The 267,676-nt window shown below is 40.3% G+C and overlaps 6 protein-coding genes across 7 annotated transcripts; 2 read left to right on the top strand and 4 right to left on the bottom strand.

The window, feature by feature from the left end:
* Positions 1–4,975: 4,975 nt before the first annotated feature.
* LOC115371527 (solute carrier family 22 member 6-like) lies at positions 4,976–10,339 on the bottom strand. Its single transcript, XM_030068953.1, has 10 exons — positions 9,935–10,339; positions 9,729–9,832; positions 9,270–9,424; positions 7,887–8,055; positions 7,687–7,810; positions 7,475–7,590; positions 7,159–7,373; positions 6,928–7,036; positions 6,130–6,333; positions 4,976–5,887 (listed from the first exon to the last, which is right to left on the bottom strand). The coding sequence occupies exons 1-10, from the start codon at positions 10,337–10,339 to the stop codon at positions 5,806–5,808; spliced, it is 1,683 nt and encodes a 560-aa protein (XP_029924813.1). The 3' UTR covers positions 4,976–5,805.
* A 4,642-nt stretch (positions 10,340–14,981) lies between these two features.
* LOC115371551 (solute carrier family 22 member 6-like) lies at positions 14,982–20,584 on the bottom strand. The gene is made up of 10 exons (XM_030068993.1): positions 20,180–20,584; positions 19,974–20,077; positions 18,984–19,138; positions 17,608–17,776; positions 17,341–17,464; positions 17,129–17,244; positions 16,813–17,027; positions 16,582–16,690; positions 15,587–15,790; positions 14,982–15,344 (listed from the first exon to the last, which is right to left on the bottom strand). Exons 1-10 carry the CDS (start codon positions 20,582–20,584, stop codon positions 15,263–15,265), a joined length of 1,683 nt encoding a protein of 560 aa, XP_029924853.1. The 3' UTR covers positions 14,982–15,262.
* Positions 20,585–23,960: 3,376 nt separating this feature from the next.
* On the bottom strand, positions 23,961–44,716 carry LOC115371991 (glycogen phosphorylase, muscle form). Its single transcript, XM_030069671.1, has 20 exons — positions 44,474–44,716; positions 42,001–42,102; positions 41,825–41,903; positions 41,582–41,685; positions 41,162–41,293; positions 40,868–40,979; positions 40,697–40,779; positions 39,340–39,483; positions 38,890–38,982; positions 38,369–38,515; positions 37,108–37,271; positions 36,802–36,916; positions 36,582–36,683; positions 35,822–35,969; positions 28,112–28,170; positions 27,825–27,966; positions 27,395–27,602; positions 24,931–25,065; positions 24,658–24,724; positions 23,961–24,478 (listed from the first exon to the last, which is right to left on the bottom strand). The coding sequence occupies exons 1-20, from the start codon at positions 44,714–44,716 to the stop codon at positions 24,332–24,334; spliced, it is 2,526 nt and encodes an 841-aa protein (XP_029925531.1). The 3' UTR covers positions 23,961–24,331.
* Positions 44,717–59,982: 15,266 nt separating this feature from the next.
* Positions 59,983–221,232, top strand: LOC115372074 (neurexin-2-like). The gene is made up of 21 exons (XM_030069784.1): positions 59,983–60,209; positions 100,789–101,965; positions 104,179–104,199; positions 108,147–108,191; positions 115,852–116,177; positions 119,005–119,166; positions 130,410–130,839; positions 131,896–132,279; positions 133,940–134,143; positions 136,306–136,332; positions 140,907–141,026; positions 141,109–141,490; positions 142,535–142,725; positions 147,468–147,641; positions 148,600–148,719; positions 195,927–196,108; positions 206,218–206,389; positions 209,153–209,242; positions 210,749–211,077; positions 216,820–216,898; positions 218,606–221,232. Exons 2-21 carry the CDS (start codon positions 101,257–101,259, stop codon positions 219,412–219,414), a joined length of 4,956 nt encoding a protein of 1,651 aa, XP_029925644.1. The 5' UTR covers positions 59,983–60,209; positions 100,789–101,256; the 3' UTR covers positions 219,415–221,232.
* Positions 221,233–227,229: 5,997 nt separating this feature from the next.
* On the top strand, positions 227,230–257,911 carry LOC115372073 (pecanex-like protein 3). Of its 2 annotated transcripts, XM_030069782.1 has the most exons (36): positions 227,230–228,653; positions 228,754–229,245; positions 229,925–230,133; positions 230,242–230,347; positions 230,518–230,557; positions 230,739–230,834; positions 231,199–232,947; positions 235,007–235,136; positions 235,906–236,075; positions 236,304–236,361; positions 236,480–236,621; positions 236,769–236,926; positions 240,141–240,294; positions 240,484–240,516; positions 240,725–240,896; positions 241,710–241,820; positions 242,139–242,230; positions 242,375–242,484; positions 242,909–243,014; positions 243,147–243,239; positions 243,360–243,510; positions 243,918–244,062; positions 245,254–245,431; positions 245,580–245,688; positions 245,969–246,098; positions 246,203–246,261; positions 246,387–246,602; positions 247,563–247,816; positions 248,050–248,280; positions 249,155–249,258; positions 249,369–249,516; positions 250,956–251,186; positions 251,709–251,983; positions 252,070–252,239; positions 252,899–253,305; positions 254,486–257,911. In XM_030069782.1, the coding sequence occupies exons 2-36, from the start codon at positions 229,093–229,095 to the stop codon at positions 254,636–254,638; spliced, it is 6,843 nt and encodes a 2,280-aa protein (XP_029925642.1). In that variant the 5' UTR covers positions 227,230–228,653; positions 228,754–229,092; the 3' UTR covers positions 254,639–257,911. The 2 variants fall into 2 exon arrangements, with proteins under 2 accessions (XP_029925642.1, XP_029925643.1); XM_030069783.1 differs by having other exon boundaries at positions 227,230–229,245; positions 245,257–245,431.
* Positions 257,912–259,537: 1,626 nt separating this feature from the next.
* On the bottom strand, positions 259,538–264,698 carry LOC115371145 (immunoglobulin superfamily member 11). The gene is made up of 7 exons (XM_030068316.1): positions 264,550–264,698; positions 263,039–263,193; positions 262,647–262,713; positions 262,271–262,402; positions 261,159–261,314; positions 260,043–260,165; positions 259,538–259,931 (listed from the first exon to the last, which is right to left on the bottom strand). Exons 1-7 carry the CDS (start codon positions 264,611–264,613, stop codon positions 259,729–259,731), a joined length of 900 nt encoding a protein of 299 aa, XP_029924176.1. The 5' UTR covers positions 264,614–264,698; the 3' UTR covers positions 259,538–259,728.
* Positions 264,699–267,676: the final 2,978 nt, after the last annotated feature.

Raw genomic sequence — 267,676 nt, 5'->3', positions numbered from 1 at the left:
ACATTCAAACAGGATGCTAAACTCAAAAACTCTAAGAACCAAACACTGTGCATGTACACCATAGCATTTTAAGCATATTAGATATAATTCCCAATATTCACATTTTTATATAGGAGATTACAGATATACAGAATGCTGGTGAGACTTGACATCAGCCTGATGTTTTGAAAATGATACTCATCCTGGGTCACTGTCTGGATGTCTGGAGAGATCTTGAGTGGGCGGGCAGTGCAGCTGCGTTGCCAAGTTGAAGCAAACAGCAGATTGTGGCTGATTTCTGCCACAGATAAAACTTTCAGCTACAGTAAACGTGTTATATTAATTCTTCCATTATGCCTCTAGTTTGCAACACAGTTCTTCTTTTCTATAAACTTTGATGATCGGGTTGGAATGACAAATAACAACATCACATCAGCAAGCAAACCATCTATCTGATTGTTTTACTCATTTAGATGCTTTTAGAGCTTCTTTCATTAGATACTATACAGCACAAGCTACAGCAGTGACTTAAGTGGAACACCATTTTTGCTTTTGCATGTAAAAACTCTACGTTAAAAATTACCTTGCTTGACAGAAGCATGCACAAGTAGAGGTGCAGGATATCGAAAGTTGACCCTGTGGCTGCCAGTAGGTCCTCAGCTGCCTCTAGAGGGTTCCATATTAAATCGATGTGAAAATATAATACTGAAAAAGGCAAATACATATAAATACATAAAATCATAATCATAATAATAAAATCCAGTCCATAATACACCACGTTTCATTTTGTCTTATGCAATTTTAGGGTTTAGAGTAAATTCTTCCATTATAAAAATCAAGTACATGTATTGTACTGGATGCTATTTCAGTTCAGGTTGTGAGAACTGTTAAGCGTAAACCATCATCCTATTGCTGTGCCCTTTGCTCTGTACGCGCAAAGGGCTTCGGTGATCAGTTTATTGTTTAATTTGCCAACAGAAGCCAACAGAGAATTTCAGTGTACACAGGCTGATGTGCCCAGCAACAGCTGCAATAAAAAAAATAAAAATAAAAAAAATATGTGAGTTGTTACTGTGACATCCAAACACCAAGAAAACATGGTCACACTTTATTTGAGCTGCCAGATGTTAATATTCAACTCAGTATCAACTTTGTATCACTTATGTTACACAGCTGAGTCACTGTTGCTGCCTAACTTCTTCAACTTCATCAACATGCTGGATCCAAAACTCAACTTACAAACATGGTATCACATGTGTTCAGGTTAGAGTTAGATGCTAAGTCGATATCTTGAATTTCATCATTTGATGCATTTGACAAGTGCTGTCAAAAACATGTAAAGGAATAAATTATGAGATGTCTTCTGTGACCTTGACAGGTTAGTTACAGTTCATGTCTGTGAAAATATCCACATTATTAAATCATTTTATGCATCATGTAATTTGTATTTTGAAAATATCATAAACATGCATGTAATGTCCAACCAGATACTTGAGTATAATGTTTTTTGTTTTGTTTTGTTTTGATTTTTTTTTTTTTTTTAAATAGAAAATACCTCCTCAGATTCTAATCATATGAGGAAGGAAGACTTAGTACAGGAAAACCTCTCTACAGCAATTTGAACATCTGGGATGATTTTAGAGAAAACTGCAGATGAGAAAGCAAAGCAACCGGTTTCAGAAGGCCTCTCCAAAACCAGTTGCTGTATACACTAATGATAATGCTCTGTGATAATGCCCAGCACAGTGAGCATTATCAGCTAACAACATGCAAAGAATGCAATTAAATTGCAGATAGTTTGCTGTTTGATGGTGGCTCTTGAGTGAAGTCCAGATGGCTCCTGGCAGCAGGTAATAGATACTGATCAACCATGCCACCCTCTTTTCTGAGAACATGGTTACACTCTGGCACTCTCTGTGTACTTTAAAGTTTTAAAGTTATACCAGAGACCTATCTTGAATTCTGTGATGCGTAATCCAGTCAGGGTTAGGGCTGGGAATAGGGTTTCCTCTGAAACAGTCTTAAAGAAACAGTTTGTAAGATATATACAATATTTTCTTATTATATTATTCATATATTTATAAATAAATAAATTATAAAATAAGTAATTATATATATATATATATATATATATATATATATATATATATATATATATATATATATATGATGTTATATACACTGTATATATATATATATATATATATATATACAGTGTATATAGCATCATAGAGAGAGAGAGAGAGAGAGAGAGAGTGGTGTGTGAGTGTGTGCATGCGTCCAAGAGTCTGTGAGTGAAATTTAAATGAATCATATCCAAAAAGAGCACAGGCATAAAGAGAGAGAGTTTTTGTGGTAACAGAGACCCCTAAATAAATGTAAATGTACTGATCATGAATTGTTACAATGGTAGGTCAGAGTACAGGATTACTATATAATTACAATAAACATTATCCATTTCTTAGAAACAATACAATGTGGATCTGTGGTGGATTATTTTGACCCATTGAGTGGGACTTAACCTGCCACAGCTAGTTGATCTCACAAGTTCATTTTCTTTTCATTCCCAAAACCATCTGGCCTCATTCTAACATAAATGTTTGACAGCCACTAAACAGGCGAACCAACCATACTACAAGGATCTACAGGTGTAGCTTAGGTGGCACAGGCAGCCAGAAGCTACAGTGCTCTGAACTGGAGAAAACAGAGACAACAGGACATCAATGTCCTGTTGTTAACAAATACTTAACATAACATTTATTGGCGTTTGTTTGGTGCAGTGTCTACAACATACAGTTGGTTTGTCTGGTTTGTTTGGACAAGTTAGCTTATCATCGACAAATGGTTGATCCAGTCACCTGCTCTCAATTTTTGAAAACGCCTGTTGTGGCCACTCCCCTCCAAATGGTTTGAAGTGCAGACTTTCTTTTTTCTGTGGTTAACAGTGAAATGAAACCACAGTATGGGTATGACAGGCAATACAGGACTCAACAGCACGATTTAAAATTTCAGCACTCCTCACTCTTTCCTCATGCACTAAAAAAGTGTCTTCATTAAACTCATTTTGGTAGCTAAACTGTCTGGGCTGGCCAGTAGAGGGCACACTTTCAGCACCCCACCAATCATTTCTAAGTATGTCAACTTGCTAAATACTGTGATTTTTTTTAAATTGTTAAATATTGTTATAACTAGAGATGAGCTAGTACACCACTATCTGTATCTGTATCTACATCTACATTATCTGTATCTGTATCCGTACTCGGAGTGGGAGGGGCCGAGACGGAAGTGGGCGGGGCTTAAGCCGGAAGTTGGTGGCGTTTGACCGGAAATTTGAGGGGCTTAATCGGTAGGTTATTTTAAGCCTGAAATTGATAAGGGTTGATCAGAAGTTGCTATATTGTTTATTTGAAAACTATTTACAGAACAGCCTCAGAAGCTTCAGATCAATGTTTTTGATCACAATAGTAAACAATCTATTTACAGAACAAGCTTTTTATAAACACAGAACATGAATATTCTTAAGTGCATCAATGAATACAACACATACAGTAGCCTAGGCAATTATGAAGTACTAGAGAGTGTGTATATATGTATCTATATCTATCTATCTATAGATAGATATAGATAGATATATAATAGAATAGATAAATATATAGATAAATATAATATATATATATATAGCCTATATATATATATAGATAGATAGATAGATAGATAGATAGATACAGATATATAGCTTAATTTGCAATATTTATACTACTACTATATTTATTTTTTATGAACTACAGTGAGAAAGTGTCAGACTCTCAGTGCATGCAGCCAAAATAAAATCAAAATAATAATACACTTTGTGTGTTCAGCTAATGTATGTGTGTAAGTGGTGTGTGTGTGTGTGTGTGTGTGTGTGTGTGTGTGTGTGTGTGTGTGTGTGTGTGTGTGTGTGTGTGTGTGTGTGTTAAGACTGTGACTCTGCACCAAGTCCGGTACGAGCAAAGTTTTCCAACTTACTTTATATCAGAAACCAGCTGGTAAGAGCGAGCAGATGGTAAAAAAAAAAAAAAAAAAAAAAAAAAAAAAGGACCGCTGTGTCAGCAGTGAGAGACACGACGCCAGTCGCATTCAGCCCCAACCCCTAACCCTAACTCTGCTCAAAAGCAGCGCGTCTGTTACCAGTCAAATTTAGCAGAAACTCTACTGACTATCAGTGATTACAAACCGAGGGAAGAGCGAGCTGAAAAAACCTGACCACAACAGCTGTCAGACCTGAGTGAGTGACAGCTGAGGTTGTCCCTGTGTGTGTGTGTGTGTGTGTGTGTGTGTGTGTGTGTGTGTGTGTGTGTGTGTGTGTGTGTGTGTGTGAGCGGGGCACCGCTGTATTGTGTGTGTGTAGGGGAGGGGCGCTGTGTCCTATCACACATCGTGGACACAGTCAGTTACCCAATGAAGATTTTCATTCATCACGAGCACGGATATTGGCTCATACTCACACTTGCAAAAGTGCTATATCCGTACCAGATACTCAGTATCCGGCTCATCCCTAGTTATAACCAAAATCTAATTTGGAAATATTTCAAATCCCATTTTTAAAGTTTTTTTTTTCCTTTTCTTTTCTTTTTCTGAAAGCCATTGACAACTCATGACAGTTTTTTCTTCCTGTCAGGTCAAGCTAATTACAAACTTCGAGTTAACACGAAAGGTGCTGCTATGTGTTTCCTAACATGGAAATGATAGAGGTGATGGCTCTGAAATTTCTCCTGGTCCTCAGTCTGCACAAAATAGCCTGATGAGCAACACAAGTTTCCCATCAGTTCTTGTTGTGATGTTGAGGTGTGATGGCTTCACCAAACAAATTTACACACATTTTCCACATTTTTCAAGCATTCCAAAGCACACAGGTTCATGACACAAATTTTTACTGTAAATCAAGCAGACTTTCATTTATGTTGATCATGTTATCTTTTATCTTGAACATGTTATTAACTATCTAAAATGTATGTTACTCTGTGAGAGATAGATCAAATAATTGACTGTAGCCCCATCCAACCAAATAGCCAGCAGGTGCCACTGATCCTTAACTCACCACACTAGCTCAATCTTAAATGGAGAGAGGGCTTATAAAAAAACAATATTTCAGTTTAGCAGTTGATATTTTAAAAAATAAAGCAAAAAGCCAATACAAATTTCTCTCAATAGCTGATATGTCCTTGTCAGGAACGCATATCAAACTTTCTAGTCCATTAAGAAAATTCCTGTATGAAACATTACATTATCATGGGTTTCATTCAAATATTAAATCATGTATACTCATAATACACAGTGCAATTGTGTGTTTAAATGATTTATTTCATTTGCTACTGCTAGTGTTTTAACTTGGGAAGAGGCTTCAATTGAAAACATTTTCCAGTTGTTCATACAGACATCAGAAGAGTTTAGTGAAGCACTTTGGCTGAGTGTTGAAAAACTATCCCAGCAACAAAATGCAGCTACATTGTTTGAGTTCGTACTGTACTTGCATGGTTTCCCTTCAATCTTCAGGGTACATATGAAGAGGGAAAAGGTGAATCATGTAACTTCACAAGAAACATTCTCTGGGGTGCAGTTATCAAGGCTATTGTGTAACAAATAAACAAAGGTCTGAAAATTGTTTGCCACTTCACATTTCACTGCATTTGACCAAAATAACATTACAAATCCATTTTTCCAGCAGTAACATGACACAGTGAACTTGATACAAACCAAACAAACCAGAGAAAAAGTGACACCCACTCCATTTGAAGAACAATATTAGCAGAAATGTTGGGAGCATAGTGAACGTCCTCAGGCAGCCTACTTTAGCAAATTATCCTGGATATCTTGCAAGAATACTGTTTCCTTTTTTGGTGACGTTTTGGAGCTCCTCCCAGATCCCCTGCATTTGATAATAAAAGAAGTTATTTTGGATATATGTGCGTTTTTCCTCTTGTATTCTTGTTTCCGTCCTGACTACATTGTGAACATTATTCTCCTTACCTCCAATATGCCAAACCCTAGAGATTGTTCATTAAATTCCACAAATGCTAGACTTGATGTATTGACTTTGGGACTCAAATAATGTCAATTTTATACATAGGAACAAAACCAGTCACTATCCCTGTAGGAACAGGCTCTTACCTGTCTTCTACATCTTGTATTGTGTCAGGTAAGGGTACACCGAGTGTTTCTGGCAGAAATATTGCAGCCACCCCACTTAGGATTGGAGCTCCTCCATAGATTAAGCCTGGAAGCCATGGTATATAGTCGTCAAGGAGCAGCACCATGGGTGCCACCATGGCCCCTATGCGAGCCATCATGGACACCCAACCCATGCCACTCTGTCTGATGAAGAAAAAAAATATTGGATGACCATAAAAGACTATTCACAGGCATATCAACCAAACTCATGCTTAATTAATTAATTAATCAGTCAAGGGATTGAGTTAATCAGTCAAGGGATTAAAAGACTCTTCACCTATTTTAAATTAATCCCTGTGAAATGTTTTATAAAGGCACAGACAACATTTTCATGCCTCTAGTGACTTCCTGCTAAACTCCATCAGACAGTGGAAAAATTCATAAAGGCTAGATATGTGTGTATACCCTGAAATCACCTGAATCATCACTGACACCTTATGATTATGTAGCTACACAATTAATTTTAAAGGAAAATGTTATTAAAGGTTTTTGTGTTCACAAATTCAAAGTCTGGCCTGATGCCAGCACTAAATTTAAGGTCACGAGGTCAACAAAAACAACAGGACTGTAGGAGGTCATATTTGTACACAGCAAAAGCTGTAAAAACAGGAATTTGAATTATCTAATTTGCGGCCGGGGTCTGCAGGGATGGATGCGGTGTTGGTTGGGAAATATCCATAACATCCATGACCTGTTATTTCATGGAAATAAATGAATACAGTGATGAATAAGACTTACCGAATGACGGTTGGGAAAAGCTCTCCAGCGTAAAGGTAGCAGCAGCTGAAGGAGGCAGCAAGACAACCCTTACCCACTACAGCTAGACAGGTGCGTGCTGTCTGTTTCTCTGCACAGTAGTGAAAAATCAGTCAGTTCACACACTTGGGGCGGCAGTACAATGCCACAGTTGTACGGTAACCCATTTTATAGACGTGTAATTTACTTATAATCGTACTTAGCACAACATACCATAGGGCACCACCAGGTTCAGCAAAATAGCGACTCCAGCCATGATCAGCGCAGCACATTGTGATGGCCTTCGCCCAGCAAAACACATAGACAAAGTTATGACTACTTTTGCAGGGATATCAACAGCTCCAAAGATCACTTGGATTAAGTAGATGTCCACTCCAAATTTTTGTAGATCCATGGCAAGACCATAGTAGGCAAAACTTGTTGATAGCCTGAATTAGGAACACAGCAGGGTCAAGGTAGTGTCATTGCAATTTGAAAATCATCACATAGTATGGTGTGTTGAATTCCAACATAAAAGCAAGAAATCTACCAGACGGCACTGAGGCATATAGTCATCGTCCTCATGGTGGGAGTTCGGAACAGGTCCAACATGGAGTAGGAGCCCTGAGAACACGACAGTTCTTTCTTCATGGATTCCTGCAGCATCTACATATGAAGACAGATCATTATGAATCAAAACTATTATCTTACACTGAGATAGCTAGTGATAGCTAGCAACCAAAACACATAGTAGTCCCTTACTTCAAGGTCAATTTTGTTTCCCTCTTCAGAGCGTCCATTAATGCGGGCCACACTTTTGAGGTTCTTGAGAGCTTGCTCAGACTTATTTTTCAGGACTAACCATCTGGCAGATTCGAGAAACCACCTGTACAAAACAAAATCTGCATCATTAACTTTTCTTTTTTAGTTCTTGTTGTGAAAATCAGTGTTGCACTTCTCACCATGAGTAGAGGAAGGAGACATAGAAGGGTAAGGAGACAGCCAAAGTTAACCGCCGCCAGTCCCGGGTGAAGTAGGCTATAGCTGCCAGGATCAGCTGTCCTATTGTGTAACAGTAACCTGTGCCTGTACCCACCACAGTCCGCACACGAGTGGGAATCCACTCCAGAACTGGAAATAAGAAAACCACAGAACACAATGTTCAAAGGATCGGTAGGCCATTAGGTCCAGAGTGGACCTAATGGCTGACTGCTGAATATATTTGCTGGATCACTGTGAAATTTGGTGACAACATTCATGCTGCCTAGAGGATCAGATCTGTTCATTTTGACCCCTGGACCTCCCCTGTAGCATCACAAGCAGACCAACCTGTCAGTCCCATAAAAAAAGAAATGCAGATATAGAAACCAAGTCTTATGAGGAATTTCCAGGGGCAGGGAGTCAGGCAGCCAACCACAACCTAACCATAGTTTGGGCCCCATACCAAGTGCGATAACAGTACTGTTGCAAAACGGTGCTCTAAAAACAAATACCAATACATTAAAGTCCATGGCATGCTAGTTAAAATCAGTAAAAAAAAAATAATAAAAAAATAAAAACCAAAGTTGTCAGCATGAGGTGATTTAGGGTAGTGTACTGCAATAGAAATGTAGCACTCCTAAGTGGTGTTGGGGAACAGCTTGACAAGCTACATGCTTAGCAGCTTAAAGTGGCTTAAGCTACAGCCAAGATTCCCTTTGGAAAAAATAGCTGGTTACACTACAAACCACTCAGAAAATGTTGCTAATCACATTGAGGGTACATAGCAAATATGACCAAAAATGAATAAACAAATAAAAAAAAAAATAGCAAAGCAGCAATCATTGTTAAAATAAAGTCAGAGTCTTTGCATTTTTTCTAGACTTTTTTTTTTTTTTTTTTTTTTTTGGACAACGAGCTCAGACCACCTTAAAGTGCAAAAAAAAAAAAAAAAAAAAAAAAAAAAAAAAAAAAAAAAGTACCATACGCTGGAGAGTCAGGCAATGTGTCTTCCTTGTCAGATTCCATCAACCTCAGACTCTTCAATGTTTGTTACAATCTTGGGAAGTTCCCAAAACAAAGTTTGGGAGCATACCAAGTGCCTGTACCTAAAGGGTAGCAGTTAGAGAGAAACCAAGATGTGTGGGTAGAGGTGGATATTTCTAGGGGCACTGAGTCAATTTAAAGTGGCCCTAATTCTTTTATAGCTATTATAGCTTTCCATTAATGACATATTTTGAACTGTTCTGTTGAATGTTATCAGCGTAGCATCATTACTCTTTTCAAAATTCACTATTCTACGCAAATTTACTTATCCCGTTCTGAACATAATTTTTGCTATGCCATACGGATTCCAGTTCACTTACTGAGTGAAAGACTGTTGAGTCCACTTCCAGACAGGGCCATGCCACAAACAAAACGGAAGAGGCAAAAGAGGGAGAAGGAGGTAGAGAAAGCAGCACACGTCCCTCCTATTGCCATGACCAGGTTAGAGATAAGCACAAGGATGCGTCGACCGTATCTAGGAGCCACAGGTATGTGTAAAGAGTGAGGTCAGAGAGATCAGATTAAGGATACTTGCTTTCACAATCCTTCACTTGTTAAACTGTTTCACATAAATAAACAAGTCGGGACCAGCATGACATTCATGAACAAAACCACTCCAAACAAGTTGGAATCTCTTCTCATCTTTTATATTTATTCAAAAATGTATAAAAGTTATACTAATTAAAGATGCACAAAAAGTTGCAAATACATATTATAACAATATGTGACTGCTAAATAATATATTTCAATGTAAAAACAGCACTGTTAGTTGAATTTACCTGTCGGCAAGACTTCCAAAGACAATAGATCCTACGAGCACGCCTCCCATATAGATGGTTTGTGCCATCTGCTTCAAAGGGCGCAGATCACACACTAAATGCCACTGAAATAAATACAAGATGACACAAGGGAACACAACATTTAAAAGTTTGTAGCATGTAAAAGGTTGATTCGAAAGCTTTGAAAAAGACGTATACACTCCTACATCAGATATGATAGTTGAGGTCATCTCAGTCATATTGTATGACCATCCATCTGTGCATCCTTGAAGGTCAACATCAAAACCGCTGTCTGTGTTTTCCTCCTCCTCTGGATTGGAGGTCCTGTTTTTAGCCAGGAGGTGCCACTGTGGCGCAATGTAACGCTGGCACCTCTCTGGCTTTCCGCTCTTGTCCAGCGGTACCGTAATCAGCAGCGCTTCCTCTGGGCTCAGCTGGGATTGAGAGAGGTTTCTGTGCTCGCTGCAATAATGAGGGGGCACGGCAGCCACAAAGTTCTGCAGCAGGTTCTGACTGGCCATCATAAACATAGGCAGGCAGAGGAAGGTGACATGCAAGACCTGGAAGCGCCCTGTGGCCCCCACCTGCTCAAGAAGGTCACCAAAAGCCATAGCTATGCACAACCAATCTCACCAGGGACACTTGACGCTAATGACACTACAAGATGAAAATGTATGTTGCTCTAATGATGATGAACCTTTGATAAAGACCTGTGAAAACAGTGAAGCAAATATATTAAACACAATTGTTAGTCAATGAGCATACTATCAGGACATTTTTTTAATTATTATTATTATTGCTATATTTGATTGACTTACCAGCAGAAATTTTCCTCATTATTTAAAAATTTACAAAATACAATGAGAATAGTAGCTCACACAGTGCAACACTTTCATAAAAAAAAAAATCAACACTAACTAGCACCCATTCAAATCAAAGCATTCAAAGTGTTTTAGGAAAGTTCTTTTGACAACGGCCAAGAGGAAAAAAAGAAAAAGAAGCAAAGGTGGTCTTCTTGCTGAAGTATGTTGTTGTGAGTAATCAGCTCTCAAATTCCAAAGGCTTTTCTGGACTTTGGTTTATTCGTGGTGCTATTAAACCTCTTGAGGCATTAACAGCTCTTTTCACTGGAGGCTGAGGTAGAATGCGAGTCCTTGCTGTGAAGCAACAATGCCTGGTCTAAGTCTTTCAGTGCAAATGAACTCCAACATCAAGACGGGTGCACATAAGTTTGCACAGCTTTTCTTCCCTTTGGATGGAGAGAACCTCCTTGTCTTTTAATGTTTACTCGAGGGTGGTAGACTCCTGTGTGTGTTTGTGTGTGTGTGTGTGTGTGTGTGTGTGTGTGTGTGTGTGTTTGTGGGGTGGGAGGGTGGGGGTGGTTGCTCCTTTCATTGACTTGGTATTGGAAGTTTTTCTTTTTTTCTTGTGTGATTTAGTGTTCTAACCCAATGCTGAAATTCAAGACATCTCATAACCAACAAGTACATACTGTAAGTGGTTCTACCATCTCTACAGTGTTGTCCAGCTGATGCTTTCTTTTTCATTGTATAAACCAAAATGACACAGATTACTGGATGACAAGGTGCATTCGGTCAATGAGACAAACTAATGAGTAAGCATTTGAGCTGCATTGCAAAAGGTGCTGGTCAATATTCAACCATTTGTGTGGGGGCACTTGCATTTGGCTTATATTGCTCATCTTCTGTATCTTGCGTGGTAACATAGAATTTGCAGTAAGTTTGTAATGTAAATGTGATGTTAATGTAAATAAAATAATTAAGTAAATATATATACAGATGGGCGACAAATTAAATGAATAATGTAATGTCTTAGTAAAGTGTTGGGCCACCATGAGCCACCAGAGGAGCTTCAGTGTGCCTTGGCATAGACTCTACAAGTCTCTGAAACTCTACTGGAGGGACACACTGACACACTTTATGTTGTTTTTCCTTCATTACCCGTCTGTACATATCTCCTGTGTGTTTTACAAAACCTGTTGATCATTCGTATTAATATAACATGGCCTTAAGTATTCTATTTATTATTGTCCCCTATTAGAAACAGTATAATGTGGATTTCTGAGCCCTTTTGCATATTTTTTGTCAGGTGAGTCTGCTATGATTTGTTTCCTTTTTTTTTTTTTTTTTTTTTTAATTACACACACAGACATACAGACAGTATACAAGGAACAGACAATGAGACAATGGTAGTGGCCCTATTCCATTGGGAAGGTACTATGCACCTGACCACCCACTCAACAGTAGGTCAGGTGCCCAGACTCCCCCCAGTGGGTTCAGGCTGGGGGTAGAGAGTGCAAGATATATGTTCAAGCCATTTGAAAGCATGTTTACATGCAAGAAAAGAGGACAAAAGCACAAAAACATTTCCATTTCTTGAGGGTGAGAGAATGACCATCAAGCACATAGTGTGCAGTCTGAAAAATGTCCCATTGGGAATGCATCTACCCATTTACCCAAACCTTAACCTGAGGAGACCCTTGTTTAAGCTTTTATAAACCATTTTTCAGACTATTGGGGTTTCGGTATAATGCACCATCAGACCAATGGGCAGTCCCCTGGAAATGCACAAGTCATGTATGTATATTACATTGCCTGTTCTTGAATTCATATTAAGTGACAGAATTATGTCCACAGTATGAATAGCTAACATTAGCTTTATAAATTATGTCTACAGGGGAGACTGAGCTGTTGCACAAGTTGACCCTAAAATGTTGCTCTGGCTTTGCGGTCTGTTGACTCTGTGGACAGTTTGAAATAGCAGTTAAAAACTCACGTGACTTTGTGATTTTTTTGTGTCCTTTTCAGATGAATGCTCTCAGTGACATTTTAGTGAATTTGAACACTCTGTAGCATGAAATAAAAGCCCATTTTATGATGTCCACTGTAATGAATGGTGAGGTTATAATATACAGCATTCATTTGGTTTAACCATTGCTGCATAGCTGGCAGACTTTGACCAGGTATGTTCGTCTCTACTATCGCAGTGTTTTGGCATGAGAATTTTTTGGGCAGTGTGAGAGCATGAGACTGAAAATGAAAGTTTGTGTCACATGCCACAAGTGTGAGGGTTGTCATTTTTAGCCTACTATGGTTGATTTATAAGGCTGATATATATATATATATATATATATACATATGACAGTGTAGATACCTGACAGAAAATGACACTGAATCCACATTTTTGCGAAGATTTGGGCTTTTAAAGGCAGTGGTCTTAAACCTTTGATCAGCTGATGAACAGCCCATTTCAGTTTAATAGTTGTTTGCAATAAATTGCTTACTCTTTTTTTTTTTTTTTTTTTTTTTTTTTGTCTCACTCCCATTTCTTCTTTTTGCATTTTGAAGCTCTACTTAGAACCTTTTTAAGATCCAAGAGTGCAAAATGTAAATTCTTGCAATTTCTCAACTAGTCTTAAGATTTTGATCAGGAGTGTATATATATGGATGTGGTATTGGTACTAGTATTAGTATTGCCTCCTTCTGGATGACTTTGCCTTATTGGGTCGTCTTTTGTTTTATTTAAAATTTAAAAAGTCCTTATCTTCTCCTCATGCTCTAGCCAGATTCTCCTCACATAGTTTTGGTTAAATCATCCATGCCCAGTACATAAAGCAACCATCCATGCTGAGTCTTGAGGGTCCAAACGACTGCACAAAAAAAAAAAAAAAAAACAGCTAACTAAGAATGCTAGGTGGTTTTTTCAGTGAATACACATTGCATTTTGGTTACAAATGTCCACACTAATCTGAAGAAATTGGAAAACAGCATTTTAATTTTAAATAGTGTTCTTTTAAACTAAACAGTAGGCCATCTACATCAAAATTCAAAAACACTTAAATTTCTTTATTATGCATGTGCAGAACAACACTTTGCTTGTTGTATTCCGTTTTGATAGACGAAAGTTGTGTCTTATTGGCCTATTGGGGAGAGAGGGACAAAAGTAAGACATAAAGATGTGTTTTCACATTTCTGAAGATTAGTGTTGGAGAAGAGCTCTGCACCTACACTGGTGTTTTCACTTATGTTGGGTGATCAGACCCCCACGATGGACTGCCTGCGGGTGTACTGACTGACATTTCTCTAGCTCTCCTGCAGCAGTTTTGTTGGACCTGTTAGGGCGGAAACACTCACACCTTCTTTATCGCTGGATTTGGGGTTGACTTTGGTCAAAGCTTGAACCAAGCACAGGTCCATCCAGCATCAGGCTGTGTCAGCATGAATATACCTGTATTGGGTCCTTGAGTTTTCATAAAATAGTCATTTAGCTGAGCAGTTGATTTTTAATCCACACATATACAGTGGTTTACAAAAGTGTGAGTCCACTACCAAGAGGTTTTTGTTTCCATCATTTATTTATTAAGGCTGATACATATTGCTTTACAGCTGATACTTCTTAGTTATAACACATAATGTAACACTGATATATATCAAAAAGTCCTAGTCCAATTCCTAATATAGAATTGAAATATCTGAATATCTAGGTTTTTTCAGAGTATTGTCACACCATGTATTTCATCCACAGGTTAATGCATGTGTGCTCTGAGTACATGATGTGAATTGTGTTGGTGTTTTAACAGTTAATTCCAGATACTGTCTCAATTACCCTCTCTGCATCATGGTTACAACTCCCAGGGCTTGAAGCTTAAAAAGGGCTCCAACAGAAAAATACTATGGGTGCTTGAAATCCTTGAAAATGTTTGATTTTTTTTTTTTTTTTTTTAATATAGTATTTTCAAGGTTTGGAAAGTGCTTGGATTTTGAATAAAGTGCTCGAAATTGCTTGAGATTGTAATTGCATTATTTTCACAGTAAATTACTTGGTTGATGACACATTTTAAAACTTGGAACTTTGTTCTGTTTTCCTTTTGTCTCCCTTCTGTAGAATGCTCTCACTAAACATTTTACATAATTTTGGTTGTTTACAGTACAATAACACATCTGATTTAATGTGATGGAAAAAGTGAAATCATATATATATATATATATATATATATATATATATATATATATATATATATATCAAAAGAGCATGAAGTGAATTTGATTTAAGAGAAGATGTAGGAACCAGAAAAGTTTATTGACACACTTTGGGACCAAATGTTCTGATTGTTGAAAAACTGTTCCAGCACCAAAATGCAGCTAAATTAAGAGAGTGCTCTCTGTATTAGCATGGTTTCCCTTTAAAGTGACCTGTCCTAAAACCGCTGCATCTTTGGGTACATATGAAGAGGGAAAAGGTGAATCATGTAACTTCACAAGAAACATTCTCTGGGGTGCAGTTATCAAGGCTATTGTGTAACAAATAAACAAAGGTCTGAAAATTGTTTGCCACTTCACATTTCACTGCATTTGACCAAAATAACATTACAAATCCATTTTTCCAGCAGTAACATGACACAGTGAACTTGATACAAACCAAACAAACAGACCAGAGAAAAAGCAATACCAACTCTATTTTCCTCAGCAATATCAGCAGAAATATTGGGAGCATACTGAACATCCTCAGGCAGCCTACTTTAGCAAATTATCCTGGATATCTTGCAAGAATACTGTTTCCTTTTTTGGTGACGTTTTGGAGCTCCTCCCAGATCCCCTGCATTTGATAATAAAAGAAGTTATTTTGGATACATGTGCATTTTTCCTCTTGTATTCTTGTTTCTGTCCTGACTACATTGTGAACATTATTCTCCTTACCTCCTATATGCCAAACCCTAGAGATTGTTCATTAAATTCCACAAATGCTAGACTTGATGTATTGACTTTGGGACTCAAATAATGTCAACTTTATACATGAGAACAAATCCAGCCGCTGTCCCTGTAGGAACAGGCTCTTACCTGTCTTCCACATCTTGTATTGTGTCAGGTAAGGGTACACCGAGTGTTTCTGGCAGAAATATTGCAGCCACCCCACTTAGGATTGGAGCTCCTCCATAGATTAAGCCTGGAAGCCATGGTATATAGTCTCCAAGGAGCAGCACCATGGGTGCCACCATGGCCCCTATGCGAGCCATCATGGACACCCAGCCCATGCCACTCTGTCTGATGAAGAAAAAAAATTGATCACAGCAGCCAAACTCATCCTTTAGGACAAATACTAAAAGTACATGTGATATATCAGCTGGCCTTGATGTATGCCACCTTTCCTAATTATACATGTCAGTTAGTAATTCATTTAATCAGGAGAACTGAAGACATTAACAAATCAGTGTAAGTGTGAAAACTGTCATTATAACTTTCCTAATTTGAAATGGATTTTCATTCATTCATTCATCTTCTAAATCGCTTATCCTCACTAGGGTCGCGGGGGGGTGCTGGAGCCAATCCCAGCGCTCATAGGGCGAAGGCAAGGAAACACCCTGGACAGGTCGCCAGTCCATCGCAGGGCAGACAGACAAACACTGACATTCACACACACAGTCATACCTAGGGGCAATTTAGCTTCTCCAATTCACTGCATGTCTTTGGACGGTGGGACGAAACCGGAGTGCCCGGAGGAAACCCACGCAGACACGGGGAGAACAAGGAAACTCCACACAGAAAGGACCTTGGGTGGGAATTGAACCCAGGACCTTCTCACTGTGATGTGACAGTGCTAACCACTGCACCACCGTGCCACCCAAAATGGACTTTAAAACAATCAATCTTTTGCCCATATCTCACATCAAGGCTTTTAAATTAAGGTTTCCAACAGAAAAATAAACAAAATATGTTGTTTGTTAAATCAGTTTTAAGAAACACAAAGCAAATCACCACAGAAATTCTGTCAGTATTGGATTGTGAACCCAATTAATTCATGAGGTCCCTGCCACTCCTGCTTAGAAAAGACTTACCGAATGACGGTTGGGAAAAGCTCTCCAGCATAAAGGTAGCAGCAGTTGAAGGAGGCAGCAAGACAACCCTTACCCACTACAGCTAGACAGGTGCGTGCTGTCTGTTTCTCTGCACAGTAGTGAAAAATCAGTTAGCTCACACATTTGGGGCGGCTGTAGAGTTCTACAGTTGTATGGTAACCCATTTTATAGACGTGTAATTTACTTATAATCGTACTTAGCACAACATACCATAGGGCACCACCAGGTTCAGCAAAATAGCGATTCCAGCCATGATCAGCGCAGCACATTGTGATGGCCTTCGCCCAGCAAAACTCATAGACAAAGTTATGACTACTTTTGCAGGGATATCAACAGCTCCAAAGATCACTTGGATTAAGTAGATGTCCACTCCAAATTTTTGTAGATCCATGGCAAGACCATAGTAGGCAAAACTTGTTGATAGCCTGAGTCATGAACACAGCAGGGTCAGGGTAGTGTCATTGCAATTTGAAAATCATCACATAATATGGTGTGTTGAATTCCAACATAAAAACAAGAAATCTACCAGACGGCACTGAGGCATATAGTCATCGTCCTCATGGTGGGAGTTCGGAACAGGTCCAACATGGAGTAGGAGCCCTGAGAACACGACAGTTCTTTCTTCATGGATTCCTGCAGCATCTACATATGAAGACAGATCATTATGAATCAAAAATATTATCTTATTCTGAGATAGCTAGTGATAGCTAGCAACCAAAACACATAGTAGTCCCTTACTTCAAGGTCAATTTTGTTTCCCTCTTCAGAGCGTCCATTAATTCGGGCCACACTTTTGAGGTTCTTGAGAGCTTGCTCAGGCTTATTTTTCAGGACTAACCATCTGGCAGATTCAAGAAACCACCTGTGCAAAACACATTTGTTTACATTCTTTAAATGATTTAAAATCTGCATCATTAACTTCTCTTTTTTCTAAATCTTATATGATGCTTAAATAATGTGGCAAGTAATAGTTCTTGTTTTGAAGTTCAGTGTTGCACCTCTCACCATGAGTAGAGGAAGGAGACATAGAAGGGTAAGCCAACAGCCAAAGTTAACCGCCGCCAGTCCCGGATGAAGTAGGCTATAGCTGCCAGGATCAGCTGTCCTATTGTGTAACAGTAACCTGTCCCTGTACCCACCACAGTCCGCACAGAAGTTGGAATCCACTCCACAACTGGAAAAAGAAGAACCACAGAACACAATGTTCAAAGGTCCTTACTGCGCATTTTGACTGTTAATTAACAATTGTGGCCCAATCAGTCCACCACAATTTGTGGTGGACTGATTGGTTAGTATGTACAGCATATGCTTTGGTAGCTCTAAGGACTAAGGATGTGTTGGTCAGTCAGTCTGTCTGTCTGTCTGTTTAACATTTAACAATATGTCTTGAATTCTATTGGGTGAATTACCATAAAAGTTGGTGAGCATATTCATGCTCCTCAGAGGATGAAGCCTCTCGATTTTGGTGACACTTCTTTCTTGTGCTGTCATCAGGTAAAATTTTGGCATGTACACAACATACCTTTAATTTTAATGGATAGCTTTTCAAGTAATTTGCTGCGTCCTAGAAAATGATCCCCATCAATCTTAGCATCATCATCCCTCTAGCCCCACCCAGAGGCCAAAATGTCAATTTTGGTATCTCAGAATCTACTGGGTGGAATTACCTATGCATGGGAACTTTTGAGTTTCAAATTTTTGCCCTGCTGGAAAGCAGACCCTAAGGATGGCCATGTGGGTTGTTTGGTTGGCTGGTCAGTCGGTCAGTCAGCTTGTGCAGCAGTTCAACATTTACCTCCAGGGCAACATATCTTGAAATTTACTGGATGAATTGCTAAAAGATTTGGTGAGCATATTCATGTTCCTCTGAGAATGGACCCTCTCAGTTTTAGTATCCTTGCTACCTTTTTTCTAGAGTCCAGGACTGTCATCAGGCCAATCAATTACATGTTTACGACATATCTCTACCTGTAACGGATGAGTCGCCAATCAATCAGGTGAACATACTCATGCTTCCAAGAGAATGGACCCTATTAGTTTTGGAATCATTATGAGCTTTCTTCTAGCGCTACCCTAAGGCCAAAATGTCAGATTTACTATCTTAGAATCTGTTGTGTCAGATGCCATAAAATTTGATGAGTCCATTTTTGCTCCCCAGAGGATGAACCCTGTACATTTTGTTGACCTTATGACCTTTTGTGTAGCACCACTCTCAGGCCAAGGTCATATGTGCACACAAGGTATTAGTAAATATTATTAGCAGACCACCAAGACATTTGGTGAGTGCATTTGTACTTCACACAGAAAGATGTACAGATTTCATACTGACCATATTTTTTTTTACCATGCAACACTGATTGCTGTGTCTCTCGTTAACTTACTCAGGGAGAAGGAGTTGAGCACAAGGCCAGACAGCGCCATGCCACAAATGAAGCGGAAGAGGCAAAAGAGGGAGAAGGAGGTAGAGAAAGCAGTGCACGTCCCTCCTACTGCCATCAGCAGGTTAGAGATAAGCAGAAGGATGCGTCGACCATATCTAGGAGGATGTGTTTAAAAGTATGCGTAAAGACTGAGGTCAGAGAGATCAAATTCAGGACACTTGTTGTCACAATACATGACTTCTTAAAGGACCATACTGGTGATTTTGCATGTTTAGCCTAATATCTACAAAATGTATTTACTTCATGTTTCGACAAGTATTTTCCTGAAGGAAGGAAAATGTTTTGTCATACCTTTTTTAGTTTAGTTTAGTTGGTTTTAGTTTTTTCTTTAGTTTTAGTTCATTATAATAACCTTGACATGAAAATGAACTTTCCAAGATTTCAAACTTTTTTCACACCATTACAGTATTCCATCACCATAATAATGTGGTGCTTTAGTCTCCAGAAGAACATTTGCTTTACACACTGAATTATTAGTTCCATGGTTCATAACAACAACATTGTTAGCCGCAGAAACAGAAAATTATAAGGTGGGTGTTTCAACCCAAAATTAAAGTAAATAAAAAATAAGAATTTTGATTATATATTGTGAAATCTTTAGTACCCCTACATGTTTTGTAAAATGGTTTGTTGCATTGTAAAATGTGGGTAAATTGTAGCAAAATGGGCCAGACATTCAAAGTCACTGCTATGGTCCTTTAAACTGTTACATAGAAATAAGCAAGTCTGGACCATTATGATGTGCATGAACAAAACAGCACCAGAATAGCTGGATTTCATCTTTGCTCTTCATTCAACAAATGTATACAAAGCTCTACTTATCAAAAATGTAACAGGAAAGTAACAAATACAAATTATAACAGTCATATATGCCTGTGTTATGTATGATTAATAACGTACTCAAAATGTAAAAATGTTATGTTAACTTACTTGTCTGAGAGACTTCCAAAGACAATAGATCCCACGAGCACGCCTCCCATATAGATGGTTTGTGCCATCTGCTTCAAAGGGCGCAGATCACACACTAAATGCCACTGAAATAAATACAAGATGACACAAGGGAACACAACATTTAAAAGTTTGTAGCATATAAAAGGTTGATTCGAAAGCTTTGAAAAAGATGTATATACTCCTACATCAGATATGATAGTTGAGGTCATCTCAGTCATATTGTATGACCATCCATCTGTGCATCCTTGAAGGTCAACATTAACACCGCTGTCTGTGTTTTCCTCCTCCTCTGGATTGGAGGTCCTGTTTTTAGCCAGGAGGTGCCACTGTGGCACAATGTAACGCTGGCACCTCTCTGGCTTTCCGCTCTTGTCCAGCGGTACCGTAATCAGCTGCACTTCCTCTGGGCTCAGCTGGGATTGAGAGAGGTTTCTGTGCTCGCTGCAATAATGAGGGGGCACGGCAGCCACAAAGTTCTGCAGCAGGTTGTGACTGGCCATCATAAGGATTGGCAGGCACAGTAGGGTGACATGCAAGACCTGGAAGCGCCCTGTGGCCCCCACCTGCTCAAGAAGGTCACCAAAAGCCATAGCTATGCAAAACCAATCTCACCAGGGACACTTGACGCTAATGACACTACAAGATGAAAATGTATGTTGCTCTAATGATGATGAACTTTTGATAAAGTCCTGTGAAAACAGTGAAGCAAATATATTAAACACAATTAGTCACTGAGCATACTGTCATGACATTAATGTTTTTCTTTAATGATATTTGATTTACTTACCAACAGAAATTGTCCTTACATAAAAATGTAAAATATACAATAGGAATACTGCAAGTGCAAAAAAAAAAAAAAAAAAAAAAAAAATCAACACGTAATAACACTTATCCAAATCAAAGCATGTAAAGTGTTTTCGAAAAGTTCCTTTGATAAGAGCCCGGGGGGGGGGGAAGAAAAAGAAGCAAAGGTGGTCTTCTTGCTGAAGTACGTTGTTGTGAGTAATCAGCTCTCAAATTCCAATAGCTTTTTTGAATTTTGAGTTATTAGTAGCGCTAAACCTCTTGAGGCATTAACAGCTCTTTTCACTGGAGGCTGAGGTAGAATGCGAGTCCTTGCTGTGAAGCAACAATGCCTGTTCCAAGTCTTTCAGTGCAAATGAACTCCAACATCAAGACGGGTGCACATAAGTTTGCACAGCTTTTCCTCCCTTTGGATGGAGAGAAACTCCTTGTCCTTTAATGATTACTCCAGGGTGGTAGAGTATGGGTGAGTGCACGAGTGTGCGAGCACGCGTTCGAACTTCAGTGTGTGCGTCTGTGTGTCTGTCCCAGTCACTGACTTGATTTTGGAAGGTTTTTTTTTTTTTTTAATGTTTTCTTTGTCATTGTATAAACCAGCTTGGCTTAGATTATTGTACGACAAGGTGCAGTCAGTCGATGATACAAACTAATGAGTAAGCATTTGAGTTGCATTGCAAAAGGTGCTGGTGAATATTCAACCATTTGAACAAGAGAGGCACTTCCATTTTGTTTAATTTTGCTCATCTTCTGTCACCTTGTGTTGTAAAACAGAGTTCGTGGTCAGTGAGTGACTGTGATTGCTTCATTGTCTCCTTGATGAACTCGGTTCATGTTTGAACTCATGCTGGTCTGGCTCAGCAAGGATTCTTGGTGTTCTAAGAGGAAAAGTCTAATAATTATGTAACATTATGTAACAGGGAATTATAAAAGCTGATGGGGACTGTCTAGAGTCTACAGTTTATCCAGGAGATAGCATGTAAGGAAAAGAGTAAAAGAATTACAGTATTGCACATTTCCAATCGATTCTCTGTATTTCTCTAAGGAAAGCATTACATGATGACAAGCACATGCTCTAATATGGGGATGCTGGAGTGAATGTTCCTAAAATCTAGCCTGTTTTTTCCTTGTGATTAATTCTGAGGAATGTGCGCTGCTTGTGTAAGGGTCTGCATGAGATGTCAGACTAAATGAAACTGCAGGTGCAAACGAGTGAAATGGAAATAATATTGCTTTTTTTTTTCTCTCTGCTGTGAGCAACAACTCAGGAAATGTGTTACTATAGTCCTTCACAAAGTTTGTGGAACCTAGGAAACAAAAAAAAAAAAAAAAAAAAAAAAAAAGGTGTACATACAGGTAACTGCTATAATACAAGATCTAAAAAAAAAAATACAGTGAAAAATAGAATGTACCACGCTACACAATGTATTGAATGCAGATCCTGTATTGTATTGCAGATCCTGTATTGAAAGCAAATTAAAATAGTCAATAATTACAAAAAAAAAACAAAAAACAAAAAAACATAATAATAAATCATAATGTTCTGAGAGTGTGGAGTGATGCCTGAGACTGTGTTTTCTACTGCCATAAAAAAACACCAAATTTAATCAAAAACAAGGACCACATTCTTCCAAAAGATAATCAGACCAGTTTTCACTGGATATCCACAACTGTTCGATGCCTCATACCAAGTCAGTCTGAACTTTATCCATGTAAAAATGTCAAAGGTTTATTGGCCTTTATGTGGATGGGCTTATCTTATGATTTATTACACTACTCAAGCGTCAGTAAAGCATTGCAGTCACGTTGGGAAAAATGACACCTTGCTTCTTCCTCTGTTAAAAGTTACAGCTAACACACGTTAACAGATAATACTTTGACCTTTTGTCTCAATGTATAACATACAGGAACGTGACAGGGTGATCACGGGGTTTGCTGTACTGTATGTTTGCTGTATGTCTCAATGTGTTTTAGAGATGAAATGCTTCACGAATCTCAAGATCTGATGTGGTACATACCTCAGACTTAGGGTCACTGCTTCAACAGAGTGTCTTTCTCTCTTTACAGATAAATTTCTGGATTACAGTAATTTTTCAAATAGAATGTCATAATTAAACAGAGGGGATTTATACATACAAGAACAAAATTTTACATACTAAAAAATTAGTTGGTTGTGAACGAAGCCATAAAACATCCATAACTATGTGGCACAAAATTCCCAAATCAGTAACCAAATGACTTGCACTTTCTGGCAGTGAGATATCAGTGCTTTAACAAATAATCAAATTAGAAATTGGAGACAAAATCCAATTGAAACCCTGCATGCACAAACAATGCATGCAGAATAGGACTGACCTCAATTCTATATCATTACAAAACCCTGAAACACCAAAAGATAAGCAAGACTACTCCCTAAGTCTGTCATCTTCTCCAGAAACCAAGACCAAAAGACAAATAGCTAACCGAACAACCATCACAAAAAAAACCCCAATCTCAACTTGACTGCTGTCTGGTATTTAAAAGACCCCACACCATAGCTAATTATTTCTAAGTATGATGACAGATGGAAAAACTGAGAAAAAAAAAACAAAAAAAAAAAACCTAGAAGAGCGAGCAAGAGCTGGCTACCCAGAGGCAGGACAGGCTGTGTTGCTGTAGGACAGGAGTGCTGCATTTCCTGACCCAGTGCTCCGAGTAAGAAGGCATTTGAATTTCCCTTTCCCCAAAAATTTAACATTATGTGCCATGAGTTTGAAATTTACAGTCCAAGGAAGAAGAAACCTCCAACAGCCAAGATTACACACACAAATAAGGTTGTGTTTCCTTATCAGTTGATGATTGTTCATCCAAGGTTACACACACACACACACACACACACACACACACACACACACACACTGTTTCTCTGCCATGCCAGTGATTTTGCCATGCCAGTAGAGCTGAACTGAGTTGAATCTCAGTTGAACTGAATCTCAACTTAATTTAATCTCAACTGAACTGAACTGAATCAAATTGAATCGAATTGAATTGAACTGAATTGTGGATAATGTGCAGAGAAATACAGATTCACAGAGAGAAGAACTGTAATATAGACTAGGAATAGCTGAATCAAAGTAGCTGAGACTGTTTGGTTATTTAAGACAAAAATTTATTTAGAATGGGTCTGAGTGGAAATACAAGAGTTTATGTTTTTGAATAAAAAAAAAAAAAAGATAACCCATAAATTCACAAAACCCACCATACTGCTTTTCTGTCCACCTCCACTGCAGCAAATTAGCCATTTCTATTGTGCCTGCCAGAAACTAGAGCTTTTGCATAAAACCAGGCTTCTCGTTGGTTATTGTGGGTATGAATCGTGTGAAACTGGCCAGTCCAAAAGTTTGTATGCGATCATGTAGTAATGCAAGCAGCTGTCAAAAAAAGTAAAGTTGGTGGACACAGGGTTTGTGAGGACTTTTAACTAAATGCATGTAGGCAAACATGGCATTAGGGACAGGGTGTTGGGTAGGGTGTGTGCTTTCAAGGGGATGGACTGTTTATTTATCATCGGGGGCAGGGATCTTCTCAAGGGTGGGCTCCATTCCCCAGATCTCACGGGCATATTGGGCAATGGTGCGGTCACTGGAGAACTTGCCAGATCCGGCAATGTTGTAGATCACCTTCTTGGTCCATTCCTTGGGGTTCTGGTGTGAGGAGGAGGAGGATTGATTAGAGAAGGATTCGAGCTGCCATGTTACACCAGGCTCCACCTGACTTATAATAAAGTTGCTCATACCCACACCCATCTAACTCTGTTAATTCTGTACATACATGAGAATGACCTTTACATCCAGAGGCTCCTGCTGAGGTCCATTATACCTACCTTGTACAGAGCATTGACTTTCTCCTGGCATTTCATGTAATCTTCATAGTCAGCAAACACCTTGAATCTGTGAATAAAAGTATGTATGTTTTACTTATGGGAAAAATGCAAAGTGATATTTTGTTTTATAAACATGTGACAGATGTACCATGAGCATGTATGTGGTTTGTATGTATTATCATAGGTATGTGTATGTCAGATTATGTCTGTGTGTCTGTGCGAATACGATTCCTGTTTGTGACTTGTGACTTTCTTTGTTAAACGTGTCTTTACCTGTCATGATGCATCAGCATGTTGACAATTTCCTTAAACATGTCAGGCTGCTTTGGACTGAAGAACCCACCCGAGATCTGGTCAATAGCCTGTTTCAGCTCAGGCAGACGGTTGTAGTATTCTTGAGCATGGTATCTAAACAAGATAAAATAGCAATATTACACTTTCAGAAAAAAAAAGGCATACCTTTGTCATTGTGTTGCCCTGTACATTCATCAGGGTATATTTAAAGCTCCAGCCAGTTGGTCACAGCTTTTTGCCTAAAACCTGGAACCAGTCCCCTCAACACCAGAGCCTCAGTACACACCAGTGTACACCATGCTCAGCACATTAGCTACCTGGATGTCTTCTCAGTTTTATCACCTCAGAGGCTTTTCCCCAGATGAACCTGAAAACAGCACACATCTCCTCATATAAAAAGATGGTGGCACAGATAAAAACAACTATTATCCTGCCCTGCTTTTCATGTGCCTTTTCGGGATTATATTAAGGTTGTATTAATTGTTTTTGAGTGTGAAAAAAAAATGTTAATGTTTTAAGACTACATGTGCCTGTATTTAAATGTACAAGAATGTGGGTGGACCTGCAGGAAAAAACTCAAATTCATGAATGTATTTTCAAAAAACAATGCATTGTATAAATAAAAATGCATTTGTGAATGCATAATAAACGTTGTGTGAAAAGTTAGTGTGTTCAAATATTTTCAAAAGAGTGAGTAAGCACTTTTTAACAGACATGTAATATTTGAGAGATATATGATATTTGAACACAAGATTGTTGTTGCACATCTACCTCATTAATTACGGGGGTAAAAAAAGTTCACTCAGTACTCAATACCAGTCTCTCCCTATTGTATTTGTGACTCCAAGTTTTAAACCAGGAATTTGGCCCTTCCTTTCTGCCAGTTTATTAACCAGTGGAGATGCTCACATGAACGTCATTTTTGCCTATTCTGAGCAAGTGGGGAAATCTTCAGATCAACATTTCTGGCTGAGGCGGCTGCCAAGATGAATCGCCTAGGCTTGCCCTCACAACCACATGTATGGAACAACAAGGTTATGCAATGACACGACAGAACAAGTAAACAGATTTTGAACACGCAAAGTACAAAGATAAAATATTAGTATTATCTTACTTTCAGCTTGTTCAAACATTGTGTTTACTTATTATTAATACCATATGCTTCCTCCAGCAGGCACCTCCTCTTACACAGGGCCACACACCTAGAGCTGATGACTAGGTTTGCAAAATTTCTCTCCAAGGGGCAATGAACTACGAGGGACAGGGGGAGTACAACCTGCAGGGCAGATGTACATCTATTTGCTTTCAAAAGAAACACTCAACACCCGGGTGGCATAGTCAGAAGGGGAAAGCAGATTACAACCAGATGACCCAGGTTAGGACCCGTGTCAGCAAGCGTCCACTCTGCTGAAGTGCCCTTGCACAAGTTACTGAATTACCTGTCTCGCCAAAGGCAGACTACTCTGTGGGTTTCCCCACATGGATCTAATTCAGCACAGGCTAGGCAGTGTGTCAGCAGGAGCTGGTCATGGTCCTACTGGCTCCCTATACACACTGTTTTACACACCCACACACACACACACACACACATATATATATATATATATATATATATATATAGCTGTTGCAAGGTAGGTCTCTGCCTAAAAGACAAATTATGATAGCAGATAGCATAATGCTATCTAAAGTTGCGAAAAGTTCAGTCCACACATGACATTGATGGCTCTTTTTGTGCTTGTCGGTCACACTGAAGACAAAGCAAGTTTTGACAGGCCATGTTGGCCAAGTGATGACAGCAACAACAAGAATGAGAGATCAGCTCAAAATGAAGTTTAGGGGCACCTTTTTTTTCCGCAACAAAGTGTAATAATCTGAATGTGATCAAATGCACCACTTTTTCAGATTTTAAAGCATAATTCTTAGTTGCACCATGCAGTTCACACCCTCCCTAGGAAATCCATGAAGGGTGCTTGCCATCTCAGAGCAGTGCAGAGATTGACTGTCATAAACCTTTGACTTGGCTGCACGATCCATGCCTTGTGCCCTGTAGGCACTTTACTCACACACGACATGTATTCACGAATCTTTCTGCTCATACAATGAGCAGTTTGTATTGCATGTTTACCCAGCCACAGGCAGATGTTTGTCTATTCAATTTCTGTCTCATTGCATTGTGCATTGCATTCCAAAGCCTGTAGCACGGGTTGAGCTGCCTGCCAACAAAAGTGTCATTTTTGCCAGAGGTTTTGTTCCGTCTTGGAAATTAATTAAAGGGAAATCAGTGAAGGATGCCTGTATAGTTCAAGTTCCAACTGTGCTTCTGCACTCTTGGACTTACAATGTCATTTAATCAGTTACGATTTTTACTGACTTCTTAAATGTTTTCTTTCCCAGATCAACTGTATGTAGGATATTCATAGCATCTGTGTCCCACATTGCTTACCCTCTCCTGTCAAGTGCATCAACGTCATCCACCCTCATGCCGAAGATGAAGAGGTTGTCCTCACCAGCCTCCTCAGCCATCTCAACATTGGCTCCATCCATGGTACCAATGGTCAGAGCACCATTCAACATGAACTTCATGTTGCCAGTGCCAGAGGCCTCTGTGCCAGCTGTGGAGATTTGCTCTGACAGGTCAGCTGCAGGGATGGCTGTAAGAAGACAGAAATGGAGGGTTGGTGACTCTAGTATCTGTCTTGTTTGTCTGTGTCTGTCTATGTGTGTGTTTCTAATCCAGTTTGAGGGCAATATTTACAATCTAAAGAGGAGATGAAAAAGACACAAGAAGAGAAAAGTCAGAGAGACCGAGGGAAGAATAAGCTTTTGAGTAGAGAGAGAAGGAAAAGGCAAAGCAGCAGTGTATGGATAATTACCTTTCTCAGCCAGTGTAACTCTGTAGTTCTCCAGGAAGATGACTTTGAGACGGTCTCCAACCACAGGGTCGTTGTTGACCACCTCACCAATGGCTGTGATCAGGCGAATGATCATCTTGGCAGTGTGGTAGCCAGGAGCAGCCTGCAAGAAAAGACACAGGGAGCAGAAAAGGATTACATATCATTTTGGATTTGAGTTTTACTTCACCTGATGTGAGAAGATATAAGTCAAAACGTCAAGTGGTGAGGGTATTTTTCTGTATAATATGAGCAGATAAGCAACAAACCTTTCCACCGATCATGATAGTTCTTGGAGTCCACTGCTTGTTGGGCTCCTTCTTGATGCCTGGGAGAGACATCAAGAGGTTGCAGGTGTAAGCGTCGTGGGTGGAAAGTTGAGTGTGAATGAACAAGCAAACACTTGAGCTCTTCTCATAACTTTAGTGAGCAACATGAAGCAACAGGCGGCAGTACGGCACAGTCTCTCCTGCTCTCCTCCCTCTCGCCTTCTCTCTACCTGTCTACCTCTTCACCCCGGAAGTTGTAACTACTCTGGACAACATTTAGCAATAAAACGGGTATAACTGAGCATATAACAAAATTAAATATACTCACAATGAGTGACACTGAATGAATTAGGCCATACCATCAAATTAGAAATTTAAATATGGCAACAGTAAACAAAACTTAAACACTTTGTCAGCTTGACTATATATATATTAATTTCCTTGCCAAAATTAACTCTTACACTACTTCCCTCCTCACAAAAGAAGCGTCCTCGCTTCGAAATAGTAAACAATACCGTTATAACAGGCAAACATAAACAATGGGATAACAGAAGGTACAGCAGTAGAACATAAAGATGAGTTTTTTTTTTTTTTTTTTCCAGTCCATAAGGTATGGAGTGTGTGCATGAGTCTCTAACATAAGAGGATTCACAGTCCATATTATGTGTGTAAACAGTCCATAAGTTCAAAAGGTGAAAATAACAGTCCATCCATGAGTATGTATGTGTATGCGTGTGAGTGAGACAGTCCTTTGTCAGTTTTGGAGACTATAAACAGTTCAAGATGCAGATCCATAACGCTCAGGAGGTCGCACACAGCGTCCAGACCTGGTCCTCAATTCTGAAGAAGGTGGAACTACAACAGCAGGCTGTTCAATAGCCACTGCTGTAGGACTGTCTCTCACTTGAACAGGCGTAGTACAAGGTTCCTGAAGTGGAGTAATATCTGGCACAACAGTCACTGCAGGCGTCAGATCCTGACACGCATAAGGCCAAGAGCCTGAGAGTGCTGTGAGTGGCGGCGGCCCAGAACCTGATGCAAGAGGTGGTGGTCCTGAAGCCGTGGATGGTGCTTGTGCAGAAGAACACTGGGAGCGATAAGGTTTGAGACGATTGTAGTGAATGACCTTTGGCTTGGCTCTAGGGTTGAGTTGGTCCAACAGCTCATAGGTGACTCCAGTGTTATCTGTGCCTGAGTCCAGTCTCTGTAGAACTTTGAAAGGGCCAGTCCATTTTGGAGACAGTTTATGTCTAGCAAGGGCAGGGAGGTCAACCCACACTAGGTCTCCTGGCTCATAAGCAGTGTGTCTCGTCCGGCGATCATAGAAGTGTTTCTGCTGAGCACCTGCAGCAGCAATATTATCTGCAGCAGAGTGGAATGAATCACACAGTCTTTTCAGGACAGAGCGGGCATATTCATTTGGAGTACCTGGTGTGGCATGTGAAGCTCCTGGTGGGTCACCGAGGAGGAGGTCGGCTGGTAGGCGGGCTTCTCTTCCATGGGCCAAGAAGAAAGGCGTGTGTTTAGTGGAGGAGTGGACACTTGTGTTATACGCAAACTCAACTTGTTTTAGATGATCATCCCATTCTCCTCCTTTAGTGTAAAGGTACTTAGCTAGTTGATCCTTTATAGATCTGTTGGCTCGTTCCACCATACCATCAGACATAGCGTGGTAGGGAGATGTCCTGGTCTTGTGGATGCCCAAGTGTGAGCACAGATATTTAACCAGATCAGAGTCAAACTGACGTCCTTGGTCAGTATGCAAGCTTTGGGGCACACCGTGGCGACTGATGTAGTCTTCAAACAAACATTTTGCCACAGTAGCAGCTCGCTGATCAGGAAGTGCAAACAAGTTGAGGTACTTGGTAAAATAGTCCATTACAGCAAGTACATACCTATTTCCTCGAGAGGTGAGTGGCAGCTCTGTCAGATCCGCAGCTACTTTCTCAAAAGGCATGGAAGTGGCAATATTTTGCATAGGGGCTTGCTGTTGTGGAATCAGTGGCCTCCTTGCTTCACAGGCAGTGCACTGTAGACACCATTCAGTTATGTCACGTGCCATGTAAGGCCAGTAGCATCTAGCCTGAGCACACTGCAGTGTCTTTTCAGCATTAAAATGTCCAGACAGTGAATGTCCATGCAGTGTCTGAAACACCTCCCTTTGTATGCTGCTGGGAATCACAATCTGTAAAACAGGGTCACCTGGTGGGGGTCTCACTTTTCGACACAAGATGGAGTCAACAACAGCGAGTTTAGGAAACTCTCTCCAAAAATGTCTGTGTTCAGGGGAAGCCTTTTTGATTCTTGCAAAAGGTGGCCTACTGTCTGTCAACACCCACCCAGTGACAGTTTTCAACACAGGATCCTCTTTTTGAGCTTGGATGAGATAAGTACTATCCCTACCTAGAAAAGAGGCAATAGTAGCCACTGCTGGTGAGACAATCTGTACACATGGAATCAGATCTGCTGCACTTAAAGTAAGGGACAAAGGGTCTGGGCTGACAGTGTGCTCAGATGCTGGGGTCTGTGTGAATGTCTGGGTGTGATCAGTCTGTGTGGAAACAGAAACAGAGCTCACCTGGCTGGCTGTGGCCACTGAAGCAGCTTCTACAGTGGTTGGTGGACGACGTGACATAGAGTCAGCATTGGCATGTTTGCTTCCTTGCCTGTATTCCACTGTCCAGTCATAGGGGTCCATTTCAAGAGCCCACCTTGCTCTACGTCCAGTTGGGTCACAGTCCAAAGCCATTTTTCTCAGGCCAAGGAGGGGCTTGTGATCAGTGATGATGCGAAAGTGGTGACCAGTCAGGTACTGGCGGAAATGGCGTATGGACCACACAATGGCCCACAGCTCTCTATCATAGGTAGACCAACGTCTCTCAGTCCGAGTCAGAACATGGCTACCATAGGCAATCACATTTTCCATATTATTGGCATTCATCTGTGACAACACACAGCCAATAGCTGTGTTGGATGCATCAGTGAAGAGCAGGAACTCACGTGAAAAATCTGGGTAAGAGAGGACAGGTGTGTTACTCAGGGCATGACGGAGTTGGTCAAACACACTCTGCTCAACTTCAGTCCAGACAAAAGGTTTACCTTTCTGAGTAAGACCATGTAGGGGTTCAGACAGATAGGCATATTGGTAGATGAAACGTCGGTAATATGAGCACAGGCCTAAAAATGCTCTGACTTCAGTGGGGTTCTCAGGAGTGGGCCAGTCTCTAACTTTCTGAATGTTTTTGGGGTCAGGCTTGAGGCCGGCTGCTGAGACAACATGTCCCAGGAATGATACTTCTTCTTGGGCAAAGTGGCATTTTGAGGGTTTGAGTTTCAGATTGGCAGCCCTCAGACGATCAAACACCTCTCTCAGATGTTGCAAATGCACGGCAAAGCTGGGGCTGTACACAATAATGTCATCTAAGTAGACAAGGCATGTTTTCCATGACAGGCCTTGTAGTACCAGTTGCATCAGCTGTTGGAAAGTAGGGGGAGCGTTCACTAGGCCCATAGGCATCACCCGAAACTGGTAAAGAGCTCTGCCTGTTGTGAAAGCTGTCTTAGCCTTATCTTGCTCATCAAGCTGCACTTGCCAGTAGCCTGACGAGAGATCCATTGTGCTGAACACTGAGGAGCCCCTCAGTGCATCCAAGGTGTCATCTGTTCTGGGTAAAGGATGTGCATCCTTGATGGTGACAGCGTTTAAGCCTCTGTAATCGATACAAAAACGCCATGTGCCATCCTTTTTTCGAACCATGACCACTGGTGCAGACCATGGGCTATGACTGACCTCAACAAGTCCTTTTTCCAACATGTCATCCACCTGTGACTGAATCACTTCTTGCATTTGTGGTGAGGTGCGGTAAGCACGTTTACGGACTGGGGGTGCATCATTGGTGTTGATTTTGTGCTTGACAATGTCAGTCCTGCCAAAGTCTGTGGGGCTTTTACTGAACACATCATGGTAACATAAGAGCAAGTCATTCAGTTGTGACCTCTCTATGGCTGACAAATGCCCACATTTAACATCAAATGACAGTTCAGTTGGGCGTTCAGCATGAAGTGGTGATTTGGGCGGTTGTGTAGGGCAGGCAGATACATTGCATACAGGGGCTGAGTCTGATACTACGTCATCATCTGACACAGGGGTAAACTGTCCAATGTGCATACCTGGCTGCAGAATAATGGGGCCATTGGTCGGATTCATGACGCGCACCACAGTGAGACCATTTGCCGCTGTAGTCAGGGTGCGTGCCACTGCAATGCCATCAATATCCAGCTGGCGTGGTTCAAGACAGCCATTATAGCATTCTGGGATGCTGGATGTAATCTTAGAAGGAGTTAGTGAGACTTTGCAGTTCATTTCACAGCATGGGGGAACGGTAATGCACTCCATTATCCGTGCTGTACAGCTCTCAGGTGCTAGTTGGGTGGTCTTAAGTAGTGGCAAGTTCTGACCATAGAGACTACATATGCCCTTACCCATATCTAGGACAACATTATGGGGCTGAAGGAAGTCCAAGCCTAGAAGGGTGCCCTGGCCAACATTCCTGATCACTTGCATAGTGTGATGTAGTGTTTGGGTGCCTAACTTAAGAGTTACATCAATGGTGCCTAAAGTGTCTAAACTTTGGCCCGTCACTGATTTTGACAACACAAAATCCTTCTGCAGAGGTCTCTTTGCCAGTATGGGAATGGCCATTCTGGTTGCTTCACTGATAAATGAAATGTGGGAGCCCGTATCTAACATAATATGTGTATCAGTTCCCTCAACAAGTCCATTAACATATGAAGTAAAGGGTATCTGGCTTACCGCTGCAACAGTGTTTTCAGTTTTGATAGATGACGGTGTAGTATCCGGGTCACCACTGGGGGGCAGTGGCACACTATTGCTGTCTGGCCTTCCTTTGTCACTTTCATGTGGGGCTTCTGAAGAACTAGCTGAAGAGCGCCCCGTGTCGTCAGCTAGCGTCCGTTTCCCTGATGAGGTGTGTCTGGGCCCCGGTAGTCATTGTTGAAGCGGTGTCGTCGATCCTGCTCCACGTGATGGTATCCATGACCATCCTCCTGATAATCTTGGAATGAGACATGTTTGTGGTGAGGACTGGGGCTCCTGTGATGTGAGTCATAGGGGTGTCTGGCAGGGGAGCGACGAGGTCCTCTCCTGTCCTCATAGTAGCCAGGGTAACCATAAGGATCTGGATTCCTTGTTTTTTCGACATGACGTGACGACTGGTTGGCTCTGTATGGCTGCTGATATTTATCATCTCTTTGATTATAACTCTGATTACGGCTGGAAGAGTGCCAACAGCTGGGTTCTGGTGAGGAGTTGCGAGAATGTCTCATAGGAGAGCGTGACCCCCATTTGTCAGTGTATCTCCCTGGACTACTCCCATAGGGTGAAGGAGAGCGGTGAGTGCGCCGTGGCACATGCCCTTCGTGGCGGTGCATTCCGCTTTGTTCATCCAGTTTCAGTTTCAGTGCACCAACATCTCTGCTCAGGTCTCTGACTGTGGCAGTAAGGTCCTGAACGGCATTCCTCAGGTAAGTGTCATTATCAGAAACTGAATTAACTGACTGGGCCATGCTGACATCTCTGGCAGTAACAATAGGCGGAGACATTGGCATTACCAACCGTGCTGCCTGGCGTGCACGTTCGGCTTGAGTGGCAACTTCAAAAGCCTCTTTAAAAGTTTTCACTCCTCTCTCATGGCACTTAATTTGGAGCTCCTGATCCAAACCAGCAAGAAACCGAGACATTTTCATGTACTCACAGGCATTGGGCTCAAAATCTGGAAAAGCTTCCTTCACAAGTCTGCATATGTCCGCAGCATAAACTTCCATGGCTTCATTTGGTTGCCTATGGCGAGCATTGGGAAACGTCTGAAAAGAGGCAATAACGTCTTTTTGACCAAAAGCAGCCTGCAGGCATTTCTTTGTTTCAGCATAAGAGCGCCGCGTTGCAAGGGGCAGATTATCCCACACTATAAACAGTTCAGGCGGCAACCTCGTGGGCAACTCCGAGGCTAATACCGCATCCAAGTCCACAGTGCTATCCCTGTAGCGGGCGTCCTGAATCACTTCATAACGGCGAGCCCACAACTGGAAAGACTCACGACCGTCGTTGCAGAACGGTGGAGGCAATGGAATGCCCCGTTGCGGTCCCAGGAATCCGGCGGGTGAAGCTTGCGCTGGCACGGCGTTGAGGTGGCTGCCACTGGACCGGGGTGACTCCTCGTCAGACATGACGGCGTCGTGTAGCAATCCGGCAGACTGAGGCGACCGAAATGCGCAGCTGAACAACACTGGACAGCTAGCAAAACAAAGAAACGGCGGCGAGCGAACTCACTGCACTGTACTGTAGGGCGAAGCTAAAAGTAGCCGCTAACGTAGCTAGTAGCTAGCTCCCGAACGCCAACGGTAGCAACGCTACTCACACCGTTGAAAAGAGTCCCAAAAACTCTACACCGCTGCCACCAGTGTAAGCGTCGTGGGTGGAAAGTTGAGTGTGAATGAACAAGCAAACACTTGAGCTCTTCTCATAACTTTAGTGAGCAACATGAAGCAACAGGCGGCAGTACGGCACAGTCTCTCCTGCTCTCCTCCCTCTCGCCTTCTCTCTACCTGTCTACCTCTTCACCCCGGAAGTTGTAACTACTCTGGACAACATTTAGCAATAAAACGGGTATAACTGAGCATATAACAAAATTAAATATACTCACAATGAGTGACACTGAATGAATTAGGCCATACCATCAAATTAGAAATTTAAATATGGCAACAGTAAACAAAACTTAAACACTTTGTCAGCTTGACTATATATATATTAATTTCCTTGCCAAAATTAACTCTTACACAGGTTATAGGAAGTGTGTGTGTGTGTGTGTGTGTGTGTGTGTGTGTATTAGGAGGGTACTTTGTTTTGAAAGACTACAGTTACCTCTCAACAGTGACCGACAAAAAACAAGAAATTGTACATCGATCAGCTATCAGCTACACATTTTTATTGGCTCACTGAAAAATAAACTACTTGAGCTGCTCAAATTAATATCAATATTCAAAATGCATGAATCCAATAACCAGAGGAGTGAAAATAATTCTGCTAAGCTATGTTCAGGCACAAAAAATAAACAGTTTAGAATAAGGAGCTGAAACAAACGAAAAGGTTAGGGTTAACATTAGCATTAGGGTTGTTAAGATTAAAGTTTAACTTAACCATTAAAAGAAGGTTTAAGTTAGGGTTATAGCAGTATGACGCAATTGACACACAAAGCAATTCCATAGATAAGAGTGTGTTTGTTTGTAGAGAGTAAACAGATCTATACTCAGTTATTTAGGTTTATGATTAGCACATGAGATGCCTTTTAAAGTTATCAGCGATTGGCTGAATGTGTGTTACTAATATGAAAACTCTTGCTGACAGCCAATTGACATGTTTCACAGAGTGTACAGTGGACTGGACAGATACAAATAAAGTGTTATATTATGTCTTTATTCTGAAGGTTTTAATATTTGGCAGTTTTGCAGATGTTCACATACTTTCTGCTTGAAATTGGAGGCTTACTCAAAAAGACTGAACAAATGGTAACCAGGCTCTATCACAGACACAATCCTAAAATGTCTTTCAAACATTTTGAACATCTGTAATAAGCTGTTTGAATTTGAAAGTAAGTTATAATTTAACACAGATGAATTAAAATGTGCACTTACGGTTGTAATAGGTGATGATGTGCAGGCAGTTGAGCAGCTGTCTCTTGTATTCATGGATTCTCTTCACCTGAATGTCGAACATGGAGTTGGGGTTGATCTTCACCTTGTAGTGCTCCTCCAAGTGCACAGCGAACTTCAGCTTGTTCTCCTACATTAGCAACAGATACGTCAGTACAAACAGTAACACAACACATATGCGAATATACAAGTTCAACTTCATCTTAGCTCTGGCCATCTGTATGTATACAGATACGCATACACAATTTTTTATAGAGCAATGCTGAAAAAGCACATTAAGATGTGAGTAAGACACAGCATGTATAAATCATTGGAACAGTGCCGCCATCTGAGGGGCCAAGGGCCTGAGGAAGAAAAGTTCTGGAGGATCATATAATTTGTGTCAGAATAGGGACCACCCATGGTCAGAGCCTGCAATGGAGGCAATTACTGGAGGCTTTGACTGACTGCTAACGTCACCCTGATCACAGGAACAAAAAGCTCCACAGGATCTTTGACAAGAGCTATTGCTTGCGAGTACATTGTGGAACAGTACTGTACTGTGTATGCTCTGTTTAACAGGATCAGGCACTCTTCCTAGAGCACTGGGTTCATGCGTAGTTGGGTGTAAACACCAAACCCTACTACAGTTGCTTAAAACACTTGGTTTCCTGTTTGTAATCTTTCTAGGTCCACAACACAACAGTGTTCATTCCAAACTGACACAAATTTGTTAAGTTAGTTAAAATAATCACTTAGTTACCTGCTTGACTTTGGCGACATCACGAATGAAAGCGTCATCATTGACATACTTCCGCAGATTCTTCAACTGGTCAAGGTCACGGATGAAGTCCTCGCCAATTCTCTGATAAACAAAAATTGTTAGTGAGAGTGAACAGAGTGTCAGGTTCCCTAATGAGACGTTGCTTAAAAGTGTTGACAGCAGTGTGTGTGTATGTGTGTGTGCATAAATAACTGCCAACCTCAGCGATGACCTCAGCCAGGCCAGGGTTGCACATAACCAGCCAGCGGCGAGGAGTGATGCCATTGGTCTTGTTCTGGAACTTATGTGGCTCCATTTCGTAGAAGTCCTTGAAACTGCAGGCGAGGTAAAACATAGCATATATCACCACACACAGATTATGCAGCAGCCCTATAAATTATATAAGCTGGGCAAGAGGAATGTATGTATCTAATTAATTATGATTTCATACGCTTGCAGGTGTGTTGGTGTTCAGTGTGATTTACAATACAATGTTAGAGGTGTCTGTGTTTGTTCAGGGGCTTACATAGTTGCTGTGAGGATGTCAGAGTGGATCTGGGCCACACCGTTGACAGCATGGGAACCCACAATGCACAAATGGGCCATGTTGATTCTCTTCTGTCCACCCTCCTCAATGAGGGACATACGGCGCAGACGGTCAACATCACCAGGATATTTAGCAGCAACATTCTGTAAGGTGAAAGGGAGAAATGACAGAAAAAAATATATATTTTTCATCATTTTGATGTTTGAGAAATTCACTAAGGTATTGTGGTTAACCTTTTGTGTGTGTGTGTGTGTTTGTTTGTGTGTATATATACACACACACACACACACACACACAAATATACACACACACACACACACACGTATATATAGATATATATACAATAGAATGCATAAGGAAAATAATCAAGGATAATTATGAGCCTAATAAATGTCTATAGCTCTGTCTATGATTTCGAGAGCATGGTTGCATGATGCTGCATGACCCATCAACATAAATTTTGCCATTCACTAGATGCATATTTATAACAACCTGTTTTTATTATTTACTTTGCAGAAGAAACAATCATAGCCTGACCATCAGGTCTACCTCTCCAGCTCCACATTGCCATTATAATTCCATTAACAATATTATGCAGGCCATCCAGTTCATAACCCCCGCCTACATTCTTAACTCAGAAAAACTGCAGCTTCCCATCTTGGATGGTAAACCGTAGGAGTCAAAGGGTAATGTAAATTTACAGTCAAGAAGTTTTTTACCAGATGCAGCAAAGATTAGTCAATCAAAATGATTTTGTTTTGTAATTCAAACAGATTCATAGCATTTAAGCCCCATTCTGAACTTTGACATTAATCTCAGCATTGCGCTTTATATTCCCTTGCCACAGCGAGAATCTAAAAATATATCTTCATAATCAAGCAAGCATGTAATAGACTGAGTTAATGTTCTTTTGATTAAGAAATTCTTTCATTTAATGCCAACAGCATCCCAAAACATACCTTTTCAAACTCTAAATTCTAAACATACCAATCTCTTTTGTTAAATGAAGAGTCTCATATTGGCTTTACAAACACACCATGTTCTCTGTGCAGGTCCCACCTTCCAAACATCTGTGACAGCACCAAGCTCTAAAATTAATAACTTTATTTCAAACAAGTAAACAATTCTATAACCACATCTGTGCCTGATTATAGAGCTTTAACACTTCCAGCTTCATGTACATGGTAGGGAGCCATAGGCATCAGAACAATGTTGTTGTGTTGCAATGTCCATGACTAACCTCCAGGTGGCGACGGTTGATCTCATAGACAATTTCCAGGTGACGAGGCAGCAGGTGAGCAAACAGGTCAATGGGCCAGCGCTCCAGGGCCTCAGGCAGAACTGTGTGGTTGGTGTAGGCACAGGTGCGGACACAGATTTCCCAGGCCTGAGCACCAGCAGGGAAAAAAATAAAAAGAGGGAGAAAAGAAGAAAACACAGTGATTTACCTTCATAAGGAGGTGTGAACATCATTGCTGTTAAAAAAGAAATATGAAATATGTGAACCACAATTATAGTATGCGATAAAATCTAATTGTTAAGTTGTTATACTTCTGTTCACACTAGGAAACGATGCTAAAATGGTCTTTGCTGCCCCCTGCTGTTACTGCATGTGAAACACACTGCTGCAAAGTGAGGAATATGCCATTTAAAATTATAACAATTAAAAAAACAGTACATATGACAAAGAAGAAAAAAAAAACTATGCAGAACACTGAGTTTAGCTCAGCTATCATGCCGGTCAGGACTGCTCTTCCTCACCTTCTCCCAAGGCAGTTTCTCTTCATCAACCAGCACCCTCATCAGCTCAGGAATAGCCATGGCAGGATGAGTGTCATTCAGCTGGATGGCAACCTGCACATGCAAGAAAGACCTCACATAACTTATTAATTGGAAACATAAAACTGGAAATGTGTACACACATCCAAGCTGTGCCGGGCCAAAAACAAGTAAACAATGAAACAAACAAACACACTGCAGGGTTCCAATTTACTCTTACTTATTGCACCAAAACCACTGTGGTTTCGGTGCAACATAAAACTCGAGTATGCAATAAAATAGATACATTTCAACCATTTTCATATGATGCAATATCCACCTACAAGCTGTCCCACTCACATGTAAAGGCAGTTTAACGAAGGCACAGGGAGAACATCAGGGGAAAATCTTTTCATTTCTGACGGAAGCTTTTTTTCTGGGTTTTCTCCTCACCTTGTCAGGCAGTTTGCTGAAGTCTGTGCGAGCAATCTCCCTCGAGCCAAACTTAGAGACCTTGAAACGACGGATGATGTCTTGCAGGGTGGCAGACACCACAAAGTATTCCTGCTTCAGACGCAGCTCCTTTCCTTCAAAGAACTGTGGATAAAGACATGTATTTGTCTGTCTCTGTTCTGAATGCACCTATGTTTTTTTTTCTTCGTCCATAAAATATTACATTTTGTTTAGCAGTGATGGGTGACTGAAGTCATGGATAACTGAAATAGCCTCATTTTAAAACAAATATTAACAATGTCTAATATGGAAACAAAAAAGCTATTATAGCATCTCTTGTATATTTACCATATAATAATAATGTAGTTACGAAGTAATGCGTGGTATAATGCAAAAGGTCAGTTTGGACCAGAGCAATCTTAAAAATTTCACAGTGATTAGGAAAAGTCAAAACTGTGTTTCTGAAAAACAATAATTATTACATTCACCAAGGGAAACCCCGCATCTGTCTATGATCTCATCAGTAAGCAATGAAGTGTTTATTGACAATGTTTTTATAATGAATTGTCAACAATAAGACGAATATTTTGCACACAAGAATGAGAGAGGATCCTCTCTGCATGTCATTATGCATTTGTGGATATGACAAATTGGTTAAATGGAAGGGTATTGTGAAAAAACAACAACAACAGCGTTCATATAAAGATTCAACAGAACGGAACAGCAGATCATTTTGTTTTTGGATTACTCCCCTTGTGTGTAAAACTGACTGCACTCTTCTTGCTGACATCTCTCAGTTAGCATTTTGAAGCCTTTGTGCACAACTTGAGTTGAATTCAAACAAAAGCTGGGATGGCAGGTCAGCTGTAGCTTAAGAGGCTGCACTCGCTTATATAGAGCAGTATTACCACAATTCACTTGAGTTAAAGCTCAAATTAGATGCTTATCTCCCAAATCCTGCCTCTTGAACTATCCCTCAGGGAGTCAGCAATTGGTGGTCAGGGCTTATGTAAGATATAAAAGACGGCTTCAAAGGCAGCCAAAATGGCAGCCAGTGGCTTTAGCTGAAGACAAAGGACACCACTTAGGGCCCAAATTATGGAAATCTACTTCTTAACTAAGCTAAGATAGCTGCCTTAATGTTATTATATCATGCTACAGCCACTGTAAAGGAGAGAGGAACTGAGAAGGCATCCCTTCCACTACTCACGGTGCAGTTCTTGATAACTCTGACATACCTATACTCAGCTGTGTCCTCTAAGTCAGGTTCATGCACTTATGCTTCCCCTTGTAATTTAAACAAAAGATAAATTATCCCATGAGAGTAGCTGTGGTAAATCAGAAGGCAGTGTCTTACGTTGTCGTTGGGGTACAGCACACGGGAGATGTTCTCAGCCAAGTTTCTGTCCAAAACAGCCTGGATGTAGCCACCAACATTGACTGATGAGGAAAACAAAGTATGTCTAATAAACCGTTTTCAAACATTTCTCAATTTTACAGCCATGACATCATTTTGGTTTCTACGTACAGTCTTTCAGGTTGAACTCGCAGGGGGCCTTAGCAGACCACAGCCTCATGGTGTTAACAATGTTGTTTCTGTAACCAGGGATAGGTGTATCGTATGGGAGAGCCAACACCACCTGCCAATAAAATTACAAAGATAAGACTGGAATTAAAATAGCCAGTAATATTTAAATCAACTGATACCTTCAAGTTTCACTGACACATATTCATACATACATTCCCATGTGCAGAATGTCATATACAGAGAGAAAAGGAAATGCTCCGTTTTCATCCAGCTACATTCAGAATGCATTTTCACCTGAGTGTCAACCCATTTCACACCATCTGGGTGATGTTCAGTCCTGCCGTAGAAGTGCACTGGACGCATGTACTCAGGGCGGGCCTTCTCCCAGGGGTTGCCATAGCGCAGCCAATCATCAGCCTCCTCAACCTGGACAAAATTGACAGAGCAACGCAATTCAGAGGGTCACCAGATTCAGCTGAGCTATAAACAGCAAAAAAGGGAAATTTTTCTGATCTATTTCTGCTCATCAGGCAAGATAATGATTGACGCGGTGCATCCACCAGTGTTGATTCAAGGTGAAACCAAAACACTACAATGTAATCCAGGTAAGAGGTGCTATTTTTTTGCACACATTAGCAAATTTATTTTATGAATACAGAAAGATTAGAAATACTAATGGAGCAGCAGTCCCTCAAAGTTGAAGAAATGTCTAACCTGCCAGCCGTTGACGATTTTTTGGTTGAAGATACCAAACTCATAGCGAATACCGTAGCCATAGGCAGCCAGACCCAATGAAGCCATGGAGTCAAGGAAACAGGCTGAGAGGAGGATGTGAAAACAGTATACAGTATTAGCTATAGATTAGCACAGCTACTAGTAAGTGTAAATTCATTTAAGTACGAAAAGAGGCGCAAAAATTTTTCTAATTTATCAAAAGGTGGGAGAAAATCCCCTTACCAGCAAGACGGCCCAGGCCACCATTACCCAGACCAGCATCTTCCTCCATGTCTTCAAGTTCCTCCATGTCCAGGCCCAGCTACATAACAAAAAAAAAAAAAAAAACATGAGCTTTACAACCTGTGTTCATTATATTAACCAGAATCTCATCAGATCTTGATATGTTTCTGTCTCACCTGGTATGTGGCCTCATCACAGGCATTCTCCAGTGCAAGGTTCACCATGGTGTTTTGGAGGGTGCGACCCATGTAGAATTCAAGGGAGATGTAGTAAACACGCTAGAGAGGGGAGGACAGGGGTGGGGAGGGTGGCATACCATGATGACAATAAAATGAGTCTCAAGCTGAAGGTCCAATCATATTCTGATGGCAGAAATTATCATATGAACAATGGTGCAACATATAATTCTGTGCCACAAGAGATGGAGCTGTGAGGGACTGAGCTGCAGTAGCATGATGGGTAAAAATGGGTAGTCTACAAGACCAAAAAGCTGTGAAATGATACACCAAATGTCATGATACATTCCAGTCCAGACAATCAAGGAAACTGTTAGGCTCCATGATTTAGCTTCATGGTCGGGAGTACCAGCAAAATGTGCCACCTGAGCCTGGGTTTAGCCTTTGCCATTTAGTTTTTTTTTTCTTGTTTTGACAAGAGAGGAAGGGAGGGGTGTGGACATCCTCTGAAGAGGTAAGGAAAAGGAGAGGAGAGAGGCGACTGGAGGACAGATAGCTTTGGGTGTTACATAACACCAGCATTTTGGCCTGGGCAAAAATAGCTCCTGTAGAGGTCGCTCTAAAGGTCAGCCTAAGCCTGATACCCATTCATTATGAAGTACAAGTCTGCAATCATAGGGGCAGTGGCTCAGAAGAGTGTGTAAAATGATAAATACAAGTGACAGAGCCATATCACTAAAGACCACTGACTACAGAATGTCAAGTATTATCTTCCTAGTCTTACAATAGTATAACTTCAATTCTAGTGTCATCCTTTAACAATCTTAATATCAGTGGTCAGAGCCTTTTCCACAAGAACACATATGTACAATACGATAAATTAAGCTTGTAACTGCACAGTATTTTATAAGTCAGTGTGATCTTATGTGCAAACTTGAAACTGAGCCTAGTTGTCCTTGCTTCTTGCGGTTTCTGTTTTGCCCTTTCAGGATTTCACCTATGACCTTTTGGTCTAGAACACTAGAGCAAGGTGATAAAGTTAGAAGGTCAGATGGCTCATGGGTTAGAAACTGCATCCCAGACACCTCCAATCACATGAAACTCTGGAAACTCTAATAGTTTAATGTGTGAGGTTAGTATTGCCCTATGGAGATTAATATAGTGGCACTGTTTCTCTTTCTGTGCCATTAGCCTAATTGTGCCTTATGGGATGTTCAGAAAATCATATCAATCCGTAGTTATTCATAACCTAATAAATACAGTTTTTTTCCCCCTACAAAGTTAATAGTGCAATCCAGGCAGAGGTGAGTTATGTTTGTTGGCCCTTTTTTATGATTGCACAAGGCTTTATGTGACATTTTCTCAAGCAATAATGTAGCGTTGTTTGCAATTTGCTACCTTACTTTACTGGCTTTGGTTGGCCATTGAAAATGAAGTTAATCTTAGCTTTGGTTATAGCTTAGAGTTATAGCTTCTGTGACTTACAGTTTATCTGACCGTCCTAAATAAGACTGATAGCATTAGATGCACTGCTCATATGACACACGTCTAGGCCATGTGCTGTATGGTCCGGCAGGATGGGAGCAGAAGGTCATGGGGCGGTTTTATGTTTCAGCACACTATACAGTAGGCATGTCAGCATACCGTCAGAGTGCTAAGAACCACTTGTAAAGTTTAAATGTCATGACATGGCATTACACTGACATCAGATGGTTCTTACATCAGAACACTGTAGATACACAATTTACATAAGTTGTCATACACTAGCCAATTTATTTATTTATTTATTTATTTATTTATTTATTTATTATACAAATTGTGAAAACAAGTCTTTTCATTAAGGGCTAAGACCCTGGTTATAGCATATAACTAAAATTAATCTCATGCCAGTCCCAACAGTGGGTTTATCATTACAAATACATGCGGCTTTATTCAAATCCACATTAAGTTTATTTTAAATTCTAGTGGAGATTCCAAGATTGGATTTCAAAATTTTATTCAATGTTAAGTGTGATGTAGCTTCAATGAAGCATTGCAACCAGCACATACAAGGTATGTATGGACACTATATGGATTTTTTTCCCCCCTAATTTTGAAATTTAGGGGAAAATCAGAGTTCAACGAGTTAAAAAAGTGAACTCTATGAATTGAGGAAGGCATCAAGGCTAGAGAAAATAGTGCTGAGTTAGAAACAGTGCTGATGTACAGACCTTATTAAATGTCCTGATGGAGTGAAATATGCTTTGATGAGCATTTTAACAGAGACAAACTGAAGATATATAATAGATAATGTAAGATATTAAGGCAAAAAATCTTTCCTCTGCATATGAAAATAAAACTGAACATTTATTTAGCATTTCCTGATAATTTATATCACTGTAGACATTGTGTGTGTGTGTGTGTGTGTGTGTGTGTGTGTGTGTGTGTGTGTGAGTGTGTCTTGTCTGTGTGTAGCTGGTTTAGCTTAACTTACTTTGGGATCTTTCTCATAGTAGTGCTGTTGGGTTCTGATCCACCTGCCAATCAGGTGGTCACGCACGGTGTGGGCAAGAGCAAAGTAGTAATCCCTTCTTGTGGCCACATTTCTGTCCTTCACCAGTGTAAAGTGGAGATGTCTGTTGAAATTTTGCTTCAGATCTGTAACATTTTCAACGCCAGCAAGGCCTCGCACTGAGATCTGTTTCTTCCTGTCGTGGTCAGACAGCGGTTTCGACATGGTGAAAAGTTTGGGCTCTGACACTGGCTACCGACAATGTAAACAGTGAGACAGCAGGCACACACCCCAAGTCCAGACACCCAGCAAGAGAGGCACCCACACCACAAGGTCATGTTCAGCAATTTAAAGGCATGACTATGAATATGAAGTAGAGGGCGGAGCATATAGTCTATATTAGGCATAAGGTGGGGCATATTAGTCAGCATGGAGGTGATTACTTTTCAATTATGTGACACAAGAATATCGGATGGATGCCCATCTTGGATCTACAACCTTAGATTCTGTATGTAGATTCTGTAGTCTGAAACTGTAATTTAGAGCAGACCTGACCTTCTCTACTTTCTTGCTCAGGGCTTCTCTTTTCCAATTCAATTAGATTTATCATCACTGATCTAAATTTACAATTCTGATTATTTCACATTATTGTTGAATTATTAAATAACTGAATTAATAAGTGTGTATCTTCTAATTTATTGAAGAAATGCTGAAGCTGCAAATCACAATAACTGTATGTATTTGCCTGCTGCTTATGACTGTAAATGAAAGTAACACATGCAAAGCTGACAACCCATAATGACTTGAGTGATCCACTACAGTTCAGTTACCCAGTGTGCTTTATTTTCTGGGTTAACACAGTGTGGTGACAGCAATATCCTGCAGCTACAGTAGCTAGGGTTTGGGGATGTTTTTTTTTTTTTTTTTTTTTTTTTTGGGCATAGCTGGCAGGACTGTCCTGGCCAGCAGATGGCAATGGGATATTAAGATATTACTTGTGAGAGATGTATTAGTTTGGGGCCCAAAAACCAAAGTTTGGCAAAGCCAGCTAACTGTCATTTCGTAGATTGGAATCAGATTGTTATTCATTTGTAAATTACCTCATTATAGGCCAAGCTAAAGAAGTAATTTTCATCGCTATCCCTCTACAGGCATTGGGCTATGGGAACACATACAGTTATGGCTCTCTGTTACCCAAGTCACTTTCTCATCACCCAGCCCTGGATCAGGTCTCAGCGGTGCCCCTAGACTGGCCTGATACCAAAACTGCATTTTTGCTCCATTTGACAATTCTATGATGCTGTTTAAACCGCTGTTTTATCTGAACCCTTGAATTGTACATGCCTCACAGCGCGCCAGTGTCTCTCTGAGAAGTAAACAATTTGTAACCAGTGATCCAGAATCTGCATCTAGATCACATCTTTCTCAGAAACTAGAATCACAACTGACACAAAACGCGACTCAGACGAGACTAAAACCCACTCTATTTTCAGTTATCACCCTGGCAAGCCAAACTATCATGAAGTCTTGACCTATAAATAGTAACTCTGACCCAGTCCCAAAGGCCATGATATTTGAAAGGCATGTCTCGTTAATGTCAGCAAGAGCCGGCAGACAACATGAGGATCTTGCTATGAACAGAATAGGACCACAGTATAGGGGAGAAAGTAGCGTTTGCTGAGCTGTCTTCAGTGGGATGGAGTATTTTATGCTTACCATTATCTTGTTAAAAGGGGTGCTGCTGTTGGACTGAAATTGGTAAAAGGCTGGTTGAAAGAGTGACTGTCTCTGCACTGTCAAGATGCATTGGGTTTCTTCATTGAATGTTGACAGGAAAAGTATTGGGAGTAAAATTATCATGTCTTCCTAACCATTTGCCATTCTGCACTGCATGATTGCACAAGATGCAGAGGGAGAGAAATCAAATAATTCTGCTGCCAAGCACAACAGCAGTTAGGCAGGCAGCAAAGGGAATCAGATTGCAAAAGGTCATTGAAGAAGTTGTTGATACTGCATGGCCAAGCCTGCATCATCTGATGAATTTCTATATTGCATATGCTAATTGCTACATACAGCCTTTGCTCTTAAAGGACCATACCGGTGATTCTGTATGTTTAGAGTGATATCTACAAAATGTATGCATTACTATTAATATTTCTGCTACTCCACATTAGTATTCTTAAAAGCAGCAGCACTTTTGTGTTTTGATGACTTGGAATTGGGTGGAGTGAATTGGTCCCTCCATCAAAAAGCAGTCCAAGTGGAAATTTTTGCTTGACAGACAATTCTCATATTTGGGGCACCTCAGTAGCTCACTGGCTATGTATCATGTGTTAAGGCTGCTTCCTGATCACAGCTTCCTGGGTTCAAATCCAACCCAAGGCTGTTTGCTGCATGTCATCCCTTGCCTTTCCTGTCTCTCTCTACTGTGACTGCCAAAAAAAGTGGAAATGCCAAAATGATAATCTTAAAAAAAAAAAAAAAAAAAAAAAAAAAAAACAATTCTCATGTTCCACTGATGTTGTTAGCCACTGAAGCAGAGCATTGTAAGGTGGGTGTTTCCTCTAAAAAGAGACATTTGAAAATCAAAAGGTTTTGATTATATGTTGTGAAATCTTTAGTACCCCTGTGTGATTTACAAAATGGTTTGTTGCAAACATAAAATGTGAGTAAATTGCAGTGAATGGACCTAACACTCAAAATCACTGGTATGGTAAACTGCTTTTAAACTGCATGGCAGATGATCTCGAGAGGAGAGGAAGCATCAAACAACAGATGACAGAGACTGAAGTTGACATGACCCTGATTTGTCCATTATGATGAGCAAATTATGTTTTTACACAGTATGTTCACTGGCAGCACTGTCAAATGCTACATCAAAAAAAAAAAAAAAAATCAAGACAACTTAAAATGTGATGTGTGATGGAAATGATGAAGAAAATATCATTATCCATGCTGTGAAAGGAATTTTTCAACAACAAATTAAACTGTTATTGTCCAACAGCTGAAACAGGTACATGTGCCAATACAACATTTACCAGTAACTTTGCTCATGAATCTGCTGTCAAAACAAAACAAAACAAAACAAAACAGTAACAGCTGGGCTGCGGATTTTCTGAGTGATGGTGAAGATAACTCAGCAGTAAAGGGGATTGTTTTTTCCTATTTATCTATCAATCTGTCTGTTCAGCTATCCATCTGCCCAGGAAATGCAGTTTTTACAAATTTCATCTTGTAAGGGAAAAGCATGATACTCTGTGATTCTAACAGTAAGAATATGCATGTATGCCTAACAAAATGATTAATTATACAGATAACTAATAATGGCTTTTTCCACTCTTAATGTAAGTTGTTCAGGATAAACTGGAAAAAAAGACTAAATCAATCAATCAACCAATGTTTGGCTCTGTTGCAAACCCTCTTCTGGACTTGGAAAGAAGACTGCTAAGATTTATTATATTGGCCTTTAGTGCCTATAATTAGACCAAAGCAGCAGTGGATAGTTTTTGCTCTTTTGCCTTATTATATATGCATTTATGTGAGCTTCCCTCTCAAAGCGCAAAATGCTTTCATTATGCTAATGTACCCCTATTCTGATTTATCAAGGCTGATAGTAATTACTGACTCAGAGACTGCATGTGCTATTTAACTGTGAAAAGCTTGTCCTAATTTCAGTGTGAACATGTCAGTGACTGGTTTTGCTTGACATTGATGGCTACAGATATAAGTCATGTCATCTCTCCTTTATTTCTGTGATGGACTGTTTTGCTCCTCCCACTGCATGAAGTCTTTTCAAAATCCACATAACATTTTTATATGAGAGACACATTTTGATTTTGCTGTATATACATGTTTGTTATTTTCTGCACCTATGACTTTCAGTTCTGCCTCTGAAAACCTCTTGGTCCTGTTTTGTTCCTTTGCTGATGACACCATGGTGTTTCCTGATAGAAAGTCACATAAGCAAAACAGGTGATTATTTTGCTTTGGCCATATGTTAATAAGGGAAGTGGCGGCTGTGTTAATTAACATGCAAGTTCTTAGTAGATAGGCTGCTAATTTGACCATGCCCAGAAGCACAATGCACTGCAAAAGATGGTACAGGCAGATTTACAAATGCCCTGCTCATGCGGTGTTGGGTTTACCATATATTTCAGTTTCCAACCACGAAGTTCATATGAACACCCTCCAAAGTTGTACAATCAATTCGGGTGAATCAGGAACATGTAGTACCAGTGGGCCCAGTTGGGATGTTTCAAAACAGCAGAGTTTTCTAAGAACGATATGAAATTTGAACCATGACTGAAAATGTGAACTGTTACATGTTTGTTATATTTTGCCCAACTGATGGCTGGCTTTACACCATGGTTGTTTTTGTAAACCAGTGCAAGATCCACACTTACTGGCTAAAGCTAGTCTTGTGCTAAGCTAATCATGAATGTTTTCTAGTTCTGTTCTAGTTCTAGTTCTGGAGCACATGAATGAAACCACATTTTTACAGTGAGCTTTGCAAACGTTGAAGGGAGATTTTCCTAATCATCCCATTAATGGATATAAACACGGCACAGGAGAGGGGCTAAGTAGCCTGAGTATTGCAAGGTTACCCTTGTGGCGAGATCATGGCAAGATGATCCCTCTATTGCCTCCTACTGGCTGGCCGCAAAACAGCTTGAAACTGCACCCACTTCAATACATCATTGAGACCAGGGCCCATCTTCTTTGTACAAAGATGACCACAATAAAAAAAAAAAAAAAAAATCTGCAAGAAGTTGTCATCTCTATAGCTAATTTAATAACTGCCCTCACGGTGATTTTAAAAATAATAAAATGACTCTATATTTATTCATGTAAATTTAAGTGCATGCAAGGGGACTGGTCTCTATAATCCTATTACTGGCTAACAGCGTCCGCCATGGTGTCATTCTATATGTGGAAGTGCTTTATTATCATACCAATATGGGCTTCACCTGCACCAGTCTTTTTGCTGTACTTAGCAAACTCTCGCAACAACGTGTCAGCACCCAGAAATCCTACTTACCAGGCTTTGTATGAGCCAGCACAAAGTCATTTAGTGATATCAAAGTCACTTTGTCCATTATTTTCCACAGTCTCTATAAGGATCACATTTTCCACTCTCATGTAATGTGCAGGTTAATGTTAAGTTACCCCAAAATACTGCAACTGTCACTGCTGTGGAAATTTGATTAATGTCTTATGAGAAACTAGTGGTCAAGAGAGTTCAGCCTTTTAGGTATCCAATCTTCCATCTATTTCCCGAAGAAAATTAAGTCAAAACCTAAGTTTTAATGAATGCTCTGACTGATCAATGGAATGCAGGAGACACTGTGAGACAGCGGTGAGAGCAACATGGACTTGTAATGAGAAATTTACGAATAATGAAAATTATGTGGCTATTTTCACTTTTTCACTCATGTCCTTGTCCTTAACATTCATGTGATTTTTTCTTTTTTTTTTTTTATCAGAGTGCTAAAGTTGACCATCTGTGTGTGCGGGTGTGTGAGTATGGCACAGACTTGAACAGAGGGAGGAAGAGCGAGACCTTATTGATAGCCCTACAGTATGTTTACAGTCAATATCTGGCATGGAATATAGCATGGGGCATTTGAATACTGATTTTAACAGTAGTTTGGTTTAGGGTTTTTTTTTTTAGGATTTGTTTAGGAGTTCTTAGTGTTTGGTGTTAGACATTACTGTTAGTCCTCAACCCATTAAGAATTGGCCAAGCATATAAAAAGGGCTTTGAGATGAATCATGACAAATTAAAAGGAAAAAAAAAATCAAATAGAAAAACACTGTAATACCTGGATGTGCGTGAAGTGGGAGACACACCCTTCATACACTCACACTTCATATTTCTGTCAAGTTGATATGGAACTGGAATAAGAGCCCATCTTTGTGGAGACTGTGATGATTGTAACGCCCACCGCCCCGAAAGAAATATCTGCCTTCTCCTCCCTCCTCTGTCCTTACCATGAATTCCTCTCCCGTCTCCCTCAGGTCATAAATTCAAGTGGATTAAGCTCCACATGTCTTGCCAAGTATCTGTTATCTGTTCCACTCTTTCCTTGTATCCCAACTGATCATCTAAATAGCTATAAATGCCTACAACAATGTATAAAAATACACACCTTGACTTGTCTAACTGTTGTTAACATTTTCAATTCTGTGTACTTTTACAGAAATTCAAAGTTTATATCAAACCACGGTATCTTACATGGAGTCATGGTGCCATCTACCATTTTGGTAGAACATGTCTTTGAGCTATGATTCAGTGAATTATACGGGTTTACTGCAGTATTTGCTCATTAAGTGCAATATTTAGTAATGATGTGATTACTAGTATCATGTAGGAATTGAATGTCTCTGATTGTCAGCACAGTAGGACAAAATCATTTCAGTGCTCTGAATAGGGGTTGATGCAAAGAGAGTTGTTTCTAAATGTGTTTAGATCAAGTGCACATGACCTCCAAATTAATTTATTCATTTATTCTGTCAGCATTAACTTATTAATGTCCACTCACTCTCCCTCTCTTTATGCTCTCATTCATCCAGTCATTCACGCCTAATTTCTTTCACTGCTTATTCTAGTTGTATATGTGTAAATATGCTCATTTATCCCAACAACCCCAACAAATTTCAGATCTGCGACTGATCCAATTGTCTTATATTTTATCACTATCAAACAATCAAATGACCATTCAATTCATTAATTTTCAACAAGTGCAAAATTAATCTGAGAAAAAAGGAGCACTTCCTGAAGAAAGTGTGTGTGATTGCTGTCAGTTGACAAGCTGATAAGTTTGGTTTTGCACTGATGTCTTTAATATTATGAGAGTGTATGTTTAATCAGCATGTCACACTGAGCATTTAGAGAGCCGAATGGTTTTTCTACTGTTTCCGACTTATGAATAGACCTTTTTCACAGCAGCCATTTTGACGTGAAACAGCAGGTAAACACAGATGTTATTAGTGACATTAATTAAGGTTCCTTCCCATTAAGGTGGAACAGAGCCAGGGCCGCGTTGGTGTGCACGTTGGCTCTTACACCTACATGAACACAAACTTAATTAATATCAGCAGTAACATCTGTGTTTACCATGTCAAAATGGCTGCTCTGAAAAGGGTCCACAATGGGCGTGGATGGGCCGTCATTGATTTCCATGTATTTGATAACTTATAAACCATACATACTATCAATATGAGAGTGTGCTTGTTTGATCAGCATGCCATACTGAGCGTTAAGAAAGATGAATGGAGTTTCTACTGTAAACAGTTGCTGAGTTATAGATACAATGGCAGTGAATGGGGCTTCATCGACTTCCATGCATTTCGTAACTCATAAACCATACATGACATCAATATGAAACTATCAGTGTTTGATCAGCATGTCGTAATGAGCATTTAGAAAATTGAATGGAGTTTCTGCTGTACCCAAAAGCAGACTTATAAATACAATGGAAGTTTATGTGATTGTAGAAAGGATTTTTTGTAGACTTTTTTGTCATCTATGTCTTCCCGTAATTTTTATGCTACAAAGACGTTCAATATGTCCAATCATGTGGAACTCTTTGCAGATTTATTCTTATGATTATTTTATTTATTGATATGCATTAAACATTGGAGTCATAAACATTATTTTCACATGGTTTGAGGTGTATACGTTATGTGCTGGTTACACGGTTTTAGAGTCACAGATGGCCAAAAAAATCATACATAACAATAATAATAATAAGAACAAGAAATATGCAAGAGAACATGAGTGTTGAAGAGTTGAAGTGGTATTTACGGTATTTATCACTACATGGCATAATAGAACCACTGGAGATGAAGAAGTTTTTGTCTGTTATTTTGATTCTTTACTCTTTAAAACATGGAATTGACCTTAATGTTTTGAACAACATGCGACACAGCACCTCCCTTCACGCGCCCTGATGTATCTGAAAGCTTTCAGATAGAATAATGTGTCACATTTGCCGGTATTGTCTGTGTCTGCCGACTCCATCTGCTAAACACCATGTTGTCCTCCATCCTTTTCTTTCTCAAGCACAACATCAGATTCCAGTTTTTCACTGATGCCTGTTTTTTTTTTTTTTTTGTTTTTTTTAGCTTGCTTTCAGTTCCTGAGTATTCTTGCATTTGGCTATCTGGTGATTTCTCGTCTTTCCAGGTGAATAACGATTTTGTCTCGCCTGAAAAAAAGCATGAAATAATAAGAAAAAAGATAAGAAAAAAACGATTGAGACTGTGCAAAATCTTGTTGAAGAAATGTTGTTGATGTATGATTGAGTTCACTTGAGGTTTCTTTAGCTCAGTGCGATGGGACTTCTTAGCACAGCTGAAAGCTAAATTGCCCAAACACTCATCATTGTTGCCCTGTGATGGGGTCACAGCAAGGAGTCATGCAGAGATGAGAAGTGGAGGGGAAGACGGACACTGCCCAAATGTTAAACTAAGACCCCCAGATAAATACACAGGACACTCAGAGAGATCTGGTTATAATTTTTTTTTCATGCTTTTTATTCATGCCTGCTTGATTTACAGATTGAACCCCAGCTGGTTTGCATTGTTCTACACAGTCTGCAAATACAAAAGCTTTATTGTACATTAATGCAACCAAAACAGACTTTAGCAAGGTGCATGGCTCTTAAAAAGACACTCATACAAATACAGCTCACATAAAAGGGCACTCACATAAAAGGACACCTATCTGTAGCTCACATAAAAGGCAATCATACACGCACTGCACTGTAAGTACAGCACATAATAAATGCAAGAGGAGCATGTACTAAAAAGTGATGGATATGAGAGCTGCACTGATAAGTCATTTAATCTCATATTTAGTCTTCAAATGTTTTTTCTTCAAAAAAGTGAACAAACAAATCTGCCAGTGGGATGAGATAACTTGTTTCCAAAGCTAATGAACGTGTGCTCACAATTTTCTTGAATCAAGTGTCATTCTCTTGGTACTAGTGGACTGATCTACCATAGAAAATTTGCAAGTGAAAGATTTTTTTCACCTTTCCTCCCACAAAACAAGGCTCTAACACTGAACACGAGACACTTTGATTTGTTTTGTTTTCTCCATCTCATACATCTTACCAAAAGACGTGGACTTCACTGAAGTAATGCACATGCTAATCAGCATGCACTCATTTCTGCTTGTGAAGCTGTAGTAAGTGTGTGTGGCAGTGATTCCTCATTGTGATGTGCTGAATCTGATATTGTCTGAAACAGTTAAGAATACATCTATCTGTTCTACTAAACTGTAAAATTTGAATCCATTCCATTAATTCTCAAATACTGTGACACCAATCATCTCCAGTTGCCCTGAAATGATTTGTAATAGTGGCAGATAAGATGAGCATTATTGTTTTCTGTGTAATATAATTTGGTGTGTAATGGGGGAAAAAGCTATTTGATTGCTTCTATATTAAACATTTCTGTTGTGAAGAGTCGATATGGTGTTGTACTAGCAGAATACTAAATGCATGATTTGCATTGCATGTCTCTTTGGCGATGAATCATGGCATCATTGGTTCATAAGGTGGTTGTTTCTGCAGTACCAATCTTTATCTCAGGTCAAATGGCTTATTTGCTCTGCCTGTGAGGCTGCTGGCAGTCGAAGGCCAGCATAGGAGGAAGGGTGTCACCTGGTGGTAAATCCTGTAATGTCACAATAATCACTGTTATTTGAACTTCAGGTAGATTGGAGGGGAACACAGAGCTTCACATACAGTAACTTGCAACACAGATGCTGGGAGTGAACCTTCACTGCAGTGAATCAGACATTTTTCTCACTGACTTTGGCTAAAAAAAAAAAAAATAGTACCTTTTCTATGAAAATCGCCCCAGAATTATCTCACATATTTGGCGCTGAAATCCCTTTCTCAGAGAAATACAAATGAATCTGCGATGAACTAGGAGTCGTGGGAAAAGAAGATTGAGAGGAAAGGCATTAAAATCCATTCTTTGCCTTTGTTTGATATGGTAGTACTTTTAGAAATATCCTCAGTGAATCACTGACCTAGTCCTGGAGTTCACTGAGGAGCTCACACTGTGAAAACATGTAGATAAAATCTCCAATTACTGAGCCAGGACATTTATCACAGCGACCTGAGTCAGCAAGGCCCCAATGAATATTTCAGTCATGAATAAGTGCTTGACAGTGGTGTCATCTGCAACATTTTCATATGCTACTTTCTGTAATTGGCTTGTACATTGTAATTGGACATTTTGTCCTGTACAATTCTCTAATAAATTTATTTGTCAGTGCTGAACCTGTATTATATGAAAGCCATATGACAATTATTTTCTATTGCATTTGAGGAGTCAGTTCTACTAGTCTCCATGATATAAAAAATAAATGCAATATTAAATAAAGATATAACTCAGCAATTAGATTAGATTTTTGTTGTTGTTGTTTGATAAAATCTCACTTTAGTTGTACCTTATAAAGAAGATATTTATGACTCTTATTAATTGCAACAAAATCTGCTAAATAGCTTACACTGATTATTTTTCTTGTCTTTTTTTTTCATTTTTCATTTTTGGGAGAGAGGAGGACATGTTGATGTATTTACTGATGTTACCTTTCGGAGCAGAGCAGTTTGGATGCATACAGCGTAGCTTGTAGTGAATTAGCTAAACGCGGCCCGCCCAGACATGGGACATTGTTTACTTGTACTTAATATTTGCTGACTACACATTATCTGACTTGCTTTGAGTATTAACAACATAATTGTGCTGAGCAATCCTCTTGAACTGCACCACAGTGCACAAGTGTGGCACAAGTAATTCATAAGACAAAGGAAACATGTTAACTAGTGGACTGGTGTGCTGCAGATGCAGACCTAAAAACTTTGTTACTGTAACCCTGAAAGCAGATTCAATACAGTTAAGACTTTACTTACAGACCTAATCAGCAGTAAATGACATAAACAATTTTTTTTTCATACAAAACTTAATTCACAAGCATTGCATATCTGCCCACACCACGGCCTGTGACTAGGTCCGCTGTTTTCACCTCACTGATAGGCGACTAAGCCTTTCATCCCATAGAGAGCAGTGCAACAGGACTTGCTCAGGGTTTTTATTGCACACATAGCCTTTATGCACAACAGATGAGCACCTCTACTTCCTATTAGAGGCCAAGGCAAACAAAACAGGCCCCCAGTCTGAGCCCGCAGCCTTGCATTCCCACTTAATCACAGGACACAGAGAACAGGAGCTGCTAACTTCACCTGCCTTTAGTAGACTGAAACTCAAAGACTCAGAGAATGTTCCAAGAAACAGCAATTGGCATACTGGTGATGTGTAAATATACAAGGTAAGGTGGCAAAAATACCAAAGACAAGCTTAAAAATATTGTTTTTGACAAAGGAAACTGTATAATTGTCCCTAAAGTTGTCAGACATTCAAAGAGTGAGAGTGACAGCTAGATGACAGACAGTGATTATTATTTTTGTGCATTTGTATGAAACACTTTTTCTGTTCTATCGCCATATTTACTTCTGCTGATCTCTAAAGTTTTAATTTTACATAGAGTTAGACTTTAACTCAGTGTGTGCTCCAAAAATAACTATATCTTCCTCTACAAATAGCCTCAGTATGAGACTTAAAATGTGTAAGTAGTAACAGATGGCTAACAATGACTGAAATCTTAAAGCAGCCTCCGTTTTAAATGAATTGAGCTGACTTGCACTGCGTTCTTGCTGTCCACATCTTGCATACATTGGTTTGAATTTTAACAGCTTTACTACGGCTGAGCAAACTGCTTGAGCGAAACAATACAGCTCAAAATGTGCACATATTAGCTATGATAAAGTCAGATGCGCTTCTGAAAAACACCCATGTTAAAATATAAGGCATGTCATCTTTTAGCTGAATAAGCTCTAATCAACGTAACATATTTTCTGCCCTAAAACTAAACAATATATGTGTTGACTAAAATGAGATTGAATTTTTTATTTTAGTCTTTTTTTTCATGCACTCATAATCCTGGCAGCTCATAGTGATTCTGAAAGTTTCATGTCAAAAGACGTGCACGAGTAATTTTACAACTGAACTCTATAGAAAATTAGTTGGGAGAAAAAGTGCTGAAGTTGTACGCTCAAAACTGGAAGCTCTGCATCAGGAGCAGGATAGTGCAAAGCACACACTGCATAACTTATTCTCTGTTAGCCCATCCATGTATACTGACGAAGAGTAATACAGAGCCAAGCGTAGTCACAGCTGAATCATCATACGGATATATTGAAATGCAAAAGGCTGGAATGAGAACCTGACAGTCAGATAAGAAAAAGCCACGCAAGACAGGAAATTCAAATAAGCACTCAAAAGCCGAACTTCAGTTCTGTGCTGAGCGAAAAAACAGCAGCAAAAACACCTATGGGCATTTAACCTCTCAACAGTGTGTGAACTTTGCTCTTCAGGAGAGGCTTTGAAACAATCTGTGATGAGCACACTTATACTTGATTGCAGTAAACTTTGTGACTGGCAAGCAGATTTGATTCCTTGATTTGAAGGTGATTGTTGGAAATCCTTTTTCACAGAGCTGCATGAGCATCTGAAATTTGGCTTTGAGGTGCTTATTTGAATTTTCGATTTTATGTCTTGTGCAAACACACAAAAAGTATGGCTTTTCTTTTAGGCTGCTTAAAAATGTTTTCGATTAAGTCAATGCACTAACATATAAAAAATGTCATTCATGCTGCATTCATCTGAGCAGTTGATTATTTTTATAACTCTAAAGTACAGGTGTACAGGTGTATGTGAGAGACATAGAAACATATATACATTCTAAATTAACTACTGTACTGAATTTCATAATTTTGGATGCATTTATAGCTGCTATAAACAGTATTGACAGTCATCATCATTTTACACATACTCTTGTGCTACAAATGTTAGTCAAATTCACAAAACAATACATTCAATTGTAATGAAATATCATTATAATTATGAGAAAATATAAAATTTCCATTACAGAAAATTCTGGAGTCCGCAAGTGATTTTTCAGTCCAAATTATTTTGTGTTGACATCTCAGTCATGGTGTTCATACACATCTGTGGCTTGTGTACAAAACCAGCTGCAAGTGTTAAATTATCTCTGATTGGTTCATAGTAATACAATATATATATATATATATATATATATATATATATATATATATATATATATATATATATATATATAATAGTGATTATTTTTAAGGCTATTTGACTATTTTGCCATGTAGTTTGTAAAACTATTCACTCCCTTTACTCACTTGGGCTGAATTGTCTCACTGGCAAAAACACTTCAGAAAATGTATTATTCATACATCATCTTCAGATTCAAAATTGCTCTGATTTTATCTTTCCTGCAAAGAAGTCTCAGGCCCATACCAGGTCCTTTCATTTCACCTTAATGGGATTTTAGGGCATGAGTGGCTGAGTTAAATGTCATCCATAAATCATACAGGTATTCCACATTGAGTTCAGACTACATCTTATACCTGAAAATCCCTGCAGGACCTGTGTTTTTTTTCCCTGAGTGTTTGTTTGCTTTCTCTCATATTTCTTCCCAAAAACATAACAAAGTAATTTTATTAAAGATAATACATTTGAAATGTCTGACTACACTCTATAGATAAAGTATGAATAATATATATTATGGAGTGTTTTTCCATGTGAGACAATTTAGGTCAGGTGACAAAAGTGGATGAATACTTTGTTTCTGTTATTGACATTTTCACATCACATGCACATTGTGTAATTTGTGAAGTCCCACACCACTTTGATCTGAAGAGTACATGAAGAATTGAGACTAAAACTAACAATGTACAAAGCACATGCCACGTATTTGTCTCTCCTCTTCTAGGAGGGCCACCAACACATGACAAGCTTTCTTTACTGTACCATTAACGTAACAGGGGAGACCAGGAATGACTGTAACAACTGTGATTTCAGCAAAATGCAGCGGCTGTTTGTAGTTAATCTCTCAAACTCTGACAAAAGCTGCTTTTACTTGTCAACTACAAACAATGGCCCTGTAGATAAGTTAGGGTAGATGATGTGAGGTGATGCTAAACACATAAACTTCCACTGTTACAACCTGATGGGGTGAAATTGTAATAGCAGCTGGTGATATCGTTTCATAACATCATGGTGAATGAAGAATGTCTGAATAACAAAGTGGATTAAAGGGGACTGAGGGGAGAGTAGGTCATTTTTTTGCATGGCTCTTCTGTATTTCCTTTTGTATATTTCATCATTTTCAAAACTTGACACCCCACCACCAGCACCACCACCACCACCGCCAAGTGCCACCGCCACCACTGCCACATTTCTTAATTTTTAAATGTTAAATCTCTTGTTACAGTTTCATGACAAAGATCCTGTGGTGTGTGTGTGTGTGTGTGTGTGTGTGTGTGTAGGCACATGACTATTGGAGTCGTATTGACAGCATCCTCAGGAAGCTGTTAGACCATTAATTAGCTACCTGTAGATTTGCATATTAGCATGCATTTAGAGCATCGCATTGAACTAGTTGACTGATTCATGTCATGCAAGTTAATCTATTTAAACTACAGCAGTAAGCATACTATAACTGAAACACAAACTTGATGACAAATAATTTTCCTCCCTCAAAAATCATTTGACTCGGTGAAAAATCCTCAGTGCACAGAGCCATGAAACTTCTCCTGCTAGGTCAAAAAGGAAGTGGGTGTGTACAATATTGATCTGACTGCCTGTGCCCATTCCTGATTAGTCAAACTGACAGTGTAAGACAGGAGGGCAGATAAAAATAGGCCTTGCTTTTGTTTGGAAAGGGAGAAAAAGGGAGAACAGATGCAACCCCCTCCCATTACATAGCGAGGCAGGAAATGGATTTGGCTGTGCAGGAAATGAAATTTTGTTGTGCTGGAAAGGAGGGAAACAGAAGTATTAATTTGTGAAGCTGAATAATAGGTAGGCTAACTCCTTTATATCCACAACCAACCACACCTGGTTCTCACACCCCCTGGTACAGTCAACCCCCTGCTCATTATCTTGCAGGGCACTTCCCTTTTCACTTGACAACACCGGCTCAGCTTCAGATCAGCATTTGATTTTGGGACTCTGCATGTGTCTTGCTCAAGGACACTTCAGCAGTGCTGAGGGGAGGCTTGAACCAGCATCTGTGAAGCCACCGGGTCACAGTGCCGCCCATTAATGGATGTCATGTGTGTGAGCGTGGGAGTGCTCCCTCTTAAATGAACTTAAGGAAAACGGGGGGAAAATAAACCTCCGTAATGGTGTAGTTGAGGTCATAAATCTGTGGGTAAACGCCACTTAATCCTCCATGGCAACGCTAATGTTAGTTTGATGGGGAGCAGGATTGGTCAACAGCAGCTGACCGCGCCCTCAACCCATATAAGCTACCTACCAAACTATTACCATCAAGTGTCGGGGGAATGACGGCTCTGCTGCTGCCTCGGTGAGGAGGAGAGAAAGCATCTTTGTCTACACAGCGAAGGTTCGGGCTTCCCTGCCTGCCTTTATCGCTACAGCAACATCTAAAGATCAGGCTATCCTTGTGAAGACAGAGGTCGCATTCATCTGCCGCATTCATCTCCGCTCAATTTAGGATTTCCCCCCCCTTTTTTTGTCTCTTTGCCTGGCTGGAATAATAAACCCTCGCTACCCATGTGTCGGATCGCCGGATGATTTACAGGTAAATGACACCGCACACCTCCTAGAGAGAAAAGACCTTTTGGACGTGGGGAAATAATCTTTAAAGCGTGTTGCGGTGCAAACCGACAAGATAAGCCATGGTGTGTGTGCGTGTGTGTGTAATAGTGTGAGTGTGTGTGCGCGCGTGTGTGTGTATATGCGTGTGTGTGTGTGTGTGTTTTTTCCTTCAATGTCAGTGGTCTGGGATTGTTTGTATTCCAAATCAGGGATGTTAGGCTACTGCTCACCAAATTATTGACACTTCTCTGGCGGCGGCCGCTGGAAAATTCCTCGCTTTGGGCACCAAAAATCAGATGTTAAATTAACCCTCTTTGTTATCATTGTTTACTGTCAGTTGAGGTGGGTGAGAGAGAGGGATGGTTTCCAAATTCAACACGGCGGATGAGGTCGCTTAATTGCGTGCCGGAAGACATGCCCCGTGGATGAGCCACAGCTCACACACTGGTGGCTTTCCTTTAGGATAAAGGCTGCATCACCACAATTATGGCATTGAGCTACATAAGCTATTGTTGCCATTCGCCAGATGTCACACAATGGGTAGTTCATTTTTGCATAAAAGTAGAGTAAAGGTGGTCTGTGAGTCATGCAGCACGGGCCGATCTCACTGACACGCTATAGGATGTTCATGTTACTGAGAAGCTTTTCATTTTTTATGTCCAAGGATGGGCCAGTTTAAAGGTAGACGGAGGGATGTAAAGACAGAAAGACAGACAGACAGAGAAACAGTAGTTGGCCTTAGAGGCCAAGCAGCTGCAATGTTTTGTTTTTCCTCACCTCTGCAAACAAAGGCAGCTTCACTATTTCCCTTTATTACTGTCTTTGAAGTCAGGAAAAAGTGACGATCTGATAAGAAGATATCTCACAGAAATTTCATTCCTATATCCACACCCCTTGAGGAAGTGCTGCCACGACAGATGGGGCTACATGGCAAACAATAATCAATTCACAGAGTTAAATCCTCTGCTGGACCACAGAGGTAAATACGACTGAGGTACGACTTCAATCAAGACATTGTCTTGTGTTTTAAAAGTAAAGTCTTTAGGAAAAGAGGTGAAAGGAGTAATATCAGAACAGCTGGCTACACTGATTTTCAGTTTTGAGTCCCATCAGTGGATGAATGTGAATGAATGGAGAGACAATCTACTCAGTAAGTGGCTTAGTTGTTGAATTCCATGCATGGATTTAATGACTTTTTGGTCATAAAATTACTCTTTTTTGGACCACACTAATGGTGATACACAGCTGTGCTTTCAAGATACCAGACAACGTAGTTATTTTACAACGAGGAATATATGGATTTATGTCTGTACACTTCTTGAACAAGTACTGCTCCTCTTGCAGCCCCAGAGAAAAAAATGCTTTGCAAATTCTGCTCGTATTTTTTTCCAACCAGTAACACAATGCATTTTGCTGCTGAGTTCACTGGGTCAGGGCAGCTGAATTCTAGGTGTTCAAAGAATCGGCAAGGGAGCTATTAGCTCCGATTAAGTCCTGTGCATCCAAATTAGGGGCCCACAGCAATTTGCCTCCTCACTATTGTGTGCTACTTTTCAGCACCACACATATGGACAGCAGAGAAGTGATATGTCTCAGATTCATTGCACTTGCATGCAGTACCACTTGCTGTTTGGGTGCACTCTTAAATCCCCATGGTTGAGCTGACAGACACAGTTTAATGCTACAGCATTCTGTAATCACTCAGTTCCTGACTGAGAGCCACGTGGCCAGTAATGAAGTCTCAGCATGCAAGGCTCAGAACATGAACAATGACAAAGTCATGCAGCACTGAGCATGACTTTTTGCACATATAGTGTTATTATAGTTATATCTTCAGGCTGGAAGATGGAAACAGGGCGTGTCACAAGCTTGTTTTTTTCTTGTAGTATACTGCTTGTTATTTTCCCTTGGTCATGCTTCATTATTTTATACTTGCACCTCAGTGCACTTTACACATTTCTCTCCATCATTACTGGCTCTATTTCGACACTAAACAGGCCATTGCCAAGGTTGTGCTCAGTGCACCCAATATTTGCCTTCTGTACTGTCTTTACCACACTTGTATTTCTATGCTCTGACTCATAGTGCATCTGTCTGCATAGCTGCCTCCAATGAGATTTAACGTTTTGGGTAAAACACTGTTAGAAAATAGTGTTACATTGCTACTACTACTGTGCTACTACTATCCAAGCTACTAACCTGTAATACCACGACTACTGTTAATCCTACTACTATCACTATTATTAATACTACTATTACCACTACTGCCACTACTACTACCACTACTTCTGATGATGATGATGATGATGATGATGACGATGATGATGAGGATGATAATAATAATATAATAATAATACATGGAATATAGCTGTATCATACATGATGCTATTTCACTTTCAGCTTAATATTTAAATCGATCATGCTTGTGGTTTTTTCCACTCATTTTCAAGTTGTAGTTACGTGGTTTTTATGTTCGAATGGAAGCTGCTGAATATGAAAAGAAAATAACGTTTGAAATCAAAACAATATCCTACACAAAGCACCAGCCAGTATGCAGTGAGAGATGGATGATGGGATGACTTGAGGGAGGGGAGGGGAGCGTTTGAAGTGACGGCAGGGTGAATTTGAATTGGTGTGCGTACCAACAGTACGCCTGTGTCACAGCTTGATAGCTTCAGCATGCATACAGTGGAGTGGGAAGGTTATAGATATTGTGTGGCATTGCGAATTGTGTCGCTTCCTCTCTATCATGCCCCATCAAGGTCATATCCACAGACTAAAAGTGGTGGCCCTGGCCTTTTCCACTCCTGGCTCTGGCAGAGGAATGGGGCCCGCGGACCACTGCTGCTTCTAATCAGGGCTGACGCGTGACTCAGTTGCATGCCAGCTGCACAGCCAAACAGGGATTATGTCCCTGGATGGTGAAGACAAAAAAAAGGTCACTGTTGAGATCTTTGTTTCTCTACACCTTTGGCGAGCTTGCGTTATTTATTTATTTGTGCGTTATCTCTAATGAACTTTGCAGAAATTACTGAAATGAAATACTTAGATAACTGAAATCTTGCACACAATGGTATATAAAGCATATAGCCTGGAGCTGGGTAGAGTCTGGGCTTTGACACCAGCAGCACACTGTTGGTTAAGTTACCATCTGGGTCATTGTGCCACTTTATCTGAAAAAAAAAAAGAAAAGAAAAAAGAGTAGCTGGGAGCGTGGTATTATATCCAGAAGTACTATATATCACAGTCCAGGCACTGACATTGAACATCACTGAGAAAAAAAAAACAGTGGCAAATAATTTGAAATGCTTGATTGATACTGTTATGTATTTGCGAAAATAAACGGCCATTTTCACAACAGGAGATACAGTAGGTGGAATGGAGGGGGATGGATGCTATTTTTTTCTGTATGCAGAATGCTTCCCAGGTTACCCATGGGAGCACTTTGGTACCTAGCAACATGTAGCTAATCATATTCGTGAAAACCTGAACTGTGCATCATTAAAGGCATGCTGTAAAGCTACCAGATATACACACTGTTTTGCTCTATCAACTTTTAACTTTAACCATAATGACACCATTATGTAGAAGTGTCTTGTGTATTTTGATTTCCAGCATATTTATATTTATTTCTTTATTTAGCTATCTATAAATAGTATTATTTATTTAATTTATTTTTCATATTTTTATTTCATACAGCTTTTTGAAAGGAGATTTAATTTGAAGAAGATTATTAAAAAACACCACTCAGTTTCAAACATCCTCTGTGTGGCCGCTGTGGTCCAGGACTCCTCAGTCAGTATTTGTGAGAATGAAAATCTCTCCATAGCCAAAAGCTGGGGATCCAGGACTCAAACTTGTGATGTCATCAGTAATGAAGCATGGATGTAGCCTGTAGATGATAAAGATGTCTATGAAATCCTCCAAGGGAGTTCATTAAGGGATAAGGATGCATTTTCTGGTGTGTAAATGACGGCGTTACTATAAAATAAGGCTCATTTGGGTAAAGGTCAGTTTTTACAAGTGATAGCATTCCAAGCGTGGTATCCCAATTTTGTTTTTTAGTCTGCTGGCTTCTGGACTGGAGAGAGTTGTTTATGTGAACAAACGCTGATTTGGCTGTATTTGAACACAGCAATAGTGAAGGAAATATAAAATTTAGTCTGTATAATAATATAGCTTAATACTGTACGTTTGTCTCATATAATGCGCTGTTAGAGTGCATATTAAAGCACCTCAAGCTGATATTTATAAAAGGCATTAAGGCATTAGACAGGACCCAGCCATTTAAGAGAGCGGTTTTGTCTTGTAGGACAAAAGTATTCCATCCAGGTCTCTTTTGCACATTTGCACAAGTGTTGCATTACATTGCAATTGTAAGTATTTCTGCTCATCCATCGTTGTTATTGTGTGACAGCAGGAGAAAGGGGAGCTGAAACTGCGCTGTTAACCAAAATGTGCCCAGGCAGCATAATCAGTGCCCTTAGAGATTTGAAACACAATATCACCCTGTCAGGATATACATTATGCAGTTACAGTGCTCAGAAGATGGCAATACAATGAGGGAGGCATTAATATTGGCCCACATCTGCAGCTCAACATTAATAGAAAAAACTACAGTGGTGGTAACCAATCACAACTACTGCACATGCTGTACTTGAGGGCATTTTATGGGTAAAACTCCGTTTTTTTTTAAATTTTCATCATTTTTTAATCTGCATGTTCACCAATATCAGTAATAATGTAATTAGTTTCCCCGTGCTTTTACCTGAGTAAGTTTTTATTTTTAACATGACAGGAGGCTATTTATAGTCTGGCGTCAAATTGTATGCTGAGTATGTACTCAGGTACTAAGGCTGCAGTGCAGGACAAAACCACAAACTGATTGACGCCTCAGGTTGTGTGTTTTTTTCCAACCTATATGTGTACCTTTTAATATCTTCTGTTTGCTTGTGTTTTGTGCCCACATGTGTTGACACGTCTAGCTTTGAAAGTGCAAATCATATTTCTCCATGGGAACATCTATCTATCTATCTATCTATCTATCTATCTATCTATCTGTCTGTCTGTCTGTCTGTCTGTCTGTCTGTCTATCTATCGATTGATGAAACAATATCTATGTATCTATTGATTGATCAGTTGATAGATACATAGACATTGTTTATTCATCTATCTAGTACTTGGAGAGATGTATCCTTAAAATGAACTTTAGCTTTTAAAATATGCATATTGATGTTAAAGTCAGGGCAATCAGAGACAGTGAAACAGTGAAGTGTAATGGTTTTTTTTTCCTGTTTGAATACCAAAACTGCATTTACTATATATTAATTTGAGCTGAGCTTTACAAATCCAAAAATACTACACCACACCACAATAGTGTTTTCACACTGCCTATACTTAAACACCCAAAACTGCAAAATGTCCCCTACTGCACGTGCAGCCCCACGCAACTTCCGCTGCGCATATCGTGCATATCACTCATTGTATCACTTGACAACCTGGGGCAATAGATCACATGACGGTGTTAAGTTATTGTTCTCAGAAAGCTCCTTTTTACCCATCCAAATTAAAAAACATCAGGCCAGTGTTTTTCAGATTTACACACCTTGCAGACCATTTTTGAAAAGCTCTGTTTTTGTGAGTGGTAAATGCCAACTTAGTGCTGAAGACAGGCTAAAACAAATACTTTTTTTTTTTTTTTTTTTTTTTTTTAAAAGATGCGTTTTCAAATACACCTGCTTTAGTGTGGACACAGTCTAAGTCTGCAGTTTAGTTGTGGCTAAAAACCTGATTTAGAGTACGTCAGTGCCAATCGCTGAGGAAACGTATGCACCGAATCTCTTAAAGAAACAATAATATAAGGATGGGGAGGAATTTGCCTCAGCTGTCCACTCCATTTAGTTCACTTAACATAACACAATACTCAGCGGCGGCAACGTTCAATGAAAAAAAAAAAAACCCAGCCACCGTCTGGCCAGTTGAAACATTGTGATTGAACTTGTATCAGTTCCATTGTTGGAGAGTCCTAACAGTGCTGCTGAGGACTTAAACTGTCTTAGCTGCCTACCCTTGTGTGAATCCATCTCTCTCATTACTTTCAGCAGCACTGGCATTCATCTTTTGTGGTTAATATCCACAGAACTGTCACCCAGGAGGTAGCATGACGATGAAAGGCGGGTTTATGTGTGGAAAAAGAGAGAGAAAAGCTATCCAACCATTGTGAAACGAGCTATAAGGGCTGAGGTTAAAAGAGCGCCAATGTCGTATGTTTTCCTGTCTCCCCGCTTATCGTGTCACATTAAGGCGGGCTGGAGATTTACATGGATGCTATCGATCAGTGAGTGGCATATCAGGCTGGGCGTGAATCGAGATTTTTTGCAGCTGTCTGGCTGTCCATCCATCACGCTGATCTCTGCTGTCCCTGAACCAGGCCTGTCATACTTAGATGGCCAACTGACTGCAGCATGGGGGGATGGTGTGGTAAACACTGGAGCAGTCATTTATTTCAATTCACTCTCTGTGTGTCTGGAGGCTTCTCTCATGGGGAAAAGATTCATGCTAATTCGTTATAGTACGCATTGGAAATCTCATCTAATGCTGCATTGCAAAATCAATCTTATCCTTGCCCGAGGCTGCTTCATCTGAAGCGGTTTGTCTCATGTGTCCTCCTACCTGTGTGAGGAGGCTCCATGCCGTATCAATGTCAGCGCTCATCGGGCCTCAGTGGGGCTCTCTGATCCCAGCCAAGAAGCTGTTGCCCAATATTCACCCAAGCTGTTCTGTTGCATAGCTCCTGAAGGAGACGTGGCTGCGTGTGTGTGTGTGTGTGTGTGTGTGTGTGTGTGTGTTAGAGAGAGAAATAAGAGATAGTAGGAAGCTTGCTTGCTCCCACTATCTTTTTTGTCTGGTGGTATCTTCCTCAGGATAAGATATGACAGCAGTGGATGATCTAATCATGGATGTCATGGCATAGCTGCTTATTAACAGAGATTTCAAGGGCAGATATTTCCATCATTATTAGTATGGGAGAGTTGTATGACCAAGTACTGCTGAATGATGGCTCCTGGGAATGTCAGTAATACACAGTAGCGATTAGTTGTCTCATTTAATTTTTTTTCTCCAAATTTAAAGTATTCTCTTTGTGTGGAGCTGTTTTATGGGATGTGCGTTGCGCTTTTAAAACACAGTGTTGCACTAGAGGATGCTTTAAAGGATATCTGTATGGCAATTTCAATCTTCTTGAGAGTCGAAGGGAACCTAGTCCCATATGGACATTACTCAACTTTCTTTCAGAAGGCTTGTTCGTATGTTGTGTTTGCATATTCTGAATCCCGAAGTAGCACTTTGACGGATGTGCAAAGTTATGCAGTTTTGCAGCGAGAGAAGGGCTACACTGATCTTTGATATCTCTAAATGGTAACTCTCAGTCAGTGTATTTTTTTTCTCTGTTTTCTCTTCGAACAGTGTTATGTTTTGACAGTTAACATTTCCTGTTTTGCCATATCTAAAGAAGTATATTTAAGCATATGGTTTTTGAATGTGTGAATGCAAGAGGACGCCTGGCTGCAGTTGCCTCTGAAGTTGCAGGGAGCTCCCCAACTGGATGTGAGCCCAAGTAACCTGCCTGTATGTTACACTGGTGTTTGCTGACCTCATCAATATCGTAGCTGAGTGTGCTTATAATTTTAAGCCCATCAAAAATATCATTTATTTTATATCATCTTTGTAAAATTTACCACACTATTCTTCTCACCGTAAAATTCTGAGATGGACAATGTCTAGGGTGTTGTGTTTATTTATTTATTTATTTTTTAATCACAGTTTTTGCCCTTGGGACTTGTGTAAACTGCTTTCTTGAAGAACACATTTCATTGGCATAAGACTTTTTATGGCAAGCACGTGAACACACTACATTTTATTAGTCTTATGCCAATTGCATTTGCTACGCTATTATTTGGTGAAGATATTGTATACAGTATTGTATTCATGCCTGTCGCTGGTACAGTGCAGTTAGCTAACCTAATTGGCTTGCTTGCTGGTTTGTGAACCTGTCAGCTTCTGCGGTAATCTATGCTGCACAGAAAACTGATGAAACTCCTGCTACAGTTAACATGTTTCCCGTATGCATATTGTCTCAGCAAACAGATAACCCTTTTAAATTGGTCATTTTGCCCAAGTTAATTGTAAAACTCCAGCTTCCTTATCTGTCCACATTTATCACACTGGATATCTACAGATTACGTGAACACATGCTCTCCCTATATATCTACTGTATCTCTTTGTAAGTGTATACAAGCATGACAGATTGGCAATATGTGAAGAAAAATGATAATCTGTATTCATACAATTAAAATAATGACGTGCAATATAAATCTAATTATACATACAGCATTCAGTACTCAGTATTCATTAGATCAGCTGCTGGCATTCGGTTCTTGTGGCGTATTTACAATATCCATCCATAAAAAAGAGCTTCTTTAATGTCACAGTTTTTTGCAACATGATATGTGGAGGCAGTGCAGATACGAGGATGTCACTTTCACCACCATAGATATTTTAGTAGTTATTTGCTTCTTTGGAAATTATGCAGGGTATAAATCATCAGCGTTAACAGCTGATGCAGGGACATGGGCTGTGTTAACAGTCAAGAAGAGGATCAAGTGGATGATGAAGACAAGGATAATAATGGCTATGATGATGATGATAAAGACTATATGCTAGATGACAGGGGTCATGAGGCTGCTGATGCAGATGATGAGGGTGGTGATTGCACCATTACATCAGATGAACTTCCAGCTGAATTTTAAAGCATTTCACACATCGGAGAGGCCTGTAAACATCTGTGGGAAAAAAAAAAAAAAAACAACAACACAAGAGGGAATCACCGCTGAAAGACAAAGGAAGATTTGAGTAATATTAGGACAAGGATTTTAAAACACAGATGCAGAAACGGTGACTCAGCACAGGTGGAGGTCCCAGCAGTTGCACCAGATCTTTTACTTACCATCTTAATGGTACAAGCCAGCTGTAAGAAGTCTGTAATAGGCTACCTTTGCTCTCACTATTTCAGAAAAACACCCACAATAACCAGATTAATCACATAGTTCACCATATTAATCAGATAAGAGATTCATGTCCTATGCAATTACAACCAAAAAGTCTTGGGACTTAGAAAAAGCACCAGCAATGTTTTATAAGACTCATCTTTTTAAGACAGTAAAAAAGAAAATAAAGAGTGTTGTTTGTAGCATGGCTACATTTGAAGTCAGTACATTGTCACATAGAACATGCAGATCTCAATGCTGCTTCAAGCACAATGTAATCTTGTGGAGGATTAACACCATCTAGTACCTATTCTGCATCTGGATACAGACTCAAGTATGGAAGTTATAAGATAAACAGTATTTCATTTATCATATTTAGAGGCAATATTTTTACACCACAACACAGGCTAGTTTAGGAAGCAAGACAAACACACTTTAGGCTAAAGCAAGCCATAATGTCCTGCTGCTACCAACAGAAAGTTTCTCTGTGCATATTGCTTGACAAGTATTAATATACAGGGTGAGAGGGAACGAGAAGGCATTAGCAGTGTATGGCTAAGGGGAGCTAACAAATGAACAAGCTGTTATCAGAGGGAACTACTTACATTAGTTCAGTATGATAACATTATTCCAAATTGACTGAACAAGTCCAGACACTGAACAGCTTGAAATGCATGTGTGTTAGCTTGCTGACACTAGAAGCATTGCCTTACACAGTTGGCATCAGCCTAACTAACGTTACTTGTAGATTGATTTTCCCCCAAACAAAACAAAGCAGCTTGGCTCAGCTTGGCTATTTTGAAAGGTCGAAATCTCGGCAGCCATCAGGGTAACAGTGGAGCGACTGGTATTGATTAACAACTCTTGTGAATCCCCACAGCTCTGGTATGGTCATTTTAATATTTGTTCAAGTAAATTTTTATATTTTGTAACATAAATTTGTCCAGACTGAAAAAAGTGTAAAAGGAGAGGAGAGAGTGCCTGGAGACACAAGGCAGTTGTCCAGAGAAAGCATGTATCAACATAAATGTATATTATTATACTAGGTTGACTTTCAGCAAGTGATTAGGATTTTGTGCATGCCAGCTGTAAAGTCTACAGTCTTCACTGAGAGAATTACAGCATACCACAAAACTTATGTGACAAAAAGCAAGGTGACTCAAGGGAAGAGGAACACCATCTCTGTAGTGTTGCATGAGGATATTGCTGGGAGAAAGTTAGGAGGTGGCGTCAGCCTCTCTCACCACACTGAAGAGCATGCAATTTACTGGGTTGATAATTGCATACCACCAAATTAAAAAACTGGCACTGTTTACACGACTGGTGCACATAGTAAATGTTCAATCAGCTGCCTATGAGGAGGTAATCCTAAGATACATTTTGCATGCGTTCAAATTCATAATTAATTTTGAATCAGAGACACCATAAAGAATGCCAACAGATTCCACAGTGGGACAGAGAAAGCCATGCAGAGTCAGCCTGGAGGCACAGGCCTTTACTTCTGCAAAGCCATTACTGTATGTCCTGCAAGTGATGAGGATAATAAAAAATGGCCTTACATGGAAATGTGGGCACTCACTAAGCAAATCAAAGAAAATCTTTTGTTGGATGCAGGCATTTATTGCCTTTAAATACCATGAATCCTTTTAATTAAATGTGCCACAATATCCTCATTCAGTTTCATAAGACTACCATTCTGAAAAGGTGAAAAAATGGTAAGAAAAGGAATGATTTAAGAAATCTACATTATAAAGTGGTGCGCGATCAAAAAATAAACTCAAACAGCTTGACTTTCTTATGAAAAATGTGGACCTCTCCACTGAGCCTCCAAAACTTTAGGCATGAAAGAAAACGAGGAAAGGGGGTTTGACTAAAGGACATCCTTGTCAGGCAACTGCCTGGCACTGAGAATAAAGTAAAATAATTTTGCTTGACTGTTGTAAACTAATATTGAAACATGATTCTGACCTTAAAAAGGACCACAGACTCAGCATGAAATCAAGAATGATCAAAGTCAATAACAAAATTATAATTACAATGCTGAAATTCATTAAACGTTTGCTCTAACTTTATTCGTACAGTTGTAATACAAATCACATCACAAAAAATCTCAAGCAATTTAGTCTTAAAACTTTTAAGTTTTTTCCCTCATTAAATAAGAGCTACAGGATGCAATATTTTGCCTTGCAGCAGAAGGTGTTTTGTTCATCCCTCCCTCCTCCCACCCATGGTGCTTTTCTACCCCAAAACTTGCCTGTATTGTAGCTTTTCCTAAACCTAACCCAAATTTATGCTGGTTCCTCATGCCAGTGCACTAGACCCACAACAGTGGCTTTAATACTCCTTTACCTAATGCTAACCTGGCCTGGGAGGCAGTGCTGCCTTACAGGCAACATTCAACAAAAATTACTCTAGCTATGTCCCCTCAGTTAATCAAGAACTATCCCAGCGCTTCCACTGAGGAAGCCAAAAAAATGCAGGGAGTCTGCAGTAAAAAAAAAAAAAAATCTATGCTGATATGTTTGAACATGTCTTATGTCTGGCACATAGCTTCACTGTTCTTTTGTTATTCACTACTTTGATTTCCTGCTCTTAATCGCCACATCCAAGCTCTCCACAAATGGTTTAGACCCAAAACATCCCAAACATCTTTGATGAGCCACTTTCAGTCATACTGGGTATTTTGCACATGCATACACAGAGTCACAGACTGATTTATTTGTGATTACTTCAATGCCAAAAAAAGTAAATCAATATTGAAAAATTCAGCAACTGAAAAACAGCTTAGCTCTAGTTACATTTTTGCCAGCTGTGAATGTTTTAGCAAGGAAAGTGTCTACAAAGCCCAGACAGCCACCACTGGTGAGTGGCTGCAGTTAATGGTAATGAAGCTGAACATTTACAGACAAACGCATACAAAGCAACAGCTGTTATATTTTCAAGTTTTGAAAAAAGGAATCAGAAAATGTAACAATGAACATTTAAACCAAATCACTATTAATAGATTGGTACTACAGCTTATAATGTTGCTGCTAAGAAATGCTTAGGAGGGTCAACTGTGTTACTGCTACATTGTCAGAGGATAAGCTCTATTTGCAGTGAGGAAGTCCAACAAACAATATGCTCTAATGATTTATATAATGTAATAGGGTATTTATATATGTGATTGGATTTTGTAAAATAACATTTCTCTTCATCAGGAACCCAGGGAATTTGAAATTAATTATTAAGGTTGTATGATATGATATATATCATGGGATGAAAGAAAAATGTCTATCATTGGAGATTTTCCTCTATTGTTTCTATTGCTTTTGTCTCAAAAGCCACTTAACAGCAGTATCATTCAGTAAGAGCTCCTAGTTGTGGGCTTGAATAACAAACATAGAGGGACATTGACAAAGAATGAAACTCCATGCAACCCTTATACAAAATACAACTCAGCCTAGCCAACAAAACATGAGGGACTAGTACCTAAAAACGAGTGTACCTCTGTTTGGATGGCATTTGGATGTAAGAAATCTGACACCGACCAGAAAAAGGAGCTTTGCAAATATGTCACAGACCGGTCCCTGCATTAGGCTCTTCTACCTCTTACAAAAGAGCCATGAGAGGCAGGACAGGGAGAGGCAGGTGATGCAAGTCAATGGAAGGCAACAGTTGACAGCAAAAGCGAACCTCACTTCTGTTCAGTGTCACTTCCAAATAAAAGGAGTAACGAGAAAGTTCCTTTCATTCGTGTTAAGTTCACATAATTATAAAAAAGTAGTCATGATATGGGTGGTTATTCTGTATCTGTTACTTGTCTGTTTTTTTTCACAAGATTTACATGTAATGTTATATTATGATATATGTTGTTATCAAGATATGAAACTATCCATACCATGACAAAATATTTTGTTCATATTGCACAACCTTATAATCTCCATCCACGCCTCCACAACTGAAGAGAAATGTAAATCAATCTTCCAGCTCAGCTGGAGTGCACGGTACCTGTAGCTGTAGCAGGAACAGAAAAATCCGGGCCATCACCTCGACTGTAAAGGTCACTACCGCAGGCGTTTCAGAAATGTGCAGGTCAACAAAGACCCACATTCATCTAGCAACATCAGCACATATAATACATGCCCTTCTAGCAAGTATAAAAATGGGAAACAATTTTCCACCTGGTCTATTTCTCCAACCGCGAGGCCATCACAACAGCCCCAATGACTAATGACTGATCCGCATGTAAATACAAGGTGTAAATGCACTGCAGCGCACATTGAGATCGAAATGTGACCAGATCTGTCAGACAACCTACGGCAGGGGTCTGGCTTGCATTGTGATCAGAGCCCAGCCAGAGTCAGTCAGGTGTAAGTGCAATCTGTGCAGTGTGTTTGCGTTTGTGAGAAAGTACTGCCCATGGGGTAGAAACGTCATGACTCACTCTGAAGTTTGCCATCCACACCGCTTCACCGAAAGCCTCCCACTAGTTATCGCTCCTCTCCCCCATCCACATTGTGAAGGAGTCTCTGGGTACGTCTCAAAGCTCCAAAAGTCTCCTTCCCTTTATAACCCAAAAACCTACTGAAGTCTTGCTCAGGGTGCATCGCAAAGCAACAAAATCAGTCCTCCTTTCCTCCTCTACCTCCTCTTTTCCGTCTTGATGCTGAAAATGATGTTGATGTTATCCCCTGACTTCGCTAGAATATCACATCATTGGAAAAAAAAAAAAAGACAAACATAAAATCTTCAGTGAATATTTATGCTAAATCCACAAAGACCTATTATTACAAATATCAAATGAGCATGAGCAGAATGGCAGCTTTTGAGTGCATCTGCTATTGTAGGGTTATGGCAGGGGCAACGTTTGCAAACACTACAGAAACCTGTTCAACCCTTTCTGCCTCAAATGAAACATCCTATCCTAGCTTTACACTATGACTGCCGCAACTCTAGCAGCGACTCCTGCTCGAAATGCAATTGCATATCCTACACCGTCCATTAGAATGCCTTAGCACAGTATGGGATGTGTGCTTCCTATATGGGCGATGTTCCAGTGTCTCTACTGACATCTGTAGTTAAATCATTTTAAAAAGCTACTGAAACTCTATCTTGTGTACTTTTAGTAATAGTAATTGGAAAGGCATCATTTATGTTTATTAAACCTCAAGAACTTTGTACCTGTGTTTGGGAGTGTCTACACTCTGGAATCCTAACAGCTAATATCAGGACCAAATCATCCTCAACACTGTGTGCAAGAACCTCCTGTCCTCAGTGCCATCCGTTTCTATCATTTGACTGCTTCTGTCATTCAATATTCAGGCTATCTCTGTCTCTCTTGCAAATGATTGGTCAACAACTGGCAAAGGGGCTTCTAATTGGCCAGCAAGACATCAGCTGTGCATACGCCTAGGGCATGGACACTGCAGTAAGTGAGTGAGATATTATAAAAGATACATATCTAGATCAGTTGTTACTGTTTGAAAATGGTATTTTTTTTTTTTTTTTTTTTTTTTTTAAGAATAACACCCTCTTCTTTGGTTTTTAGTAAAACAGCATATTTCATTAGTTATGTAGCCCTCATGTACATATTGTGAAAGAACCTAGAAAGGGCCTCTCTCCTGGGAAATAGAGGGGAGCGGCAAGGTTGAATGTCAAACAGAAAGGTTTTTGTTGCCAGCTTTCACAATACAGCTCAAGGCTCATGCTGCGTTCAGATGAGATCAGGTAGATGTTTGATGGCAGACTGGATGTTGTTATTGGGGATGAGAGCAGGATGGTAAAATCAGACAAGTCTGACAGATTATGCCACATTCAGATGGAAAAGGGGAATGCCCACTGGTCTGAAAGCCTATTATTCTGAAACCCCAATAGTCCAAAAAATGACCCACTGGACCAAAAGTGTATTAGTCCGATGGCCCATTTTCCTCAAAAGACACACCCATTATTCTGAAATCTCAATAAAATGTCCACTCCGTAAATTTGGTTACGTTCATGCAGGTGCTTCCTCAGGTTAAGGTCAGGGTAAACGGGGGTCGGGGGTGCATGCATTTCTCAGCAAGGATGCAAAACCCCAGCAGTCACTGAACTCCAACAACTCCAGAGTGTGTGCTTTCAGAGAAATGGGTGTTTATAATAATGATGAGCTGCTGGACCAATAGCATGGCTCCCGATGGAATAAGAGAGATAGTAAATGTGTGTTGGACCTCTCAGGTCATATAATTCTGTGTATTGTTGCACCTGGATTATCGGATTCAAATTGTCCTGTTTTCTGTTTTTGTGATGTGCTGTGCGAACATCCATTTGTAAATTCCATCATGAAGGACGGCAAAAAGTTCAAATCTCTTAACTTTTGGACGGCAGTGCCCGCTACCGTTGCCATTGGCGGTGTCATCTGATTTTACTTTCCTGCTGTCATCCATAATAATAACATCTGGTTTAAATAAACTTACAAAAAAAAAGGGCGGTGAGGCTTCATTCATTGCAGTAGTTTCCCTCATTGAAGTCCTCATCAAGTCCAGCACCCATCAACAATGAGTGGATGAAGCTGTTTTTTCTACAAGACAAGCAGCTTTAGCTCAGACAGGTAGCAGCTCGGCGATGGCACACAGCTGAGCAGCTTAAAGTGTCTCTGTCCTGGTGCTGAATTATAGGCCTGTCCTGGGATGGAGCGAAGTTGCTGTCGCTAGTCCCCACCCCCTGCCTGTCATGTTATGCCCTCTAAACATTCCCCCTTTGTTTTGGTGCCTCTCACTTATAAGCGATCTATCAGCAGGGCCAAAGACAGGTGAGGAACCGAGGCAAGCCGGGATATGGATTGCAGCAGCAGCTCTGATGCATGTAATTCTGTCACTGCTTCCTGTTGACGCTGCACGTCACCAGCCAGCTGTTACCATGGTGACACCATATGTTTTCAGTTATACTGGAGATATGCAGTGCTACCCGCAGAAGATCAAAAGAGGATCCCTCCATTGCATCATTGATGCATTACATTGAAACATGGTTGAGAAACATGGTTTTTCTATATAGTTTTAGTAACATTTATTTTAAAAAAAAAATGTTTCTACCAGTATATAATCCCCTACCAGAGGGGATTATATACTGGGGAAAACATATCTATATCTGTATCTATCTATCTTTCTATCTATACATTTGCATACATACACACACATTGTTATTGTTTTATTTATTTATCTCACTCTCAAGTCCTATAGTTTTACTTTTTAGCATTGCTAATTTTATGTTGTTTTTAAATCGATACAGCCATGTATTCTTTTATTTCCTGCTTGATTTTAGTTGTGTCACTCTTCATGTACCTTGGCAACATTAAGAATGAGGGCTCTCCCTAACATACATATACTCAACCTTCAAATTTTGTCCTTATTTCACTTATTTTTCTTTGGATTGTCATTGTACAGTCAGATGATGCAAACTGTATAGACTCAACCTTGAATTTTGTGCTTAGGCCTATTCCATGTTTTTTTGGCAAATGACTCTAAAGGATGTTCACTTAAATGTTGTCTTGTGTGTGTGTGTGTGTGTGTGTGTGTGTGTGTGTGTGTGTGTGTGTGTGTGTGTGAGTGTGTGTGGCCTTTGGACCATCAGGGCATTAGTCTGAAATGTTGGAACAAGGGTTAGAGCTAGAGCTGAAAATAAAGATCTTCATTTCATTAGAAGCATAAGGATAAAAGAAGGCCAACAGTAACAATAGGCCGTCATTACCATGAATAATTTTGGTCACTATTACTACACATAAGTGTTAGAAGACCTTCATTTAAAGTACTGGACCTTCAAAAGGCTCTCAGAAACTGTGTCTGCAGGCGCAGTTCACACATTGTTCCCACAGCAAAGGTGTGACCGTGGAATGTGAAAGTAAAAATATTGGCGTAGGAATAAACCAAATACATCTTTGTGAAGGTCTTGATGTGGATTATGTCATTAATATGTCAGTCAGAAGATTGTAAATGACTCCTGCACTGAAACGTTGACCTCTGAAACTTGACCCCTGTGTGTGTCGAAGGCTTATAATTCAGCAACAAAAGGGCCTACAAACATGGGACCCACAATATCCAAATATAACATAATCAGTGGGAATACGTTAATATATAGGGGAAAAAATCTCTATAGGAATTGTTTTACAACTTTTACAGCTACGTCTTACAACTTGACATGAATCAGCACAACCTTACTTGTTGGTAAGTAAGGTTGTAATTAGGGTTATAAATAAACATATGCTGAATTGATCAAATTCCCTCCACAGTACATCCTAAACATAAATTAAATAGATGATCTAGGTGAAAAAAGTTATCAAGATGTTTTGGGATGTATTAGCTAGTGTTGTCGTATCAGCTTTGTGGGTTGTGTTCAGTTTCCTACTATGGCCTGCTCATAAATATATTAAATTGTCCCTTGTGTGTTTACAATTACGTTAGCAGTGGCAGCCAGGAGTAGGCAACGTACTCTCGAAAGGCTATGCAAACCTCAGGGAAATTAATGTCATGGGTTGTTTTAATAAAGCAGATACGTATTGAAGCAAAAGTGGTGTTAAAGATGCCAGAAAGAACAATATGTCATTTTATGAAGAGAGATTTTTTTTTTTTTTTAATTGATTGCCCCTAAGTATAGGCCTACCATTTGGCTCATCAAAAATAAAAGTAATAACTGTGCCAATCAACCACCACAGCTTTTATACCTCTGGACCCATGCAGGTTTCCACTTTTTTTTTTTTTTTTTTTTTTTTTTTTTTTTTCCGATAACAAATGCTGAAGGTAACTCCTGTTTGAGGTTGTGACCATCTTATCCTTTTTTGAGTAGCTTAAATTTAACTCCATAAAAAAGGATTATATATCTATTGTTTATCAGAAACTATTTACAGATGAGCCTTGGGATTGAGTTTCCTATGAATGTTTTTGATCACAGGAGTCTGAGAACAATGTAAGTCTGAGTCTGAGTCTGAGAACATTTACAAAAATTTGTGTTACAAAAGTTTTTTTTTATGAACTTATCAATGAACACATGCAGTATCAATTAGTATGAAGTAAAATGGATGAACTAGAGTTCTCATGTGCGTCATTCTTAAAAAAAAATGTTGTACTTCTTTTACAAATTAAATTTAAACAATATCATGTTTGTGATCATGGGGCTTTTTACCAACTTTTTTGGGTGGGATGTGGGTGTATATTTTATTTGTGTTATTTATTTTTATTTCTGCACCAATTAAAAGACAGTATTAATTTTGCAGTGTGTGGGAGTGAGTGTGTGTGTGAGAGAGAGCAAGAGAGTGAGAGTGTGTGTGTACAGTCAAACATGTAGGCTATTTAACAGTCCAACAGTCCATTTCAATTTCACATTTTAGTACTTCTACAAAATAAATTCAAAATTCATGTGCTTCAGAGAATTCTTATGCATTTAGTTAATTATAGGCAAAAAGAAAAAATATGACAAAAAAAACTCCACTGTGGTTATTTCTGAGGCCACATGCACCCCTGCAGCCCGATGCATTACTCATCTTATTGGGACTATTGTGTCTGCTGAAGAGCGCCTGTGTATCACTACGCCCTGTGGCCTGCTCCCATCTCATGCTGCGAAGTCGAGCTCGAGAGCGGAGGGAGATTCGCGGGCAGAAGCTTCTCTCTAGAAGATTCTCCTCAGGTAACGTAAAGTTTTGATTTCTAACTTTTATTCTTGAAGTTTGTTGTTTAATGGCAAATACCCATCAGCTGTGTCGCACTGGGATTGTCTTTTAGTAACGGGGGTTGGCTCACAGGTAATTCAGACCGTTACATGTTTTTGTTGAGTTGAAACGAGAACATAAAGCCTTTGTCAGTTAGTGTTAGCATAGCTAGCTGTATATAAGTAGCTATGCTTGATTTAACTTAACTAAACCAAGTTTAAAATAAATAAAGCCGTCTCATTGTTTCCACCCTGATTCCTCTGGTCTCTAACGTTACATTGTACCACAGTGAGATCAAGACCTGCCAAGGCACGGAATAGTTTTAATATATTTTATTTTTCACTGAAAATGGTGAAGGCTTGAGCTTCTCAAAGTCTGGACGCTGGTCTGCATTTACACAGCAAGTCAATCCAGCCCACACTTGGTGTTATAAATACAAAACGTGGTGAGGTGAAATATTTCCTATTTTGTGTGGTGTTGCTGTTCATGCATGAATGTTACACTGGAGAATTTCCTTTGGGTGTGCAGCAAAGCTTTAATTGCATTTACAGTAACGCAATGAGTGTAGCTGTCGACCACCTGGTTCACTGTCTCTCTTCTGCGCCGCTCCCTGTGTGTGTGTGTATGTGTGTGTGTTTGGATAGGCTGAGCCCTGCCTTCGTTGTAACACCGAGAGCAGAGGAGAGAAACTACCATGACCTTAAATGACAGTAAGGAGCAGGCTACCGGTCAGCCCCATCACTCCTGACTGAGGTGAGGGCAGTGTTAATCTTGGCTGCCGTTTGTGTTTTATTATTAATCTGGCATAAATACAAAGTTGAACGAAACACCTGGTAGGCTGTGGTTATTAATGTTATTTTGTTATTGCCAATCATGCCGGACTTCTGAGTAATACATTTGAGAAGGTCTGATCTAGGCTAACGTTAGGTGGTTGTTTGCAGGTTGCCAAGAGTGCCTGCTCTTCTCCTTCTCCTTCGACTCATCTCGTCTCCTCTCTCCTCTCTGCAGGCAAACGCTGTGGAGAAAGACAGCTGAGGGAAAGGTAATTAAGTGTTAAATAAAATTGGAATGAGTAATGCTATAATATCACTTTGTGGTTGATGGTAATACTTACATAACAGGAAACAGACTTACATTTGCAGTCAGAAGAAATTACCTCTGTGCCCCACCAAATATAGCTCTATGTTACTTCAAGTCTTCTGTTGGTTTTGTTTGAATAATATGAATCAAAACAGGTAACAAATGGTCTTTGACATCTACAAAAGCTAAACAATAAATACCTTTTTTTTTCCACTTCACTCAGAAATTGTGCAATTTACTGGGAAATGATGAAGTTTTGCTTTTACAAATTGATTTTTTTCCTTGCCATGATAGAATATTAAGTATTTAATCAAGCATAATGACAAATTTAGTCATCAGGAGTTAACCTTGGTAGGTAAATTATTGTAGGGGGGGAGAACATGTCTTATTTTATGTCTGTTTTTAAAGTGAAATGAAAAAGTTGTACAGTTTGTGCAGGAATGTACAAAAATGTATGAAATTTGACAAAAATGGTCTTGGCTAGACATTGCTGGCAGATTCTCAAGATCAGGCGCTCCTCTCCTGTCTTCTCCTCTCCTCTCTTCAGATTGTTGTCCTCAGTCAATCAGCCAAGCACAGAGGAGAAACAGAACTGGGCCCAGCACAACTTTTCTACCTCTGGGCCCATGTGGGTTTTGTGTGGGCAGCCCACATTTGTTTTCTTTTTTTTTTTTTTTTTTTCTAAGGTAACAAACCCTGAAGGTAACTCCTGTTTGAGGTTGTGACCATCTTATCCACTTTTGAGTAGCTTAAATTTTGTTATTTCCCTCCACAGCAGGGAGAAGAGCAAGATTAAACTCAAGGTACCGCCAGGCTCTGCAGCCTGAAATCACCACACAAGAGAGGCCTGCTGTTGTCAACACTTACCTTACTGCCATAGTATGTCTTTTAAATGTTTTCTTTAAAATTTGATGTTTAAAGGCATACTAAGCAGGATGCCCCCCCTTGAAATAGTATAAACTCATCCAAAAATGAGCCTACTCAATCATTTTTCAAGGCCCATTGGTAATGTGTGACAGTGTGTGTCTATAGAGAGTCTGTCCATTAGTGCAGCGTCTTTGAGGTAGAAAAGCTGGTATCCAGGCTAACTGGCACCAACAGAAAACAGGCCAACCCAGGCTTTCTTTTCATCCTCATCCTCTCCTCCAATACTGTGCAGCTGAAAGCCAACCTCAGATTCGCTTTAGTTTTGGAGCGAGCCTTGGCTGCTTGTTTCTACGACAACGTGCTAAGGCCACTGCAGGGAGAGAAAAAAAATCAAGGAGATGGGTGCGTGTGTGTGTCTGTGTGTGGGGCGGGTTGGTGGGGAGGGGGAATATTATTTCAGATTAGCATGGTAAATCTATGGGAAAAAAATTCAAATTCTCACATTACTAAGTCACAAATTTGTGAGATGAAATTTGTAAATATGTGAGGAAAAACTTTGGAGAGACATTGCCATGACTTGGGCCTGTTCAGAAGAAAACAATATTGGGATTCTGGGGTAAAGTCACCGGGATTTCCTTGTTACTAAATCTCACTACAAAGTAGAATTTGATGAGGTCAGCAACTGCAGGCCTGATGTACAGCAAGGATAAAAGTATAAGAAAGATAAGTGTAGGAAAAAGAGTTTTTTTCTTGTAAATTTGTGACTGTTTTGGAGTTGTTTGTTGTATGTTTTGCCCCATTGTACCTTTTTACTGTTATTGGACTCAGTGCCGGTGCACATTAAGAAATCTGAATTCTTTTGATTCATCGTCTTCAGTTGAGGAGATTAATGAAAATGAAATTTTGGGAGAAGTTAATTCTGAATCAAATCTGTCCTTAAATTTGTTTTACTTGGTAATAAATCCATGCATTTGAATCTCTTTGACTACTGTAAATTATTGACAATACAGAAGTTAGTGCAGAAGCGGCTGCATGCATTTTAGACCTATAGAATATAGCTATTTTTTCCCAAAGTAACCTCAGTTATAGTAGTCAGTGTGAAATAGTATATTTAGTGTGAAGCAATATTTATTTATGTAGATTAATAGGCCTAGATAAAGGGCTTACTGAGGGCCAACAGTGGGCAGCCCACACTCAAGTGAGGGCTACCTGTGGGCTGCCCGTGCGGGGCCAACAGTGAGGGGCCAACGTTTTGCTGATGAACAAATTCTCAGGGGCACCATGTGATCAGCCCACTGGTGGCCCTCAGGCCAGCCCTCAGTGGGCCCACATGGGGCCAGTGCAGGCTTGCTTGCTGAGAAAAACAATGAAAGATCACAGGCGAAAACACTTTGGCCATTCGATCATTCAGAAGATGGAGAGAATTGAGGGATTTGAAAGGATTCAAAACCGATTCCTCATTGACAGGTATGTAATATGTCTATTGTTATTGACGTAACATCAAGTAACATTTTCCACGCTGAATCCTATACCGGACGGTGAAGCACAAAATAACACACAGTACCATGATGTTTTCAAAGTTGGTATTGTGATGACTCCCTCCCCTCTGGATTCTGGGTGTTGGTTGTCTTTGTTACCTGTGTAGGAGGCCTGCAGTTGAGAGTGGCAGAGGTGGGCCAGGCGGATGAGCCACACCTGCACCTACTTCCACTGATTGCTGCTCACTGATAATCACCTAGATTGTGTTTTTGTACATGGTTAACTGTAGTGAATTAAATTTACTTTATTTAAACCCGTAAGTATCTGTGTGGTCTCCCCTGTTTTTATCTGGACTTTGAGCCAGTTCATGACAGTATAGTCATAGTTTTAGCAAGCTACAGTATATCTCTGTGTTTTTAAATGTTACCTAACTTACCTCAATTAGCTATGTGATTTTATAGGCTAAATATTTTTATCAGTTATGTATTAGTTCTATGTGATGCAAAAAAAAACACAAGTATTCACTGGAGTGTGGATGGGCCGAGTTCGGACAATATTTAGAAATTATGTTTGGGTTTGGTCACGTTATCAGTCTTTCAGTGAAAAATTATGGACCTACTATCTGTTCTGGGCAACCTCCTGTAAAGTGCTTGAGCTTACATGACGCCACTGAAGGCAACATGTTGGCTATTCGAGCTGGAAAATGTAACGTAGTGATGGAGGACAAGCTCAGGTCCGGCTTGGTTACCATGCTCACAGGCTCGGGTCGGCCCGATCCACACTCTAGTATACACATCAGAAACATTATAGTGCTGCATGAACTGCTGTCAGTCCCCAGATTCTGATTTCCCTTACACTGGTCATGATTATACATGATGACAATAGCCAAGACTGCCTGACAGAACGATAAAATAAATAAATAAATAAATAAATAACCAGAACTAAAATGCAACTATTGAAATACATTTTTTCTTTTAGATAATTTCTGTTCAGTTCTGATAGCTCAGATAGAAATATGCCTTGTGTATGTACTTTTGCAAAGGTTTGTGTCTACCTCAGCAAGGACAGCAACACACGTGTCAAGGAGTACTTGGTTAGTAATAGCATTTTACTGTAAGCTTTCAATATTTAACATGCAGTGTTTTTTTTTTTTTTTTTTTTTTTTTCATAATGGTCTTTTTTTCAAGATTTATGTGGTTCGCCAAGAAGATGCTGATGAAGAGGATGAGCCTGAGGATGCTGGAGTGAAGATCGAGGGCATGGAGTTGCTAACCAGCCTGAGCAGCATGGCCTTCGGATTTGGCATGCTTTTTGGACTCATTTACACACTCAGCTGGAGGACAACAGCAGCAGGAGCTTTTTGCAGCCGTTTTCTTCGTCTTGCTTCGCTAACGGACTGTGACTGTTGTCTTCACTTAGTGTTGAGGTAAAACGAATCACTTCCTGTGCACCAGTGTGAGAATGTCGATGGGCAGCACTCGACTCAAAACACTGCGACAAACCTTACTGACTTTAAAGGACGACACAATATCATGCTGTTTGACTTTGGTTATTCTGGACCCCAGCTCATTTCTAGTTTCAAACAGTATTCTTTGGCCCTCATTTGGTGCTTATATGTTTTTTGTATATTGTATATTTTTTGTAGATTTTGCATATTACTGTAAATTTTACATTTCTGAGATTGAAATTTTCACATGGTGGGCCTTTAAGATTATTTTTTATGGAATATAGCTAAAAGCTTTTGTCCTTTATACTCAAGTACTGTTGGTTTTACAATAAAGTTTTGACTTTTTCAGAACTGTGCTTGCATGTGAGATCCTTGACTAAACACATAAGGTTTATGTAAAAGTTCCCCTTAACTTTATATGTAATATTGGATAAACTCATAAAGTTTATGTAAAAGGTTCACCTTAACTTCATATGTAGTCAGTGAGCAAAGACATTGTGGGGCAGCGTATAATCAACGTTTTCCAAGCTGAGAAAATGGAATATGAGGAGGAGAATAGAGCCCTCATCCAAAACATCACAGACCTCAGTGTGGTGAACTCAGAGTTGGAAATGACCATCCACGACCTGGCCTCAAAACTCAGGGCCTGTCAGGGTGAAAAGGAGGCGCTTCAAAAAGAGATTGACGCTCTCCTTCAAAACACGGCAGTCCGAGAAGATGGCGACACTCACGTCCAACAGGACATGACTGTGTGCCACCAGGACCAGACTCAAAAAACTTGCCTGCTGGTTCGCATTCTCCAAAAGATGGGCACAGCACAGAGGCAAACAGTAGAACAAAAAAAGAGTACATACCACATGTTAAGTCCTAATTGCAGCATCATGGGTTCAAATCCTCAGGCCAATTGTTGCATGTCATCCCCTGTCTCTTCCCTGCCCCTCCTGTCTCTCTCTATTGTGGCTGTCAAATACAGCAGAAATGCCAAAAAAAAAAAAAAAAAAAAATCTAATACAAACAGGACAAAATGAATTTTCAGAAAATGAATTGTTCAGGTACATTGAAAAAAGGAGCTACATTCATGAGTGCATTCGTACCTGGGCACACACACTTTAGTCAGTTGTATGCAAAGTATTAAATTATTGGTATATAGTATTGGATAGCATTACAGTATTAAGTATTATTTATCTGGGGCAGACAAATGAATAGTGGAGGTAAACCAGAAGTTTCACTTTTTTAGCTGTCATCATCATTAACATATTTCAGAGATCGATAAGCGCCTTCTTGTTCAACTAACCTAGTGGATGCACTGTCTCAGTTATGTTCCCGTTTATGAAAATCTCATATGATTCAGGGCACATTCACACTGATGCCTTTTGGTGGTGAAACAGCATTTTAAATTGAAAAACAGAATTATTTTAGCACCATATAGAAATAGGCTGTGTTCCGCATTGATGCACTAATGTACTATTCATACCAAATATGAGGTCAAATTGAGTTTGTAGAGCGTTCCAGCTGATTATTTGTGGATTTTGTGGACGTGAGAAATGCCTAGCTATAAAAAGACACATGGATGTTTTAGACTATTTTCCTGATTTGAGTAGAGGAGCACTGCATGGGTCCTTAATGAGGCAAACAGGAATCAGCTGCTCTTTGCAGAGGGTTGGATCAATGGAATATATAGTGTTAAGCTCATCTCTTTTTTAAATAAATGTTTTATGTTTTTTTAATTTGCTGGTGGTATTCTACACAGGATGTTTATTTAAAAATGAGCCAAACTTAAAAAAAATATATTTTCCATTGATCTTTCTGATTTATTATTTAAAATCATTTGTAGCCCTGTGATGGACCAGCGACCTGTCCAGGGTGTTTCCCAAGTGAGCACTGGGACAGGCTCCAGCAGCCCCCGCCATTAGATCAAGCAGAAGAGAGAAATGTAACAAATATAAAGCAGACAGGTTTTCCATTTACCTCCCAGAAGAAAAAAACATCAACTGCTCTTTAAATCTTTCTAGAAAAATTCTACATTCCAGGTTGACCTTTCACTTTTTTGACAGCAGGTTTGATACAGAACCCAGCAGCTAACCTGCTGGGTTATCCTTTACTTCTGGGTGATGGATAGTTTGTAGTGTTGCATCTAATTAATTTATCATAATTCATTATTACTCAGTAATTTATCAATTTATCATAGAAACCTCTTATTTTTTGTATTACATATAGTTAATAATTGGATGTGAATATTACAATTAAAAGATATATGTTGTGATTGTAAAATATATATATATGTTTTTTTCCTCTTTCCTTTTGCGGCCCGATGAAACACGCTCGTGGGCCAAAGCAGGCCCGCAGGCCATAACTGGGACAACTCTGTTTTAAAAAGTTCTGTAACAGTGCCTCATCTGTCACGTCACGTTGTGTGGGTAGATGGTATGAAGCAATGGCCTCTGAGATTAAAGTCGTAAATTTATGAGAAAGAAAAACTCAAGTTTTTTCTTTATTGCTCCAGACGTCTGCCTGAAGAGCACTGTTGATGGAGATATGAGGTTTTGAATGATAAAATTAAGTATATTAAAGCTCCAGTGACTCAAATTTGCAAAATCTGCTTTTATATATTTACTGTACACGATGCAGACAGGATGAAGTCATAATTATCTGAGCTTAACGAGTTTTAAGTTTGAACATTGCGGCTTTCACTTTGACCTGCTCCTAACAATCAGGAAAAAGCAAATGTGCTTCAGCACAAAATAACTCCAACACTGGCCATCTAACACTGCCTGTATACTGTACATCACATGTCCTATTTTCAGTGGACCAGAATGCATGTCAGGTCATTGTTTAATTACTGAATGAAACCTAAAATTGTTTTACACTGTTTTCCTGATTAAAAAAACACACTTTATTTGTGTTGTTAGTGATGTAATCATTCAACTTTTTTTTTTTTATTTTATTGCAAAGATTTTAATCTTTCTTTCCTCATAACTGTTATTGCGCATGCAGTATACTGTGATCAATCAACCTATAATTGCTTCAGTATTTTAATTTTGTTTTATTTTTAAATTATGATTATTCTCATCTCACCTAAGTTCTCCTGACATCCGGAATATGCTACATAATTTAGTTCTTTAGTGGAGGGGCCAGAAATTTCGCCAGCTGTGTCTGCTGTGTCATATATGTCAGTAGGTCAGGGGAATTTACTGGGGGGTTGCAAAGATAGTTATTATAAATGCAAAATCCATTCAATAACTTTTCATAAATACTCCTCCTTTATAGTCTTGTATTTTTCGAAAAAAGAAAAAAAAATAGACTTAAAAATGACACAGTTGCATTTCTATTTTCTCTGCTTCAATTTTAAAGTAGACAAAACATGCCTCCCGTGCTGAATGGATGCTCCCGCTGTATCTATTCCTTATGCTAATGCATCATTATGTCAGCATGCCATTATGGCAGGGCAAATTTACACTTCATCTTTGTTGATTTATACATTGTCTAGTATTGTACATCTTCCTTTTATTCTTGATGTATGTGCTGTGTATGGGCGAAGTGCATAGGATTCCTGGAATTTGTTGCTGACTGGGCCAAATGGTGGTGAGGGAGGCGTTCATTGTGCCTGCTGTGATATATACTTATATGTCAGTAGGTCAGGTGATTTCACAGGAGGGGGGGGCTACTAAGATAGACATTACACAGTGTTACGGGGATAAGGGTGAAGGAAGGCCTGCGATGCTCCTTGACAGCCTGTGGTGGGATAGTGATCACTGAAGGTGCTCGTCATGGAGTGGCTGCGGCATACACAGTTTTTCTTTTTTTTTTTCAAAAGCAGTCTCCAGGGCGTTCAAGTTCATCCCAATGGCAGAGCTGCTGACTCGCTGGTTCAGTTTGTGGGTGTCCCCTAAGCTGATAGCACCATGCACAGTGGAGGACCTTGGGAAATGGTGTTTTCCGGTTTCTGTTAATGCTGTCTTTTTTTTTTATCAAATGGCTAGATGATATTTTGTGTTGGATGCTACTTGTAATAAGTTTATATGCTTAAACCTACCTCAGCCAGCAAAACTGTCGAGGTTGAAACTTCCTTTGAGTCTCACCAGTAAAAACAATCATCAATCTAGAACAAAAATTATAGGTGTTATTTGACAGCAACAGTTTCTAAGGCAGCATAGTAAAGAGAGACTATCTTCTGGCATTCATTTCATTTATCTACAACAAAATAACAATCAAACAAAAAGATTTTCAGGAGAAAATAATGTTTTCCGTGATGGATTAGGTCATTAAGATATTCAACGCAACGGCTAGTCTGTCTGTTCCCACTGAGCGGTCATCGAGCAACACGCTGACCACTTAGTCTTTCTGCCTGTCCCTGCACTCTGTATGTAATTCCTGAAACAAAAAGTAGGTAAATGCATAAATGATTAACAACATACACAAAAAGATACCAAAAAAGAATAGCAACGCAAATTGCAGAAGTAGCAACTCATACCAGGGGCCCCCTCTAGGCTTAGTGTGATGTCTGTAATCCAGAGTTTCGATCAAACAGAGAAGGTCCCAGCATGTAGGCCAAGCCGCTCTTTGTTCCATATTACAGTCTTCATAATTTTTAAATCGGTACAATAAAAGTGTCTATCACCACTGTAGTTACTGTTTCCTTTTCTGAATAATAAGCCTCAGACATCTTCTTGTTTAACATGAAATGCTTCACAGAGGTTGTATGGGCTTTGTTCTGCTTGTGTGATGTCCTAATGAGATGATACTTTCTTCTCCATGACTGAATTTGTTACTCGCAAAGGGTTACAAACTTGAAAAGCATCGAGCAGACTCTGAATTATAAGCCAGGAATTAATAGGCAAGAGTGTTGCAACCAACCACATATCAATATCAGTTTTTAGCAGTTGTGGAGCCCTCACACACATAGATGTTAAAATGAATTTTTTATAGAATACAGACCTGATCAGTTCTTGGCTAATTTCAGTGTTAACTTTCACTGCGTCCGAGTTTTTACACATTAATAAAATTCTATTGGTTACAACAACTTAAATATTTCATAGACATGAATTAAAACTTAAAGCCTGTACCTATGCCTTAGGTGTAAAGTTCTTCGTAAAATATCTATTCACATGACAAATAAATATATTGGAAAGCTTGCTAGAGGTCCTAGAGGAAAAAAAATACAGTGATACAGTGTGGTTTACAGAATGTTGCCAACATGAAGCTAAATCTCTTAACCGATGAAGAGCCACGCTAAAACTTTAGGCAGTGAACACGGCACCCTAGGGTTTGACTACGGTCAAATTACCATTTCAGATTTTATTTAATAGAGTAAATGACTGATTAACTATTCCTGTAGGTATATTCCATGTTATTTGCGTAACTGAGAAGAGCCCAAAGCATCACTCTATAGCCTTAAAGTTTTTTTTCTTTATCTGCAAGGTAAAATCGGTTCTCTGAAGAAGACAGCATGAGACACTACTCACTCCATGGGAGTACCATAGTGTGTGTGTTACTGGCTTGAAGCTCTTCGAGAGGCAGAAATAATTGGACAACACTTGGCAAGACCAGCCTTCCAATAGGGGTATTTTAACCCATGCTGGTGTCCTTTCCTTCACCATAATTCAGCTCACCAAGACAAACCAGCTCGAGGCGTATTCCAGAGTAACATCTCATACCATCAGACATCAGAGGTTATTTTTTTTATATACTGTATATATATTATGGAGTGCACTCCATCATCCCCAGGCCCTGTGTTCCCAAGGTCTTACATTCGCAGGACTCTGATTTTTTCTGAAAAAATGTTCCCTCATTTTTCAAGTTGAAAATAGCCTATGTTCTCTTCAACATAACAAGACCTAAGGGCCTGATTGGTTTTGCGGGGTTTTTCATGCGCAGGTGAGACAAGTGGCATCTGTCCATTTACCGCCGCATCACAGGCTTGCACTGCTGAAATCAAAGAAAAGCGGCACTGCTGAATATTGCATGCATCGCCAAATGTATACGGATTTTAGGGTGGTCTGATGTAGGATCACAAAAATATGGGAGTAGGGAATGGAAATTCATGCAAATGAATGTAAGGGGCCATGTAGTTTGTCCAACTGGTCCCTAACAGTAACAGTGTGATCTGGCTGGCATTTTTTCTGCAGCAGGTGTGATACTGAATAACTAAACACTACAGGACACTCACAGTTCATCAGAGAAAAGGATAATCACTGAAGAGCCGAGGTTAAGATGAAGATAAGAGGTTAAGATGAAGTGGGTGTAGTTTTTTTAGTGGCTTATGGGAGATACTATATCTGTTGCTAATGATTAATGTTATGTATGTTTCTGATGTCTATGCCAACTTTGTCATTTTTTGTCATTTTAATACTAATGATCGTCTTAATTAAGTAATGCTTATCTACATACTACAGAGAGTACTTTTTGAGGCAAATTGTCCATAAACATAATTTCAGATATTATTCACTGGACATGCACTATCAGATGAGCCATTTTTAATATACCAGTGGTATTGACATTGTTCTTCTTTTTTATCTTGAGAGGATGTTGGATTGAGGGAACATGGGGCTGTTTTCAGTTTGAAAAGAAAAACAAAATTACAAAAATATGCTCCCAGCTGTTGCATCTACCTCCGCGCTCCTGTAGGAAAGAAGTCTGTTTAAAGAATGCTTTTCCTCTGGCAAAACATTTAAAGAGCTGCTCACTCTTGGGAAAAGCCTACATCCTTTACATAAATGCTTGTAGTATGTGCAACGGACACGGATATTCAACCTCTGAGTGCAGTAGTTCAAGTGATAGTTATGGTAACAGCATGAGAGCATGTTTTTTTTTCCAGTTTAGTAAAGCTGAAAGCCCCTCTCTTTACTCTAGACATAATATGACTTGGTTTTTTGCTGAATTACATTTTACCTTATATGACTGGTTTTACTTGTACATTAAAATTCCACTAACAACTAGAGTGACAGCTAGATAATAATAAAAATTGACAATCTGCTCAGTAGGAGAATATTAGTGCCTAATAGTCTTCGGTGACCAGATGTCGCGGTTTGTAGAAGATTGTCCTGGTCTCAAGCTGGGTGATCCGAGTCTCAACAAATATCTGTAAAACACTAAAAAGCCCTACTTTTCAGCATTCACTCCCTTACTTGCTCCCCTCTTTGATTTGGACTTTCATCAGCTGACTCCTTATTTTTTTGGCGGGGGGGGGAAAGGGCATCAAGTTTATCATTCTCCACAAGCTGCAAAACTGCTTGTGTAGTTCTTTCCTCCATTGAGGGATTGCAGGAGGATTAGAGCATGTAAATGCACATCTTACTTTCACTTTATTTTGAATCAACATTTCATTTTAAATCTACCATTGGAGTGATTTCAGTCATGTCACAGAAATGTTCTGCATGTACCCACATTTATGATTGTTGAACGCCAGGGCAAAATATAGCCAGAAAACAATCCTTTGCTCTTTGACTCTGATGGACACAAAACCTCATGTTTACTGTTGATATGTGATTTTCAATTACTCCATTGTAGCTGTTCTGGAAATATTTTCATTATTTTTGGCCAGTTATCACCAGGAATAAGAAATGTATGCCGCTGAATAACAGACAAGCCATTGCCAATATCTTTTTTTTCCCTTAACACACCTCAGCAGTGTTCACTCGATTTCTCTTCCAAAGCTATGATCACATCTGTCCACCACAGATATCAGTTACATAAATGTATAGAGAACATGCTGTTGTAGTCAAGGTGAGTTAGTCTACATGATATCACATATGATAACACGTGAGGTAGTGCAAAGTTGCAAATACACTAAAGACTTCAGTCTATGGTCACTGTTTTCATGGGTGTGTAAATACAGCCGCAAGCAGTGCAATGACCAGTTGGTATTATGGTGACCTGGAAACATGCTTAGTCTGTTCATGTGATATCTACATGAGGTTTAATTAAATTAGGGCGTGCAAGGCAAGATGGGCTTTTTGTGGGATTTTGTTAAAAACTTAAGTCACAGAGTGCAGCATCAATTCTGCCATTCCTGCAGAGAGCCAGGGCGCTCTGGATGGGTGGCCGTTAGGAGACCTAATATGCACATGACCTATGACACCATGTATTATTGCCAACAACTCAGCAGCAACATAGATACAACAATGTGCTGTTGAGGAACCATCGAGTGGAGGGAACATTTGTCCTGCTGCTTTAGATGCCTGGACAAGTCAGATGGCACAAGACAATACAGAGCTCAGGAAGTCAGGGCGTTCTTGGTGGCATGCTGTGTTTTGCACAGTTTGTATAGGCCTATATGTATTTTGCTGGATGCCAACATGACTGTTGAGAGAACACATCACAAACACTAGAGTCAGAGTGAGGCTTAACAGAATATGGCCATGGTACAGCACGCCAACTTGATGCACAATGCACAGACCAGCTGGCGGAGGAGTTGTAGCCATGGATTTTTCTTTATTGCATTAGTTACATTCGTTATTTTATTTAAGAAAAATCAATATTGAATTGCATTTCTTCATTATTTATTCATTTATTCCTCTGACATGATGCTGTGAAGATGATAGCTCTCTTCTAATGTATTCCGCTTCACCCAGCCCTCATAGCACACATGGGCAAGGCTGTGTGCTTAGGTGAACGAAAAGAGCAAGAGTGTTTTTATACTCAGCAGAGTTGAAATAGGACTCAATGTGTTTATCAACTCTAGGAACACATGAGGTAGCAATGTGTTGAAAGTATGAGGACATTTGCATTCACCAAAACAAAATACACAGAAAAAGACAGTAGACAAACACAGATGATCTGGTGAAGTTGCATGTTGCAATGTAGTGTTGTGTGTAGAAGAATAGACACAGCACAGGGTGCTGTTATTGAATGTTTTGACGCATGCTCTACAGAAAATCCTTCCCTATCGAACCAATTAGGATTTGTTCAATGCACCGGACAAACAGAAATCGATTACTCAAAAACTCTTTCTATGTGCCCCTCCACAGAATCATGCGCCTTCACAGAAGTGTCAGTCTTTAAAAGGGGAGCCAACGATCCTGGAGAAAGATTGTTGACATTTGAAATCAACAACTAGACCAACTGTGTCCTTTCCCCCGCCTCCCCTCCCCCTCGCCTTCCCCCTGTCCTGTGCACCAGTACGAAAACCCTGTGTTGCTGATTGGCTGGAATAGTGATGCGTGGCCCGGTCCAAGCCACTTTGTTTGTTTTCCAGTTACAGAGCCAGGGCTGTGTACAAACCCTGGATTTTTTTTTTTTTTTTCAGTGCACACACAGAACAGACAGTTAACAGAGCATGACTCCACCTTTAAAGGTCCCATATTTTAACACTTACAGACAGAGGTTGTTTATGCATGTCTGTTAAACACTTACTTAATGCTTTTAACAGTCGAAATTGTGCAAAATTATTTATTTTTACTCTGCTGTTCCGGGGGCCTATCTGTCCCTCCTACACGTAAGTCAGTTTTTAGTGCCTAGTTGAGTCGATCGCCCATTGGTAATTGATATTCATCAGCAAACACTATGATCGACTATAAGTGCAGACCAACCCACAAGGGACGGAACAGATTTTGGGAAGAACTAGATGGTGAAGGAGTGGGATTATGCAAATTTTAACTCAACTACTATTGGTTATCCGCTTTGACGTAGACGCTGAATCACATTCTGACTCTCTTGCAGTGCTGGAGGACAGCTTGCTCTGGGTGAGCTTGAGGAACGGTAGTAGTAAGCGACTTCACATTTTCACAGCTTTTATTTTACACCTCTGAATAAAAAAATGAAACAACACAAACCAAACACATTTTGATGATATGGGACCTTTAAGCATTTGTACTAGTGTTAACCTACACATAATACGCATACACATCTGCCACAGAGGCAAACCGGAGCATCATTAAACACACTTGTGACAAAAAAAAGTAATTGTCTCACACAAAGCATTGCAAAATGTTGCAATTACCCAGACATGCACAGGCAAGATAAGCTTATTATTGCCAGTGTCTGTAGTTTATCATGACTGTCAAGTTACTGCTTGGTATAAGCAGTTGAAGGGATTTACTTGTCAGTCATTTAGTTCAGCTCGTGTCTTGCTTTTCACCAGTTTATATCCTGTTGATATTATGAGGGAATGTGAGTTCACTGCTGTCAGTGTGTGCATCAAGACTTTGATGTTGAGAAACACACAGTGATGATCCCTGTTCTTCAGTCTCAGCTATGGATTCAAGCAAAAACTGCACAACCTCATTCCCTGCAGCATACACTGTCAGTCTCAGTGGGCAAGGCTGTGTATCTGTACTTATACTACCAGATACTGTTTGCATGCGCCTCTCCAGCCCCCAGGGTAGCAGCTTGACTTGCAGCAGCAGTTTGTTCTTGCCTCCTTTGCAAAATCTCTTCAGCGGCGTATTGTGTGGGTCATAGAATAATGAAGGGAGGACTCCAATAACATGAGGTTGAAAATGTTCATTATGTTTTAGGCTGTGGCATTCTTCTCTGCAGCAATAATTATGACAGTTTTTGGAGCTAAGCAGATTTCACCAGGTAACTAACTGGTGAATTTGCTAGCCCTCAACAACATCCAAAGTTTTGGTGCACTTCCACAACAACATAGCCCCCACCCTGTGAGAGGGATGAATGGAGCAAAACACAACCACAGTGCTGTATATCTATGTGTATGTATGTATCTATATGTCTGTCTATCTATCCATTCATTCTGCTACTTCCATCAGCAGACATATCATCAATAAACACCAGTGACCCAGTTCCGCTGGCAGCCATACGTGTCTATGCCATGACACTGCCTCCACCATGCTGGACAGATGATGTGCTCTGCTTTGGGTCATGAGCTGCTCCTTTCATTCTCCACACTTTTCTCTTCTGATCCTGCTGGCACAAGTTAATCTTTGTTTCATTTGTCCAAAGAACCTTGTTCCAGAATCAGGCAGGCTTTTTTAGATGTTTTTTGCAAAGTCTAATCTAGCCTTCCTGTTCTTGAGTGACACCAGTGGTTTGCACTTGCTGTATACCCTCTGTATTTATTTTCTCACAAACGTCTCTTGACTGTAGATTTGGACACTGATACGCCTACCTCCTCCAGAGTGTTTTTGACTTCCCTTGATGCTGTGAATAGTTTTTTTTTTTCACCAGGCAAAGAATTCCTCTGTCATCCACTTTAGATTTCCTCTGTGGTCTTCCAGGCCTTTTGGTGTTGCTGAGCTCACCAGTGCATTCCCTCTTTTTTCAGGTTATACCAAAGCGTTGATTTGGCTGCTCCTAAAACTGTTGCTATCTCTCTGATAGATTTTTCTTTTCTCTTTTTGCGCCTTATGACGGCCCCCTTCACCTGCATAGACACCTCTTTGGATCACATGTTGAGGGTTCTGATAAACAGCTGTCAAATGCAAATGCAAACACCTGGAATGAACTGCAGACCTTCTATTTTCTTAATTTGTCATGGAATGACGACGGCTGCCCATGAAACTGCTTTTTAGTCAAGTGTCCAATGACTTTTGAGCCTCTGAATATGGGGTGACAATGCATAAAACTGGCTGTAATTCCTAAACGATTAATACCATTTTTTTGTTCAACCCCTTAAATTAAGGTTGAAAGTCTGCACTTAAATCACGTCCTGATTACTCCATTTCAAATCCACTGTTGTGGTGTACAATATAATACAATTATATATACACTACTCACAAAAAGTTAGGGATATTCGGCTTTCGGGTGAAATTTCAGGATGAACCTAAAATGCATTATAACCTTTACAGGTGAACTTAATGTGACCTTCTGTAAACTTTTGAATGCACATGTCCAACTGTTCAATGTTTCAGTACTTTTTGCACAAGTTGCTGTTCTCTAACAAGGAGTTTAACGGCAAAATTCACATCAGGTCTTTGATGCTCCAGCTCATCGAGGTCGTATCTTTAGGGAATGGCTGCTGGAGACTGGGGTACCTCAAATGGAGTGGCCTGCACTTTCTCCAGACCTGAATCCCATAGAAAACCTATGGGATCAGCTGAGTCCCGTGTAGAGGCTCGGAGCTCTGTACCCCAGAACCTCAATGTCCTGAGGGCCGCCCTTCAAGAAGAGTGGGATGCCATGCCTCAGCAGACAATAAGTCGACTTGTGAACAGCATGAGACGTCGTGGTCAAGCTGTAATTGATGCTGAAGGGCACATGACAAGTTATTGACACTGACATTTTTTGTTGTGGTATACCCACCACTGTTGTTGGCTTTTGTTTCAAGAAATTGTTTGAGATGAGGAAATCACCAGTGTATACTTCTACTTAAATGCCCTACTTTCATGATATAATATCACTGTAGCGTGAACTTTTTACATTTTCCATAAATTTCACCCAAAAGCCAAATATCCCTAACTTTTTGTGAGTAGTGTATATATATATATATATATATATATATATACACACACACACACATATATACACATATATATATATACATATATATACAGTTGTCCCTCGCTATAACGCGGTTCACCTTTCGCGGCCTCGCAGTTTAGCGGATTTTTTTTAGTGCAATTTTGCATGCTTTTTTTTTTACAGCGTTATACTGGACTTATTTTTCTACAAAGGTTTGAACTTTGAGAGTGTTTAAACAAGAGAGAAAAGTGAGAAAATGTTAATGCCTGTCTGAGAAAAGTGTATAAAGTGTGTAGTGAGGCGTTTTACAGCCTTAAAACATCTATAATGACTATAAAAAATAAAGCTGGCTACTTTGCGGATTTCACCTATTGCAGGTTATTTTTAGAACGTAACTCCCACGATTAACGAGGGACCACTGTATATATATAGAGAGAGAGAGAGAGAGAGAGAGAGAGAGAGAGAGAGAGACGCTTGTCAGTACAGCTGTCGCATTTGATGGTTAACTTGATGTTTACTTAGGTTACAACAACCACCAATTGGCTCCGACTGTTCAACTGAGGTTCTTTTGCAGACATTTTATGTTGCAGACAGTTTATGTGCTCATGCTGTTTGAATGCCTCAACATGTGGTTAGCAAGTTCTTAGCCATTGTGTCAGCTGAGTTTAAAAGGGTAAACTGGTTTAAGAGGATAATCTTCGTGTAAGTGCAAATTATTTATTTTTTTTACTAAGATTAAAGCCAGTTAGCCAGTGAAAACGTAAGTCATATTTTTGCCACATGCTCTGTGTGGGCATGGGCACAGTGTTGTGTTAAAGACCTTAGTCAAAATCTAAGAAGCACACTCAGCTATTATTAAGTCAGAGCTAAAAGCATGCTTAGTGGAGGCTTCACACCATACAGGAATCATCTTAATTGACCACCCATAATTAGAATCAGAAACTGGTAAATCAACCACCCTTCCCAACCAAAAATATTCAGAAATGTCTCCATATCCAAAGTGTGACAGAAGCTGGAGTGAGAAAACCTGCCATCATCACCAACATGTTTGCTAAAGATATGCAATCGATCAGTACCGTAGAGCAGATAATTATTTTTTGCCCATAACCTGCTGTAAATTTTGGCATGCACCAAATATTGGTACGGACTTGTGCGTATTCCTATCTACTCCCACATTCAGATGCCTTTAGGTGTTACATGTTGGTGCTGGAACATGAGTTGCTCTTAATGAGGATATGTGGGTGTTGCAAATCACATGAGTGAGGTTGTGAAGCTAATGGGACTGCGTACCTCCCTGTCTGTTTATATGTGATACTACTGATGTGTTGCACTGAAGTGAAGGAGCCCAGCAGTGCTTTTCGTCATCGGTGGGAGACCCAGTTGAGGCCACAATTGCCAGCGGTCTTAAACACATCTTGAATTTCACTCTGTGGCCAAGATGAAATCAGGCCACACTTGTGTGAAATGCCTCTGTTCCTAGATGTGATAGAAAGGATGAATGAGTGAATGAATGAGATTGAAATTTCCTTTTAAACACAGAAGGTCTGTTTTATCTAGGGACAAATGAGCTCTGTTTGTGGTTAACTGCAAACCTCAGAGTTTTAAAGAGACAAATTACTATAGCTACAGTAAACTGACTCATTGAATTTGACTGGAGTTCATCATAAGACATTAATTCTGTTTTTTTTTTTTTTATGTAAACTTTTGCATAATGCTTCCAAATGCATTTATCTTATATGTAAATATACATAGGTTATGTAAACACATGACTTGCAACCAATTAGTTCTAAAACGTACACTTTCTTTGGAGTTTACCGTGCTCTGCTACTCCAGGAGGGATTTGGACAACATTAAAACAAGCTTTGTTATTGGTGTTTTTAATCTAGCTTTTTCAATAGGCTGTGTATGGTTATTAATTATTATTATTATTATTATTGAAGTCATGTTATAATGTAGGTGAATGACAGCAGTGATTTTTATTACTGATATCATAGAAGATGTCATATGGTTTGACTGGGCTGAACTTCCCAACACTTCAGATGGCAGCTGCAGCCCATCTTGTGGCACAGACTCTAGTTGATGGAATGAAGGCCAGTTGCTTATTCAGTGAATTCATTTCATGAAACTTGTCACTATTTCACTGACAAGAAGAGAGATTTGAGGTAAAATCAAGATGGAGCTTGCTGACAAACCCAGCACAATTTTGCAGATTTGGGCCCCATTTGAACCAACTGATCTAAATTAACCAATATGCCAAATTTGGTTATATACCAGTTAGTTCAGCAGTATAACCTCAGAAGCAAATCGGAAAATATTTGTTGAGTCTTTTGATAAGTTAATATATAAATTTTGATATATAGAAATATTAAAATATGTATCTTTAAAATCTATTTTTGGATACATAGATTAGAACATGCTGTCTGTATTTTAAAATGATTCTGTTTCAAGCTTTTTCTCAGTGCTCACATTAAGTACCAGCTGCTGGGTTTGGGGACTCTAATCTGATCACGCTTTTGGCCGGATGAGAGAATATAATGTCTGTCAGAATACAATATGTGCAGATTGTCTTTGCAAGTTCAGCTCTGCAGGATGACTGGTCATTTATTGTTGCATGGTCACTCTCTGAATGGTATCGGCCAAGGACAAATAGTTCAGGTTCAGCACTCTGTCAAACACTGGCACACATTTCTGCTCGTCTTCCACCACCATGCGTTCTTGCATGATATACACGAGGGAGAGGTACACTCTTTTGGGATTACAGAAAATTATTTCTGTCTTTCCAACACAGACTGTGTTTTTTTTTTTTTTTTTTTACCACTGTGAGTTTCTGGCCTGAATGTGGGAGGACCAACTTCATGTAGCGTTTGTTGATCAAGTGTTGCTGCTTGGCTTGTGCTCAGCTGGAATAGATGGGTTGGGGTTCTAATATGAGCGCATCAAAACATCTATGAAATCCGTTGAGAGGAACCCCAGGCTCACTGGCATTCATATCCAGCTGAGATGTGGGAGTCAGGCCCTCCTCCTGAGCCACCAACCTTGAGATCTAGAGGTTGGATAGGAGGAGGGTCCCAAAGGCTGATGTTTGAAAAGTTCAAAGCTCAAAATCAGTCTTTATTGTAGAGTCATATCATGAAGCAAGTGAAATGGGATCATGTATCAGCTTCTAACACAACAAACTCACAGACACACAGACCTCAGTCTGTGTGGGTGTCCTTTCTCTCAATACAGAGTCCACAACCAGTTGATAAAACCAGGTTTGCTTGTGTTTTGTCTATATGTCAGAGTGAACTAGTATCCTTTACTGTTAGTCCAGTAAGCCAAAGACAAAGCCAAAGACACAGGATATCCTTCTAACTGCTTTGCAAGTGCAATCAGTAATTGTGGTGAAAAGTAACCAGCGAGTTGAAGCATCTGGTGAAAAGAGGTCAAAACACAAAGAGGTCAGACAAGGCACTAATTGAACAGAGGAAGGCTCCTTGAATGATCAGGGCTGTTAGCTGGTTAGCAAGCGGAGTGTTGCTCATTTGCAAGAATGAACTTGTGGCTAATTGCTGGCAAGTACAGCAATATTACAAAAGGTTGAACTGATGTTCAATGAAGGCCAAAGTATTCTTCTTGGTGAACAAAAAATGCAGTCACAGTCCTCAGGATATCCAAAGATAGGTGCTTAATAACACTTGAATTGACCTCAATGCAGTCAGTTCCTTTATTCCAAGAAGCTTGAGAGCTGAGGCCATCTCTCAACCAGTGTATCTGAGAGTCATAACTGTCTGTGGAAAGAATATTACTGTTTTTAAGGGAGATACATGAGATGGCCAGTTCTTCAGCTGATTGGACATGGAAATGGGACTTCTGCTTTTACTTAAAAAGAGCAGGCACTGCATGGTATAATGAACACTTATTAGTCTGATGGAGAAACTTCATAGCTCATCCATAGAGCAGAAGTGGGCTCACAGGCAGCCGTAAATACTCTGCTGAACATGGATTAGAATGGTATGGACACAATAAATGGTTCAATTCATGCATTTAAGGTAAATTTGGGCAAAAATATCGACAATAATATTCAAATTTCTTAATTTCCATTAACTAGCCTTAGGCTGCTACTCACAAAATTCATGACAAATTTGCCCATTGGTATAGATATGGGAGAAGTCAGTTCCAGTGGCTCCCACGATTAGCAGGATGAAATCTGAGATGATGAAATAATTGAGAAAAGGATGCCAGCAGTGGTTACAATACCTCCCCAGGTGCTACCCAGTCTTCTCTACCTGAAAAGCATGTATCACAACTTCAGCACAATTGCTTATGAGGATGCTAGTCCCACCAAGTGAATGGTAATGAAAAAGCCATCTGAAAAGAGCACTCGCCTTCTCTGCCTTGCTGCCGCTGGATCCTGCGCTGTGTCCCTTTAGGAAACAATCATTATAAAGCATTTGGAATGATAAATCCTCAATAACATTCTCTTTCATCTCAATATTTTCCCCTCTGACATTTTAATGATTTGTTAGATTGTTTAATTATTTTGCTGCATGGTTTATAATGACTAGATTATTTAACATTTCTCGGTCTGTATATGCTAGACTGTCAATAATCTTTCCAACCATTCATTACTCATTCTTCTTTTATGTCTTAGGATGTTGGGAAGCTGAGAATGGTGGAGGCTGTACCTGTTTCTTCTTGGCTGAGGGCCTAGCTAGCCCATGGGGAACTGACAAGAACACTGCTGGATGGAGGCCAAGATACTGGATGGAGAAGACGAGGAAGCACAGAGTATTGCGGATCAGTTGTTTTGTTTGTTCTCATTCTCATCCAATCCAAACTAAATGCAAAGTGTTCTGCAATGTGCCTCATTTGTTCACTCTTCCACATGTCACCGATGGAAAGATGGCAAAAAGAGTCAGGCTAGAGAGCTAAGGCTAAAGAAACTTACTTCCTACATTTGTCAGTTATAGTCTTATTTATTCTGCAGGTTTTAGGGTGATAGCAAAAAAAAAAAATATTGCAAGTAGACAGGTTCTTCTTGTCGCAGCTATAGTGGCTTCACATTAAATAGAGATTGTAGTGGAGGGATTAGAGCCAGGAGCTGAAGATAGTAACCGTCATGGGGAGGCGTGAAGGCCAGGCTTCATGGTCAGTGTTGTTAGCAGGGCTGATGTTAACAGTGACAGCAATAGCTTTGGAATATGAGGGCGTTCCCGGTCAGTGGACGCGTTACGGCCAATGGGACGCCCAGTCATCAGGTGAGCTCAGCTTTATTCTGAAAACCAACATCAGCAAAGCCCTGGTGCTCTACCTGGATGACGGAGGGAACTGCGACTTCCTGGAGCTTCTAATTACAGATGGAAGGCTACAGATGCGCTTCACCATCCACTGTGCTGAACCGGCCTCCCTGCACACCGAGACACATATCAATGACCAGCGCTGGCACCGGATCCTCCTCTCTCGAAATCACAGAGAAACCAAGCTGGTTGTGGATAATGAAGAGAAAATGGCTGAGGTCAAGTCCAAGAGGAATGAAATGGTAGTAGCCAGTGACCTCTATGTGGGTGGCATCTCACCAGATGTTCGTCTTTCTGCCCTGACCTCCAGCACTGTTAAATACGAGCCACCATTCCAGGGTTTTATAGCCAATTTGAAACTCGGGGAGGCACTGCCGGTACTGTTGGATGGCCAAGGTGTTCATAGTGATTTGGAGTATATATGTACCACAGACTCGCCGTGCAACAACAGAGGTCTGTGCTCCATCCACCAAGGAGAGGTCCTCTGTGACTGCACCAGTAGCGGCTACAGGGGGAGGTACTGCCAAGAAGGTGAGACAAATACACAGTGATCTTTATTAAGTTTTGAAGAAGCATGTGTTTCGAGGTAATCCTTTGAAATTCATATTAGAGTTCTTAATCACTATCACTTTCATGTTCATTAACTGGGGTGTTGTTGTACCCAAGATTATTGTAATCATTAAATGTGCTACTATCTGTGATTGGGGGTTTTAGAAAATTTGGATGTTATACGCATGGTGTTGATTGCTTTTTCAGTCAAAGCCCATTTCACAGAGCATTAAACATCACTCTCTCTGTGTGTGCAGATATTTCTACCTGGATGTTAGGGCTGTACAGTGTAGGTAAAAATGATCATCCTACGGATTTTGCAAAATTATTAAATCACAATTATTATTCTTGATTGTTTGTTGAAGTTTCAGGAAACATTTTTTTTTTTTTTCTGATCACTTACATAGAAACATATTTTCACCTTTTCTGTTTACTGTTCATTGCACCATCACCCACAAAGTCTTGTTTTAACCCTGTCTTATTTTTACTGTGATTCTAATATGCAAAATTCATATAGTAAATAAAACAAAATGTAACTGAAAAATATACACGTATAGAATGTATGATGCCACAGAATTACACTTACTACATTTCTTCCACTGATAGCCAATATAACTTTTCTCAGTTTCTTTCCCTCTGGTGGTGCCTGCTTCTCCATCTTAACTTTTGTTTTGGTTGGACTTTCAAATGGTGTGACTGCAATGGAAGAACATGATAATCCACCCTGGAACTTTCAGTGGAAATAAAAATAATGGGGCATTACACCAGTGTTAATCGTGGGAACATAAACTTCAATATACAGTTATCTGTGATTGATTGGTATTACTGTGACTGGCAATTTCCTAATACTTTTATATTGCTCATGTACTTTGGCTGCATTGTCAGTAGCACTGAAAATGACTGAATTCCTCACAGTTGGCATGAACTTATAAATGGAAAAATATCTTATTCCAGCCATAGGGTAATGGAGCAATAGTAGTCTGACTGAGCCCAACAGAGTGATCAATAAAGCCCACATAAAACTGTTCCTTGTCCATGGCAGCACTTATCATCCAATGCTTGCATCAGGTTTAGACTTCCTTTACCAGCTGCTCCACATCCTTTTTCAAGGCACAGAGCATTTTTCTGTCTGAGGAGCTTGGGCAGCTGTTTTCCCATTCAACACGGAGACATTTAATACCAGTGGACTGTCATTCATAGGATATGTATGTATGTATGTATGTATGCATGTATGTATTCGGGAAAATCTACACCAAGTGCAAACAACAAGCACATAGCGTGACATGGAAGTGAGCTATGGTACTGCAAAGGTATATGAGTAGAACCTAAAATAGAAAAGGCTACATTTTCTGAAGAAAATTTGACTAAATATAAATGAGTTAATGGTAATGGTAGGATTAAATACAACACAATACAATGCTTAGTTGTGCTGCAGATGTTTTGGCTTCAGATCAGACACAGTTAAAAAGACACTAATAGCATGATTCATCAGTACATGTTAAAGTGGAGAAAGTGGAAGGAAATATAATAAAGGTACAGAATGGTTACTGACATTTTTAATGTTTGATAATACTATAGTATACTATATATATATATATATATATATATATATATATATATATATATATATATATATATATAGATAGATAGATAGATAGATATAGATATAGAGATATAGATATAGAGATATAGATATAGATATAGATATACAGATAGATAGAGATATAAAGTTGTTCAGGACTGCAATACCAATAATAAACTGCTAATCGACATGAATAATATCATATCAATATAGTTTAGTGCACATCCCTGTCTTTATGCTTTACAGTGGCAGCATTATTGGCAATATTGATTGCCAATAATGCTGCCAACAATTGCCCCCCTGCTTCAGGCAGTGAGCCAGAGATAAAGCAACACCTCACGCCTCCGCTGGAAAAGCCATGCCTATAGGCATCACTGGCCCTGGCTGGTACATGTGCATTTCAAATGCTCAACTTGTTAAACTTGTTAAGCTTGTCAAGCAAAATTTGAAACATGAAATACCATATGAAACATCTGTAAGATGCAGTTGTCGCAGTTGATATGCACATAACAGGATTAATTAAATGGAAATACTGAATGACTGGTGGTGGTTTGATGCAACATCCTGCTGTCACCAATACTAAATATTGTGTTTTTTATTTATTCTCCTGTAGCTATCCAGAAGGAGGTAGAAGGTAAGGCCATGTCCAAGATCATTTTGTGATGTAGATGTATTATGTTGCTCTTATTTTTGCAAAGGCTATTGTTATCACATCAAGGTTTTGGTGGCTATCATCAGTTTGGACTGCAGTTCTGATATCAAACAAACTGAGCAGAAAGGAGACACACTGTCACCGGTGATGAGGTGAAGCAGGGAAGAGCACTTAATGTGATGAACTGACATTGTGTATATATAATCAGTATACTCAAGGTGACTGGAGACGTACGTGGAAGCGTTGAGAAAATGACTGTACACCTTACATAATTGGAGACTGTGTTGGTATTTATTTTCCCCCATCTCCTCAGGACCCTATTGTCCTCATAAAAACAAATAAAATTCTTCCTTTTTTGGATGAGTTTACTGTTATAGCATTCCCAGCCAGATCTCACTGAATGCTGTCTTGAATGACATTATTATCTCAGGTAGAAATGTAACGTAAACCCAAACGCTGAAGCCATACAGTAAATGTCCTGGCTATAAAATGGCTGCTTACTGGCCTTGACATCGAGAGCATTCAACAGATTATAAAACTTTCTGCACAGTGTAGCTGGAAATGTTTTCATAAAATACAGTAAAAAAATAAGAGCGAATAGAAACATAAGTCCTTAATTCTATCTCATTCTCCAGGAATAGGGCTGTTTTTCTCTTAACAGATACCATTTTTTAACAGAGCATAATTAAGCAGGATCGGTCTCTAATAAGGCTCATACACTGTACACCAAATGAAGATTGAAAGTAGAACTGGGGAGCGACAGTTTTGTTTAGTCTGCAGCAGAGCGAGACATCCATCTCCCCAGTAAGGATTGCTGGTTCTGGTGAAAGGACGGCCAACAGACTCAGGAGACCAGCACGAGGTGCACTGAACCACTGCACATTATAAATCACTGTTACTGAGTCGAAAATCACAGCCTTCTGCACACCTGCTATATGAAATCCTACTTTTGACACTTCCATGTTGTATAGATGATGGTTGTGCAGAAGAGTGTAAAACATTATCATTTTTATGTGTGGTCTGACCTGAATGTAGAATGACTTTCATGTTGTTGTTTTTTGCTGAATATTTCTTGTATGAGTATGTGGGAAAAAATACATTAGATGTTTCGTTAAAGATGGCAAATTATTTGATAAATTCTGGAAACCATATTTAGGAAAGGTTTAGGAGGTTTAAGGAAAGGTTTGGTCACTGTTGGGTGGGTGATATGCTTCAGTAATAGGTAATAGGTTTCATTTCAGGACTATTTCCAAAAACAAGCATTAATCATTCTTAATACCAGTTGCGATGAGCAAAGATGGCATGGCTATGCTGACAGCAAAAAGGCAAGCATTATTAAATGACATACTGCAAAGAGAGCGCATCAGAATCTTTATTGGATTAAAGCTTTGACATGCAGACAATCCCCAGTGCAGAATGCATGAAAACAACAATGACAGTAGGAAAATGACACTCACCAGATCCCTTCTTTTTTTTCCTCTATCCTTGGGACAATTCAATGTGACATCTGGCAGCAAGTCATTGTGGTCCTTGCATAGATGGAAATACACTCATCTATGCATTTTGCTAAATCATCTCCTCCCCCCTCAAAGATGGTAAAGATGGTAAATCATATGCTATATTTGGTCTTGGCTGGGGGTTTAAAGTGGTGCAGAGATTCTCTGTATTTAACAATCTGAAGAACTACTTTTTAGCAGAGAAAACCTTTGGATCAGAAGTGCACGGCAGGTGAGTCCTCTGAGTTGTTCACGTATGCAGCACATAGACTCCTGTCTATCTATGTGGACAAAGGCCATGGTGGGGCGTGCTCTGATGCCAAAAGAGAGCAGCATCCTCTGATGTTTTGTGAGCAAAAAGCAGGTCTGTGAAAGAGAGATAAGGACAGCCACCTCACACAGCAGATATATAACAAAGAAGCAAATCCCTCAAACATATAGAAACACCTTACACAAATGCCCACATGCAAAGTGCAAGCACATTGCCCATTGCTTTGTTTTGCTATTTTTTATTTCTTCGATTTTTTTGAGATTTAAGTGTTGCAACTCAGTAATTAGACACTAAGAAACGGCGTGAGAAAATGAAAAGGATGTTGTTGCTTGTGACAAAGCAAGCGTAGAAATCTTCGAAAGAAAGGACACAGCTGGTCCTAGTGGGCTCACATCTTTCTGCAGCAGTGACCTTGGTCTAATCCCTGATTACAACAAGCTCCATAATACTGTACTTTTCATGGAAAAACAAATTTAGCAAATCCTAATCCTAATGCAATGTCTTTTTCTTCCTAGATGCTTGCTAATTAAAGTCACAGTAATGACTGAAAGGCCCTTGGATATCTATATTTTTTATGTGGCTCCACTAAATTGAAGATAGCATTCTGTCCCATTTGAAATACCTTAATGCTTATATACATGTATCAAAATTAATAAAGTGATTCAATCTGTGTAAGCATTTTAAGATGCCCACTGTTACTAGCAGTGACATACATGACAAAAACTAAAGCAGGAATATTTTTTCTCATTTTAGCAGTCTCTGACATAAATTGATTAGAAAATGGCATTTCTGTGTCCTCAAAAATTTTCTGCATATATGTCCTTAGAAATGTATACAGTGCAGGTTGAAAATAATAGATGTTTACTATTCAATAATAAATAATGATGGGGGCACAAACTGTCAAAGAGGGAATATTAGAATTGGACTCTTAACCACTGAGAGAGAAAAAAAGGGGGAAGGGGGTCAACTTCATATTACAGAGAACACAAGCCTGTTACTATGCCAACACAGAGATGGCAGCACTACAGTACACTTCAATGCATGACATGTTTCATGTCTGAAGCAAGGTTTGACTGTTCAAAAGGGTTCTGGAAAAAAAACACTCTAGGGATGTTTATCACAATAAAAAAGATTTTTCAGCTTCGGCAAACAGCAAAGTCTTTGATGCTGTCTGACAGTGCAGAGCTCTTTTGAATATTGTCTTTGTATTCATTGTGTCTGTCATAGGTTCACCTTGCTCTCCCTCTAAATAGAAGGTCAGTAGATGTAGAGGAGTGATGGCATGTGTATGCACAGCAGCCAGTTCGCTGATAAGGGATCATTGTTCTACAGCCCCTATGGGGTGTCATGATGAAATGATCAATAACATCACATCCACAGGCTAAATTGGCCAGATTCCTTCAAGAGTTCACAGATTCCAACCAACTCCGATTAGCACAGCTTGTTTTTTTGCAGTGTTAGTTATTATTTATTGTGGGGGGAAAAAATGATATATGCTACATTTATTGTCTTAATTGTAAAGAAATTAAAACAATAGATCACACTTCCATGTCTCAGTACCTTGCTGCTGTAGATATTGAGGCTAGAAGCCATCAAAATGATCCCCAAGCACTGTGATTACATTTCAAGTAAAATTAGATTTTGCAGCCTGGGGTATATATGGTTTGCTCTGGAATTTGCACTTTTCCATTCAGTTAGCCTATTTTGCTTTTTTATTTTATAGAGAAATAGAGTAAACCTTGTATACTTTTGATAGCAAGTCTATTTTTGTATAAGGTGTTTGCGATGAAAAACAGACTATGGATTGGATAAAAGAGAATTACTTAATTGTAACAGAAACACAATCTTCAAAAGCTGTCTACATCAAGTAAACATACAGTATGTGTTCCATTTGAAAAAAAGCATCTGTGTGAGCAACTACCTGTACGGGTTGCACCAATCAAGATGTTTTTTTTCTGATCTTGCTCTCCCCTCCCCCTTGAGATGTTTGTCTGTTTTCAGTTTGATTTCTCCTTCTGTTTTACTTTGAACTCTGACATCCGTACCTTCCCCAGGATGTCTGTCACAAACTGCAGTTCAACATTGTGACAATGCTTTTGTTTTCCCAAACCTCTTTATGAACTTCCTGTTTTCGTATCCTTTTTTCTGTTCTTTCCCTCAAGGTCTGGCGCACCTGATGTTAAACCGCCAAGGTATGGGGTCTATTGGTTTGCTTTACCTTCCCAACCACCAGATCACAGCATTTCCCTTCCCTGCAGTCATTTTAGTTAACTGTGTTGCACTAATATTTCCTATCCTCTTTCTCCCACATATTTGCCTATTCGTTTTTGCTTCCTGTCATGTTATGCTCACTGTACTCACTCAATTTTTGTCCGTCAAACCTTTGTCCTGACCACTGACTGAGCTACTGGAACATCACCTTTGACCTCTGCAGTTTTTCACCAAGGTAATGCATCTATGCTCATAGCCTTTCTTCGGCTTCGTTTCATGTGGTGTTTTCAAAGGGAATAAACAGGTGTCAAGAGTAAATGTAGGCGAAAAATGCTTGAGCTCTCAGAACAGAAAGGCAGGTCCTCTTTGTGCCATATTTCCATTCAGTGGAAATATGTTTCATAGACAAAACAGCTACTTGGTATATTTCAGGGTTACTGCAAATCATGATTTCAAATTTGTCAGAAATGCAGCCTAGCAGATTATAGCTTGGACATTGCAGTAGCACATTATGAGAGGAAGTCTTTTTTGCATTTGCATTTGTTTCCAAACAAATTTATTCATGGCTGTGTTGCATACATTCACCTGATTTACATACATTTAAAGGAAAATACTGATTCATCAATTTTTTGCCCATTTTAAGTGGGAATATGGCATTCCCTCCAAATGGCATTAAAAAAAAAACACTCTCCAGAGTCTTAATTTTTATTTAAATTATCTGTCACTGTGGCAGTAATCTTGTTGCCGTCGTGTTGAATATTCATATGGACACAGATTCAGGAGGAGAAAAAAAAAAACAATTGCTGCTTTGTTATTGTTGCCCGTGTGGCTTCTACCAGTAAATACTGATCTCCATGTCTTCTTAACTGCTCCCTCTCCAGGAAAGAGACTCTATGATGCCTTGTTCATGTTCATAATAGTGATTGGGCTGCACAAGGTCATAAGATAACATACTCAACTCAAGCTCAAGCATGCTCAATGAGTTTGCTGCTGTAACGGCTCTGCTGCTGCCTCAGCGATGTAGCGGTGAAAACCCTCTGCACCAGAGTGAAGCTACTGTGACGTAAAACCTCAGAGAAAAACACACAAATACGCTGCAATAGTGGCAGTTTGAGGAGAAACACAGTTGAAGGAGAAAAAAAAAACAGGGATAACATTGTTGGAATTCATCTGGTGACTGTTGGCAGGATGGGTGTCACTCAGCTACATCAAATTTGCTCTGTCTGTCTTGTCTGCTTGAGTTCGATTTATTTGAGTATCTTTGTTTAACCAGACTTATATATCTGTTCCTTTAAGAGATCCATGTAGTCATACATATGTATTTACTGTTCAATGTCATAAATCCATAAGGGAAAATGTAGGTAAAATTCACCATCCTGTCTCCATGGCAATCAGCATTGTCTCTAAGCATAGAGATGTGGTGGTGTAATACAGAGCACCAGTCATAATTTTTCTCCTCAGCTTAATGTTACATAGGTCATCCAAATGTGGTTCACATGCTACTGTAACAAACTGCAAATTAATATGCTTTCAGTGTATTAGAGATTCCTGCTCTGATCAAAGAAACACCCTTTCGTTATGGCACAAGGATAGTAGCATGATATCCTGAGTAGTGATCAGTGTCCTTCACCACTACATCTGTGTATTAGTGTCTCTTGCAGTTTAATTAAAATATACAGTAATACATTCCTAGTTGCCAGTTTCATAGAAATTGAATCCATTCTGCAGTAGTAGCATTTCTCCTCATGGTTTTGACCACAATTACTGAAACAAGTATTTTAATGTTTAAATGTTATTTCTATAAACATCACATACTGTAAAGACTTAGTGCAAGTCTCTAAGTGCCATAGAAGAGTACCTAAGTTTTGACATACGCCATCCATGTTCCCATAGAAAATTAATTACCAGTGATGGGAAAAAAAAAAAAAAAAAAAAAAAGGTTGAGGAAGTACCCTGGGTTTTCTTGAGTACTTTCTCTGGTTTGAAACTGATAACAAGGTCATTTGGATGGAAATGCTCAGACAAATATGGTACAGTATGATTTCACAAAGTCATTCAACCATTTATTATAAATGGCGCAGCTCCGGGCTCTACATTTCTATGACATCATAGATTAGGGTCTGTGGTTTCTAGCTTTGGGACAGAGTTGCTCATGTTCAGAAATAGTGATTGGCACTGTCAAGTGCAGAAGATTATGTTGCTCTTTAACACAAGCTCCTTCTTCGTCTGATGGGTATGATGTTAAAACCACACAGCTGAATTTATGCTGCTATTGCCTCAACTGTCTCGTGGTTCCGTCTCTCTGCTGTGTTAGAGGAAAGCTACAAGATAAGATATTTAAGGTCAGAAGTATGTCCCAAAGGCCTGCCACAGTGTGGTCTGTCATGGAATGAGTAGTAAATGTAATTGCACCATTTCATGCATCAGTAAATGAGAAGGAGAGGACAGTAATTGATTGTTGAATGAAAATTTATAAAAAAAAAAAAATAAAAAAAAAAATCACTCCAGGCAATACGCAGTCAAAGCAGAGCTAGTGTTCGTAAGAGCACATTTTTTATGATTTCATGGGTATTCATATAAAAGTTTCATTCAACTGTTTAATTTTGTATCAGAGCTTTGTTATTGACTTTGACAATGTTCTGTCTTTAACCTGGGGGGACACTGGAGAGAGTATGCTTGTTCAGTCTGTACTTATTTTGGCACCAAAGAATTCCACAATCCAAAGGGGCAAATATAAAACAGCCTCCTCCCACAGTCTATAAAAGAATGAACAGCTTTTTCAGGCTTTGGAAACTCAGGTGTGTTTGTGCGCCCATGTGCTTCAGTCCTGGCATTCTCTGCCAGCATTTACTGAAATACACAGATTTAAAGCGGGAGATTAATCAAGCACAGGTGCACCACGTGGAATGGCTCGACTGCTCCTGGCTCGCCATCGCAACTGACCGATACTAAATCGCCGCCCTGCCCGCCACACTTCCCCACCGCCTGGCTTAGGTTGGGGCGCATCCAGTCGACAACTGACTCCTTCGCCTCCGAGTGGGAAGAGAAAGTCAGCAACTGCCATCTGTGCCCTGGGCCTATAGACCACTTTGAAATTAATCATCTGTAAAGCCCGATACTAATGAGTGATCCACAGCATGGCATTTTTCACGCGGCGGAGCCAACAAGAAACGTGGCATGATTGGAACAGAGGGTGGATGGAACTGTTGGCCCAGGAGGTAGCAGCAGCAGGTGATGTCTTTCCACGTAATGGCGAGACATTCCTCCTCTATGGCGTTTAATTTTGTGCCCCGCACTGTGGTAGTTAGTGGCTAATATAAAGCACGAGGCAGTTCCTTTTTGGACGGGCGCCTAGGACAGGCTGCAATGGCTGCTGTCTTATCTATCTGATGGCAGGCTTATTCCCGCTCTTGAGTGATGCCCCAGATACCACAGCTCCCTCTGTACAATTGCACACTTCTTTGAGTTGGCCATGAGCACCACCCACCTCAAGGACTCCAGGTGCCGTCAGCTGTCACTATAGATGATGGTGTCAACTGAACAGACGGCAGCATATAGGGCATGAGGGTGCAGCACCCTGTCCATGTGTCATTGAAACGTGGCAGGTGTCCTGAACAGCTGAAAGGAAGTGTAACGAATTGGTGCAATGCACAAGGCATGGAGAAGGCCGTTTCCTCTTTGCCCTGGCGACAAGGGAATCTGCCAATAGCCTTTGGTCAAATCCAACATTGAGTTAAAACAAGTGATGTCTATCTGGCCCAGCAGATAGTTGACCTCAGGCATTGGAGAGCGACTGGATTTGGACATGCCATTAACCTTGTGGTTGTCCACATGCTGCATAATTAAATTTGGCCTAAACAACTTTTTGCTACTTATTTAGCCAAACAATAGCATGAGTTTTTATGTGATGAATATGAGATTAGTGTCTTCCTCAGTGGATCGTGATAACAAAGGACAGAACTGGGACTGGCTGGTCTCCCCTAATCACCGTGGTAACTGGAAAAACAGGAACTACCTCAGTCCAACTTTTGAGGAGGTTGATATTTTTATCTGTGGTGCCTCACCTACTTCAGACTGTGCTACCTCATAATGGATGTTCCCCTCTCACCGTGTGACAACAAATGGCCCAGCTGCTTACTGAGTAGATTCGAGCTGGAAGTGAGGGGTAACGCAAGCGCTTTATCTCCCGTTGAAAATTGTCTCTCTGTTTTACAGGCGCTGTTGACGTTCCTGCACCAGGAGCAAATTTTTTTTAGCTTCCACTTTTAGAGCTAGCACTTACGTCCCTGCTTTTAAGGGACTCCTTGTGGTTCTGAGCCAATAAAGGGAGCAGTGACAGGAACCTGAGGTGATGTTAAAGAGAGAGAGAAAGAGAGAGAGAGAGAGAGAGAGAGAGAGAGAAATAGAAGGTACAAAGCGAGATCATTGGTGCTGGCTTTGGGCAGGTACAGGCTGCTGTGCTGTCCTTTTCTGGGACTGTGGGTGTCCTCACAGTCATTTACAGGAAAAGATGGTTCTCCACTATGGCAACGGCTGCTGCTGCCAAGTTACAGTGTTGGTGATGCTGGGCCCAGTCAGCCGTGGCTTGCGGATGTCCATCTGGCGTCAGGCCAAATGAGGCCAGGATCGCATTCTTTATAAGCTGGTAATCATTCTGGCAGCAGACTGTGAGCCATGAGACATGCCTCACAGGTGAGCAGGGGAAGCAGACATATACAACATAGTTCCTCTCTGGCTTTTCACCCACCGCTGATCCCTCAGAGACCTCGCGGAAGCCTTCAGGGTCATCCACAAGTAACGTCTTTGCTAGGGAAAGCTGGAAAAGACAGAAAGCATGTGGGTTAGATTATCTGCAGGCAGTACGCAACACGTACTGTTATGTGTTGCAGGTAGGCTGATCTCAAAATAGTGTTTTCTAATCAGGCTGCTGAGAAATCTTTTGTTCATGTTTCCGCTGACTTCAGATTTGCAAAGGTCAAACAACAATCACTACCAGAATGTTCATATTCTTAATTAAGTAAACATTGTTAGCTATTTCTCAGCTTATCAGGTTCAAAGCCTAACAGAGGTTTTCTAAAATCTTGATTTTGATACTGTTAAATGAAAGGGAAAAAAGACAGAAGTCTAAAAAGACATCTTTTTTACATTTCTGAAGATCATTTTATTTTTGTTCGGTGTATGTGAGCCTCGATTACATTATACACAGGACAAAGGCTGGGGAACAGCTCTTTGTACACAAGACTGTTTCCACATGCCTGCTCACTATTTCCAAAACAAGGTTTACCCATGCACAAGATATGAGGCTGAGCTGTTCACTATTTGAAGTGAGCTTTTAAGATGAAACTTTTCGTAGATATTAGAGAAAGGAGTTAGTGGGTGAGAGCAGGCATGTCTTTGGAGCTATCAAGTGGACACCAACTACTGACCCACGGCTCCTCAAGAACGTTCCAGCAATAATATTTGGTGTCCCATAATCCAGATTCCTTCACAGCAATTGTCATCTCTGATAAGATTTACACTTGCAAAAGTGTAGGTCTTATCGAAAATGCGAAACAGTAGCACATCCCAAATTGTCAAGTCAAAGAAGACAAAATACTCACATTTCACCTTTTTATTTGGCTCACATCACATTAGAAAAACGCTTACACATTTCAGCACAAGGCATTCATCAGAGCATTTGAGGTTTAAAGGTTAAACGAGGCAATATAGACAAGGACATAGTTACCCTACATTCACTGTACTGATACTGCACTTCCATTTGGGTTTTCACCCAGCCCACAACATCATTCAAATTCCCAACAACGGGTTAATGAGAAGGCTGACATTGGTGCCTTGAAAATGTCTGCTCAGCAATTCAGAAATTGCATTGTCTGAACAATTAGAGATTAATTTAAGACAGCAAGGCCAGTAAACTGGCCAAGCAGTTCAGAAACATCTATACTCTGCACAACAAGCATAGGTTAAAGTGACAGTTGACCCTGCCAGCTTTAAACACCTTGCTCAGGAGCTCAGGAGCTGCATTTTACAAACAAGTATAAGCTAAAGGGTTGGCTGACTGTGTCAGCTGGAAACAGCCTAGTCATGAGTGTAAAAACTGCATAGTATCATACAGTAGGCAATAACATTCCTGCCTTTGATTTGGTGTAACAACAGTGGCTCAGTGTCACATATCACAACACAAACCTGGAAGTGTGGATTTCACTGTTGTAAAGATTAAGAATGGGCTTCAAAATGTGCTAAAGCATGTGTTTGCAAGGCCTTGGAGTCTTAGCTCCTACTTGCAGAATAATAAAACACAGAATCAGTTCATATTCAATAATACAGACTTAAAAAAAAAAAAAAAAAAAAAAAAAAACAGGGCAAATCAACATAATCGTTTCACAACATTCAACATAAAGCAGAGGGAACTTCTGTAACTGTAGCTTCTCAGCTGAGTTTACAACAGTTCACTGCTGTCTCCTTTCAAGATTCCTCTGGTCTTCACATTTAATTTAAGCGTCTAGACTTTCTATTTGCACCTGCTGAGATTTACTTGATTGTCAGAAAAAAAGTATTAGGTATTATAATTGATATTGTGTCTGTACACCTGATGTGTGTTGGCAGTAAGGGCTTTGTGGTCAAATTTTGGATAAATGTGATTTTAAGCAGGTGTGACATTTATTAAATGATGGATATCTTTTTTCCATTGGTGAGTGAATTGAGCTTTTGACAACCAAAAGCCCTGAGGGGAACCCCAGGAGTCACCAGTTAATCTGAGCTCCAATGCAAGGGGAGATGAATTTGTTCAGTTTGGTCTGTGGTTCAATTGAGGATGTGAGGAGGCTTTTCATTGTCCCCAAAAGAATATCAACATTCGTCTCACAAATACATCAAAAGCTGCACACATCTATTGCTATGCAGAGTCATGAGTGGCATCATTGTTGGCTGAACTGGTAAGACAGGATTATATGATGTGGAAAGTGACTATATCATGCACAGAGAACAAACATAAAATATGTTACATTGTTAAAGTTGAAACAACCGTATATCGAGCAGTTAGAACATTACACTACCTCTTACAGGTTAATGTATCAGTAATTTAACACTGTAAAAGGAACCACTTAATGATATTTTCACTTAAGCAACATTTTGAATGCAGGACTTTTACTCTCAATGACTATTTTTAAATTGTGGCATATTGTTACTTACATAAAGGATTTCAGTACCACATTCCCCACTGTTTATCGCTGCTTGTGTAATACTGTGCTGCTAACCTATGGAGCTCCAAGGACAATGAAGCAGACAAAGAACAACATACCTCTCCTACACAGTGGCCATGGCTGTTAATCAGTTTGTATTTGGACAGGTGATGAAATAATTGTGTTGGAGCTGTTTGTTAGGTTTTACTGTGCATAAAACAAATCTATCAGACATTCTCCAGGCAAACATAATCATGAATTCTCTAAAGCAATTTTCCTTGTTTACTGCACACTATTCTATCAGAATGTACATGAGTTAAAACTGCCACTGCAATGTATGTGCTGATGACCTCTACAAATAAACATTGTGTTCAACATAATTTTAATCATTATGAGATTTTCCACTCATGATGGACGAGCTCAACTTCAACCTGACTGGGAAAATTAAGTTTCTAAGATGTTTCTCCTCCCTCATCAGGGCAGGAGTCGTCAGTGGCCACCTTAAAAGGGAACGAGTTCTTCAGCTACAACCTGTCTCAGACACCCATCCAGAGCAGTTTGGATGAGATCACGCTGTCCTTCCGTACGCTGCAGAGGAATGGCCTGCTGCTTCACACGGGGAAGTCAGCTGACTATGTCAACCTGTCCCTGAGGAACGGAGCTGTGTGGCTGGTCATCAACCTGGGCTCCGGTGCCTTCGAGGCCCTGGTGGAGCCCGCCAGTGGCAAGTTCAATGACAATGTCTGGCATGATGTCCGTGTGACACGCAACCTCCGCCAGGTATACATTTTCACACATCAATGTGTCTTCCATACTCTTAACTCAGAGAAACTCATACTTTACATAGAGTCACCTTGTGAGTGAAAGCGTTGTGTTTTGTCAGCTCATCTCCCCTGGAAGACAAAAGTCATGAAAAAAAGCAGTGTCAGTGCAGTGTTTACTTCATAACAGGGACCTTTTTGGTGTTTTTTGTCTATTTACCCCAATCTTTACCTCACATCCACAAAATCTTTTAGGTACACATATTTTGTTACCCTAAAAATTATACATAATGGTAATGCAGTCTATTATCAAAGCATGAATAACTACTAATAAAATATTCTGTTTCTGTTGAATGTTGCAATCTGCTGTGCTTTGCAAGGCTCTGTAACTCCCAGTTTCCACTCTCTGATAGATATTACAGGCTTATATTAGGTCGTTGCCCCCTTTGTCATTACGTAGATTGCTTTGCTTAAAACGACTAAATCCATTTATGATCTGCAACTTGCTGTATTCTGTACTGTGCATATTAAAATGATGCTCTGAGGGTCTTATTTCCGTATTGGAGGAAAGATTTATATCATACAGTAATATCATAGAAGTTACCCATTATTCATGTATCCTGCAATCGTGCTGTAGTCTCTGCAGCCTGCTCTCTGTTATGCAGTAGAACAAAATTTGCATATTGTGTCAGATTTTGACAAACTCTATTCAAACAAAAAAGCAAACAAACAAAATTTTAGAAAAAGCGATTCCTTTGGCAGTGGGTCAACATTGCAGCACTATCACAGCAATCATGCTAGAAAAAGTGAGGCTTATATAATGGCTACAAGTAATGTATGTGTCTGACTGGTGTACCTACACTGATTTTCTTTTTCCTTTAGTTTTGGCATGCCAGTTAAGCTCAATGTGGCCCTGTGGTTTCTCTACACAGTAATACACTATGTTTTACAGTGTTATTTTCTCGAACTAATTTACAGACGATAAGATGTGTTACTTTGAATGCTACTCTACCAATAGACTATCGCTGCCCTCCCAACCATTCACCAGTTTACCCCCACTTTGCATCAATTTAAGCCAGAGTGATTCAAGAACGGAAGGATAAGAGGCAGCTTCAGAAAAATATATCTGACATGTTTCACTTTTGAGTTGCTGAACATGAATAGCAAAATGTTTGGGCCACAAATCATATTGACCCAAGCAGCGCACCTTTGGGATAAGGTGGAATAGAAGGTTTGTAGAATAAATGTGCTGCTGAAAAATCTGCAGGAACTGAGTCATGCTATTGTGTCAAGAAGATCCCTGTGCAATATTTCCTGCACCTTGTTGAATCCATGCCCTGAAGAATTCAGGCTGTTCTAAAGGCAAACAGGAGGTCCTACTGTCTAGATGTACCTCATAAATTGCCACCTGAAATGTGAACCACAGCCAAGATTACAAGTTTATTTCTGCAAAATGAGTTTTGCAATGTGCACTGTATTTATAGTGAGTTAACAATACCCATTTGGATATGATTTCATTGCCAAACATTTTGTGTCTGACTCTTCATTAATAGATTCTGAACCTGCCAACCTAACCTGTATATAACTCCCATCATCTTCACCATCTATTTCCCTACCCAGGCTCCCAGAGGAGCAGCAATCCAATGCTTACAACCTCGCTGATGCTTTCAGCCATGCATTTGATCCCTGTGTAAATTGCTTTCCCCTCAGATAAGTTACCTCTCTGACATGTAGATAGGAGGAACTGTAACTCCCGTGAGGTTGCTGGTGGAAACATTTTATTAGATCCGGTGGTTGTTCTCAGGTTGGAATACCTCCCATTGCTATCTCTCTCTCCATTTGTCTTTTCTCTTGCTGTCCTGTGTGATTCTTACTCATTTTTTCTCCTTCTGTCACCCTATTTAATTATGCATTCACATATTTATGGTATTAAACACACATACAATTTGACATCTCACTGTATTATTTTTTTTTTTTTCCAAATCATGCCCTCAGTTCTCACACTAACTCCGAACTCCACTAAGCAGTTATAATATGGGTCACCCTACTATCAGACAAACAGGCAGTGAATAAATGCTGGCAGCTTGCATTTCACTCATATAGCTGTGGTGAAGAACTGAAAAAATATCCTGCTAACCACACAACCAGCACCTCCCTGACTTAAGATTTGGAACCAAAAGTGATTCTAATTACTGACTTAATTTTTTTCCCCCTCCTAATTTAATTATTACCCCAGAACGTATTCATCTCTCAGTCCCACAGTGGTTTGCCAGGTTTTATTCTCCCACAAAGAAGTTTTAATTGTTTTCGCTTATTAGTCCAAAGTGGGAGCTGTGTCATTTGTACAGGAATACATGCTAACTGTAGGCTTATCGTCATGGCAACAAGTGTATAATTTTCCCTCTGAAGCCCTAGTCATTCATTGCCTTTGCCTCTGTACTGATTTGAAATTGATACAAGAATATATATCTATATCTCATTCTCTCTCTCTCTCTCTCTCTCTCTCTCTCTCTATCTATCTATCTATCTATCTATCTATCTTTCTGTCTATTTATCTATCTATCGATTGATGAAACAATATCTATGTATCTATCCATCGATCAATTGATAGATACATAGATACATAGATATAGTTTATTCGTACATGGTATATTAACTCCACTGCTATAATGGGGAAGAAATAGGGATCATCTGAGGTTAGTGGATCCTTCAGAGCTACCCTTGTAATTGCCTTCCAGTTCCAACATTAAGGCAAGCTCAACTAAATTCAAAAGATAAATTGTGAAATAATTAGGCCAGTTCCTTGTGTTTGAGTGAAAATCTCTCTGTCTTATTTTTGTTACTCCCTCGGCACCCAATGGTTCCTTAAGGTGACTATCTTAGTGGATGGGATTCTAACCACGACTGGATACACTCAGGAGGATTACACCATGCTGGGCTCTGATGACCTCTTCTACATTGGGGGTAGCCTCAACACAGCTGACCTGCCAGGCTCCCCGGTCAGCAACAACTTCATGGGCTGTCTGAAAGATGTGAGTACAGCCTGACCTCACTCTCAGCAGAGGACCTGAAATATTATCCAACCCTCCTCAGGCAGCACCACCCCTTCCTATAAGCAGAGCATGTTCTGTGTATAGAAAATCACCCCTCACATTCATATTGATTCCTCTGTTGTAGGATGTTTGAAGGAGAAACATTTAGTGGTGAGGCTGCACTGTGCACAGCATATGCATTTATAGAATCCCTCTGGATTTCCCTTGAAGAAAGAGGCACTAATATACATAAGAAATAGTTGCAGCTTCTCATGTTCATTCCTATACCACAGTCTGAATTTAATTTTCAGGGCTATCTGAAAAGTGGAAATAAAAAATAGAAAAAAAAAAATAGTGCAGTAGTGAAAAAATAGTGCAGTTTGTTCCTGCAACATCTTGACTTTGCAAGTTAAGACCTTGTAGTCAGCTCTACCTGTTTGAATTGGTTTATGCAATACAAAGCAGTGAACTGTAGGCTAATGAATAATTTCACCCTGGTTTCACAAACTTCTGCGAAATGAGAACATGTTAAATGCGTATGTGTACGGAAAGTGAGAGGAATGCATTTCCCTACCATGAAAGGATGAGTAGCAAACATGACTGGAGACAGGCAGCAGTTTGACATTTAAATAGTGCGGTGGAATGTAATGGCAGGGAGGCTGCAGTGGCAGATGGCTGTATACATTAACCTTCAACTCAAATGACCTGGGATCAATGCCCAATTCACACAACAAAGTTATCTACTGTGAGAGGAGTTTTCATTTTGACTCTTATTTAACCATGACCAAGACCCTATGTCAAACTTAAACAATTGAATTGTTTCAGCTACATAGCATTACCTGAAATTTAAGTTCACTAACCCTTAATCCTAACCACACCAAAGTTGTTTTATTTGCCTAGCCTTATAACATTACGCATACACACACACACATAATGTGCACTGCACTGACCACACACACACACACACACACACACACACCATCTAATGGTGTGTGTGTGTGTGTGTGTGTGTGTGTGTGTGTGTGTGTGTGTGTGTGTGTGTGTTTATTAGAATGACTTATTACATGGCTATGTTGAATACTTGATCCTGATTGGTTCTGAACCTTTTCCACCCCAAGGCCCACCTATTCATCAGTGTATGTCAGGGCCCCTCAAAAAATTGAAAAGTGAATCTATTTGTTTGTGTATTAAGCAAGTGCTGACACTGATACCAGTTTTTCTTATGAATTTAAATGCCAGTAGGTCATAAAATCAGAATTGTCCATAAAAGTAAAAAACAACAACAAAAAAAGCAACTGTGCAACCACACAAGCCCTTAACATAAATGAAAAAAAGAATACATTAATTATTAATAAATAAATCAATAAATAAATAAATAAATAAATAAAACAGTGATAAACTACCTTGCGTCCTTGAAGAGCATCTGCCTGGGTCAAAAAAAAAAAAAAAATCACTGGTGTTAAAATCTCCCTATAATGGCATTGCTCCACAGCACCACTTGTATCTGCATGTACCACTCTGCCTTGTTGCCTTCCATATCTGTAATTAAGCTGAGAAAAAATACATTCTATGGACAAAAGTATTGGGCCACACCTATTAACCACTGAATGCAGTCCCATGGCCACAGGTGTATAAAATCAAACACCTAGCCATGCAGTCTGCCTTTAGAAACATTTGTGAAACAATGGCTTGTTCTAAAGAGCTCAGAGAATTCCAGCATGGTACTGTAATAGTAATGTAATAGGATGCAACCATTGCAGCAAGTCAGCTGGTGAAATATCTTCCCTCCTAGATATTCCATAATAAACTGTAAGTGGTATTATTGCAAAGTGGAAGTGTTTAGGAACCACAGCAACTCATACACCAAGCAGCAGACCACGTAAAGTTACAGAGCGGGGTCGCCAAGCGCTGAGGCGCATCGTTCATAAAAGTGGCCAACACTTTGCTGACTCAGTAACTGCACAGCTCCAAACCTCCTCTGGCATTAACATCAGCACAAAAACTGTGCACCGGGAGCTTCATGGCATGGGTTTCCATGGCTGAGCAGCCACATGCAAGCCTTACATCACCAAGCACAATGCCAAGCGTCAGATGGGGTGATGTAAAACACACCACCACTGGTGGAAATTATTGCATGCGTTGATTCTTTGTTTGGTCAGCTGGTCAGATCTGAAACGCACACATCTACATCATGACAACCATGACGAGTAAACGAATTTGAAGTCTTTTAATAAGGCATTAAAAAGTGTTATCATAGCAGAGTTTTAACAGTGGAGCATGGCACTTCTGCGTCTAATCCCCACATGATGTCAGGTAACCAAACCTGGTGCGGAGGTTAATGAGGTGAATTGTAACTGTTCTCTTTCAACATTTATTTCGGCACTATGAGACACAGGCCTCCACGCTGCCCCCCAGAAGCTATTTTACACTACGCCAGTCTTGACTGGCAGACATACATGACATCTGCTCCCTAGACAAAGAACTTCCCCCTGTTATAAAAGCCTGACGTAACATCCTATTTTCAGTCTAAAACCTTTTTTTTTTCCTCCCACATGCAACCTCTCAGAAGGTAGGTGTGGCCGACGGGCTAGCATCACAGCTCACAGAGCAAGCTAACCACACGGTCACTGAACGCTACCTGGTGCTGCATAGCTTTCTGAGTTAGTAGCTTGGCTGTCTCCAAGCAGTAGTTACTGTGGTTGGCCATCATACCAGCAGTTTACCAGTTGTTGTGATGAGTTACCGTATAGAACAAATGGCAGAGTCTAAACCTGTCCTCACCATGGTAACAAAATCCCTGTAATTGATACCCATTCTGCATGTGAGTAGGGCTGCAACATGCCCAGGCTGCATTAGCATCCCCAACTACATGTGAGCGTTGTGCACGCCTCTCTTCTTCAAGACCTTCCAATGCAGGCTAGCACGCCAAGCTATCCTATCAGAAGCAGACCCTAGGGTGGGGGTAACCACTCAACTCAGGGATTGGCAGAGAGCACCCAGGGACAGACCATCCCCACAGGAGGCAGCAGGAGGGAACAGCTCAATGCTGTCACCCCATTAAGCCACCCCAGTGAGCCTGACGCCATCAGGCTGGGGTCAGGCTTGTTAGGCTATGTTGACATGGAAGGAAAAGGTGTCTTACATCTGCCTCTGGTCAAACCCCTTCTGGCATCACACCTCCACTCAACGCAGGAGTCCACCATCACTTCGACAGGCCCCACTCTACCCTGCAAAGCAGAGTGTTTTCAGTCGTCACTGACTGAAAAATGCTACAAGGTGGTGGCTATGTTGGTGAGGATTCTGAATGCATTGTCGATGCTGCTAGCCTGCCAGGCCAAATTGCAAGATGACATGTCAACTTCACCCACTCCAGCCCTGTGGGATGAATTATGTGTGGTGACAGACCTCTGCCTACATCTCCACAGGTGTGCTGTCCAAGCCTCTGGAAGAGCCATGGCCCTGATGGTTGCTCAAATGAGAACTAGATGGCAATACCTTTCCAGTCCTTCTCAGAAGGAGAAGACTCAACTCCTCCATGTTCCCGTGGACCCAAAGGGCTTATTCGTTGCAGCAGTGGCCATTATGCAAAAATCTTAAGGAGAGGAGAGAAAATGAAGCACAATGTCTCCCCAAGAAAGGGCCACATCCTCCCCCCACTGCACCCTGGCAAACATTTGCCCAAGCCATGGCTCGACAAGCCTTCTGCTTCCCCTAATGTCAATCTCAATTCCAAGGGCACCCAGAATCAGAGCAAGGTGCTGGAAACCAAGGGTGTGTGGGCTAAGAAACCCTTTGCCACCGGTATGATGCTGGAGGACCAAGCTACTCCTCCGGTCATTCTTGGGGCTAAGAAGGAGAGACATGCTACAAAGTGCACTGTCACCAGGGAGACAGCTGCAAAAATAAAGGCTGTCCCCAGGAGTAACAGGCTCAAGTTTGCATCAACCCCAGCACGGTTCAACGGGATAGAGCAGTCAGTAGCTCAGGGGGAAAAGGCTGTTTTTTGCTCTAGGAAATCACTTCCCTGCAAAACAAGAGGGCTATTCGAAAGTAGGCCAGAACAGTGCCAGAGCAGTTTCTATTCAAGATACTTTGTAGTCCCAAAGAAAATCAGGAGTCTAAGGCCCATACTAGACCTGCGCAATCTGAGCAAATTCATGAGGTGGTACAAGTTCAGAATATTGACACATTCGGCCCTGATAGGCTTTGTGCGTCCAGGCGACTGGTTCACATCCATAGACCTACAGGATGATAATTCTCTCATCCCTATTTATCCCCTTCACAGAAAATATTGCAGATTTGCCTTCCATGGCGTGATATACAAATATCTGGTGCTCCCGTTTGGCCTCTCATTAAGTCCACAGGTGTTTGTAAAAGGTACTGAGGCTGCCATTGCACCCCTGAGGGAGGGAGGAATGCACAACATACATAGACGACTAGCTTGTGGTTACACAGTCCCTCCAGCAAACACAGGCATACAACAGATTGCTCATGCCACATCTGGAGACCCTGAGTTGCACTATAAACTGGGGAAAGAGTGTTTTGGTTCCAACCCAAAACATTACATTCATAGGATTGTGTCTAGATTCAGTCACAGTCAAAGTGTGTCTGTCAGCGGAAAGGGTAGAAGCCTTTTAGGCTTGTCTGGCACTTTTTCGCAGGAGGGTGATATTAAAGTTCAGAAAGTGACTCAGGCTGCTGGGGCTAATGGCATCGGCAGTGATAGTCATCCTATTCAGCCGCCTACACATGAGGCTGTTTCATTGGTGGATTGCCTCACTCAAGCTGAACCTTGTGCACCACAGCCACTGAACAAGTGGTACAAGGAGCTAACAGATGAAGTCGGTTCACATAAACTGTCTAGAACTCCAAGTTGCACTGGCACTGAAACATTTTCTGCCTTTGCTGAGAGGGCAGCATGTTCTGGTCAGAACAGACAATGCCATGGTAGTGGAAGATATCAACAGACAAGAGGGGCTGCATTCGCATCATCTCCACACGTTGGCACACAAACTGATTATGTGGAGCAGCTTTTGCCTGTTATCACATCCATGTGCCAGGTATACTGAACCTGGGGGCAGATTTACTGTCCAGAGGCAGTCCTTGCTACAAGGATTGGAAACTCCACAGTGAGGTGGTGGCTCAGATATGGAAGAAACACAGTTGGGCAGAGTTGGACCTCTATGCTTTGGAGAAGAACACTCAGTGTCCTCTGTTTTATTCCCTGACTGGCCAGGGCGCTCCAATGGGGTTGGATGCCTTGGCGCACAAGCAGCCATGTGTCCTCCTGTATGCTTTCTCCTTATTAAAGCAAATCACTCCTATTCTTGCCCGGTTGCAGGAGAGAGGCCATACTCTGATTCTAAAGCTCCCACACTGGCTAGTGGAAATATTTCAACTACTGTGCGACCAGCTGTGGCCCCTATCCCTCCACATTACCCTGTTCGTGCTGTGCCCAAGCACATTTGACCACAAAATCCAGATTATTTGACTAGTGTGATTGCTCCGTTCGGTGCTTGAATACAGTGCACTTGCCCCGCTCTGGCACGGTTGGAGGGGGTGTGCTCCAGCACAGTACGGGCGTTCATGCACGAGCACATGCAAGGTCACGCACACAGTGTGCGAACATGGATACATGGACATGCGACCGTCCACCCCTGTTTCCTCCTGCCTCCACAAAATTGTTAAATCCGTGCAGCGCAATTACCGGCGAATCGCCGCATTGCGCAGTCAAAAATCAACCATGTTGTTTGTGTCATTGTCTGTTGTGCTGCTGCAACCGCATATAAACAAAAGTCGATTTATAATGAAAGGTATAAATTGCAGTCTGTGTGCGCGGCGCACCTGTCAGATCCGGCAGACCTGACCGGGTGGGCGCGCACACCGTTCGGTGCCAGGACCATGCCTCCTACAGGTGCGCCGCGCACACAGACTGCCATATATAGCAGCCAGCTGACATGCCACTCCGGCTGTCAGTTGGACGCGTTCTGAAGAAGGAGGGCGTTACCTCCGAAACTGTCAAAGTAAATAAACATCCCTTAACCTATGTTTGATTAAAAGAAACAAACATGTCTTTTAGTTAAAAGGAAGACATGATGAATGTATTTGAACTATATCGATTTATAATGACGTCGGGCCATACACGTGTCGTATTTCAACGTGATGACATGTGTACCGGAGGCAATCGTGCTTGAGCGCATTTGGGCTTTGGGTAATGTGAGTGCAGGCCAGCAGGCAACTGGGGGGGGGGCATTTTTGCTTTAGCAGGATACGGAGCAACTGGCCCTAATGTGAGTAGGCCCTTACTTCTACCCTCACCCAGAGCACATGGCTCTGTGGGCTTGGCCCGTGAAAGGTTAAATCTGACTATTGCAGGTGTTCCATTAAGTGTCATTATCACTATCCAAAGCACCAGAGCCTCCTTTACATGCAGTGCATATGATGGCAAATGGTGTACATTTGAGGATTGGTGCATAAAAGCAGGGGTGGTTGCTTTCCAGAGCCCCGTACCTGTTTTTCTGACATTTTTACAGGTAGTACCTGATAAAGGCTTGGCTTTCTCCACTGTCAAGGTGTACTTAGCAGCTATATCAGCATGTCACGTAGAATATTGGGGCAAAACAGCAGGCCAGCATCCCCCTTTTGGCAGTCTATGAAAGAGGTGCAATGCCTGCAGCTGATTTCAAAGAACCTTACTGCCCTGTGGGATTTATCAGTGGTACTTGATGTGGATGTGCTGTCACGCCCACCCTTCGAGCCCCTACAACAGGTAGCGCTTAAGGCGCACTCCTTTAAAACAGCTTTGTTACTCACACTGGCCTCTGAAAAAGTGACATCCATGAATGCAGATTTAATGGGGGATGCTAAGGTTTTACTAAAACCCAATCCCACATTTATGCCCAGGGTTTTTAACCCGACATTTTCACACCATCCCATTGAGCTGTCAGTGTTCTGTCCTCCTTCCTTCTCCACACTGGAGCATGAACGACTTAATGCACTCTGCCCAGTGCATGCATTACGTACCTATGTACATAAGACAACTGGAGTCAGGAAATCAGAGCAGCTGTTTGTGTCATGGGCTATACTGCATTTGGGAAAACCTTTCACGAAGCAGCAGTTGTCACATGGGGTTGTGGGGGCTATTGCCATGGCCCATAGTAGCAAGGGGATGCAACCCCCTGCAGGTCTACGTGCTCACTTCCACTTGATTGTATACACTGGATGTTACTGTGCCCACACTGTCTCATACGGTCCTTAGCGTGGATTCGGTGCCCAATATGCCCAATTAACTGGCTATGTGTTATGACCAGTCTTTGAGGTGTGCTTGCCTGACAATACAGGAGTCTCTCTATATCCCATAGTGAGATACCAAAAGGAATGCTGAAAGAGATGAGTTATGTGAATCGGTCTCACCAAACCACCCCCCTTGCCTGAAGCGAGGAAGAGGTGTGCTTACTAGAGTGAGGGTAGTATGTTGCGTCAGGCTTTTATAGCAGGAGCAAGAATTTTAGGTTTTGTTTTTTTTTTTTTTTTTGTATGTATTTTGTTACTAGTTTTTCTATTATTATCCTGTTTTTTGCCCATAAATCTCTCAAGCATAAACCCACCCGTAAGGAACATAAACTAATATCCATACCTTTGATAATAGCATCAACATTTGAAAGCACTGTTGTCGCTTTAGCTGAATGCTTTACAAATTGATAATCCACAAAATTTGTCAACAAAAGAAAGAAAGAAACAAACACTTTAAGTTCAAGACTCATTGATTGTACCTTCATGATTTATGTGTTTTGATTGTACCTTTGTCAGGGTTTTTGCTTTGTGCTCTGCCCTTTGTGTCCTGTAATCCACACTTTGCTTGTTTTTTTATCATTTTGCTGATATTCAGGCACATATTCTTGTGTCAGCATTACTGCCCTGGGCTGTAGCTCCACTCTGCAGGCTGTCATGCAGGTGGTGATGTTTAGGCGGCTGCGCTTAGTCACACAGATTTAGGTATGCAAGAGGTATAGGATGAGGGAGACATTACTTTGGTGATGAGGCTGACTGCGGAGGAGGCAGAGTTACCTTCCCCCATCATATGGGATTAGCCAGACAGGACGTCCCGGACCCAGCTGCAGAGAAGGGTCAGTCCGAGGGCTCTGAGCTTGGGGAGCACAATGTTGAATTGCTATTGTCAGTACATAAAATTTCTGACATTATGTATGCATCTTGTCCCAGAGGGAAATCACAGTGAGTGAAATATTTGTTGGATCAGCAGTGGATCTGTATTGGCAGGGTATCTTGAATCCATCTTATTTTGCAGAATGGAGTGAGTGTGGACCATGACTAATTTCAGATGTGAATGCTGCTGGGCAGAAGTCATCAGGTTCTGCTGTCCTGAGATTGTCAGGGAGAGGAGAAACAGTGGCCGCTTTAAAAAATAAATCAATCTCTCTTTGAGTATAACTAGATAAAGGGAGAGTGAATGAGTCTGTATATGAAGACAGCAGCTAATTGGTCTGGATGTTCCCAGAGAATATGCCACACATTGCCATTAAGCACCACTGCTTTACCCATTCAAATATTTTATTGCACTCAGTTTGGTTATGGAGAGTGTGTTCACAGAGCTTGTTATGGGAACAGAGGGTCTTCATGCTCAGAGTGGTATTATTCCCATCTATATTTTATTACACTTTATTTTTGGACATTTTTGCCTTCACTGGATGGTTAAAAGTGGAGAGACAGGAAATATTGAGGGGGAGAGAGAGGGGAGGATGACACGGACACAGTTGATCCATTTATTTTGGTATTACCCTGTGGTTAAAGCATTTTGCACTGAGGTTTGGAAATTTTTGCTCTAATATTTAATGTCAATATTATGTTTTATCCAATAACATGTTTACTTGCATATCCCAAGATATGCAATCTTGGGATGTCTAATAAGCTGCAACATTGGCATGTGCTACAAGAATCACTTTAAAAATTCACAGAAAATATGAAAATATGTATCTTTGTAAGGACAGGTGGCTAGAAGGCTTTTTATTGCTGTTGAATATGAAAAAGAGCTGCCGCTAACAAAAATTAAATGTTCTGTTTTTAGAACTTTCAGGAACGGAACATTGTCATTCTTAGATTTCAACATCTTAGATTTCAGCTTTGACAAAATTAACGGTTTGCAGTCTATGATGAGTTGTTGACGATTATATTTGTTGCTGCATCTCCCATCAGACCCCTTCCCCTCCTTCTACTTTGTGTGTCTTTTGTGTAAAAAAAAAAAAAAAAAAAAAAAAAAAAGAGGAGATAACTGAAAAAAAAGTAGTTGACACAGGACAAAGGTCCTGGGCCAGATTCTAACTAGGACAGCTTGTTTAGATGGTATGTGCCTCAACCACTATCCACCAGGATGTCCCAGTTCTCCTCCGTCTTACCACAGAGGACACTGAGTCTGTCTGGAGAGTGGGCAATCAACACTTGACAAGCTTTAATCTTGTTTTCTGTGATAGTCTATAATCCTGCCACATACACAGGGTATCTGAATTGTCATAATTAGATTCCACTTCCTGTGTCTTTCAACTTGTATAAGGAAACTGTCCAGGTCACTGTATGCCTTTTTGAAGCCATACGTGGCCATGTTGTCCAATGTGCTGGTCCTAGTTGTTAGCATAACACATAAAACACCAGTAATCAATCTGGTTTGTATAAACGGTTGTCTTGATTGACAGTCTTTCTATTTACCATTCTTTGTCTCTTTTGTACACAGTACTAGCTGGTCAGTTTCACCCTCTCATTTACTGTTTTGTTCGTCGCATTCAAGTGATAAAAAGTCTGAAACGAATGCAAATTGCTGCACATTGCTGCACTCCCCTGTTAGTCCATTGTGCCACGTGGAGCGTGTCACCTCAAAGGGTGACTGGATGCAGTGTGATGAAGCAGCTAGGGTGCAGCTCTGAATGACATCCAGAATGACAATTTTATCACAGCATAACAGAGCTATATGTGTCTCTGTAACTCTTTAGTTGTAAACAAGACATTGTTTCCATTGCATTTAATCAATGTCAGTACCGTTGAAATGCTTTGTCTAGTACAGTATTGATGAACTGAAATTTCAAATCAATATCCAGAAAGTCTCTTGAATATTCATTTCAGCCACAGTGCAAAATCTAATTTTTTTACCACCACACGGATGCTGCTGCATCATCACATCAGTAATGAAAAATCAATTTTACGATGGATTTCTCTTATTAATTTCACTGACTTTACTCCCTCAAATAATTTATGTTAGGTGAAGTATTAGTGGTGCTTTAATTGTGGTGCTTCAGTGATTCAAGTCCCCCTCTCTCCTCCCCTACCGATCTACTTCCATATCATCTTACTCCCTGCCTTTACTCTCTCAGTTTAATATAGCCACACACTCAATCTTTGCACTCTTTACTTACTAACATTTTTACTTGTAACATTTGTGATCTAGGAATTTAAGCTTATTCTGCTTTTGCAGCCATTGTAAGCTCCTCAGAGCGTCAGCTAAATATCTAAAATGTAAATCTTTGCACTTTGCTTCTGAAGCAAAAACATCATTGCATTTTCACAAGTCTTGCTAGTTTTGGGTTTTCACATGGGAATTTCTTTAGACAGCAATTGCTTTTGGGTGTGCAGTGTGAATTAAAGCTGCTCTGTGTGTTTTCAGACAGTTAAGTTCACACCCTGGAGCTGGTTGTCAGTCACATTTTGAGATTGAGTGCCAGAAGAGTGAAAATGAAATATACTCACATGCTCCCTGTGTCTCTACATGGATGCACAGCAGGAGACAGCAACATTCTTAGTGAGACAAAGCAGGTTTGTTTACAATGCGTGGTAGGCATCTCAGTTTACATAATCAGTGATATAAGTTTGATTCACCCTGCTCTAAAAAGGAAATTGAATTGAAATCATGTGGATACCTGCTATCTCATCTCTGAGCTGAAAGTTAATTCAACATTAAATAAAAGTTTTCTGTATCCTTGTAAATAAACGCATTTAATTAATTTATTAAAATGCATTTATTAAATTAATCAATCAAGAGGGAACCACACTTTAATTTCATTATTCAACCTGTTGTATAATGACAAATAAACTTCCTTGTATCCTTGTATCCCTGTATCCTTGAATAAACACTATGTCGTATCAATTTAGGTGCTCAGAAGTGAGTAATATTCAAATGGTGGATATAGTCTGTTGCTTCTCCTAGCCGTCATCTCACGAGGGAGTCTCTCTCATTTCTCAAGGTGGTCTACAAGAATAATGAGTTTAGACTGGAGCTGTCACGCCTCGCCGAACTGCGAGACCCTAAGGTCAGTATCCATGGTGACCTGATATTCGGCTGTGAGAATGTGGAGGCCCTGGAGCCAGTCACCTTCGACACGCCGTCTGCCTACCTGACTTTGCCCAGGTGGAACACCAAGAGGACAGGCGCCATATCCTTTGACTTCCGCACCACAGAGCCCAGCGGCTTGCTGCTGTTCAGCCATGGCAGTCTGCAGGGCGCACAGCCCAACAGGAAGCCCAGGGCAGACTACTTTGCCATGGAGCTGCTGGACGGCTTTTTCTACCTGGTCATGGACATGGGATCCGGCAGCTTTAAGATGAAAGCCAGCAACAAGAGGCTTAATGATGGGGAGTGGTGCCATGTGGACTTCCAGAGGGAGGGGCGCAAGGGTAAGAGAATAGTGTGCATTTGTGAAGACAGTGGAAGATAAATGTATTCTCTGTGAGGCTGGGCCATACGGACAATGTCAAATATGACTATCTTTAACCAAATATTTCAATATTGATATCCTGATGTTGTAGAAGTGACTGTTGGTGGTTTCATAAGATATTTACTCATGACATTTTTGATCAATAGTCATCATCAGTGATGTGGATATGATAATATAGCAGATAGAGGCAAATAATATCACAGCTTCAACAATCTAATATGTTACAGAAAAATTGCATCTCTTCAATATAATGCTGCAATTAAATTTTGGAAAAGACAATACTTATGCCATGCCATGATATTACAATGTCCAAAACCTCAGATATAATCTAGGCTTATGTCATGATATCAATATAATATTCATCGCCAAGCCCTATTTCCCTGCTCCTGTTACTCTGCTTCTCCAGTGGTAGCTGAAAAATAGAAAATCCCACAAGCTGTGAAATCACCATTTGCCAGCACAGATACACTCACCTTGGCATATTCTTGCTTCTTTTTCACTGCAGTGATACATGCATGCATATTCAATTTTAATTACAGTTACATTTTTAGTTGCTTTAATCTATGTATGACATTTTGAAATTGTGTTAACCTATTTCACAAGTGGCCAATTATTCTGTCACCCACCTCATGTGGGAAAATGTCTGCCCTTATTAGTAGAATCCATAAAAAAATCCTTTCTCTCTCTCTTTTTTTTTTTTAGTCAAGCAGGCTAATAAGACAGAGATCTGGCCGATTACTCATTATAAATTCTTCACTTTTGCCAGTGCAAGTTTAAGTTTTAGCTTCTTTTCTGTTCACAGAATCAGTTTTAGCTGCTGAGGACTAGCAAGGCAGTTTCTTTATCCGCACTTCAAAAGCCAGTAGAAAGAAATGCCCACTTCCTCAATCTCACAGTTTGTTCTCACTTTGTCCCTTGAATACTTACCACAGCCCACTCACACCTGTCCTCGTTCTCTGCAACACAAAATATTGTATGTGTACAAGTTGACTCACTGTTAATGCCTGCCCTACAGGCTTTATATCTGTGAACAGCCACAGCAGCCCTTTCACGGCTAATGAAGGAAGTGAGATCCTGGACCTGGATGGGGATATGTATCTTGGAGGCCTGCCTGAAGAGCGCCAGGATCTTATGCGACCACCTGAGGTATGGACAGCCTCCCTCAATCTTGGCTACGTGGGCTGTGTGAGGGACCTGTTCATCGACGGACAGAGCCGCGACCTGTGGAGGCTGGCAGAGGTTCAGAGCGCCGCCGGCGTCAGCAGCTTCTGCACCAGAGAGACTCACATCAGGTGCAACAGAGACACATGTGCCAATGGGGGGCAGTGCAGAGAAGGCTGGAACCGACACATTTGTGACTGCAACGGGACCGGCTACTTGGGTCCCAGCTGTGAGAATGGTAAGTGTTACTGAGAGGTAAGGTGGTCACAGCAGAGGATGTCTTTGGTTAAAGTACGATATTGGTCTTATATTGGCAAGACTGTTGTGATTGTATGTTTGTTACAAATATCGGTGGCAAGTTTTTACAGAATATACCTGAGTAACTTAGAAGTCAAGGCTAAATTATCACTGCCTTTCCACATTCATGTTGAAGAAAATGTGAAAAACTGCTCAGTGAAGTAGTAATTTGCAAAAATTACTGTTTTACATTATTACAATCACTGAGAGCAGTGGTTCCCCAACCATTCCTTTGTTCCAGCTCTACTCTTGCACACCTGACCCAATTAAGGCCCACGCACTTTCATGCAAGCCCTGTTCAGGTAGATCCATGTCAACCGATCAGCATGAACTCCTTAAATTGATCAGGTGTGAAAGAGTTCTGCAACAGAAACCTGCACGACAGGAGGTCCTTGAGGACTGGTTTGAAAACGACTGACTTAAAGTTTTTGCATTAATGCCACATGTGGTTTGCATTCAAAGCTCCAAGACGGTTTTTGATACATCTTGAGCGCTCTGGTGAGAGAGGTAGGTGGCCTACCTGGAGCTAGCTGCTTGTTCAGGTCAATGCCAGGATGAACACAAAGGGCTCCCCCTGTTTCTAGTTTATGTTTGAAGAAGCTCGGACTGCAGAACACATTTTATTATATAGTAGTTTGAAATGATTATATAAGGGTAAGACAGCAATTTTAGCCACTGTATGTACTGTATTTTAGCCACTGTTAATTGTATGGTCCTTGAAAATGCTACTGCAAGGCTTTTAACATGCCTTGTGATATCTCATGAATGACTTCCATTTCATTCATAGTCAGATATCCAGAACAGTTAAAAAAAAAAAAAAGAAAGAAAGAAATATCTTCAGCCAACTTTATTATTTGGTTCACTCAAACAATAACAATTATATTTACAAATGCAATACAATCATCCATATATGATATTTCTATCCAAGCAGCAGTCATTCTTGAATGCCTGGACTGGAAACCTCTGCATCAAAACCAAAATCACTCCCCTCTTCCCCACATTTACAAAAAATAAAAAATAAAAAACAAACAAACAAACAAACAAAAACTATAACAAACACTTAATGGCAATGGAAATTATTATTTTTTATTTATTCTGAGTCATTCAAATGGTAAATTCCAGTATCTTTCCCTTAGTGCTTTATTAATGAAGTGTCTGTATCCGAGGGTTGAGCTGATGAATTGCCAGTGGAAGCTATCAGAGCTCCATTAGAAATGCAGTGCTGCTTCATCAGCCTGAATCACTCTGCACTTACCATGCAGATCATTTTCTCACGGAGAGGCCAAATTACGCAGATCCACTGGCTGCTAACAGTATGAGGGATATATGAAATCCTCTTCGTGTTGCACTCTGATGGGTATAAATCCCTTGAAAAGATGATTGCCACTGTTATCGTCTTGCAAAAGTGTTTTTATGCTCCAGGCTTTCTCTGCCATCTGGTGCAACTTATGAAAACTGCAATCTCAAAAATGCACCATCCCCAAGATATAAATGGAAAGCAGGTTGTGTTCCATAAATGCTACTTTTTGTTTTGAGTGTGGTGTCACGCATCCCTCTGGGGTTCCCGGTCCGCTAACTCTTCCTGTTCCTGGAATCCATAGAGGCCACAGTGCTGAGCTACGACGGCAGCATGTACCTGAAGGTGGTGCTGCCAAGGTCTCAACACACGGAGGCCGAGGATGTGTCTCTGCGCTTCATGTCCCAGAGGGCCTTTGGGCTTCTGATGGCCACCACCTCGCAAGAGTCGGCTGACACCCTGCGTCTGGAGCTGGACGGAGGCAGGGTGAAACTCACAGTTAACCTGGGTAATGCTGCTGCAGAAAATGCCAGCAGATAAATAGCACGTCACCTCTCAGGAGCTGTCAGTTAGCCAGAGATCTCATTGTTTTGGTTTTGCCCAGTTCCCTCCATACCTTCCATCAAAAATACACAATAACTACAGCTGTTTGAAAAAGTGAAACGTCTTCCTTGACTTTCTGCATAGTAATTGTAGTTTTTGCATTTTCTTGGTGCAGTCAGGGTGGAAGTTGGGTGGCTTTTGTTAGATTTACCCAGTGTATTCTGTTCAATTTAACTGGAGATAAGTGAATTTATCAAGGTTCAAATTTCAAACAGTTAAAGTCTAGTTTTCAAGATATCATGATATTTCTGTGTGCTTGTCTTAGACTTAGCTACATTTTAAATCACATCCACTGCAGATTATGAATTCTTCCTTTCAGATTAAATTGTCAATTAGCAAATATTAAGAGTAATGTGCCTTTACGTTTTTGGAAAACTTTTTTGAAATTTCCAAATTTCCAATTAACGCAGTCTAGTTTGAACTTGGCATTCTCGTCCTTTTAGAATTATTGTGTCTTAGTTATTGTTTCTAAACAAAAAACTTTTACTCTTAGTACATTTCAAATGAGTTACTTTTTACTTTTACTATGTTTTCACAGTAGCACTTTTACTTCTAGTTCAGTAAAATATCACCACTTTAACTTGAGTAGCGATTTGTCATCCTTTCTCCTCCACTGTGCCAAACAAATAAGTTGCACAATGAAATATCTGAGCAAATCATATTTAAATTAGATTTTCAGTGATAGCACTTTAGTATTTTAGTATTAGTAGTATTAGTAGTTATTATTAGCATTTAAAAATTACACCTTCATGAATATTTCATGAACAAAAAATAGTAAAAGACTTTTCCTTCTTTCCAGTTAGATTTAATAGATTACACTGCTTCAGTCTAACACAAAAAAATCCATATTCTAATATTTTTTAACATGACGCATGCAAAAACTCAGGGAGGGTTATTAGCTTTTTGAGCAGCTGTATGTGTATATTTATATTCTGCTCTCTCTCCTTCTTTTCTCTCTTATCTCTTTAACCCAGCCCCTGTCCCTCCTTTCCTCCATCTCTCTCTGCTCTACCAGTTCTTCATCCACTGGTCAGCTCCTGTCTGACCGTCTCTACTCTTTCAGCCCTTCAATGGCTAGTCTGCAGTTCCAGGAGAAGGCAGTCAGAGACCAGACCTCTCATTACAGAGAGACATGACCACTTTAATTATTCAAAACGCACGCCTCAGATCCGCCCGTATTGTAGCTCCCTACCGTCACAGTTAATGGCCTGCTGGTTTAGAACTGCCTCACTGAACAAAAGGTGCCAGTGATGGGAACCAACCCACACATACACACACACACACACACACACACACACACACAACACACACATACACTCACACACACCCTTACAGTAGCTAGTTTCTCTGGTCTCTGGCTGTCTGCATCCACTGCTCTGTGATGGTTGACAGCTTGAGAGCACTCCTCAGCCACGTGACTTCACCCAGATTGACCAAAAGATTGATGGTTTCATTATTCGGTACATGTAAATGATGAGTGAGTGAATGTATTTTGTGTACCACAATTTGAATATTCTAAATTGGCTTTAGAATACATTAGCCTCCAGACAAGACAAATTGAAGGGAAAAGTGTCACATTAGTGCTCTTGTCATTATTTTGTGGGTGTAAAGTTCAGTGTGGCTGAAGGTTGTGCAAATCGCCTTTTTCCTCTGTTTTCTACTTGGATTTTTTTTTTACAGTCAGGCCTTTCACAACAAGCAGGAGACTAAAAATTTCAGTGAACAGATTTTTTTTTTTTTTTTTTTTTTTTTATCAAGACAGGTCAAGCTTTGGGCTTTTGAGCCGATAATTTATTGATCCTGATCTTGATGTGCTCTAATGCTTCCTGCAGAGTGAGGCACACGCTGAGGTTTTCTTTTCACACTCACTGTTCCTTTTCTGCTATGTTGTACGCTACAGGGAGGAAAGTGGCGGTTTAGACTCTTGAGCCTGTCCCCGGATGGTGGCCTCTAAAAAAGCACTGAACTGTCTGCAGAATGTACCTTGAAGGATGTGAAATATTCTCCTCTTTTATTGCTGTTCTTTTTTTTCTTTTAAACTCACCATCTCACTCTCTCTCTCACCAGATTGTATCAGGATAGACTGTAATCTCAGTAAGTGTCTCCTATGATTATTTACCCTGATTTAGAGAAAATGTACTGTCGCCTAATCGTATGAATCTTGCTCTTGTCTCATATGAAACAATAACACAGTTCATTTATTTATTTTCTTTGTGCATTGTGCTGTTACTCTGCTCACGAGCTATTTTCATAATTTCAAAGATAAGAATATGATACACTCTGTGGCATGTAGTTGGACAGTGGAATATAATTGGTTCTTTTTGCTGTAAACTCATAAAATGCGTATTTTAATTAACAATTTGAATCACAGATCTTCCCATTATTGTTGCGCTATTATGCTGTAATGAAATGTAGCAAAATTTGACATAGGCTGTTGTGTTGCTGTGAATAGGCCTATCATTCATTTGCCTGTGACCAATTTGCTCAGACAGTAGATAATTGGTTACAGCTTAAGTACAATACACCATTGTTTGTAAAAGGAAAAAAAAAAACAGGACCCGTTTTTTTAGTTGTTTGCAAAATTAGTACTTTATTTTTAAATGACTATAGTGTAAAAACACAATATATTTTATCACTGTGCATTTACAATTTACAGTTTAATTAATCTGAAGGTTACCTTCACTTCTGATAACAGGACAGGAAGCACATGTCTGAAGCTTTTCCCCCTTCCTTTTTGTTTACATGTTGAAACGTGTTAGAGAAATTGGACTTATTGTTGGTTAAGCTTACAGTACTACATGAGGACAGGTGGTGGAATATATGCACTTAAGTGAATAGAAGAAAAATAAGACACCTTCATTTACTTAATTAGTGAATGAAGAAAAACAAGAAGAAAGTATAAATATATTCCTTAAACACTAACTATGACACAATAGGGATGTAAAGAATCACAAAGATATATATATATATATATAAAAACACAGCATTCATTAAAAACATTTTCATAGAGCATAAGGTGGTTAATGACAGAACATAATTTGATTGATTTCGGACATTCACTTGAACAGACGCCATGATTGTGATCGCAATCATGATGTAGGATGTACAATGAGGAGTTCTGCCCTCACCTGATAGTGAGAGAGGCAATTTCAGGTTTGACACCGACTACAGTGGTGTGAGGAAAAGATAGACGTTATCTCCAGTGGAGAGGCAAATGGTGCTCTCATATAGATCATCCGGTATAGAAGAGGCTTATGAATTCTTATGAGGAATGTATAATCAAGTGCTGGTTAAAAGCTTATTTCTGCCCTGCATGTATGATTCATTTCCTGATTCTATAAATTACAAGTGTAATTTTCAGTCACACCACCACTATCAAGCTGGCCAGATTTCAGTCTGACTAATCTGTTCTAATAACTTATGCTCACCTGAGAACAGGGGAAATGATCATGGCAATTGACTATATACTCTCAAATGTATTTTGTCATGTAATCATATAAAATATCTAAATCAACAGACCCATTTTCATCTGTTAATTATAAATATGAATTTGATGAGTATACAGCAAAAAGGACCACTTGCACTGTTACAGCTTATTTTCCAGCAGCTATATCTCTGTTTATAATATGTGTGTGTCTGTGTGTGTGTGTGTGAACCAAGGCAACAGTCCTTTAAATTGAATGCACTAGGTTTTTATTCTCTTACCAAGGTGAGTAGTGTGTGTGTGCGGTTGTGGGCGTATGAATGAGTGGGGGATGGGAGGGGAGTGAGATGCGCATGTGTGAACCAATCCTGTAAACCAGTTCCCCAGTGCATACAAACCTGAAGATGAGCTATTTTTAGAATGATTTCATCGCACTCAGCAGCAGCAAAGAAAATATGTGTTAAATATGTCGTGTTACATCTTAATTAATATCTCCTCATATGTACATCTGGCTGTCAAATAGTAATATTGATGATGCTGCCAGCAGATGGCACTCTACCATCACAGACCATCGTGAGCCTCATTTTCCCATGTACACAGAAAATGTGCATTTATGTGTGCATTGATCTGTGTGGAAAATTAATCATCCTCCTCATCTATTATATGTATCATATGCCAGTGACCTCTGAAAGTGCTTGATGTTGCGGAGGCGTAAATGGGTGGTTTGTTGATGGATTTTAATGTTTAAAGTCAATAAAAATATGGCCAATTTTTAAATGGCAGAATTAACCACTTAAATGATACTCAATTATAAAAGCACTAACATCTGGGAGACCTGTTGTGTTAGCTTGTCATGAATTTTAAATGTGTGCTTTCACCAGTCAGAAGGCTCAGTTTACAGTCTGATCACAGGGACAAAATTTGAAACAGCTCAACAGGGAATATGGATTTTGAGAGTTCAGTACATAAAAAAGGTTTGGAAGTTGATACAAAAACAATTGTTTGTAATGGAGTGAAAATTGATGAGTGAGGAATATTGCACCCATAGCTAGTTTGTCCATATGTTCTCTACAATATTTTATCCTCTGGCTAATACGCTGGAAAAAAGGGAGGCAGGCCAGCTGCCAAGAAACAGTTCACAATGATGATGAGTGGATCCACAGTGGAGCGGCAGTAGCAGTCGTGATGTACAAGAACAAATATTGATGTAGTGCACTTGCTTAAATCTCTGGCAACTCTGGAATAATGGTACACTAAGTACATGATTATTTTACATTTAAAACAAAGCATTTGTTATGCAAAATTACATAATTACCATAACATGCTTTGATTAACACACATATCCTATGTTCAAAGACCCGGCTCTCTCGTAATGCTGAACTGTATAACATCACTATGCCTTTGAAGTTATCCTTGTTTGAAAATATTAATCAAATCCAATTTTAACTGAGGATCAAACTGGACCAAATTGATCCTTTAAAATTGCAGCTTGCTCCCTAGCCCCTGGAAGCTTGTCTAGTGAAGCAGTGGTACTTTAAAAGGAGTCTACATTTCAAAGAGAGCTGAATATGTATTATATGCAACCACAATTCTACCTACTGCGGCGCTAGAAATAGATCACTATACTGATGTGAAACACAATCTGCATAGTAAATTTCTTTCTCTGTGTATCTCTATGCATTACTTTCATTTGTATTCACCGATAGCTAAAAGACATTTAGACTCCTGCTGTTGTAATCACAAGGTGATACCAATAGTGGGTCCTCATGTTTGATGTGTCCCAAATCAAAGACCACTTGATATTAACAGTAACAACAACATCAACAACAATAATGAAATAGCATGTCTTATTACCCAGTGTAATTAGCATTTAATAAAATCTTGTCTTAGCCTCTGAGGAACACCAGCCTGTAAAAATGCAAGGCATTTGATGATTGATGATACATGTTTTGATCACTGAATATCCATGCACACACTTTGTGAAATGGCTCAGCTGTTCATTTTGCAGATAAATTGCTTTTCGTGGTATGTATCATCAAGTGAATTTTGAAAATTCTACACAGTTTAATAAACACCTAGCCATGATAACACACAAGAAAAATATCACCCATGACAGTGCTCTGGCTAATTTCCATTCCATTTTTATTATATTTTCCATTAGGATGTTTGGGTTTTGGCCTCGACATCAGAAAGCAGGGAAGCCATCCTCTGAGACCAGCAGTGTTTTAGCAGATCAAATAAACAGTCACCTCTACCCAGCATATCACTATACCTCTTTTCATTGCTGCAAAGCTATTCCGAACCTCTGTTTGCATAACAGAGTGGTGGAAGGATTTGCAAGGTAAACTTGTGTTAGACATTAACCCTGACTCCAGTAAGATACAGGAAGCAAAATCGATGTGTTTTATTTGTATGTAGTGTGTGTAGTCACTATTCAGCAGGTAGCTGTGTATATATCTAGGTGGTTGTGTTCATATCAAGTGTCTTTGCAGCGCACTGCAAAGACACTTGATATGTGGCCATCGCTGAAGTCCCCAGCCGCAACTCTATTTCCTGAGGATGAATCAGTGGAGTGTTTGGAAACCAGTTGATGTTTCCCATTTAGTGTCCTCTCCACGTCCCCAGTAATTCTCCTACACCCTGAGCTCAATTAGACAGACAAACCCCTAAAGGCGCAGTCAGCTTAGGCATGGCCAATTAGTTTCCCAAGCGATGTCAGAACTCCTTTGAACTGCCGTGTCGGCCTGTTGCACAGGCACTGATTCGGGATGACGGTGCTGCAGTGGCAAGCTTCTGCACTGTGACCTATTTTGAAACCACTGGAAAAAAAAATCAGAGAACAGTGCAGAAATCCTAAAACTTCAAAGCTGCGTGTTTGGGCCAGACGGCTGGAAAAGGGCCATTGTTTTTCCTGGTCAGACGTCAATCAAATGTCTCTACAAAGGGGATGCGCACGTCATGCATTTTCAGTACAGTGTTAGAGAGTGGCAGAATATATTTCTCAGTATAGTAACACCTGCATCTTTAGAATTTTCAAGCCCTTATGCTGTTTGCTGACTGGTTGCAAAAGAGTGACTGCAGGACTGTTTATGAGTGTGCATGTGAGTGATAATGATGTAGCATGTGAGTTTTATGTATGCATTTACCCTGAGGAGGGTTTGCTTCTCTTGGTGATGGCTTCACCTGGACAGGATACACTGAACTGATGTGGTATGATTGTCACTTGAGATTTTTGTCTTCCTAGGCAAGGGCCCAGAGATACTGCTGGTAGGCCAGAAGCTGAATGACAATGAGTGGCACACAGTGAAGGTTGTGCGCCGTGGGAAGAATTTACAGCTGTCGGTGGACAATGTCACCGTGGAAGGTAAGGGAGAGGTTTCAGTATTAACAAACACAGATATTGTTGACAAGTTTTCACATTTTAACCTGCATGTATCTTCCAATAGGCCACATGACTGGCGCTCACACCCGCCTGGAGTTCAACAACATCGAGACGGGTATCATGACAGAAAGGCGCTTCATCTCTGTGATGCCGTCCAACTTCATCGGGCATCTACAGGACCTCTCTTTCAATGGGATGCTGTATCTGGACCAGTGCAAGAATGGAGACATCTCTTACTGTGAACTGAATGCCCGCTTTGGGATGAGGCACATTGTGGCCAATCCTGTGACTTTTCTCAGCCAAGCCAGCTACTTGGCCTTCTCCACCTTGCAGGCCTATTCTTCCATGCACCTCTTCTTCCAGTTCAAAACCACAAGTCCCGACGGATTAATACTTTACAACTCTGGAGACGGGAGTGACTTTATAGTGGTGGAGCTAGTCAAAGGGTAAGTGATGGTTGGTAAGACAGCAGCTGCAATCCATATAACTTGTCTGATGTGCTCAGAGGGACCTTTCCATTCTCACATTTACTGGACATGTGCTAAAGGAGTCTGCACCAGGAATAATAAAAGTGGCTGCATGGGACTGGGCCAAACTGTTTATATTCAAATCATTTTGTTGCTAAGACAGCCCGTTGCTCATTCTATTGATTCACCATAACAAGCTGTGTAAAGAAAAATTGAAGCATGTGAATGATAACAAATTACAGCTGTTATACTTTCTCGCTCTCAAACCTACTTGTTCATGATTGGTGGCTTGATTCCACCAGCCTGTAGTGCACTAGAAAGACTTCAAAATCATCTATTAATCATAATGTTAGAGGGAAGTAGAGAGAGGAAGCAAGAGTGGAAAAAAAACAACACTGGTGGTGGTGTTCTCTCATTGCAATCTATCTGAACGCATTTAGCAACTTGAAAATGGGGTCCAAGTGTTTCAGTCGCTGTAAAATTATTTTGTTCGAGAAAAGCAGAGAAGAGGTGTGGAAGCAGAGGAGGCACAAAAACAATTGCAGTTCCCCACTGTCAAACCTTGCCCAGACTTAAGTCACCCAGTAAGCAATTAGGCAGCAGAGGCCTTGTTCAGCTCTGGAGCCCGCAGCAGAAGAATGAACAGACAAAACAGACTAACAGGAAGCTGCTCACACTTCTATCACAGCTCTCAGCCTGCTGAGTGTCGCAGCTTTCTCATGGATGTTACCCAACTTTGATTCAAACAAGATTCGATTTTCAGCAGATCAGCTGTCTGGTTCAAAAGTCAGTTTCTCCATTGCACGCTCATTTGATCAAACCTAATATGAACCTAAGATGATCGTATTCCTAGAACCTTAACATGTACCATACATTTTCATAGCATTGCAACATACAGTCCTTTATACAGTGTTGTTTTAAGAGTTTCTTAATCACTTAAACTATGGGTGCTTGTATATGCAATATATCTTAATGAAGATGTACATGAGGGTTCACAAGCTACTGTCCTTTTTTTTGTCTTAGGTACATTCATTATGTTTTTGACTTGGGTAATGGGCCATCACTAATGAAGGGCAACTCTGACAAGCCGCTCAATGACAACCAGTGGCACAATGTAGTGGTCTCCCGTGACAACAACAACGTACACATCCTGAAGATTGATTCCCGCACCGTCACCCAACATGCCAATGGAGCCCGTAACCTGGATCTAAAAGGTAGCTTGTCAAAACCATTACATTATAGAAATATCGGTTTGAACAACAGGTCTCCTTTTGGTTTCACAGGATATTCAGTTTTCATGTTTACCATGTCAAGTAACCAGTAGCCTACTTTGTCTGTTCTGACAAATATAACACTTTGGGTACTTTATTGTCCCCATGGGAAGGGGAATTAGGTTGCAGCCAGTTGTACAACACAACACTAAAACTAAGACAAAATATCGCAATGCATTAAGGCAACAATAAAAAAACAAACAAAAAAAAACAACAACATTAAAAACGCAACATAAAACAACAGAGCAGCAGGCACCATGTAGGTGGGTGATTTTCTATAGTCCCATTTCCTTCCGTTCCCATAAGGTTTAGGACAAAAAAAGTCCTTTAACGGTTGGCATCCTGAAGCAGTGACCAGACAGCAGCAGCTCAAGCTCTTTTAGAAGATGATTGTCAGAACAGTCAAGTGTTGCTTTTGTTTTTCTTAAGAGCTGTATATACTGCAGGTCAGTGAATGAGGCCTGGTTCCTTCCTGTAATGCTTTGCTTGCCACCTTATAAGTCTGCCGTGGGGTGTCTTATCAGTGGCGGACTCAGGCTGTCTGAAGGGCAGGGGCGGAAAAATATAAAGGACATCTACTGCACAGCACGCGGTCCCACCAGCACGCAAAAGGCTATGAGGCATCATGTATGATGAAATAGTCTTCATCCGTGATTGTTACTAGGTGATACAGATTAGCAGGAACATGCTGAGAATATACCCAGGGAAGCAATAACCTTTCACATTTTTACTTTACAAACACCTCTGAAGTAAAACACAGAGGCAACTATTAACACTTGTCTCACACCCACACTATACACACTCACGCACACACACACACACACACACACACACACACACACACACACACACACACACATGCTTATACACCAAAACTGAGCATTCAAAATGGGGTCAGGCTAAAACTGAAAACCCGTATAGGTGGAGTGGATGTCAATTTTAAAAATTAACCTCAAGGGTACCTTGAAAAATAAAAGAACAGGGACAATGCAGATTACATCAGAGATTGCAGAGAATATTAACTTATTGGCCCTTTACAAAAATGTATAGTAAACACTTTCCAAGGTATCTGGTGGCAGCCCCAGGCTGTTGTCACAGCCTCACATTGGGAAAGCCTGCCCTGCAGGACACCTTGACTGGGAGACTATAAAGCGCTGCATCTCTGGTTTTTGCACTTTTATTTTCTCGCTCCATTGCAAGGGCACTTCATGGTGTTTTCCCACTTGGAGGAGTATCTAAGAGGGCACCCTCTGTGTTTTCTTCATCAGAAAGGCACCTATAGGGAACCACATGTTAACCCTATTGTAAAGGCTCCTGCCCTATAGCAGTACATCACATTTTCTCCACTGGAGGCTCATCCATGAAGAAACTTCCCACAGTCTCACACATGTAGGGACAGCCTTTACAGCTCTGCAGCACAGTTTATCCACTGGAGGGGCACTTCTCCACTAGAGGAGCACCTCGTTTATCATAAGTTATTATTTATTTATTGCATGAGGGGGCACCATAGAGGGCATTTGATCTTTTTCTCCCATGTGAAGGGCAGACAATGGGGCACTTCATCTCATTTTTGGCAGTCTAGAGCAGTGTTTCCCAACCGGGGGTAGGGTACGCGAGCACATTGCAGGGGGTACGTGGAAACATAGGCGGAAATCCCGGGGGTGTCGGGGGGGGACAAGACCCCTCCATCCATAAATTTAGAATAATATAATAATATTCAATGAAAGCACAATGCAAGCGGTGCTAATTCTAAATGTAAAATAGTGTGTTTTTAAGTGTTAAAATGTTATGACCTCCCCCCATGCCTCAAAGTGGTTTGGTCCGCATCCTGCTGCCGGCAGAGCGGCAGCTCGGTAACTTTCAGTCCGTCAGCCTGAGAGGCAGCAGCCTGATGAGAACTAACGAGAAAACCTCCTCAAGTGAAAGCCAGTGAGTCATTTATTACACCACCTGTTCACCAAGCACAAGGCTGTAATATGAAAAGCGATATTTTCCCTGCTTGGTCCAAACCCTGCCTCTTTCAGCTCACTGTTTAAGCTAATAGCTAATGATTGTTTACAGGCTGAAGCGAGTGCAGGGCAGTGAGGGAGAGAGAGGACAGACCACAGGAGGAGCAAATACTGAGCTTTTTATTCTTTCAAAAAGTCTGTCAGGATATTAATGTCAGAAATAGTTCATATTTTACTGATATTTTGAGTTTGTCTTTAGATAGATATCTACTTTTTGCATTTTAAACTGTATTATTTTGTGGCATAGTTCCATTTCATTTTCTTATTTGATCTAAAAGGGACAGTGTACAGCTCAAACATATACTGTATGTCACTATTTGATGCCATATCTTGCTTTGTTTTTTGTTGACACTACAATAAATCTGTTTTTTGAAGAATAGTTTGATGTAGTTGGATTATTCAAGGTATTTCCTCTAGTTTTAGAGCTTATTTTGAGTTTCTAGTTCTTGTAAAGCTACTTTGATGGACTGTAGTGGAAATAGAACAGTGAGTAAAGAAATTTGGTTAGAGGATCATTGTTTTTAATAGCATTATTTAAAACATATGAACATACTGAGGGCTCAGCACTGTACTGCAAATTTCAGTGGAGCATAAGAGAGTTCAGAGAGAGATGTACAATTGTGCCAGACAGCAATTTTTTCATGTCCCCCCCAAGAATTACTCTCTGAAATTTTGCTGTTTACCCCGCCCCCACCCACCCACCCACCCAATAATGAAATGGGATTTTCGCCCCTGCATGGAAACATTTCATAACATAATATAACTTATAACAAATGAGTATAACGCATGAGTGAGGGGGTACTCATGGTCTGACAAAAAGGCTCAGGGGGTACGCAAGACAAAAAAGGTTGGGAAACACTGGTCTAGACTAGAGGGCACTTAAGTGATTATTTTTCAAACATGGGGGCACCAGGGGGTGCAGTCGGCCCCTTGCCCCACTCCTTCAGTGGTTCTTATCATGTAGGTTAACATTTTCATACCAGGCATACACAAAGCAAAAGGTTAAAATGGATGCTATAAAACTTCTATGGAAAGTGACATCAGCCTAGAGCAGACAGTAAAGGAGTTTGTTTAAAAAAAAGAAAAAAGAAAAGATGCTTTTTGCTCCTTTTTTTTTTTTTTTTTTTTTTTTTTTTTTTACAAATGGCATCTGTATTAGCCTCAAATTCAGCTTGTTGTCCAGGATGGCAACAAGGTATTTGTGGCTATCCACTAGCTCAGTGATGATGCCATTTCTAGAAGTTAGTTTCAGGCTAAGGGGAGACTTCCTAAAATCTTCTATCATTTTCTTGATTTTAATTACATTCAAGTGTAAAAAGAACCGTGAAACAAATTCTCTCACTACAGGCCCATCTTGGTCATCATTGTTAAGAAGGCTCACCAACACATTGTTGTGTGCAATTAAATTAAATATTCCTTCACTATAACCTCAGATCCCAGACAGACAATTCTTAAACATGCCCTAATTTGGTAAAATGATGCATTATGTATTAAAATTGGATATACAACTCTTTTTATGTGTTATAGGGTCAGCATTACAAGATGTGAATTTGAAGTGTGACTTTTTATGATTCTAACAGGCTTTTATTATCTTTTACTAATAGCTGGTCATTTAACCTATTCTGGGAAACTTTATGGCTCAAGCTTTAAAAACCACATTCTCCAGTGTTTTTCACTGTCACATAACACAGTGAAGGTTTATGTAGTTGTCGTAAAACATCAAAAGTTTGAAAAGCTACTTTCAAATTGATTTATAAAAACTATTATCTCCAAATCTGGCTGAACAGCTGTCTCTGCTGTCTTAAGCAAAATATTTATCAAAATGTAAATTCTGGTTATTATCTATGTGGCTGCATCCTCTCATAGTGGATTATAATTCACTATGACACACGTTCACACCATTTCTAATATCTCCTTAAACCTGGCTGTTATTGATCACAGCAGCCTGAATATATTTTTCTCACTTTCTACTTGCACAATATCCGTGTATATTTTCCGTTTGTATATATAGCTTGGATAAATTCAGTCTCTGCATATTCTGTGTGCAAAGACTGCTGTTTATATTGTGTAGTACTAGGGCTGAGGAAAAAAATCAATACAGCATAGTATCTTGATATTTTTGTGTAATACTGTATCGATACACAGACGCCAAGTAATGATATTATATCACCAAGTATTGATGCAACATTTATGGCAGGTTTTTATGACAGTGTTGGTCAGTAGATCTGCTTGATTATCCTGTTTTGCTGCAATTGAAATGATTGAAATGGCATGAACATCCTGAAAACTTTAGGAGATAAAATGGATGTTGCCAAAGTTTTCCTTTGGTACATAATTTGCAGCTGAAAAAAGGTAATAAATCACCATGTATAGCAATATATGTTAAATATTGCAGTATTCAGCATATGACAAAATGCTGAAACCACAATGCTATCATATCATGACTTACATATCGCAATAATATTGTATCATAGGCCTCTGGTGATTCCCATCCCTATGTATTACTATGTATTTCTACATTTCTATGCATTTCTACCATGAAGATTGTCTGTATAATCTGTTTATGTTATTTGCTCCAGTTCTTTTTTTTCCCTTTATGTGTAACTATACATGGCAATTTAGGTGAATTTGGCTAAGAGTATGTCTTTTTCACTAAGTCCTGTGTACATCTGCCAGGGGAGCTGTACATTGGTGGTGTTGGGAAAAGCATGTACAGCAGTCTGCCAAGGTTGATCGCATCCCGGGAAGGATACCAGGGCTGCCTGGCATCTGTGGACTTGAATGGGAGACTTCCCGACCTGCTGGCAGATGCCCTCCACAAGGTGGGACAGGTGGAGCGTGGCTGTGGAGGTGAGGCATTGCCCAGCATGGTCCACATGAGGATCCTTTTTTTTTTTTTTTAAATAATCTGGTCTACACGCAACATTAGTGTTTTCCGTAGAGATGAGACTTGTGGAACTCAAGAGTGATTGTTGCTTGAAACTGATTATTCTGCCTTTGTTATGGGGTATTACTGCATTGTTGAATGCACAATAGTGGTTGGCCAATGAACACTTTCTTTAGTCTGCATATGGCACACACACACACACACACACACACACACACACACTCACACACGTACTCACACTCTCACACTCACACTCACAATCGCAAGGCAGGTTTCTAGTTAGTACCTAGTGAGGAATGTCTCTTATAAAAACCTAATTTTGTTCAAAAGGTTTGACAGCCAAACATGGAAACATCACATAACTACCATACAATTGCAGGCAGTGTGGTGTAACCTGTTTCCATGGTAATCAAGCTTCTTACCAAACTAGAATGTAAAAAAAAAAAAAAAATGTTATTGTAAACATAGCTAGAGTTAGGTTGCAACCAAAATGTTCAGGTTGCCGCATGGTTTTGTGGCTTATGCTACACAGTGAAGGAGCCTTGATGTTTCCCTAAAATTTTGCCAAAACAAAACTACTGACCCAGATAGAAACACAAAAATTGTATGCATTATTACCCTTATATTTATATAGAGAGCAAAAAAGCTTTAATTGATGGTTAAATGCTCAATGCTCATTGTCTTAGTGTGTTATGTTGCAGTTTTGCTACAGTGTAGACATGGAAGTAGCAAATCATTCTATGGTTGGAGACCTGCTGAACTATTTTTTAGCAGCTTGTAGTGTACTTAAAATATATCAAATGACTAATGTCTTTGGTAAATAGCCATGTAGGTGGGAAAATGTAACATAAGCCCCCTTAGGTGGATCAAGACCTGATCGACAGAAGTCCACTGGTAACACCCCTCCTCATCGCTGTCCAGGTCCTAGTACCACCTGCACAGAGGAGTCCTGCCACCACCAGGGAGTGTGTCTTCAGCTCTGGGAGGGTTTCTCCTGCGACTGCACCATGACCACCTACGGGGGCCCGTTCTGCAGCGACCGTAAGTACAGTTCAAAGTTTGCTACTAATATGCGCCTAGATGAAAGAGAGGCTGTCTGACTGGGCTCCACGGGGTTCATAAATTATTAACCTGATTGGATCCTTTGATTGACTACGTGGATGAGGGTGCTCCTGAAGAGTAATTATCAGTAAAATATGAATTATCCTATTAGGGGTGTTTAGTCAAACACATTTCCGTTAAGAAGCTCGAACAGTGTCTCTCCAGATTACACAAAATTGTACCCTTTCAGAGCCTCTCACAGTGGGTGTCCACAGCCTGTTGCACCTGTTGGATGAAAGCCTCAAATTCACAAAACCTAAAGCTTTCAGGGACTAAGAAAAACAGCTTTGTTTTTTCCTTAAAGACCATAACTTTCTGAGTTTATTCAACTTGGTTTTGAAAGGGTTTCATAAGCTCAAGAGGGCAGAGAATTTCCCCAAGCCAAAGATGACTATGTGATATTTCAGCTGGAACAGAAAAATCGCTAAAATTTGAGTTACAGGGTTTTCACCTGACAAGATTATGGATAAGACTTTAAACCCAAACCTGCTCCTAGCTTCCCCTGCGCTATGATTGTGCTATGTAAAATGTGTACACATGTGTGTCTCAGACAGATACACAACTTTTAATTACATTTTGTGGTGACTCAGTTGTTCTGGATAATTATTTTATTAAAAAAATACCATAATATGGTGATTAAAAAGTCTTTGAAGTCATTTCTTCTGAAGACCTTGATGTCTGCATAAGATGGAGCTGACTGTAACTTCAACATGCATTAAAAAATAGTGGTACTGCAAGATACGAATGATGAATCACTTGTCGGACACCATTGCAGAATTATCCTAACAATGACTTTCTAATTTGAAGAACATGTGGTATGTGCAAGATAGGTGATTTTGATTTTTTTCGCCTTGAAATACCTTCAGCACTTGAACTGTAGTGTTCAACACTATTTTGTATTTAGAAAAGGCTTCCTTCAGTTTATTAAACACCCACAGGAATGAGCAAGATATGCATGAAGTGTGCATGCACACGTGTTTGCCATGCAAATGTATATGACTAGGTGACTAGGAGGTGTATTTCTAGCCTTAGAAATAGCTCTGCATTTTGAACATTTAGTCACTTTGAGAATTATGAGTCCTCTATGTCCAAAATAATAGTTCCAGACTTTTTACAAAGGCTTTTCATAGTTATAAAAGCAAGAGATTAGCATTAAGCTTATTGGTCCAGTGGTCATGGCAAGTTAAGCCTCATTAACTGCAGACTCATTCAGAATAATTACAAGAATTGTTTATGCCTGTGTGCTAATCTTTATTGATATGTGGTATTATATTGGATGGGGTATTGTTTTATTAAGGGAGACTTGGTGTTATATGCCACACTCTCTAGGGGAGCTACTTAATGATAATTTAATGACAGCAACAGTGAGTTGAAGACAGTTGTGTTTGCAAGACTGGAATATTTATAGATTATACACATTATAACATCACTGTCCAGGAAAAACCTCTTATCTGCAAGTGGTCACCTTCTCAAGAAGAAAGACATTCCTGGTTGCCTTGGTTTCAGCATGACCATAATGCATTTTTGTGTGTATGCAATGGCTTTTGAAAAGGATCAAGCGTGGTAGAATTAATTCAACTCATAGACGACCCTGGAATAATTCAACTGAAGTAAAAAAAAATATTACAAAGTGATACAGTTTTTGCAATACAACAGCAGAAATCGATGTCTGGAATCGAATGTCTGAACATTTCTAGATGCCCTAGATGCCATGTTTTTCAATCTTTTTGTCTCAGGACCCTCACAAACAAAGTGATGCACCCTCATGGCCGTTTGTCTCTGGCTGAACTTGCATAGTGTTGCAGAGCTCAACCACAGAATAATTCTGCCTTTTCAGGTTGTTTCAATGGATTCATTATCAGAGGAGGCTTCGAGGCTGAAAACTATACAGTGTCACAAGGAAAAGGCAAAAAATGAGTCAGACAATTAACAGAAAAAATAGACACAATCATAATTGATAATTGTTTGCATAGCAGATTACAATGTTGGAAATGAATTATTCCAAGGTAATGGAAGTATCATTTTAACTAGACCTTGCAGTAATAATAAATTCAATTTATTTTTTTCAGCAGTTAAGTTCTTGTAGTTATGTTGTTGTTACCATAATACTGCCTGTCTTCAAAAACTGAAATCTAAATGTAAATTTTGATGTAATTTCAAACCGTAATATTCCTGTTTACATTTACAGTCATTCTAATATGGTAGCATTCATTCCTCGCATCTGCTCTTTCATGGAATCTGTTAGTTTGTAATGAATTAGTCATCACAGAGCTACACTTTAACCCCTTGAATTTTCCCTTAAGTAGGTTCAAAGTTCGAAAGAAAAACATGTTTTTTCCATATTGTGCGACAATGTCACATGCGTATTATGTACATTGGTTGCAGCACTTCACTGAAGCTGCATCACACTTACACTGAATGAAATATTCAAACACAAGATGCCATTGTTTCATGGCTGCGTCGTTACATGAAACAGAAAATATCTAGATCAGTGTGTTCACATTTTCCTGTAATTCAGCAGGCAGGACATATGTGTTGTCTTTGAAAAACCTTGGGATCTCCACCAGAATTTAAATTTGATATCTGTGTGATTGAACAGAGCAGCATGCATTGTCACCAATTTTCTCATTTACATTGTTGCAAATAGTGAGTTGGTGTGTATCAGAGCCACTCGGCCTATTTGCTCCCTTGATCATAGCTCAACATGGCTGATACTATGAGCTCTTGATCTCTCCTATACATCAGTTTATCCCCTGTAGTCATCATCAACCCCCACTTTCCTGAGACTGTACACAGAAGGCTTAGGTACAGTATGTTGTGCTGTTGAAGCTGCAGTTTGAAAAAATATAGCATGGGCATTTTTTTTCTGCATGAGCAGGAGAACAACGTTAATGGACAAAGCTGCCTTAGCTTACACTTTTGTGCATGTTGATAAAGCTGAAATAAGCAGTAACAAGCATTGTGGGATCAAGACGGGAGGAATAAATTTAACAAGTGTTAAGATTTGCTTTGTATTGATAAGTTACATAATTCTAAGTTCATAAACTTAGAATTATTTTAGGTAGAGCACCGCGACCACCCTCAAATTGCTTGGTTTGGTACCATATGCTTGGTTTTGTGCTGCATGGTTTTAAGGCATTGTCGATCTAGAACAGGTCTTACGCAATAGCAGCTGACCTTTTCATATTATATGTATTATCTCATAATATTTTAACCCACTGGCAAGTCTTTCACATTTCCAGTCTTGTCTGGAGGTAATGCTGTTTTTGTTTCAGTGCTGTTCATGCGAAGCTACATGCAGATAAGACAAGTCCCACTCGGCTGAGGTTTGTCAGAGCTATTTGAGTTTTCACACTTCATAGATTCTCCTCTTAATCAACTAAGACCATGTAGTGGTGATCTTTATTAACCTTAATGACAATTCTGTCGAGAGATATTAATTTTTAATAAGCAATTTTAACCATAATCACGGGCTCACACTGTAAAATTTCTTTGCGGCAGCTTGTGGACATGGTCTTGCAAGAGACCATGCTTCCAAAGAATCGTTATATTTTCTGGCGTTGCAATTATTTTGATGCACATCACATATTCTGAAGCAGAATTTTAAATGCAGGCCTTGTGTTAAGAGCAGAGCTACTAAATGGCTGCTTAGGGCTAAATCTCCAAAGCTCTCCCTCTCTTTCTTTCTCTCTCTCTCCCTCTCCCTCTAACAAAACAAATGTGCGGCAGGCATGAATGTATGTAGTGTTTGGAAACCAGAGACAGAGAGAGGAGCTGGCTGCAGAGGCTTGTTGAATGCAGACCCGCCGCTGTCGACAGTGCCACAGGTACAGTTCGACCCACATGCATTTTTGAAGCTGGACTCCCATACCGATATTTGTGGACTGAAGCACCTAATTGTAATTCGCGCTGATATTCAACATGTTTACATTTGACCAGTTCATGCCCTTAAAATTCTTAATATTCAGTGTTTGCACCCAGAATTTTTAGTTTTGCTATGGACTAATCAATGATCAATTAATCACCATCCAGAATTTGATCGATTTTGATCAATTAATATTGATGATAACTGATACTGTACTGTCCTGTACTTTCATCTATTTTTCAGTAATATCTGGTTGTCTCTGTTGTTTCAGTCATTCATTATAGGCTATGGTACAGTGGACAAGCACAGAGTCTTCATGTCAATAAATTGTTTTCATATGTCAACTCTATGTCCAGTCTATCTATTTCTTTCTTTGACCGGGAAAAAAAAGCATATTTACACAAAATTGTATACATTTTTTAATAGATTTATTGATTGAAGAATTGATGTATGTTGATGAATAGTAGAATTATAATGGCCCTAGTCAGGATGGAGAATCTCTGAAAGAATATTTAGGCCATGGAAAAATAAAACTCAAAAGGGCTTGCAGCTGTTTAAAGTGAGTCTGGAAATATTTTGGAGATATTCCCACCTTTAATTCAAAAATGCTTTTACAAATTGAACAATAATATGCTAAAATAACACATGTAAAGCATGTCAAATTTCATACAAGTTTTGCAGACTGTTTTTGTACAATTCAATTCAATTCAATTAGCCTTTATTGTCTCCAAGGAGAAATTTGTCTTGGGCACCAAGAGACAGCGTTATACATAAATACAAAAAAACATACATACCCCATACATACAGTTCATACAAAATTTAACCACATTATCCTACACCGCATTGTGCCAATATATCAAGAGCATCAAGTATTACAGTATTGCACTCTCCGTCCATAAGGTGTTACCCGTTCCCCCCACTAGTTAGTCATCTGTTATTGAGTGCTTTGATTGACCGTGGAACAAAAGAGAATTTATATCTGTTGAGCTTACAGTATGGTGGCCTGTACCTCCTGCCAGACGGCATTAACTCATATTCTCTATAGAGGATGAGATTTGGGTCTCGGGTGATTTTGAGGCCCTGCTTCCTCACTGTTCTCTCAAAGATTTCCTGGAGAGAACAGCATACCTATGATTTTACCAGCCCTCTTGACTAAGTTTTGAAGTTGGGATTTGAGTTTGACGGACAGGTTACCAAACCATGTGGAGATGCCATAAAGGATAATAGATTCTATGTTGGCCCTGTAGAACAGCAACATGATGTTTGTTGCCACACCGTGGACCCTGAGCCTTCTCAGAAAGTGCATGCGCTGGTTGATTCGGGAACAAACATAGTCAACATGGTTGGCCCAGTTTAACTGAAAATCAAAACAAATACCCAAATACTTATAGGAGGTCACCTGTTCCACGCTCTCCTCGTGGATAAGGATCGGGCTGTGATCCCCCACAGACCTTGGATCAAAGACGATCTCCTTTGTCTTTTTTACATTTAAAATAAGGTTTTGCTCCTCACACCACCTCACAGCCTCTGCTATCTCTTGTTTATATAAGTCAATGTTGGAGACTTTTTTTCAATAAGCTGAGGATTGCCGATATCAAAGGCCAAGCAAACGTATCAGTCTAACCATAGTTGTGCGCCATTGCAAGCGTTATGCTCCACACTGAGCTGCCCTCTGCTTCCCTGAGAGGAAACACTGCTTTGCTTCCTTAATATCATAGGTTTTATCATCAAAACAAATGGAAAGTGTAACCAGCATAAATATCGGCAGGAAAATGTTCAGTAGCAGCCAGCAATATTAGGTGGTAAAGTCTGTCTCATCCATGCCACCATCTGCTGCATTGTTCAACTCACAAACATAAAAGCCTGACAAATAATCCACTTCTCTCACCTTTGTTTTCTTCCAAGTCTGCATACCAATCCAGAGAGTCTGCTCCCTATTTCAAACCAGCTTCAGGAAAGAAGAAAGAAAAATGTGCCTCACTGATTTGATAAATTAATCTCTCAGTCAAAACTAATACCTCACAATAACATGGAAGTCTAGAGGTTTATGAGGTCTCTAGTTTGTGCTTTTGGAAATTTATAGTCATAAAAAGATTTGGTAGCAGGTATGCCACAAACATCTGTTCTAATTTTCCTTTTTCATTACTGAAGTCACAGCGATATATTATGATGTTCTGTACTCAATTTTCAGTGCTTCTCTCCAGGAGCATATGGAGAGTGTAATGATTGGTTAACCTCCACAATTACAGATGATTATTTTGGCATATTCATGACCTGTGTGCGTGCGTGCTTGTGCATGCTTGTGTGTGTGTGTGTGTGTGTGTGTGTGTGTGTGTGTGTGTGTGTGTGTGTGTGTGTGTGTGTGTGAGAGAGAGAGAGAGAGAGAGAGGGAGGGACAGAGAGAGAGAGAGAGAGACGGTGTCTGTGTTTGTGTCTGAGTTTCTGACTTCGTGTATCACTGAATGATAAAAATTCTGGAAGCAAATACAAATACAGCAGCACTGCTGTCATGTTGGCATTTTGAATTGGACAAGCAGAAATGTCTCCCATTATGATTAGACACTAACCAGACTGGAGGAAGGTTTTTTCACATCACCTCTGCAAAGCCTGAAAGCAACAACAACAAATGCAATACAGCAACTTGGCCTTAAACATAAAACTCCCCATGATGCCCCCTGAAGAAAAGTCTTAAAGGCACAATGGATAACTATTGATTTTTACTGAAGTAGATACAAAAAGCACCCCCCCACATCCCCGCCTCACCATGTAACACAACACATGCACCCGTTTCATAAATGCATCTTGCCTGGTTTAAAACAAATCACTGCTGCTGCCAGTTATCTGCAGAGAATGGCATGTACCTTCACTGCTAATTTGTAAGTCAACATTTTCTTTGAATTGTTCTATTCTCTTGACAGTAAGGCAAACTCTGTAAATTGTGTTTACAGCCTTGGGGTATGCAGGCAAGGTGCAATAGCATGGACGCTAGACAGCAGCTCTCTTCCCTCCCTATTTTATTTTATGTGCTAGTTAGCAAGCATGGTACTGTAGCTAGTTTTCATTTCATTTGTGTCAAAATTACAGTGCTTTTGTATTGTTATTTTAAAGCTTAAAGCTTTAGTTTTCATCATGCAGCAGAAGGTATAATTATCAAGGAATTATTGAGTGCATCTTGTATACAGAGGCAATGTGTATCTCTTTGTGCAAGCAAAATATTGGTACACAAGGTCAAACATGGTGTAGGTTGCTCTGTTCAAACTCAAATCTGAGAAACTTCCATAATATGATTTAATTTCTCTACATTTGTTGATTCTCGTAAAGAGAAAATATTTATAGGCTTTCTGCATAAGTATATCTGTATCCTTTAGCTAAGTGTGCAGCACAGCAAAGTGCCAGTGTACCTCATTTTCTGTCAGAGTGTGCTGACACTGCAAGTACAAGTGTGCAATCAAATTCATTTTCATTTGGCCGTAGTTTCAGGTGGAGCCATTCAAGATTACAAGTGTATCCCAAAGGCCACCAGGATAATCCAGGATCAGGGTTCAGTCTTAATCTCTCGCCCTGGGATGTAGGCTCAAGAAAACACACTGCTACTCTTGTCAAATGAAGACCTACCAGAAATAGGCCTGTGACACACTTCAGAGTCTGGACACATGCTTGGAGAGCACAAGATAAAGCAGGCATCACACTGTCATCATCAAGTATTATGTAACAATATACTGATATCACTGATCATTAACCGTTGCAATCAGGTAAAAAGCTTGCATGGCATATGGTAACTAAATTATCTTAAAAATAAAGCCCCCTGTTTTGACTCTTCTCCAATCTGGCAGCGAGAAGGATAAAAAATAGGAGAGTGACATATTCACAGATACTACACTTTGAAAGCCAGTGCTGTTATGTAAATTCTGCTGCTATAAACAGACTTTGTCATTTCTATGTTTTACTCTTATGATCTTAAAACTCTTAACTATTATTAATTTTGCAGACTTTGACTATAAAACATGTCATAAACATATATGAGCACATGCTTTGTGTCTCTTCTTCATGCAGTTTTCAGGTGACATCAGAGTACATTATCAAAGACATATTGTATTTTTCATGGCAATGTCAGGTATTTCGATTAGGAATTTGAAGGACATCCATATTATGTTCTTCCTACGGCGGTATTGATTTCACACTTCCAAGAACCACTCTAACGTAAAATTTATTCAGTATACCTGCCACAACTGGTCAAGTAATAGAGCCACTAAAATCCTGGATGGCATCGTTTAAAACGCTCAGTTTAGCACCTTGGCAGTATTAGCTGGCGGGTGAGGGAGCCGCTCTCCCTCGACAGCCCTCTGTGCAGGAGGTCTGACCCGCTCTTCATTATGAAAGAGACTCTGACCCTCCTTTGATTCCTCACAGTTAGCCTCAGATGGTCAAGTTCAAGTCTTGACTGAGCTGGCTCTCCTGCCTGCTTGATATAACAATATTGCCCCACCCTCCACCCACCCACACAGCTTATGAAAGCAAAAAAAAAAAATTAAAGGTGCAATATGTAGCCTTGGGAGGTTTGAGAGAGTAGATTATATTGTTTATAGAAAAAAAAAAAACCTTCCTCAAGGGAAAAATGGGTCTCTGAGGACACTGCAAAGTTACCAGTTCACTGTTGTTTACAAAAGCAGAGGCCGCAATTTTGTTTATGCACACATTTAGTATTTAAAACCATCCTGTAGGCCTCTGTTTAGTTTAGAGATGATATTTAAAGATTAGATGAATTTCGAGGTGAATTTTAAAAATGACATGTATAGTAACAGGTTCTGCCAGTGCAAACAAATATTTGTCAAAACTACATAGTGCACCTTGAATGGTTGTTAACATTTTAATACAGGCTGATTGGGATCTAGCTCATATGAAAAGAGCTTTCTCAAGAATAAAGGCCTGCTCTGCCTGTATGTGCACGGTTTCATTGTCGGTGGTCTGGTCCATCTTGTTAACAGTTTCAGTCCTGATGTCACTTGTGTGTACCACTGAACCACCTCCATGTTAATCTCCTTAATCATCACCAAATACTATGAGACGACAGAGGCCACCCGAATGCTTCTCTGTGTTTGATTGGCTGCGGTTTTGCTGTTGCTTGGCCAGTATGCATCTCACTACGATCTTTTCAAACCAAGAAGGGATTAGAAATTCTAGTATCATTGCTTCTGTTTCTTTACCTAAGGCAGAAACTAGGTCAGAATGAATAGAAAATTTCCCAGAAGCTTCCCTGTGCTCTTTCTCCTCAAGATTTGAGGTTTTGCTCCAAGTGAACCTTGAATCATCTCTTGATAGATGCCTGTCACACAGAATGATGTTATTTTCATGGCATTTCCCCTCAGACTTATCATATTATCATGTAATTACGTGTTATATCATTAGACTCCATTTAAGTCAATTACATTTCGGAATGCTGCCAAAATGTTCATCTTCATTCTTTTTCATTTAGTGTGTTTACATACACTCCAGTGTCTTGTAATAGCCCAGTATGTTCACGTATTCTATATTGAGCTGATATATGTAGACATCATATCCCAATAACCTAGATAACCTCTCATGCTGAAGGCATGCATACATCTTATCCTGTTTAATTCCATTTAATATTCCATTTAATACATCCATTTTTTTTTTTTTAGGTTGTTTAGATTTTATTTCCCTGGTAAGATTTCCTTTTTCCATGTTTACTTGGATACTCATGAATGGGATGTTTAAAATGCACATGCAATGCAACAGCTTAATAGAGCTTTTTATGAGAAAATGAGCTCCTATTCTGAATCATGTCTATGTGTAGAGGCATTCATCGTCTTCTAATACTCTTCCAAACTCAGCGCTCTGTTCCAGTGGTCAAATTATTTTAGATCCTAGATCGTTTCCATCAGCTGCCAGAATCATCTTAGCCACCTCCCTGTGCCAGCTTTGTAGAAGCTGTGTATCTGTCTCTCCTTAGAAATGATCATCTCTGCTAGGCCTCTGCTCTGTATGAGTCATACGGATACCCTGAGCCCCTGACTGCTGGCACAGCTCCCCAAAGCTCCATCACAGAGGTAGCAAAGCATGCACATTGTGTAATTGTCTGGCAGAGCTTATTGGGTTATAAAAGTTAAGCAATGATGGGTAGAAAGTGTCGGTGTAATCTTTGGTTTATGCAGTCAAATTCCAAAAACTAAAGTAACTGTGGCTGAATTGTGTGCAGTTTAATTAGTTTCTCAAGGATCGCATATATAGTTTAGTTTAAGTTATAAAACATTAGAGGCCATATGCTGTATTAAAAAAACAAAAAAAAACCAAAAACATCACAGCTCTGGTTTGGTTGCAGGCATGAGCTAAAGTGAGTGCCATAGATTATCACAGCCTCAGGTCTTCTAATCTATAGACTTCAACACACTCAGGGTGGGAAGCTCATATGTTGTAATCAAAAGAATAATGTTGTACTGCTGCGTTACAGGTTGCATATGTTAAAAACGTGGATAATCCAAAAACAATGGATAATAAAAATCCAGACCATAAATCAGGACATATTTCAAGGTAAAACAATATATTCAGTCACCGATTAGCTATCATTAGACAACAGGTAATGTTAGCATTCAACTGCTTACTAATTAATGTTACTGTTTGATAGACAAGATGGACATTTCTTTTCAAGTCCACTAGCAAAAGACTAGAAGTTAAACACGCTGCGTGTAATCCAACTTGCAGCTGGGTGACACTTCCTGAAAGAACAGAAAAGAACACAAAATGTCTACTGCCTTTATACAACTGTTAGAACTTTGTAATAACAACACTGTTTTTACCTCACATTAAAAACTAAGATTAAGTTGCAATCCCTATTTTCAATGATCAAAAAGTTTAGTTCCCCAAACTAAACCTTGTTCAGCAGCATAAACCAATCAAAGAGGTAAACTGTTGACAGCACACATGTAACATTACATTTGTTACAGTGTCAGTTTGATGCCAGTTAAAGCAGCTGAAGGCCCACACCAGCACCTCATTTCTTCTCCAGTTTGCTCAGCTGATCTTGTGTGATCGCTATGTGATGAGGACTTTAATCGGGAATCTTATGAACAGTAGCGTTTGCCTTGTTTTTGTTTTGTTCTTCACACTCATAATCCAAGCCATCTATCACCTCTAGGCCATAGATAATCAGCTCTTAGTCTGACAGCTGTTGCAGCAGAATAATACTAAAGTGATGTGGCTCCTGTGATGTTATAGTAAATAATAACAGCTCTCAGCCAGTTAGATTGCTTGAACAGTACCCTCTATTGTGTAAGTACTGTTAATATGTCTCTTCTGTCTGTTAGGAAATATGCTTTAGGTTAGTGACTGACCTCTCCAGTCCCTTTTATAAGGCGGAGAAAGGCCTTTTAGGCATTCGTGGATCAACTTTTGACAGTGTTGGCAGGTCCACTTGACCTACACTGGCTTTTCTGACTTAATAATTTCTCAGATGAAAAAAGTATTTGTTGTTTTCTGTGTTGTATATTAAAACTGCCAGCAGCAGAATTAGAGACTTGATAGTGCTGACAACCCCTTTAGTCCCACGGTCGTAGTATTATGTGTCACTGTTGCAAAGACGACTGTATTTACAGAGGAGGTGACACAAAAGTATGATACTTCAAACTGCATAATGCAACTGAATGTTAGGATGCAAGCTCTTTTTCTCATGGCACAAGATGGGTTAGTCAGGAGCAAAATATGAATCAGTCAGTCAAACAGCTCTCTCATGTCATATTAAGTGGCACCCGCTCACTCAGTGTTAAGGTCTTTGCACATCAGGAAGCGGCAACCGTCGGTCGTGCCGCCTCCCGTTGTGACTTATTTGCCTCCTACCATAGCAGCAAGCAAGGACCATGCAGCAGAAACAGCTGGCTGCGGTGGGAGGGCACAGTTTCATGCAATCTTCACAGCCCGAAACACAAATGTGCTTTTCAACCTTCTTTTGTAATTTTTTGTTGATTATGCAAGACAGAACCGATATCATGAAATATCATACTGCAGATAATATGTACAGTGCTGAAAACTAACTTTTTCCACTAATACAAACTGTTTCCATGTCATTTACACAGAAAAATATTGATTGTTTTTATATGACAGAGAAGTTGTGTTGTTCATATCTGGGTGCTCAGGAATCAGTGTTATCTTTTCTACAAAAGACAATGTATTTTAAATAATCAGACCACAGCAGCTAGAAGCAAAACTCAAATAGCAGATTTGAGCGCCACCAAAAAATTTTGGTGGCAAGCAGGAAAACTGTGCATGCTCTAATGGGACAGCAGCCAGCTGGCTTCTCTGCCACAGCCGCTGTAGGTGGCATAGCCGCCACCATGTGTACACTTAAATGAATAGAGGCGGCAGCACTGCTGCTACCTGGCCTGCAACGACCTTTAAATATATAATTTACATTGCTTTAAATTTGCAATGCAAAACTGCATTGACTAATTTATGCATGACAAAAAACAATGCCATATGTTATGTTTTACCCACACCTGTCATTTTCAAAATGAATCTGAGAATGATATATTGAGGTAAATACTCTGCACATAGGGACTTTAGGAGTTTCTGTCAGAGGGTATGTGTGTATAGAAAAGGGGTATCAGCATGCAGACACTAAAAGCACTATTGAGCAACTTAAAAGGTAATCAGTAAAAAGACCAGATTCCATTTTTTGATCTACACAATACAAATGGAGATGATAGCACAAGCTCATACTGACACTCTCAAGGCTGTTTTTGCCAAGCTTTTGTGGTGGTGTTAATGTAGCTGCATACATAAAAAGTGACAATGCAGCACTCCACCTGTAACAGGAAGCACATCTCGACTTCTCACCATGAGAAAGCCACGGTTGCTATTATTGGTTCAGCGGCACAACCAGCAGAAGGGATGGCACATATGAGATGCCTGCCGTTCGAGAATTACTCCTTATCAGGTAGAGGGATGAGGAATTACAGATTGATATGTCATGTTGTATCATCACTGGTTGATCAAATGAAAAACTCAATGGAACCTCAGAACAAGAGCATCATGCCTTATTCCCACATCTAGCAGCTCTTCCCATGGGCTCACACTGTGTGCGACATGATCAGCAGTCCACCAGAAATACATTAATTTCCTGTACAGATCACCATCCAGGTAAACTCAACAGCTGTGTGGGTGATCAGTAAGCTTGTCGGCTCAGAAACATTTTTCATCGGCCATCAACAATTTGTTTGCATGCTTCTGTTTGTTTACCGATGTGATGTCAATATATGAATAATAGTAACACCTGGCAAGGGCACAAGGAGCAAAATGAATTTGAGAAGTTGATTATTGCCAGTCTTCTCACTCCTAATTACAATATTGCATCTCTTGAGCTGCAGGAACTTCTGATAGACTAGCTGTAATTTATACATTTTTGTTTGTCTTTTTAGACTCACCATCAGTGCAGAATTTTTTTCTTACACAAGGATCTAATGAAGTCATAAAACCTAATAAAATTATGAATGTTGGTGCTCTGTTTTTTAATCTTATGTATTTTCCAGTTGTAATCAGTCTAGTATTAGTCCTAGTGCTGTACTGATAATATTCTGTTATGTAATGCCATATAAATATGCTAACATTATATAAATATGCTAATGTTAAACACTGACATTATGTACAATACAGTCAGTGTAATGTTAGATTATTATGCTACAATAGTGTGGCTGAAGAGGACAGAAAAAGACTGACTCAACGCCAGAATGCCAGCGCCACCCCAATTTTCGATCATTTTCAGAAGCCAAAATCAGAGGACATGTTTTCTAGTTTCCACACCCAGCAAAAGCTACTTTTCAAGAGCTAAGAGCAAAATGTTCTCCTTGTTAGTAAGTACGCTATGCTTGCTATTATGCATTTCACTCATGACTTCAGTGAAAGAATTTTGCCCAGTGATCATATGTAATGGCTTGAATCACATAATGTTCTGTAATCATGATATATAGTTACAGCAGCTTTGCTTGTCAAATCCTTTGTAGTACTTACTTCTTGGTAATGTAAAGGGTGTCGTGAGCTGTATGGGTGGTGATGTATCACTGGAAGGGTTTTGGTGAGCTGGCCTTAGTCAAAAGTCCAGGGCCATTTTTCATTCCCTGTCCATCTCTGCTTACACATGCCTTTTTTTTTTTTTTCAATTAAAATAATCTACTTGGAACACCATAACCTCTAGAGCTTTTCTCATTTCACGGAAAAGATCGTCTTGTACGTAACAATGAGAACATACACATTAATCACTTTATACTTTGAGTAGGTTTTTACACTTTTTTCCCCCCTTTTCCACCCATGCTCAGAAGCCAGCTTATAAGATGGTGTAAGTGTTTTTATTTTACAGAGTTGGGGTTTAAGTGATATTTTTCACTGCAAAAATAGTAAGATGTCCAGTGTTATGTGCTTTCATAAACCCTTTCTTTGACAACAGAATTTCTTCCTTCACAAATACATGTAAACCTGCTCATTATCAGAGCCGCAAGACATCGTTTCATTGACCTTTAAAAACCTTTGGGTAAAGTGTCATGGATGGAGATAATTTAATGTAAGCCGATAGCTCATTAGAATGCAAACAGACACAGGCTGTGCTAAGCTATGTTTAACAGATTGGAAAATACAAGCCACACTGCCAGTTTCCCTCAGATATGCGACAGGTTATTTCATGATTAGTCATGGTCTCTTATGACTCACTCTGCAAACACTGACTGCTGGAGAGGGAGTTCAATCTTGTGCCAATGTCACACCAACGAACAGAGTTAGGAGAAATATCCAAACCTCTATAATACTCACTTCCCTCATTCTATCTACAGTCCAGACATAAGATGCATTTTCGGGGCATTATTCTAAATGTTACAGTACAACATATGTGCCACAACTTTTGTATCACTGTTCACAGTTGCTAACGTAAGAGTTGGTATTTCATACTTTTCTATACAGGTTAATGTAATACCTTGTTATACTGTAGGTATTCCAGTACTTAGTACATCTGTCATTTCACACAGTACAGTAGGCTGAAACATTGGTCAAGGCCTATGTCTGCTAATTCTCTGATTGGAAGATCCTATTCAAGAGTATTATATACATTTCTGATATGTGGCTTAACAATATGTGAAAGCAAAACATACTGTTACATTTTTGTATGCACTAAAGGGCTTATTTATATTGATAATGTGTGTTATAATTGAAGGTCGGGAATTAGAATTATGACGACTTATAAAACCTGATATCTTATCCCATAATAATACATTTTATTCAAGCCCCGCAATTTATGTGAATACTGAATATCTAAAATGTACATGTCCATAGACAGTACAGGCCAAAAGTTTGGACACACCTTCTCATTCAATGCGTTTTCTTTATTTTCATGACTATTTACATTGTAGATTCTAACTGAAGGAATCAAAACTATGAATGAACACATGTGGAGTTATGTACTTAACAAAAAAAGGTGAAATAACTGAAAACATGTTTTATATTCTAGTTTCTTCAAAATAGCCACCCTTTGCTCTGATTACTGCTTTGCACACTATTGGCATTCTCTCGATGAGCTTCAAGAGGTAGTCACCTGAAATGGTTTTCACTTCACAGGTGTGCCTTATCAGGGTTAATTAGTGGAATTTCTTGCTTTATCAATGGGGTTGGGACCACCAGATGTGTTGTGCAGAAGTCAGGTTACTACACAGCCGACAGCCCTATTGGACAACTGTTAAAATTCATATTATGGCAAGAACCAATCAGCTAACTAAAGAAAAACGAGTGGCCATCATTACTTTAAGAAATGAAGGTCAGTCAGTCCGGAAAATTGCAAAAACTTTAAATGTGTCCCCAAGTGGAGTCGCAAAAACCATCAAGCGCTACAACAAAACTGGCACACATGAGGACCGACCCAGGAAAGGAAGACCAAGAGTCACCTCTGCTTCTGAGGACAAGTTCATCCGAGTCACCAACCTCAGAAATCGCAAGTTAACAGCAGCTCAGATCAGAGACCAGATAAATGCCACACAGAGTTCTAGCAGCAGACCCATCTCTAGAACAACTGTTAAGAGGAGACTGCGCCAATCAGGCCTTCATGGTCAAATAGCTGCTAGGAAACCACTGCTAAGGAGAGGCAACAAGCAGAAGAGATTTGTTTGGGCCAAGAAACACAAGGAATGGACATTAGACCAGTGGAAATCTGTGCTGTGGTCTGATGAGTCCAAATTTGAGATCTTTGGTTCCAACCGCCGTGTCTTTGTGAGACGCAGAAAAGGTGAACGGATGGATTCCACATGCCTGGTTCCCACTGTGAAGCACGGAGGAGGAGGTGTGATGGTGTGGGGGTGCTTTGCTGGTGACACTGTTGGGGATTTATTCAAAATTGAAGGCACACTGAACCAGGTATGGCTACCACAGCATCCTGCAGCGACATGCCATCCCATCCGGTTTGCGTTTAGTTGGACGATCATTTATTTTTCAACAGGACAATGACCCCAAACACACCTCCAGGCTGTGTAAGGGCTATTTGACCAAGAAGGAGAGTGATGTAGTGCTGCGGCAGATGACCTGGCCTCCACAGTCACCGGACCTGAACCCAATCGAGATGGTTTGGGGTGAGCTGGACCGCAGAGTGAAGGCAAAGGGGCCAACAAGTGCTAAACACCTCTGGGAACTCCTTCAAGACTGTTGGAAAACCATTTCAGGTGACTACCTCTTGAAGCTCATCAAGAGAATGCCAAGAGTGTGCAAAGCAGTAATCAGAGCAAAGGGTGGCTATTTTGAAAAAACTAGAATATAAAACATGTTTTCAGTTATTTCACCTTTTTTTGTTAAGTACATAACTCCACATGTGTTCATTCATAGTTTTGATTCCTTCAGTTAGAATCTACAATGTAAATAGTCATGAAAATAAAGAAAACGCATTGAATGAGAAGGTGTGTCCAAACTTTTGGCCTGTACTGTACACTGGGGTTGGTTTTTTAACAGTACCTCTAAATGTACACCGTCATTATAAAGATGTCATTACATGCAGTGCCCACTCATTACACACACCGCTTCTAAAAGTCCATCCCAAACCCAAAGCCCAGCTGCCTCTAGTTGATATACACCTTCATTGTGAGAACCTTCTGACCTATCTTAAGCATATAGGGGGGCAAATTGAGATTACTTAAGCCAGTGTCTGTGAAGAAATAATTAGCCCATAGCATTGAGTCCCTTTTTGGGGTCTAGGTTTCATCCAATAATAAACATGACATTTGGTTATAGATCAAGTAGGTAAGCGTGGTTTGAGCCTTGAGTGGCAGTGTTCTACCGTTCCATCACACGGTCTTGCCAGCCGACACATCCCTCGGGTGTTTGGAAGAATTCAAATTATCTTCTTTTCATTGCTACATATGCACCGTAGACACTGCCAGCTTCTGTCACCGTTGCCGTCGCTGTTCGTTGTTGTTGTGTCGTGTTTCGGGCATCAAGCTGGCTCTCAGCAGGCGACTCGCAACCTGTTCTGCGTGCATGTTTTGAAATACGCCGCGAGCTCAACAAATGTGAAGGACTCTGAATAAACGTGAACTTGAACTTGACACTTGCCCATCCAATGAACCCTGACACCACTTGCAATTGGAAATCCATGAATAAACTGGCTCTACTGTCCACCAATCAATTACATAATGACTGTTCAGTGGCAGGTAATCACAGGCATGCACTTAAAAGAGTTAAACTTAATGATCAGTGTAATAACTTAATGGCACGTAGTACACATACCCGAGCAACTACAATTCACCATGCAGGTAAATCATCTATGGTTTTCTACATACACTGATTTGAATTCATCCCCACTGATCTAATTTTGTAGTGTCTCTTCAGTGGTATCAAAAGTAAGCTCTCAAGCTACTTCACTTAGGAGAGTTAATTTCTCCTAAGCAGATGTTTTATTGCCATGAAAAAGACACGGATCGGGTGAGAGCTCTCACAATGGTAATAAAACACATTCTCCTTTTATGCTTGTGATAGTGTCATTTTCACACATTCTATTACATGCCACTATTGTTACAAATAATTGATTCTCCTCTTTTGTGGAACTGGAGTTGTTGTCAACATCCTCCTTGGCTCCTCCTAGCAGAAAGAATTCTGTTGTGGCAGCGCTTGTGTCATTTGCTGCAGGATGCTACTCCCTCACCTGACTCCTCGCACACACACACACACACACACACACACACATACACACGCACACACACACCTGGAAATATATATGCACCTACACATGTGCACGCACAAGATCATGCACCTGCACACACACACATTTATGGGCTGTGTATAAATCAGTTTCCATTCATTTTCACATTAGAAGTGTGCTTGAAATTATGTGAAATGTACACAAATTGTAATCAGTTGATGTTTATAAAAATGTAAATAAGGTGCTTTACTGAACTGTGATATTCAAAACTCAAAATGTATCCACTGAAGGGTCAATTTAAATAGAGCTGTAATGAGTTGAAGGCTACAGACTACAAATAAAAATAATTATAACGAAAGTTTAATATAAAAATATTTCACACTCATGTTGCCCTCAAAGCAGGTCTAGAGATATTTCCAAAGCTTTAAGCCATTCCAAAGTTGTTTGCTGTTTCAAAGCAGCACCCACTTACTAAATCTGTAATAGACACTTATAAGTTCAAGTGTTAAAATGGTATGTTGAGAGAGGCAAGGCTCAATAGCAGAGATGCATTTCAAAGAAAAAACAGAGGAAGTTCTTCCATCTTTCAAATTAATTTTGTAAATTAAAAAAAGAAAAAAATGCAAGCGATAGCAACTTCATAACAAGACTTGCAATTTAGGCTACCAGCTCAGAGATGCCCTAGAAAAGATGTGCTTTCAGTTGCAAAGCAATTTTAACTATTTTTCAGTTAAGATTATATGAATTCATAATGTAGAACTTGATTGCTGGTTTATTGTGGAATTGTGCAGTAAGCCTTGGTTAGCCTAAAACGGACAGTATGCTCCATGTGAATTTACAGCATAATGAACAGTTTTGTCAGTAAGTGTTTACAAGAAAATACTGTCTTGTCCATCATATTAATCTGCCTCGCTGTATAGCAAGACAGATTGATGCTGACATCCATTTACCCATCCACCTGCTATTTCCTCATCTCAAATGCTACACAGCAAAACTTAGAAATATCTTGATTAACCCTCCTGTTATGTTCAAATTTACATCTTTTATGTTTGGGGTCAATTTGACCCCAGCAGTTTAAACCTCCACAAAACTATTATAATTAAAATTGTTACCAAAGTTTATGTGTCAGGTACTTTATGTTTCTTTGTTCACTACCTAAATAGCCCTTTAAATAAAACATAACCCCCACCACTTATACATCCAGTATTCCTATTAAATGACTATGAAAAAATATGCAAATCACCAAAAAAAACCCACCAAAATATCTTTTTGGTGTTTTAATGGCTTTATATTATTTCTAAGTACAGATTTTTGTTATTTATAACCAATGCGTACAACGTGTGTACAGGACATTGAAAACATATCATCATGTGAATTTCATGTTTACGCGGTAGAACCCATTACATTAGGAAAACTCATTAAATATGAAGCAAAAAAATTATTTTAATCATTCATTCAGAGATGTTAAACATTGAATGGGGTCAAATTGACCCCAAACATAATCGCAGGGTTAAAGTCACTTGATAAAAGACACTTCCTGTGTACAATCCCAACTATCTTGCTTCTTCTTTGTGTGTTGAAAGCTAGACTCAAAAAGAGGAAGGGGGGTCTCTACTAAAATACAGTAAGAGAACAATAACACTCTATATTCTCCTAAAGAGGCCACCTGAAAGGCTGTTCGTATATCAGCCTGAAACAGCCTTGGTGAGACAGCTGATTTAAACAGCCAGGTTCAGACTCCATAATAACCAAGATAAGAGCTGGTCAGAGGGCTAACAGCATCTGGGGCTAGAACAGAGAGTGTCATTTCATAGAGAATCCATTTGCATCAGAGAAGGGATTTATGGAGATTTCTTTTTGTAGTAACAGGCAATTTGTGTAAGAGTATATTTTCAAATAATATACATAATAAGACATGAAAGAGTACGTATTTACATATTTTCACAATTCCTTTTGCTCTATTCAATTCTATTTGCTCTATATAAGAAGAAATTGACAGCGGTGATATAAGCACAGGTATGATAGCCAAAAGCACAGATAATTAAGTAGTGTAAAAGTGGGGCCATACCACCACCTGGCAGAAGGCTTGGTGTTGTAGCACAGGGCTGTGCTGGGGATGTGCAGACTAAAGTAAGTTATGAATGTTGTTAAACTGGCAGCTACTGTTTTGCTTCTCCCACACGGCAAATGCTGTAAATTCCTAAAAATGTCCTCAAGGTACCATCCAGTTTTGGGACTAACACTGCACAAGGGCTGATTACCAAGTGAACAGTCCCCATCGCTCTCTGACTGTCACTCTGTGCCCCACACTGCATGGGAACATGAAGGGTTTCACTTTACACACAGACCACGCAGCAGCTGAGGCTCAGATGAATGCATTTGCTAGTCTGTGCTGGCTCCCAGGAGGGAGGGGCTTCCCAGTCCCCACTGCAGGAGCTCTGTAAGGGGAGAAAGGTTACATTCAGTTTACATCATAAAGGCTGGATGCACACACAAGGCCCTCACATTCTGAGTCTGTCTGTATCTGGCTTCATTTCTGTCTCCCTCTCACTCTCTCTTAGCCTCTAATACTCACACCCGCAGTGACACACTCACTTATACATCATTCACTCACTTTTCCTTTCACAAAGTCAAAGCTCTGCTGCTGTTTGGTGTGTGGTAAAATTGAAAATCCACTCTAATGAAGAATTTAGGGTGAGGGAGAGCACACAGTGTGGGTTTGTCGTTATGGCTATGTACACAACACTTAACCCACAACAGCACATCACATCATTTCAAACTCAACAATAGGGTATAATTACGCAAGTCAATTTGTAGAAGCATGAGTATTGTTTGTGCTGTCTATTGTTAAAGTATCTCTCTCTTGCCATACGACATTTTGACGATTATTGTTGATAATACTCAGCTGTATTTCTGTTCCACACATACGTCAGCTCGAATTGTGAGTGGTATATTGCTAACACAGCAGCAGCAACAGCACAGTGCAATATATTCAAGTCACCTAAAATATATATGTAAATTTGAATAATTCTTTTTTTGCTTCTTCTTCTTTTTTTTTTTTTTTTTTTTTTTTTTTTTTACATATATAGACAAACCAAAAGCAGTCAAACAACACTGTAGACAATGACACAATGACAGTTAACACATAGGAGGTGGAGAGAGGGAGAGAGAAGAAAGACAAGGGTAGAGAGAGAGAGAGAAAAGAGTAAGACATGGGACTATTAGAATAGAGAGGGGAGGAGAAAGATAAAGCTGAATGTGTGAAAATGGAGGCATGTGGATGGGGATGGAGTATCTATAGATGGTTGAGTTTGGTTTGCATTGCTATATGTGTGTGTTTGATATGTTTCATTATGCACTTGTGCATTAGTTAACTGTTAGTTAACTATTCAATAAGATGGAGTCAATAATTGTTGAATAATAATTTGGTTGAACTGTTCAGATTTTTGATCTGAATGATGTTCTATTGGTAATGGCTGTGTTAAGAACTCTAACCATTTAGAGATGTTGATGTTTTTACTTTTCCAGGTTAGTAGTATTGTTTTCATGGTGATAGGGTTAGATGTCACATGATTTATGTGGGGAGGGAGTTTAAGACACCAAGTATGCAGCTGGAGGGAGTTGGTGGATTTTACTTATTTATTTATTTTTAATTTAAATTGTGTTGAAAGTTTAGTGATTGCCTCTTTCCAAAAATGTTGTACAGATGGGCAGAGCCACATTGCATGGAAGTAATGATCTGTAGTGTGCAGTGAGTACATCTGTCTGATTCCGATAATCCCATTTCATGCATTTTTCTTTCTTTCTTTCTGTGTTTTATGCAGAATTTTGTATTGGATTAGTCTTAATGTTGGTATTTTGTGACATTGAAGATATTTCTGCCGATTGTGATCCAGAGGTTGTGGTTGGTGTGAAGTTCCTCTTCCCATTGATGTACTAGAATACATGGTAGGTTGTTTCAACTAATGGAGGGTATATGTTTACTGTTTGGATGTGTAATTACTGTAATTGGATGTGTTAAAGTACTGGTTTTTATCTATGTTGTATTTTTCGATAAATTGTTGGAGGAAGAGTAGAGTGTTATTTTGGAATATGTGCTGCAGATGTGTAAGCCCTTTCGCGTTTCATTTATTGCATAAGTAATCAAATCGGTGCTCTAGGTGACATTGGGAAATTTGTCATTTTATTTGCTTTCCATCAAGCTGAGTTGTGAAGCTTGTGAGGTTATGGAAACAGGCTGTTTTTTTTTTGTTTGTTTGTTTGTTTTTTTAAACATTTAAATGAAAATAAATACATTTTCAGGAAAAGTCAAGGACCAACAACAGAAATGTGAAAACGGTCAAAATGACCGTCATGGCCGTTCTAGTGTTAAGGGTGTCACCAATAAAGGGTAAAGATTTATGTTCTGGGAACTGGTCTGTTCAATGTCAAATCCACGGGTGGTGGTGGATTTGACATTGATCCATGGATCCATTTGATCAGACACTCCTTTTGACTGGCTAGGTACTGATACTAAAATTATGGTGCTTCTAGGCCTCCTTTATATTTAGGTTTTATTCTGTGCTACAAGTTTGTGTCTAGAGTGTTGAACCCTTTTGTTGTTGTCTGGATGGTGATCATTGTGAATAACTAATTGATTTTGGGTAAAATCATCATCGTGACATCATCAAGATTCTGCCTGTGATGGACAGCACTAATGTCATGCAGCCATTTAAGACATTTTCTCATTATTTCAGTCATGGGGTGAAGTTAGATTAAATTAAATCAGACTATTAGATTAGAATTAAGATGAAACAACCCTGAGATCTTGGAGAACATTTTTATGCCTATATATATTATGCTGCCACTTATGAATGGTTGTTGTGACAAATTTGAATCCTCATATAATGATAAAATGCGTATGATTGGAGTTTACAGAGTAGTCAGATATGAGTGTGAATCTTAATATCATAAGTACAGTATAGTGCAATAAATGTACAGAAATATATTCCAGTTTGACTGGTGCAAAGATAGTAACAACTCAGACTTTCACTGTACTTACTGACACACGTGGTGAGGGAAAAAAAGCCTCGCATGCAGTCAACACAAAGTGACAGTGCTCGGTATAATATGAACAGCAGACTATACATAATTTGATATATTTCTACATGAGCTGGATTTCTATACTTGGGGGCAGAACTGCTGTCCTTTCCCTTCAGCTCGAGGCACAGGCTGCTCTCCTCAGCTGCTTCTGAAGCTGCCTCTGTGGCCTGATAAAAGCCCATGTACTAATCCTTCACTTTCACCAGCCCGCTTCTGTAACCTATTAAAACTCACGATCCATATAAAATTGGCATTCCGCAGATTAGTTTATGAGAATAACAAGGCAGCTAGAGGACTGCAGTGTCTTGCATAGCAGTTGCCAAAGCCGTAATTCACTCACAAAATTTAGTATAACTTGTTCAAAATAGAAGTCCTGATTTGTCAAAGCCAATCTTTTCAAAGATATAGCAAGAAGTCATTACGTATCACACCTCACCATATGCACCAAAAGCAAAGTGTAGACAAATGCTTCTCCAGACTGAGACAGAAATATAAGAACTGCAAATGTGGTGCCTAGTATCAAAAATGCCTTTAAAGACATTCTTATGTACGTGCAAATTGGTTCATATGAAATTAGAAGTTCTTGAGCCTCCAGGACAGAAAATGGCTGCTAAATGTTTGCGTGAATTTCAGGGTGAGGGGCAAAGCTGCATAATCACGCTGTTGGTCAGCAGCATCAGCCGTGGTTGTGGGCTACATGTGGGTATAGCTTCTGACCATGCAGTCATACAATATGAGGCAGAGTGGGTTGGCTTTTCCTGTAATTGTTTGCTTCACACTGGCTCCACCTGCTCCACCATTTTACTCTGTTTCACAAACTTTTGCTCCAAAATTAGAACATGTTGGTGCCCAGAAATGCCACCTCCTGGATTTCAAACAGGCCATTAGAATTTCAATGTGTGATGTCACAATCAATTTGTCTGTTGTTTCCTAAAGTCTGTGTTTAGCTCGCAGCATGCAGTAATGTTCTCTGTATGGCAACTGGAGCTTGTATTCCCACAAACTTTTGTCACAGCAAGACAAGCCAGAAGTAATTTACGACCTAGATTAATATGCAGTCTGACTCAAAATTTTGGCAGGTTGGGTTCAGCCAGTGGGCTTTGCATTTGACACATGTATATGCCTTGCAAATTGTTATGGTGATGTCTCTAACTCTCTCCCTCCCCTCGCTCTCTCTTCTGTCTTTCGCTTTCCCTCCCTTTGCGGTTCTCTCTATCCACCTCTTTCTCTTGGTCTCCTCCTCTCTATTTCTGGCTCAGTCACTGGTCATTATGCAACAAAGCACCAGTCTCTGCATGCTCAGCAAAAGAAAACCTTTACATTTTCTACTTTGCATCCAATTCATTTTGATGGATTGTTCACTCACTATCCTCTGTGTTCAGTGAATAATAAAAGGATCAGCTAAGCTCTCTTCCTTATTGAGTTAAGCTGTTATTCTATATTGTACTTTTTTTCCAAATGCAATTGGACTCCAGATTATGATATATTCATAACACATGAATGGATAAATTATTCATTTCATAGTATAGCTAACCCTTTTTTCCAACATGCGCAAGTTTCTACATACAATGGATGTCACATTTTGGACATTGATATTATATTAATTGATTTAGCTTCCTATTTTATACTTGCATATAAAATGGCACATGGATTGTTGGGTTAAAGTACAGTACAGACCGGCAGCTTTAATTTCAGGGCAGCTTCACTCATATTCAGTAAACAATTAACGATAACCACTCTTTTGCATTTTCACCCTTGATGAAGCCCATAACCAGGGGCTGTATTCCTGATAATAAACCACTAATGCCCGTATGACAAGCTCATAGAGGACAGGAAGGGCCTTTTTAGATGACATGAGATGCTTAGGCATGTGGCCAACACTCACCTTTGAAACTTCCTCATTAATTAAAACAAGGACTGAATGCAGTACACAGACCACAGCAGGTGTATAATTTGTTCGGTTGGTTATTTTTATTTAGGCTTTAGTCACTTCAAACCTTTAGCACAAAATTACCATCAATTGTCCTAACATTTTACAGCTAACAATCTGTGATTCATAAGAAGTGGTGTCATAATGCTTTTTCCAACAGCATCATAAATCACATCAGATGTTTAACTCTACCGAATGTTGTTGAACTACCTAAGTTTGGCGTCTGTGTGAGAAAAGATAAAGATAAATAGTTTATCCGTTGATCCCCTCTTTGTGCAGCAATTGCATTCAAAACAGATATGCACAAATCGGTGACTCTTTACCTTTGATATCATCTGGAGATTTACAGCCAAAACTAATTATGCTGATGTTGGTGTCCTAATCACAGCAAGGGTCCATTGAACAAAATTAATAACCATTTTTAATCCCCTAAAATGTGTCAACTTGGAAATTGCAAGTTAAAATAACATGAGCCCAAATAAACATCTCAGAATATGAAAAAAAAAAAAAGAAAAAAAAAAAGGGAAATTGACATGAGATTTCAATTATGGTCCACAAATGTGCAGAAGGAGGATGTAGCTGTCAGTGCTTGCTGTGGAAAAAACAACAGCACTGCTGCTATAGATGAGCCCTGAAAGACCAACCTCTCTATACAACAGCATGTGGGTTTTGGTCCATCCTGTGCAAGTTACTGACATCAAGCTCCACAGGAACGTCCTGTATCTTTATCATTCTCAACTGACTCAAATCAGACTAGAAGAGCTCCAGTCTGCAATGGGCTGTCACCTTATAATATCATCAGAGACAGATGATTACTGCACTGTACTGACACGCTCTGTGTCAAACATGACATGACGTTCCAGGAACTGTTGATAGATTACGAGCCTATTCCATTTTTTTCTCAGTTGAGGCTAAAGAGTCCTCACTTCAATCAACCCTTTCAGGCATACATATAATCAGGGTTTAACTCTCAACCCTGATAAAACAACCCTCCTTGGCTTATCAGGTTAATACTTTCACCGCTGTTGGCAACTCAACAATTTTACCTTTTTTTTCTCTAAAGCAAATCAAGCAACTTTTTTTCAGACTACAGTCCAAGCAGTAGCGTACTGTGATGATCACAGTACTCCCCATATACTCTACTTTCCGCTGAGTGGAGTGAAAGATGTTTTTGTTAAGAAAAACTTTTTTATTTGTGATGATGGCCTGACAAGAGGTAAAATGTCTCTTAATGTGGAACTGGCATATGATATCATCTGGTTGATCAGCCATTAGCTACAAGAAAGAGTTAGTGACACTGGCAGTTGATCTACCGATTTCCCATATCACTAGTCTACTGTAAAAGGAGTATTAATTTATGAAACATGATTGCCTTGCAAATTTCTATGAAAACAAGGCCTGATTCACACCATGACACACTGCACAGTGGGTTTTACCTGTGCACTCCACTACACTGACTTCAAGTCTGGAGTTAAGGCCACAATATACCTCCAACCAAGCTGAACTTGGCCAAGATCAAAACACAGTCAACAGTCGAAATACAGCACTGCATACAAATGTGTGTATGCTTGCTGCAGCTTGATATTGTTGGTTTACTGACACTCCACACCAGTGGGGGTGCAGGAGGATAAAGAAATAACTGTAACCTAGGAAATACTGAACCAGTGGTGCAAAAAACTGAGAGAACAATAACAGTGGCTGTGATGAAAGAGTGACAAAGGCAACTGAGGGAACATGTGGATGCAGGGCCATTGTAGCATTGAATATCTTGTGCTACACCGAGGGAGGAAAACAAAAAGAAAAGAAAATATTGTCAGGGAGATGTTAACTGAGATAATCAACTGGAAAAGGATGCTGAAATATTTTTACCAGAAGGAAATACAATAATAGTGACATTTTAGACCAATTTCAAACAATCACTCATGTGGGACAGGATTGTAAAGAACTTTACCAGTTTAACCAGCAAGCATCTGCACATTTCAGAGGCTGAAACCATTGTGGTATTTAATTTTCTCCACATCATTTTGTTGGTAAGTTTGAGCCAAATTTAATTTGTACAGCAACTATACTGCCAGCTTCACACACAGGGATACATCGCCTCCTGCAAAATGCACACATGAAGTGTTTAAATTGTAAATCAAGGCATGTCCACCTTCACAACATGACTTGCAGTTTATGAGCACTCTGCAATGTGTCTCATACTTAAATTTGTTTACCAATGTAAAAGTTTTAGGTAGAAATGAGCATGGAAAGCAAATATTTGTACAATGTCTATAGAATCAGATACTTTCAAATTTCATCAGCAATATCATGTGTTTACTTAAGGCAATCATAGCTGTGTAGAAAGACAAACTTGCACAGTGAATAGGACGCCACTCCATGAACATACGATTGATATTAAATGTATAACATGTGCTTGTGAAAAATTTCAATGCATTGAGCTGTACAGCTGCAAAGTGGCTTGTTGGTCATCTGAGTTGAAAGCTGTTGTCATGATGAAACACATTTCTAATACAAAACTTATTCTTGAAAAGCTGTAACAATTCTTTTTTTATAGCCAAATGTACATGATTCAAACCACTTCATAATTTATGAGACATTTTATGATGTTCAATGAATTTCTGGAGGGCAAGGACCCAAGGCACTTTTCATGCACTGATACCAAACAAAGTGGATAAAGGTGCATTATATGCAATGTCTCTGTCAAAACAAAAGCTGTATCTTCGATTACAAATCACTGATTCTTGAGAATTTGGATAAATCACATCCCACTAAGAAAAATGCTACATTTTAATGAATAAAAAGAATCAAGGGCATAATCAGGGGGTCCTTTGCACATTTGTAAGGTTCTTTTATAGGTTTATTTTTAATTTGTATTAATTTAATGATTATATGTTGGCCCATGGCCTACAAAACCAGTTGTCCTCGGTTAGGAGATAATCATTTCAACTTGATTAAAACAACAAAAAGTAATAATTTCATTGAATAATATCTTTACCACATGAAAGAGTACATCATAATATGTATTAAAAACTACAAACGATGGGTTTTGAACAATATTTACTATTATTCTGTGGTTGCTCAAAATGTGTCCCAGATATTTGTCACCACCGTCAGATATATATTTAAAAAATAATAATAAATAAACTACAAGGTCAGTTACATTCCTGAGGAGCCCTTTTCAAAGCTCCAGCTCTACTGCATGCTTCAAGACCGCTCAGGCTCCTGGAAGTTTGCTATTTTCTCTTAAATCTCTTCATATTTTTGGACACGGCTACTGTCACAACCATAAATTGTCAACACCGTCACTTCTGTATAAAAAATATTAAATTAGATTATGGAATAAATGTATACTTTTTAAGAAGAGGTCTGATGCAGGTAGCAACAGGGCGAAAACAAGCTGGCTAATGTGAACAACTCATGCTTATCATGTGAAAGAGTAAGTTTTTGTCACCACCGTCAGACGTCACCACCGTCAGGTTTTCTGTGTGACGGTGATGACGGAAGTCTGAAAAATGCTTATAACAGTGCTCAGGATTCTTATTTTTTGTACCAAATAGTTAAATAAAGTTATTAAGCAAGAAGCCATTGACTTGAGTGGTATAAATTTTGGAAATGTATGTTGTAATGAGGCAACTGTCACTACCGTCAGATTAGTGTCACCACCGTCAGAGGCAGTTATATTGGTTTTAAATGAATATGCTTACAATATGTTTCTTTGGTGCTGCTGAGTTATTAAAGTAATAGTCTCTTTAATACAAAAATATGTTTTTCAAATTAAAAAAAAAAACATTACGGTGACGGTGTTGACAAAAACAAAGTAGCCTAATAACTGGAAAAACCTATTTTATGAAAAAATGCAAAATGAGGAGGTTGCACCGGTACATTGCTGAACAGCCTATATAATGATATACCTTCAGATTTTGTAATTTAACGCACTTTTTTTTTTTTCAAAATTAAAACCTGTTTTATCCAAATTCCCAAGAATCAGTCAAATATAAAAAAGGCAAGGTTTTAAATACACACAAGGACAAGGAAAGGTACACCTAAAATCTACAGTGTTCACACTGAATTGACAAAGTATGAATTAGAATAGCTGTTAATCTGTGTTGGACCTGCATAACTGTGGTTGTTGCCATGCAAAGCTATTATTATTAACTTAGCGTCAGCCCTTTCAAAACAAACAAGAAGAGAGAGAGGCCAAAAGAGGCCCTCAGTGGCACATTAAATATTCCTCCTTCACCGTCTGTGATGGGAAAGAGATCCAACCCTGGATAGGATGTAAACTTCCATAAGCTCTTAGAGCCAAGGAGTTCCAGCAGTAAAATCCCTTATGTATTTCTACTGGCAAAATTACTCTTACTAGGGACTTGATCTTGACCCTGGATGTGCACAGATGCTTCATTTGCTGGCGATGGGATGATACCTTTGAGATGCAGAGGGAGTGCAGTACATCGACACTAGCCAATAATTGAGGCAGAACACCAACTGAGGTGACCAACTGTGCCGCCGAGGCTCTTCAGGCCTCATCATTAAAACCAGGCTCCAAAGCAGATAGGGAAAACTCCACACCCAAGCAAAAATTGTGTTCATGCTCTGTGGTGAGGGGAGACTGTGTGTTGCCTCCACGTTGCCTCAGGTTTTTACGATGGGGACCCACAGTCTTAGTTAGGTCAAAAGAAGTTAGCTCTGAAACTTCACTATGGTCTGATACAGTACACAGGAAGTGGCCACTCTCACACTCAGAGCTTTGCTTTCCAGGACCAAACACATGGGTCGCCTATAAACCTGCTTGCATGAAGCCAAGGCACACCATGTAGAAATTGTATGTGTTCAAATGTACAAAATCTGCTAAAAAGTAAAAAAAAAATTGTTCTGTGGCCTGGTACAAGATAAAACACTGTAGAACTCTGCAGAAAAGCTGCTGTGTGTCCAGAAGTCCTGCATAAGCCCCAGAATCTAGTACTAGTTGAGTCATGGATCATTTTTTAACTAACCTGTGAGACAAACATTAGACCCGGTCCCTGTGTGGCTAGATGTTCCTCAGCGCTTTGTGAACACAGACCTGCTATACCCATATGGCACTACTGCTCATGTTTTTCATGATGACTGTGCACTTAAAAATCCACTACTTTACTTGCCCTGCTTGAAAAATCAGTTCCCCACACCCACCAACAATTTAAAAAGCCACTGGAAGCAGATATTTATTAAAGTTCTGCTGTGTTCAGTCAGTCCTGGACAGACTCCCATTAACATAGCTGTGTACTGTAACCTTATTTCAAATTCCACTCCCAAAAGCAGACACAGCCAGAGACATTGGCTGCATTTGACCGTGCACTTTTCGTTGTGTCCATTTCTGCATGAACTCGCTGGCTAGCGTTACCTGCTTTAATATTCAGTCTCTACACAAGGGAACAACAAGCTCAAAGCAGCTGTATGACTGTTTGGACAAAGCCTTGCTGTAGTGAAATCACCAATTTAATAGTCAACAAATAGTTTTCTCTCAATATCCATTTTTAAAAGTCCAGAGAGTTTGAGTCTCTACTATCATACTTTGTAATTCAAGAGTTAGGTTCAAAAGTGTAGTTTAGGGAGGTAGATAGTGTTACTGCACATTTCAGTTCAGGTTTTTTTTCATGCTCTTATGCATGCTGTGATATTAATGTTTTCCAATGTATATTAGAAAAAAAGACAGAGTAAAACTGCTTCCACTGCAGAGTGAAATAGACCACCCTACAGCTATCAGTTAAGTCTCTCATTTAATTACTGTGGAAACATCTCAGATACATCTGTGGCATATAAAGGAGCTGGATTGACGTCTGACGGTGACATTATGAGGAACTGACTGGGTACCTCTCCTCCTCTGACATATATATTTCTCTTTATCAGTGCAGCTGTGCATTTCAGTGCAGCCCCTCTCATTTTTTCTCTTTCCTCTCCTTAACTTGCTCCATCTAACCCAGGCTTATTTTAGGTGTTGTCGCTTTGAGCCTAATGAAATCAACCAAATATCACAACTGCAGGCCATGCCTTTTAGAGGATGCTTGCATTATGAGTAATTAATCTGAAAGTGCTATGATTAATCCTGCTACTTTAACCCCTGGGGCGAGACGGGATGTCTGTGTAAAATCTTCTCTCACAAATCCTCCAGAGAACAAACAGTGCACATTTAGGTTTCTTAAGCCTTTAAAACGCTGTACACTTTTTCTCATATCCTGTCAATTGCAAAAAGTTTGTGAATCCTCTAACTCTTGATTACTGTAGCAAGAAATGTAAATGTTTCAGTTCATAATTTGTGTATATTCCATGTATGCAAAATTTCATTTGCAATATAATTAAACAATAGATAATATAGACTTTACCAAAACGTACTACAATATAACCGAGAGGGAAAAAATCGATCTCTCTATCTATCTGGTATTTTGTAGTTATGTAATCTGAACAATATTTACCTTTCTGTTTTTCAACAAACACAATATCAGGTTGCCCCGGTAAATTTTAGGATGCGGGATAGACTATGCAGATCTTGGGGAGAATGCTTTTAGCCATAATGCACCATGCAAATGAAACTATCAAGCTAGACAAGGCCATTCCATTTTTCATAATTCAGATCTGCAAAAACTTGGGAAAGCTAATGGGATTTTCCTCTAAAAATAAATACATCATCTCCTACATCACAATCAGATGGGGTCAGCGATGTTTTAATATTATCAAGTCGAATTTATCTTTATAGCTCCCTATTTTTACAGTCTGAAAGGGCTTCACAACATCCATATCATGAAACACAAATTCTATTTACATGCATATACACATAGCCTGTGTAATTTCAGAAGAAGCAGACTATTAAAACACATACAACTGAAATGTGTATTATATATTTTTAGGCATAATTGTTTATCAATTTGCATTTGACATGATGATATAATGATAAGACTAATATTTTAGGCCCAATTGTTAAATCAGCAAGGCTAATACAAGGTTACATTCGAGACAGCTTAACCCTCCCTTCCCGCTTTGTTGTCCAGATAGCATTTCTTTCATCATGTTGAGCAACCCTAAAGCAGGTAAACTGATTAATGCAAGCCTTTCATTCTAGACAGCTCTCACAAAGATATCATCACTGCCCAGGAGGATGCCTCATATGCTTGGGTGCTTGACAATCTAAGTCACTGGCTATAAATCATCATTGTTACAACATCGCACTTCAAGCACTCCATACCCAGTCTTCATACTTAATGGAAATGACTTAATGGTTTCATTTGCGCATGCCTGTGTAGAAGATAGAGTTTCAAAATTAAAAGTCTTTATCCTGGTTGCCCCTTATGTGAGTGGAATTAAGAATGACTCAAGCTTCGACAGCAGAAATGAGATTGAAGACTTTCTTTTGACGTCACCAGAGGATTATTCTTTATGCTTTTCATTGCGTTTCCATCTATTTCCTCCCCATACAGTCATCACTGTAAATGCTGTTGCCAGGTGGTGGTATGTATCATCGCTCTTGTCAATTTCATTTAAGTATTGAGTATTCAAGAATTTTCAAGCACTACATGTTACTCAGGAACCCACCCAGAAGAAGATATACACACAAAGTATTTAAGCCCCTCCATGACTAAGATAGGCCAGATGTGATAAAGCTAAGGTTACGAAGGCTGAAGGTTGTTATCATTATTTATATGTTCCTAATATCAGCAATTTTATGCCCGCATGCTGTTAGAGCACTTGCCATGCCAAACACAGCGTTATGCACTCAGCCCTCCTCTATTCTTTCTGTTCAATCAGTCGAGCTCCCCCACATGCCCCACCCCCAACCCTGCTTGAGTAATGGCCTGCGTCGACTTCTTGTCACTATGAGAGGTGGTGCTGCACGGCTCGCCTCTGTCCTCCTGTTTTCTTACGTCCTTTCAACCAACCAGGCAATCCCAGCTGATATCTCTATCGACCATGATTTAGCTGATAGGGCTGTGGTCTCGCCTCCTCTCCCTTTACCTCTCCCTTTGCTCCATCTCTGTGTGCCCTTACACCTCTCAGCCCTCCCCTCTTTGTCTCTCCTCTTCTGATAATGTGTTTATCCTCTCAAGTGTCAATATATTCCTCTTTATCTTGCTATCACGTTTCCCCACCCCAAAACCCAGCAGATCTCAAACTGTCAGAGTACCTCTGAACTCAGATCAGTCATAGCAAGGAATAAGTTCTGCATGGTTAAGCAGTGTGAGAGCGCGGAGCCGCTGAGCTCTGATACTAAGGGGTGGCTTGTATACACATGTGAGGTGCAAATCAAGCAGGAGAATTAGAGGAAACTGAACTGGAAGTCCTATATATATGTGTGTGTGTGTGTGTGTGTGTGTGTGTGTGTGTGTGTGTGTATAAGGTGACAGGAAAAGAGAATCACTGGGTGCTTGACATTGAATTTTCGCTGCTGTTCTTGATTTATTCAACTGAATCAAACACCAAGTATTGTTTTTCTTACCTCAAGGGGTTGAGCTGCATTGCTCATACCGAGGCACTGTATACTGACAGCTCCTTCCACTTCTTTCATTCACGTCTATTACAACTTGTGAGCTTCCATGTCAAGAGCACGTTCATGCCAGTACCCTTGTGCTCATTCTGTAAGAGGTCTGACAGCTCACCTAAATCTGGCTCCTCCTCTGCAGTATGATTTTTACTTGTTATTGCCAGGACCTGTGAGCCAGTGAGCTGTGAATCTGTAGCATGTATTTATTCACACAACCCATTTTCTTGCTTCAGTATTTCCTTGTGTATATGCACTGTGGCTGGCTGTTTTCTCTCTCTCTCTCTCTCGCTCGCTCCGTCTCTCCCTTTCTTTCTTTCTCTCTCTCTCTCATGCTCACCCACCCTTCCTCCCCCCTCCTCACTCATTTGCTCACAGTCTCCCTCACACACACAGGCACATGCTGTGCCTCGCTGGATCAGAGCCTCTGACTACAGTATGCCTTTAGAAGAGCTCCTTTATCTTGCGTTCATTAGACCACATCTTCGAGCCAAGGTTATTTTTGCCGGGGTCTGGGCTGTCCTGGGGTTTAACCCATCCAGGATTCATACTGCTACGACTGTGCTTTTAATTAGCATAATTTTTGCTGCAGCAGTCCGAGGCAACATCTCAGTCTCTGCCAACCACACCATCTCATCTGGGGAGACTCAGCTGCCTTCTTCCAGAGCCAGACACATGGATTTGTTAGGTTGACCATCCTCAGTGAGAGAGAGTCCAACAGATCTGGAGGAGATAACGAGAGAAGCTAAAAAAAAAAAAAAAAAAAGGAGCAGTTGTGAGGGGAATGCAGCAGTAGTCTTACTGCATGAGACTGGGCAGGTGGAGCGCGAGAGGAGGATCACAGATTCTTTTGAAATAGAGACAGTTGTCTGACAGCTTTATTCTGGCGGAGCTCTGCCACACCAGAGGTGACCATTCGCTGGAATTGCTGTGTCTGAGAGAGAGCACATAAGGAGCTGCTGAGATATTATTTATTTATTTTCTGGATTTTCTCCTTTACCGCGCTGCTGCAGATATTGCTCCCTCTCCCCCTCCCTCCCCATCTCTGTTCTCTCCCTTCCTCTGGCTAAAGGGGAACAAAAGCGCTGGCTCCCGCATCTCTCTACATCGCCGTATCTTCACTTGCACTTATTTTTATCTCCTTGTTCTTTTTTGCTTAATGAAATGATCCAGTTTCCCACGGAAGCGTGTTATCTCTTCTGCTGCGGTGGAGGGGCTCTCATCTTAGTGGGCAGGCTCAGCTGCCCTCAAGCTCTACCTGTGGGCAATGGAGACTCCTATCAGAATTCCTGTCACATGAAGCTCTGTCCTGCTGCTTTTCATGCTTAAATATCATGATTGAAAGGCATGCTTGCTTGAAATTACGGGTGGATTCATCTCCATTTCTTATTTGGATGCTCATCTTTTTTTGTATTTTGGATACGCATTGTTTGCTTGAAGGCTCACTTTTTGAAAAATGCACTCTGGGATGGTTTTGATATTGTCTTTTCTGTACAGTAGACATTTTAACATGTTAAAATGTTAAGCAAAAACAGATAAGTTTCTCACTTGCCAGTCTTATCCTCACAGGCATTAATTGGATTGTGTCTGCTTTCTTGAAATACATTTTGGTAGTTTTAAAGGATATTTTTCCATTTTCTGTCGACTCCTCACCCAAACTAAAGGATTATGGAGGAAATGGACTCAGGTTGTCACTGAGATGCCCTCTTGTCTTCGAGTGGGACTGAGAGAGGCCCAAGCTGGGCCCTATTGCCAACCCTGGACCCATGTGGATCTAATATACATGGGCAGATTCCCTATAGCCGCCCCTGTGCTCGGACAGCAAAGCAGTTGGTCAGGCTTTAGCCTAGGCATGGGCCTGAGTTATTGCTCCAGACTAGCCTTCTGGTTTGCCTTGCTCACTGTGCTGCCCATCCAAACAGGAACAGCGCGTGTGTCATCTAGTCTAAGTACCACGCACCATGTGCACCATTTCCACAATAAGCATGGCACCGTTCCTATTGCTATCAACAGGATGCCCTTCCTCACCCGAGGAGGCCATGGTAAGGAAATTTTCACCAACACTCTCAGCATACTGTTTGCTTTTCCACACATTTCCCATGTCATCTAGGTCTGGTAAGGGTTTGCGGTAGTTTTTTTGTATGGGTATCAATGTGGTGATGTTGGTGCTGACAATGGTATTGTTAGCTATGGCATGGTGGTGGTAGTAAGAATCCCCTGTGTTTATGTTTTTCTGTTATGGAATTGTTGTAGTAGCAGTGGCTTTCTTGTGACATGGGATAATGGACGCCTCAACAACTATGATTGAGCTGCAGTTTCTTTGCATCATTGATCTCCTTTGTGTGCATCTTCATCGGTATGCGTTGCCTCTCTCCATGTTGCTTCTCAAGATGCTGCAGGATCAAGTAAAGTTGGTAACATTGAAAAGACATGCTGCCAGAGGAATGAATCACTGTAAATTACAGTATGTTTCTCTGCAAGATTATTGTCTGCTCATGCAACATAACGCACTCACTATAATGTAGCTTGTTTTGTGTCCATCAGAGGTGATTGCTACAGTAAATTTGCCGCCTGCAAAGAGATCACCTTAAATGATTTTGTGCACATAGTTTAACTGAGCAATGAAACTTTTTAGAGCCAATCTTGACATTCACAGGTTTCGCATGGATAGTGACACCTGAGGGACATAAAGTACTAACTTATCCTCAACAGTCCACAGCCAATTAGCTCCATCACTTGAAAGTGCTTCTTTAAATCACTAGCTCCACAGTCGTTGCCCCCTTCTATAATGCACTTTTTTCTGTGTCTACTATCTAAGGCTCATTTTTATTTTCCATGAAAAGTTCAGAGTGATTTGTGGTGTCTTTTTAATGTAGCAGTTTTTGAGCTAAATCAAAGAACTCGTAACACATTTTCACTTCACTCAGTATTACCAGTATTGTATCCTGCTCTGTAATAAAACAAGACATTCAGTACCTGTAAAACCAAAATAGTGCATAGTGTAGACATTATTCCAAAGTCACATCCTCAAAAGTACATAACGTAATGCACAATGGATATACACAGAAAGTGATTAACATTAATTGGCACAGTGTTAAATACAGTACTGTTTCATAACCGCGTAATGTGACTATTCTAGCAGTGGCATGGAAACGTGCCCATTTTAAAGATCCTGCCAATGTAACTGCTGCAAATGCCAAAATGAATTTAGCTGTAATTTTTGGGCCCTTATAATAATATAGCAGACATGCGTGTGTGCGTCAAGGCTAGCCAAAGTCTTCTGGGGGCCCCAAGGCTATGACTATTTATAGGCCACCTACCCTGCTGCAATGCCTCACACTCTTCATCCTACAGAATATTTCATGTACTGTTACACTATACATGTTACAGTATGTGGCAACCTCTCACACATAGGCATCTGTTCTTCTGAATTAGGTGATGAAAGCACACACCAGATGTAGAATAATCACAAAGGGCTTTTCAATAAATGCTAATGGAAATACATTTGTCGAATAATTACTAATGTAGCTGTCTGTAAAATGTCCACCATAACCTCCCAGAAAGGTCAAACACATTGTTCCTCTAATGCGTAAGGCACCAGTCATGGCTTTATAGCCTGTTGGTGCATAATAACGTTGCCAAGTACATTGCATTCTCTTATTCATACATATTATGGTATGGTCAGTAATAGCTGTCATAAAATAGTAATATGCCCAATATCAGTTCTTGGCGCAAATTTTTCATGTATGCTATACCACATGACTAAATCTGTGTTAATGTGTGTTTTTGCACCGTTTCAAAAGATTGCTTAAAATTCACCACACTGTTGGATGGAAACATATCTATAGTAACATTATCGGCAACAAAATCCATCAAAATGATGACAGGTCCCTTTCTTTCTTTCTTTCTTTCTTTTTTTTTTCATTTTTTTGTCATTTCTGCTTTGTTTGACGTCACAGTAGAAAGAGACAGGAAAGGCAGGGGAGAGAGGATGACATGCTGCAAATGGCCTAAGGTCAGATTCAAACCCAGGACGCTGCGATCAGGACTCCGCCTTGATGCATGGTACACACTCTTATCCAGTGAGCCACCAGGCTGCCCCGGCAGGTCCCTCTCTAAAGCCACTGAACCGGCCAGATGATAAAGTATGGACAAAGATCACCAAACCTGCAGAAAGTTTTTGTTGTACAGGTTTTGTTGGTATATACAGATTACGTATCTTAGTTGGGTTTCAAGCAACCATGCTGAAAACTTAAATGGGTTATTAATCGGGCTTCCCCATGTCAAATTAAAAGCAGAATAGTCAACACGAGTGCACTAAATATTAAGAGGATGTTTCCGAGAATGTTAGCACATTAGCTGAGGTATCATGGGAAGTCCCATTCCAACTTGAGAAATATTTATGTAGCTACTGCAGGCCCTACATTACCTTGATAACTCAAAATTAATTTCTATGTTATACAGCAAACTCTGCTTCCCTGGAATGTTGCTTCAAAGACTTTTTTTTTTTTTTTTTTTTTTTTTTTTTTAACTCATGTCTATTGGTGCACCTGTTCCAGCGTTAATGCAGGGTTTTGTTGAGTGAACACACCAACCACTGCATCTCCTCACCAGGAGAAAACTAGCCATGCTAAGACCCTCAGGTGCAAAGATGTTAGCAGGAAGAATCTGCTGCAGCTCATTCTCCAGGGCTCCTGTGTTTGAGGAAGAATTGTCTGGATGTGGCAAAGCAACATTTACTGCTGCTAGAGAGTTATTTCATTGTGGGAAAATGGCTTAGTGAAGCCTCTCAGTGGTAATATTTATGAGCACAATTCACTATTGTAGGACTGAATTTAAGAGATAAACTGTAGTATCTGCAGATCAATGCATCAGTGTAAATAAAAGCCTAGTACCCAGTGCCACATGTAGCTTTCTCTTGTTTGTTTGTATTCGTCACAAGAGCTGGAGAAAGGCAAAACACTGGGGCATCACAAGGTCTATCAGAGAGGGCTTGCTTTTCTCCAGGTCACATATTGCATTAACCTCAAGGATGACAATGAAGCGTGTGCGCACACACACACACACACACACACACACACACACACACACACACACACACACACACTCACACACACACATATCCACACACACACAGACTTCAAATAAAAGTAGAGCTTGGTGAGAATTTCAGGAGGAAGTCTCTGTAAAGGACCACAGTTGCTTGTGTGATCCAACCACTGCTGGTGAATTTGTATATTTTCTCATTTCTATCATCTAACCCTTCTGTACCAGGATTCTGTAACACGCTAATGAAAACCAGATACGCTGATAATGCTTTTAATATTTAGCAGTTTCTGGCAAGTCCCTTAAGAGGACAAAACAAGTGGACAAGATATGTGAGATCAGCCAGTCACTGACCAAGGGAAGTATTGTCACACAAGAATGCAGCAGACAACAGGGAAAAAACAGTGAACATGAATTGGCAGGAGGAAATCTTTTTCTGCATGAGAAAATTCAAACACAAGAAAAACATAGTGATTGATGCTCTACCAATCCAAATAATGACAATAAACATCTGCGTTTGCCTTTATAGGTGAGCTTCCGCAGTACTGTCAGCATTGTATTTTGCTTCTCTTCAGCAAAGACATTAATAATTTTGACACACCCAGTGAGTACCTATCATATACAGTATATATTACAAACATTTATAATAGAAATAATGAAGTCCTGTGCTGTTCCTGTCTGAGAAGTGTTTAAAAATTCCTCAACAAGATCATTGCTCTTAAATGAGGAATATCTTCAATATGTTGCTGAAGACACCAGCAATTGCTTGGGTGCATGCAGTAGCTTGTATTATAAAAGCCACATTCTTCTCTCATGTGAATTTCCAAAGACACATTGTAGTGTACATTTGGCAGCACAGCCTTCTGTATGCTGTACAAGAAGGATGGCAAGACGCCAACAGTGTCTTGTAACAGTGTACCGTGAGAATGGTACAATGACAAGTGTGAAATTCAGGAATGGAACATCTACTGCTATATATTTAAATGAGCATGAATACATAATTTTAAATAAGACGGCTGCAAATATAGTCTGTAATTAACAGCAAAGGCCGTGAGGATGAACTTGGAGTTTATTACACAGAACCATTTGCTTGGAAGAGGAAGGGCATTCTCGGTGGTATTTAAAGATGTAACATGGTGTTACAAAATATAATTTTTTTTTTGTAGTTAGCAGTTCAGAAAGAATACAGCAAACTGAGTTGCATTACTGTATCATTATCGCACAACCTCCTCTTCAATTTGAAGCTCCTTGATATTTACACTTGGGATCTGTTCTTATCAAGGAAGGCATTAATCTCTCTTTGGTCCCAGTTCATAAAAACTCAAAAGCTGTGCCTGTGTATTTTTATACAACAACAACAACAACAATAATAAACTGTACACCCAGTACACCCATTTTTTTTTTCAACCAAAATCTTGGAAGTGGAGCTGCAGCAACAGAGGAGTGAGTCCCATTCTCCTTGAGTGAGCCTCCATAGCTTCACATTATTTCCCCAAACTATATTTTGGTGTCAGGTATTGTCACCAGCAGGAGACCTTATTTTCTCTGTGCACAGAAATTGACAAATCAAGACGGAAGAGTAAAATATAAATCCCTGCTCCTAAACAACCATGAGTAAGCACTCACCTGAACATGCCGCGACAAGATCCCCCAGAAGCCAGTCAGGTCTGAGGAGTACTCACTTTACTGACATCACTTCATGTTATTTTTGGGTGCTGCAGTCCTTAAAATTCAAACAGTTACCTCTTGCCGCCATTTGGTTCCAGCAGTGTGCAAAAATACCTAGTGTAGTGTTATGTGTTTTCATTTACTCACTATTTAACCTTTCTAGTGATATATTGTTGCCTGGATTTAACATAGTTAGATTTAATGGGCCTTATGAATATTTTAGTGACATTTAATGAAGAGAACAAATTTTCTTACCTCTTCACCAATAAACTTTTTAAGTAGTGGCTCAATGATATGCAATAGTTTGACTGTTTATATTCTGTGTTTATATGGTACACCAGGCATGGGTCTGTAATACACCAGCAGTAAAGGTTAACAAAATAAGGATTTACCTTTATGGTCAATTGTTACACGCAAATCAGTAAGCTGAAAATCATTACACTAAGCCTTCCTTTGGTGTGATTTTGATTTCACTTGGCTCGATTTATTCACGTGCATAAAACCGGAGTTGAAAGTGTGAGTGGAGAGACATGTTGGGAGAAAACCCAAAGCCCTCCAGGGGTTTGAACATGCTGGCAGTCTCCAAGGCATCACTGAGTTGTGATAACTACTGTCAGGTACAAAACATATTCACAGAGTACAGAAATAAACACAAATTCTCGAGTGGATAACACCATAGGCATGTGTACATACCACATTGCTTTACATTTTAGAGCGCAGCCGTGTGCAGACACCACCAAGCGTTATGGCTGTACGAGCACGCAAAAACAAACACACGCGCGCACACACGATTAAACCACATACACACACCCACACCATGTAGCCTGCAATGCATACCACAGATATATATGCATACTCTCATTTATATCATACAAGAAGCAAAAAAATACCATTAGATTGAGTGCTGCTGCTCTGTAAAGTGTAATAATTTACTTTTGCCATTACTATTACTGTGTTGTATCTCACTGTGTCTCAGGGAGTCACCCTCATTTGCTTTTACAAAGAAAACACCTGAATTATTTGGATTGTTTGTCTCTGGTTATTTTATCAGTTGGAAAATCTTGGCTCCTACACTCTTAGCATCATAGCAGTTCTGTCACATTTATTTGAAACATTTTGTGACTTCTACAACAACAAGAGGCATTAATGTCATGTTTTTCTAGTTCATGCGAGGCGATTAAGTTTCACCGCCATAGAAATATCCTGAAAGCTGAGTGGGAGAGAGCACGAGGAGTGTTTTGGTAGAGGGACGATGTTTGAGTCATACTAGGCTGCAGAGGTTCACGGTAGGAGCTGACAGTATGGATACATCTTGCTGAAGGTGTTGGAGAGAGCAGGTCAACCACAATACGTCTGAACTCTGTTATTTTCCAGCCTCATGTGTAATTACTTCAGAGAACAAGTTTCATTATGGTATATCATTGATTTGACTGAATCAATTACATTGATTGGACGTCCAGTGAGCTGTAGTCACTGTTCTTTGTATATGACCGTACTTACTAACATGAAAACAATTTAACTTTATTTCTTTAAGGCTGTACTGTTTTATCACTTTCACATTTTCGCATGGAAAGAGTTTGCTCCAGGTGCTATCACTCAGAGGTTGAAGTCAGACTGCTATAACCTTCTATTTCAGTACGATTGCTCACATTTTTGGATGGATTTGTGCCAGTACTCGGGATAATCTGTATTTCTGTTTTCCTCAACAGCACCTGCTTTACCTTGCTTTGGAGACAGTGTCAAACTGCGTGGTTTGGTCATTCAAAATAGTTTAGCTTTTCACTGTTTGTTTACTGGCAAAAAGATGAATAAAGCCCTACCCATAATTATGAGTGCACTCAAGTGTGCATAAGTATATTCTCTCTGCAAGAGGGGCTTATAATCACCAGAAACTGAGTAATGTTTTAAATGGCAATGAGTATGAGTAATTCACTGCTTGTTCCAGTGCATTGTATTTATCACATTATAGTTGATATTAGCAGTGGGTTGATTCATGACTTCATTCTAGACTCTGTGTCAAAAGTCATGATTATTAACAGCATGTAAGCGTTTCCTCAACCTCTTCAGGGCTAAATTAACACACCCTCCAGCTGGCTGTATGCACACAAGGAAAGGGCAGAAAGTGATGAGTGGGAGGTATGGATCTGGCATATATATTAACAATCCATAAAGTTACTATTGTTATGCAAAGGATTTATGGAGACATGTGAACCAAACTTTCGGATGCTTCACAGACACTAGTGCAACTTCTGCACAAAACTAAAATAAACCTCCAGTATAATGCTGTGAGTCCACTGACCTCTGTAGTCAATTAAATCAACAAAAGATTATGATATTCTTACAGTTGCTCTAACAGGTAATATGCTATCATGCTGCCGATTTAATATTCATGACTAACTTAGTTGCCGGGCATCAGGAGTATTACAATGCCTTTGTACTGATATAATTCCTTTTCAAGGTTTGAGCCTATTAATGATGCGATAAACACATTATTTTGCAGTAGAGAATTTCCAAGGGAGTCCTGTTACTTGAGCACCAATTTATTGTTTGACCATGAGAGAACAGAGCACGCCTGCAAAAAAGGTGGTTATACTCAGCAAGGGGGGACCTGCCTAAAAAAAAGATTTTAAAAAAACATGAGAATCTGTGGTTTATACTCACAATCTTAACGGGACTGATTTACTATTATACACAATTACTACTGCATTATTTAGTCAGTGCAAGTCTGCCACACAGAGAAAAAGAGATGTAGAGGCAGAGTAAAGAGGCGGAAAGGACTAATGAAATGTTGTTAGGTTATGACTTATGCAGGAGTTACTGCCTTATACACAGATGCTTCCCTGTGCTCTTGCAGGTGCATTAGCTCATCATTTTCCATGCTGCGTATTACAATGGCACATGTTGCCTTTTATACGCCCTTCCATTTACTCAGCCACTGCCTATGTTCTCACTCGCTATGTGCTACAGTGCTCTTTGTTGTGGGGTGGTTCTTTAACACAAGAAGACCTTCTTCTTTATTTAATGTGGAAAAACCTCATTTTCTCTATTGCTCTCTACCGCTGCCGCCGCTCTACCTCCTGGCTGTAAACACATAACTGGAATATCTTCTGTTCTCCTCACGATTGCTGTGCGCATTCATGACCCCCAGAGGAAGAACCTTATTGACGTTGGTGACCCCATGACCTTTCCTCTAGTGTCGCCATCAGAGCAAAGTTTCAATTTCTAAGTTTAATAATGTTAGCACAAATATTAGCAAACAGGAAAAGAGAACACGTTAGATGCCTTACATTATGGGGTATATTAGCAATGAATGGTCTCATCACTGGGCACAGCCATACCTAAATGGTTGGAAATTACAGAAAACAGTTCTGTTCCTAGTTTTAGCATTGTGCAATGTGGGATGATATTAAAATGATGTTACAAGAGGGTGTAGAGACCCCGTCCTATTTCACCACACCCTCTGCAGGAAATAATGTCACCAAAAAAAAAAAAAACAATCAAATCAAAATTGGGCCCTGTTGTTTTGTCACACTTGGACCTTATCAGAAATTTACCAATCATTTACAATCTTAAATTTGCAACAGCGGCCCATACTTTCTTATTCTTAATGCCAGTGAGCAGGGCAGGGCCACCAATACTACCAGCCAATCAGGAGTCAGTGGCACATTTATAATGAACAAATGTCTCCAAAACGGCTTGTTAGGTGCAAGAGGAACCCTGGAAAATATATGATAAAACGTATATATGAATAAATATATGATAAAAAAAAAAAAATCATTTCATTTGAATGTAAATGTTGTGTCTCCTTGCCATAAAAATGACAAAAATATCTCCCTCTTAATACAGTTCCCTACTGAACCACCATTGAACCACATCAGGGAAAAGTCACAAGGTGCCATTGAGGTTTCAGGGCATTTCAGGGATATACCCTGCTGTCGCTCACCTTCAGCACGTCTAGTTTGTAGTTATCAAATTGCAGAATAAGTATCATGACCTACGAAGACCAGTGTTTTAGGGATCCATCTCATTTCACATCTGAGATGAGATATAAATCCCCTACGTACTCTCATAAATGTGTATCTAAAGCTGAAGGGGGTCAGGGTTGCTGTTTCATCACATTTGGGCCTCAGAATGTATTGAATGACCGATGTTATGGCACTCCAGTGGCTTGTTTGCTTGCATGTTTAGTTTCACTGTGCTAACACAAGGATGAATAATGCCAGAAAGGATCAATACACCACATTAGTCATAATATATTCACGTAGTCCATGTATTTACACACAGAAGTAATTACATTTAAAAAGAATTCCATAAGCCATTAGAGAGTGCTAGAAGAAGCATGGAGGTATAATCATAATCTCCTCAAACGGGATGAAAAGTGATTTCATTGAACAGAGCGGGCTATGAGGCCAGATGCAGATAACAGCCACTGAAAGGAAAGAACCAATAAAACCCACTCATTGAGACTCCTTGATGTAATGACTGCCACTGACTCACAATTGACTGCAAATCCTGAATATTAATTAAGATTGTCTGGGAAAGGAATAATCAGAGCTGAAACAAGCACGACCAGGAGTAAAGCAAAGGGAGGTGTACAGCATCTGCTTTTTAATTAAATTCACAGCCAGTACAAGGTGTTTTCAAGTCTTTGGGCTGAGTTTGTCACGATAGGAATCCATGCACCCCAAAGTAAGTCTTTGCCAAATACCCAGCCTTTCCTGTGAGTGTCCATTACACAGAGAGGAAGAGACTGTTCCTAGACTTGGGAACACTCTGCCAGAAGAGATCAGACTTGCTGGGTCATGTCCCTGTTTTATTTCTCTTTAATACGCACATCTTTTTTTTTTTTTTTTTTTTACATAAGCTTTCATTTTGTGATACATGTATTCTGTTCATTTTGCCTTTGTTTGTTTTAGCTTTTACCTTTCTACCCTGTTTTTTATCTTCCTTTCCTTGTTCTTAATGCTGTTGTTCCTTCTTCTTCTTGCTACTGTTGTTGTTGTCAAATCTTCTTCATGCAAGTGAAATTACGGGTTTCCTTCTGATTCATTGAAATCATTGCAGCACTGGCAAATATGTGATGTAAAAGAGGTAAATGACATCATGCATGTGGTTTAATGTCAAAAGTCTCAGTTCCCTTGTTCCATGTATCACAGCGACTACCAACACACCTCAATTCAGTAATGACCTTTCCATGCCATTCACAGGACAGAGTATCTCCCTGTTATCTGTCACAACCTGAAATCTGACCTGAGGCTGCTTAACTTCACATGGAGAATAAACAGAAAATTGGCATATTGCTGTGATGTGGGTGTGATCTCACAAACATGAAAGAATTTTCAAATTCTTGGTTAGGTGGTAATCTCAGAGGAATTATCCTAAAGAGGGAGGTAGAAGTGGAAATGCTCGTATATCAGAGTACCTGAGTGCAAATAACCTACCATAAAGTCAAGAAATTATATATATTATCTAATAGTTGCTCAAGTCATGAAGAGATGTCTGGTTCACTCAGCAAATTGATTTGGAAAGCAAGCGCCATATGGATCGTGTTTTCTCATTTATCGCCTCAGTTTGAGCAAGACCTGCAAATGATCAATCACCACTCGTATGTTTGATTGATTTCAAGGAGGCAGAAATCTCTCGTAGTGCAGAGGGGGTAACTTGCATATTAAATGCAAAATTTTACGCAGACACCGTTGCTCTGCCATGCATCTATTAGATATGTGCAAGTGAATGAATTGAAATCAGGTTTTTGGTATCAAGCAAGGAGATGTGCTTTTTCAAACACTTTTTGTGCTTAACATCAATCACTTTTAATTACTTTTTACATCTTTAAAGCATTTTGAGTCGCTTATATTATGTTGTATGTATCTTACCTATCATAGCAATATAATTTTAAGTGTCTGTATCAGAGAAGTGTTTACAAGATAGCACAAAACACCCAGCATTTTATAGGTAGGACTCATCAGAGTCACTGGCAGTTGCATAATGGAACAGCAGGCCTACACACATTGCAGCAGCATTAATACAAGGTCTAACCAGGTAAACAACATCAGGCATCCAAGTAAAACATAAATAGAACATATGAATAGCTTTATAAATGTGACGAGACAGTGTTAGAAATTAATATAAAGTCAGTTGTAGAGAGAGACTTGGGACAAAACACAAGATGCTCTTGTTATGAAAAAAAAAACTGAGGAAAAAGTCTAAATATTTTAAAAGTTTTGTTCTTCGAAGTGCATCATCTTAATTTTGGATGAACATCTAAACCTCAGAGATTACATATGTTATGTGCTCACTGATTTCATAGGAAGAAGTCTAAATGTGAACTACATTAAAGCACATTTATATAGACTTGCTTTTAGTTCATTTTAATAGTGCCGCTCTTATTATTATTACTATGTATTGCAGTTTGTATCTTGGTTTTGCACAGCACTGTGTAACTTCTTGTTCTGCCATATAAATTGTTATTATAACAACATTGCTGCTGTTGGTATAAGATAAAATGAAATCCTGTAACAAAACAGAATACTGACATGGATATAGAGGTCATGTGTATTTCCTCTTCTCAGTTCATGCTGCTGGTCCAGTGATTTCAATAAAAGAATAAAAAATTGGTGGCATGCTTCAGTGTAGCTCTTAGTATCACTCCAGACCTTTCTGTAGTGATTTGGTGTGTGAGCCTTGTGGAATCACCAAAAGGAGAGACGCAGCGTGACGCTCAGCTTTTCTCATGGGTTTACATCTGTGAATGCAAAGCTAACACTGCTGACTGGCCTCGCTCCTCTGCAGTTTAAGAGTGAAGCAGAGCTTTTTAATTTATTCCCTCTCAGTTCTGTCAGTCTCCTAATATTTTTTTTCCTCCTTCATCTGTTCCTAGCTGGGACGACATATATCTTCGGGAAGGGAGGGGCCCTCATCACATACACTTGGGCTCCCAATGAGCGACCGAGCACCCGGGCCGACCGGCTCGCCGTGGGCTTCAGCTCTCAGCAGAAGGATGCCATCTTGGTGCGAGTGGAGAGTACCGTTGGGCTGGGAGACTATCTTCAGCTGCACATAGTAAGAGCGGGAAGCAGATTTTAGGCTTAAAGCAGCCTCTGTGGTACACTGAAAAACTGGTAGTGATGAATTTGAATCAACACTTCAAGGTGAAGAAAACCCAGTTTGAAAGTTTGTAGATTAATATGTTATTACTATGGTTGAGGGCATTCCAATTAATATTTGTGAGCATGAGCAGCTCCGTTCAAAGCCAGAAACCAGAGAATGACTTAAATTTGTGAGGTCAACAAAATGTAAAATTTTGAGTTACATAAGAAGTAAATGAAAGAGTGATTGAACTGACAGTGTTTGACAGAATAATTTTTTATGCCTCAGCGTTCTTATTTGCTTGTAATTTTATCAGCACCAAAAAAGAAAAAGTAATCATACCCTGATACCAAAAAAAGGGCAAGAGAATGATTTTGTTACTGCAAATGATCTGAACTGATTTACACCCCAAAAAAAAGAGAAAAGAACTCATATCTTTAGCTCAAAATCACTTGTTTTAAACATTTTAGATCATTCATCTTTTATGGAGTAAGCCACAAATTGCTGCTACATCCATATGATCACTTCCATTTGAGCTTTTGTAATGTAATTCCTTTTGAATGTGCACTTTTACAAGCAGAACATGTACGATTGTAAATGTGTTATCCAAAATCTCACAATCTAAGATCTGAAAGATTTTACAAAAATCAGGGCAGCAAAAAGGGGCAACTTGCTGATTCAGTGTAAATAAGTCCATTCTATCTGCAACCATAATATAACCATCATGATTACTGTGTAATTTTGCCATATAATGCCTAAAGAAACATGTGATCAACACAAGTAACTAATATTTTCTAATACTTTCTTGACCACTCTAGAGAGTGGTCAAGAACTGACTTAAATTAAATCAAATTTTAAATTCCATTCCTGCATCTCCAGAAACACTCCTGCAAACATCAGAGTATGTTTAACCTGTTAATGGCATTTGAGTCCAGTTCTTGAGGTCAGATAGGAGAAATACATTATGACCAGCCTGCCACTTTTTGTCGCAGTAAAAATTAGCTCACAGGTAAGCAGACTGAGAGTTATGCTCTGGTGAAAATCCTCCAAACACATGAGCCTGTTGGTGGAACCAAGCGACTCCTCAGCAGCTGCCAGCAACTGTGTCCCTTCTCAAGGGAAATCAGCCTTTTTAGTAGTGTGTAGCCTCAGGACAGATGTGCCATGATGAAAACCAGAAGGGATATCTGTCAAAGTGCTGCAAGTGGTGTAATAATTAAAATCACACCTGTTGTCAAAACATAGGACTAAAACCAGTAACAGAGATTTAGATTTTATCAAAGCCATTTCTTTGTCTTATCTCCTCAATTACGGCTGCTGCATGTGATGTGGCATGCTGTGAAGTGTTGGCTGTGCAGTGAAACCTTTGTCACCAATCATTTTTCATTTTATGTGAAACAGCCTTAATAATTAAAAACTGAAAAAAGTATTTCTGCAACATTACTCAATAAAACTGGCCTTTGTCTCATGGGTAAATCTCGAGATAGACAGATATCCAATTATGATCGTATAATCAGCCCTCTGTGATGCGATTTCACATGTGACTTCTTCACCTTTTCCAATCTTTTCTCAGAGGAAATAGGAGAGTTCCTCCAGCACAGACTAATGAGCTGCTGAAGCCGATGTTTTTATGTATTAAGACTCACTGTCATAATTATAACTTCCTATCTTAATACATAAATACAAACACAACAATCTAGTTATAGAATCAAACATAATCAGATAGTGACCCTGAGAGTGCTATTGTTTCTAGTATTGCAAAAAGTGCACAAGCTCAACTTAGAGTCATTTACACATGTGAGGGAAGATGCAACATCTCACAAAAAATGACAATATAAAAGTAGAGAAAGGAAAAAAAATGCACTATTGTCAGTCATTTCCAAGAGATATTGCTGACCTGTGTTTACAACACAGATGCCCCTTTTCCACTAGTACCTACTCGGCTCGATTCGGCTCGACTCTACTCAGTTTGAGAGCTTTTCCATTACGTGTTAGTACCTGGTAGCAGGTCCCATTTTGGGACCTACTCAGTCGTGGTTCCAAGCGAGCTGAGTCGAGCTGAGTCAAGCCGAAATGTGACGTAAACGCCGTGCAGGCCACTGATTGGACGGGGAGCGATGACACATGAGAGCGACTCCTGCATGAAAACCAAACCCGGCATTAAAAAAAAACAAAAACAGCAACAGCAACCGTGCGCATTGGTCACCGCAGAAGTTGGCAAAGTCGGAAAATGGCAAGCAAAACGGTACTGTGGTCAAATGAAAGGTGGCGACTTTTCTGTGCTTGGTGGCGGCCCAAAGAATCCAGAGAGAGTTGGACGGTGCGCCGCCTTGCTATGACGACTCCACCCATGGCAAGGTGGTACTCAATTGTAATGGAAAACCACCTAAACCGTGTCAAGGCGAGTAGAGTCGAGCCGAGTCGAGCCGAGTAGATACTAGTGGAAAAGGGGCAAGAGAGTCATTATGCGTGCAAAACTTGGTAATGAAGATTAATTAAAGGTGTCTTTGTACTCTTCACTCATCATTAGCAGTGTCAGCAAGTCCCATCCAGTATATACTGTACCTTAATATGAAATATTCAAGCAGGTAAACTCTTGTCTCTCTCAGTGTGCTGTTCAAAATAGGGAGTCTAAGGTAGCTTATTGGTCTGACCACCAGTACATTTCAAGGAGCTTATTGCCATTTCAACAACAGAGATGATAGGAAGATTTCTTGCCGTGTTCTCGAACATGACAATAACAGCAACACACAAAATCATAATACAGATAGTAAGATGATAATGACAACAACATGCAGTAACAGTACAAATCGTACAGTATGCAAATGTGATTAATTACAGGAGCAACATGCAGTAAAGTAAGTACAGTGGAAATAATACAGTGTAATACTGAAACAAACCAAACATGCGTATAAACATAACACAGCAGAACAGAGCAAAACAAAAACAAAAAAAAAGTTCTCCCATTCTTATCTGAGTTAATTAACACAACTACTTATCAGTAACTGGACAGACCTGGCATTGCAAATCTTCTCCTAGCCTTGCTTAACTTTTCTTCAAACAGTCTCATTTTCAAAATTGTAATACAAATTTTCAACTGTGAAACTGACCTTGCCCGCGATACACTGCTATAGTAAACGCAAAGATTGTGGCCGGCATCTCAGAGTCAGTTGGAAAGATTTTTGCCAGTATCTGCCAAGTTCGCTGCATCCAGACATAATGCTGACTTTGACATGTTACTGCTGTTCAGTGCAGGGAAATCAAAAAGAGTCAGGTGGGATGTCAAAGTTGCCTTTTTTATGGTTTGTCTGAGCTTCATACAATCAAATTCTCCTTATATTTTTTTTCTGAAGATCGAGATCTCCAAAGTTGTTTAATTTACTTTTTGTCAACTTATGTTTCCCATTCGTTTTAGTTTTCAATAATTACAGGTATACTTGTTTTTCTTAACTTTATTTTCCTCTGCATGCCCACCGTGAGACTCAGAAAACTAGGTGAAGACAGGAGGAAGCAGTCTACTGGTCAGAATAATGATGGCCACAAGGGAGAGTTGAAAATAGTAAAGGAAACAAATGATATATGAGTTTTATATGCCACAGGGATTTGGGGTTTTCGGATGAAGTGGAATGACCTATGATCTAACTAGGATATTGAGCTTTTTTTTTCCAAGGCTACAGTGTGATGAATAAACGGTGTGTGCTTTCATTAGAGGGTATAAATCATGCTTTGAGATGTCATCGAAGAAACTGCCTTAAAAGTCATTAGCTTGGAGGCACTTTTTTTCCAAGAAAGAACAATCTGACTGATATAGAACATAGTTCATTGTATTTTTGTCTAAGAACATTTTCTCATGTCTTTTAGTCAAGGGCCCTGCTATTTCATTCAAAGACGCTGAAATAATATTCATGCCATTCACAGCAATAAAACAGGATCAACTAGAACATGCACCCAACAGGGCGCAGACCTCGACCAAGGAGGCAGAGCAGGAAGTGCATTATGTTCATAGAAAACTTGATTAAAGATGGGAAAGAGCACAAACCAAACTGGCAAGATACAGGTTACCAAAAGCAAAAATGAAAAGAAACAAATGGCACGATGTTTATGTAGCTTGTCCTCACACATATGGATGAGCAAGGTGTGTTTAAGAATCAACACCTTGAACCCGATGGATGCAGTTTTAGTCAAGATCATCCATCATCTTTGAAATTTAATAAAACTGTCAATATGGAATGCATTGACATGATTTAAAAAAAAAAAATGAATGAATGAATCCACAGAATAGTGCCCAATGTGCCAACACTTTGAGTGCTGATCCCTAAAGGCATCATATCTCCAGTCAAAGAAAGAAAAGAAAAAAAAGGGAAAAACTCACCCTTTACAGTCATGAGATCCTGTCTGACAGTCTTGTTACAGTCACATGGAAATACTTTTCCTATCAAAAATCACCAATCACTTCACTTCTTGGCTTGAAGCCATTTCTCAGTCAGGCAGCAAGCTGTCCGTGTGATTTGACTGCTCACAGCTGAGTGGCTACAAAATCTAACCATCCACATAATCCTGTGTGAAAGCTAGCTGGCTTTATGATGGAGACACATTAGATTGTCCATCTAGACTCATTACATAAATGCCCTGACTGGCTGCAGCCACACCAAAGCACCGGGGAGGCCTCATTTTTTTAACCTTTAAGATACCTGTCTGTCCTGTTCGGTAGTTGCTCAGCCGAAGCGTGTGTCGGGAAAATGGGAGTTCTGTTGTAAAATTCCAGAGTAAGCAATAGAAGCTCCGGCGCTACTTTTTCAAGCTGGCATGTTTTGTGGATTAAAACATGGAATCAGCTTGATTCTTCAGTGTTCCTGAGAAGATAGATACCAAAAATACTCTGATTAGATAGAGCTGTCTGTGTCTGTCTGCCCAGATTCCAAGGACAGCATACACAAACTCGCGGGCACTGTTTTGCTTTAGAACAATAAAAACTGGCTGTCAAAACTGGCTGTCAGCGTGAAAATTTGATCAACTCTTTGTTGGTTCGGGACCAATCTTTATACAAAGTTTCAAGTAAATCCATTCAAAACTTTTTGGGAAGAAAGAGGCAGATGGACAGGACATTTACGTTCCCTCCTTGGTGGAGGTACCAATCGCAATAAAATGTGAAATTATCGCTTTATTTGCATCAAATGGTATATTTGAAAAGATTAAGCCTTTATAGGCAGAATGGCAGTATCTGGTCATAACTTTGTAATATCATTAAGTGAGGTGGCTGGTTAAAACAGCAGCTACATATTATGAATGTCTCTGTACAAAGGAATATAAACAGTGCATACTGAGTGCACATTTGACAGATGAATAGTGCAGTAAAATGGCCACTCAGTTAACACACATTGTCAGAGTCTGGAGCTGCCACAGAACAATATTGACGAGAAACAGCTTGAAAGATTTGTTAAAAGGAAGTAGCTATTATCATATTTACTGAGGGTACATTAGAGTGGTAAATGCAGAATTAAATGTTCATTTTTTTAAGAAGTAGAAATTCATGTGTTCAAATATTAAAGAAGCAGTGCCCCACACCAGAAACCTCTGTCACAGATGAGAACATGAGGCTTTGGGTAGACCTCTGGCATTCCAAGAGCTGATTTCCGTGTATTTTGGCAGTGCAATGATATTTTAATGGACAGGGGCATGAGAGGTTCAGCTCGTAAAATTATTTTTCAGACGGCAAAGCTGGCCTTTCTTAATGGATGTTCTGTCCCCGTTTTAAGTGAGACAGGAAAATCTTTGCACAAAATCCCAAAGTGTGTGTTTTGCAGCAGGATCCTTTGTGAGAGGCACAATCTTTCTCTGCATGCACCTGATCTCCACTACATATTTGGATTCCACATTTCTAATTCATAATTAATAGGTTTGGTACAAATCTGATGTACTACACTGTGGTTGCTGAATATTATAGGAAAGAGTGCATCGTTTGATTGCATTCAGGGCTTTTTTTTTACTCACAAACTATACAGTTAGTTGCTGTCACAATCTGAGTAATATATAATAATTCAGAGTTATTATACAGGTGACTCACTGTGTAGAGTGCGCACCATGTACTACTGAGGCTACCTTCTACTGTCTACTGTGCCTGTCTAATAAAGCAGAAACACAGAAAAAATTATCTTTCGAAAAGCTCACAGTTCATTGTTTTTGTTTTCCTGATATTGATCTACCATATTCAGCTAGAATAATGTCTCATAAATACAGGAATAGTGGCATTTTGTTACAATAAAGATGACTAAATTGTCCAACTTGTTTTTTGTTTTTGTTTTTTTTTTTTAATATGTAATTGGTCTTTTGCTTTTTTCGCACCTTGCCACCCATATTCTCACCTAATTTCACTTGGGGTGGAAGTCGGCCTACCCATCACTTTTAATTTTCAGCTGTGTCTGTATTCCCTCAGCTGTCATATGCTGCATAATTCACAAGAGGCTTTTGCTGCCTGTGTACTGTACTGACGATGCTCTGTGATGTTCAGAGACTGGTAGCTGTCACTGACAGCTACAGTAGCGGGCTCGGTTTCCATTCGTTTTGTCATTTTTATAAAAACGCCATGTCAGGAGGACTTTGTTTTTGATATGCCTGTATGGTAGTTAGAGAGCTTATCAACATTTGACTGAGACAAACAATAGAGATGGTCACAGTGGAAGTATTTTATCATCAATTAAAATATTACCAGATTCCCCTATATGGACAGACATACACATATGACTGTCCACTGGACTATAATTGGAATAGCAATCTCTTTATTCTCTTTTTGCAAGTGTCATATTTTCCTACAGTACCAATGTAAGTCCACACCTTGGCAATTTTTATATGATTTAAAATAGAGAGGGACAGGAATAACTTGAAGAGAGGGATGGATGATGAAGGTGACAAAGGTGGTGAACCAGATTTGAACCCAGGATGCCATGTTTAAATGTTAGGTGTCCCAAACCACTGAGCCAGCAGGATGCCCTGAGGAGAAGCTTGTGATAAACACAGGATCTGAGGTACTTTAGACAGAGAGAAACAGGTGGCAACACACTGAGACAGCCAGATATGCTGGTTTATTATGATTATGAGCACTTCACTCAATGCAATATTAAAGTGTGTATCATGCTGTAGTAGTGTTTCATCGTGAATGTATTGTCAAGTTTGGTTGTGTTTCCATATCCTGATTTTCAGGTTGTTTTCTTTTTCTTCTGTCTTTGTGTTCTCATTGCATCTTTTTCCTCTATCAGAAGAACTGTTACAGTTTGCAGAGATGCAGCTGAAAAGAGAATTGAGCTCCAGCTGGGAGCCAGCTACTCCAAGGAAATACCTCCAACAGAGCTAATGTCCTTGTCAAAACAGCTAGGTGGGAGACTGGAGGGCTTATCTTGACAGAATCTGCCAGACTCACTTTCTACCCAAACACATGGGCATTATGTAGCATCCTGGAAAAATAAAACTGGAAGGCCAAGCCTTTGTTTACTAGAGCTGGAGTGAAGTGGGGCTGCTTTTCCAGCTGTCAAGAAGTGTTTGGGGGCCATTTTGCCATCCTGCTAAGAGACTGAGTTAGCAAAATGGGAGAAACCTTTCTTTCAAGTAGTATGAAGCTTCGCAGGATGGTACCTCTGTTGGCCCTGGAGATGTTAATTGTTATCCTGAGGACATGGGCTGAAGTTGACTCAAGGCCACAGTACCCCGCAGCTGCCTTGTGCTTGCTACTCTTCTCACTTCTCTCCCTCATAGAGGTGATGTTCCAATACAGTGTTGAATAAATGTTGTGGGAGTTGTCTCACTAAATACTCAACAACACCCTGCCAATGCCCAGCACCCATGCAGAGGCTTTGATAAGCTCTCAGGCTGATGGAGAGAGGGTTATGTTGGTTGGAAGGATGAATTTTATGAAGGAGATTCGTCTTCTGGTTGACTCTTATAAATTTGATTATCCAGCTGTAGTTCATGCATCATAAATCAGGAGCAGAGTAACTAGTCACACAGTTGCTAATCCAAGACAATTCATGACAAATTCAAGTGATTGCAGTATTCGCAGAGATCACAATCTGAAGCTGTTACACAGAGCTGTGCTGCCCTGCAGAGTGAGGTCACTGTTTGGAGCTCCTTCACACAAGACAAGTTACAAGTAGATTTCTTTATCTTAGAACGTGATTAATGGCACAATTTTGGTCTCTGAGAACACTGATGGTGCCCCCATTTTTTATACTTAACACCTACCATGTCAGCCTGAATAATAGCAGGATTTTAAACACAATGATTAGGTTGAGACCAAAGCTGTGAGACAAGTTTTACACAGCCCAGTAGCAGCAATAATCACAGCAGGATTCTCTCTGCATGTTTGAGTTTCTGCTCTTGCTGTCAGTAGTGCACCTTTAGAGACGGAATGAAATGGCTTACATTATAGAATAGGCTGTGGGTGTTGGTTCTGTTTCAGGCAGTGCGGTTGTTACAATACATAGATATGAATGGTTGCCTACGCAGCGTGAGACCCGATGTATAAGACCTTTTCAATCATATCTGAAAGGCCAGTAAACAGTGTGCACATAGGGCAGACATTCTCAACCACAAGCCAAGGACCCAGGAGTACACACGTTTTCATTCCAACAAATCCTACGGCAACTGATTTCACTGATTATTTCCTAGTCCCCCTCTCTGGTTCGCTTCTGGTGCGCTATTTAGTGCATCCAGCTGCTGTAGAATTTTGTTGGAGTGATATCCTGCATACTCTTGATGGTGCGTCATGGAGAACCACTGATACAGAGGGAGCTACAGAGCCTGGGAGTGGCCACCCTGCAGGGAAGAAACAAATTTCATTAGGTTGTGCATGTGTGTGTCTTGTTATGCACTGTAAAACTTGCACTCAAGCTGCAGTAAAAGTAGGCAGTTAGTGATAACATGTGCTCATGTCTGTAATTAGGCAAGATATAGAGCCAGCGTAACCACACCAACCTGTTTTCTGAGATGTGGTGCTGAAGAGCCCTAAGTGTTAATTGTTTGTGTAGCGATGACAGTATAGCCCATTAACTCCCACTATCTTTGTCAGCTGGTTCTTAATTGCTAGATAAATGCATCATCATTGTGTGTGTGTGTTTTTTTTTTTTTCAACTAAAATCCTGATTCAGCTTAGAATATCTTTATTCAGCAAAATAGTCGTCTAAGTAAACAAAATTAAGAACATACTGTATATTCAATTGTTATGGTATGTTGGTGATGTTAGTTTGGAACCTGTGGAGTAAGTTTGACTTATTAATTAATAATGTGGAAAAAAAAAAAAAAAAAACATTCTGCATTCATATTGTAATAGATAGTAGATAGATAGTCTAGATAGAAAAACAACATTTTAATTTTTCTTAGAAAACCCATACTGACTAAACTGACTAAATGTACCTTGTGTCTAGGATGTATTATTGTAGGATGTTATCTTATGTTATGTTATCTTTGATCTCATCATAATTGCAGGAGTTATTCCAACCTAACAATTTGTTAATGGACTCTAATTTCGCACTCCTAAATGCTTTATTGTCATGTTTCTCAGAATGTGTCTCGCAACCACATTAGCATTTTGACCTTGTATTGCCATTACAAAGACTGCAAGGCAGCAAATGTACAGCGCTAGACAGACAAAGACCTCACACAATTAGTTTCCAATGCCTCTTATTAGTGCCACCCAAAGGCTGGCTTGGGAAGCAGCTTTGACCTTTGGAGAAGGTTGGCAGGAGCAAGGAGAAGCAGACTGTGAGAGGAGTTGGTCAACCAAAAGAGAAGCAGCAGGATGCTGTCAGCAGTGATCCACATCAGGAACCTGAGCTGGCTGCAGAGGGAGAACAGAGCTGAACCCTAAAGAAAGATCTAAACATACTGCTCATGTCATAAAAGATCTGCCTTTTCTGCTTACACAAGGACTCTACCTCTGCAGCCCTGTAGCAGCCAAAAGATGATAACTCTCTCTTCCACTGGGTTACTGTGTATGGTCTGCACTCACAATACATGATTTTCTATTTCATGCTTTGCCTCTCACTTGTCTTTAACTTAATACATCTTATTCATTCTTTATCTTTCACCTGCAGGATCAAGGAAAAATTGGTGTGATCTTCAACGTGGGAACAGATGACATTTCCATCGATGAGCCTGCCGTCATTGTAAATGATGGCAAGTACCATGTTGTACGCTTCACACGCAGCGGTGGCAATGCCACTCTCCAGGTGGACAACCAGCCAGTCATTGAGCGTTATCCACCAGGTAAGATTTTGGGAGGGATGTAGGTGGTAATGTAGTACACAAAGAGGAGATAGATAGCTGAGACTCGAGACAGAGAGGACCCAATGTCTAACTTTCCAACATAAACCTAAGAAATGCACGGACATGGAATGCATACATAAGAAAATCCAAATATGATTGGAAATTTTGCCCTCAGGCAGACTGATTTATTTATGTATTTTTTACTCAGCACATCCATCCAGGCTTTTACATTAATCTGAGCCATTTTTTATCCTATAAGCTCTTTGTGTAGTTGCCACATGGACATCAGGACAAGCTACATTGCACAATCAATCTAGTAACAATCAGAAATTGACATATTCCCGTTAAGTTGACTTACCAAGTGTATCTACTGTAGCAGTAAATGAATTTTAATTTGCTGCAGTAATTTCTATAACCAGCTAGGCTGTGTGGTGGGAGGGATCCTGCAGATGAGAATAAGATCCTAAATGAATTTTGTTAAAGTAAAGAATGTTTTAGTTAAACCTAAGCACCAAATTTAATTCATTTTTTTCTGTAAAATGGGTTGTTATGATGCATGCGTGATCCAGGTTGCATGTTTTCATCCCAAAAGGCATCACATCACACTACACGCCTTGGTTTTAGTATCTGTTTTTAGTATATGTTTTTCTCTTTTGATTGCTTGTTTCTTAGTCATGGGTTGTTTTTGTGGAAGGAGACTATAAGCTCAAATTGTTAATGTGTGTACACACACACACACACACACACACACACCCACATATATACATATATGTGTGTGTGTGTGTGTGTATATATATATATACTTATATATATATACATATATATATATATATATGTGTGTGTGTGTGTGTGTGTGTGTGTGTGTGTGTGTGTGTGTATCATCTTGCCCAGGTTGTTCAACAGAAACAATGTTGCCTAATCTTGGTGACATCAGGTCAAAATATTAGCTATATTTTTATTAATTCAGCCAGTAAATTATTGTTGGCATATGGCATGTTTGAATTGAATATGCTGGTATCATCTGTCCTGTACTGACAAAAGCACATACAGAAAGATCACCTTTTTCACACAAACAGATGGACTGATGTGGCTTCACTTACATAAATACTTTTTTTCTTTTTACCCAAATCACAACTGTCTGATATGACTCAAAACACACGTCTAGACTTCTTGTCAGCTGTGACGGTCAGCCTTCAGTGGTTTTCAGACATTTTTGCCTGTTTTGCAAATGGTTTGCATTTATGTTATTCATTTTTATAGGAAAATGGTTAAAGCCAATAGCAGCTACCATAAACAAGGGTAATTTTGCTGTGAAGAGACCGAACAATGCCAGGGAATTACTGTACTCCATAGTCTAACAGCATTAAAGGCTTAAGTGACAATTAAGTGCAAGGAAACATGACTGATTTTAGTGGCTTTAAATGGATTTTAAAATAGGCACCAAACATCGTCAAGCAAGGCATAATATACAACACTTTCTAACAGGGCCATTAGTGTTAAAAAAAAAAAAAAAAAGGCTGAAATGACAACCCACAGCTGTCAAGGACTCGATGAATGTGCCACTTCTGACAAAATTTTATCATCCTTTCACTTAAATGAAATATGTAAGCCTACAATGAAAACATAGCCTATGTAATGTAAGCCTCACTGTAACTGTCATGCACTGTCACACATTGTGCCTCCTTTTCCATGTTTCTCTGTAATCCTAATCCTTTTTATCCATTCATTATTATCCCATGTCCAACAATATTGTTTGGTTGAAACTGAGTTTACACACGGTGTACGGTTGGTGCGGGGGTAGGCATATTCTCAGCTAGCCTGTTATTCATCTTAAAGTGTACATGGAGGACTATGCATGTGGACTATCCGTGCGTCATGCACCATTTATTCATTGGGCCCCTATAGACTTATGTGAATATAGTGTTCTTTCATAAGACATCTTACTGCATCTCATGGAAGTAATACAAAAGAATGAGCACACACACACGCACACTGTGAAAAGACTCATATAGTTACATATGTGAAATTTCTTTATGTCATCAAGAATTTACTGGCTAAGCTGAGCACTCTGTGACTGATTGGTTATAGAAACTACCCAGCATCAGATCAGTACTAGACCACATAAAAGTGTATTTATGCCTTCAGTATCAACAGGACACTCTGAACTTTCATTGTTTTTAAAGTAGGCATTCCCTGCTGTACTGAATAATCACTCTTCTTTCTTTGCATGTCTTGAATGAGGACCACAAGCCAATGCAAGGGCTGATTTCTTTTATTGTTATAATTATGTGTATCAGTGTCGAGATCACAAAAAACTCTTCCTTTTTATCACATTGCATACTGTGTTGAATGGACTGCTTAATATTTCTGTAATATGTGGCTGAATGACCTCTTTGTGTTGGTTTTTGTTTTGTTTTTGCTATGTTTTTTTTTTCTTCTTTAAGATATTGAAATTATTTCCTTTTTTACTTTACTTTGTATTTCCTGAAGACTGATGCTTTGCTAAACAAGGTCGCAATTAATTAAACAGCACTAACTAGCCTAGCACTTTATAAATAGCCTAAACGTTACTCTAATTAGCATAACACTGTTACTCACAATAACCAGATAACACTAAGTAAAGCACAAGTTTCTTTTAACTCAGAGCTGGGTTAAAATTGACAACTTGTTAAACCTGTCAGCCATGATAACCCTGTTTCTAACCATGTGATCTTTCAACTTGCAGACTTTAACCTTTAACCTGTCTCTCCAAATTCTTTGAAGGGCACTATGATAATGAACGACTGGCTATTGCTAGACAAAGAATCCCATACAGACTTGGTCGGGTAGTTGACGAGTGGCTACTCGATAAAGGTAAAAATTAATTAATTAATCCATGAAATAATTATTAAACCAACTTACCTTTCCCTATGAGTGGTGCAGTGCCAAAAGACAAGGGTGACAAGGATCAAATACTTTTTACCCATACGTATGCCACTATAGGATTCAGTCTTTAATTGGACTTGCAATTGGCTATAAATTTTGACGAGCGCAATATAGCCATATTGAAGTGGCATTCAAAATAATTTACCTCATGGAATTAGTCACATTTAAATAGTAAGCATATGGGTGTAGCATATTTGCAATTTATCCTGTGTCATCCTTATACCTTGTGGAGAAGCTGCACCTTCACAAAGATTTTAAACCAATTAACTAAAAACACATAACCCTCCACTAACTCTGCAACATCGTCCCCTTTAATCACTGTGTTATAATTAGGCACTGTGTGTAACTATTCAACCATAAAATCACCTAAATGCTGGATAACACTGTGCCTTGTGAAACTAGCACGTGCATTTGAATTAAGCTAACTTGGCCTCATTACTTCTAAAATGATACTTTTAAATCTAACTCACTGAAGTGATCAGATCAAAAGACCATCATTCCCCATCTTGCACCCCACAACCTTGTATTGCCTGACCTTGTCCTCCGACAACCACGTCAGACTCCCAAGTTGAAGAGTTTTGCTGCGACAGTGGTACTCAGGCTCTGACAGGCTGTTAAAGTAGATCACTGTTTGCAGCCATTAACTCCGCTAATAAGTATTCTCCTGAGATGGGCCCATTACTGCAGTCCTCCTCCTCTGATATAACACTGCTTATCAGTGAAGCTGCTGACAATGGAGGGGTTAGATATCATAGCCTCTTTCACGAGGTGAAACAATTGGACGGGGGGAATCCATCCAGAGTGTCCCAAGTCCCAACGGAGCTCGCTTTAATGGCTTGATAGCTGACGTAGGACAAGAGGTGGGGGCGCTCTCTCTGCTGTCTGTCTAATTAGGGAGCTGATTAAGTGTCTGTGTTACATTGCTTAACACAGTCTGAAGTATAGTAATGCTGCCATTTCAAATTTCCCCCATGCTTGTAAAAAGTCATCATGTGGTACACTACTTGCACTATTGCACCATCTGTTCCGGTGTTAAGAGATATTCAGATATCCTGGAAAAACATATGTCCCCTTTTTCCCCTAAAGACAACTTCAAATCCCTATCACCGCCATATCAAAGCACTTAAATAGGCACTTAAATATATCTATAAGACTCCACTGCTCATTGCAACTTGCATGTGTAAAGTAAGTTATAAACCTGTCGTTGAACTAGATGACACCAAAGCTATAAACTAATCTTCTCATTAACTTATAAACCGAGTTATAAAACTATAACTAACCATACTAAATATAACTGTCTATAATCACTAAGGCCCAACTGGTTCAAAGTATGTTCTCTTGTAAGCTCTTCCATATGACGTTATATCTACTCCACCGCTCCCTCCCTCTTCTCTCTCTTTCTCTCTCTTTCTCTGTGTCTCTGCCTGACTTTAGGGAGACAGTTGACCATCTTTAACAGCCAGGCAGCCATTAAAATTGGCGGTCATGACAAAGGTCGGCCCTTCCAGGGTCAGATCTCAGGGCTCTACTACAACGGTCTCCAGGTGCTGAAACTGGCAGCAGAAAATGACCCTAATGTTCAGGTGGAGGGGAACCTGCGCCTGGTCGGAGACTCCCTCGCCGTCTTGACCACTGATACCACGTCCGCCACCCCGCTTGCTGTGTCTGATATGTCTACAACCATCATGGAAACCACCACCACTATGGCTACCACAACAACCCGCAGGCAGCGTTCACCCAGCTTGAGGGAGAGCATCTCAAAGGTCAGAGGGTGTAAAGACATACAGGCATATGGGAAAGAGCTGGACAATGATTTGTTTACAGCTGGAAATGTCATGTGTATGTTTTTGCAGGGGAATAATAATAGATATAAATAAGATGGAAAGTTGTATTCTTATGCTGAAAATCTCACAAAAAGCTGTTAAATTCACAAAGGAAATGGCGTTTTGATGGCACCTTGTCTCTGTGATTTTGAATCTTCTAAAACTTCCAAAACAAATTTGTGCTCAAACAACAATTTAGAAAATAACTTGGGGTATGCAGACTCACGAGGTTGGGAGTTAGAAGCTAAATGTGTTACTTGGTTGGTAATATATGGTTGCTTTCGGAGCTCAAAATCTCAGCAACCATCAGCTTAACAGTTGATTGATGGCTGTTGATCAAAAAGGAAATCATCTCGGCTGTGTTAAATTGTTATGGATTGTTCCTTTACAAAGGTTAAAAGGTTGGAAATTTAGGGCCCTATCTTGCGCCAGACTCCCTAAACCCGCTATTTGCGGATTTAGGATTTAGGAAGAGGCGTTCCCCCGTAAAAGTTGCTATCTTGTGCACCTCCCGCTATCCGCAAAACACCTGCGCTACCCGCTATATTACGCATAGGCGTGTTTTGGGCGTTACGCCAGTTAAACCAATCAGTGTGCCAGGTGCCATTGCCTTTAAGGGCAGCCTGTGCTATCCTAAATCCTAAATCCTAAACCCGTGATGGAGAGAGGGAGGTAGATTTTCTCAGGGCTTCTACTGAGGCTAAAGCAAGTTGGCTTTATACACATATTATATATTATATTATAGGCGAGTTAATTCGGGAGGTGGAGCCACATGTGTCCAAGTGGACGTGTCACAAGGTTGTACTGATTGAGTAAAATCCCCGGGTCACACCACAGACACACAAGAGGTTGGAACTATGTGTAAACTAATTTATTGACAAGGTAGATTGGGCAAATAAAATATTAAAAATAAAAATATAGCACAGCTGCTGGCTTATGATAAAACAATAAAATGTGCTGGCGTAAGTGTCCAATTGAAACAGTCTTTCCTCTAAACAGTCTATATGAGTAATATACTCAGTCCATTCCGGCGGCGTCCCGGTATCAGTCCGACCGTGTGCGTGGCGAGGCTCCATCGGGGCGTGCATTGAAGCCGCCTGGGCGCGCTCTCGTAACAGCCCAAACTTTAGGGGTTAAATAGCGGATAGCGGATAGCGGGTGGTCAGGACCACCCGCTATCCGCTTTCCCTAAAGTGTGTGGGCAAGATAGCAATTTTAAGGATAGCGCATGAAACACGCCCACGGACACACCTCCAGGCGCAAATGACGGAGTCGGCATAACGGATAGCGGGTAGCGGGTGGCGCAAGATACCGTTTAGGGATAACGGAAGTTCCTAAATCCGCAATTTGCGGGTAGCGGGTAGTGGCAGCGGATAGCGGGTGGCACAAGATAGGGCCCTTAATCTTTAAACATGTTCAATAAGTATTTCAGTCCAAAGGAACCCTCACCAGTCGAGAAACACAGTTGAAAAATGACACCCAGCTAAATGGCATTGTATGCTACACAGGCGGTGATGCAACGATAATTGAGAGGACAACTGGATGAAAAGTGAAGCAAAATTGTCGTATTTTCCAAGAGAAACAGGATGTTTGGGCAGGACACAACATGGGATGGAGCTGTTTGAAAATGTGTGCAATGGAGGGGGGTTGTTCAAAAGTGTATGATGCTCTTATTTCTTGGAATTTTTTATGAACCCCTCCTGTTACACGATGACGTAACCACCAAAAATATACTTTCCAGTAATAGGATTTTAATATAAACAGCAAGAACATCTACAATTTGGTAAATACTTTGCGTTTACTGTTAAACAGACAAGGTTTTTTAAAAAAGTGTGACTTAAAAGGTGCATTATGCAAAATTTATTGATTTAGATTCAGCTGATAAGATATGAAATAAGCACACACTCTCTGGTCTCAGCCTTCAAACTTTGTCCTCATTCCATGGATTTTGTCAGTCGAGTCTAAATGGTGCTCACTTTTATGCAATTACACTTGGTGTACCTCTTAGGCTTTCATTTTCAGTGGTTTAAGACGTTTTACTGTGTCTCTGTAATATTGGATTTTATTTGATAGCTTGCAGAGAGGCTTTACATGGTTCCTGCAGCTCTTTAGTTGTAGTACATTCCAACACTCTGCTATTAAATGCAGGTCCAACATTCACTTTACACTTAATTTTGCCTTTCACACATGATACAATGAAAGAAGTTCCCCACATAATGTATCCACATGATTGTCCTTGGTCGCTCTACGCTTAAGGTATGGCCATGGCATTTTGGAAATAAGAAGCCAAATTGAAAAGGTTTTTAAAAATTAGGTCTTTCAATTTAGCTCAATTGAATTGTCTCCTTTTGCTGATTTTAAGGCCTGTTCAAATCTGAAAAACTGGCACTTAGGGAAATACTAATTCAGTCAAATTTGTGTAATGTACTGTGCCATGCTTAAGTTGCACAGTAAATGAAAGCCATGTGCTTTGTGAAGGCAATTGTGTTCTTTTATCAGTCATTGAGGAAGGTTGCTGTTAAAGCTTGAAATGAAAAAAAGAATCTTTGAAAAAGTCATCAGCAAAAAAGAAAAATCTTTGCTCTTGTCATTACAGTGGAGAGGCAATTACCAGATCATTTGTATGAGGGTTACAAAACTGCTTATAAAACATGGATGATTTCTACAGTTATGGCTACTGTTTTTGTTTACTTACACAGACAAATTTACATACACTTTACTTTTAACTGAATTCTTTTAATTTACTTTAATTTGCACACACTTGAATACACTTAAGTTTTGTATTCTTTTGTGTTAGTACTGACAGAGAGGGGGAGAGAAAACTCCAGGCTAACTGGATCTACTTTCCTGCTTCTCCGGACCACTAGATCTACTTTCTCATTGTTATTTCTGTATAGTTACTCTAAATGCCTGTCTTCAGGTTGGTGTCCCTGTGAAATCAGAGGAAACCATTTACAGCACGCAGACTGGCATTTACTGCCAGATCCCACTTCACTGTATTCTGGGCTCCGATGTATTTACCTTCGCTCTGTCCCTGACTCGATGTCTTGTCCTCTCTGCCTTTGCTGTCCCCTCCCTTGGCCATGTTTGGCTCCTCTGTGCACCTCAGAGCTCTAGCCCCCAACTCAAAAGCATTACTGTGTTTTTTTTCTTGCTTCCATCCTCACACAAAATGTCCTTACTGTAAATGTCGGATTTTGTTGTGTTGTTATCTTTCCTTATCTAGTGAAGCTAAGCCAAGCTTTCAAGCATCTGCTGTGGTCAGCTATGGTCCAGGATGTAAACAGAAGTGTCTCTTCTCGCATGCTGTGTGGACATCTTTCTTTCACTAGTTTCCACAACAAGGCCAGATCAAGATCTTTGCAACACAAGGAGGTGGTGCTTATGAGAATGCAGTCTTCTTTCTGGGAAACACTACTGCTTTAGTCCACAGGGGCTGCCAAAAGCAACACAAAGGGCTCTAGTTTCCCGGCGCAGCGCGGGGTGGCGCAGTGAGGCGAACCCCGCGCAGAGCTAGTTTCGACCGGCGAAACGGCAGAGGCGGACAGTGTCCAAGTTTCGCAGACGGACTTGCGCGGAGATGGGAGTGGCGGCGCAGCGGGGGGAGGTGTCAACAGATTCGGCTTGGCGCAGTGACAGTTTTGTGCAAAAAGGCTTCGCCGAGGTGCGCCAAAAGCTCGCCATCTGAAACCACGTCTACTTTCAGCGCAAGGCGGAGCGGAGCCGGCGCAGTGGAAGTTTGGCTGGCTGGCGCACATCACCAAAACCTCACAATCAGCACAAACGGTGCCAATCTCCTTTGATCTGACATCAGCTGTGACGGGACAGTTGATATGGAGATATATGTATGTGCTGATTGTGATCGTAGCATTGAATAGTGTTTTTTTCGGTATTTATTGCATCGTTCATGTGCCTGACATTCCTGAAGCCTGCCGGTGAGGTTTTGGTGACGTGTCCGCACTGCTCGCCGGTCTCCGCTCCGCGCCTGTCTCCTGAGCTCCGCTCCGCCTGCGGCAATAGACCTCCATGTCAGCTGTGTAAACTTTCATTACGCCTTCGCGCAGCGCATTTTAAAGGCGAGGACAGGGGCCCATCTGATTGGTTAAATGTGAATCGGCTGTGTCAAACCCACTCCATGCCTTCTCTCCTCCCCTCCGCCGGTAGGAGGGATGGCGGAGTACTTGCGCCACCGAGCACGGCGTGCCAAACTTGGAAAATCCGCCTGGCCACACCCAGTTGGCGAAGCGCATCTGCGCTACGCCCCCGCCTCGCCTGGTCTGCGAAACTAGAGCCCAAAATGAAAGTCTCTTGTAGTTGATATAAATTCATTGTCAACTGCATGAACATGAGTTCTTGTTGACTGAAATTCTGCAGTAGTGTGAGAATAAGCATAAGAGAAAGTGCATTGTCAATCACTGCTACAAGCAACTTTGTGAGATACTTCTGTCAAATGGATAAATTATTATACAAATGATCTGAACTCTCATCCCCCTACTGTGATAAGGCTGTTTAATGTTAAATCATATACTGCCCACTGTTTCTCAATTCAAATTTCCGATATCCAGTCAAATAGCTATCATATCGTTATGGTTCACATGTGACATGTCCCTGTTGAATTTGAAGTTACTGTGCAGGGGAACATACTGACAACCTTCAAGTTTACACTTGGCCCCCTGGTTCCTTGCTATAACTAACGTTACTCGTTATGATATGGAACACATTGTTTTGTACAGACATAAAGCTATGAAATTATTTATCTCTGTCAAAGCCTCACCCATATGTTTGCTAGGATAATAATACCATGCTTCAAGATGTTTCTAGGGTAATATAGTTCAGTTAAAGCGGTATTCTTTGAATAAAATTTAAGAATAAATTCTCACACGCTGAGCAGCCACAATACTGGCCAAACTCCTCCATTTCAAATGAGGGAATTTTAATTCAAATGTCACAAACCTGCCAGATTGGAATTATGTTAGCAGCTGTGTTTGGAGTCCCGCGGTTTCAAAGAAACAAAAGCCTGCTGCCACAGTTTGTGAAAATACAGAGTACAAATTTATGAAAGTTTCTCTTGTCTAGTTTCCAAAAAACAAATATCTTCATTTTCAGGAGTCCATAAGTGAACCATCTATTCTCTACTATTTTGTGGTATTGTTAAACAAAGTCTACTGTGCATAGAAATAGGTATACTGAAGAAACCTGATGCATTAGTATGTCTGACTGACACTAAAATTAAAATAAAAAAAAAAAAAAATGTTTAATGCCCAACCTAAATCTGCATAAAATAGACAGTGAAACAGTGAAAACAGATAGAAGTCAGGATTTGTTTATACACCATATTTTTAGTTTTAATTGCCAGCTAAACTAAACTATTTACATTTCAGAGACATACACCCAGTGTTCTTATTTTGCCAGTAAATACACAAAATCTCAGGCACGGGGATAAATGATAAAAACAAGGTTGCATCTGGATGGACAAAATTTGCATTTTTATTCCCACCTCTGGTGTTCAAAATAAAAACACTGAAGAGGCACAGCACCTCACACTGCAGCTTCTACTCCAGCCATCTATTGAACACTCTCACAACAGCGTGAGCGCCTGTATAGATGATGGGAATGTGCTAAGTGCGTAGTTGTTGACAAATCGATGGTAACACATTGTCTCCACTTTCTCCTTAGCCGCAGAACTCTGATGATATTTTGGTAGCGTCAGCTGAGTGTCCCAGCGATGATGAGGACCTGGAGGAGTGTGAACCAGGGACAGGTGAGTCAGCTTCTGTTGACTACTGGGACACTATGGCAGTAGATGGGAGCACTATTACATTCTTATGCAACTGCTAGGTATATTATTTTACCTGAGAAAGTAGATAAATCAAACTGACTTTAGTTGGTTTTTATTACTCTCAAATTTGCTCTTCTCTGTTCGCAGCCTCACATTTCACCAGTTACTTAACACACTCCAAAATTCACAGTGGGAACTTTTTACACTCCTTTCAAGATCAGTTTTTTTTTTTTTTTTTTTTGCAAAATGCAGTACATTCAACTCTCTGGGCATAGATGTTTTTACAGGTCCCTGCCAATCAATTGTTGGTACTCAGCTGGTCTTCAAAAAATCAAACGGTGTCATTTTTACCTGTATTGTGTCTTGTATACAAGCTCTCAGGTCATGCCTACAGGTCACTAAATTCAGATTTGACTGAAGCAAAATCCTTTTAGACTGTTGCAGTCATTGTTGGTCATGTGAGGCGGCAGGCTTTTTGGTTTAAAAAAAAAAAAAAAACAGAGCTAATGTAGGAGTCTGCCCTTTATTATTGACATGACCTTATCAAAATGATATTGACTGGCACTGCAAATTGTAACTCAAGCACTGATGGAAAGAACCCTAGTGGCTTTAAAGCCTAATGCCTAATGGTGAAGTCGGGGAGATTGGATTTACCCTTAAGATATCTGACCTTAGTGTGCATAAAAATCAACATTTCAATAAAAATGCACTTTAGTTCTCCAACTTTATGAAGATATTTTGCACTCAATCAGAAAAGTTACTCCTGCACATAAATAGTTCCAAAGTCTGGTTTATTCTCTCAGAGATTTTGCCCTCCAACCTTTACCAAAGATATTCAAAGGTCTTAACAAAGGTCAGAGGACTGAAGCACCGTGTGCGTGCAGGAGAAAGTTTTTCCACTGTCAAAGTCAACTAAGCGGACGCTTTACCCTGAGCACCACAACAAAGATGGTCTTTTGCAGTGTGCATGTTGAATTTTCCTCTAAGATACTGTTTATGTATTTTGGCTGCATACCTGGTCAGTGTCTCAGTGTTTGAAGTGATGACTAAGATTACAGCACACAGGTTTCTATCAGCAAGTCACAGTATACCTTATGTGATATGATTTTTTTCCCTACATCATCACATCATCTAATGTGTGTGATTTCTCTTGTTGCCTCCTACTCCTACCTACAGTACAGGTTTGCATATAGTGCATATTTACTGCTATTTTGTTTGTAATATGCTCTGTTGATTGTTTTATGCTCTTCATTCAGCTGGAACCTGTTGTGACTGATCTTGTATGTTTGTGTCTACATGTGAGCTCTTTAATATTCTTACTGTATTGCACTATATCTCTGCAACACTTATACATCTACTGCAGTTAGAACCAATAAATACATACCACTCATTCAAAAACAATGTTATGCTGCTTTTATTTTCATTTTTTATTTTTTCCTCTCTCTTCATGCATACTTCATGAGGTAAAATGTAGATGTAACTAACCTCTTAATATAGAAATCAACATAATATGTGTTATTAAGCACTATCATTGATATGCCCCCCTAATGGCGTATTAGCTTAATTCCTCAGGAATATTCTACATAATGAGCAGATTGTGTCTCTGCTGTAATGAGCACAACTGTTCTGCTGGAATTTCCTAACACTGTTCTAATTTAGGATCCCCTACCTTTTCTGTTTCCTTTCTAGGAGGTGAATTAGTGTTGCCTATAATAACAGTGGATTCCCTTGAGCCCCCATCCATCGCCACCCGTTACCCCGTCATCCCTCCTCCTCCCACCCTACTGTCCCCACTTGAGACCACCAAAGAGTCCTTGATACTCCCTCCCCACCCCTCCTGCCCCCCGGACCAGGAGGGCTGCGGTGACCCTGTGGAGGTCTCGGCCTTCGGCTCTGGGGAGATGACGGAATCAGATGACGAGGACTTTTACAATAATAACTCCCCCATGGTCACTGATAGGACAGTCCTTCCTCCACCCCCTGCTGCTGGGGAGGGTGGAGTCCAGAAACCCCGCCCCTTACCTCCTTATGCTCCCACCACCAACCCCGACCAGCTCCACATCCCTGCAGGCAAAATGAACACCCGTGACCAGGTGCTTCTGCCCCCTGCTCCTCCATCATCCCGAAACACACCAGGACTAACCTACCCCCCCAATTTTCCCCATGTGCCCACAGCCAACCCTACAGCCTCTGATGATAAGGGCCAACCCGGCGCCGTGGAGGTGATCAGGGAGTCCAGCAGCACCACGGGGATGGTGGTGGGCATTGTGGCCGCTGCTGCTCTCTGTATTCTTATTCTCCTCTATGCCATGTACAAGTACCGCAACCGGGACGAGGGCTCCTACCAGACAGACCAGAGCCACAATTTTGCCAACAATTCTACTGTGGAGGGCAACGGAGCAGTGGTCAAAGACAAAACGTCAAGCACAGCAACGGCCACTGTGGCCAAGGCAATCACAAAGGGCAAGAGGAACAAAGACAAAGAATACTATGTCTGAGAGCGAAGACAGAAACCAGGCAAGTGTGGACAGAGACTAGAGGATGAGAGAGGATGCTTTTATTTTGCTCCCCGGTTTAGCCAGGTTTACCACCACAGAAATCCCCCAGGCCACCAAAAGCTTCAGAGCAATGTTAGAACAGTTACATTTGCTTCAAAAAGTCTTGGTTTCCCAGCTCCTATTAGTGATCGAGGCCTCATCTTACAGTACGTGAATGGACTCATCCTCTGTGTCGCAACAGGCACTCGGTCTGCATTCACCAAATTTTTTGTCAGTATATGATTTTTTTTAATGTTATTAACAAAAAAGGAAAAGGCATATCCACTTTGGCTTTGTATATAGCATGGATATGGTTGAGTAAAGAAAGTGCTGAGAACATCATAACAAATTTGCCTAAATGTTTTCTTTGTACTTGTTTGTAATGCTCGATCTCAAGTCTGTGTGTCCCCATTGTGATATATGAGGCAGCACAGGCCAGTTATTGGATTTTTATGGTAGGTAAATAAAGCAGAGAGCAAACCAGTAACTCTGAAAGAAAGCCTTTATTTGGATGCCCATATTTGAAAAGTTATCACTACAGACTTCCCTCTTTCTTTCTTTCTTTCTTTTTTTCTGTTACATGGTTTTAAACCCCTCCAGTCACTCTGCCTCTCAGATTGTCCACAGTGATGCTTTTATGTTTCTGGTGCAAAATCATAACTGAAGCATGATATATAGCTCTCCTGATGAAAATTACAGAATTTAAAAGGGATTATAAAAATTATTCAGCATACTCTAGCCAGTGAACCTTATAGTTTGATGGATGAGAATGAGAGTCATTTTTATGTGAGATATCACAGTCAATGTGCCATGCCATTCCAAGTAGGGAATAATTGTGCAACAGTCAGTCTACGCTCGTGAAAGGCATTTCTCATCACTTGTATGTACATATAGAGGTTAGCCGATTGAAAGAGCATTGTGTATGTATGTATGTTTGTTTCTTAGTGAATGCAGGGGAGCAGACGTGAAGAAGACCTTATGTGAGAGATGCTCTGCCCCTCCTCACGCCCCCCAAGTTTTCATGACAACGTTAAAGCGCTGCAGCCTGAATATCACAGGAATTTTTTTGAACACAGAATTGCTTCTAAGGAAGTTTTTCTGATTGCTCTCTGGAAAGGGAGACACTACCCAGCTCGGGTGAAGAGGCTGGCTCACTCTTATCTCTTTTTTCCTCAAATTGTCATGGGATACTGCAAAAGCACACAGAAAATGTAAACATATCTTTGAGACATAGATATTCCTTGTAAAGCAGCCAAACATATTGTTTTTTTTTCTACCAGTTGCTAAAAGACTATTCTATGAGATGAATAATTGAAAGTTTGTGAATTGTATTGATATTTCTCTGATATTTCGGTGTATCTTGTTACAACTCTCAACACATGACATTTTAGATTGCCTTTTACTTCAGACCAGACAAAAAGCACACACTTTCCTCTGGTAGCTGCAAATATCTTCTGTTTTCACGTTATGGCAGGTTGGATTATGCAGACAAAACACAAGGAGCGAACCAACTTTTTGTTTTGTGCATTTTATATGTGCTAAATCTGTCACTCATTGGATCTGATATAAAGCCATTTCTCTGTTGATTTATGTCTACATTTACTTATTCAAGCTCTGTGATTTCCTGTTATTTTTTTATGAAAGTGCCATTCAACATGGGCTGCTCAGAGTATATTCCATTCCTCACTCATTGCTATTGTATAGTGTTCCTGTGAAATGGATCTCAATGTGTACAGACCATGGATAAAGATGAAAATACACTTGATTATATACTTTGTACACACCTGTCTTGTCTGTTGCTTCTTGCTGATTCATTATGAAAACAAGCACGTTGCATGCATTTAATATTTACTTAATAGATACTTAGTGAAATTTAGGGAAATCCAGAATAAGCTGTCAAATACTGAAATGAGAATTGGATTTTAAGCGTAATTTTCCTTTTAAACATGACAGATAGAAAATGAAACATGGCAGAAAGTGACCTTCTCATGGCTAACTGCTGCAGCAAAAATGAACTGTTGAACAACAATTTAGTGCATCATCAAATATAAATTAAATATGTAATCTCTGATATAACTTTACTGAGCAGGATCATCACTTTTACTTAACACAAGCCAAATAATGCAATAATGACTCACCGTGTCAATTCTAAAGAATGTAATTTTACAAAAGACCGACTTTGCTCAAAATATTAGTTACATATTTAACTTGAGGAAAAGGCGTTTCACCCAAATTACAGGTCATGGTATGTGTTAAAAATGTCTGTTACACTTGAGTTTCATCATCATCATCCGACTGCTCCTCCACCCTCTGCCTCTCTCTTTCTCATAAATCTTTTAAAGGGGCGCTAGAAAGGGGCTGTTTGCCATAGAGTCAAGAACTGGGTGAGGCACGGCTTGCTTATGGTGTATTAATGCCCAGATGTCCATTATTTATTATGAGCTGGTTTAGTGGTGTTCTGCCTGTAACGTAATGTGCTGCTGCTGTCTTGAACAGGTCTCTCTTGTAAAAGGCCTCCAGTTTCAGTGGGGCTGACTTGGATACATGAAGATTAAATTAAATAAAATAAGCCTTTTAATTGAACTCCAGCTGGAGTTCCTTTGGTTTAGCAAGCACACACCATGTGCTCGCACTTTCACACTTTCACAGGTTTAAGTTTAGCTCATGACCTTTATTATACCCCTGTCCTCTTTTTTCTTCATCTTTCCTGTCATTCTCCTCTATTTACTAGCAGAAAAGGCTGGCCCTCTGCCGCACTCTGTAATGACTGCAATGCAACATTAATGCCTCTGCAATAATAATGATCAGAACCACAGTCAGAAATACCTTATTGATCCCCAAGATATATATATGCACACACACATTATGTAAACAATGTGTACATTATGTAAAACAATAATATTACAACAATATATACAGAAATAAGGACTTGAGAATAGTTCCACATGTATAAATGCTGATGAGTAATGAGATGATGATGCTGGTAAGTAGTACCTTATAACATGTATCAAGAAACCAAAAGGGTTAATTGGGAGGATTTCAGTTTCTGCTTTTATTACTAGTTACTGCCCAATTAATGTTATCTTATCATGATGTACTTTCATCGAGATGCTGTGCCAAAAGTTATGAAGCATTCACACTCTCAAGTATTCATTTTACTTCAGCTTGTTTTGTTCCCTGTCTTGTTGAGAGTCGCCATCAAAATTTCAATATCCCCAACTCTCCCAGTCTCGCTTTCATCAGCTCACTCTACATCCTATATTGGCACCATCTAATCAGAACATGTTCTCCCATCACTTCCTGTTGTAAAGCTGACAAAAACACTAAATTCAATGTCTTATGACTACCCCCTGCTGAGAAGATAAAGAACTGTAGGATGGACACAGAAGCCGCAGTTCAGAGTGAGATATACCCACGCAGTGCAAACTTAGGATACTAGATCTTATCAGCGTATACCCTGGGGCTGCTTCTCCACAATATTTCAAGATATTCAGATTTGCAGCCTAAATTATGATGGGCAAGATTAAGATGATGAAAAAAATTAAGATGGTAGAAAAAAATTAAGATGATAGAAAAAATTAAGATAAGATTTCTCTAGAATCTTTTAAATGGATGCTGGAAGGGGGCTGTCTGCTATGGTGTGAAGGAACAGGACAGGATGGAGGGGATGCTACCCCTGTGGCTCAATATTCGGCACCATCGTCTCACAGCAAAAAGGACCTCAATTTGATTCCTGGCCCTCACTCCTGCTGTGTGGAGTTTGCATATATTCCCGCATTTATGTGGGCTTCCTCCCACATTCAGAAATGCAAATCAGGTGGATCAGAGACTCTAAAAAAAACTGTATGGACTTGTGACGATAGAATGTGAGTGTGATAATGTGTTAGCCTTCTGATGGGTAGGCAGCCTGCGTATATGATAAAAACTACAACATCAGATTTGGATTTACCTCTGCAAAGTTATGGCAGCTGCTTTCCTTTGCCATACCAGCTTCTTCCTCAAAGTGATGCACAACAAACAACAAATATGTAGCTTCCTCCAAGCACTGCTATCTGTTTTAGTGAGTATATACTTTTTGCCCACTGCACACCAAACACCAGTGACGTGATGTCTATAGTTGGTTCAACTAATGCAGAACATCAGTTGTGAGAGGAGAGTTTACAAAGATTATGTATCAAGCCAGCAGGGTCGAATGTCCCATTAGGCTGTTTTTATTGAGACTGATGGGCATGTTGGAAATTCTTGGGTGAGATATTGTGGGCTGAGAGTAATCCTGAGTGGAGCTCATGCTGGCGATGAAGGTACGTGAGGTCTGATCTGTGCTGATGCTGGGTATCAATGGGGCTGGTTCTCATATACAAAGAAAACTAACTCAACAATGCCACCATGATGGGAGCTGCCTGGAAGACAAGCCCAATGGCATACATCACTCTCACATCATTTGCTCTAACATCCAAGTTTCTACATAGGTTTTCACCGTAGATTACCCAACTTAGCCATTGTTTACTTAACAGACTGTGTATTACTAAAGACAACTGTTTGTAAAATGTATTTATCATGTATTATGAATTGGGTGATATAGTTTGGTTGAAACTGAGTATGTCTTGAAGACATTACTATATGAGGCTTTACAGTTTCCCTAGTGATTTATGCAATTCATGTACAAATAGCAATTATTACTATGAAAGACATGAAGCACGTTGAAAACTATCTTATATTTCTGCAGTTATAAATGTAGATGTTCTGTAGGAAATCGGAAAAGCAGCTTTTAGAAGTTTCTTTCTGTCTGGTGGTTTTTCTTCTGAACTTCTCTCTCTCTGGCCTTTCTGTCTGCCTGTCTGTTCATTCATGTGACACTGTTGGGAGCTTATGCACTACGTACCTTCATCCAGCCTTCATTTCAGTCTGTGAAGTTCAGTGTTTTTACATGAATGTATTTACAGTCAGAAATGTTACACCTAATGTGCTGACCCACAAAAAATAAAATTCAGTAATGCAATTGAAGGCCAGGCTCGCAACCTGGTCTCCAGTTGCATTCTGGAAAGTTTGAACTGAAATAAACAAACAAAAACATTAGCTTCCGTTCCTTTAGTGTAAACTCAATTTTGCCATGTCCAGTGCCATATTTTGCCATACTCTGGGGCTCACTCACTCACTGATCACTAGGTTATATAGGAAATTCTGTGCTGCACACTATATAGTAAAATCTATGTCAAAATGAAAAAACAGTCGGACACTACCTAGGTCTGCTTCATTCTCATAACTCCAGTATCAACAAACAGGCAGTTTCTCCAGCTCCTGTTTCATGTCTTCCCCAGGCCGTCACAACCCGAAGACAACAATGTGAGCCAAGACGACAAACTGTGGCCCAGACCATGAGGCTGCAGAAGTTGTCATGCAGGTCCATCTCCAAAGGTGCCCCGAGGAGACATATGTGAATGATGGGCGATATGATGACAGGATAATGCTACACTATATAAAATGACCATAAGATGCACATATATAAACCTACACAGAAAATAATACAGCTGCAGGCAGGATACATTGAACACAGCAGAACAAATTGACAAGAAGACCACAACCATACCAGTAGATGTGTGTGTGTGTGTGTGTGTGTGTGTGTGTGTGTGTGTGTGTGTGTGTGTGTGTGTGCGTGTGTGTGTGTGTGTGTGTGTGTGTCACATCACAACTATTTTTTTTATAGGATTTTTAATAGATTTTTTTAAATTACTGAATTGATTAAAAGTAAAAACATTGGTATCATATGAAACTAGACAACCTAAGGAATCCATTGGTACCAAGAATGCCATGCTTGTAGTCAAGGCAGAGGTGTGGACTCGAGTCACATGACTTGGACTCGAGTCAGACTCGAGTCATAAATTTGATGACTTTAGACTCGACTTGACAAAATGTAAAGAGACTTGCAACTCGACTTGGACTTTAACATCAAGGACTCGTGACTTCACTTGGACTTGAGCCTTTTGACTTGGAAAGACTCCCTACTTTCCCCAAAACACAAAGATTAAAAAGTATGTTATTAAGGAACGCTCTATCTCCCTCTGTGTATATGTGTGTTTGTGTTTGTGTGTGCCGACAGCACACACGGGGGGAGGGGGGGGTCAACGTATCGATCACGGAATCGCGGAATTAGCCAAATAAAACGGAATCTATTTTTAACGCGGAATTTGACATAATAACACCTGCACCGGCACAGCACGAGCCAAAAGGCAGAGAAACTCTCCAGCCACAGCAGCGCACTGACATAGATTGTCTAACAAAACGAAGAGGTGCCACTCCGCTGTATTTTCACTGGCTAATAGCAGCACACTGGCTTAGCTTGTCTATTCAGAGAAGAGGTATCACTTCGTCTTATTTTTCAGTCTATGTTATCACATGCATACTACTGCTGATTCATTGGTAGTTGAATTGTTAGGTCTGTTTGATTAGTAATTTACATTACTTACATTACTTAATTTACATTAATTACATTACATTACCAGACGGTGATTCTGCTTTACAATTTGATTTTGTGACTGCAGGATCAAAAAGGTTTTCCCAGGTAGTGTGTTTTGTTAAATTAGAAGACAGTAACAAAATAAGAATGGAGCAAAAAAAAAAAAAAAAAAACACGTTTTTATAAATAAATACAGATTTTAAAAGCATACATATGTTTATTACTCTGTTGTTAAAAGGACTCGAAAGGACTTGAAACTCAAACTGTAGGACTTGGGACTTGACTTGAGACTTGTCAGTCTTGACTTGAGACTTGACTTGGGACTTGAGGGCAAAGACTTGAGACTTACTTGTGACTTGCAAAACAATGACTTGATCCCACCTCTGAGTCAAGGTGACTAAACATCATTCCAAAATTGGGCAAAATACTGGTGCGAGAAAATCCGCTATGGCCATTTACAAAGGGGTGCCTTGACCTCTGACCTCAGAATACCTGAATAAAAATGGGTTCTGTGGGCACACAAAGGTCTCCTCTCTGCAGACATGCCTCATGCTAATCCCATGTAGTCTGGGGCACAAACTATGCAGTTTTTTGCATGCAGTAATGTGTTATAGTCTCCTATCCTAAAATGGTGTATTTGTGCAGACTGGGGCCTAATCAATCTTGGAGATACATAAATTGGGCTTGACTGGGAAACTGAGACTTTCATGGATTGGATGAGCAGGATTTTATTCACATGTGATGATGTCAGCCCCTATAGTAGCCATGTGAATTTAGTGAGACCCTTTTTTGAAACTTGATGTCAATGAATAAACCTATCGTGACCTTTAGGATAATCACAGCTTTATGGAACTTTACATTCACAAACTGGAGAATAATTAAAAAAAAAAAATGAAATAAATTATAATATAGAATCGTGTATCATGAAATATTATATTTAATATATAAATATTTAAGAACTGCCATAGCCTACAAATCGTATCAGTACCCAAGTATCATGAGAGTATCGAATCGGGGATTAACATATCGTCCAAGCCATACATCACGGTAAAAAGCAAAATAACGTGGCTTGGTGACATTATTTGTTTTTCTCTTGTTGTTATCACACACTCCCTACAGTGGAGAGCATGTGGGGCTCGGTCCCTGGCCCCAGTTCTGCCAGGAAAACACAGAGCCGCCCACCCTCCCTGCGCCCATCTGTGACGCCACAGCGAAAAGCCAATCAGCTCTATGGGAATCTCTCCGCTCACTCTCTCTGCGTGCGTGCGTGCGTGTGTGCGTACGTACGTGCGTGTGTGTGTGTATGTGTGTGTGTGTGTGTGTCAACTAGTTAGCTAAGGCTAGCTACCTAGTTGGCTAGCTTGTTGAAACATATTTCATGAACCACAGGCAACATTTATGCCAAGAAACAGCCGTCGCTCACCATGAGAGAAGATTTCTGCTGCCACCGGATGTTTTTCAAGCCTTCACGCCAAAGAGGATGAGAGACTTTGACCAGCCGCACAGAAAACAATGATAAGTTAGCTAAAGTAAACGATTGTCAGGCTACAGCTTTTTTCACCAGGCGACTATCTCAACATTAGCTCGCTAGCATCCTGGGAAGGAAATATCTGAGATTTTGCAAGGACTGAACGCGGAAGGAGGATATGAGACAAGCTCGACAACTACTGTAAACGTTAGTAAGCTAGCTAGCTACATTGGAGAAACAGTATGGGGAAACATATTTCACAGTGAGCACAATTACCAAACGTATCACGTAAAACAACGCTAGTGTTAGCTTTTGAGGGAACCTTAAATGTCCAACTAGAAAAAAAGCGAACGATTAGGCTAACTTAATGTCGTAAGCTAACGTTACATTTAACTAGATAATGGTCGCGATATTAATCAGCTAGCGTTAAATGCTGACAAGTAAGGCCTAGCTAACATTAGCCGGCAACAATCTAACGTTAGCTAGTTGAGGATGGCTAACCGTGCTAGGCAGTCAGCATGCTAACTAATCGCTTATGTTTTCACAGTCACTGGGGTGATTTAGGGTGTTGATGATTAAACCGAGCGTCTTGGATATATAGTGATCTAAGTTAGCCAGGGTCGATGTTTTTGCTAGTTTGCTAATGTCAGTCAGTAAACTTGATGTAGCTGGGAGAGCATTGGCCTGTGTATGAAAACAGTGATTCTTAGCTGCTAACCGTCATCCTGTCTGAAATTACACAAGTGTATCGACACTGAATATTATGACTAGCTCCCTGTCATTTTTGTTTGACTTAACAGCTAACACCTATAGACTACACTCAGTGCAATCAATGTATTCAGTGGCAGTGTTGGCTAATATTACCCACAGTCTGACCTTTGCTTTAAGTGATCAGTCAACGTTATCTTTCAGGACTCTAGCGTTATAGCTAGTGAGATGAGCATTACTGTGAATTAACACATTTAACATTACTTGTCAAATGAACAAATATGATTTGGGGTTCACAACTCTGATGCAGTTCCATTTAACAGTGAGCTTGTGATCTTTTGCTAAGTTAATTTAAGGCGAGCTGAAATTGAAGAGGAACCTCTTTAGATACACAATCACCCTGCGGTTTTGCTAAGTCTTTAGATAAGCAAAAAACAAAAAACAAAAAAAAAAAAAAAAAAAGCCACTTTAAAGTGTCATCTCTGTAACTGATATGTTTGTGTGTACAGTGGCAAATCTCAACCACAGCAGATGAAATCACATTGGGATTTTCAGTGTAATTTCACTAAGGTCAGTCTTTGCCCTCAATAATGTTTTTTTCCCCTGCTGAATGGAATGCTAAAAAGTGGTGTTGTATTAGGAGACAAATCGGTTGTGGTCTTTCTTACAGATGAATGTTTTTTCATACATTCAGTGGGTTACCAATGTGCCAAAAAGCCACTCTCCTGATTACTGGACAAGGATTAGGCTAGATTTTGGCAACAGTGGTGCAAGGAGGGAGTACATTGTGGCACAGGAATATGCAAGGACTTCTGAGCTCAACTGAAGACTACAAATCCAAGACACCGAACTATCGTGCTTGATGAAACGGTCTCGGTTAGCCTGCCATCCCCAATGGAAGTGCCATTGTAGACACAAGACACTGTGGCTCCAACTGCTGCACATTGTTTTGAGCTACAGCCTTAGTGGAAGCATTGCAGCTTTGGGTTGACTTGACCTGAAGGTGGAGATGGGTTCCCAAGCTCTTCAGATATTACGACAGGGTGTTTGGGCTTCACTCACGGGGGGCTGGTATGTGGACCCACATCAGAGCACGTTCTCCAACTGCTTCCACCTCTACCTTTGGATATTTCTCCTGGCCTTCCCGTTCCTCCTGTACATGGTGAGCACAATCTCTCTGAGCTAAGTACTGTCAGTTCATCCACACATATGAAAGAACTAGTAAATTAAGGCCCAAGTCTTTAAAAAAAACAGCTTTTTAGACTTTATTAGGTTTACGTTTATTTGCTGTGTACTGCAAGAGGAATCTGACTTAGCTAACTGGTGCTGATACATTAAAATACATTTAAACACTACATGATTATCATACAAGGTCCAGGACAAAATAATATGATCTATTATTTATTGCAGACGAGAAATGCTGTATGACAGACTAAACATAACACACTACCAATACACATTAAAAACCCAAGAATTGCTCTAAAGTTGCAAAATTGGCATACTTAGGCATTCTATTAAAACATTTGGTTTCACAGTTTATTCTTGGCATGTCATGTCTACTTTCTTTGGCAGGTTTTTCTTTTATACCAAAACACTTAATCCCCAAACCACTGTGGCCTTCCTTTACAAACGAACAGTGGACTGCTTCTTTAGGATAACTACACAGCACTGTGTTAAATACGTCATTGTTTTTTTTTTTGTTTGTTTTTTTTTTTGTTAGTGTTACCATTTGCCAGCTGTTACTGAATAACGCCTGTCACTCAACTCTTCAAGTAGACCGGCGTAATTTTATTTCCGTATTCAGTCTTAATTGCTGTCATCATCTTTTCACTCCCTCTTAGGCTCTTCCTCCTAGCTTGGTGGTAGCAGGGGTGTACTGTGCTGTGGTGGCGGTCTTCTTCACAGCCATAAAGGTAGTGAATTACCGGCTTCATGCTATGTTCGACCTTGGGGAGATTGTAGAGAAGAAGCAGGCCTCACTCACAGCCGAAGCACCAAGGATGGAAGAAGGAGATGAAGCATCAGGTGCCCATGATGGGAATCAGCACAGGTAACAAGGATAAAGACCTTTTCTGACATGGTTTGGAGGAAATTCATGCAATCTTGATTTCACATGCTGTAGCCAATTGATTTTGTGCATTCCATAACTTCCTCACAGGGACAGTCACGTTGGTGTGGAGATGACTGTGTTTCGGAAAGTCAACTCAACACCCCCAGTGCGTTGCAGCTCCCAGCACTCACTGTTTGGACTGAACCAGGTGTCGGTGAGGGTTGCTATATGTTACAGTAGCATGTAGTCTTGATACCTCCTTTCATTTTCACAGCAAAACGGGTGATGTGTGTCATTTATTCTTTTTTGACATATGAGGATGGTAGAAACTGTAATCACAGACTGCAATGTATTTATTTATTTATTTATTTTATATATCTTCAGGAGTTTTTACCCCAGTTGGAGGATACAGGGGGGACTAAAGGTATGTATCTATGCTTTGTGTAGTTATACACCAGGTTAAACTGGGTTTTGGTATTGCCAGTGGAATATAATGTGTAGGCCTAAACTGAATTATCTTTATGTTCACTATCCTTGAAGCACTGTAAATATTAAATATGCACTGTTTTGATTCCGGGGGTTTATTTCTTTTCTTTGCATCTCAGATATCAAAGAGCTAATGCGGGAACAAGGCAGCAATAATGTAATTGTGACTTCAGCTCATCGCGAGATCTTACGTCAGAGCTCCCAGGACACCATTAGTAAGCCTGCTGCTATTCATCCACCTGAAACTAGCATAATTCACACTGCACACAGTCTAATCCTGTCTGTAAAAAGCTATGCTATGGTGCACAGGGTATAAGCATACAAATATAGACAGTTGCTTATAGCTGTGGTTCTCAGTCCTGGTCCGGACTGCAGCTGGATTTCTGTCCTGCCAGATAAGTTGTATTTACCTGGCATCGAAGGTGTTAATGAGTCCTTGATTAAATGGCTAGAATTAAAGCCAGCAGGGCTCCAAGTCTTGAGGATCAAGAGTGACAACCACTGCATTATAGACATTCATTTTTTGTATTTAATGTTGTGACAATTGTATTCTTAGTTTGGCTTGTTTTGCTTATGCAGGGCCCGCAAATGTGGTCCAGTCCTGCATTGCTGCTGCTCTGGGAAGCGAATTTCCAGGTTTAATGGGAGTGCCTGGAGTGTCAGCTGGATTTGGAGAGCCTGGAGATTGCTTGTCTATCCCCCCTTCACCTTCCAGCCAGGAAGATGGAGGAGAGAAAGAACAATTACAGGAGGTGGAGGGGTTGCCAGAACAACTGTCTCAGCAGAGTCCTGAGGAAAATGGGATGGGGGCCTATTCTCCCCTGGGTCCCTCTGCTGAATCTGAGAGTCTGGGGGAGACTCCACTTAGCCCCCTCATAAAGAGTAGCTTAAGTGAGGAACTGAGTGAGAATCTCCTGGGTTTGGGTCTTGATCCTGTTGCATTTGCGCCGGGGACTGAGCACCCAGGCAGCCGCAGCGGGGTGGCTTTAGCGGCTGGATCCACAGACAGCTGTTTCAGCGCGGGTGGAGCCACCACAGACCGTGAGACCCTTAGCACTGTTAGCAGCTACCGCAGTGAGAAGACAGATTCCACCCAGCTGGAGAGCCCTTCATTCAGTCAGCCACGGCCTGCAGATGCACGGGTGTCTGCCTCTACACCAGCGGTGGGCTCTTTTATCCCACAGCCCACAGAGGATCCAGCAGGACAGGGTGGCAGTGATACTGACAACCTGTCGGACAGTGTGCTATTGCGCTCCCCTTCCAAAGATTTCTCCCTGGGCCAGGGGCTAGATAGGACACTTGTTGAAGGAGAGGACCTACCCTCTGTACCCTCTGATATTGCACAGCCTCCTACCCTTCAGAATTCTTCCCCTTCAAGTAGTGGGCAGTCAGAGGTTTGTGATTTAGACAGAATTGCCCCAGTTCCCCCGCTGCCGCCACCTCGGCAGGCCAACTCAGTGCCCTCAGGGCTGGCCCTGGGTCTCGTGTGTTCTGAGCCTGCTCTGCCCATTTCTTCTACCCCCTTCCTGCTGTCTGACCAGCCCACTCTGCAGGCCCAGCAGGTGGTGCGCCCTAAAGACTTGAAGCTGCTGCGGGCCAGTGGCAGTAGTGTGGGGCACAGGCCAGGCCGACGGAAAGCTCCACGGAAGCGAGCCGGAGCAGGAAGCAGCAGTTTTGACTGTGGGTCTTACAGGCGTCACCACAATCACAGGCAGCACAGAGACTACATCCCAGTTCGCAACCGGCTGAGCACCAAGGCTTACAGTGAAAGTCTGTTTGAAGACTCCAGCGATGAGGATGATGGCAGTGACATGAGCGCTGGTTCCAGTCTGGGCTCTCAGCGGCGATATAGCTCGGATGATGATGACGATGATGATGATGACTCAAGTTCCTCTACCTCCTGCTACTCCCCAGACCTTGCTAACACTGGCATTACGTCCCCACTACCCTCTGCCGCTCAACTGCCCACTCCGAGAGAAGGAGATTTACCTGAGACCGCTGGCCCATCAAATTCTCGTGCTGCCCAGCGCTCTGCTAGCACAGCTAGCGCTAAGACTCATGCTAGGGTGCTAAGTATGGATGGGGCAGGTGGAGGCCAGAGCAGCACAGCGGCGCTGCCCTCCACTCTGCTTACTATGCCCTCATCCTCCACTCCTGCCCCTCGCACGCTGACCATCTCCAAGTCTGATCTGGAGGCACGCACCATCCATACTGACAGCTTCCCTGGGACTCATCACCACCGGCTGGACTCTCTGGGCGGTTCCTGGACTGGCAACCAGATGGGCTGGAGGGCAGGAGAGCTGGTTGAAGAAGGAGCTGTGGGGGGAGGTGAGCTGGTGTAACTTCTCAATCTGTCCCTAAAGTAATTTATATAGATATAATAAACAGGAGTACAAATATTATGTGTGTGCCAGTATCAGACTAATATTCAGAGTCACTGTATAATAAGATAAGGCACATTAAATGTAAAGTAACTTGTCCTGATTACATAGACACTCGTGGCAAATTCACAGTACACACTAGTGCAGATGAGCAGGATTTTTTTATGCTGTCATGGGATTGGGAAAAGACAGGGATATTTTTGTGGGAGTGGGTTGGGACAGGGGTGAAAATCCATCCCCATGTCACCCTCTAATACTTACAGAGAGTAAACAACACATATCTCTCTACAAACTGTAGGCCCTATAGATTGAATGGTCCATGTTTGTATGTGTTTGGGCAGTGTGAAATCAGTATGATTGCAGCCTAAATACCCTTTTTTTATTGTCATAATACTACTGCGACCACCACAAGTAACAATAAACTTTATATACTGCCTTTGAAAATCAACATTACAAGTTACTTTACATAGTATACAGACTATAAGTCGAGGACATCACTGAATTAAAACAAGCAAACAAAACTATTGAGACAAAACAAAATAAATGAAAAATGCAAGGCTGTAAAAATTTGTTTTAAGCTAACATGAATAGAACATGAATTGACAAGGAGATTGTTCAATTGTGTTTGGACTCTGATAGGCCATTGAGAAGATCTTTGTCAGCATACCAAGATAAATGTTTCATGATACTAGGTAGGAGCAAACCATCGACTGCTTTAAAAGTAATTAATAATCTCTTGAAATAAATTCTGAAATCAGCAGGAAGCCACTGCAGATTTGCTAAAATAGGAGATATTTGCTCTATCCTGTTTGATGTAGACAAAAGCTTTGATTTTCATTTAAGGGGAGTTGCACGCGTGGGAAGATAAGAGAGTATGACTGACTTCATTCACATTGGAAAACAAGAGAAATGATCTGATCCTAGTTATATTCCTTAACTGATAAAAATAAGATTAAAGAGCACTTTGGACTTGTTTCTAAAATTCCAGACCAGAGTCAAAAAGTAGTGTAAAAGGGGTGAAATACTACAAACAATCATTAGCCTAATTAGCAAATCCGGTTATGTCAAAGCCGCTAAAATACAAAGAAAGTATTCCTCACTAAAAGAGGAATATTTGAATTGTAGATTTAACTTTTCGAATTTTAATGTTCTTATAAAAATACTTATATCTTGCAGGGAAGATTAATTAAAATCCTGGGCTTATGTTCTTTAACCTCTTGCTGGTATTAAGTGGTAATCACCGACAGCCTGTTCTGCTGCACTGCTACTGACCAGCAATATTATGAAGTAAAACCTGACCCACTGAAGCCTTTATTTAAGCCCTCATGTTTCCTGAGCAGCTCCAGTTTTGTTTTATGCAGATGCTGATTAATACAGAATCATAGGTATCGTCCAGGATTATTTGAAGCTATGCTATGAGAGTGGAGTTAGTCCAGCTTTAAAGTGCAGTTCTTTGTGAGGCGCTGTGTTTCTTGGCTTCTTAACACTAGTTTACAGGGCACAGTGCGCCTGCCAAACTGCTGACCATTGGTGCCTTGTTTTCACTGACTTCTCTGCTTCTGTGTAGGCTTACAGCTCCTATCTGCCATTCTTTTATAGCAGCTATTCTGTTTCCTTCTAGTAATCATTCAGTTTTATGCAGTTTGGGACGCAAAATGAGGGCAACCTTATAGTTATTATAAGGGTACAACTATATGGGTGCATACCTTACTTTGCCCAAAACGTCTGTGAAATTAATAATGCAGGCTGTGTGTGTGTCTGTGTGTCTGTGTGTCTGTGTGTCTGTCTGTGTGTGTGTGTGTGTGTGTGTGTGTGTGTGTGTGTGTGTGCACGTATGTGTACCTTCAATGCAGTTGCAAACTTGGCATAATTAAAATTCAGCATTATTTTTAGAGAATAATTATTAACTAGCCATCCCTTCCTAAATGAAAACGGTGCCTTGTAAAATGTATGCTGACACTGTAATGTAAACCTTAGCACTGATGTAACCAATCACCTTCCTCCAGCTATGGCTCCAGAGGACGGGGGCAAACGTGACTCTGTAAGCAGTGTTAAGAGGACCCAGGCCATCCGCAGGAGACACAATGCAGGGAGCAACCCTACACCGCCCCCATCCACCATGGGATCCCCTCCCAGGTTAGTCCCCTCAGCACACCTTGTCTCTGTTGGTTGTACTGTGCTGTGGCTGGCTCATATCGATCGCATTCCTTTGCTGCAATCGTTCTCTCTACTGTCTTGTCAAAGCTGCCTGCAAGTTCCTATATCCAGGACATAAGAATTATTAACTAATTAGAATTGCTGCGGTCTCTTTGGGGAAATGCTTGCTCAGTATGCTGTTTCAGAGCTTTGTCATTATGGGGGTTCCTACAGGGCTTGAAAAAATGTGAAAATTTACAGATTTCAGAGAGATTAAATTAGGCCTTACAAGTATTTGAAAATAAATGGATGGCCTTGAAAGTTTTTTTAAGCATAGCACCCAGATTCATCAATATGCTTCAGCTCTCTGGGCCTCCTGCCATCTGAGGATCTTGCTTTCATATACCAGCGGTTTCAAAATAAAGGATTTCACTATGATTTCTTCACTCAACAAAATTATTAAAAAATGCCACTACAACATCTGATTCTCACCAATGCCATGCTAGTTTGATCCCTACATTTTGAGTTTTTGAATTTACTAAACAAGACCACTGAGAAGTCCTTGACGTTTTATGTCCTACTGAGTGTGGGAACCCTCTGCATAACCTATTAGAAGAATTAACTTCGAGACTGTCTACAGTTTTGGAGGGTTGATGGACCCAAGGAGTGACATGACTTAAGTGATATTTTAAAAATAATGTCAGCCATTATATTTTTACACACATCACTTCTTGTAAATTTTTTCTGGTGTTTCTGCTGCTTCCTGTAGCCTGCAGGACCTCCAGAGGGCTCGAACCTCCTCCCATTCGCGGACCCGTACCCTTCCCTCAGCCTTACAGTTTGCCTCCTCATTGCTGCTGCCCCGCGGTGGCATCCATGAGGCGTCCACATTTGACGACACATCAGAGGGGGCAGTGCACTACTTCTATGATGAGAGTGGTGGGTGAACACCAATAAATGAACATTCTTTGATGCAGACAGTAATGACAGCAGTATAATTTTTGCTTCCACTCTGATAAGACTTGTTTGACAAAGAAACCCTCTCCCTTCTTTAACATCAGGGATACAACATGTGAATGCATCTTCAATTTGTATTGTTGATGGTAGTTTCTTTGTTACTTGTTGGATGCACTTCATTTGAGTTTACTTTGTGTTATTGTGCAACAGGAGTGAAGAGGTCATATACATTTGGACCTGCTGGAGGCGGCTATGAGGACCCAGTGCAGTAAGTTATCAAGCTGCCAGTATCAGGTCACTTGTTTTGATGGCAACTGAAAATCAGTTCTGGATTGTAAAAGTTAAATTTGCCACAATTAAATTTATGTGAAATTTCACTCTTGCAGAGAAAGGGAGAGACAGTCTCAATCCTCAAGCTTCACCTCCACTGAGGTCCAGGAAGGAGCACCTGTCCTATCCATGCTTCAGCCCAGACCCGTGGTTTTACAGGGCATGCAGGTTCGCAGGGTGCCTTTGGAAATGCCTGAGGTGAACTATCCAAATGTTTCATTGACCAATTTATTTTATGTAAAATGTCGTGGAAAGAAGCCCGAAGTATATCTGCCTCAGGGCAATGATATCAAATGTGATGACTTGTTGCGAACTCATCACTTATTCCTCACCTTATCTCTCTAGTTTGATCTAGATCATGAGTCTCTGCAAGAGTCCCAGGAAAACACGCTGATGATTGAGGAGAAAGCCAAACCCAAACAGTACTATCGCTTTTGGGTGTTGCCGGGGAAGTGGCTGAGAGTTCGATATGATCGACTGGCCCTTCTGGCCTTGCTGGACAGGTAAGACAGAGGTTGTCGATGTAGCTGGATAGTGTTCCATGCATGATCTCTTGTTCTCAACAACACAGTTAAACATTTTACAATTATTTGTCTCTAGTATTAGTGGCAGGTATGTGATGAGTTATATTTAAGAGCACATTTACAAGACATAAGTCACAGGGCTTTCCGCTAAGGCACAGACTAGCCAGCCAGGAGAAATGAGTAGCCAGCCAAATCTGAATCTGAAATAAAAGAAATTTCCAACATAAATTATAAAATAAATAACAGTTAAATGGTCTCAACCTTTCTTCAGATCCTTAAGCACTGTTCTATGCTGTCTTCACAGATTCAGTTTAAAACTCACAAACAAGGACAGACAACTGAGGAGTCAAGTTCAACCTTATTATACAAAAGTCCAGAATGATACTACAGAATGACACTTGAGAATCAGTTTTTAATAGTTTTTACTCCCATTTAGCCTATAGTGTGCCTGCATAATAAGCAGGCTACATTAATTTCTCAGAAATGTGCTTCCCACTTATCATTATTATCATTATTATTATTATTGTTATCATCATCATTATCATCAGTATCTAGGCTATATATTATTATCATATCTATATGATTCTTATTCTTATTTACTACCCAGAATGTTCGCGGAGCAACAACGGACATATGATGTCATGACATCATACGTTAGCTTCTGTTGTCTTTTTGGGCTAAACGATGCGATGCGGTTAGGCTTTCTTTTGGCATCTCTCTTAATATGCACTGCTTAAACACGTACCATGTTTACGATAACAACAGGAGCATTTTGTGATGTGAGCGCTGTCGGCTCCGACACACACCCCTAGCTGAGCACTGCACACACACACACACACACACACACACACACCGCATGTGGGGGCGGGGCCGCTGATGAGTTTCTCTCACTTGTGTGCATGAAGTCGGCGGGGATTAGAGTAATTTGTGGTTATTATCAGTACAAACAGAGCGAATCACAACTTTAATGAGTTCGGTTCAGTTTGATATTATTGTCAGCCTGTTAGAAAAAAAATTTGTTTATTATAATCTAAAATTAATATACACTATATTACCAAAAGTATTCGCTCACCTGCCTTTACTCATACTATGAACTGAAGTGCCATCCCATTCCTAACCCATAGAGTTCAATATGATGTCGGTCCACCTTTTGCAGCTATTACAGCTTCAACTCTTCTGGGAAGACTGTCCACAAGGTTGAGGAGAGTGTTTATAGGAATTTTTGACCATTCTTCCAAAAGCGCATTGGTGAGGTCACACACTGATGTTGGTCGAGAAGGCCTGGCTCTCAGTCTCCGCTCTAATTCATCCCAAAGGTGTTCTATCGGGTTCAGGTCAGGACTCTGTGCAGGCCAGTCAAGTTCATCCACACCAGACTCTGTCATCCATGTCTTTATGGACCTTGCTTTGTGCACTGGTGCACAGTCATGTTGGAAGAGGAAGGGGCCCGCTCCAAACTGTTCCCACAAGGTTGGGAGCATGGAATTGTCCAAAATGTTTTGGTATCCTGAAGCATTCAAAGTTCCTTTCACTGGAACTAAGGGGTCAAGCCCAGCTCCTGAAAAACAACCCCACACCATAATTCCTCCTCCACCAAATTTCACAGTCGGCACAATGCAGTCTGAAATGTACCGTTCTCCTGGCAACCTCCAAACCCAGACTCGTCCATCAGATAGCCAGATGGAAAAGTGTGATTCATCACTCCAGAGAACGCGTCTCCACTGCTCTAGAGGCCAGTGGCGGCGTGCTTTACACCATTGCATCCGACGCTTTGCATTGCACTTGGTGATGTGTGGCTTGGCTGCAGCTGCTCGGCCATGGAAACCCATTCCATGAAGCTCTCTGCGTACTGTACTTGGGCTAATCTGAAGGTCACATGAAGTTTGTAGCTCTGTAGCAATTGACTGTGCAGAAAGTCGGCGACCTCTTTGCACTATGCGCTTCAGCATCCGCTGACCCCTCTCCGTCACTTTACGTGGCCTACCACTTCGTGGCTGAGTTGCTGTTGTTCCCAAACGCTTCCATTTTGTTATAATAGAGCTGACAGTTGACTGTGGAATATTTAGGAGCGAGGAAATTTCACGACTGGATTTGTTGCACAGGTGGCATCCTATGACAGTTCCACGCTGGAATTCACTGAGCTCCTGAGAGCGGCCCATTCTTTCACAAATGTCTTGTTTCACAGTCTGCATGCCTGAGTGCTTGATTTTATACACCTGTGGCCAGGCCAAGTGATTAGGACACCTGATTCTGATCATTTGAATGGGTGAGCGAATACTTTTGGTAATATAGTGTATATATAAGAAATAATAGCCATTAAAGTAGCCGGCTGGACTTCATTGAGTAATAGACTATATGGCCGGCAGCTGGCGCTTGTGGAAAGCCCTGAAGTCACTCTCATTTTCTCTATTTCTAAATTACACTGTATTTAAAGCAAAACCATATTATTCTCTGGCTGCAGAACAGACCAAAAATCCAGTTTCAACTTAGAAAAGCAATTAAACATTTTTGTATTTGTTGGATGAAATGGGAGCTATTGGCCTTTTTTTCCCTTGGTTGACTACTTTTTGTTGCAGCATTGAGAAAAGCAATTAAAAAAATCTGGCAGGCTAGGAACAGAGCTAGGCCTATAAATAGCTTGAGCTTACTGGTGAACAGTTGTCTTATTCAGTGCTAATAATTACAACTCTGTATTCAGTGTGCGACCTACTTTTAAAGCAAGACAATACATTTTCTTAGAAACAGGTGCACAAAGGCCACTTCTGTAGCGATATCAAATCAATATAGCCAGAGGGCCTTTGTGAATATAGAAGGGAGCATCTCCCAGACCTGTTTGCTGAGTTTCCACTGCCATGCATTTGAGATGTTAAAAATCTTTGGTTGTCATGCTTACCCTTCCAAAATGTACCATAGATTGTAGCAATCTGCCAGGCAACAGTCAGTTAGTCTCATATTAATGTGGAAGTGTTCATGGTGTTATCACATTACATCCAGCTGCTACTCAATAGACAATAGTCAATTTATGATGTTAAATGGAAAATTTCAATGCATATTGAATATATCTTTGTCAAATAACTGTGATTAAACATACAAAGCAATAAGATAGTGCTGCCAAAACATCAGTGTTTAGGTGTCCCAATATTTAGGGAGCCAACGTAGGTTGTGGATTGATCTTTGTGTCCCCTGTTGTCAGGAACCGTCGTGTGGGGGAGAATGTGTTTGCTGTGGTGCTGGCCAGCCTTGTGGCCTTCCTGGGGTTCCTGCTGCTGCTCCAGGGCTTTTTCAGGGACATCTGGGTCTTCCAGTTCTGCCTGGTCATTGCTAGCTGTCAGTACTCCTTACTGAAGGTACATAACCTCTGAATATCAATTGTGAAGTTGGTCTTATTTATACTATGTCTACAGTATAGAACATTTACATCAGATGGTTTTGTGTAGGATCTCCAAACTATCCCTTTACCTTTTTTTGTCTATCTGTATTGATGAAAAATCCAAACACTTATGGCATTTATATTCCCTCCTTCTATGTTCTCTTAGAGTGTACAACCAGATGCAGCTTCCCCAATGCACGTAAGTCTTGTTTTCACAAGCATAAATTTAAATTTCGCAGCCAAAACTAGACATTTAATATTTTACCATGTGCTTGTGTATAATTATTAGAATAGGTCATTTTTACCTTTTTTTTTTTTTTATTGTAAATCATCCTGTCATCATAGTATCATTTTGTGTGTAAAGTCAGCTGTCTCAAAGACATAACTGCTTGTCTCATATCTCACAGGGCCATAACTGGATTATTGTATACAGTCGGCCGGTCTACTTCTGCCTGTGCTGTGTGATGATCTGGATCTTTGACCTGTCTGGGCGCTCTGGTAGTCTGCAGCCCTTCTCCCTCTATGGTGTCACCTTCTTCTCTGCACAGTTCCTGCTCTGTGCCAGGAATGTGCTCATTGGTTAGTAGTGTGAATGTGTGTGCACATGGGGATTGGGTTTACAAATGCATATTAGGCTGTCATACTAGATGTTCAGATGAGCATTCCCACTAACCTACTGTTGGTGGTCTTGACAGACTATAAGTTGTATGAGGGTTCCCACACACTGTCACTAATAACAGTCAGACAGATCCTGCACAATTCTGGTGTGATTCAGCAGGAAAATTCAGGATCTGTGATGTAGTTATGAAGCAACATTTTAATCCTGTGGTTTAAAGTTGACAACTGAATCGAGGATTTATAAGTCACACAGGAATATAGTTTTGATGTGGAATGACTCGTGTCAACTGGCGCTGGTGAACATTCAGTGTTCACACAAGGCAGACGTATTGTGCGCTATTATTTAAATTTAGTTTTAGATGGTCAGGTTTTACAAGGACATGGCAAAGTAAGCATGACCTGGCTTCAGATCGGTCACAGATTCTCCAGGTCAAGTCATGTTTCACTTGTAAAGAGTAAAGAGTGCTGTCATTAGTGCTGTTTAAAACTGTTGATACACATTGACACTGTGTGTATTTGATATTGTAGTGTAGATTTAATTAGAGAATAAAGTCGAGTTGTCAGTGTACCACTGTGAAATATATGGAGCTCGAAATTGTTGCAAAAATTAATGACTTAAATATTTGAGGGTGAGGAGAATTTTATATTAAAGAAAAAGTACATTTGATAAGTGTAACAATGCTTAAAATTTGTGCATGCATGAGTTCCTGTGTTTTATGTGTCCACCAGCATCACGTCTTTTAACATTTTTTTTTTTCCCCGTTTGTCCAACAGTGTTTGCCTTGTGTTTTCCGGTCATTTTCCTGTTTGGGCTCCTACCTCAGGTCAATACCTTTGTGATGTGTCTGCTGGAGCAGATTGACATGCACATTTTTGGGGGAACTGGTAAGAACATAGCTGCACACAAGGTGATAACAATGGTTGAATAGTCTGTCAGGAAACAAGGAAATTCTTTATGCGTCATACAGCTCTCATGTGAGAAACAGCACAATAGTATTATAACATGCGGCACAAGGCGACAGTGCAACATAGGGATTATGCTAAATACCGTCAAAGGCAGAGTTATTTTTGTTTAAGTTTGTTCAGTAGTGCTATACTGGCAGGCACAAATAAGCTTCAAGTCAGGGTGGTTTGCTGCCCCCAGCCAGTTCTGATTAGGCTCTTCCTGATCTCCTCTTTGAAACTATGCATCTCTTTCCTCAGCCACTACCAGCCCCCTGTCATCTCTGTTCAGCCTGGTGCGCAGTGTGTTGGTGGCTGCCCTGCTGTATGGATTTTGCCTCGGTGCGATCAATGTAAGTGGCAGACGGAGACACACTGAACACATGCATAGAGGTTAAGTTGAGTTGCTGAGGTTTGGTGTAAGGTTTTTGATCATATTTTGCTAAGTTCTGACTGAGTTAGAGTTGGATGTCTGCATTTTATGTTCTGTATTGCAGGCGCCGTGGGGGGATGCCCATGTGCCAGTACTGTTCTCTGTGTTTTGTGGCCTACTCCTGGCCTTGTCCTACCACCTCAGCCGCCAAAGCAGTGATCCCACCATCCTGTGGTTAGTACTTTCTGTTTCATGCAGATGCTTATGGCATTTCTGTTCATCAGAAGGCTTGGTTGTACTATTGAAATTGTTCAAAAAAACCAAAACAATCACATCTGCCTGTGGCTTGGCAGTGAGTGATAAAGCCATGATATGAAACAAATAATGCAATACAGTGTCGGTGCAATGCAGTGTCATTTTTCACTTGCTTTGTGGTGGGGGGTAAGTTTTGTAATTGAAAGTAAATAGTCTAATACAGTGTCTGTCAAACAGGATTATTCTTGTTATTATTTTTCTCCTTTCCCTTTGAAGTCGTGTCTATTAACTTCACTCAGCCTTTCATTCGCTGGTTTGTAGCTTAACTATCTGAACAGTGTTAAAAGCCTCATGCTTACTTTAGCTCTCATACTGTGTATGTTTTTGCCCCTTCTGAACACAGGTCTCTGGTCCGGTCTAAATTATTCCCAGAGCTGGAGAACCGAACACCAGAGGAGCCCCCCGTGGAGATCAAGGACCCTCTTCCTGAGAAACTGCGTAACTCTGTGGTAACAATCGCTATCTGCTTACCTGTACACGCTGCAGGGTCACTGTTTCACAAGTTTTTAGTAGAATCCAGGCTGATTTATGTGTTTTATGTGATTTTAAGCACGCCTTTTTGTACTGACTGTGTCTTGCAGAAAGAGATTCTTCACTCAGATCTCGTCATGTGCCCCCTCATGGCTGTGATTACCTTTGCCATTAGTGCCAGCACAGTCTTCATCGCTCTTCAAGTTAGTTGGAGCATGGATCATGATCCTTTTGTAACAAAACATTTCTCAGATGTTTTCAGTGATCACTGTCTGTAGATGTTTGACAGTCATTTCTCTCCTTTTTTCTCTCAATCCACACAGCCTGCTCTCAGTTTTGTCCTGTACATCCTGGCAGGGGTGGTGGGCTTCCTTACACACTATCTCCTGCCACAGCTTCGCAAGCAGCTGCCTTGGTTCTGCTTGGCCCACCCTGTGCTCCGCTCCAGAGAGTACAGCCAGTTTGAGGTTCGAGGTGAGCGCCCACTTTGTGTTCCATCTCAACACACAACAGCTCACATACATACAGAATACCGTAAAGTTGAAGAAGAGCAGCGTTAACAACCCAAACAGTATCAGCTATATATATCAGCTGGTAAATTCTGAATGGAGAAGGAGAAAATGCAATACCTATCTCATTCCCAACATCTTATCCTCTACTCTACACCTAAAATTCAGAACATGTTAAACAGTAAGCCTTTCCCACAATGGTGTAAATATTCATCTCAGTTTAAGTGTACTTGATAACTCTTTTTTGCTACTTTGATTTATTACACAGCTCTGTAATGTTTTCTGATGAACATGAAGGGAAAGGCTCGGGTTTAGTCAGTGTACTGCTTCTAGTAGTGTGTGTGACATTGCTTTGTCTTTTCCTTGCTGCAGATGCTGCTCAGTTGATGTGGTTTGAGAAACTGTACGCGTGGCTCCAGTGTGTGGAGAAATATTTCATCTACCCAGCAGTGGTGCTCAACTCCCTTACAACAGAGGCCCGAACCGTGGGTCAGAACCACAAAGAGCTTGACATCTAGTAAGCTTTTCATCCATCTTGTCTCCAGGCTACTTCATATTACAGTCTTCCTAATCATTGCTTAGAATGTGATACTGCAGGCATTGTGTGCATTGGAACCATAGAAGATAAAAAATAATAAATATTGTCAGTTACCCTCAGCTGTATGGATTTATCCATGCTTTGCCTGGTGGCACAAGGTGCTAAAAATGTGCCTCCTTACTCGTGTTATTTTTTGCTCCCTCTGTTCATTGACCAACCACAATAACAGCGTCATGTTTTTGCCTGCACAGTAGCATATGTGAGAGTGAACAGAGGACTTAGCTGAGCAGAACAAATTAATTAATCTTATATCTTTCAGTGTGTGTGTTCCAGAAACAGGACTAATGTGCCTAGTGGTGGCTGGGCCATTCTGAGTCTCTGCTGAATGGATTACAAAAAGAATCTGATTTATGATTCAAAAGAATTCCTGCCCCTGTTTAATTTTATTATACGGCTAGTGGTAATACTACACAGTATGTGAAGTTAAATATGTTGGCTCAACTTCAGACCATTTTATAAAAGTCTGATAACAAATATGAGCATATTACTAGTGTGAACTTAATATCCCTGACTAACTTACATAATGTTAGTTGTAACGGCAGTATTGATTAAATAGTCAAAACTTACAAACACAAAAACAAAAATGAAATCCTCTATTTCACGTGTATTGATCAAGCCATGCCTAAAGGCATTTTCGACTCTGGCTGGCACATGTGGGTTTCAACATGTTCAGCTTGCTAAAGTAATACAGTGTAAATATTCATTTTACTATTCTATCACCAATGCTATACAATAATAATTTCTTGTGTTTTATAATATAATATTGTAATAATTGTGTTTTAATTATTCAATCTATACCTAATTCATGAAAGCTTTTACATTTGCTGTTAGATACCTGTGAATGAAGGAATGAATTTTATTTATTTTTATTTTTTATTTTATCTCAATGAAACTGCAGCAATTGATTTCTGGGATTGGAGATCTCGTTTTTGGATAGATACTTTATTGTCCACCAAAATGTTAAAATTTGTCTTTGGCTTCACAAACACAGTGTAAAAGCACTGGACAACAGACAGTTACAATGCAAATGAAATAAATAAAAATGTAATATGTGTATTTTGTTAACATGTACCCTTCTTTTTCTCTCCCTCCGTCTGTTTGTTTCTCCAGCAGCCGAGCTCTCTTCATCTCGGTGGCGGGTATGAAGCTGCTGCGTTCATCCTTCTGCACCCCGTCCCAGCAATATGTGACATTGTGCTTCACCACTCTCTTCTTCCAATTTGACTATCCCCATTTCTCTGAGACCTTCCTAGTTGACTACTACTTCATGTCCATTCTCTTCAGCAAGGTTAGAGTGCAATTGGCTCACTCTACTTTAGAGTGGTCATCTGTATGTTAATCTCTACTGTATAAACAGTGTGCTGACTGTGAAGTAGTATTATACAGTTGCTGATGTGTTTTATGATGTGTTTTTTCTGCATTTATTCATTTCTCAGATGTGGGATCTGCTGTACAAGCTTCGATTTGTGCTGACATACATCGCTCCCTGGCAGATCACTTGGGGCTCAGCCTTCCATGCCTTCGCTCAACCCTTTGCTGTGCCTCGTATCTTTCAGACGTCAATACAGGAAACATTTGTCAGCTTTTCTGCTTTTGTGATACTCTGTGTATACCCTAAGGACAAATTCATCTTTTTTGCTGTCATGTAGATGTGCTTTGCTGTTCTACAGCTGACCCCTCAGAAAATCAGCTGCAGAACAGTGACCCTTGACCTGGTTAGGGATTCAGTGCAGTGTTTGCCATACAACAAGCCACCACATGTTGTGAAGGACCTTGAGCAGTTACTACTTTGCTGGAGATGTCCTTAACTCCTCTGTTACTTCAGACTCTGCAGTGCTTTTTGTCCAGGCTGTGTTTTCTGCCATTTTCTCCACCCCTCTGAATCCTGTCCTGGGCAGTGCTGTATTTGTCACCTCATACACCAGGCCTGTCAAGTTCTGGGAGCGAGATTACAAGTATGTTTTAGATTCCCTTTAAAGTGTAAGATGATGTCTCAACAAGTCCACATCTGTCTCCAAGTGTTTCTGTTAAATTTGAGTCATTGATCTTGCCTCTGCAGCACCAAGCGGGTCGATCACTCCAACACAAGACTTGCCACCCAGTTAGACCGCAACCCAGGTACATTATTCTCACCATTAACCATTCACCACCATTAATCATCATCACTACTTAACTACAAGTCCTTTCAACCTTAAGCTATAATGTGTTTTTTTTGTTTGTTTTTTTTTTTGCTGTTTTAAAAGGTGCCGATGACAACAATTTGAACTCCATTTTCTATGAGCACCTGACACGGTCTCTGCAGCACAGCCTGTGTGGAGACCTGCTGCTGGGCCGCTGGGGCAACTACGCCACAGGCGACTGTTTCATCCTTGCCTCAGACTACCTCAACGCTCTGGTGCACATCATCGAGATTGGCAATGGCCTGGTCACCTTCCAGCTCAGGGGGCTCGAGTTCAGAGGTCAGCAGCATGGCGTGATGGGGCTTGTAGAGCAGGCTGAGCGAGTCTGCTTTATTTTTCGGTGACCTCGCAGCTTGTTTTAACATGACAGGGCTCTTGGGTATTTGTTAAGTGTGCACATAGAACAGCAGAAAACAGAAAATACTGAAGTATTCTTTATATTATATTATATTGTATGACATGACATGATATTATTCCTTTCATTCATTCCATTCAAACTGTGATGCTGTTCAGATATACAGATATACAACAAAAGAGGAAGTTCTTTTTTTTTTTTTTTTTTAACTTTTTAGGGAAACACATCTATTTTTGATGCAACACAAAGTTATACATGTTTTCTAGCCAGAGCTCTTGTCTCTGGTTGTTTTATTTTTGTTGTGCTCATGATTGCAATGACAACTGCCTTTTTATAATCAAAGTAGGAAATGAAGATGCCTTCATTGCTAACAGTGCTGTGTTTTAATATTCTGATGCAGGTGTGCAGTGCTGACAACTTTCTACACAATTGCACAATATTTTCAGTTAAAAATGGACTTAAAATGGTACTTTGAAAATATTTGATTTTGTAGGTAAGAAAATTGAGTATCTGTGGTCCAAGTGTATCTTAAGGCTCTGTGACACTTTTAAGAATATATATTGTGTATCACGTGAAGAGATCACAACAATAATCTTAAAGTTGTCAAAATTTTCTAGTTAATTTGAACTTGTTAAACACGTTGTACAGAAAATATTTACTCCGTGGCCTTGTATTCAACTCATTGAAATTATTACATTATTTTCATTCATTTACTTTAACAATTATTTGTTTGGCCTAAAACTCTGATTGCTTTCAGATACTTTTTTTCCTCCTAGAACATGAATTTGGGCTTTATTATAAATGTAAAACAAAGCACTATAGACTGAACTATTTAGTTAACCACAGCAAAGTCAATTAATTTCTCTCTCTCTCTCTCTCTCTAGGCACCTACTGTCAGCAGAGGGAGGTAGAAGCCATCACAGAGGGAGTGGAGGAGGACGAGGGCTGCTGCTGCTGTGAACCCGGCCACCTGCCTCACATGTTGTCTTTCAATGCCGCCTTTGGGCAGCGCTGGCTTGCATGGGAGGTGGCTGCCACCAAGTATGTGCTTGAGGGTTACAGCATCAGTGACAACAATGCAGCATCCATGTTGCAAGTGTTTGACCTTCGCAAGATCCTCATCACTTATTATGTCAAGGTAAATCATTTGAATTCTGGGAGACTGAAGCTGTTTTTAGATTTGCTAACATTCTTTGGTTGTGCTCTTTGGTTTTGCAAAAAGGAAGTTTTTCAACTTTTTTTTTTTTTTTTTTTTTTTTTTACATCTTTAGAGATTAAACTAGAAGTAATTACCCTTGTGAGCATAAGCGGTTTGGAAAATGAATGGAAAAAAATATCTAATTTATATTGTGTCTTTCTGCCACTGAACAGAGTATCATCTACTATGTGAGTCGGTCTTTAAAGTTGGAAGAATGGCTGACTAATGAGACAGTTCAGGAGGCTCTGCGTCCTTGCCTCGCGCCTACCTACGTAGACAGTGACCCCACCTTCAACCTGAACATTGATGAGGACTACGACCACAGAGCATCTGGCATTACTCCCTCTGCCTTCTGCATGGTTTACCTGGACTGGATCCAATATTGCAACAGCAGGCGTCAGACGGTTAGGATCTTTACACTATTGTCTCGCATGGGTCGAGTTTGTTTTTGCTGTGTCACTTTTACTCTACTTATGCCCACCCTGTGATGTAGTGGTGGGTCAAGAGAAAGCAGGATGGCCAATGGCAGATCTATAATGCCAATTTCATGTTGATATTATTTGATTTTTTGGCATCTAATAAATGCAACAATTTAACAATCACAAATGAGACAGAAAATTGCTGAGGCTAAGTGAACATTTATTGAACGCAAATGTTGTCTGCTTCGTCTCTGCTTAACTACATCTGTACTCTGTATGCAGTCACTTATTTTAAATTTTAAGAAAAGTATCAACTAATTAAATGTTGGCAGGCAATCAAAAAACAAAACAAAAAAAACCTTAAAAACTGATTAAAAAAAATAATTAAAAACAATGCACACAACAACAGCATTTATCAGCAGATAAAGGGAGCGCAATCATCATTCCACGGCAGCCACACTGACAAGGCTGCCTGCAGATTTGTCTGCAGAGATTTTCGTGTTTATCGGGCCCCTTGAGCGCAGAGATCAGCTGATCAGTTGCTCTATCCATCCATGTAACACTCAATAACCTTTGCAACTTTAAAATTATTTGAAACTTACTAAAGAAAAGTGGAAATGGGAGAAAATAGCAAGGAAGGGGCTTTAAGTATGCTCAGTGTGTGTATGTATTTCTCCATCTTCATCTGAGGCTTTGTTAAACATTTTGGCTGTTGTAAATCTAGTTGACTGACTTTCCCAACTAAAAGTGGCAGTCATGTGCAGGTTTCCACTTAATTATTGTAGAAGTGTGGTCATTAACTTGTACAGTATCCCATCACTTCAGCACACAAACTTTCTGATGTGTCATTGTGTTGCAGCCGGTGAACAGTGAGCGGGATTCTCCCCTGGTCAACCTCTGCTTTGGGCTGTGTATTCTGGGAAGACGAGCCCTTGGCACGGCCTCCCACAGCATGTCTGCAAGGTAACACTGCCATACCATACCACCACCTCACTTACTCCAGCGTATAAAACTCACCATTCACTGTACAAGAGCTCACACAAGGTAATACTGTGGGTTTATCCTGTTGGCAGCTTGGAGCCGTTCCTCTACGGACTCCATGCCCTCTTCAAGGGAGACTTCCGCATCACCTCCCCCAGGGACGAATGGGTGTTTGCAGATATGGACCTGTTAAATCGAGTGGTAGCTCCAGGAGTGCGGATGTCCCTCAAATTGCATCAGGTAGCACTTATCTTATAGCCATAGGCATTCAGTAGGCATTTCACTACTTGGTTATAGGGGTTACCAGGCTTGACATGCAGGTGAAACTCCCATTTGCCTCTTAAAAGCTCTGCATCAAATTGCCCTGGAAAAATAGCACTGGCATATCCGAATAGGGATGGAAAAACAGCGTGTTTATGAGTTTTCACTCTATACCTGCATCTGCCTCAGGGTGCCCTAGTGGCTCAGCTGGTGGAGCATGCACCAGTAAAGGAATACTTTGCCAATTTCAACCATCTTTCTATCATTACAGTGCCACTAGTACTGTATGTGGAAATGAACAATGTTTACCTTCCTCCATGTTGCCTGCATCCAGAACCCCCCTGTCCATTTGTCAGTAAAAGTCTGGCAGATGACGTGTTTCACTTATACACTGCCCCAGTTTGTTACCTGGCACTGTTGTCTGCACAGTGCATTCTGGTTGTAGGTTTTCTATCCTTTTAGCCAAAGGGAGTATCACAGCCCTTTCTCGCTGTTTTCTGTGTTCATGTAGCATCAATTTTAAAAATATTTGCGCCTGTCTACAGCATAGACAACCCATATTTATGAAAACACCATCTCTCCATCAGTGAATTATTCCTTTGACATCTTGATGCAGCCGCCCAGGTTGGAGTCCAGCTCAAGCCCTTTGTGGCATGTCATCCCCTCCGCCCTGTCTTTCTTTTCTCACTCTACTTTGACGAGCCAAAAAAATTGCCAGTAAATAAATAAAGGCTCATGTCTGCCTTGTAGCATATTTGCTGCATCGCTGAATTTCTTGTGAATGTTTCTAACCTGGACATAACAAAATGACAAAATATCACATTGATAATCAGTTACTTCAGTTTTCCACAAAGGTGTCTGCTCTGTTCAAGGACAGATGATTGTCTTATTTGTTTCTCCAAATTAATTTTTGCTCCAGGCAGAATATTTTGAAAGACATTTTGCTATCAGTGGCAGCTGATTTGAAATGGGATTTGGGCAACAGAAAATACCTATGTATAACAAGAGCACAGTAGGATGATAACTTAAAATGCCAGTAAGAAATCAGGGGTTGACAGCATTGCTCTATGAAGTTGTGCTGGTGCTGTATGAAAAATTTACTGGAAACATTACCCACAGTCATTTACAGTGAAGCCAGACCAGGCACAGATGAAAATGGGTCAAAACAAGATTATGTTTTTGCAACTTGCAAGACATTATTCAGAGGAAAAATCTGAAGTAAACAAATCTAGCTTTGTTTTAGCAGTGTGATCTGTAAAATTTAACAACCCAGCAGGCTACTGAAATGCTTCATTAGGCAGTCTACGTGATTAAAATTGTGCTCAGGCCTGTTTTTCTGTGTAGCCATGTTTCATTGACTATTTCTGCTACTGAGAGTAATTAACTGAGATCAACCCTGTAATCTGTGTCTCTTCCAGGACCATTTCACATCTCCAGACGAGTACGAAGATCCTATGGTCCTCTATGATGCCATCACAGCCAACGAGGAGAAGATGTTGATATCACATGAGGGCGACCCCGTGTGGCGCAGCGCCATCCTGGCAAATATGCCCTCACTGCTGGCCCTACGGCACATAATGGATGATGGCAGCGACGAGTACAAGATCATCATGCTCAACAAGCGGTTCCTCAGCTTTCGGGTTATCAAGGTCATAACTGTTCCTAGTTAAGATTTATCGTCAAACTACCTGGCTTGTTTTAGCAATAGGCCACTTAAGCTTCACAAATCCAGCGGCAGTTTTGGAGTCATTCATTATGTATTTATCATTGTAGATAAGTATTCTGTGAAATTCAGTCTTTCCTGTCTCTACTCTTTTAAATAAGGCTAAGGTATCAAATGTAAGAGAAATTCAGTGGTTTTACAGTTTGAAATTGACAACCCATAACCATTTCCTATTAGTTCTTGTTCTTGAACTAATTAAATTCCAAACATCCATCACATCCAACTTGTCAAGATCATGCTGTTATATGGAAGATGATAAAACAAATACTGGACAGTTTCTTGTCTTCGTGTCACTCTCGGGGCACACTCACTTTGAAATGTGGGATAGGATGACAATGTTTTGCTTAATATTCAAGAAGGTTTTTCCACACTGGAGACCAGATATGGGATGTACTTTATTATATAGTGCCTGTGTTCTCCTGACCTGTCCTTGTGCTGCCCTCTACAGGTGAACAGGGAGTGCGTGCGTGGGCTGTGGGCGGGGCAGCAGCAGGAGCTGGTCTTCTTGCGCAATCGTAACCCAGAGCGCGGCAGCATTCAAAATGCCAAGCAGGCCCTGAGGAATATGATAAACTCATCATGCGACCAGCCCATCGGCTACCCCATCTACGTGTCGCCCCTCACCACCTCCTATGCCGGGGGCCACAGCCAGCTTCGGTCTGTTTGGGGAGGACCCGTCAGTCCTCACAACATTTACACTTGGCTCATCAGTAGCTGGGACAGGTACATGGCTTTAATTTCTTTCTCAGTCTCACAGATGCTGATGATAATGCTGTGATGATTCAGAGAGCTTACCTCTGTCTCTGCAGGTTACAGAAGGGTTGTGGTGCTGGCTGTAACAGCGGAGGGAACATTGAGGACTCAGACTGCGGGGGCGGCTCCACCTCCATCTCCACCAACCCGGCTGTCCACACCACCCAGAGCACACCAGCCTCCAGCCTCCCCCAGCCCCACATCACCACTGTCCAGCCCTCCATGGGTAAGCCCAAAACCCTCTGCCTCTGTCTGTAGCCTGCGCTTTACACATCCTGTTAAGTCACTGTAGCAAGCTTATGTTATAATCGCATATGTCCTGCTGCTCAGAGCAGTATTAATCACCCATGTTGAGGAAGAGCAACACTTTGTGACCAGAGTAAGTCATTGTACAGCCCACAGCTTCGGGGTCATTTCTGTATCTGTGGAGGTTAGTCCCCCGCTAATGAAATGCTCTGCTTAAGCCTTGGACCTTTGCTATTTTTGTCTCTTTTATCACAGAACAAAAACAGCAACTGTCAGACTGTCTTGTCTGACTACTTGTTTTGGTTGTGCTGTAAGCCATGGGGTCTCAACCTTTTCTACACCAAGGCCCACCTATTCATCAGTATAACATGCCAGTCATTATTATGTGTATTTGTCTTTTGGCAAATCTATTATTTTGTGTATTAAACAAGTACTGACACTAATACCATTTTTTCTTGAATTGAAATGCTAGTAGGTCATACAATCAGAACTGAATTTAAAAAATGTATCGGTTAGTGATCATCGTATGAACTTGTCTGGCTATAGACAGAACATAACAAACATTTATTGATATGTAAATGTTCCATACCATAATTTAATGGAAGTTGAATCAATTTAACACCCTCTGTTCCGCTTTAGGTACAGACAACCCCGTCGGTCCGACCCCAAACTGGCCCCATCACCCTCAACCTCTTCCCTTAGCCCTGCTCAGCCAGTCAGAGGGCAGGATGGAGACAGGGCTGCTTTCCTCCCTGCAACGCACTTCCTCCATCCAGGGGCTCCTGGGCCAACAGCTGTCCAGCTCCCAGCTCTCTTTCAGCAGCTCCGTGGCTCCTCCTCCCCTGCCAGGCCCCGAACGCTTCTGTCCCGGGAGTCTCCTGGAGAGCTCAGGGCACAGAGCAGGCCAGCGGGCTGGCCTGGGCCAGGGCAGCGGACTACACTATGAGAGCCACTTTGGGAAGTGGAGTCTTTCGGGAAGGAAGGGCTTTAACGGACCGGCTGCAGTGGAGGGGGACGGAGGAACAATACAGACCATACGCACACAGGTAAAGGAGCGCCGTTTACTGTTCACTTGTATTTAATTTACGTCAGCTCAGAGTGCTCATTAGGGGAGCCCGCTGAAAGTTGATGATTCATCTCTCACAGATCACTTGTGGTCGAGTTGAGCATTTTTTTTTTTCTATTTTTTTCCTGTCTTTTTTTTTTTTAAGATATTGTGTATTGCAGTACCACAGCAAAACAGATTAAATGTAGTCTATTTCCCCAGAGAGGCACCATGACTTTTCCACCACATGGTACAGCACAACCCGACACGACTATGCTCATTTTTGGTACCTGCTACTTTTCTGGAGTGCGTTCTCCACTGCAAATAGTACCCCCACAATGTATCTGGTCGTCATAGTGACGTAACATCATCTTCAATGTGACACACAGGAGCAATAGAGGATATTGAAGGAGTGGTGTTCTTGACTCTCGTTACATGGCTGTTTGTCACAGCAAAGAGACAAATTTTGATTCAAAAGAGGCTGAAGGCAGCAAGACAAAAGACTGGCGGAAAAAAGTCTTACAAGATACTATCCACAACTATAGAAAACCAAAAAAGGTGAGTAGAGTCAAGTTGAGTTATACTCCGTGGTAGAAAAGTGGATAAAAATAGCAACATGTTTGTAAGAGACACTTTCAAACACAATGCTGTCTGTCTATACTATTTCACCAGCAATTCACTACTGTCAGTTCAATATTACAGTTGAAAATATTCATGCACACACACCGCTGGGGAAAAAAACACTTTAGGAATCATTGAAAGGACCATGAATTTTCGAGTTTAGGAATTTAGTAAAAAAATTAAGGAATTTAGTATTTCAAATTGAACAGCAATTAAAATATTAAAGAAGCTTTCTTTTTATAGATTTTAAATATCAGATGGTCTAACTGATCATGATTGCTTTGGTTTACAATTTAAATTGCCTATCAACACTGAAATTGTGCCAAAGTATTTTCTGACTCCTAGAAAAATTATAAATAGGCTAAAGAAGAAAAAAAGAAAACAATGGATGGTCTAATTGTTATCTTGAGTGGGCAAATCTGATTTGACTGAGGAACACTGAGTCGGGTGCAGCCCTTGTCCTCATTTCACAGTTGTGACAAATGAGCACAGTAATGGCTTCTAGCAGCAGCACCGATACACCTGTGTGAACATATTTTTAATCTCTTACTGTTTCACAGCCTACTCCTCCTGCACCCCCGCCTGAGGCCTGTCCGACACAAGATCCTCTGGGAGCCACCCAAACAATGGATACAACCCTGCTCACCGCAGGCGACCCCCCCACCCCCCGAGAGGAATCCACAGAGCTGCCTTTACTTGAGCACCTGCGCTGAGTCTGCACTGGGACGCCCCCTGGTGATATTCTCTGCAGCAAAAGCACACCCGCGGTCAACTCTGGGTTGGGCCTGGCCCACTGAGACCGGACTCATTCCACTCCTCTGGACTCATTCCATTTATCCTCGTTCAAAGACAGCTAACTTTATACATCCAAGATTTGTAAATCCTATGATGGAAAATCAACTTTTTTTTCTCTCCATTGCACATTTTTCGACCCACTGCAATACTGGATAGATTTGGCTGAGTACACATGACCCCTCTCCTTCAGCCAAAGGAGTTAAACATCTGATGGCATGCTGAGCTGATGCACGTCAGAATTAGTTCAGCCAACCAGTTTATTCCAAAGTCCGCTTTCACCGTGTCTCATAAGACTTGATGTACTCGTTCCAGAGGCTTTTCTGAGGAAAAAAAGGCACTCGGTGTCTCAATGGACAACTGAATGGTTGTAACAGTAGTGACAGGCCAAAAAGGCCAGTGCAATTGTAAGGGATATTTTGCTTGAGTATTGTTTATTTTTCTATACTGGAGAAGGGAGGACCGCCTCTGACTTTCTCTCACTTGACATCTGCAGCAGCAGTGTTTGCATAACCAATCAAAAACAAAAAGGAAGTTGAAGAAAATGTTGCTGTACTTGCAGGTGAAGGATATATGAATACCATGATAAGCCTTGTTTTGTTTCCCCCCCTTTACCATCCCTGCTGGACCTACAGTTGTGTGACGAATGATATTTATTAAATACATACTATATGACCAATTCTCAGCAACCTTCCCCCACTTCTCCCTCGCACATCACACATATTCAGCAACAATCAGCAGACATGTTTGTGTCCTCTGGTCCGTTTCTTAGAGGTGCCTGACAACGTTGACGTTAAGCAGTTCTGTCTTGAAGCAAGTTTCAGGGAAAAGACTCCCTTCTGTCCCGGCCAATGCGTGGTGCTTTTACCGCTGAGTTTACAGTCTAATTAGGCCCGGGCACGAGTCCTGAAATTTGGCTAGCGACATGGGGCTGCGGGATGACTTGGGACAGAGCTGATGGCCCATGGATCAGGATGGAGTTGGAGGTTAATGCTCACCAGTGACATTGTGTTGATCACAAGACTACAGACTGGGAGTGTTATAAACTAAACTAAAGCCTTTTCTGTTTTGGTGAGTGGAATGTCTTTTTTTTACTTGAAAAATTACAAATTCCTCAGTGTGTAAAGCCCACTGAGTTTGTTTTCTTAGGATGACCGATCAATAACTCCCTCTCCTCCAGTCAGCTCTAGACTTCTCAATAGCAGGGACCCAGGCTGCTTTGTGTGGGGAGCTAGCTGCCACCCAGAGGCCCCTCTGTTTTCTTTGCCTGCAGTACGGCCCTCCTATTACTATACTACTGCTTCTGCATCTCCTGCTACTACTAATATACCCACTACTACTGCTGTTTATACAACAGTTAAATCCAGCGTTTTAGTTGGAAATAAAGTTGAATACATACTGAAAGCAAAGGTGGAATATTTATTTGATTAAATCTGTCTTAAAGATATCTTTAAAGGGGTTTGTCTATATGGTGTGCTGATATATCAAATTGGAGATAAGATTCTGCCTTCTGTCAACTGTAACCCCCCCTACCCCCACCCTACTCCACTATGTTTGTATCATTGCATTTGTATCATCTCACCGATGGCTGTCTCTTTGTTTTGTTCTTTTCTCCCCAAGTGTGTAATATAACTGGAAGTATTCCTGAGAAGTCACTTTAAGTTGGTTTCTTTCCCACTCTTGCACTCTTTTGCTCCACCACTGTGAAAAACAGATTAAAAACACTGATTGAGGGTTTTAATGGGTCGAGGATGATCACAACACATTTAAAAAAGAAAGAAAAAAAAAAGCAGGCAGTCTGACCAAATTCTGCACTAATTGTTTCCCTGGGTTCAGAGGCTTTAGGCCAAGGCAAATTAATGTCAGTCCAATGCCCAGTCGTGTCTGTTTTACCAGTCGAGCGATTCTGGAATAATCTTGTGCCATAGCATAAATTGTTATACCAGAAAACTGCCTTGTACGCTAGTTTTCACACCAAATAATCTCTTAAACTGTGTTCAGTTGTAGGAACATTGAAAGGAAGCCAGCGTTCTCAGGGTCTATAATGGGAAAGAAATTGACTTGTCGTCTTCTGCGGGAAGACTTTTTATTTTTGTTTTGTTTGCTTTTTTTTTTTTTTTTTTGTCCAAAGGGAGTAAACTGAAAGGGGGACAAGATCCTAAAGTGGTGAAACTGTCGAAATTATCAGTTGTGTATTGGATCAAATTGCACCAGATGCCACTTTTTTTCTGGTTTGTAATCTCTGGGGATCAAACGTTTCTCCTCGACACTGCATGCTGTCACGGCCACGTCGTATTTATCGAATCAGTTGATCTTTGCAGCACCCCCCCCTCCTCCTCCAGGTCGACGCGTTGTTAGGACATTTTAAAACAAGGGACACGTACAAAGCCAGCCTGTTTCTTTGTCAGATTTGTCGTAATGATCGTCCTGACTGTTGAAGCGACGTACACGAGCTGGCTCCTATCTGTTTAGCGCCCCCGAGGCTTCTTCCTGTGAAGATGCACCAAACCGGCTAAATGATGTGTCAGTATCCCACGCTAACACGTTAGGAACTCCCTTGACTCAGGAAAAACAGAGACTTTCTGATCAGGGCTGCTTTCTGTTTTTCTTTTTTTCCCCTCTCATTCATCTTGTATCCAAAGCAACAGGGAGTTTTTTTTTGTTTGTTTGTTTGTTTTTTTGTTGATGTTTTGTTTTGTACTGGGAGTGAGGAAAGCACAAGTTACTGGACAGACCTGGGTGTCAATAAAAAAAAAAGGGATTACTTAATCTCTGCAATTTATGTACAGCATGTTTGGTATATAAATATATATTTAAAATATAAATCTATTTTATTATGATTCGATTTTGGGTTATTTTACATTCAAAGACACTATGTTGAGGCTTAGGGGGAGGATCTCTTGTGTTTACCCATCAGAGGAGAGAGCTGGCTCCTGAGTGGAGAGGCACTCTTCACGTTGAATTGTGCAGTTTGGGAAGAATCAAGTAAGACTTCTTTTGCACAAATGTATCATACACCATCCCACTTTGTTATTGTTTATTATTTTAGTTATATGGGGAGGGGGTCTTTTATTTAAGAACTTTAAGTCAATGTTCAAAGTTCTGTACAGTTTTTTTATGTGATTTTTTTCTCCTCCTATTTAAATTAAAGCTTTTTGTGTCTTCGTTTGCAAATTAAATGCTGTGAGTGCTTTCATTTTCTGTTTTTTTTTTTTGTTTTTTTTGTTACATTAGTTACTGTTTTGTGGGCTGGAGTGTCTTCCATCGAGAGGCTTTGCTTTAAGTTTCACTGAACTCGAGCCCTTCAAAATGTTATGTACTTAAATAAACAATTCTGCTCCAACTCGATTGCAGGGGAAAAGATAATTTTCAGTTTCAGCTGCACTTTGTATCAGCTGAACTCAAGTGCAGGCATGTAAATAATTTGTAGTTTGATCATTTTGCAGCTACCATAACAGTAAGATGATAGTCGATTGAAATGGAACGTGTGTTGAAACAGTCTAAAATGTCATTAGAGATCGAGCTGTTAGACTAAACATCTGTCCGGGGAATTGTAATATGGGGTTGCTATTTTGAGAGAAAAAAAAATACTTTGTTGGGATTTAACCAAGGATCTCTGCTAAACCAGTTAGCCTAGCTGTGGAAGTTATTTGGGTCACGGAGATGAACATTTTGGCGGCGTGTAACACCTCCATCACATGTAGTCGCTAGATATCCAACACCTCTGCAGTCTCTACAGATGACACTACAGCCTAACCAAATCTGTCCTGCACACGCTGATTCAGTGACTGGAGACAGGCAAATATGGATTAGTTAAGTATTGATAATAGAATAATGAAGTATGACTTGTGCCAATATAGCAAATGTATGCTCATCTTGGTATCTATTATTGTCAGGCTGCAGGATCAGGATAGAGGATGTTATAATTCACTTCTTTCTTTGCTACATGATTTAAATACTCAACCATATTGACTGATCCTCTAGTCTTGCTTGGCTGTGTGAAGAGTGTGTCAAGGCAGGACTTAAGAAATCGTCTGTTTTCTTTGCTTGTTCAGTGACTGGGATATTTACCACTGAGGAGTGCTCCAACACTTTGGGCAAAATAACCTTTTTCCGACTCACCCAGACTGAGACAAGATGTTTGATACCATTTTCACCTCTGTACATCCAGTTGTTTAGCTCCTATGGGTAGCATTTCGTGTTAGCTTAGCATAAAGAATTGAAGTCTATAGGAGTCATTAGCTTGGCTCTGTCAGAGTGAAAAATTAAACCTCACAGCAGCTCTGAAGCTGTCTTATTCACACAGTGTATCTCGTGTATTTGAAATACACATGTTGGAGTTCTTATTTCAGGAGAAGTTAGGTGTTCGATCCGGCACAGATTAACTTTTCCTAAAATGACTTCGTTAGTTCGTTTTTTTTTTCTTGCTTTTTTGTGTGTTTGTGTAAATAAGAGACGTTCGGTGTTGCCATTTTTTCATTTTGATGGAACCAGGCTAACGATTCCCATAGACTTCAAGTCTTCATGCTAAGCTAATATGAAATGCTACCTGAAGGGACGCGAAAATAGTATTGAACACCTTGTCTCAGTCTGGGTAAGTCGGAAAGAGTATTTAGGTATGCCTTTAAGGTTCAAAGAGGTATATTCCTGTGGGTAGAGCCAACAATCACTAAAATCCATTCCTAGGTGGTCAGGAAAAGCAAGACGATCCTTGGCTGAGTGATGGTTTGAGAGGCAGCTGTTTGATTGAAGCATGTTTGTTGTGGAGACCAAGTGAAGTAACCTTATGTGGGTGAGGAAATGCTGTTCAATACACTGTATATTACTTAACAGAACTCTCTTTTATTGTAAAAATGTGATTCCTTCACAGGGCGCAGTACAGCGATGCAATGGTATGCAGGGAGCTAGGTAGCATGACTAAAGTTTCAATATCTAGTTGAAACAAACAGAGTCCAGGAAATGTCTTGTTTCCTCAGTGTCTTTTCTCCTACCGCTGTGGATGGTGGGAAAATCAAACAAAGGAGCGCTTCATCAGTGAGGGAGTGTACCGTATCTCATTGTAGCACTCGTCCTCTTCGTCTTTCCCGTCCTTCCATTTGCCATCCTGCCCGGTGCGATGGAGCCACAGCACGAGCACCAGCAGAGCCAACAGCACCAGGGTCATGGACAGGGTCAGCAGCACGCCCTGCAGTATCCCCGAGGACCTCTCCGGAGCTGCAGACACAGGAGACCGAGACGAAAACATCATCTGTTACAGGAACGAGAAAATAATCCAGAATGTGGAAGAGGCAGAGTGGCACACGAGTCCACAACAGAGGCACTCACGGCTGTAGATGGACAGGTTGACGTAGCAGTTCTGAGTTCCCAGGACATTAGAGGCGGAGCAGCGGTACAGTCCAGATGTCTGAGATGACACGTTCACAATTTGGACGGTGCCAGATAGATCCCCTGTTACAGAGAGCAGAGAGTCAGATTAACATTCTACTGGGGGAAGGATGCAGAGCAAGAGAGGTCCAAAACTAGAAATGATTCCTTACAAGTCAGATGGGCAAGGAATGTCTTTATTAGGTAGACTGACAGAGTTAGGAGGAAGAATTCATGCAAAATACAAAATGTAAGATATTTTCCCACTTACCCCTAGTGCAATTTATGCATCCTCTTAAGACAGGCTCAGACTACAGAGTCTTGGGCCGATTTAACCTCGATTAACCCCTCCCAGCGATCAGAGGAGAAATCTGGTCTGGGACCTTGGTCTGCACAGAAGTTCAGCCCAGATTATCTGGTAATGCGAGGAGTTTACCAATCCCGTCTTACACCTCCTGACAGCTCACAGATTCATTGGGGTCGCCCCGATAATTTTCAAACGTGATATTTAGGATTTAAAATCTGGACGATTACATCAGTACTTTCCCAGTGGGACCACACCAGCTGCCAACAAGCCGTGTTGAGATAGAGGAAGGGCTTGTCAATATGTGGCAAAAAAACACAACTGCCCTGAATAACATGTCTTCCAAGACATAACTGTACCTGTGAGTTGGTATATTGCTCCCTCTGGTACAATAATCCTAACATCCTGTAGTGTGTGATGCGTCATTATTTTTCAAATCTTGTAGTGTGTGCATGTTTGAGATTAGAGGGAACATCAGTGAAGATTCTCCTTATGTGCGAGATGCAACCCGATTTCAAAATCAGATAGGATTTTAAAACTCCTGTCATCTGATCTCGGTCTTAGTTTTGGTGTTATTTGACCAGTTCTTTCCAAAAACAATGACATGGACGCCCAACATAATCCACCAGCCACAGGGACAAAGTGTTGTTTATAAACTATTTCCTGTTGAAGAACTCAGGCAAACTGTATTTCTGCCTCTAATTTGTGCTCACGGCAGGTGATTTTTTTCTTTTAAATGTGTAGGCTATGCTGAAACACACGGCACCACCTACCCTCCATATTGACGGGGAGCGAGATCTCCTCTGGATTCAGCTTGTCCCAGTGTATTTCAGGAGCAGGGACACCCTCAGCCACCGTGCAGGAGAGAGTCACACTTCCCCCAAGCTCAATGTCTCCGTCCCACTGGCACGCAGGCAGCGAGGGTGGCGCTGCAACACCAACATCAGCTCATTAATCTACAGCAAATTCTTCAATATACACAGTGGCAAGAGGATAATGTGTGTTGATGCTTCCTAGTTCCAATCTGTCAAATTTCTCTTATTACTGATCGTAACAATACATAATGATCAGAGCTTCCATATTCCTTGATGAAATGGAAATGCTAACAAGCAGCGCAGCAAACTGAGCAGTCAGTGTGGCTGCTCATTCTCTTCTTCCCTTTAAAAAGATGTATACCATGTTTGAAGCCAGCAGTGGAGCTCCACCAGCTGTTCTGGGCTTAGATGGGAAATGAAAGAGCTTTTTTGGTAGTCACTCAAAAGGAAAATTATGCCCCCTGCTGCTCATGTCGGTGTCAGTCAGGGCACATTTAAGGCTCTGCTCTGGGCCCACATGGGGATATTTCTTTTTAAAAAATTACCATCTTATACAAATCAGCACACTGTTTTGGCTATTTTCCATCACTGTACATTAGGCAATTTTTAACCCCTGCCAGCAGAGTTAGACAGGGTCTGTTTGTTTTTTTAGCGGGATATCTTTAAAAGCTATGAAGGGAGGTTTGTCATGGGCGAACGAAGAACTGATTATTTTTTCCACACACTGACTGGCAAAAGTGGGGCATGACTTTTTGGTGAATATCCAACATGTGGAACTGACTGCACAGTGTTGATGGAGGAATGCGCTCCACTGAGTGATTTTTGAGTTTAAGTGCTGTTTCCCTGAATCTTGATGAGGTGGGCCAAAAGAACAATTTTGTCCTTTCATTAGTTATCACTGGTGCTGACCTGATCTCTCCAGGTTGTTTGTTCGGGTTGCTTGTGGTTTCACCTCTTTTTGTTGTGACTCTTGGGACAGAGACAGGGGCAGCCTCAGACGACCTGGGAGGTCGAGTGGCCGAGGACCTGAGCAGGTTACTCATGCTGCCCTGAGTTTTGGAACCACCTACCTAAAACAGTGAGGACGAGCTCTCCGATGCCGGGGTCTCCTGCCTCCGGTGGGTTGTTCACCATGCAGCGGTAAATACCAGCATCTGATATCCGCGTGTCATTCAGGATAATATCTGCACTCCAGGGAATACCTTCATAATAAAGTTAGTCTGTGTGAATTAATCACGGTTTTTATCCCCGGCATTGTGACATTTATAAAAAATAAATAAATAAATAAATAAAACAAAAAACAAGAACAGTTATACATTTCTAGCTAAAACATGTAAGATTCAGTTTTCATGTTGTATTTCCAGGACATTTTAAGAACTGGCCAGTGTTTGTTTTGAACAGCATGTGACTAAGGCCCCCTTTGAGATGCCAAAAGATGTCAAGTACCTGCAAATGCCACCCTGCCAATGAGGGAGGGGTCTTCAATCACCTGGCCGTGGTCATACACAATCACCTGGCAGTGAGAGCAAGCAGTGTCAGCTTCCAGAAACATATCATATCATATCATATCAAAGTATATATAAAGCATATGAGTAGCGTGGAAGGTAATGCACACACTGCACATTTGAATTAAAAATATATACGCAATAGAGGTAACAGATGACCTCATACAATTTACACTACAGCCAGTTCCAGTTCTTGGTATGTATGATTGTGTTTTTCCAGCTTTCCAGCTAATGGAGTGGCAATCTGGGCTATCTGACCAATCAGATTGCCCGGCTGTATGGTTAAAGCATTTCGGACATGCCTGTAATGAGCTCCCTGTGTGGGGTGCAGACCTGTATTGGGGACTCTGGACTGGAAAAGGGTGCTAGGGTCCAGATAACATTGAGTCTGGACAGGGGACTCGTGGTGAAGAAGGAGCAGGGCAGAATGACAAAATCGCCTTGAACCACTTCCAGGCTGGATTCCCGCATGGTTACCCTCAGTGCCGCTACAATAGTGGACAAGGAGGAAAATGACAAGGCTTTATGGTCCATGAAAAAAAGAAACATTAAAGCAGCAGCAGATCATAATTGTGCAAACCTCCGTGTAAGATAATGGCAAGGCAGCAGGAATGAATGTCAAACTCTGGGTTGTTTCTCAGATTTATTCGTGTAATATTTTGGAGTTGAGTTTTTAACAGCTCAGTTTGAACTTGCCCAAGGTTCTGTGGATAAGCCGACTGTGCGCCAGTCCTCCCTCGCCTCCCTCATTACTGAAATAATGAACTCTTCCCCCGCCTCTGTGGCATCCCCAGGCCTTTTGTATGTGTGTGGGAAATCACCATGCATATTGGTTGTTAATTACACTTGACAGCTCTTAGAGGACGCCAAACCTATCACAGCCTGCTTGGACAGAGCCGGGAACAACAGCCCATTTCACTGTGATGTGTTCAAACTGAGTGTATTGTTTTCAAGTGACCAGTTTTTAAAACGTCCAATCAATCCTTATAAAGCCATTCAGGATAAATTCACTTGTAAGGAAAGAGTGCAAGCTTTATTGGCTGTAACTGCTCATCAAAGGTGCTGCTCCTCCCCTCAGAGCTTGACCCGTTTTTTTTTTAATTGCTTGATTGGGTCAAGCAATTAATAAATGAATGCACTTGAATTCTTCCAGTTCATAGGTGTTCAAACAGTGACACAGCAACATTGTGAGTGGAACATGCAGATTCTAAGAGTCATAGTTAGCGCATTTTCACTCCTGAAGGCTAAAGAGTTAAAGATATAGATCCCCTCTCTATATGAGCCCCCCAAAGTTAATTACTAAAAGTAATTCTTCATTAATTGTCATTATGATCAACAGTCACTTCTGGTATGTTAACAAAAAAATCCAAACCTTTGATATTTCAGTTAGGTTTCTTTCAAGCCCTGTGTAGAAAACTGTTTTAAATACATTTTTTTTTAAATGTCGAAATGCATTTGCTGACCCAAGAGAATGGAGTATGATATCCAAAAGCACGAAATCCAGCAGCCTGAGGTTTCACATCCAAGGAGATATGGGCATACAGACAAATCATCATATCTCATCTCTGCCTTTTTTTTTTTCACTATATTGCCATTAACATTGTGTAATATAAACTGTGAGTCACTGTAAACTGCAGGGCTTTGTCTTTTATCTATGTACAACAGAATGAACTCCAGTGCAGACTTATAGTAACACACAGCAACTCTCATCACTGCGTATATCCCCAAAATACTGCTGGCTATACCAGTGTAGCATTTCCATTAATGTTAATCAAACTCGGTTAAGGAGCAACACTTGTCTTGGTGCACTACTTCAACCCTGCAGGCAGTAGAGGCCGACTCACCAATCTCAAGAGGGGTAAAACACACAGTCAGGACCCAGACCATCCATCTTCCAGAGCAGCCCATCGCTGGGAAGAAATATAGAAAGGCAGTTCTCTCTCCTCTGTGCACAAATTGGTGTCCAGAAACTAGGCATGCATCACTAATCTACTGAGCGCTGCAACCAATCCCACCCTGCCCTTCATTCCCGTTCCCATAATTAATTAGCTACCCTAACCCTATTGTCAAGCTTAGGTAAGAATAAATCTGTTTATCATACAATAAATATTCTAGCTGAATATACAGAATATGTCTGATATATATGATATAATTCCAAGATATTTAATTGTGGATTAGGCCAATTAGAGAGCTGTCTTCAGTGTGTTTTGTTAGATATGGAAAGTAGAATCACTGAACAAAAATAGCTCATTTGGTTATTTTCACAAGACTTAAAACTAACAGCTACTGTAACATGCTTCTTCTCCAAATCCTTTATCTTCCCGTTGTAAGTTGTTGCCGAAAGATTATGTGGAGCCTGTTCACATGACAGTGACACAGCTGTCAGTCATCCCTTACAGTACAACATAATCCTGTATCAAGAGAGAAATGTCACATTTCATGTAATGGATCAAAACAGAGCCGGATTTACCGTTTCATATTTTAAGTGTTCCTCTAACACTGGCTGTTGCTGTATTGAAAAACTACAGAGTACAGAGCAATATAGAAAAACTGGAAGATGCAGCTGTGCCTTTTTTTTTTTCTTACTTTGTTGAAAGCCTGAGGCCTGTCATGGAAAAGACAAGATGCTCACAGCAGACATGCGGGAGACATTAAACTTGTCTTCACTCAGTTACATGGAATCCTTGCTTTTGTTTGGTCTGGTGTCGTCCCTCAGCCCCAGCCAGTTTACTGCTTCAGTGAGTTTCAGGTGTGCTGACTGACTTGCCCTCTGCAGTGTTGACATTTTGGCTGTTCAGCTGGTGGTTTTACCCAGGGGGACTTAGACAAAGATTAAACTGTAGAATAACATAACTTTTTCTTTCAATTCAACATTACAAGCAGCCATTCAGCAGTGGTGCTACAAGAGAAAATGTGAAATCAAAATAAGCACTGTAATTAAGTCTTATCTAAAACTTTATATATATATATATATATATATATATATATATATATATATATATATATATATATATATATATATATATATATATATATATATAGTTCAGTGTTTTGGAATTTTTTGCACTAGAAAATAAACTTAAATCAGTTAGAGTGGGGGGAGGCATCCTGGTGCGAATTTCCTGCGGGATGAATAAAGTATCTATCTATCTATCTATCTGGTGCCACAGAGGTCTGTGTGTGTGTGTGTGTGTGTGTGCATGTGTGTGTGTGTAGGTTCACCGATTAGCACTCCCTCAAAAAAAATCACCCGGTCCCAGTGTTTCAAAAATGATCTGATAGTGTATTGGTAATTAGACTGGATTGATCCTGAAACTGATATTTCAAAGCTGCAAGAGGAACCTCTGACCTCTCAGATTAGGATTTAGGATTTTCCTGGTTTCTTACAGATTATGGTAACACTTCATCTTGGATTTGGGGTAAATGTGTGTGATGTAATTTGGGGGTAATTGAAAATAAATAAATTACTTGCTAATACCATGAAAGTTGCAGACCAATAAAATGAAGGGGTCTGTGAACTAAACATCCCAAACCATAACACCAAAAGACAGACATTTTTCAAAATTTTAACGTTATTTGACTGTTTTTCCACAGACACTCTTTATGTGATGTAGGACTTTATCAATTTCCACAGCCTGTTCAAATGAGCCCCTTCCTTTGAAAAGTTTGATTTTATTTCCTCATTTTTCCATCAGACACCAGGCAGCCACTCCAACTTACCACCTAGCAGCCGAGACAGCAGAAAAAAGGAAAAGAAAAGAAACTAAGGCTACATACACCGATTAATGGATCCAAGCCAGTTAAAAGATTCAAGGCTGTCATTGGTCATGACCTGTGTTGGAATGTTCAAAGATTAGTTTCTGACACTCGCAGCGAGTCATGTAGCGATAAGGACATCCACGCAGTTATGACCTATGGGCAAAACAAAGTGCTGCCACCGCTCCCCTTTGATGGATTTGCATGAAATTTGATATGCACGCCTCAAATAAGTCGATCCGCCTGCCAAGTCTCAGCGTGATCATCCAAACACACTTTGGGTTTCAAGTGGTGCACCCATCCTACTTCACCAATCACAATAACGTCTCCAATACTGGCTACTGCTGATAGCATGTGGGCCAAAATTCATGACATTTAAACTATCAGATGCAGTGACTGATTTCAGATTTGCTGCACCCCCGTCGTGGTCTGTGTGAAAATATATTTACATGTAGCGGTGGCTGCTGTTGTTCTTAATGACTGGAAGAACCACTGTGGAGTTTTTGATTAGTGAATAAAGCCTTTGGCTAATGGTGGCTTTGCTGTTTACTGGACTTAATACACAACACTGATGCATCGCGGTACACTCATGCTATACAACCAAGCTTTTTTTAAAGATTTGAGCAGTCAAGTCACACAAAAAAGGAGAATTGATGCAGTTTTTCAGAAATGTACAGCAGCTGATAATCATAGTTAAACTGAAATGCCTCAAAGCAGGTGTGCAGGGATAGCTGGGTATCCAAATTTGACCTTTTGTAATATCACCTCATAGAGCCAGGAGCTTGTGGTCGCTGATACGGACTGGTTTTCCTTACTCAGGCACAGTGTGTGCACTCCTATACATGTTTCTTCCACAGAAATGATGTATCTCTACTGTGAAAGAGATGAGATAGCTGTTCCAATGTAAATAAACAAATGATTGAATGCGAATGCTGATCATGTTCAAAACAACTTTGGTCATGTCTAAATAGCACGAGCAAGGAGGAATCCCGAGTCTGATCTTCTGCAAGATGCTGCAGATTTTTTTTTTTTTTTTTTTTGCGTTCATGTCTCTGTGCAAGCATGTGCCTGCTTGCTCCTCGCACAGACAGCTATGATGCTGGAGAGGGGGAGGGAAGGAAATGACTGCCTAACAAGCAGGCTGGCAATAAGCCTGGATCTTTTACATGCACCATTTGTACCATACATTACGGGCATGAGTAGCCACAGTGGGAA

The sequence above is a fragment of the Myripristis murdjan genome, chromosome 14 (assembly GCF_902150065.1).
Source record: "Myripristis murdjan chromosome 14, fMyrMur1.1, whole genome shotgun sequence".
NCBI classification, from domain to species: Eukaryota; Metazoa; Chordata; class Actinopteri; order Holocentriformes; family Holocentridae; genus Myripristis; species Myripristis murdjan.
This window is presented reverse-complemented; position numbering and strand designations above follow the sequence as displayed.

What these genes read in the sequence shown, in the direction of transcription:
- LOC115371527 (XM_030068953.1), bottom strand. Translation starts at nt 10,339, where the DNA reads ATGGCTTTTGGTGACCTTCTTGAGCAGGTGGGGGCCACAGGGCGCTTC. An exon ending in TTTGGAAGTCTTGCCGACAG is followed by an intron (nt 9,425 to 9,728) that starts GTAAATTCAACT and finishes TGTGGCTCCTAG; the next exon opens with ATACGGTCGACGCATCCTTG. An exon ending in ACTCAACAGTCTTTCACTCA is followed by an intron (nt 8,056 to 9,269) that starts GTAAGTGAACTG and finishes TCTTATTTCCAG; the next exon opens with TTCTGGAGTGGATTCCCACT.
- LOC115371551 (XM_030068993.1), bottom strand. Translation starts at nt 20,584, where the DNA reads ATGGCTTTTGGTGACCTTCTTGAGCAGGTGGGGGCCACAGGGCGCTTC. An exon ending in GTCTCCTTCCTCTACTCATG is followed by an intron (nt 17,465 to 17,607) that starts GTGAGAGGTGCA and finishes TGTTTTGCACAG; the next exon opens with GTGGTTTCTTGAATCTGCCA. An exon ending in CTTTTCCCAACCGTCATTCG is followed by an intron (nt 15,791 to 16,581) that starts GTAAGTCTTTTC and finishes TTTCTTCATCAG; the next exon opens with ACAGAGTGGCATGGGCTGGG.
- LOC115371991 (XM_030069671.1), bottom strand. Translation starts at nt 44,716, where the DNA reads ATGTCGAAACCGCTGTCTGACCACGACAGGAAGAAACAGATCTCAGTG. An exon ending in AGAAACTGCCTTGGGAGAAG is followed by an intron (nt 38,516 to 38,889) that starts GTGAGGAAGAGC and finishes GCTGGTGCTCAG; the next exon opens with GCCTGGGAAATCTGTGTCCG. An exon ending in TCAACCGTCGCCACCTGGAG is followed by an intron (nt 37,272 to 38,368) that starts GTTAGTCATGGA and finishes TTCACCTTACAG; the next exon opens with AATGTTGCTGCTAAATATCC.
- LOC115372073 (XM_030069782.1), top strand. Translation starts at nt 229,093, where the DNA reads ATGGGTTCCCAAGCTCTTCAGATATTACGACAGGGTGTTTGGGCTTCA. An exon ending in TGTCCATTCTCTTCAGCAAG is followed by an intron (nt 245,432 to 245,579) that starts GTTAGAGTGCAA and finishes TTCATTTCTCAG; the next exon opens with ATGTGGGATCTGCTGTACAA. An exon ending in TCATCACTTATTATGTCAAG is followed by an intron (nt 247,817 to 248,049) that starts GTAAATCATTTG and finishes GCCACTGAACAG; the next exon opens with AGTATCATCTACTATGTGAG.
- LOC115372074 (XM_030069784.1), top strand. Translation starts at nt 101,257, where the DNA reads ATGGGGAGGCGTGAAGGCCAGGCTTCATGGTCAGTGTTGTTAGCAGGG. An exon ending in CCGTAACCTGGATCTAAAAG is followed by an intron (nt 142,726 to 147,467) that starts GTAGCTTGTCAA and finishes TACATCTGCCAG; the next exon opens with GGGAGCTGTACATTGGTGGT. An exon ending in GGTGGAGCGTGGCTGTGGAG is followed by an intron (nt 147,642 to 148,599) that starts GTGAGGCATTGC and finishes ATCGCTGTCCAG; the next exon opens with GTCCTAGTACCACCTGCACA.
- LOC115371145 (XM_030068316.1), bottom strand. Translation starts at nt 264,613, where the DNA reads ATGGGCTGCTCTGGAAGATGGATGGTCTGGGTCCTGACTGTGTGTTTT. An exon ending in TTTTACCCCTCTTGAGATTG is followed by an intron (nt 263,194 to 264,549) that starts GTGAGTCGGCCT and finishes CCACTATTGTAG; the next exon opens with CGGCACTGAGGGTAACCATG. An exon ending in CAACCTGTCCATCTACAGCC is followed by an intron (nt 259,932 to 260,042) that starts GTGAGTGCCTCT and finishes CTGTGTCTGCAG; the next exon opens with CTCCGGAGAGGTCCTCGGGG.